Source organism: Bufo bufo, chromosome 1 (assembly GCF_905171765.1).
Source record: "Bufo bufo chromosome 1, aBufBuf1.1, whole genome shotgun sequence".
In the NCBI taxonomy this organism is placed as follows: domain Eukaryota; kingdom Metazoa; phylum Chordata; class Amphibia; order Anura; family Bufonidae; genus Bufo; species Bufo bufo.
In genome coordinates, this window is record NC_053389.1 from 647,512,065 (window position 1) to 647,800,422 (window position 288,358).

Genomic DNA, 288,358 nt, shown 5'->3' on the forward strand with positions numbered 1-288,358 from the left:
TTTTTATTGAACACACCATGTAAACATTCACAGTGCAGGTGGAAAAAGTATGTGAACCCCTAGACTAATGACATCTCCAAGAGCTAATTGGAGTGAGGTGTCAGCCAACTGGAGTCCAATCAATGAGATGAGATTGGAGGTGTTGGTTACAGCTGCCCTGCCCTAAAAAAAACATACACCAGTTCTGGGTTTGCTTTTCACAAAAAGCATTGCCTGATGTGAATGATGCCTCGCACAAAAGAGCTCTCAGAAGACCTACGATTAAGAATTGTTGACTTGCATAAAGCTGGAAAGGGTTATAAAAGTATCTCTAATAGCCTTGCTGTTCATCAGTCCACGATCAGACAAATTGTCTATAAATGGAGAAAGCTCAGCACTGGTGCTACTCTCCCTAGGAGTGGCCGTCCTGTAAAGATGACTGCAAGAGCACAGCGCAGACTGATCAATGAGGTGAAGAAGAATCCTAGAGTGTCAGCTAAAGACTTACAAAAGTCTCTGGCATATGCTAACATCCCTGTTAGCGAATCTACTATACGTAAAACACTAAACAAGAATGGATTTAATGAGAGGATACCACAGAGGAAGCCACTGCTGTCCAAAAAAAACATTGCTGCACATTTACAGTTTGCACAAGAGCACCTGGATGTTCCACAGCAGTACTGGCAAAATATTCTGTGGACTGATGAAACCAAAGTTGAGTTGTTTGGAAGAAACACACAACACTATGTGTGGAGAAAAAGAGGCACAGCACACCAACATCAAAACCTCATCCTAACTGTGAAGTATGGTGGTGGGGGCATCATGGTTTAGGGCTGCTTTGCTGCGTCAGGGCCTGGACGGATTGCTATCATCGAAGTAAAAATGAATTCCCAAGTTTATCAAGACATTTTGCAGGAGAACTTAAGACCATCTGTCCACCAGCTGAAGCGCAACAGAAGATGGGTGTTGCAACAGGACAACGACCCAAAGCATAGAAGTAAATCAACAACAGAATGGCTTAACCAGAAGAAAATACGCCTTTTGGATTGGCCTAGTCAGAGTCCTGACCTCAACCCGATTGAGATGCTGTGGCATGACCTCAAGAAAGCGATTCACACCAGACATCCCAAGAATATTGCTGAACTGAAACAGTTCTGTAAAAAGGAATGGTCAAGAATTACTCCTGACTTTTGTGCACTTCTGATCTGCAACTACAGGAAACGTTTGGTTAAAGTTATTGCTGCCAAAGGAGGTTCAACCAGTTATTAAATCCAAGGGTTCACATACTTTTTCCATCTGCACTGTGAATGTTTGCATGGTGTGTTCAATAAAAACATGGTAACAATTAATTCTTTGTGTGTTATTAGTTTAAGCAGACTGTGATTGTCTATTGTTGTGACTTAGATGAAGATCAGATCACATTTGATGACCAATTTGTGCAGAAATCCATATCATTCCAAAGGGTTCACATACTTTTTCTTGCAACTGTATGTGGAATCAGCTGAGGAGGGTGTAAAAGGAGTGCGCTTCTTCTTGACACTAACATCTACCTGTACGGCTGAGTTAATAGTTGAGTTATTTGGTCAGTTTTGGCCCCGTTAATGCCCAAATAAGTGAAGTATGCAGTGATTCTAAAAGCAACACCTGTCACGTGCTTGTCATACTGACTCACAGTATTGTTTCACTACCACAGCAGACTCCCTATGCGTGTTACTTCAAGGCACCGTGTTCTACACTCCTATGAAGGCTCTCTGCAGCCCGGAAATAGCCGTTTTGTAATGCGATTCGCTGCAAATAAATTTGGATCAAGCAAATTTTTCAGAAAAATTCGGAAAACCGTCCGAATTGGATTTTTTTAAAATTCGCTCATCTCTAATCGTGATGATTAATTGTCCTTCATATGTTATGGATCTTACCCATCATGGTTAATATTTACTTTGTTTGCTTTTACACATTATAAGGAACCTCTAACAATCAACTCAGCCTTCTCTTCAGACTGCTGGTAAAAAGTAGGAATATGTATCACAAGATACATAAATGCTCCATAATTTCATTAAGGATTATGTATAGGGTTGAGCGAACCCGAACTTTACTGAAAACAAAGTCCTGCATAATGGAAACCAGACAGATGCGTTATGCTTGGCTTGGCCATAGTTTTCTATTATGATGGATCAAAATGAAATACCCCTTAAAGAATTCCGTTTCGCATTCCGTCTACGAATTCCGTTATATTACGTTATAACAGAATCCATAATGGAATTCCTACACCACCCGAACTTGAACCACCCGAACCTGTAAAGTTTGGGTTCGCTCATCCCTAATTATGTTGGCTAGAAATACATAGAGAAGTACATTTCAAAAATTAAATCTAGTAGATATTTAGTAGCCATACTTGCATAATTGGTAGTGAAAAATAGTTTGGACCTAACCACAGAAGACAGTGGCCCAGATTCAGGTAGATTTGCCCATTACTTACACCTGAGCCGCTCAGCTGAATTTCTCTGCGCTGGAGCAATTTTGCCAAATTGCCACCTGATTCAGGAATCGTTTGTTCATTTAATTTGCTCCTGTTTAAGACAAAGCTGAAGGCGCAAGGCCGTGCAAGTCAAAGTGGGTGTGCCCCTATGTAAATGAGGAATTTTCGGCTCAGCAGAGGTTTGCTAGCACAATTTCAGGGCAAATCCTGCTCAGCTGCATGCACAGAGCAAATAAATAGGAGCAGACTTGCGCAGGTTCTTTGCTGAATTTCATCCTGCTTTTTCCTCCCCCCCCTCCTCCCCCCACCCCTCCATCCCCACCCCATGCCTCCTCCGCACCACGGAGATTGAGGAGCCAGAGCCGGGGCACCCTTGGCCCAAAGAAAAAAAAAAAAAAAAAATTTTATGTCTACATTTTTTTGCTCAACACAATATGATTTTTTTTATTATTTTTCTATATGCTCAGGGTATGAGATTATTTTTTTTTTATATGCTCAGGATATGAGTTTCTATTTTTTTAATATGCTCAGGATATGAGTTTTTATATTTATTTGTAGTCCCCGAAAATGTGGGTGCTCTGCTTGTTCAGATCGTCTGTCTAGGTGCTGCTGAAGTTGCGCGCTCCTTCAGATGACATTTGGCCATCTTTTGCTAACTTGCCCCTGCTTTTAACAGGAGCAAGTTTGCCCAGGGAAAAAAGCTTGCACGCTTCCAGCGCAAGATGCGCATCACACGCGCATGTTTCTGAATCATCGGCAGTACCTAATTTGCATATTTGCTGAGGGAATTCCATGAAGGCGCAACTTACACCCCGCGCAAAATTGCGCAGGAACAGCTAGGCTGCGTGCGCGGGAAAATGGCAGCATTTCAGGCTTAACTGGTTTACAGAATCAGCCGCAAATTTGCATAGGAACAAATCAGTACTTGCGCGGCGCAAATCACACTTGTTCCCGCGCAAGTGCTTCTTGAATCTGGGCCAGTGTCTATAACAAGGATGGGAATTGTAATTCATTGCCAGGTTCACGCATTAAATTGTTTTACCTGCTTTATTTGCTTGCATTTTTGCATAACTGGAACAGATCTCAAAGGTTGAAGTAGCATACAAAATGTACTTTATCCCTGTTTTTTTTAATCAGACTTTTTGCAGAGCTTATGATTTTACATTTGATATGGCAACAGACAGACAGGCTACATTAGGGCATTGCAGTTTTGGCTTTAGTCTGTTTTTGCAGCAATTTTAAAGCCTGCTTTCTTGGCTTAACAAAATAACAGAATTGTTAAGTTTGTTTCAGTGAGTTTTCTAAACTGTCCTTAAAACAAATTATTCTAGAGCTCAAGGCTATACGGTAGGTTTTTCCACTATATCGTATCCAAATCTCGCAAATAATACAAGAACTGGGAAAAGGAAAAAAGGGTTGTGGAAAGGAAAAAAGGTCACATTGTTCTACCGTGTATACATTACAATAAATAAAACTACATTTTTCATTTAAATTGGCTATGAAGTCATCCAAATTTTTGGATTTGTGGATTTTGGGCATAAATAGACTTGGCTATTCTATACATTAACAAAAATATAAAAAGAATAACATATAAGACTCAACAGCAGCATCTAGACTGCTTGGTGTTGGTTTCCAAAACAACTTGAAAAATAAGCTAATAAAACAAAATGGTAATAAAAATATATATAAAAAAACAATGTTAACATAAGGTTGCGATTTACTTGACTGTTCTGTGGCTTCTGGAATGCATCAAAAAACTTTACTTAATCCCTTGGTGAGTCATCCTTAGAAAGTTTGGCTAAATAATATGTAGAACTTAAGGAAATGAACTTCAGAGTTTGTCGTCACCTGCATAGTACAGTATGTTTTCTTCACTTTTATTAGCTGCACTATTGCATTCTCCTTCTCTTTTATTGGGCTAGTATACCGATGTTTTACAATTACCTGATGACATTTAGACATCTTAAAACTATTCGAGGACTGAACTTCTTTACTTTAAAACTGCAATAAGAATTCAAATATGTATCGTAAATGTATGACTGGATTTTTCTTCTTTAGAAATATCTTGGGGCTTATGTGCAATGTGATACATCTATGTTGGGCTCCATCTATATGGAGATATTCTTACCTAAAAGCTAATGCTTCTAAGAAGGAATACCTTTGTGCATGTCACTATTTTGCATGTCACTATTTTTTGACATTGTCTTTTCATAATAGGTCTTCTGATACAGTATTCCCATGAACATACTCAACTATATCACCACAGAGCAGTGCAGACAATGTAAAAGGATTCCAGCACTCCAAGGAATTACAATGGAATTTGTGATTTATTTTCAAGCAGTTACACTTGTCATCAAACTGAAATAACATAATTTATACAAGGATAAATAGATAGGACAATACAGCTGACATGGTTCATATGATGCATAGATGCGGTTACAATATTGCCTCAAGGTAATTCAAGGTTTTGCATGTATATTACTGGACCAAAATACATATGATCATAAAAGTGTTTAAAAAAAGGACAGCTATCAAGAAGACTATGAATGAAGTACATAGAATACTTGTAGGCAGTTATTATGTATGATGTATATAACACATAAGCAGCAGACTTAGTCCATACTACTTACCATATTTTTCGCTTTATAAGACATACCTGATGATAAGACGCACCTAGTTTTCAGAGGAGGAAAATGGGGAAAAAAATAATTTAAACTAAAAGGTGGGCTAAAACATTTTAATAAAATAACACGTAATGTGTAGACATTACCAAACAGCCAACAGCAGAATTAGGAAACATTATTACTGTAATTAACGGTAACAGATGAGGAAAGATTTAGAACAATACACCTCTAGTCATCTGGAAACCACAAAAATTTCTCACTACTGTCCGAACTCAAGCTCAGTGGCTCACTATCAGGTGTATCACTGTCACTGGTGTCTTCATACAGGACACCATCCTCAGAACCGTCCAGGGCATTACTGATGCCACATTTTTTGGAGGATTATAGAACAGTTTCATCCTTCACTGACTGCCATGAAGACTTCACCCACTCGCAGACTTGGGTGATAGTAGGCCTTTTCAATCGTCCACTGGGTGTAAGATCGCGATTCCCAGCAGTCATCCTCTTATTCCACTCCTCTTGTATAAAAACCTTAAATGGCTTGTTGATTGACACATCCAAAGGCTGCAGATGGCTGGTAAGCCCCCCAGGAATGATCGCTAGATGAGTGTTCACGTCCTTGAGCCTCTTTTTTGTGGGTTCACTAATATGTGCCCTAAACTGGTCAACACAAGTAGGGCCGGTTTCTTCAGAAGCCCTCGAGGGCGTTTGGACCACACTTTGTTGACCCATATTCTCATGCCATTCTTGTCCATCCACCGTTTTGTCGTGTACATGCACAATTACACCTCTTGGAATCGCCTCTTTTGGCATGTTCTTCCTCTTGAAAATGAGGATGGGTGGCAGTTCGGTCCCGTCTGCGCAGCAGGACAACGCAACCGTGTAATGGGTTTTCTCATGTCTTCAGGTCTTCACCATTACGTTTTTTGCGCCTCTGACATCAACGGGTCTGTTCAATGGAACATCAAAGGTTAATGGCACTTCATCCATATTCCCAATCTGGCCTATTTCATAGCCATTTTTCTTTCTTGCATCCCCTACATATTTGTGAAAAGAATCTTGGACTCACATTCTTTTTGAATTTTTTGCGCAAATCTAGTTTTGGTGCGCATAGCAAGGCCACATCTCCTCATTAATCTGTAGCACCATGATGGGGATCCAGCAAACTCATCAATGCCTTTCTCTGCAGCTAGACACTTGGCTTCATATATGATAATTTTTGTAGATACTGAGAAGCCATTGTTTCTGTGACGTTTGATCCACTCTTTAATTTCCATATCAATCTGTGGTCATTTTGCAGTACGCCCATGAAAAGTATTTGCTGTTATCTACTTTTTGCAGCTGATCCTCCTGTTTTCTACACTCCTGTATCATTTTTTCTGTTGGAGGCGGCCCAAAATGTCTCTTAGCAGCCCTGTTTCCATGTTCTTTGGCATATTTTATCACCTGCAGTTTAAAAGGGATCTTATATGAAAGCCTTTTCTGCTTTGACATCTTTCTAAATTTGTATGCAGCAGGATACTACAGTACGGTAGTTTTTTACAACAAAATACGGTACAGTAATAAAAGAATCGTCAGCATTGTGTCCTTCATAGTCATGGGGACACTAGCTGAGAATATCAGTGGATGAAACTGTTATGGGGGATCTGTGGATGACACCCTGTTATTGGGGATCTGTGGATGACACTATTATGGGGAATCTGTGGATGATACTGTTATGGAGGAATCTGTGGATGATACTGTTATGGGGGAATCTGTGGATGACACTATTATGGGGGAATTTGTGGATGACACTGTTATGAGGGATCTGTGAATGCTACTGTTATGGGGGATTCTGTGGATGATACTGTTATGCGATTATAACCCCCATCATCCTAAAGAATACACTGATGTACTGTAGGTACTGTACATTGGTATATTCTTAAGGATGAGGGGAGTTATAGTCACATTAAATATGAACACTGTCCAGGGACTGTACCAGTATTAGCTTACGGTAACCGATATGACTACCGTATAACCCCCCTCATCCATAGGAATCCACCCATATACTGCAGTATATGGGTGGATTCCTATGGATGAGGGGGTTTATAGTCATATTTAATATAGAGACATGCCAATTACAGAACAGTCCCTGGACAGTGTTTATAGGTTTATATTACGGTAAATATGACTATAACCCCCCTCATCCATAGGAATGCACCCATGTACTGCAGTATATAGGTGGATTCCTATGGATGAGAGAGGTTATAGTCATATTTATAATAAACACTGTCCAGGGACTGTTCTGTAATTGACATGTGTCTTTATTAAATATGACTATAACCCCCCTCATCCATAGGAATCCACCCATATACAATCAACGGTAAAAAAGATTATGGAAGTAAGCTATATGTGCTAGAACACGGAGGTAACTATCTGTGGATGAAGGAACTAGATCAGAGAAATAAGTCCCACTATCTAGGTCCAAGCTGTGGTCCTCAGTTTTCTGCTTCTGGTTCAGCCTTATCTTATTTCTGGGCATGCATATCAAATACCTCCATTCTAAATTCTCTAAAGCCCAAGCAGAAAACCTCCATCAAGGAGTGGTGTTGTAGGGGGTAAAGAAACTTCAAGGACCTGTACATTATTGTTGGGCATGGAGAAGTATAGTTGTTCAGCAACTGTAATTGTGTAAATTCTCCTTCTCAAACTCAACCTTGACATAGTGTCACTCCTTGGAAGTTTCCTTCAGTGCTTGGGCTACCAAACATATACACTGGCCTACTGCACTGAAAGTAGCCGTAATGGGAGGAGCATTATTTGCATCCACAGTATAAGCGGCAAAACCATGCAATCTAGCATGTATTAAGCCAGCAGAGACATTATGTGAGCCATTCTTGCACATGCCAGAAACTGCCTGTGCTGGTGTCCCTGCATATAACCACTAGCGGCAAAACATGTTATACTCGCTATCAGCTGTTATAAAGAGGTCTTGCTCTATACGTTTCAACTTTTTGTCTCATAAGGAGCTGCCAATTTGCAGCATTATTATATTACAGCGAGGTTATGGCCACAACTGATGGGGAGCCCAAGTTATATGAAGACACTGGGTTACCACAGCACCAATAGAATTTGATAGCAAGAAGGAGTCATAAAAGTATATACAAATAGCAAAAGAAAACAGCTACTCCCACTGTAAAGATGGACACTGAGGTTAAAGCACAATGAATGACACATGAATGTTAAATGTCAGATTTACCCCCATAGTGTCAAATTATGCGACAGCAAGCCGGAGTCATAAAAGTATATACAAATAGCAAGAGCAAAAGGATGCTCCCACCATGAAAATAAACGCTGGTGAGTTTCACTTTGCCAAGGTTGCGTTTGTGAGGGAGAATTATTGTGAAGAACGTACACAATCACAGTTGTTGAACAAGTATACTTTTTGTTTTCTTTGCCCCCCTAAAACACCACTCCCTGCTGGAGGTTTTCTGCCTAAGTTATAATTCGTTCTGAATTTTAGGAAAAATTTGATTGTAAACCAAGCTGAATTTCCTTGCGCTCAGTGGTAATCAATAATTTTTCCTGAAATGGTGACTGGAAGTGTCTTAGAAAGAAAGGAAAAAAATAAGAAATACTCACATCATTCACTTGCTCATGCAGAGGCTGTCTGCTCCTCTCTTGATTGAAAAGACGTGGTTAAGGACCTGTACTGAGCATAATGACGTCACCACGTGATCACGCTGGGAGCAGGTCCTTCTGCAGGTCTTTTTCGATCAAGAGTGGAGCAGACTGCCTCTGCGCGAGCAAATGGATGAGATGATTTTTTTTAAACCCAAAAGGCCATATTGCACTAGCGTATTACTGTTTTTAACTGCCGTTAGACGGGTGCAATTCTGTCTAAGTGGCCGTTAAAAACGGTCCCATTGATAGGCTGAATGGGGTTTTAACATAGTGATTCGTGACAAATTAATTCGTAATGGATCAAATTTTTTGTCAAACTTTGGCGAAGCTGCCAAATCAAATATCTAAATATCAGAAATAAAGAGATTTATAATTTATATTTTAGTGGCTTTTCCAGGTCCTCCACACTGTGCATTCCTAATCTGTTTGCAACTGTTATTTTCAAATATAATGTGCCTGGTTCACCAGCAGGTGGCAGCAAACACGGCAGAGCTGTAGTTAGATAGAATGGAACCTTCCATTCCATTCTAAACCCCCTCTGTGGAGAAGTGAGCGAGTAAGGGTGGGGACCAGTTAACTACATTCTAGCTTAACCCCTGCAAGAAGAAAAGTGTGCAGGGAGCACGTCTCTGCTGGATGTGCCCAAGACAGCCAGAGCACCCTCAGCTGTGCTGGCCAAAGAGATCAAAGCTTAAAGCCTCAGAAGCCAGGAGCATAGTTCCCTGGCATAACCTTTGCATTATAATTCCTTGGGGTGCTGGAATCTTTTCATATTGTATCTACAGGGCCGGAACCCTATTCCTAGCACCAACAATCCACAAAGTGCCACAAGATATTACTTAAAATGAGTCAATGACAGATTTATTCACGGTAGAGATAGATTAATGAAGGCATTGAAAGCATAGAAAGACATTCAACTTGGAAAAAAAAACTATTCAACACCACCATGTGTATCCTTGTGCATTTCCTCTTTGTCAAGGTGATGTGAGAGGCTGAAAAATTACATTTGTCTTTATTGTCTTGTACATCTACTACATAACAGACACAACAAACCGTCCTTGACATTGCCTTCTTCGGCGTCAGTGTCTATGCAGCATATTTCTATAGATGCATTTAAATCCCTGGTGAATTCTGCTATTTCCAGCTATGGGGAACAACAAAACAGGATAAAGAACAGGTGGATACCTGTCCATATACTATAAGCAGCTTCCTGCTTTTAGATTGCATGTAAGGGGCAGTACTAATGAATTTCAGGACTCACACTTACTGGTGGTCTGTAAGAGAGACAAAAGCAGTGTGCACTATAATAATGCATTGGTAGAGAAGGGCACTATACTATACAATACAGGGGCACCCCTCCCCTGATATCATGTTTAAGGATAAAATAAGTATTATGCTTAATGCATAACTGAATTCTTGTTCATCTCTAATTTAATTTTATACATTTTATAATGCAATATCTAATTCTAAACAGTTTAAATGGGTTTTCCAAGTGTTTTATACCGATGACCCATCCTCAGGAAAGGCGATTGATGGTGGTACAACTCATGGCAATGCCGATCAGCTGTTTAAAGAGGCTGCAGAGTTCTGGTTCACTTGAATGAAATTGAGCTGATTTTAGGCTATGTGACCAATGAACGTGACATCCCATGGCCTCTTCAAACAACTGATTGGCTGGGGTGTCAGGAGTTGGACCTCCACTGATGCAGATACTGATGACCTATCCTGAGGATAGGTCATCAGCATAGAACAATCAGAAAACCCATTTAAACTGGCTACAAAAAGACTGTGTGGTATCTCTTCTGATAATACCTCCTTTTCCAAAGTCTCCATGTATGTTTCATATGTCATTTCTTCTTAAACTACATTTTGTCTAGAAAAAAACAACAAATCATCCGTATACAGTATAATATGTACTTGAATGGTCCTGTTGAGGCAAGGCCAGACCTGGATTTGTAATCAGTTATAGCATTTTGAAGCACACAGGCTCACATACTGTCCATGCAAAATATATCTGCGTGCTGATCATACATACCACATGGCGTGCCATCATTATGCCAGTAGGATAGGGCATTATACTGTAGTTATATATTGTATGAAATTATATGCCCTCCACTGTAAAATATGAGGATACTAGAAGTCACTTTGCAGTTCTATCACCCTATACAAGCATAAGGCTGCAGGTGAAAAGCATTTTTATATATTAGGAGGAATCAAATGATAGTAGAACTATGTACTATTGTGCAACTATGAATGTATGTTTTTTTGATAGAGAAATTTGACTCTAGGGCTAGCCTAGAACCACAAGACTATAGTATATACACAACATCTCTTCTGCTCACAGTATATACACAGCATCTCCTCTGCTCACAGTATATACACAGCAGATCCTCCGCTCACAGTATATACACAGCATCTCCTCCGCTCACAGTATATACACAGTATCTCCTCCGCTCACAGTATATACACAGCATCTACTCTGCTCACAGTATATACACTGCATCTCCTCCGCTCACAGTATATACACAGCATCTCCTCCGCTCACAGTATATACACAGTATCTCCTCCGCTCACAGTATATACACAGCATCTACTCTGCTCACAGTATATACACTGCATCTCCTCCGCTCACAGTATATACACAGCATCTCCTCCGCTCACAGTATATACACAGTATCTCCTCCACTCACAGTATATACACAGCATCTCCTCCACTCACAGTATATACACAGCATCTTCTCCGCTCACAGTATATACACAGCATCTCCTCCGCTCAAGTGAATGGGTCCGCATCCGTGATGAGTGGTGCACACGGCCGGCGACCATGGATTGCCGACCCGCCATTTGTGTGTCGCAATACGACCACGGCCGCACAATGGCTGTGTGCATGAGGCCTATGAATGTATGTTTTTTTTAAAGAGAAATTTGACTCTAGGGCTAGCCTAGAACCACAAGATTTTTTTATTACTGTCAACTGGTTCCTGGTAAAAAAAAAGAAAATTGGGATTATAACATTGACAGCCTATCCCACAAAACTAACCTCTTCTCTTTCAGACTTTATTGTATACGGAGGAGATGTTTTCAGTGATTGATAGCATTTTCTGTGTAAGTGTGCATATGTACATAGCTGTCAGTCACTAATAGCTATATACAGGCGAGGTGTTAACAGTCATTGATAGCATTCTTTGTGTAATTGTGTATAAATAGCTGTCAGCCACTGATAGTTGTACACAGGGGAAGTGTTATCAATGATTGATAGCATTCTCTGTGTAAGTGTGTATACAGAGAAAGCTGTCAGTCACTGATAGCTGTATATGGTGAGGTGTTATCAGTGATTGATAGCATTCTCTGTGTACATGTGTATACATAGCTGCTAGCCACTGATAGTTGTACACAGGGGAGGTGTTATCAGTGATTGATAACATTCTTTGTGTAAGTGTGTATACATAGATGGCTGTCAGTCACTGATAGCTGTACACAGGGGAGATGTCATCAGTGATTGATATAATTCCCTGTGTAAGTGTGTATACATAGATATCTGTCAGTCACTGATAACTGTACACAGGGGAGGTATCAGTGATTGATAGTATTCCCTGTATAAGTGTGTATACAGACTACCACTAGCACATGCCAGAATGAAGCACAAATTAGACCACTACAGCCACATTACCCCATAAACATCAACCAGATTATTACCATGAATGCCAGCCACAGCGCCCCAATAAGTGCAAACTACACACATTTCCCCTGTAATACACAAAGTACATATGAAGCTCTTTCACTCACAGTATATACACAGCTCCTCTGCTCACAGTATATACACAGCTCCTCTGCTCACAGTATATACACAGCATCTCCTCTGCTCACAGTATATACACAGCAGCTCCTCCGCCCACAGTATATACACAGCATCTCCTCCGCTCACAGTATGTACACAGCATCTACTCTGCTCACAGTATATACACTGCATCTCCTCTGCAAACAGTATATAGACAGCATCTCCTCCTCTCACAGTATATACACAGCATCTCCTCCGCTCACAGTATATACACAGCATCTCCTCCGCTCACAGTATATGCAGCATCTTTTATGGAGACATCGGTGCTTGGCTGCTGGCCGGTCCCCCTGCATTTCATCCGGGGGTACAATGGAGCTGCTCCTATAAGTTTAATGTGCCCCTGGCTGATGTATTTTGAGCCACACTGCAGCGACACACTGGTGGCTCAGTATAACCATGAAAAGAAGCTGCCAGTGCAGTGAAAAATACAGCCATCACCAGAGATTCGGGGCAATGTGCTTGTAGTCTGGGACCCAGGCCCCGAATCAATATACCTAGCAACGCCCCTGCTGATAGTTGTACATGGGGAGGTGTTATCAGTGATTGATAGCATTCCCTGTGTAAGTGTGTATACAGAGATAGCTGTCAGTCACTGATAGCTGTAGAAAGAGGAGGTGTTATCAGTGATTGATAGCCTTCTCTGTTTAGTTTGTGTATACAGAGATAGCTGTCAGTCACTGATAGCTATACACGGGGGAAGTATTATCAGTGATGAATAACATTCTCTGTGTAAGTGTGTGTACATAGATAGCTGTCAGTCACTAATAGTTGTACATGGGGGGGTTAACAGTGATTGATAGTATTCACTGTGTAAGTGTGTATACATCAATAGCTGGCAGTCACTGATAGCTGTACACAGGGGAGGTGTTACCAGTGATTGATAGCATTCTCTGTGTAAGTGTGTATATATAGATAGCTGTCGGTCACCAATAAGTACATGCAAAACTAAACTCTTAAAACAGAAATTTTAATGTATAATTTACTGAACTGTTCAGCTTCTCCTACTATATAATATTCTATCTGCAGACTGCACTGTATTTTGTGGAACAAAGTTTTTTTTAAAGGTTATACATGATAATTAAATACATATTTGACACTAGGTCTGCGGCAACTTGATTTTGTGCAAGACACTGCTCTGCTACTTTAGACATTTTTCAAAGTGAAAGTTCATCAATAGTGATGATCGAGCACCTCGAGTCTCCTCCCCACACTTTTTTTTGTCTGCTATGCAGCCAATAAACGTGCAGGTAAGTACTGCCCTCACTGTAATGCCAGTAGCCACGTTGGCTACTGGCATAACAGTGATTGGCTGGCCGGAACGCGTCATCGGGTGCTATATAGCACCCGATGACGTATGTTCGGCTCATTCGTAGTTAGGGGGAGCTGAGCATAGGAAGGGACAAAGAGTGTAGAGAGTGTAATTGAATATTTTTTTTAGTACAAAAATGTTTCAGAGACACAAAAGTCCTTGTAAGGACTATTGTGTGTGACAGCAGCAATTTATGTTTGTAGAGCAACTTGTACTAAATTGCTCAGTCTTAGGGAGAGCTGTGCACAGGAAGGGACAGACAGTGTAGGGAGTGTAATAGGAAGATTTTTCTACAGAGACCCAAAAGTCCTTTTAAGGGCTAAATTCCGTGTAATAGGCCGCTGCAGACAGTTAAATTATTCACGCCACATCTCCTGTGTGAAGTGTGCGCATCCCTAAAATATTAGTGACATCCAGTGTACTATTTCCGTAGAAGGTGTCCGCTGCGGACAGTTAAATTATTCGCGCCACATCTCCAGTGTAAATTGTGTGCATCCATAAAATATCTGTGACATCCAGTGTACTTTTTCAATAGACGGTGTCCGCTGCAGACAGTGGCCCAGATTCAGGTAGATTTGCCCATTACTTACACCTGAGCCGCTCAGCTGAATTTCTCTGCGCTGGAGCAATTTTGCCAAATTGCCACCTGATTCAGGAATCGTTTGTTCATTTAATTTGCTCCTGTTTAAGGCAAAGCTGAGGGCGCAAGGCCGTGCAAGTCAAAGTGGGTGTGACCCTATGTAAATGAGGAATTTTCGGCTCAGCAGAGGTTTGCTAGCATAATTTCAGGGCAAATCCTGCTCAGCTGCTTGCACTGAGCAAATAAATAGGAGCAGACTTGCGCAGGTTCTTTGCTGAATTTCATCCTGCTTTTTCCTACCCCCCCTGAGCAAGGAAATTCAGCCCTTTTGCAAGACATGGCACCTCCCAAAGGGACCCAAAAAAGGAAGGCCAACTTTGTGGCGGCAGAGATGGACATCCTGATTGCTGCACTCCAGCAGCATAAGGAAGTCCTATATGGTGCCCAGCGGGCAAACACCACCATTGCCCAAAGGAGGGCTATATATGAAGCCATTGCCCTGGACATCAATGCCCTGGGTAATGAAGTGCGTACCTGGGATGACATCCAGAAGAAATTAAATGATATGAGGCGCAGGGTCCGTGAAAAACTGGCTCTTATCAGGAAGCATACCGGTGGCACGGGAGGTGGTCCGCGATGTATGATCCGGCTCAATCAGGAGGAGCAGCTTATTGCACAAACGTTCGTGCAGGAGCAGGTGGAGGGACTTGAAGGGTACGACTCCACTGTTGGGAACTTGGGGACTGGTAAGTTATTTTTCTTTCATATCTGCTGTGCATCATGGGAGGGGGTACAAGTGAACATATGAGAAGTGTGTTGCACCAGCAAAATATGTCGTTTTGGTGTCATCCACAGGTGGTGATGAGGAAAAAGAAGCTGGGCCGTCTTCGGCTGCGGCTCGACCCAGCCCATCCAGACCAGAGCCAGGGGTCCAGTCAGGCCCCATGGACATTCTGGCTATGCTGGTCCAGGAGGAGATCATACCGGGGCCAAGTATGGAGGAGCAAGTGGTATTGGAGGAGGATTCCTTTTTCCTCATCCAGGAGGACTCTGGCTCCCTCCAGGAGGATACCACCATCCCTGTGCAACCCACCACCCCCCCGCCCAGCACGTCATCCCCCTCCAGGGCAAGCCCCTCCAGGGCAAGCCCCTCCCTTGTGGACCCCTCCCCTTCTCCCTCTGTCCGTGGCCGAGCCTCTCCTCCCAGGAAGGCTCTGTCCAAAACGAGGCATATATCCTCCAGCCTCCGTGCTGGAGGAGCAGGCCCTGCAGACCCGCCATATAGGGCCCATGGTGGGAGAGGTGCGTCGTCTGGCGGACAGCATGGCATCCACCTCCACCTCTATGCAGCATGCCCTCACCCTGCATGGGGACCGGGACAAACATGTGGCACAGAGCCTGGGGGAAATTAGTGGCAACTCTAAGGCCATAGTCACCTGCTTGGTGGCTCTGGAGACCACACCAGCTTTGTTAAGCAGGATGACAGCTGCGGTGGAGGCCAATACCGCTGCTGTGCAGGCCAACACCGCTGCAGTGCAGGAGGAGGCGAGAGTTACCCGCCGGCATCAGCGGGATACCACCACCCGCCAAATGCGGATGTTGGCCCAGACCAACACCATCCTTACCCGCCTGGCCAACGCCATGGAGGGCATGCAGCCACCACCTGCAAGGAGTGTGGAAGTAGGGGTTGATGCTCCTCCCCCCCTCCTCCCCCCACCCCTCCATCCCCACCCCATGCCTCCTCCGCACCACGGAGATTGAGGAGCCAGAGTCGGGGCACCCTTGGCCCAAAGAAAAAAACAAAAAAATAATTTTATGTCTACATTTTTTTGCTCAACACAATATGATTTTTTTATTATTTTTCTATATGCTCAGGGTATGAGATTATTTTTTTTTTATATGCTCAGGATATGAGTTTTTATATTTATTTGTAGTCCCTACACACGGTGAGGAGTGTATACTACAGTGTGACTGGTGTGTGAATGGGGGGGGGTGGCACTCCTGCTGGAAAAGGGGTGTCACCCTCTGCCATGTGAAAGGTGTATGAATGGACAGCAACATAATTGGAGCCTTGACGCGGCGTTGCTGCTCCCTAATACCATGGGGTATTGTTGGGTCTAATCCAATTGGGGGTGCATGTGTCGGGTGTGTGCTAGGGACTACAGTGGTGTACATACATGCATTATACTTGTGACAAGATCAGGGTGTGTTTAATGTGCAAAGAGACGTTCCACAAGACCATTCCGGATTGCTCTTCCCTCATAGATCCGGTAGTGTTTCTTGGGGGGGGGGGGGGGTTGCGTGGTTCGGGGGTAAGGTCATTGCGTAGCTCAATGTGCATGCCCCTTCTTTGAGCTAAATTGTGGAGAATACTACATGCCCCTACGATTTGGCATACAAAGTTGGGTGAATACAATAGGGTCCCCCCTGATTTATCCAGACATCTGAATCGAGATTTAAGGATGCCAAATGTGCGCTCCACCACCGCACGGGTACGTGCATGGGCTTCGTTATATCTTTCCTCTCCTGGTGTTTGAGGGTTACGAAATGGGGTCATCATGTGAGGTCCCAGGGCATAGGCAGAGTCACCTGGAAGGGAAAAGACAGGAGGATGTTAGTCGTGCATGTGCCCCTTGTGATGTGTGCATCATGGGGGGGGGGCAGTCATACCTGACACCCATGTCACTCACCAATCAGCCAGCTGTCTCCATACATGTTCTGGTCAAACTCGGTTGGGATGGGGCTGTGTCGGTAAATAAAACTGTCATGGCTTGACCCTGGGTGTTTGGCACGGACATGCCATATGAGGCCATGTGCATCCACAATCATCTGCACATTTATCGAATGCCAATGTTTCCTGTTGCAGTAGATATGCTCAAGGTGCCGGGGGGGGGGGGGGGGGGGGCGTAGTGCCACATGGGTACAATCTATTGCACCCACAGTGCGTGGAAATCTGGCTAATAAATAAAAATCACTGATTGCCTTCTGCCGCACGTCAGCCGTGGTTGGTTTGATAAATTGTGTGCCCATTCGTCTGAGTATTGCAGGGATCACTTGGTGCACACACCTGCTCATGCTGGATTGGGACATCCCCGCCACCACTCCACCTGTGCGCTGAAATGAGCCAGTTTCCAAAAAATGAAGGGTTGCCACTACCTTCACCAGTGGCTGCACTGCCTGTCCCCGATGGGTCGGGCTGCTGATGTCATCCTGCAGGATTGTTACCAACTCAAGGATGACTTCAGGGCTAAAGCGAAACATGCGATACACCTCAGTATCAGTCATCTGAAAAAGGTTGTAGCGCCCTCTGTAAATCCTCTCCCGTGCCCTCCTACGAGTCGGCTCAGTCAATAGAATATCAAGAACCATAGCTGCCCCTGGCATGTTGGTGCACAGATGTGAGGTCCCGAAAATGTGGGTGCTCTTCTTGTTCAGATCGTCTGTCTAGGTGCTGCTGAAGTTGCGCGCTCCTTCAGATGACATTTGGCCATCTTTTGCTAACTTGCCCCTGCTTTTAACAGGAGCAAGTTTGCCCAGGGAAAAAAGCTTGCACGCTTCCAGCGCAAGATGCGCATCACACGCGCATGTTTCTGAATCATCAGCAGTACCTAATTTGCATATTCGCTGAGGGAATTCCATGAAGGCGCAACTTACACCCCGCGCAAAATTGCACGAAAATTGCGCAGGAACAGCTAGGCTGCGTGCGCGTGAAAATGGCCGCATTTCAGGCTTAACTGGTTTACAGAATCAGCCGCAAATTTGCATAGGAGCAAATCAGTACTTGCGCGGCGCAAATCACACTTGTTCCCGCGCAAGTGCTTCTTGAATCTGGGCCAGTGAGATTAGCTGCACCAAATCTGAAGTGTACATTGTGCGAATCCAAAAAATATCCGTGACATCCAGTGTACTTTTTCAATAGACGGTGATCGCTGCGGACAGTGAGATTAGCTGCGCCACATCTTCAGTGTAAAGTGTGCGCATCCCAAAAATATCTGTGACATCCAGTGTACTTTTTCAATAGAAGGTGATCGCTGCGGACAGTGAGATTAGCTGCGCCACATCTTCAGTGTAAAGTGTGCGCATCCAAAAAATATCTGTGACATCCAGTGTACTTTTTCAATAGAAGGTAATCGCTGCGGACAGTGAGATTAGCTGCGCCACATCTCCAGTGTAAAGTGTGCGCATCCCAAAAATATCTGTCACATCCAGTGTACTTTTTCAATAGACGGTGTCCGCTGCGGACAGTGAGATTACCTGCGCCACATCTTCAGTGTAAAGTGTGCGCATCCTAAAAATATCTGTGACATCCAGTGTACTTTTTCAATAGAAGGTGATTGCTGCGGACAGTGAGATTAGCTGCGCCACATGTCCAGTGTAAAGTGTGCGCATCCCAAAAATATCTGTCACATCCAGTGTACTTTTTCAATAGACGGTGTACGCTGCGGACAGTGAGATTAGCTGCGCCACATCTCCTGTGTAAAGTGTGCTCATCCCTAAAATATCAGTGACATCCAGTGTACTTTTTCGGTAGACGTTGTCCACTTCTGACAGTGACCTTACCAGGGCCACATCTGCAGTGTAACGTGTGCCCTACAAAAAAAATTCTGTGACAAACATTATAATTTTTCCCGTAGACGTTGTCCGCTTCTGACAGTGACCTTACCAGGGCCACATCTGCAGTGCAACGTGTGCCCTTCAAAAAAAAATTCTGTGACACACATTGTAATTTTTCCGTAGACGTTGTCCGCTTCTGACAGTGACCTTACCCAGGGCCACATCTGCAGTGTAACATGTGCGCTTCAAAAAAAATTCTGTGACACACATTGTAATTTTTCCATAGACTGTGTCCGCTTCTGACAGTGACCATACCAGGGCCACATCTGCAGTGTAACGTGCGCGCTTCAAAAATGTATCTGAGATGCATAGTAATGTTTCTGTAGATGGTGTCCGCTTCTGACAGTGACCATACCAGGGCCACATCTGCACTGTAACGTGTGCACTTCAAAAATTTATCTGTAACATACATTGTAATTTTTCCGTAGACGGTGTACGCTTCTAATAGTGACCTTACAAGGGCCACATCTGCAGTGTAACGTGTGCGCTTCAAAAATCTATCTGTGACATACAGTGTACTTTGTCAGATTTAAAACCATACTCCCCCCCGGAACCCAAAGACTTTGGTTTCCCGGAAGCAGCTCGGCGGGTCATGGGAATAATGCCGCCGGATCGACGGTGGTCATCGTTTATGGTTGGAACTTCGACGGTATCTGATCGTCTTCAAAACTCCAACTTTCGTTTTTGATTAATGAAAACATTCTTGGCAAATGCTTTCGCTTTGTTTCGTCTTGCGCTGGTCCAAGAACTTCACCTCTAGCAGTGCAGTACAGATGCCCCCAGCCGTGCCTCTTAACCCCTTAAGGTCTCAGCCCTATTTCACCTGTCAATGTGCTGACACTCTGGTATAACCACTGTACACCAATGATTATTCAAGAGGAGGCGGGCGGAGGATCGCGATCCCGCCTGCCGCACCGCCCGCCTCCCGCAAAGCCCGCACCGCCCGCAACCCCCCTTCCTGCACCACCCGCCGCCATAAAATCACTCAGGGGTGCAGGGGGGGTGAAAATCTATATTTTGGGCATGTTAAAGTTTCTGATCCCTGCGGTCAGGGACTGCGGGGATCAGAAACTGCAGAAAGCGCAGCAAACTGCAGGTCTGAATTGACCTGCGGTTTGCGGCGATCGCAGATACGGGGGGGTCACATGACCCCCCTTGGTGTTGTGACTGGATGCTGGCTGAATGATTTCAGCCGGCATCCTGTTCGGATTAACCCCCGCGGCACCGCAATCGCGATTTAAACTTAGGACGTACCGGTACGTCCTGAGTCCTTAAGGATTCGGGAAATAGGGCATACCGGTACGCCCTAAGTCCTTAAGGGGTTAATCATGGCCCTAGTTCCGAAAACCAACAAAATAGAACCGGAGTCCTATTTCATTATTCCTAGCTGAAGTATTCAGGCGACCCGGCCTGCTTTGAACACTGTAAATTTTTTCAATGGTCAGATAAGCAGCAGGCACTCTCCCATAATTTTTTAAATGGTCAGCTCAGCAGCAGGCCCTCAACCATAATATTTTAGAGGGTCAGCTCAGCAGCATGCCCTTGCATATAATTTTTTACAGGGTCAGATCACCTGCAGGCCCTTGCATATATTGTTTTAGAGGGTCAGCTCACCAGCAGGCCCTCACCTACAATCTTTTACAGGGTCAGCTCACCTGCAGGCCCTCACCTAATTATACCTAATAGGTAATTTGCGCTCTTGCTGCCTTGCTTGGATGTGGTAGCCGTAGCCGTTTCTCAGGCTCCCTCTCCGGAATCTAACACTGATTCCCCCTTATCCGTGGTCACTGTGGTTGGCTCTGAAAATAACATCGAAAGTTGATAGAGCAGACCTCCGAATGGATCGTCGCCGTCACGGGGGCGTGCGATCGGCCCCAGGTTATCTAAAGTCACAAAGCGGCAGCAGGCCCTCGGCCATAATGTTTTAGATGGTCAGATCAGCAGGCGCTTGCTCCAAATGTTTTTGAGGGTCACCAGCAGGCCATCAATCATAATTTTTCAAGGCTGTGTATGATGCCCTCCTTTATGTGTAACAAAGGGTGTATTGGAGTGCCGATTCCTTGTCATTTTTGGCATCCCTTTTCCTTAGTGCATAGGCTTTATGAGTGTAGGAGTCCCACTACCTGAACAATTGTACCACAATGTGAATGAGGCCCTCCTTTATGTGATATACAGGTTGTATTGGAGTGCCTCTTCCTTGTAATTTTTGGCAGCATTTGCACTTTATATACAAGTAAATATACAGAAAAGAATGTTTCCTAACAATGTTTCCTCTAAAATTGATTTTATCTTCGGTTTTGTGCGTATTATTGTCATTCTGAAAACGTGGCGTACTACTCGGACAACATCGTTCCCAGCAGCGACCTGAGAGTCCATAATGCATCCAGACATCCTCCCCATGCTGTTCCCGAAACATTTTGGTGGTGTTTCCATGAATTTCTGACCTTTTCCTATGAACCAGGCACCCTCACGTCTTCAGAGCAGGGGGTGCCTGGTTTAATGCTTGGGTTCTCCCGTTGACTTCCATTATACTCGGGTGCTCGGTAGAGCACCCGAGCATCCCAATGTGTTCGGCCTGAGCACTATGGTGCTCGATCAACACTATTCATTAACCATGGTTCAGTACACCATTTGTATTGAACAGTGGCTCAGTCAAGTTTTTGACATGCATAAATTGTTGGCTTATTGAATAACTAATTGCCCCATTTTGCCAGTCCTTGCTTCTTGTAATGGAACCTGATGACATATTCACAAAAAGCTTTACTGTATGTATGGATTTCATGAGAATGATTCTTTTGTACGAACTTAATTTAAAAATATCTTTCATTCTGGTGTCTTTTAGTGCCAGACTTTTAATCCATTTGTTCATGTTTATTCCATTTTAGTAATTACATAAATTTGCCATTTTGTTCAGATTGTTATTAAACAAGAAGCAGACAGAGGCGATTTACCTTCCGGAACATTTTTTGCTTTATTCTCAGCTAATAAAAGGTAATGCAGATTTGTAAGATTATTAAAAAATAAGTTAGGTTTGTGAACCGTATCCCTTATGTTAGCCCATAATTAGTCTCCTGATAAAACCAAATGATGTCTGCTCCGCTTCTTCAGGGACAATTAGGAGACTAGCCTGACCTTCACACAACAAAACATCTTGGCCTCCTTATTTCAGTTCATTTTCTAATATGCTCCTCTAGAAATAAATGTCCCTCTTGATAAAAGAAAAAGACTATAAGGATTTTAAGTTGTGTGTGACTCTCTTTGTGTGCTGGAAATGGACACAGGAGGTAGCAGTCTGCCATACAGGAGTGATCAGTAACACATTACTGCTAATGGTACCCCTCTACCATGGTACGTTGTAAAGAAACCGAAATGTAGATGTAGAGCAATAGTAGTACATCAATGGTGGCCACAGCACTCATCAATTATATAAGCCTTTTGTCAGGTGTACACCAACATACAGGATGCAGTGTTCACATGAAAATCTTTATTTATACAGCCGAATAAGTTTGTGCAAAGTAATACAGGAACGTTTCGGGCTTAGGAAGTATGAAGCCCTTTGTCAAGCATGTTAGTGCACTTCAATAGCAGCCATCATGCTATTGAAGGGCACTAACATGCTTGACAAAGGGCTTCATACTTCCTAAGCCAGAAACGTTGCTGTATTACAGTGAACCAACTTATTTGGATGTATAAATAAAGATTTTCATATGAACACTGCATAAGAATTTACTGTTGCCCAAACTTACATATGTATGTTACTCTTCTAAACTTGCTTTCTCACTGCAGCTGGTTTCAGCTTTGCTTTGGCATGAATCTGGCTTTTTTTGCTACTTCACTATGGACTTTCTGGCTGCAGCTCAACTTCAACTGGCCCTATCTTTTGGTGTCACCCAAGTGGCCATCATCTCCCATGATGATTGCAATTAGTTCTTGTTAACACATTCCTGCCTTGTATAGAAAATAATCTCTCAAATATAGCCACCGAGATACACACGATATATAATGCCTCCCACAATTTCCTTCTCCACTGTCTAGACAGAAATATAGCTATATATTTGCATACATTTAGAAGTAGGGATGAATGAATAGTGTCTGGACTGATTCATCTGCTCGTCAATGAGAAGACAAAGCTAGCACTGAGAGGATGATGAAGTGAGCAGGGAAGCTACTTAGCATGTTTGTCCACCATTGAATGCAGGAGAAGGTGGGCCAGAAGGATAAACAGAAGGGTGTGCTACCAGAGAGAAAAATCTAATGTACATAAAAAAAAACAACTAAGCAATATTGTGATTTCATGTGTATTGTAAGAATACTTAATTTGAAATACCCTATTCATTGCATAGTAATATTTTTCATTGCGATCACCCCTTTAAGCTATTATTTTAACCTGGCTCCTATTTCTGTGTGCTGTGACTTCTAATTGACTTTGACCTTAACCTCAGACTTGTTCCTGGATATTCCTCCTACCTTGCTTTTTGGATTGTTTGCGTGGCGGCTATTGTTCTACACCTAACTCTGACAGTATTCAGCTCCATTCCTGAATACCCTCCTGTCCTCTGTCCTGTTACATCCTGACTGCTCCCCTGGTGATGCGGGTGATGCTCCTTGGCTCCATTACTGACTAGACTACTGCTTTGTCAGCTATCAGTGCTACTTCAAATAATTTATGATCATTCAAGGAATCTAACAGGTAAAGTCCATACCTCCTTGTAGTGTTAACCACCTCAGCTCCCCTAGCTTAAACACCCTTAATGACCAGACCACTTTTTACAATTCTGACCTACACTACTTTCACGGTTTATTGCTCGGTCATGCAACTTACCACCCAAATTAATTTTACCTCCTTTTCTTCTCACTAATAGAGCTTTCATTTGGTTGTATTTCATTGCTGCTGACATTTTTACTTTTTTTGTTATTAATAGAAATTTACCGACATTTTTCACTTTCAGTTGTAAATTTTTTTTTTTTAAAATACATTTCTATAGAAATTTGTCTCTAAATTTATTGTTCTACATGTCTTTGATAAAAAAAAAATGTTTTGGTAAAAAAAAATGGTTTGGGTAAAAGTTATAGCGTTTACAAACTATGGTACAAAAATGTGAATTTCCGCTTTTTGAAGCAGCTCTGACTTTCTGAGCACCTGTCATGTTTCCTGAGGTTCTACAATGCCCAGACAGTAGAAAAACCCCACAAATGACTCCATTTCGGAAAGTAGACACCCTAAGGTATTCGCTGATGGGCATAGTGAGTTCATGGAAGTTTTTATTTTTTGTCACAAGTTAGCGGAAAATGATGATTTTATTTTTATTTTTTTCTTACAAAGTCTCATATTCCACTAACTTGTGACAAAAAATAAAAACTTCCATGAACCCACTATGCCCATCACGAAATACCTTGGGGTGTCTTCTTTCCAAAATGGGGTCACTTGTGGGGTAGTTATACTGCCCTGGCATTTTAGGGGCCCTAATGCGTGAGAAGTAGTTTGAAATCAAAATGTGTAAAAAATGCCCTGTGAAATCCTAAAGGGGCTCTTTGGAATGTGGGCCCCTTTGCCCACCTAGGCTGCAAAAAAGTGTCACACATGTGGTATCTCCGTACTCAGGAGAAGTCGGGCAATGTGTTTTGGGGTGTCTTTTTACACATGCCCATGCTGGGTGAGATAAATATCTCTGTCAAATTCCAACTTTGTATAAAAAAATGGGAAAAGTTGTCTTTTAGAGAGATATTTCTCTCACCCAGCATGGGTATATGTAAAAAGACACCCCAAAACACATTGCCCAACTTCTCCCGAGTACGGCGATACCACATGTGTGACACTTTTTTGCAGCCTAGGTGGGCAAAGGGGCCCACATTCCAAAGAGCACCTTTCGGATTTCACAGGGCATTTTTTACACATTTTGATTTCAAACGACTTCTCACGCATTAGGGCCCCTAAAATGCCAGGGCAGTATAACTACCCCACAAGTGACCCCATTTTGGAAAGAAGACACCCCAAGGTATTTCGTGATGGGCATAGTGAGTTTATGGAAGTTTTTATTTTTTGTCACAAGTTACTGGAATATGAGACTTTGTAAGAAAAAATAAATAAATAAATAAATCATCATTTTCCGCTAACTTGTGACAAAAAATAAAAAATTCTAGGAACTTGCCATGCTCCTCACGGAATACCTTGGGGTGTCTTCTTTCCAAAATGGGGTCACTTGTGGGGTAGTTATACTTGTGGGGTCACTTGTTTTTTCTCACAAAGTCTCCCTTTCCGCTAACTTGTGACAAAAAGTTCAATCTTTCATGGACTCAATATGCCCCTCAGCAAATTCCTTGGGGTGTCTTCTTTCCAAAATGGGGTCACTTGTGGGGTATTTATACTGCCCTGGCATTTTAGGGGCCTAAAAGCGTGAGAAGAAGTCTGGAATATAAATGTCTAAAAATTTTTACGCATTTGGATTCCATGAAGGGTATTGTGAGTTCATGTGAGATTTTATTTTTTGTCACAAGTTAGTGGAATATGAGACTTTGTAAGAAAAAACAAAAAAACAAAAAAAATCTATTTCCGCTAACTTGTGACAAAAAAAAATATAAATCTTCTATGAACTCGCCATGCCCCTCAAAAGGGATCTTTTTATAGCGCCGCAGCAATTTTACAGTGTTTTTGCAGTGATCAGAAAAAAAAAAATTCTGTCACTGCGGTGGGGCAGACTGAACGCAAGTGTGCGCACAAGATCAGGCCTGATCGGGCGAACACTGCGTTTTTTGTAGAGCCTATAGAACATGTCCTATTCTTGTCCGCAATTGCCTGACATGCAGTAGTTTTAGTCCGGCGGCCTTTCCGCCGTGCTGCGCCGGAGCTCCGCCCCATCCCCATTATAGTCAATGCCGCAGGACGGATCCGACATGGTGAACAGCCTGTCGGATCCATCCTGCCGCAAGTGTGAAAGTACCCTTAGATAGCCCGGTATATGTGGTATAAGGGATGGCAATAATGAGTCAACCCATTCCGAAAGTCGTTCCGAATACGACCCAATTCCTGCCACAATAGGTCTTAATGGTGGAGGAAAACCCTCCTTATGCACTTTAGGAAGGGCATGGAATATGGGCCTATTCGGGTGCTCAATGTATATGAATTATTTTTCCTTTTCTGATAGAACACCCAGGTGCACCCCTTCCTGAAGGATGTTGTGTATCCTGGACTGATACTGGGGGAGGGGGGTAGTTGCCAGAGGTAAATATACATTGGTGTCCTTTAACATATTCTGAATTTGCACTTTATAGACCTCACTGTCTATACCAACACCACCGCTCCCCCCTTATCAGCCCTACGGACAACAACATCCTTCATGTCAGATAGATTACTGAGAGCTAAATGTTTCTCTTTCGATAAATTCTTATGTCGATTATCATATCTGACATGGTCCTTAAGGGAACAGAGATCTCTCTCCACTAGTTCTTGGAATCTATCGAGAGCCAGGGATCTAGATTGAATGGGATAAAAATCCCTATTTGAGGTTTTAAAACCAGTAGATGAATTCTGTAGGGGTATATCATCTGGCTTTTGATACATTCCCTGTAATGAGGAGATTTGAACAAGCTCAGAAAAATCTAAAACATTCTGATTAGAAAACATATCTCCACTTAACAGACTTTCCCCTGGTGAACAATTCCCAGAGGCCAGCGATTGTTTCGCATTATGATCACTGTCCATGTTGGCAAAATGTTTTCTTAGGGTCAGTTTTCTTGCTAGACGATTCACATCTATAACGGTATGATAAAGATCAAAATGGCAGGACGGGGAAAAAGAAAGACCTTTGCATAACACTTTTTCCTGCATAGATGTAATAATTTTAGATGAAAGGTTACTTACCTGTATATCATCCGTCGTTACTTTCGACGGGCAGGATATCGTCGATCTTTTGTAATGCTTTCTCCCCGCCCTGCGTTTTTTGCCTGTATCTTATGGCCAGTGTCATCTTTCTCTTTATTCACTGAGACTTGATTCTTCTGATCTTCACCCCCACAGGGTCCAGAGGCTCCTGAGTTATCCATATAATCAGAAATCACATTCTGTGGATCCATCTCTGTTGAGCTGAAGGACACCCTCGAATCTCGTCTATTCCTTGATCAATTCATTCTTTTCAGGATAGATCGAGGAGTACCCGATCTATTGTTGGACCATGTATAAACTGTGTTGGTATTATAATCCAATAGATCTCGATTGAATTTACCTTGTTTAAAGTCCATCAGGCTCTTTTCTAATACATTAAGGTTATCTTTCAATTTCAAATCGATATCCATGAATTTAGGATCAAATTCATAACATGAAATACTTTCTTGAAGTGCTTTAATTTCATCATGGTTTTCTTTAAGTGCAATCTCCTCATATTCCACAATGAGTCTCATCAATTGAAAGGAACATTCCGTGAGGATATCATGCCACTGTGTAATAAAAACATCGGAATAGGTAGTGGTGGGTTTCTTTTTTATGCGTAAACCTCGTGGTATCATCTTTTTTTCCAAATACCTTTTTAGAGAGGTTAAATCCCACCACGTACGCAGTTCCTTTGTGAAAAGTCTCTCTAATGATGTCATTTTCATAGTCAGATCCATTTCGCCCTGTGCAGGCTCATCTGGTGTGTTAAAAATATTATCCATTTTTCTCAGCCGATCCTCATATTCTTCCACGGACCGCAAAGCTGCCGAAATTTTTATATAACACACTGGATTGAGGAAGTAAGATATATTGAATAACAGCCACGGTGGAGGGAGTGCACGCTGTCCAGAATACTTGAACATAGACAATGAAAAAATCACTGCAGCTCTCACCTCTCACCTCCTTGTGGAGCACGGATAATCAGACCTGGACTCAGTCTAGAGCAAAATGTGAAAAAAACACGGATTCCAGCTCTTCACAATATAAAAGGCTTCTTTATTCCACTTCCTTAAAATCAGACTTTAAAAAGTAGGACAGTACGTAGTTGTGACGCGTTTCGGGCTGTTACATCTTAGCCCTTCATCATGTAGCCAAGAATATCCCCAAAGGGGAAATGTTAAGGGCGCAACGCAATTGCTCCTCTTTGAGTCTATTTGTGAAAGAAGCTACTGATATCTCTGCAAGGTTGCAGATTAGGGGATATTCGAAAGAGAATATTCGCAAGGTGATGGAACACGCAACATCGGTGGATAGAGATTCACTTATATTCACTCGAATAAAGAATGCAAATAATAAGAAGAAAACAACTAAAAATAATAAAAATGCTCGAGATCACACTCGGGATTCGAGCGAACCTGTAACTTTTGTAACAAATTATAGTGCCGAATATCCCCTGATCTGCAATATCCTGCGTAAACATTTTCCAGTGATAGGCTTTAATAAAGGCTGGGGAGAAATCGCAGAGGCAGGTATTAGGTGCATTGCGAAAAAAGCACCAACCATTGGGCAAAAAGTTAGCCCTAGCCTATTTGTGGAAAACGCAGTGTGTGAACCAGTGTGGTTAACCACCAAAGGAAATTACAAATGTGGAAGTAAAAAATGTATATGTTGCCTACATATGTCAGTTAGCAAAGAGGTTATCTCTACATCTAATGGTAGCACACATAAATTGCAACAGTACATTAATTGCAACACAGAAAATGTTGTTTATGTCATCACATGTCGAACATGCGCGCTACAATATGTTGGATGCACAACAAATCAGCTCAAAGTGAGATTTCGCAAACATCTGAGTGACATCCCGCATATTTTAACGCGCAATGTTTCAGCAGCTACATCACACTTTGCGGTAGTACACAAAGGCGATACCTCTGCGTTTTATGTTCAAGGTGTTGAAAGAGTCACAATTCCAGTCAGAGGGGGAGATCGTAGGCAAAAATTATATAGTCGAGAAACATTTTGGATGTTCAATCTTGGAACATGTATACCCAAGGGTTTAAATAGGAAACATGACTTAACTTTACAATATAAATGATTCATCTTTTTTTGGTTAGGAATCCCATCCCACCTGATTGGAATCATTTCTCTCATGACGATCATTCCATGGCCACCTGGTAGTTGTCCCAGGTGATGGAAATTATCCAATCGAATGGGAGAGGTTTCTTTTGACTGTGTATAAAAATGGAGATTTTAAGTTTGTTTATTTGTCTTGATGAAGGGCTAAGATGTAACAGCCCGAAACGCGTCACAACTACGTACTTTCCTACTTTTTGATGTCTGATTTTAAGGAAGTGGAATAAAGAAGCCTTTTATATTGTGAAGAGCTGGAATCCGTGTTTTTTTCACATGGCACTTACTAATGTATTTTGATTGTCCATGCTGAGACCTTTGCTGGCTTGATTCATTTTTCTATTTCATTATACGCTTCTTGTTTTCATAGTTACAACCACCCTACAATCCAGCAGCGGTGGTTGTGATTAGACACTATAGGAAAAAACTCCAGCCTCTCTGATGGCTGGGACTGCGGGTGTGTGCATACGCAGGTGCTTTTTCCTATAGTGTACAAGCACAGCCACCGCTGATGTATTGCAGGGTGGTCGTAACCCTGGTAATAAGCAGTGTATAATGTGATGGAAAAATGAATCCAGCCAGCAAAGGAGGCAATATGGACAATCACAATACATTAGTAAGTTTCTTGTATTACATTTTTCTACATGATAAAGGCCATTTGCTGAAGTGAGACAACCCCTTTAAAGCTAAAGAATCGGGAATCTACAAAGCATTTATCTTTCTTTCTTTCTCTCTCTCTCTCTCTCTCTCTCTCTCTCTCTCTCTCGACTTTCTAGGCAATTTAGAGCACTTTTGCTTTGGGTAGAATTTATATGAACCTGAATGAAATCTGATGGACAATTAGGTCAAATCAAATTTTAAGATGGACCAAGATCCTTTCCTTACTTGTACTGTAAAATGTCATATTAAAAACCACACTATAAATACAATTATAGAGTATAAAATTTTGGCCTAGGCTAATTGTCTTACTTTTCCCATGGAGACCATAACTAACGATATTGCAGTATGATTGAGGGCTGCGATATACCTTCTTCCACAAATACTGCTCTTCTCTATGGACCTAGGCAGAGGGTCATTTAGAAAATGACAGGCATAGGAAGAGGCAGACCGTTCCGCAGGGATGATAGGGGTTGGGCAGGTTCAACAGGCTGGAGCCTAAGTGGGAATTTGGAGAAGGCGCTTGTGATAACTTCAAAGGGCGCACCAGAGTTGGTTGAGTGGCTCACTCAGCCTTCCGCTTCTGCATCCTCATCATCCTCTGTATCTGCCCCCTCCTCACTCTCTGCTGTGTGCACCCCCAAAGACACCATCACCACCACCATAGCCCCTCCACTCGAGTCAGAGGAATTATTTTTCCATCCATTCCCAGACCTTACTGATAGGGATGAGCGAACCCGAACTGTATAGTTCGGGTTCGTACCGAATTTTGGGGTGTCCGTGACACGGACCCGAACCCGAACATTTTCGTAAAAGTCCGGGTTCGGGTTCGGTGTTCGGCGCTTTCTTGGCGCTTTTTGAAAGGCTGCAAAGCAGCCAATCAACAAGCGTCATACTACTTGGCCCAAGAGGCCATCACAGCCATGCCTACTATTGGCATGGCTGTGATTGGCCAGTGCACCATGTGACCCAGCCTCTATTTAAGCTGGAGTCACGTAGCGCCGCACGTCACTCTGCTATGATCAGTAAAGGGAGAGGTTGCAGCTGCGACGTTAGGGCGAGATTAGGCAGATTAACTCCTCCAAAAGACTTCATTCTGTGATCGATCTGCAGCTGTGGATCATTGAAGTGCTATTATTGACTTGCTCACTTTTTTGAGGCTGCCCAGAGCGTTTTTAGATCACTTTTTTTCTGGGGTGATCGGCGGCCATTTTGTGACTTGTGGTGCGCCAGCACGAGCTATCACCAAGTGCATTTAACCATCGATAGTGTGGTTATTTTGTGCTATATCCTATATCAGCTGCAGGCTGAGCCTGTGTCACTGAAGTGCATTTAACCATCAACAGTCTGGTTATTTTTTGGCCATATACTACATCAGCTGCAGGCTGAGCCTGTTTCACCCAAGTGCATTTAACCATCAACAGTCTGATTATTTTTTGGCCATATACTACATCAGCTGCAGGCTGAGCCTGTGTCACCCAAGTGCATTTAACCATCAACAGTGTGGTTATTTTTTGGCCATATATTACATCAGGGGCAAGTTGAGCCTGTCACCCAGCGCCTAAAAAATAGACCTGACATTTCTATTCAACCAAATCTGCACAGTTTTAGCTGGTCAAGTTATTTGTAGTGACCGTCAAAGCAGACTTTTTGTTCTGGGTTGAAAAAGCATTCCCAAATTTGCCATTCTGAAAATAACTAGTTTGTGGTATTTCAGGCCTACTTGAAATCTATCCCAAAAAGAAAATCTTACATTGAAGTTATTGATAGTGTCATTCAGAAAAACCTAAGACACACGCTAGCGTGCTGATAGAAGTGTCATTCTGTGATTAAACCTATAACTGTCACACAGCGCAAAAAAAAAACAGGTCTCACATCTCAATTCAACCAAATCAGCACAGTTTTAGCTGGTCAAGTTATTTGTAGTGACCGTCAAAGCAGACTTTTTGTTCTGGGTTGAAAAAGCATTCCCAAATTTGCCATTCTGAAAATAACTAGTTTGTGGTATTTCAGGCCTACTTGAAATCTATCCCAAAAAGAAAATCTTACATTGAAGTTATTGATAGTATCATTCAGAAAAACCTAAGACACACGCTAGCGTGCTGATAGAAGTGTCATTCTGTGATTAAACCTATAACTGTCACACAGCGCAAAAAAAAACAGGTCTCACATCTTTATTCAACCAAATCTGCACAGTTTTAGCTGGTCAAGTTATTTGTAGTGACCGTCAAAGCAGACTTTTTGTTCTGGGTTGAAAAAGCATTCCCAAATTTGCCATTCTGAAAATAACTAGTTTGTGGTATTTCAGGCCTACTTGAAATCTATCCCAAAAAGAAAATCTTACATTGAAGTTATTGATAGTATCATTCAGAAAAACCTAAGACACACGCTAGCGTGCTGATAGAAGTGTCATTCTGTGATTAAACCTATAACTGTCACACAGCGCAAAAAAAAACAGGTCTCACATCTTTATTCAACCAAATCTGCACAGTTTTAGCTGGTCAAGTTATTTGTAGTGACCGTCAAAGCAGACTTTTTGTTCTGGGTTGAAAAAGCATTCCCAAATTTGCCATTCTGAAAATAACTAGTTTGTGGTATTTCAGGCCTACTTGAAATCTATCCCAAAAAGAAAATCTTACATTGAAGTTATTGATAGTATCATTCAGAAAAACCTAAGACACACGCTAGCGTGCTGATAGAAGTGTCATTCTGTGATTAAACCTATAACTGTCACACAGCGCAAAAAAAAACAGGTCTCACATCTCTATTCAACCAAATCTGCACAGTTTTAGCTGGTCAAGTTATTTGTAGTGACCGTCAAAGCAGACTTTTTGTTCTGGGTTGAAAAAGCATTCCCAAATTTGCCATTCTGAAAATAACTAGTTTGTGGTATTTCAGGCCTACTTGAAATCTATCCCAAAAAGAAAATCTTACATTGAAGTTATTGATAGTATCATTCAGAAAAACCTAAGACACACGCTAGCGTGCTGATAGAAGTGTCATTCTGTGATTAAACCTATAACTGTCACACAGCGCAAAAAAAAACAGGTCTCACATCTCTATTCAACCAAATCTGCACAGTTTTAGCTGGTCAAGTTATTTGTAGTGACCGTCAAAGCAGACATTTTGTTCTGGGTTGAAAAAGCATTCCAAAATTTGCCATTCTGAAAATAACTAGTTTGTGGTATTTCAGGCCTACTTGAAATCTATCCCAAAAAGAAAATCTTACATTGAAGTTATTGATAGTATCATTCAGAAAAACCTAAGACACACGCTAGCGTGCTGATAGAAGTGTCATTCTGTGATTAAACCTATAACTGTCACACAGCGCAAAAAAAAACAGGTCTCACATCTCTATTCAACCAAATCTGCACAGTTTTAGCTGGTCAAGTTATTTGTAGTGACCGTCAAAGCAGACTTTTTGTTCTGGGTTGAAAAAGCATTCCCAAATTTGCCATTCTCAAAATAACTAGTTTGTGGTATTTGAGGCCTACTTGAAATCTATCCCAAAAAGGATATCTTACATTGAAGGTACTGATAGTGTCATTCAGAAAAACCTAAGACACACGCTAGCGTGCTGATAGAAGTGTCATTCTGTGATTAAACCTATAACTGTCACACAGCGCAAAAAAAAACAGGTCTCACATCTTTATTCAACCAAATCTGCACAGTTTTAGCTGGTCAAGTTATTTGTAGTGACCGTCAAAGCAGACTTTTTGTTCTGGGTTGAAAAAGCATTCCCAAATTTGCCATTCTGAAAATAACTAGTTTGTGGTATTTGAGGCCTACTTGAAATCTATCCCAAAAAGAAAATCTTACATTGAAGTTATTGATAGTATCATTCAGAAAAACCTAAGACACACGCTAGCGTGCTGATAGAAGTGTCATTCTGTGATTAAACCTATAACTGTCACACAGCGCAAAAAAAAACAGGTCTCACATCTTTATTCAACCAAATCTGCACAGTTTTAGCTGGTCAAGTTATTTGTAGTGACCGTAAAAGCAGACTTTTTGTTCTGGGTTGAAAAAGCATTCCCAAATTTGCCATTCTGAAAATAACTAGTTTCTGGTATTTGAGGCCTACTTGAAATCTATCCCAAAAAGGATATCTTACATTGAAGGTACTGATAGTGTCATTCAGAAAAACCTAAGACACACGCTACCGTGCAGATAGAAGTCTGATTCTGTGATTAAACCTTAACCTGTCACACAGTGCAAAAAAAAAACAGGTCTCACATTTCTATTCAATGGTCTGCCGGGTGTTCACTCCAAGGTCATGGAAGTCACGCCTGCGGCCACACCGTTCTCCGAGGGATATGTCCTGAAATCCAGCTGAAAGCTGCAGAACATCAGTCGGAGGTCTCTAAACTACTGGCGGGCCTCTCTGGCGCCCTCTTCCCACAAGCAAAGGCTCGGCTGGTGGCTGCTGGGGTCTTTCAATGCGTCTAGGTTCTTGAGCCTCTTGCTCCTGTCCAGGCTGTCCTTGGCTGGGCTGCCCCCTGGCACGTGCTCTTCCGCGGGCTCTGGCTCGTCCACTCATCTTCTATTCCTGAGAGGATATAAACTGCTAATAAGGTCAATCTGCCGCCTAGCAGCTCCGCCGTGGCACAATCACCTCAGAACTCGCACACTGGTGACTTTAGGTATCTTCACTGGTCACTTTGAGCAGAATGATGACATCCGAGTCACGGCACCAAATGTAACCCTCTTTTCCTTGCACCATCTGCGACACCTCCAGCTTTCACACTCACTCGGTCACCAGCTCCTCCAGGCATAAACTCTAAGTGGACTCTAAGGGACGACACTCAGGTCTTCTGTGGTTTAAAGCTTTATTGAGGTGTAGTGCACTTGGCTGGAGCCTGTAATACAACAGGGAAACACTGCCACTATGTGGTATACAGCCAGGTCACCAGCCCACCTATATCATAACAGGCAGTCATTATATTAAATTCCCACATACATGTTACAGGATATAACAAAGCATACAGAAAAATGAACAAGAGAAAATAATTTACAAAGATATTGCAGCAGGGTGACCTGGAATACAGCATGTCTTGCAGCCATTTTAGAAAGAACACATGTCTCTTTAACTGTACATCATCTACTCAGCCTAGCATGTGCTGCAGGGTTTAAAGGCTGCTAAAAAACATACAGTCACCTCTTTACATTCTACAGAACTATTATGGGTATATATTATAACTTTTTACAATAGATAAATGAACTTTAGCTTTAGAGAACTTAGACAGAGATCCTACCTCCTTCACAGTAAATATCTGCACTGAGGAGACCAAACCAAGTAGCAGAATACACAGGGGGCTTTCTGGAAGAGTCCACTGTAAAGACTCTGTCTGTTAAAACTTTCCTCAGTTATCTAATAGCACATTTGAAGAGGTTTATTTAGCATGTCCTGACTCTCTGCTAACAGCTTATGAATATATGGAACTATATTTAACAAGTGATCATTGCTGCAGCTCCTGTATATTGGTATGACCCTATTGCAAACCTGCAGACTGGATATTTGGTGAAACTTCATGTGGTTCATATCGACTGTACTACACCACTGACTTGGTGCCTGGGCCTAAATATGTGACAGTGGCCTGTTCCAGTGGTGGGTGACGTGATGCCTGATTCTCTGCTATGACATGAGGACAGATTCTGCGCTGACATAAGGCCAGATTCTCTGTTACGGGACCTCTCTCCTCTGCCTGGGTGCCTGGGCCTAAATGTGTGACAGTGGCCTGTTCCAGTGGTGGGTGACGTGAAGCCTGATTCTCTGCTATGACATGAAGACAGATTCTGCGCTGACATAAGGCCATATTCTCTGTTACGGGACCTCTCTCCTCTGCCTGGGTGCCTGGGCCTAAATGTGTGACAGTGGCCTGTTCCAGTGGTGGGTGACGTGAAGCCTGATTCTCTGCTATGACATGAAGACAGATTCTGTGCTGACATAAGGCCAGATTCTCTGTTACGGGACCTCTCTCCTCTGCCTGGGTGCCTGGGCCTAAATGTGTGACAGTGGCCTGTTCCAGTGGTGGGTGACGTGAAGCCTGATTCTCTGCTATGACATGAAGACAGATTCTGTGCTGACATAAGGCCAGATTCTCTGTTACGGGACCTCTCTCCTCTGCCTGGGTGCCGGGGCCTAAATGTGTGACAGTGGCCTGTTCCAGTGGTGGGTGACGTGAAGCCTGATTCTCTGCTATGACATGAATACAGATTCTGCGCTGACATAAGGCCAGATTCTCTGTTACGGGACCTCTCTCCTCTGCCTGGGTGCCTGGGCCTAAATGTGTGACAGTGGCCTGTTCCAGTGGTGGGTGACGTGAAGCCTGATTCTCTGCTATGACATGAAGACAGATTCTGTGCTGACATAAGGCCAGATTCTCTGTTACGGGACCTCTCTCCTCTACCTGGGTGCCGGGGCCTAAATGTGTGACAGTGGCCTGTTCCAGTGGTGGGTGACGTGATGCCTGATTCTCTGCTATGACATGAAGACAGATTCTGCGCTGACATATGGCCAGATTCTCTGTTACGGGACCTCTCTCCTCTGCCTGGGTGCCGGGGCCTAAATGTGTGACAGTGGCCTGTTCCAGTGGTGGGTGACGTGAAGCCTGATTCTCTGCTATGACATGAATACAGATTCTGCGCTGACATAAGGCCAGATTCTCTGTTACGGGACCTCTCTCCTCTGCCTGGGTGCCTGGGCCTAAATGTGTGACAGTGGCCTGTTCCAGTGGTGGGTGACGTGAAGCCTGATTCTCTGCTATGACATGAAGACAGATTCTGTGCTGACATAAGGCCAGATTCTCTGTTACGGGACCTCTCTCCTCTGCCTGGGTGCCGGGGCCTAAATGTGTGACAGTGGCCTGTTCCAGTGGTGGGTGACGTGAAGCCTGATTCTCTGCTATGACATGAATACAGATTCTGCGCTGACATAAGGCCAGATTCTCTGTTACGGGACCTCTCTCCTCTGCCTGGGTGCCGGGGCCTAAATGTGTGACAGTGGCCTGTTCCAGTGGTGGGTGACGTGAAGCCTGATTCTCTGCTATGACATGAATACAGATTCTGCGCTGACATAAGGCCAGATTCTCTGTTACGGGACCTCTCTCCTCTGCCTGGGTGCCTGGGCCTAAATGTGTGACAGTGGCCTGTTCCAGTGGTGGGTGACGTGATGCCTGATTCTCTGCTATGACATGAAGACAGATTCTGCGCTGATATAAGGCCAGATTCACTGTTACGGGACCGCTCTCCTCTGTCTGGTTGCCGGGGCCTAAATGTGTGACAGTGGCCTGTTCCAGTGGTGGCTGACGTGAAGCCTGATTCTCTGCTATGACATGAAGACAGATTCTGCGCTGACATAAGGGCAGATTCTCTGTTACGGGACCGCTCTCCTCTGTCTGGGTGCCGGGGCCTAAATGTGTGACAGTGGCCTGTTCCAGTGGTGGGTGACGTGAAGCCTGATTCTCTGCTATGACATGAAGACTGATTCTGCGCTGACATTAAGCCAGATTCTCTGCTATGGCATGAAGAGACTGATTCTCTACTGACATGAAGCCAGATTCTTTGCTATGGCATGAAGAGACTGATTCTCTGCTGACGTGAAGCCAGATTCTCTGCTATGGGACCTCTGTCCAATTGATATTGGTTCATTTTTATTTTTTTAATTTTAATTTTAATTCATTTCCCTATCCACATTTGTTTGCAGGGGATTTACCTACATGTTGCTGCCTTTTGCAGCCCTCTAGCTCTTTCCTGGGCTGTTTTACAGCCTTTTTAGTGCCCAAAAGTTCGGGTCCCCATTGACTTCAATGGGGTTCGGGTTCGGGACGAAGTTCGGGTCGGGTTCGGATCCCGAACCCGAACATTTCCGGGAAGTTCGGCCGAACTTCTTGAACCCGAACATCCAGGTGTTCGCTCAACTCTACTTACTGATGCACAGCCATTATTGGTATCGGATGAGGAAGAGGAGATAGCAACGGCCGCCACCCAGTGGTCTGACGACAGTACCCTGATCAGCCCAAGGAGGGTGGTCCCCGCTGTTGCTGCCTACTCCGAGCTCTCTAATGTCAGTGGACATCACATGGGTGCCCAAAAGAGAGGAAGAGGAGGGGAATTCAGGGGGAAAGACGGAGCAGCAGATAGGGAGGAGAAGCAGGCAGAACTCACAGTGCACAGGAGGCAAAAAGCATACTGCAAATGTATCTGGAGCGAGTTATCCACCATGCACGGTCACATCTTGCGCTCACAGGACGCCGGCACATGACTCCGCAGTGTGGGATTTTTTAACGTGTCAGCTGCTGATAATAGTGTTGCCATCTGCAGCCTGTGCTGTCAGCGCATATGTTGCTGTAAGCCCAACACTCACCTAGGGACGACCGCCTTAAGAAGGCACCTGGCCTCCCATCACCGAGCCCAGTGGGAGCAATGCCATCAGAACCCACAAAGCCACACTCCCAGCTCTCCACGTCCTGCCTCTTTTCATTCTCCTTCTCCTCTCTCCTCCCATTTGTCCTCCACTCCACCTTCCACCGTGCCGTCGTTGCATTCACCGTGCCGTCGTTGCATTCATTCACGGAAGGCAGGCTTCCGTGGCCCAAACATGGGCAGGGAAGGTACATAACTTTTACTGCCCACTGGGTGAACCTTCTGACGGCCGTCAAGCATGTAAACCGTGTCACTCGTATGGATTTGGTGTTACTGCCACGGATTGCATGCAGGCCTGCCTCTTCTTTTCCTCCTCCTACTCCATCCTCCGCTGCACCCCCCAAGCTCCCCAGAACCTATTCGACGTGCCAGATGAGACGTTGCCATGCTGTGCTGCGGCTGTTGTGCATAGAAGCCAATAACCACACCGGTCCTACACTCCTTTCAGCTCTGTTGTCAGAGGCCGATCAGTGGCTAACCCCGTTCAATTTGACAGTTGGTAAAGTGGTGTGCGACAACGGTGCCAATCTGCTGAGCGCGCTGAAACAGGGCAAAATGACACACGTGCCGTGCATGGCACACGTCCTGAACTTAGTCGTGCAGCGATTCGTTGCCTAATACCTCGGTGTCCAGGATGTCTTGCGGCAGGCCAGGAAAATCTCTGGCCATTTTAGAAGATCTTACACGGCCATGGCTCGCCTTGCTGACGTTCAGAGGCGACACTACTTACCCATCAGGCGTCTGATTTGTGACTGCCCGACGGGCTGGAACTCCACCTTGTATAGGCTTGATAGGCTGCTCCAGCAGAAACGTGCCATTAAGGACTACCTGTACAAACTCTGTGGCTGGACAGGTTCTGGGGAGCGTGTTTTTTTTCCCACTGTGCCAGTGGCTGCTCATGCGTGATACATGCAGACTTCTGCGGCCATTTGATGAGATCAGCAAACTGGTCAGTCGCAGCCAGGGCGCCATCAGTGACATTGTACCTTACGCCTTCTTTCTGGAACATGCATTGTGTCGTGTCATTGATCAAGTTATCGAGGAGCAGGAGCTGGAAGATGAGGAAGTCGCAATGCTAAATGAATTCCCAGGCTAATTTTTGGGGCCTGTACTGGCCTACAGTTACATATTTTTCCTATGACCGCCTAATGTACCTCTAACCACAGAATCCAAAGTTCTTTGCTGTCAGGTGAATTCCTATTGACTAATTTTTGGGGCCTGTATTGGCCGACAGTTATATATTTATCCTGTGATCCCCTAATGTGCCTCCAGCCACAGAATCCAAAGTTCTTTGCTGTCAGGTGAATGCCTATTGCCAAATCTTTGGGGCCTGTACTGGCCGACAGTTACATATTTATCCTGTGACTGCCTAATGTACCTCCAGCCACAGAATCCAAAGTTCTTTGCTGTCAGGTGAATGCCTATTGGCAAAATTTTGGGGCCTGTACTGGCCGACAGTTACATTTTTATCCTGTGACCGCCTAATCTCCGACCACAGAATCCAAAGTTCTTTGCTCTCAGGTGAATGCCTATTGCCTAATTTTTGGGGCCTGTACTGGCCGACAGTTACATTTTTATCCTGTGAAAGCCTAATGTACCTCCAGCCACAGAATCCAAAGTTCTTTGCTGTCAGGTGAATGCCTATTGCCTAATTTTTGTGGCCTGTACTGGCCGACAGTTACATTTTTTATCTCTAGCCACTTAATCACACCCCTGTCTCACTCCTCTGCCTCTCATTATGGTGGCATATGAACCGCATTCACCATAAGGAACTTTTAATTTCACAGGGTTATGTGACTGTGCCCCCCACCCCGTACTGTGCCCAGGGCCGGTGCAAGGATTTTTGCACACACAAGTGAAGCTACATTTTGGCGCCCCCCCCCCACACAACTCGGTGGGGGTGATGTAAAATGGAGGGGGTTGAAATGTGACATGGAGGGGGGAGAAATGTGACATAGGGGGTGATGTGACATGGAGGGGGAGAAATGTGACATAGGGAGGTGATGTGACATGTCACATCACCCCCTTTGTGTCACATTTCTCCCCCCCATGGCACATTTAACCCCCCATGTCACATCACCCCCTTTGTGTCACATTTCTCCCCACCCATGTCACATTTCAACCCCCTCCATGGCACATTTATCCCCCCCATGTCACATCACCAGCCCCAACATAGCACATTTCCCCCCTCTATTAATGTTGTGTAAAAAATTATGCTCCTCATCTGAGCCTGTTCCCATCTGCAGCAGCTCCCCTTCTCCTCTGTGTCCTGGTATCTTCTCTCTGTGCTCCCGACAAGACTTTGAGGACCTTTCCCACTCAGCCAATCAGTGGCTGCAGCTGTGTCATGTGTCAGAACAGTGATTGGCTCAGCGGGAAATCACTGCCCTGACACGTGACACAGCTGCGGCCACTGATTGGCAGAGTGGGAAAGGTCCTCAAACAACTTGTCAGGATTCGGGAGCTTAGAGAGAAGATATGAGGACCACCACACAGAGGAGAACAGTCGCAGGAGGCCGGCGGCATGCAAGTGATTAATGAAAAAAAAAAAAAGGTTCATTTTTTCGCCCCCCCCCCCCCCCCTTCTCAGCGCCCTAAGGCGGCCGCTTGGTCTGCCTTATTATAGCACCGGGCCTGACTGTGCCCTTCACCCCGTACTGTGCCCCCTTATACCCTGCATTGTTCCCTCTTACCACACCCTGTGCAGTGCCCCTAGTCATTCCCTGTACTGTGTCCTCTTATACCCTTGTTATCCGGTCAATGTATGGCGGTGGTATCCAATAACTGGATGGCCATAACTGTATCCCTTTCCCTGCCCACGACATCCTTTTTTAGATCTGGCATGAGCAGGAAAAATATGCAGATTACGGTGCTAAGGACCTTTGCGCCACAATCTGTGTCAGAAATACGCCTAACATAGACGTATTTCTATATAATAAATGACCACCTAATTGTATTATTATTCGGGGGTAGGGCTAATATCTTTATATTATATAGATTGTAGTGTATTATACTGTGCCCTGTATTTCCCAGTAGAAAATTATCCTTGGGAACCACAGTCCTCATCCCTGACCACCAGAACCAAGTAGCGCTCTGTCAGTACATGACAGCCTCCCTTAACTGCCATGCTGCTCCACTGTGTACTGGTGCTTATTCTGACTCTAGGGCTGGGTTCACATCCTATTTTTGCCATCCATTTAATGCATACCAAAAATGTATGCGTTAAGAGATGCCTCAGACTGATGCCGTACAGTGGCGACAGTTCACCATACAGTTCCATGGTAGAAAAAAAATTTACGTTAACGTATGCATTTTTTTAATGGACTCTGCAGGATACAAAAACGTGGAGTGCTGCACATTTGTATACATCAAACCGATAGGAAATAAAAAATTTCTAGGCTCCAGCAGGGCACATTTTTGAGAAGAATAAAAATGGCCCCTGATTAAAATACATATTTTTTGTGGGAATTTTTGCCAATGATCCTCCTCTGGTATGTCACTGTCCATGTTGTGGGACTATTTGTGCACTCCTAGTTTGTATTTGGTGGCTGCAAATACAACCTGAAGGTTTTTCAGGTTTGCCTGCTATTAAAGTCAATAGGAGCGATGCGAACGCGTGGTTTGCGAACATTTGATCATCCAGGCCGATGTTCGTCCATCACTACACAACACATATCAATGATTAGATTACATTTTATTCCCAGAAACCCAGTTACATCTATGCACCGAAATAACAATTGGCCCAATGATTCATTCAGATCATCCCCCAGTATTTGCCTTTTTTGAGTCTCCAGACTCTCCCCCTAGTATGACCATCTGGAGATTAAATGAGACTCTCCTGGATAAACCAAATGTCAAAGGGAAAATAGACAAAAAGTTAAAGGATTTTTTTTCCATAAATTCAGCAGGAGATATATCCTCACATATGGTTTGGGAGGCACATAAATCGGTTAAGAGGAGAATTTATCTCTATTGTTTCTCACTTAAATAAAGAAAGACGCAAGAACATAAAAGATCTATATGACAAAATTTCTAAACTAGAAAGCACACATAAACACTCACAAAAACGCAGATCTCTAGATAAGCTATCAGAGGCAAGAGATGAACTTAAAAAATTATTAAATGTGCAGTCAGCTAAACTATATTTATCCCTGAAGCAGAAGTTCTTTGCCCATGGCAATAGATCCATGAAGTTCATGCTTGCACTCCTAAAACAACATAAACAGAAATCAAGAATCCCCGCTATTAAATTAGAAGGAAACATATTAAAAAGAGATGACATCAGCATTGCTAACGCCTTTCACAGTTTCTATTCAGAACTCTATAACATTAATAATGAAGATTCAGAGACTTCTAGAAACACAAAAGCTGAACTCACAAAAGATTTCCTGCAAAAGTTACTTTTACCATCTATCTCTGAGGATCAAGCATTACATTTATGCTCTCCAATATCTTCTAGGGAAATAACTGAGACCCTGAAACATATTGCAAAAGGGAAATCCCCAGGCCCTGATGGCCTTCCGGTCTTATACAACACGACCTTTATTGATACTCTCTCACCTTTTATGCGCCAAACTTTTAATACAGTGTTGTCTGGCACCCCTTTTCCGCCCCGAACACTGAATGCACACATTAATTTAATTCACAAGCCGCAAAAAGATCCAACTCTATGTTCAAGCTATAGGCCCATTTCCCTACTGAACCTAGATCTCAAAATATCCGCAATAATATTATCAGCAAGGATCAAACCTCTACTTAAAGACCTGATTCATCCTGATCAAACAGGGTTTATACCTGGTTGGGAAGGTAAAGACAATACATATAAAATCATGAATGCTATTGCCTTGGTGAAGAAAAAGAAAAACTCTTTAGTTCTATTAGGGACCGACGCAGAAAAAGCCTTTGATAGAGTGCCTGGCCCTTTATTAAATGCACACTGACTAAGTTCGGTATCCCTGACTATCCCTGCAATATTTGCAATGTATGAATCCCCAAGTGCCTTCATTAAAGTAAATGACATTCTATCCTAAGCAGTCAATATCAATAATGGTACCAGACAGGGCTGCCCCCTTTCTCCGATCTTATTTATTTTATCAGTTGAACCTTTACTACAACATATTAGACAAACCAAGGAGATTAAAGGCCTAGTTTGCGGAGATCTAGAAGGCCTCATGCACACGGCCGTTGTTTTGGTCCGCATCCGAGCCGCCGTTTTGGCGGCTCGGATGCGGACCCATTCACTTCAATGGGGCCGCAAAAGATGCGGACAGCACTCCGTGTGCTGTCCGCATCTGTTGCTCCGTTTCGTGGCCCTGCAAAAAAAATATAACATGTCCTATTCTTGTCCGCTCTTTGCAGACAAGAATAGACATTTATATTAAAGGCTGTCTGTGCCGTTCCGCAAATTGCGGAACGCGCACGGACGCCATCCGTGTTTTGCGGATCCGCAATTTGCAGACCGCAAAACACACCACGGTCGTGTGCATGAGGCCGAATTCAAACAAGCAGCTTATGCTTACGACTTACTCCTGCTAGTCTCTAACCCCACACAGGCCTTTTCAGAAATTATTGAGAGCTTCAACTCATTTGGTATAATCTCAAATTTCAAAATTAACATTGCTAAATCCCAAGCTATGGGAGTAAACATATCGACTATAGATCTTAGAAAACTACGTACAGATTCACACTTTGAATGGACTGAGAAATCTTAAAATTTCCTAGGAATTAATATACCGCCAGACCTTAATAAATCATATGACCTAAACTACCTCCCCCTGCTAAAATCTATCCCGGAGCTCTTAAGTTTCTGGTCACCAACCTTTATTTCCTGGATAGGGCGAAAAAACATGTTCAATACTCTAATATTCCCTAAAATCACATACCTTCTACAAGTGCTTCCTATAGCTCTCCCGAGCCATTTCTTTACTAACTTCCGCAACGCATGTTCAAAATACATTTGGGGTAAAGTGAAGCCAAGAATTGCTTCAAGATTCTACAACTCCCATTCAACAAGGGAGGGATTGACCTTCCATCCCTATCTAGATACTATAGAGCAAACCAGCTTAGTCGAGTGGTCGACTGGATTAGAAAACCGCCTCATAAACACTGGATCTGGATGGAAGAAAAATTTGCCAATTATCCACTTAAAGGTCTGATTTTCTCTGACCCACAAAACACCCCCCACAATCCTAAAGAGAATAATATGCTTTTTTTTTATTTATTTATTTTTTTATTTCTATTTTTATTGTAAATTTCAATGTATAACAGAGGGTAACAGGGTACCAAGGTATAGGCTCGCAGGCCATGTCAAATATAAGATATGATACAGAGGTTGTACACTTTCATTGTAAAAATTACAAAAAGCATGGGTTAGCTCACAGTACAGTCATCAGCGATTTGAAAAAGACGTGTGATAAATATTGTGTTTGCCAAACTGTAATCTGAGAAGAGGACGACATGACCTGATACAAAAGGTCTTAAGTCAACCATGTGGAATATGAGAGTCTCCTAGTCAAGACGCTAATTACATTGGGAGAGTGTGGTGAATGATAACATATGTATGTCTTAAACTGTTTAGTCAACTATGGGATATGCTAAGTTATGAGGGATCTATATTTAGACCACAGGGACCATCTCTTTAGGAACATCAAGTGTGTACGGGATTCCCATGAAGATAGTTCCTCAAACCTATAGATCTGGTCAATTTTTTGGGTCCATTGTTCTTGGGAAGGGACTTCAGATTGCAGCCAAAATTTAGGGAGTAGAAGGCGGGCCGCCAGCAACATCTGTGAGAATACAAAGGGTGGCTTAACATTCTCCTTTTCTTGGGAGAGGGACAGTAAAGCTAACTGGGGAGAAGGTTGGATCGAGGTGCCACAGACTCTGTTGGCAACTGAATTAACCTCACACCACCACTTATGGATAAGGGGGCAAACCCACCATATGTGAAGAAAGGTTCCTCTCTCCCCAAGGCACCTCCAGCAAACGTCAGAAGCAGACACAGAGAATCTTGCTGTCTTGTCAGGCGTATTGTACCATCTGGTGAGGATTTTATATCCATTTTCCTGAATTCTGATGCAGCGGGAGGCACCGTGAGGGGATTCAAGAAGTTTAGGTAGACCTTCAAATGGAATTGTAATGTTCAAGTCTGTTTCCCAGTGTTTCACAAAGGATGGTTTAGCTATCATTGGGGGCAGCCGCAGTTTAATGTATAACTGTGAAATGAGTTTTCTGGGTGTTGGGTGTATTGAAATCAGAGCTTCCAACCAAACCAAAGGGCGAGAAAGATCCCCTATTTTAACATGTTGTTTTAGATAAGCTCTGAGGTAAGCAATGGAGAGAAAATCTCTCGGGTGGGGGTTGAGCAGGGCATTTGTTTCATTTAAGTCCATCCACACTCCCGTAGGGAGAGCCAAGGAGGTTATAGGAGTTGAGGCGGAGATAAGTCCTATTGAAGTTGATTTTCTGAGGGTAGAGGGGGCTGTATAAATAACATCAGACACAGATAAGGTGGGGGAAGGAAATGGGATGGAGCAGTGTGAGGAGGATAACCACTTCCAAACTTCCAGCGTGGCTTTAACTATTGGGTAGTGAGACACAAGGCCAGGAAGAACCAATCTATGACCCAAAAGAAGTGATCTAACTGGTCCGTTCAAAATATCTAATTCTATCTGAACCACTGCGGAGGAAGGGGGAGAACGTAACCAAGCTATTGCGCGTGATAGAAGAATGGCTTTCCCGTATATCTCGGGGTTTGGCAAGCCAATTCCCCCAGCATGCCTCGGCTTGGTGAGGAGAGCAGTTGAAAGTCTCGCTTTCTTTCCACACCAGATGAAAGATCTGAACTTTTGCATAATCGTGTCATAATAGTGTTTTGGGACAGGTATGGGGAGAACTTGCTGTAGGTATGTGAGACGGGGAAGTATTAAAGAAGAAAGAAGGTTTTTGCGACCAAACCAGGACAGTGTTGGGTTAGATTGGGCAAAGTTATCAATAGCTTCCAAAAGCGAATTTTTTAAGGGGGTGTAGTTAAGAGAGAAAAGTTCAGATATTTCAGGACTAATCTTGACCCCCAAATATGTGATATTAGGGGAGGACCAATTAAATGGAGACTCCCTCATCAGTTGACTTTTGGTTGTCCGGGAGATGCCTAAGCAAAGGACTAGTGATTTGCTGGCATTAATTTTGAAATCTGACATGACACTGTACGCCTTAAGGTGAGTCTGAATTCGGGGTAAGGATACCTTCGGGTTGATTGTCATCATAAGAACATCATCTGCGAAGGCGGCTATTTTTTGTTCCCTGCCTCCCAAACATAGACCTACTACCTCCTGGTCCAATCTTATGGTAGCCAAGAGTGGCTCAAGGGCCAAAATAAATAAGAGGGGTGATAGGGGGCAGCCCTGGCGGGTCCCGTTTCTAATGGGAAAAGGGGAGGATAGGTTACCATTAACTAATACTGAAGCTGTTGCATGTTCATACATCGAGAAAGTAGATTGAACAAAGGAATCAGGCAAACCAAAGCCCAGCAGTGCTTGCTTTAAGTATAACCAATTAACCCTATCGAATGCTTTCTCAGCATCCGTGCTAAGTAGAAGCATAGGAGAGGAGATTCGTTTGGCATGACAAAGAGTATTTATCACTCTGGTGGTGTTATCCTTGCCTTTCCTATTGCGGATAAAGCCAACCTGGTCCCCATGGACAAGTTGAGGGAGAAGAATAGCTAATCTATTGGCTAACATCTTGGCCAGGAGCTTGAGGTCTATGTTTAGGAGGGAAATGGGCCTGTAATTGGAACATATCTTAGCCTCTTTCCCTTCCTTAGGAATGAGAGTAATGTGGGCCGCAGTCATATCTCTTGAAAGAGGAATTCCCTGAAAAGTCTGGTTGCATACTTCTAAGAGATGGGGGAGAAGGAGTTCATGGAATTTTTTATAGTAAGCTAATGGCAGACCGTCAGGGCCTGGACTCTTTCCTGCCGGCATTTGGTGCATTGCTTTTTTAAGTTCAATTATGGAAAAAGGGGATTCCAGACTAGATTTCTGTTCTGGGGAAATGTTAGGAAGTTTAGCAGCTTTCAGGAAAGAAGATGTAGCGGAGGCACGAGTATTTGGGTCTGTGGCTGAGGGAAGGTTATATAAATCGTTATAGAAGGAACGAAAATGGGCAGCAATCTGTTTAATAGAGAAGATAGGAGAACCATCATGCGAGGATAGCTGATGGACGTAATTTGCTGATCTCCTCCCTTTAACTCTGTTCATAACAAATTTAGTGGCTTTATCGCCATGTGCGAAAAATTTGTGCTGGGAACTCATGTAATATTTGGCTGCTCTAGAAGATAGGAGGGATCTTAGTTTGGCCCTATACTTCGATAGTTCTTGGAATTCAGGGTCAGAGGGTTTATTTTTGTGTTGCGACTCTAGTCTCTGGATGTTTTTTAGAGTTTCATCGATTTCTCTTTCCCTTATTCTTTTTTGATGAGTGCCAATATTGATGAATTGTCCCCTAATTACTGGTTTGTGGGCATCCCAAAGAGTGTTCACTGCTAATTCGGGGTTTTTATTTAGCGAAAAATACTCGGTGATGTGTTTGGAAATTAAATCTACTGACTCCTGGTAACCTAGGAGGGATTCATTTAGGCGCCAGTTGAAGCACGAGGGAGTTTCGTTAGGGGCTAAGACAGAAAGAAATATGGGGGAATGGTCTGAAACATGTATAGAGCCAATAGACGCCTCTCTACACAAATGTATGTGTTCTTTAGAGATAAAGAGGTAGTCTATTCTGTGATAGGTACCATGTATTGGGGAGTAGAACGTGAAGTCTGAATCATTAGGGTGATGTGATCGCCAGACATCTATCAGGTGTAGGTCCCATAAAGCATTCCTGATGGTTTTTAAAGCTTTATTTGAGTGGGAAGATTTGTGAGAAGAGGTATCCAGTTGTGGGAAAAGTTCTACATTTAAGTCGCCCCCTGCAATTACTATACCCTCCTTAAATGATTCTATGACAGGGAATATGTCGGCGAACCACCGAGCTTGATTAGAATTAGGGGCATATAAATTGATAAGGGTGTAAATTTGAGGCCCTATAGTGCCTTTAAGTAGAATAAATCTACCGTCTGGGTCAAGGATTTGGCTAACAAATTTAAAGGGGATTTTCCTTTGCAAACCAATGCTGACCCCGCTAGAGGCCGAAGAACTACCCCCACAGTGATACCAATTAGAATAGTGCGAAAACCGCATGTCAGGGTAGTGGTTGAAGCGGAAGTGTGTCTCTTGCAGGAAAATCACTCCAGCCCCGGCTTTTCTCAAAATGGTAAAGATTTGGCTCCGTTTTGAAGGGGAATGAAAACCTTTAACATTGTAAGAGGCCACTATCAGATCAGCCATTAGATATGGTGTGCGTGGTAGTACCTTGTTGCTGGCGTGACTTTCCCGGAGAGAATATAGCAGATTTGTGATGATCCGCTGCTTTATGCATCTTGGAAGTTGAAGTAGGTTGGAGAATATTCCTTTTCAGTGGAAGAGACAGATACCTTGGATTAGGGATAAGGGGAGGGAACAGAATACAACAAATTAAACAGACAACAGAGGAGAAAGCAGACATTCTTAAATATGTCCTGATCGAGAGGGGGGTAATTGGTCTGTAGACCGGTTGGGAGATCGTATAACGCCCATAAGAGGGCAGTAGTAGGGCAAGAAAGGGAGGAAAGGCCCTTAAGGCCAATAGTGCGAGTTGTATGAAATCACAATGGCTCTAAGATATTAAAATAAGTGAATGGGAGATTATGACTTCTAAATAACAGCATCACATAAAACAAGCAAGAATAGATCACATATTACAATCTACTGTTCTTGAGAAAGGCTCCTCGGTGTGAGATGTATGCCTCTTTTCTTGGAACGGGAGGACTTCGGCGTACGTAGCACTTCAAAGGGAGCCACCTTGGGAACATTAGGTAAGGCATTTAAATCTTGAAAAAGTTCCCAGTTTTCAATCGGCAGTGCAGGTATATTCAGTAGCTCATAAACGGCTGTGAGATCTGTGAAAGATGAGATGTTAACCCTCTTGCCCGCATATGTGAAGGCTAGACCAAACGGATAGGACCAACGGTACAGCACTTTATTAGAGCGGAGCCAGTCCGTCAGGGGCTTGAGGGACCTGCGTTTCTTCAAAGTTGAAGGAGCTAAGTCCTGATATATATCAATCCTAGATTCTTCATATTCTATGTCGGAGCGGTTACGTGCTGCCTCTAGGATAGCAGTTTTCACTTGAAAGTTGAGAAATTTGCATATAATGTCCCTGGACGGTTCGGTCGGTTTAGGCTTAGGTCTCAGGGCTCTGTGCGCCCGTTCTATGACCACTTCATGTGGGAAGTCAGGGCCCAGCAGTGATCCGCATATTTCAATTATAGTAGCCGATATATCACCAGGGGGGACCGATTCTGGCACTCCTCTAAATCTCAGATTATTTCGGCGCCCCCTGTTTTCCTGATCTTCTAAAGAAGCATGAAGATCATTCAAATACATTGCGCAGCGGCGAAAAGAATCTGACACTGCAGACTGGTGAGTTAAGATGGCTGTTTGGTGCGATTCAAGGGTTTCCACACGCTCCCCAATATGCCTCACCTCGTGCCTGCAGTCTGACAATTCTGCCAGGATCGGTTCCATTACTCTATTGAGAGCTCGGTCGAGGTATTTCCTTGTGATCGGCAGCTCAGTAGTGGAGTGGATGTCTTCTGATCCGCTTTCTTCCTCCGATTGAGCAGATGCGCGCTTCGGAGCTTTAGGTTGCGGTGTCGGCACCATCTTAGGCTCTCTGGCAGCTATCGTGGTGGCCGCTTTCTTGAGAAATTTCTCCATATCTCCCCCAGGAATTTGGTTTTTGGAGGTAGCAGGGGGATCACCTTGCCTGGCATTCCCGATTTTCACCATTCTTGCCACAATAAGCTAATTTTAGCTGGCGTTAGGGACGATTCTCCTTACAGAGCAGAGAGCTATGCGACCATCTTCATCCGGCGCAAGCTCCGCCCCCAAGAGAATAATAAGCTTAAAGCCACCTTGTCCGTTTGGAAACTCCCAGAAATGAGAGAACTATGCTCTGAATACCCCTTGCACTTGATGTCTGTGTGTGACAGTCTATTATCAGCAGGGGGTGGCTATTTTTCCATTCCAACTCAACTACGAAACTCTATTGTCCACCCCCAGGAACTATTAGACCAAGATGGGGCATTCTTGGACATAGAGGCCATTAGAACGAAGTTTCAATTACCATAGCTGAATAACATACAATATGCTATCATACATGCTGCTCTTAAAACTGTTACAAGATAACCAACAAGCAGAACTAACAGGGTTTGAAAAACTAATATCACAATCAAAACCCCCAAGCAGATTAATCTCCACCATAAGGCCTCCTGCATACGACCGTTGTGTGCACCCGTGGCCGTTGTGCCGTTTTCAGTTTTTTTTCGCGGACCCATTGACTTTCAATGGGTCCGTGCAAAAATCGGAAAATGCACCATTTTGCAGCCACATCCGTGATCCGTGTTTCCTGTCCGTCCAAAAAATAGGACCTGTCCTATTTTTTTGACGGACAACGGTTAACGGACACATTCAAGTCAATGGGTCCGTGAAAGAACACGGATGCACACAAGATTGGCATCCGCGTCCGTGATCCGTGGCCGTAGGTTACTTTCATACAGACGGATCCGAAGATCCGTCTGCATAAAAGCTTTTTCAGAGCTGAGTTTTCACTTTGTGAAAACTCAGAACCGACAGTATATTCTAACACAGAGGCTTTCCCATAGTGATGGGGACGCTTCTAGTTAGAATATACTACGAACTGTGTACATGACTGCCCCCTGCTGCCTGGCAGCACCCGATCTCTTACAGGGGGCTGTGATCCGCACAATTAACCCCTCAGGTGCTGCACCTAAGGGGTTAATTGTGCATATCATAGCCCCCTATAAGAGATCAGGGGCTGCCAGGCAGGAGGGGGAAGACCCCCCTCCCTCCCCAGTTTTAATTTCATTGGTGGCCAGTGCGGCCCCCCCAGCCCCCCCCTCCCTCTATTGTATTCATTTCATTGGTGGCCAGTGTGCGGCCCCCCCCCGGCCCCCCCTCCCTCCCTCTATTGTTTTAATATCATTGGTGGCCAGTGTGCGTCCCCCCCGGCCCCCCCTCTATTGTTTTAATATCATTGGTGGCCAGTGTGCGGCCTCCCCTCTCCCCCCCCGATCATTGGTGGCAGCGGAGAGTTCCGATCAGAGTCCCAGTTTAATCGCTGGGGCTCCGATCGGTAACCATGGCAACCAGGACACTACTGTAGTCCTGGTTGCCATGGTTACTTAGCAATATTAGAAGCATCATACTTACCTGCTGCGCTGTCTGTGACCGGCCGGGAGCTCCTCCTACTGGTAAGTGACAGATCATTAAGCAATGCGCTGCACAGACCTGTCACTTACCAGTAGGAGGAGCTCCCGGACGGTCACAGACAGCGCAGCAGGTAAGTATGATGCTTCTAATATTGCTAAGTAACCATGGCAACCAGGACTACAGTAGTGTCCTGGTTGCCATGGTTACCGATCGGAGCCCCAGCGATTAAAATGGGACACTACGATCGGAACTCTCCACTGCCACCAATGATGGGGGGGGGATGATGGCCACCAATGATATTAAAACAATAGAGGGGGGCCGGGGGGGCCGCACACTGGCCACCAATGATATTAAAACAATAGAGGGAGGGAGGGGAAGGCCGCACACTGGCCACCAATGATATTAAAACAATAGAGGGAGGGAGGGGGGGCGCACACTGGCCACCAATGATATTAAAACTGGGGAGGGAGGGGGGTCTGCCCCCTGCTGCCTGGCAGCCCCTGATCTCTTACAGGGGGCTATGATAAGCACAATTAACCCCTTCAGGTGTGGCACCTGAGGGGTTAATTGTGCTGATCACAGCCCCCTGTAAGAGATCAGGTGCTGCCAGGCAGCAGTGGGCAGTCATGTACACAGTTCGTAGGATATTCTAACTTGAAGCGTCCCCATCACCATGGGAACGCCTCTGTGTTAGAATATACTGTCGGATATGAGTTTCACGATCTAACTCAAATCCGATGGTATATTCTAACATAGAGGCGTTCCCATGCTAATGGGGACGCTTCAAGTTAAAATATACCATCGGATTGGAGAAAACTCCGATCCTATGGTATATTAACTCCTGACTTTACATTGAAAGTCAATGCAATTGCACTATATTGTGTCAACGTCAAACGGATCCGTCCCCATTGACTTGCATTGTAAGTCAGGACGGATCCGTTTGGCTCCGCACGGCCAGGCGGACACCAAAACTACTTTTTTCATGTCCGTGGATCCTCCAAAAATCAAGGAAGACCCACGGACGAAAAAACGATCACGGATCACGGACCAACGGAACCCCGTTTTGCGGACCGTGAAAAAATACTGTCGTGGGCAGGAGGCCTAAAAGTGTGAACTTAATTAAAAGCGAAACCCCAACTTCATTATATTCATTAGAGAGTGGGAGAGAGACATCAATGCTAAATTCTCGGATACTGACATCACAACTATCCTAACATCCCCAAACTAACTTTGAGATGTGTAAACGTACAAGAGAATACATATAAAGTCATTTCCAGATGATATCTGACACCAGTGAAGTTGAAACAGATGTATGGCTCCACATCTGATAGGTGCTGGAGATGCCAAACAGACAAAGGCTCCTTTTTGCCTTTATGGTGGTCTTGCTCTTCTTTAAAACCCTTCTGGAGTAAGATTTTCGAGAATCTAAATAGTATTCTCAAGTTAGGTAGCACTAAACTTCGGGCCTGCCCCGAGATTGCACTATTAAATCTGTTACCGGACTATCTCTCTAAACCAGAGAAAAGTCTGCTGAGAATACTGTTAGCAGCAGCAAGACTGCTGATTACACACAATTGGAAATCTGAACTACCTCCTACCTATACACAATGGTCGGATAAAGTATAATCTCTCTCCAGATTAGAAGAATTATCACATTGGGAACTAAGAACTCAACAAAAATATCTTAAGATTTGGTCACAATGGGCAGATTGGAAATCTAAAAGTTGAAACCACTATAAAATGGATTGGCTGTTACCTACCTCAAACTATTTAATCCACTGATAGTAGACAAAAGATTACTCACAGGCCTGAAGAGAAATCATTAAGAGACACAACACTTGGTCCTGAGATTTATATAAGAAATACCTGACCCTCCATCCATCCCCCCCCTCCCATTCACCCTTTATACCCACCTTTATCAGTTTTTCGAAGAAACAAGCTGTTATTCTTGTTGTTTTCCCCTTTTCTGTTCGTGTGGGTTGTTATAGCAATTAGACCTCGCCATTGACACAAGGAATCAGCAAAGAACTCTTGGACTTAACTCCTTAAGGACTCAGCCCTATTTCACCTTAAGGACTTGGGCATTTTTTGCAAATCTGACCGGTGTCACTTTAAGTGCTGATAACTTTAAAACGCTTTGACTTACCCAGGCCGTTCTGAGATTGTTTTTTCGTCACATATTTTACTTCATGACACTGCTAAAATTTTTGCATAAAAAAAATACAAAATTTACCAAAAATTTGGGAAAATTAGCAAATTTCAAAGTTTCAGTTTCTCTACTTCTGTAATACATAGTAATACCCCCCAAAATTGTGATGACTTTACATTCCCCATATGTCTACTTCATGTTTGTATCATTTTGGGAATGATATTTAATTTTTTGGGGATGTTACATAGCTTTGAAATTTAGAAGCAAATTTTGAAATTTTTCTGAAATTTTCCAAATCCCGCTTTTTATGGACCAGTTCAGGTTTGAAGTCACTTTGTGAGGCTTACATAATAGAAACCATCCAAAAATGACCCCATTCTAGAAACTACACCCCTCAAGGTATTCAAAACTTTTTACAAACTTTGTTAACCCTTTAGGTCTTCCACAAGACTTCATGGCAAATGGACATAATTTAAGAATTTAGATTTTTTGGAAAATTTTCCAATATAATCAATTTTTTTCCAGGAAAAAAACAAGGGTTACCTGCCAAACAAAACTCAATATGGGTTCCCTGATTCTGTAGTTTGCAAAAACACCCCATATGTGGTCGTAAACTACTGTTTGGCCAAACGGGAGGACATAGAAGGAGGGGAACGCCATATGGTTTTTGCAAGGCAGATTTTGCAGGACTAGTTTTGTTTATACCATGTCTCATTTGAAGCCCCCCGTTGCACCCCTAGAATAGAAATTTCAAAAAAGTGACTCTATCTAAGAAAGTACACCCCTCAAGATATTCAAAACTGGGTTTACAAACTTTGTTAACCCTTTAGGTGTTCCACAAGAGTTAATGGCAGATGGAGAAACAATTTTGAAATTTCAATTTTTTTTTAAATTTTCCATTTTAACCCATTTTTTTCCAGTAATAAAGTAAGGATTAACTGCCAAACAAAACTCAATATGGGTTGCCCTGATTCTGTAGTTTGCAAAAACACCCCATATGTGGTCCTAAACTACTGTTTGGCCAAATGGGAGGACATAGAAAGAGGGAAACACCATATGGGTTTTGGAAGGCAGATTTTGCAGGACTGGATTTGTTTATACCATGTCCCATTTCAAGCCCCCCCTTCCACCCCTAGAATAGAAATTCCAAAAAAGTGACTCCATCTAAGAAAGTATACCCCTCAAGATATTCAAAACTGGGTTTACAAACTTTGTTAACCCTTTAGGTGTTCCACAAGAGTTAATGGCAGATGGAGAAACAATTTAGAAATTTCTATTTTTTGGAAAATTTTCCATTTTAACCCTTACTTTATTACTGGAAAAAATGGGTTAACAGCCAAACAAAACTCAAAATGGGTTGCCCTGTAGTTTGCAGAAACACCCCATATGTGGTCTTAAACTACTATTTGGCTAAACGGCAGGACATAGAAGAAGGGGAACGCCATATGGTTTTTGGAAGGCCGATTTTGCTGGACTGGTTTATTTACACCATGTACCCTTTCAAGCCCCCTGATGCACCCCTAGAGTAGAAACTCCATAAAAGTGACCCCATATAGGAAACTACGGGATACAGTGGTTGTTGTTTTGGGACTATTTTAGGGTAAATATGATTTTTGGTTGCTCTATATTACACTTTTTTGAGGCAAGGTAACAAAAAATGTTAATTCTAAAATTGTTTCTACATTCGCTATTTAGTTTTGTGGAACACCTAAAGGGTTAACAAAGTTTGTAAAGTAACTTTTGAATACTTTGAGGGGTGTAGTTTCTTAGATGGGGTCACTTTTTTGGAGTTTCTAGTCTAGGCTACATCAGGGGGGCTTCTAATGGGACATGGTGTAAAAAAAAACAGTCCATCAAAATCTGCCTTCCAGAAACCATATTGAGTTCCCTTCGTCTTATGCCCTGCCGTGTGGCTATATAGCCATTTATGACCACATATGGGGTGTTTCTGCAAACTACAGAATCAGGGCAATAAATATTTAGTTTTGTTTGGGTGTTAACCCTTGCTTTATTACCGGAAAAAAGGATTCAAATGGAAATTTTGCCCAAAAATGGGTGTTTTGGCACAGTTTTTATTTTATATTTTTAACGCTGTTCATCCGAGGGGTTTGGTCAAATGTTATTTTTATAGGGCAGATTCTTACGGATGCGGCGGTACCTAATATGTCTATATTTTAAAATTTATTTCGATTTTACACTATATTATCATTTTAGGAACCCCAAAAATTATTTTAGTATCTCCATTGCCTGGTGTGGGGAAACCAACCTCGCCACTGGGTTTTGGAGAGGCCTGGCTGCTGGCCTCTTGCCCCAGGATTATGGGCCATATACTAACTTTTAAACCCCTGAACCGATTCAAGTGAATTTTGGATAGGTTTGTCCCCAAGTTATACTGTTTAAATTGATGTAAGTTATATGTATAGAAACATAGAAACATAGAATTTGTCGGCAGATAAGAACCATTTGGCCCATCTAGTCTGCCCAATATACTGAATACTATGGATAGCCCCCGGCCCTATCTTATATGAAGGATAGCCTTATGCCTATCCCATGCATGCTTAAACCCCTTCACTGTATTTGCAGCTACCACTTCTGCAGGAAGGCTATTCCATGCATCCACTACTCTCTCAGTAAAGTAATACTTCCTTATATTACTTTTAAACCTTTGCCCCTCTAATTTAAAACTGTGTCCTCTTGTGGTAGTTTTTCTTCTTTTAAATATGCTCTCTTCCTTTACCGAGTTGATTCCCTTTATGTATTTAAAAGTTTCTATCATATCCCCTCTGTCTCTTCTTTCTTCCAAGCTATACATATTAAGGTCCTTTAACCTTTCCTGGTAAGTTTTATCCTGCAATCCATGTACTAGTTTAGTAGCTCTTCTCTGAACTCTCTCTAGAGTATCTATATCCTTCTGTAGATATGGCCTCCAGTACTGTGCACAATACTCCAAGTGAGGTCTCACCAGTGTTCTGTACAGCGGCATAAGCACTTCACTCTTTCTACTGCTTATACCTCTCCCTATACATCCAAGCATTCTGCTGGCATTTCGTGCTGCTCTATTACATTGTCTTCCCACCTTTAAGTCTTCTGAAATAATTACTCCTAAATCCCTTTCCTCAGATACTGAGGTCAGGACAGTGTCAAATATTCTATATTCTGCCCTTGGGTTTTTACGCCCCAGGTGCATTATCTTGCATTTATCCACATTAAATTTCAGTTTCCAGAGTTCTGACCATTCTTCTAGTTTTCCTAAATCCTTTTCCATTTGGCGTTTTCCTCCAGGAACATCAACCCTGTTACATATCTTTGTGTCATCAGCAAAAAGACAAACCTTACCAGCGAGGCCTTTTGCAATATCACTTATGAAGATATTAAACAAAATCGGTCCCAGTACAGATCCCTGTGGAACCCCACTGGTAACATGACCTTGTTTTGAATGTTCTCCATTGACTACAACCCTCTGTTGTCTGTCACTCAGCCACTGCCTAATCCACTCAACAATATGGGAGTCCATGCTCAATGACTGCAGTTTATTGATAAGTCTTCTATGTGGGACAGTGTCAAAAGCCTTACTAAAATCTAGATATGCGATGTCTACTGCACCTCCACCGTCTATTATTTTATTCACCCAGTCAAAAAAATCTATAAGATTTGTTTGACATGATCTCCCTGAAGTAAACCCATGTTGTTTTTCATCTTGCAATCCATGGGATTTTAGATGTTCCACAATCCTATCCTTTAATAGGGTTTCCATTAATTTGCCTACTATTGATGTCAGACTCACTGGTCTATGTATGGCCAATGTAAACTCACAAAGTTGTAACAATTTATAATAAGTGTAACTTGTCAGCTTGGGAGGAAAATGCTGGGTGTGTTTCTATTGTGTCATTGTCCCATTGTGTGTTTAAAGGGTGATGTCTGTCCTGTTGTCTGCGCATGTGTATTGGTGACTTCTCTTTGTCTTGAGAGATAATTGGATTACGCCTCGGTTGTCTCCGGGACAGAGAGGAGGAAACCATGATGCATTGTGGGGACGTATTGTCTCTGTGTATCCTACAGTGCTGCATATCTGTCCTATGTCACAGTCTTCATTCTGGTCCTCTGGGGGTGTGAACGATTGGTTGCCGTAGTTACATTGTATGTGTTGTAAATTACTGATTGGTTGTATTTCAAACCCCTGTGGGCAGTACTATGTTTGTGGTTTATGAATAAAAGAGGCTGTACGTGAAGTACAGTCAGACCACTGCTTGACCCTCAACACGGAGCCTTGTATCGTTATTGGGGGGATTCGCTGTATGCTGTTAGAAGACCGATTGCCAGAAGTGTAAGCTGATTCCTGTTCGTCTGCTAGAAGCTATTCGTGAGGTTCCAGTTTGGAGTGCTACTTTGTATCCAGTTCGGGAGTTTGGTGTATCCTGCAGTAGCTGTGCCTGTCTCTCAGAAAGGGGCTTATCACCTAAACGGATTTTAACCCCTTGTCTACTGAAACGGTCCGTTACACCTGGGAGCTACAGTTGTTGTTTTTTTTGTTGGGCGACTATCTAATGTAGGGGCTCATTTTTTGCGGGATGAGATGGCGGTTTTATTGGCATGAATTGGGGGTGCATATCACATTTTGATCGCTCGCTATTACACTTTTTGTGATGTTAGGTGACAAAAAATGGCATTTTTTTTTTTAACGCTGTTTATCCGGGGGGGTTGAGTTAAATGTTATTTTTATAGAGACGATTTTAACGGAGGCGACGATGCCCAATATGTATGGCTCTCAGACTTTGGAGACACTAAGCAGGCATCCTCAAACTGAGGCCCTCCAGATGTTGTAAAACTACAATTCCCACCATGCCCTGCTGATGGCTGTAAGTTGTCTGGGCATGCTGGGAGTTATAGTTTTACAACATCTGGAGGGCCACAGTTTGAGGATGCCTGCACTAAAACTAATATTTTTGGGGGAAAAAAAAATTGTTTCCGTGTCACCAAAGTCTGAGAGCCATAGTTTTTTATGTTCTCTAGGGGACTGTTGGGGATTATAAAAATGTTGTACTCCATGGAAGTGTGATACTCCCTGAAGCAATCAATAACGCAGAGGCCCGGATGATCAGGGCAAGTGTCACATTGAGTGGTGGTGTCCTTCCGTATCCCCCTCTTGTGACACACTCTGCATCTTTTTTGGGTTCGTCCCTTCTTTCCAGTATGGGGGACCACAGCTGGAAAATGTTAGCCAGGGACGATCCGGGCGCCTCCAATTCCCGAGGTACTCCGGCCTGCTCTTTCCCGGTCTGAAAAAAATCTGGTCTTTGAGGACTGCCTCATAGAATTGGAGGAATGTCCCTGTGCTGCCAGCGCTTTGGGATAGTACAAAAGAGTTGTACAAGGCAACCTGTACCAAGTAGACCGCATCTTTTTGTACCATGCCCGGGTTTTGCGCATGGCATTATATGGCTTGAGGACTTGATCAGAGAGATCAACTCCTCCCATATACCGATTGTAGTCGACGATACAATCGGGCTTGAGGACCGTTGCCGCGGTACCTCGCACAGAGACGGGGGTGGTGCTGTTACCGTGGATTGTGGACAGTACAAGGACATCGCTCTTGTCCTTATACCTGACCAGCAACAGGTTTCCACTAGTAAGGGCACAGGTCTCACCCCTGGGGATAGGTACCTGGAGGGTGTGGGCAGGGAGGCCGCGTTGATTTTTCCGCACGGTCCCACAAGCGAACGTGGATCTGTCGGCAGGGGACCTGAACAAGGGAATGCTAGTATAAAAGTTATCCACGTAAAGGTGGTAACCCTTATATAGCAGTGGGTACATAAGGTCCCACATGAGTTTCCCGCTAACACCCAGAGTGGGGGTACATTCTGGGGGTTGAATACGGGAATCTCGCCCTCGTACACACGAAATTTGTAAGTGTACCCTGAGGTACTCTCACAAATTTTGTATACCTTCACGCCATACCTCGCCCGCTTAGTGGGAATGTATTGGCGGAAACTGAGTCTCCCCTTGAACGCAACGAGAGACTCATCAACCGCGACCTCCCTTCCAGGTACGTAGGCCTGAGCAAATTTGGCCCCGAAGTGATCGATGACCGGCCGTATCTTATACAGACGGTCATGGGCAGGATCACCTCGGGGGGGACATGCTGCATTATCGGAATAATGCAGACATTTCCGGATGGCCTCAAACCAGGGACGTGTCATGACCATACTGGTCCCCACTCCAGTATTGCCTGACACTGGGTTTTTGCACTAGACCCATGTGCAGCACGAGGCCCCAAAATGTCCTCATTTCGGCTGCACTGACCAGCGTCCAGCCACCGGGTCTAGCCAAAAATGAGCCCGGGTGCTGAGCAACGAACTGTTGGGCGTACAGGTTCGTCTGCTCCACCATCAGATTCACAAATGGGCTACTGGAAAAAAAAAAAAAAAGTCCATTTCAGTAAACCCCACTGTGGGAATCTGGATTCCTGGATTGCCAGCAAAATCCGGAATCTCGGGCTCAAAGTCCACTGGGGGACACCAGCTAAGTTCATCTGCAGGGGGCTCCGGTAGGCTTATTTGGTGGGCTGGGAAACCAGCACGAACCCCAGGGCAGTTCGTACTAGGGTGGGCCACAGGATCCCTAGCATGTGGGGCCCCTGGCTCTGCCTGGCGGCGTCTCCGCCGCCTTGGGGGCTCATCGTCATCAGATGATGATGAGGAGGATGCGGATGACAAGAGGAACGTGGGGTCATCCTCATCCTCACTGGGGCTCTCGGAGTCTGAGGCAATCTGGGCGTATGCCTCCTCCACCGAGAACATCCGGCGGGCCATGGGCAGTGTTCCCTCTAAGCTGCGCGGGTGGGCGGCCGCGCAGCAATTATTGTGGCCCCGCTCACAATTTTATAATGCCCGCTCACTCAGCCTACAGCGTGCCGCTAAGTTCGCTAACGCTGCTGGCAAAATGCCAGCACTTGTCGTCAGACTCATCTGCGTGACGGCGCCGACGTCCTCCTCGTAGTCTTGTGCGGCTCAGCACAGCGGGGCGCCGCCTACCAGCTACCACGTGCTACTTCTGCCTACTCCTTCTTTTTGCAGGAAGAGGAGGACTGAGCAGCAGCAGGCAGTAAGGTGCGATAGTGGCGGCGGCACCGCCATCTTAGAGCCAGGCCAGAGGCACACGCTAGAGTGAGAGTGAGTTTCTCTTATGGGCTACCTACAATAAGTAAAATCCTAGAAACCGTCATTGATTGCTGAACTGGTCTGTCCTGGTATTTCTAGAGTGTGAACTCGTGACAAGAAGTGGAGAACAGCGGTGGACAATAGTGGCACTAGTAGACTACTAGTTCCACTATTGTCCCCTGCTGTTCTCCACTTCTTGTTACGAGTTAACACTCTAGAAATACCAGGAGAGACCAGTTCAGCAATCAATGACGGTAGAATGTCAGTAGTAGGGGAGAACACTAAACAATCTTAGTTATTTTTAATCCTATAGGCAGCATGTACTGTATGGGAGGTTTTATCACAGCAGACTCGCCAATGCAAAACAAGGGAATGCTGGTTGGCGCCAACATCTTAGAGAGGTTAAAGTGAGTCTCTCTGGAACAGCATTGCATTCCCTTCAGGTTTTGCATTGGCAATGTTGCTTGTCTCAGCCAAGGAAAATGGGGGGAAAAGTAACATATATAACTATATAAAACAGGAAGTAAAAGGTCCCCCCTGCGCTCCTATTGTTTGGATGTGTAAATCTACCTTAATAGGAAGATCCCGCTGCTTGCTGTCTATCAAGGAGCTATTGTTCTCCTTAGGTAGGTATATATAAAATGGTATATCACCCATGGGTGATGCGAGACAAAAAGCGCTTTTTGTCTCACATCACCCACGGGTGATATACCATTTTTTATATACAACAGGAGATGCCTGGGTTATACCAGCATGTTCCATATCACTGTATACAAGAAGATGTATTACTTATACCAGCTGTACATATATAATTATATACAGAAGATACCCAGGTTATACCAGCATGCTCCATATCACTATATACAAGAAGATGTATAAGTTAGATGTCCTAGCCAGTGTCAGGTTAGCACTTAGCAAGGTCTTTCTTCACTCCGCAGGAGACATTTTGTGTGCGGTTCTGTTCTGACCCTTATGTTAAAACATAACTTTCATTTGATTGCTTTAATACCTAAAGGAAAAAAATAATTTTAAAAACCTGCTGTTTCTCTAGATGACCTTATGTTTATGGTAGTGGTAATAGAGTCTCAAGGGTCTATAAAAGCAGCTACACTATTTTTACAGACCTTTGAGACTCTATTAACACTACTATTAACATAAGGTCATCTAGAGAAAAAGCAGGTTTTTAAAATTCTTTTTTTCCCCGTTTAGGTGTTAGAGCAATCTAATTAAAGGTATGTTTTAACACCTAAAGAGAAAGAAAAAAAATAAAAACCTACTGTTTCTTTAGATGACCTGATGTTGATAGTAGTGTTAATAGAGTCTCAATGGTTTGTAAAAAATAGTGTAGCTGCCTTTATAGACCCTTGAGACTCTATTACCACTACTATCAACATAAGGTCATCTAGAGAAACAGCAGCTTTTTAAAAAAAATAAAAAATTATTTAGGTGTTTAGGTATTAAAGCAATCAAATGAAAGTTATGTTTTAACATAAGGGTCAGAAACTGGGTTTTGTTTTAGGCTCTTGGTTATTAGTTTTTCTATGTAAGTTCTCTGGATCAAAGATTTTTTCCCCCGTATGGTTTATATATGGAGAGCAATGTCCAGTGATCACAGAGAGGACTATACTGTATATTGTACGGGAAGGTGCAGGGGTTATACTGTATTGTATGGGATGGCGCAGTGATTTTTATGCTCTTTGAAGTGACAATTATCTTAGGTTTTCCTATCACCCTCCTTTGATGGCGCTGTGCACAGCTCTGAGCCGACCCCGCTCAGCAGCTGCCAAGGCTTAGAGGGAACACTGGCCATGGGTATGTGTGTGTATGTGTGTGTAAACCTTTATTGTATGTGCGTGGGTGTGGGTGCACGGGTGTTCGCGTACTAAAAAGTCCCAAAAAAAAATGTTCAAACTTGATGATTAGCGGTGGTGGGGGGGCTGGGGGGGGCAAGTGGCAGGGGGGTCTAGGGTCTCAAAGCAATAAAAAAATAAGTTTTAGATAAAGTTTTTTTTTTTTTTTTCCTAACTAACTTTTCCCTTCTATCCCTGCCTAACGGTGCCTCTCCCTCACTGACCCTAACCTACCTGGAGGGCGATGGGTGCAGGAGGGTGATGGATGACGATTAGGGGGGACTCAGGAGATGGTGCTGGACGGTGCTGCAGGGTGCTCGTGCAGAACAGGAAGAGGAGGGGAGAGAGGAGCACAGGAAGTTTGAATCTCGCCCTCTCTCCCCTGCACCAATCAGCACCCTGGACAGCGGCCATCAGCACCATGGCCAGCAGCGCCTCTCCAAATCTTCGTACTGCGATTGGTGGTGTGTAATCACGCCACCGATCGCAGTCTTTTTCCGGTTCATCGGGTCACCGGAGACCCGAATGGACCGGAAACGCAGCAAACCGCAGGTCTGAATTGACCTGCGGTTTTCTGCGATCGCCGATACGGGGGGTCACATGACCCCCCCTGGCGTTGTGACAGGATGCCGGCTGAATGATTTCAGCCGGCATCCTGTACCGATTAACCCCCACGGCGCCGCAATCACATATTAAAGCCATGACATACCGGTACATCATGGGTCCTTAAGGACTCGGGAAACATGCCGTACCGGTACGTCATGCGTCCCTAAGGGGGTTAAGTAAACTAGTCTACGGATCGCTTCTAAAAGCGACTCTTGCTCCTTGCTCATTGTGATATGCTGCAGTGATATCCTTGCAACAAGTTTGACATCATGTATTGTTCTATAAAAAGATTTCAAAAACAAAAAAGAAGAAAATCTCTCCTGCGTACTCACCAGAAAATTCAGCATCAGACGTTTGTAAAAGAACATCTAAGCAAGCCTGATGCATTTTGGAAACAAGTCCTGTGGACCAATGAGGTTAAAATAAAACTCTTTGCCCACAATAAGCAAAGGTATGTTTGGAGAATTTTTTTTAGGAAAACAACACCTCTCCTACCATTAAACATTTTGGCGAACCAATCATGCTTTGTGGTTGTGTGGAAGTTAATGGCACAGGGAACATTTCACAGGTTGAGGGAATAGGTAATTCAATAAACTTCCAGCAAATTCTGGAAGAAAACATAACACTAACTGTAAAAAAGCTGAAGCTGACAAGAGGTTGGCTTCTACAAATGAATGAACACACCTGAAAATTCACAACAGACTTCCTCAAAAAGGCACAATCTGAAGGTTTTACCGTGGTCCTCACAGTCCCCTGATCTAAACATCATTGAAAATTTGTGGAAAGACCTCATAAGAGCAGTGCATGCAAGACGGCCCTGAAATCTCATAGAACTGGAAGACGTTATCAAGGAAGAATGAATGAAACTTCCTCAAACAAGAATTGAAAGGCTCATGGCTGGCTACAAAAAGAATTTACAAGCTGTGATACTTGCTAAAGGGGATGCTACTAGATATTAACCATGCAGGGTGCCCAAGCATTTGCTTTAGGTCATTTTTAGTTATTTTGAAAGTGTAAAAGATGAAAATCAAAAATAGTGTTTGCTTAAAATATAAAGAGAATTTGTCATCTTTAACTTTATGCCTTTTGGATATCATTTAATCTTCAACTTGCTTAACTGTTCACAGTAACAGTAATTTTTACCAGGGTTGCGCAAACTTTTACATGCCATTGTAAATACAGTATCTCGCAAAAGTTAGTTCACCCCTCACATTTTGGTAAATATTTTATTATATCTTTTCATGGGACAACACTGAAGATATGATACTTTGATACATTGTAAAGTAGTCAGTGTACAGCTTGTATAACAGTGTGAATTTGGTGTGCCCTCAAAATAACTCAACACACAGCAATTAACGTCTAAACCATTGGCAACAAAAGTAGTACACCCTTAATTAAAAATGGCCAAATTGTGCCCAAAGTGTCTATTTTGTGTGGCCACCATTATTTTCCAGCACTGTCTTAACTCTCTTGGGCATGGAGTTCATTAGAGCTTAACAGGTTGCCACTGGAATCCTCTTCCACTTCTACATGATGACATCAAAGAGCTGGTGGATGTTAGAGACCTTGCGCTCCTCCACCTTGCATTTGAGGATGCCCCACAGATGCTCAATAGAGTTTAGGTCTGGAGGCATACTTGACCAGTCCAGTACCTTTACCCTCAGTTTCTTGAGCAAGGCAGTGGTCATCTTGTAGGTGTGTTGGAATACTGCCTTCGGCCCAGTTTCCGAAGGCAGGGGATCATGCTCTGCTTCAGTATGTCACAATACATGATGGCATTCATGCTTCCGTCAATGAACTGTAGCTGGCAGCACCCATGCAGCCCCAAACCATGACACTCCCACCACCATGCTTCACTATAGGCAAGACACACTTGTCTTTGTACTCCTCACCTGGTTGCCACCACACACGCTTGACACCATCTGAACCAAATACTTGGACTCATTAGACCACAGGACATGGTTCCAGTAATCCATGTCCTTAGTCTGCTTGTCATTAGCAAACTGTTTGTGGGCTTTCTTGTGCATCATCTTTAGAAAAGGCTTCCTTCTGGGACAACAGCTATGCAAACCAATTTGATGCAGAGTGCGGCTTATGGTCTGAGCACTGACACGCTGAACCACCTCCCCTTTAATCTCTGCAGCAATGGTCGCAGCACTAACATATCTATTTTGAAAAGATAATCTCTGCATAGGATGCTGAGCACATGCACTCATCTTCTTTGGTCGACCATGGCGAGGCCTGTTCTGAGTGGAACTTGTCTTGTTAAACCGCTGTATGGTCTTGGCCACCGTGCTGCAGCTCAGTTTCAGGGTGTTGGCAGCCCTCTTATAGCCTAAGCCATCTTTATGTAGAGCAACAATTCTTGTTTTTCAAATCCTCAGAGAGTTCGTTGCTATGAGGTGCCATGTTGAACTTTCAGTGACCAGTATGAGAGAGTGTGAGAGCGATAACACCAAATTTAACACACCTGCTCCCCATTCACAACTGACACCGGGGAGGGTAAATTGATAATTCAGCACAATTTGGCCATTTTCACTTAGTGGTTGATGTACTCACTTTTGTTGCTAGCAGTTTAGACATTAATGGCTGTGTGTTGAGTTATTTTGAGGGCACACCAAATTTAGACTGTTATACAAGTCTACACTGTACACTGACTACTTTACAATGTATCAAAGTATCACATCTTCAGTGTTGTCCCATGAAAAGATATAATAAAATATTTACAAAAATGTGAGGGGTGTACTCACTTTTGTGATATACTGTAGCATAAAGGGTGGAGACAGGCATATTTGCTACTGTGGCTGAATATGCATTATGCAGAAATTTGTCTAATATTTAGGAGCTATACTTTAATAGTGAATATAGTGTAGGGTGCACGCAACTTTATTTTATAGGTGTGTTTTATTTTTGAATTTCTTCAGGTACAAAGGTTGAGGCACAATTTCTATTTCTCAAACTAAAGAAAAATGTTGCAGTGTATTACTTATTTATGCAACACTACAGCTACATGACATTCTTATCATACATTGCCTCATTCAGGAAAGGTAAACCAGTCTTGTCCTTGTAAATTATCCTTTAAGCCATTATGAGAAACTGAAGCATACATCTACTATACATAGAGATTTCTATACTCACTACAAATTCAAAACATAGCAAGATCTGGAAATCGCCTTCGGGCACTGTTATTATTAGAGAAGCAAAAAGAACATTTCACATAATATTTATAAGTTGCAAAGTAAAATCACTTTTAACCACATCCATTATTCATTACCTTATATAGCTTTCCAGCACGATGTACAAAAGTGTGACAGCTGGGTTTTTTGTTTGCTCAAATATGTCTACATTCTAGGATATCATTGGAATTTAGTATATTTCACAGTGTGCCGAGTCTATTAGAAATGGACAGTTTTGATTTCTTACTTGAGATCTCCTTCCAGTAGTACTTTTTTGGAATAAGTAAAAAAAAAAAAAAAGTAACTCAATTCCATTTCTCAATATGAATTTACTTCCTAATAGTCACAACGTGCATATGATGCATTAAATGTTTGGTAAAATTGAACTCGTGGCTTGTATAATCTTGTTCATAAATATTATTTTAATGTACTTTGTATATAGATATTTGCTTGTTGGCAGAAAATAGAAATATTCTTTCATTATACTCTGAAAACAAGTATAAATATAGGTTGTGGTCTTGCATTTTTGGCATTTACTGACCAGTTTCTATATAAATGGGAAGTGATCACAGAAGGACTGTGACAACAACATCAGATCCCGATCCTCTGGTCATGCCCAGTGGCTGATTGCCACACAGACTGACATATCCAGTGCGGGCGTGCGTTGCGCATGCGCGGGACGTGAGGAAATCTCGTGTGCCTAGGATGTACGCCAGCGCCAGCGCAGTATCCGACAAGGGACCCTGAAGTTTGGTCACACACGTGAGAATTCATGACGTGGGTTAGTCCTCTTTTTTAATTGATTTATGATTTAGCACAGATGCACTTTATGTATGAATTAGTGGTAATTATGAATGTAACACTGAATCATAGATATAGGATAACTATTTATTGTAATCATGAACACTATGTAATAATACTGCGTTTTGTGCACATGTACTATACTGTAATGATGTTTTTAATTATGTTTTCCACTGTATATTTGTATTTTTTCTATGATGATCAATTATGTCACATTGATGAAATTTGCCTATTTAAATATGTTGAGAACACTATATTCACTAGCTTGACAAAGGCTCCATTGAGAGAGCTGAAATGCCGCATTGCTTTTGGGTGTAACAAACATCACCTTATTTTCATCACAAGACTGGAGTGCTGCCCTTATTTCATCATTTCTAGTTTACTGTTCCTGGTCCGGGAACTATTGCGAAATTTACACCTGGCATACCTATAGAGTGCTGCTGTTTGTTTTCTCTTTTCTTTTCTTATATATATATATATATATATGTGATACCATGCAAGTGATACCTTAACCCCTTTCCGACCTATGACGTACTACTACGTCATGGGAACCACTGCGTTCCCGCAATTTGACGTAATAGTACGTCATACTGATCGCGCGGGCACCGCAGTGGTGTGCGCGCGATCACTGCAGGGGCCCGGCAGTCAGTGGTAGCCGGGCCACTGCTGTATCCGCCGGCATCGCTGTAAAAGCCGATGACGGTGGATTAACCCCTTCTATGCCACAGTCCGCGCTGATCGCGACATAGAAGAGGTTTGTGCCGGGTGAGCGAACGCATCGAGTCCCCACACTGCTGTGGCGGGTACCTGATGCCACACAAGGCAGCCTAATGCCATGCAGAGGCTGCCCAATGCCTTGCACGGCATCGGGACCTGCCTTCTACGGGAGCCGAGGAGATCCAGCCTCAGGCTGGGTCTCCTAGGCAACCTGTTCGTGTACTACTCACTGCAGTACACGAACAGGCAATGCATTACAAAACAGATGTATTGTAATGCATTGCAGAGGGGATCAGACCCCCAAAAGTGAACATCAGGAATAAAGTAAAGAAAAAAAAAAGTAAAAATAAAAATAATAATTTTAATAAAATTAATAAAGTAATAAAATTAATAAAGTAAAAAAAGAAAAAAAAACGCCCCTTTCCCCTTATTTTATAATAAAAAACTGAAAAAAACAAAACCTAGACATATTAGGTATCGCCGCGTCTGTAATGACCGGCTCTATAAATATATCACATGATCCACCCTGTCCGATAAACACCATAAAAATAAAAAAAATGGTGTAAAAAAAAGCAATTTTGGTCACCTTACATCACAAAAAGTGCAACACCAAGCGATCAAAAAGGCGTATGTCCCACAAAATGGTATCAATAAAACCATCACCTTATCCCACAAAAAATGAGACCCTACCTAAGACAATCGCCCAAAAAAAAAAAAAAACTATAGCTCTCAGAACATGGAGACACTAAAACATAATTTTTTTTTGTTTCCAAACTGCTATTATTGTGCTAAAGTGAAATACATAAAAAAAAATATACATATTAGGTATCTCCACGTCCGTAACAACCAGCTCTATGAAAATATCACATGACCTAACCAGTCAGATGAACAACGTAAAAATAAAAATAAAAACTGTGCAAAAAAAAGCCATTTTTGTTAAATTACATCACAAAAATTGCAACAGCAACTGATCAAAATGGCGTATGCCCCCTAAAATAGTACTAATCAGACTGTCACCTCATCCCGCAAAAAAATTTGACCCTACATAAGAGAATCGGTCAAAAAAAAAAAAAAACTATGGCTCTCAGACTATGGAGACACTAAATTATTATTATTTTGGTTTCAAAAATGCTATTATTGTATAAAACTTATAATAAATAAGAAAAAGTAGACATATTAGGTATTGCCACGTGCGTAACGATCTGCTTTATAAAAAAGTCACATGACCTAATCCCTCAGGTAAACGCTGTAAAAATGAAAAATAAAAACGGTACCAAAACATCCATTTTTTGGTTACTTTGCCTCACAAAAAACATATGTACCCCAAAATAGTACCAATAAAACTGGCACCTTATCCCGTAGTTTCCAAAATGTGGTCACTTTTTTGAGTTTCTACTGTAGGGGTGCATCAGGGGGGCTTCAAATGGGACATGGCATCTAAAAACCATATGGAGTTCCTTTCCTTCTGCGCAATTCCGTGTGCCCGTACAGCAGTTTACGATCGCATGTGGGGTGTTTCTGTAAACCCACAGAATCAGGTTAATAAATATTGAGTTTTATTTGGCTGTTAACCTTTGCTTTGCTACTGGAAAAAATGGATTAAAATTAAAAATCTGCCAAAAAAGTGAAATTCGGAAATTTCATCTCAATTTTCCATTAATTCTTGTGGAACACCAAAAGGGTTAACAAAGTTTGTAAAATCCGTTTTGTATACCTTGAGGGGTGTAGTTTCTAAAATGGGGTCATTTTTGGGTGGTTTCTATTATGTAAGCCTCACAAAGTGACTTCAGACCTGAACTGGTCCTTAAAAAGTGGGTTTTGGAAATTTTCCGAAAAATATACAGATTTGCTTCCAAACTTCTAAGCCTGCTAACGTCCCCAAAAAATAAAATGTCATTTTCAAAATGATCCAAACATGAAGAAGACATATGGGGAATGTAAAGTAATTACTATTTTTGGAGGTATTACTATCTATTATTAAAGTAGACAAATTGAAATTTGGAAATTTGCTAATTTTTCTAAATTTTTGATAAATTTGAAATTTTTTTATAAATAAAAATTATTTTTTTTAACTCAATTTTACCACTGTCATGAAGTACAATATTTGACGAGAAAACAAAATGCCCTGTATAAGTAAAAGCGTTTTAAAGTTATCACCACATAAAGTGAAACATGTCAGATTTGCAAAAAAATGGCTTGGGCAGGAAGGTGAAAACAGGCCCGGCGTTGAAGGGGTTAAAGGATGGTATAAAAGTTATAAGCTACATGGACTCGACAGAAGAAATTTGAAAAAAACAAGACTGGCCACAGATAGAAAAAAGAAAACATTTTCCCTCTCTGCCCTAACTCTTAATGTGTGCTTGGCTGATAAGATTATTATAGTAGGGACAGGAAATAAACACTTTTGACATCATCTGACACATTTTCTTGACAAACAAAGGCTCGGTCAGGTTGCAATCTGACTTTCTGATCAGTCTTTCCCTCTGAAAAAAAGTGAACCATGTGACAAAAATGTCAAACCTGCCATTTGTTCATTTATACATTTGTGCTTTGTGGAGATGAGTGCTGAAACTGAAAAGCTAGAATACCACAGCTGGCTATTTTGAAGGATAGTTTTTAATAGGCCCAGCCACAATATCCTTTAACAAATCTTATATATATAAAAGGATATAGAAAAAAATGGTATGTTTCCTGCTCACCTATTAATTGAGCATTGGACAAACTTGTCAATGGAACGACCACAAGGTACTGAGCACCTCCTGTTTTCTCTTCCTCTTTCCAAAATACTAGTGGGGATTGTATTGATCTGGAATATATAAGCAAAAAAGTTGGAGGATATTTCCAGCATATTTATTTTCACCTATAACTATTAATGGGCTTGTATCTGATGGTGAATTCACTGAAAGAGTTCAATAGGGGCCTGGATGTATTTCTGGAGTGTAATAATATTACAGGCTATAGCTACTAGAGAGGGGTCGTTGATCCAGGGAGTTATTCTGATTGCCTGATTGGAGTCGGGAAGGAATCTTTTGCCCCTAAAGTGAGGAAATTTGGCTTCTGCCTCACAGTTTTTTTTTGCCTTTCTCTGGCTAAACTTGCAGGATAACAGGCCGAACTGGATGGACAGATGTCTTTTTTCAGCCTTATAAGCTATGTTATAAACTATATTACCTGAAAAAACACTGTTACTCTGAGTGCACATGTATCAGTTATGCCCAGCCAGTTGTCTTAGGACGGGAGCTGGACACAGCTGATATATGTGTACTGCATTTCAGTGCACAGGTCTAATGTCTATAGGTTGATAGCGCTGTATAGAAAAAATGTAGCATGAAGTTTTTCGGTCCAGTGCTATTTGACATCTGGCATCATAAGTAGTGATGAGTGAACCCAGACTGCCACATTCGGGACCGTACCGAATCCGAATCCAGATGTTGGCGCCAAAGTCTATGTCCGGGTTCATTGTTTGTACTTTAAATAAAGCTTGTTGAAAGGCTGCAGCACAGCCAATCAAGCTGTGGGCACTTGGAAGCCGTCACAGGCATGCCTAGTATTGGCATGGCTGTGATTGGCTGGCACACCATGTGACCATGCTGGATCATATTGTGCGCTGCCATTCTTCTCTAACTAGTGTAGGGACAGGACACTGCTGCAGGCAGGGAGAGTGCTAGGTCTTTATTATTTTCAAAAGTGTGCTGATGACCTGTAGGCATTATTGATCAGTGCAATACAGCTGCTTTGCACCAGTGAGACAGAAATACCATACTTAATCATGCTGTTCAGTCTGAGGGTGACCTGTTGGCATTTTTTATGGTGCAATTCTACTCCTTTACACCAGTGACAGGGAAATATAATAGCTTATCAGTCTGTTAATTGTGTGGATGAGACATAACTATTTTGTTTTGGTGAAAAAACCTTTACTTGCCACTGTCACAGGGAAATATAATAGTAAATCAGCCGGTTAATTGGGTCGGTGACACCTACCTATTTTTTTGGGTGAAAAAACACTTTACTTGCCACCATCACAGGGATATATAATAGTTATTCAGCCAGTTAATTGGATCGCTGAGGCCTGCCTATTTTTGGTGTTTAAAAAAACTGTACTTGCCACCGTCACAGGGATATATAATTGTTACTCAGCCGATTAATTGGGTCGGTGAGACCTACCTATTTTTTTATTTTTTGCGAAAAAAACTGTACTTGCCACAGTCAAAGGGATATATAATAGTAATCAGCCGGTTAAATGGTTTGGTGAGACCTACCTATTTTTGGTGTTTAAAAAAACTGTACTTGCCACTGTCACAGGGATCCATAATAGTTAATCAGCCGGTTAAAAGGGTAAGTGAGACCTACCTATTTTTGGTATTTAAAAAAACTGTACTTGCCACCTTTACAGGGAAATATAATAATTAAGCACTCTGTTAATTGGTGCAGTGAAACTTAAATTTTTTTGTGCACTAAATACCTGTTTTGAATCCGCTGTCAGACAATTTTGTGGGTGACTGTAACAAAATGAGGAGAGCATCAACTAGAGGACATGGCCTTGGTCGTGGTGTAGCTGGTATTGGTGGTGGTGGAGCTCCTGCTGCAGGAAGAGGACATTGTCGATCTGTGCCAGGTACGTGCCCAAATGAAACACCTCCCTCAGGTGCACGCAGGCGACAGGACGTTCTGCGTAATTTTGTAGGCTCGAATACCACTCTAAGAATGGTGAGGCCAGAACAAGTAAAGGCGGTAGTAGATTGGATGGCTGAGAGTGCCTCCAGTTCCTTCACATTGTCTTCCACTCGGTCCCCTACTGAAAGCGCAGAGTTGGCACTGGCCATATATAATAGTTATTTAGCTAGTTAATTGGGTGGGTTAGACCTACCTATTTTTTTGTGATAAAACACTGTACTTGCCACCATCACAGGGATAACTAATAGTTAATCAGCCGGGTAATTGGGTCGTTCAGACCTACCTATTTTATTTATTTTTTTGTAGGTCTTACCAACCCATTTAACCGGCTGATTAACTATTTTTATATCCATGTGACACTGTACTTGTCACCGTCACAGGGATAAAAAAATAGTCAATCAGCCGGTTAAATGGGTTGGTGAGACCAACAAAAATAAATAAAAAATAGGTAGGTCTAAAAAAAACGTCCAGGCCATCTCTAACAAATAATTTAATATTTTTTATTCCTCAGGACTGCACCGCCGATCACCACAGGCGGCGTGGCCCTGGATGTAATTGCGGCGGGCGGCGGGCAGTAGGAGATGAGCACTTCCATTGTGGAAGCGCTCATCTCCATATTTATCTGTATCGCCGTCCTCAGGACAGTGATACAGATGCATGTGCTGCGGCAGGGCAGGGGAGGGAGAGGCGTCTCCCTTCCCTGTTCTTCTGATAGGCCGCAGGCACTAATGCCTGCAGCCTATCAGACGCCGGCTCAGGCAGCATGATGACATCATTATCATTGCGCCGCCTGAGCCGGGCAGCACACAGCGGGGGACACAGGCCGGAAGAGGCCTGCATCGCATCGCTGCTGATGGAGGTAAGTATTAGTGGGGTTTTTTTTGCAGGGGGAGCTGGCACTATTGGGGGAGCTGGCACTATGGGGGGTACTGGCATTTCTTATAGCCCCATTTTTCTGGGGTGTGCATTTATTTCTTGCCCATTTTGGGGGGGGGCACTTTGGGGGCATTTCTTACTGGCACATTATGGAGGGGCACCATGGGGGAGAGGAGCACTATGGGGGCATCTGGGGGCTCTAAAGGGGCTTTTTTTTTTATTATTGGCACATTATGGGGGCACTATAGGGGAGAGCGGCACTATTGGGCATCTGTTGGCACTATAGGGGCATTATTTGGGGGCTCTAAAGGGGCCTTTTTTATTGGCACATTATGGGGGGCACTATAGGGGAAACCGGCACTATGGGGCATTATTTAAGGGCACTATGGGGGAGTGGAGCACTATTGGGTCATCTGGTGGCACTAAGAAGGGGCATTTTTTTACTGGCACATTATGGGGGAGAGGAGAACTATAGGAGCATCTGCTGGGGGCACTAAGAAGGGGCATTTTTTCACTGGCATATTATGGGGGACACTATGGGGAAGGGGGAGAGGAGCACTATGAGGGCATTTACTGGGGCACTATATAGGGGTATTTTATACTGGCATACATTATAGGGACATTAGCTCAACTGCGGGCATTAAGCGGGGGTATTTCATGTACTGTCATATTATAGGGAGAATTATTACTACTAGGGGGTATTATGCGGAGCTTTACTACTACTGGAGGCTATGAGGAACATGATTACTAGTATGGGCACTATAGTGACATTATTACTACTAAGTGTTATTTCTATTGGTGGGATTTTGAGGAGCACTGTTACTTTGGGCGGCACCCTGACAAAGTATCAGCTTAGCACAATTATTTTTGGGGGACATTATCTTTATACTATTTTTGTCTTGGCGCAGTTATTTTTTAGAGCACTGTGTGCCATAAATTGTCGAAGGGGGCACTATCTGTGTGGTAGTAGTATTCCCAGGGGTACTGTTTCTGCATAGCGGGCACAGTATTGGGGCACTATCTGTGTGGTAGTAGTATTTCCAGGTGGATTGTTTCTGCAGTATAGTATTGGGGGTGGCAGGAAAGGGTGTTCAGAAGATGTGAAGATGATGGAAATGTGGGAAACTAATGTCTGTTTGTCAATCTCTGCAGAGACGAGAGATGGCTGAAAAATCATTATGGCGGTCTGCACTGAATGGAGAAGATAAAGAAAGAGAACGTCTACAACACTGGATGTAAGAGGTATGGGGCGCTATGTAGGAGAGGAGATGCTCCGGCTCCTCCCCCTGCCATTTGCAGAAGGAGGATTCAGAGCTGGGTAAGGACGGCCAAAAGGGGCAGCAGGCCACGGGTGGGTGGCAAATGGTGGGGGGAACCACAAGCCCTGAGCACGATCTGGGGAGGGAGGAGAGCGGAGGAGCTTCCTGGCTGTAGCCTGCGGTTGTTTATTGTATAATGTGAAGCAGGGAGTGCAGCCAGGACAGATCCTCCCCTCTCCGTATGATGTGTAGAGACACGCCTCAACAATAGAATTTCAGCTGTACAGTGTTTGTTGGCAATGGCCTATTATATGGGGGTTTTTAATAATGGGCGGGGCTAAAAACGGGCCACTTGACTGGATTTGCCCCCCAGGACTAAGGCTGCCAGCTCTCCCCTGGACCTACCTATTTTTGGTGTTTAAAAAAACTGTACTTGCCATCTTCACAGGGAAATATAATAGTTAAAGGGGTTGGCCACTCTCCATGTATTTTCTACAACTGTGTGGGAGGCAGGGAAAAAGTAAATTTCCTAATATATGTCTTTAAGTAGATCTGCCTATTTTTTCAACAATCTGAAGCCACGCCCCCTGAGCCCCGCTCTGCTGTGCAGCCAGTCCGTCCAAGGATTCCCCGATCCTCCACCACCTTCCCTCACCATCCCTCTCTAATTTTCAGGATAGCCGAGCGGTTTTAGCAGAGTGTCAGAACACAGCTGACACTCTGCTTGAAACTGCGGACATCTGTGCTGGCACAAATGTCAGCCGTTTAACCCCTTCCATGCCGCGGTCCATAGGGACCGCTGTATGGAAGGGGTTAACAGGGAGGGAGCTCTCTCCCTCTCCCATCGGGCGCTGCTGTGCCTTTGCAGCCACCCGATACTTGACAGGATCACAGAGGGAGGGGTCCCCCTCCCTCACCCATCAGCCGCTGCTCTGTTGTGGCAGCGAATGATGGTTACCATGGCAACCAGACACCTTCACAGGCTTTCGGCTTGCCATGGTATAGCTAAGCTGAATCAGACTTCTGCTAAAGGCAGCAGCAGCCTGATCGGCTTGTGTGTAAAGTCATACACTACAGTACACTATATAGCGTACTGTATTGTATTATATAGGCATCGGACCCACTGGATCTTCAAGAACCAAGTGCGTCTGAGTCAAAAAATGAAAAGAAAAAGTGAAGAAAAGTAAAACTAAAAATAAATTATTCCTTCTTATAGCCGCACATTTATCACCAATTATATATATTTTTTAATAAAATACACTACACGTTTGATATCACTGCGTCTGGAATGACCTGATCTATGAAAGGGTCATGTTACTTTCCCCGCACGCCATAAAAAAAAAAGAAAAACTATGATGAAATAAAAAATTTGCCCACCTCACTTCCCAAAAAAAGGTAATAAAAGTGATCAAAAAAGTCGTATGTACGCCAAAATGGTACCGATCATACTGACACCTCATCCTGCAAAAAATGAGCCCCTACATGAGACAATTAAAAAAAATTATGGCTCTCAGACTATGGAGAGAGTAAAACATGTTTTGTTTTTCTAAAATGCAATTATTGTGTTACAATAAAAAATAAAAAATAAGTTTACATATTAGGTATCGCCACGTCCGTAAGAACCTGCTCTATAAAAATACCACATGACCTAACTCCTCAGGTGAACACTGTTAAATTTTTTTAAGAAAAACGATGTAAAATAAGCCATTTTTTGGCACCTTACATCACAAAAAGTGTAATACCAAGCGATCAAAAAGTCATATGCACCCTAAAATAGTACCAATCAAACCATCATTTCATACCAAAAAACAAGAGCCCTTACATAACACAGTATCCCCCCCAAAAAAAACAACTATGGCTTTCAGAATAAGGAGAAAAAAATATATATTTTTCAATGCTTTGTTTTGTAAAACTGAAACAAACAACCCAAAAAATTGTCATATTTGGTATTGTCGCGTCCATAACAACCTGCTCTATAAAAATACCACATGAACTAACCTGTCAGATGAACGTTGTAAATAACAAAAAATTAAAAATGTGCCAAAACAGCTGTTTTTTTGTTTCTGGACGTTTCTCTGTGCCTTCTGTTGCCTCCTCCTCCTACTCCGCTTCCTCCTCTGGGTTCCTCCTCTACTGCCTCCTCATCACGTTAGCGCAACACCTGCACCTCCTACTTCAGCACAGCGAGGGGAAAATAACAGTAGGCTGTTATAAAACTTGTATGTTTGGGGAAAAGACCCCACACCGCGCAGCAGCTGTGGGCGGGCATGGAAGAACAGACCAATGAGTGCCGCTGAGCCTCAAGCCCGGCCTGGTAGTGTGCGACAACGAGCAAAATCTCGTATCAGCTCTGGGCCGAGTCGGTTTGACGCACATCCCTTGCCTGGCGCATGTGCTGAACTTGGTGGTGCAAAGGTTCCCCAACCTACAGAAAGTAAAGTTTGTGCTTTCTCTTTGCTATTTCCCAATGTTTTGGGGCCTCCACAAACCAAAAAAAGGTTGGCAATCTCCTCCGCCTCTTCTGCCTGCACCGTCACGTGCGCCTGCACCCCAGGCCTGCCTCTTGCGCTTGCACCGCCACATTCACCTACTCCTCCACTGGGACCTCCGCCTCCAGGCTCAAGATTATTATTTCTTATATTGGCAGAGTAGAGAGGTATACCGGCCGCAGCCAGCCATTGTTATACTGCAGTGCCATCTCTCAATGTTTGGTGGTTGCCAACTCCCCCCTCCCCCCCAAAAAAATAAATAAATAAGAATTGTAATAAGACGATCCATTTTGCATCCATCAAACTAATGTGGGAGAGGAAATTCTTCTGTGGAGTGTGTCTGTGAAAGTCATGATTTAAAAAATAATAATTAGGAACACCCCACTTCATCCGTCCCCTGGGAGAAGCAATTCTTAAAATTTAGAATACCCCTTTGGTGTCCGTCTTACTGTAGTAGGAGAAAAACTTTTTTAATATATAGTCCCCAGATAGGGGACGTATGAAATTTGGAATTTTTTACCCAGTTTTAACCCAGGACATACAAGCACCAAACTGTCATGCCATGGCCCTTAGTAACCTGACACAGAATTGACACGTAGAAAAAAATGAAACAGAAACATTGTTGGCTTCCTCTCCCACCTCCTGCGCCTCTTCAACCTACACCTCCAAGATGAATATGTCTTATATTGGCAGAGTAGAGAAATATACCGGCCACACCCCTAAAAATGGGGTGTGACACGCAGAATTAATAGACACATTTAAAAAACAGAAATAAAAAAACAGAAAGATTTTTGGCTTCTTCGTCCACCTCCTCCACCTCTTCCACCTACACTGTCCACAGCCTCCTCAACTTCCTACTCCACTTGGACCTCCGCCTCTTGGTTCAAGTTTTTATTTTTTTATTTTTACGTGTTTTATGTAATTTTAAGTCAGTTCCCTATCCACATTTGTTTGCAGGGCAATTTTACTGCTTTTACGCCCACTTTGGAGCCCTTTGCAGCCCTCTAGCCCTTTCTATGATTTTTTTTACAGCCATTTTAGTGGCCCAAAGTTCGGGTCCCCATGTTCGAGTCAAGTTTGGAACCCGAATCGAACTTTGAAACTAAATGCTTGTTTAGCACGGCAGCAGGAGGGACAGAGGGAGCCCGGCGCCCGTGTCCACGGGTAGGGGCAGCAACGCAGGCACGGACAGCTGGGATAACATTAATGATGTGTCAAGCCAGACAGGAGGTAATTATAACACAGATTCATCAGTTGTGGGATACTATACAATCCCTTTATCAGATCATTGGTCAGTTGTGATGGCATGTCTGCTGGGATGCTTACCTGAATAGTAATCTCATCCAAGAATATTAGTATGGACACTATTTAGAAGAATCTCCCCAGGATATCTAACCAGGCCTAGCGACTTGTTCTTCCTAACACTGTAAAGCACATCTGGTTTCAACCTTGAACGTTTGCTCTTTCAATGTTTCTAAATGTCTCTATAAGTCCAGTGGAGAAATGAAAAGCACAATGTTTTGCTGCTTCCATTTTCTTTTTCAAAAAGACTGCAATGTTTTATTCTCACCTTTTACGGTTGATTTGCACTTGATAGTATGAGTCTGTATTAAGAGTAGTTTTTAATAGACTTTGATCTTTTTACTGTGCAAGTGTAATTTATTCCTTGTCACCACACAGATTAATTTGGAGAATGTGATAGCTAACATGTAACACTTGGCAATACAGACAATCTTTACTGTCACCGATGAGAGAGGCAAATTGTTAAATTTATCCTGCCAATGTCACAATAAGCTGACAGTATATTACTGGAGATACGATAAGCTGCAGACCCAATGAGGACTGATAGTTTAAATAGACATATATTAGCTTTATTATCGTATATGCATATAATATTCACATAATTTTAAGGTTGTTTGGAAGGCTGGCATCAGTACCTAGTACAACTGGTTAGATGACAAACCTACTGTGCACGTGGGTTTAACTGCACCCCTGGGTAAATCCATGACAGTGTGCATGGAACAGAATCCAGTGTGCATCCCTGCCCCCAGTCACACAGAAATGCCATGTGGCAGATCTATGTTTTAAATAGTTTCTCCTCAAGCAGAATTTGCAGCATGCTAAGACTCTCTTTTTGCATCTGAGTGTAAGTGGAAGGGTTCAGGAAGGTGTTGTAGATGCAATGTGAAACCCATTAACCTGGAACTAGCCCTTTTTGGGTGTTTTAGCACGCAAGAAAGTTCTGCATTAGCAAAAACCATGTCGATATCAATATCATAAAAAACTGCTATGCATTAATCTATAATTGCTTCTTAGCACAATTAATATAGCTTCTCAGCATAATAGTATAGTATAGTATATAAGGCCAAAAAAAGACATTTGTCCATCCAGTTCGGCCTGATGTTGATCCAGAGGAAGGCAACAAAATAATAGTATACCAAGCCCTAATCTACATAGCGCACATGAGGCATTACTATACGTTTTAATCAAAATGCATAGACCTATCCACCACATCAAGGATTCCTCTATGAGTGGGTCCCTAGTCTAAATTGGTGAAACTCCACATGGCGACCACCACCGCTGCAACACCATGACAGCAGGCAACGCGATTTAGAAGTCCAACAGCACCCCTGCTGTCAGACTCAGCCCCCATGGCACTGTGCAGCACCAACCTACAGGCACAGCACGACAGCAACAACAGCCGCCATGCAGCACTGCACCATGTGAACAGATTTTAAAAGCTCACCTTTCTACGTGGTCTTAGGAACTACAAACTGGGACCTAGTAGGAGTTTATTAACCCTTCTGCAGTCTCCTGCTAATTGAATGCAACTGGGGCGAGTGGGAGGAGTGCTAATACTATAAGAAAGAGACAGACAGAAAATATATTTAGTACAGACCAAAAGTTTGGACACACCTTCTCATTCAAAGAGTTTTCTTTATTTTCATGACTATGCAAATTGTAGATTCACACTGAAGGCATCAAAACTATGAATTAACACATGTGGAATTATATTCATAATAAACAAGTGTGAAACAACTGAAAATATGTCATATTCTAGGTTCTTCAAAGTAGCCACCTTTTGCTTTGATTACTGCTTTGCACACTCTTGGCATTCTCTTGATGAGCTTCAAGAGGGAGTCCCCTGAAATGGTTTTCACTTCACAGGTGTGCCCTGTCAGGTTTAATAAGTGGGATTTCTTGCCTTATAAATGGGGTTGGGACCATCAGTTGCGTTGAGGAGAAGTCAGGTCAGATACACAGCTGATAGTCCTACTGAATAGACTGTTAGAATTTGTATTATGGCAAGAAAAAAGCAGCTAAGTAAAGAAAAACTAGTGGCCATCATTACTTAAAGAAATGAAGGTCAGTCAGTCAGCCGAAAAATTGGGAAAACTTTGAAAGTAAGGGCTATTTGACCATGAAGGAGAGTGATGAGGTGCTGCGCCAGATGACCTGGCCTCCACAGTCACCAGACCTGAACCCAATCGAGATGGTTTGGGTGAGCTGGACTGCAGAGTGAAGGCAAAAGGGCCAACAAGTGCTAAGCATCTCTGGGAACTCCTTCAAGACTGTTGGAAGACCATTTCAGGGGACTACCTCTTGAAGGTCATCAAGAGAATGCCAAGAGTGTGCAAAGCAGTAAACAAAGCAAAAGGTGGCTACTTGGAAGAACCTAGAATATGACATATTTTCAGTTGATTCACACTTGTTTGTTATGTATATAATTCCACATGTGTTAATTCATAATTTTGATGCCTTCATAGTCCTGAAAATAAAGAAAACTCTTCGAATGAGAAGGTGTGTCCAAACTTTTGGTCTGTGCTGTATATATATATATATATATATATATATTCATATAGCTTCTCAGCATAAATAGTAGTATACCAAGCCCTAATCTACATATGTTGTGCACACCACGTCAAGATTGCCTCTACGAATGGGTACCTAATCTAAATTGATGCAGCGCCACATGGCGACCACCACTGCTGCAACACTATGCCAGCAGGCAGCATGACCCAGCGGTCCAACAGCACCCCTGCTTTCAGACTAAGCCCCCATGACACTGGGCAGCACCAACCCAGAGGCACAGCACCACAGAAACAACATGGTACCAGCACTCTTCCCATTCAGTCCAGGTGATTTTAATTATCAGGAGACTGCATAAGGGTTAATAAAGTTCTTAGTTGGAGTTCCTGAGAGCACATGGAAAGGTGAGCTTTTGACAGGCAACCTTGGCATGGTAGGTGGGCCTATGCATTTTGATCAAAATGTATACCAATGCCTTGTATAGTACTTATAGGATATTAGGCTTAGAAGCGATGTTAATTGTGCTGAGAAGCAGTTATAGATCAATGCATAACATGTAGATGTGAGACCCATGTTTTTATTTTTTTGGGATATTAAAAAAAAACTTTATCTACAGTACAGACCAAAAGTTTGGACACACCTTCTAATTCAAAGAGTTTTCTTTATTTTCATGACTATGAAAATTGTAGATTCACACTGAAGGCATCAAAACTATGAATTAACACATGTGGAATTATATTCATAATAAACAAGTGTGAAACAACTGAAAATATGTCATATTCTAGGGTCTTCAAAGTAGCCACCTTTTGCTTTGATTACTGCTTTGCACACTCTTGGCATTCTCTTGATGAGCTTCAAGAGGGAGTCCCCTGAAATGGTTTTCACTTCACAGGTGTGCCCTGTCAGGTTTAATAAGTGGGATTTCTTGCCTTATAAATGGGGTTGGGACCATCAGTTGCGTTGAGGAGAAGTCAGGTGGATACACAGCTGATAGTCCTACTGAATAGACTGTTAGAATTTGTATTATGGCAAGAAAAAAGCAGCTAAGTAAAGAAAAACTAGTGGCCATCATTACTTTAAGAAATGAAGGTCAGTCAGTCAGCCGAAAAATTGGGAAAACTTTGAAAGTAAGGGCTATTTGACCATGAAGGAGAGTGATGAGGTGCTGCGCCAGATGACCTGGCCTCCACAGTCACCAGACCTGAACCCAATCGAGATGGTTTGGGTGAGCTGGACTGCAGAGTGAAGGCAAAAGGGCCAACAAGTGCTAAGCATCTCTGGGAACTCCTTCAAGACTGTTGGAAGACCATTTCAGGGGACTACCTCTTGAAGGTCATCAAGAGAATGCCAAGAGTGTGCAAAGCAGTAATCAAAGCAAAAGGTGGCTACTTTGAAGAACCTAGAATATGACCTATTTTCAGTTGTTTCACACTTGTTTGTTATGTATATAATTCCACATGTGTTAATTCATAGTTTTGATGCCTTCATAGTCATGAAAATAAAGAAAACTCTTTGAATGAGAAGGTGTGTCCAAACTTTTGGTCTGTACTGTATATGGTCACTGACTATTGCAATTGGCTAAGGGTCCCTTCAAATATACTGGGCGATCCAGCTTAGATTACCTATGATGTGGTGCAAAGAATACTGGAGGGAAACTGAAACTTGAACAGATCCCATGGGATTGTTTATATCATCCGGTCCATCATTTTGCAGTTCATCAAAACAGCGATGGACAGAAAAACACTGCATGCTGCATTTTTCTTTTCTGCACTATCAGTCTATAGATGTCGGGCTTGTGCACTAAGTTCTTATACACATCTATCAGTTGTGTCTGGCTCAGCAAAAAAGAAACAAAAAACAAATGCATCTGAAGTATTGACTAATGGAAGAAATTGATAGAATATTCATGTACACATATCACCAATAGAATAGTGAAATTGAAATAGTCATTTTTAGTTTAGTGGGAGTGTACCTGGAATGAACTGAAACATTAGTGCAGATTTAAATGATAATTTAAACCTGTGTTGTACCTTTAGCGTGTTGCTAGGAAAAGTGATGGAAAACAATAGCAAGTCCCATCTGCCATTGTCTTGAGAATACACCACATTCAAATGGAAAAAACAGGCAGCATTTCTGTTCACCAACCAGTGGTCAATTTAGCAGCCCTCTGCATCAATGCAAAAATGACAACATGAAGAAGACATTTGTTACACTAATATCTGTCCACATTAATATTAACAGTAAAATTTTTCTAATCTAAGGTACTGTAAATCTTATGTAGATAGTGCAGCAGTCAGGTAACCATATAGTAGAGACTGTGCTAATAGCAACCATTCATATGAATTACCGTATCCCCAAGAGAACCTAAGATGCCCATCTTGAAAAATAGAGCTGTCACCCTGAGAATGGTGGTCTTATACATTAGGCTGCCCATGTTCCACCGTCATTTCACCCTAGCTTCCCTATACATTTCTTTTGAACACTCATTCTCAGTAATCTGCCCATGTAAAGTTGCAGCAGATCACCTGATGAAAGAGCGAAACACTTGGTTATCAGGTGAAACAATCTTTCTTATGGACACCTCAATAATCATTTCTGGGCAGCAAATTGCGATGTCTAAACAGCACTCTGCTGGCAGAAACAATGAATCTGTATGAGGACGAGCGATGGCAGTAGCGATCACTCATCCCTATCCCATTGAAGGCGATCTGTGCATGTAAATGCAGCCTTTCACCTCCACTGACGGAATGCTTCCTTCCCGATAATCGCCTGCTCCTTCAGGCATTATAAATCCAGCATTTGGGTGTTGAAGGATTTTTCAGGGCAGACAGAGAATTGGGTCAAGATGTCATCCAGAACTTGCTAGGGTAGGGCCACACGGCGCAGTCGTGATGCAGTCATGATGCGGTTAGGAAACGCATAAGGTTGGTTACCACATACATAATCATGCGTTTGGGGTGCATTTTTTGTCTGCCACTATTGTTTAAACTGTGAATTTTCCTGGTTCTTTAGCTTCCTGATTAACTTCAAATAATAACACCTGTGGTAAAGCAAATACCGCTAGCAGCTACTCAAGTCTATTTCATGCAGTCTGCAGTCGCAGGAAGAAGGACATGTTTTATGTGCAATCAATTAGATGCAGTCATCAAAGTTTTGCCAGGTCTATCTCAGAAACCTATTTTGCCATTGACTTCTATTCCTAACTGCCTCATGACCGCATCACGACTGCTCCGTCTTGGTGTACCCTTAGGGTGCTAGAACTATCTATAATAGGATAATAGAGTGTAGCTATGGTAGTATAATAATATTAAATATAAGTAGGCATTATGTGTTTAACAGTACAGACATGTACAACAGAGTCATTGTCTGCTCTATGGGTTCAGTGAGATACAAGCTAAGATTTCTTGTAGTTAAAATAGAACATTTTAAATCATTTTGTTGCTTAGTCTCTTGTGTAGATCACTTTACAGTTACATATGCAGACAAGGTCCATGGTGGATGACCTTTGGTTTTTATCTTGGCTAAATGTCCAGAAAAGAATAGATATTTTAATGCAGGTGGAAACTGAAGTGGTATTCATTTTATTAAGATAATGTCCATGAATTAGTAGTATCAGTATTTATTTCCTAGGAAAGTAACCATGCTAATGCCCAAAAAGTACCATATGCTAATTATATTTGCATTTCTCAAGGGCAAGGGGTACTTGCAAATTTTTTGATATTTAATGTCATTTTATGCTCTGTATACCCAGTATGGTTTTGGATGGAAGTGATGGAGTTAGCGAACTGTGGAGGGCCCCTACAGAAAGCTTTGGTGTGGATCCTGGATTAACTCCTTGCTGAATCAAAAGAGTTCCTAGTAGAGGAAGAATGAGGAAGCAACTCCATGTAATCCATTCCTCACAAGACTGGACAAAAGCTACAGAGACTCACTGTTCTCTGGATGATCTAGAGAAAGGAAGAAAGAGACAAAAAGGTTCAGAAATCTGCATGGCTGAGCATTGGAGTTAGTAAGGTATCCTGCTACCCAAGCTATTTAGACTTTACTGTAGTGAGGGGAATACCATTAAGAAACCCTTCACACTTGGAAATGGCTTGGCCAGTCATATCTCTAACACCTGTAACCCTCAGATGCAAATTATAGGCACAATTGCAAAAGTGATATTGCCAGCCATAGATTCTGTAGGAAGAGACTTGAGAAAGATAGAGAAGAAAGATTACAATAATTTCCATCTTTGCTCAAATCCATACAAAACTGTCTGGGAAGATTCACACTGTATAATTGCTATTGTTGGATGTACTACAATCCTATTTTGTATGTCAGTAAAGTGAGATGTTTATTCTGACACAAGCCTGGTTACTGACTCCTGCACCATACACTGGCCATTGCACTTCCTGTCACTTGTCTTGCACCCATACAAACACTTAAACTCACAGGTATCCAAACTACTAAAGGTATCCAAACTAATGTAAGGTATCCAAATTAATGTGATAGGCATTTTGTGAGCTCTAATAGGTGCATACTATTAGTAATGTGTTAAAAAAGATGTAAATACCATTAATATTGTAAATAACCATAACATACTCCTTCGACTGTAGCTGTATACCTAAAATTGAATTACTAGACAATTGCAATAGTCTCGTTCACTAAATTATTCATCTACATATTGCTAATTTCTCCATATTTATGACATGTAAATTAATCCAATTAACGGGGATTAAACAAAAGAGATCATTTTTTTGAGTCAATCTATATAAGAAAATAGAGCAAAGATTCCATAGCAGACAACCCATATGATCCTGAAATAGGTTAGACAGCACATTAAGCCCCTGCAGAAAAACTGGTAAAAATGCGACAGCTGTGCACTGTCTGTAGCACATGAATAGACCGCAGTCCACTGCATGACATCTGCTGAAATCTCATTTACTTGTTGTATTTCGCATTTCATATACAGCGTGAGTCTTTTGCATCTCATATATTATGAATTGCACAGTATATTGAACTGTTAGCCTCCCACGTGGCCTTAAAGCCTTGGAACTTGATTTTACCTCAGGAAGCCTATTGTAAAATACCTACAGCTGTGACCGACATTTCTGGTTGGGATGATGGATTAAGATAAACTCCTTTGGAATCACTCACTTGAGAAAAGCTAAAACATAAGCATAAAATTGTTAGTTTTGGTCATTAAATGGCATTAAATGGACTTTCAGGGATGACATACTGTGCATACTACTACAATAGCAGAATAAAATAATTTTTAAAACCATGCTTGGTCCTTGAGTACTCACCCAGGGCCATTGGCTCCAGTCTACTAGTGTAATATTCATCTGCTTAGACTTCACCATGGATGTACTATACCCATGTATCTGTACTTTTGTTCATGGGTAAGGAATATAATAGTTGATCCCTACAGACATATCTCCATAAACACACCTAGCTGTCAACTGTAGCATACATCAGCACTTTGGGATCAAGTTGTATCAGAACAATAGTAAAACATAAGACATCTTGGCTCATTTACTTTAACCATATTAATGATGTCACACAGAGCCTCTTTAATTGTAATTTCCAGCATATTTAATAATTCATTTTTATCACTGAATATCAGTTTATACTAGTTGCATTATAAGTTTCAGTTTAATTTATTTATATTATGGCTTAGCTACTTCTGAGGTTACCCCTGGATATTGCAAAGGGTGCTCTTATATACCTGAAACAATGTTTCAATGTCATTTTCGGCTGGGGCTACGCATTTACATATGATATGCAACATGAGGATCACAGTGTGGCATTGCAACATCACATCTAATGATTGTCAATGAGGTCACAATGCAAGGCCTTTGGATTTGTGGTTGCAGTCGTGTGCTACTTTGCCATCTGTTTTATGGTGGATTCTAAGGTACAGGAATAAATAGGCTTAAACAGTGGCTAAGTGAATAGTGGTTTGCTAAGATTTAATAATCTATGATAAAAGACATATACAGCACATATAGCATAATGTACAGGTGAAACCCAAAAAAATTGAATATCGTGCAAAGTTCATTTATTTCAGTAATGCAACTTAAAAGGTGAAACTAACATATGAGATAGACTCATTACATGCAAAGCGAGATATTTCAAGCCTTTATTTGTTATAATTTGGATGATTATGGCTTACAGCTTATGAAAACCCCAAAGTCACAATTTTGAGGTCCACTTTGCTCAGGGGGTATGGATTAATTAGTTGACTAGAGTGTGACACTTTGAGCCTAGAATATTGAACCTTTTCATAATATTCTAATTTTAAATTGCATTAATGCAATGCCTTTTAATTTGCATTACTGAAATAAATGAACTTTTGCATGGTATTCTAATTTTTTTTGTTTCACCTGTAAGGAAATGATCACTTAACCTGATATCAATCCTTGAGAAAGCGCTCACTGCTGGCCAGAGTCCAAGATGGTAGATACAAGAGATACATAGTAGTATTCTCAGACAGATGTCTGGTTTGGAGCTTCCCCTGTGTTACATGTAATGCTCCTTTATACCCCCAGTACCCCCTCCTTAGAATCTTCGAGTGTGCAGTACCTATAAACAGTGAACTTAGCCCTTAGGAATACCGCTTTGTGCTTATCTGTACTAGGTACTACAGAATAATAGGGTTTTCCATTTGTTCACTATATTAAAATGTAATAATTAAAGGTAAAGAACCACTAAAATAAACTTTACAGCACATCATCATAGCCCACATTGCATTTTTGTAGGCAAATCACTTTGAGATTTGCATGTGCACGTTCCTATAAACCAAATGTAATAAGCCTTTGCATTTCTAAGCAAGTGAAGGGTGTTACACTAATAATTAATGAAAACAGATATTCTACTTCAAAATGACAGTGACTAGTTAGAAATTATAGCTAGAGATGAGTGAATTTCTCAAAATTCAAGTTGGGTTCAATTTGGCTGAATCAATCAACTTTTTCTGTTTAGGTCCAAATAGCTTTTGCTCACATCAAAAGTGCTCCAATTAGTCAAAGTCTCCTAGGACTCAGCGTTTTTCTTTCTCTAGTCTTGTTTTCTTTCTTTCTTTTTATTAATAAATTAATTTCTCTCTCCCTCACCAAACTTCACCCAAATTGAATCACCCCAAATTTGGATTAATGTGCATTTGCACAAATTTTATAAAATTTGTGTCGAATCCAATTAGTTTAGAACGGATTCACTCATCTCTAATTATAACCAAGATTACTTGTAGTAGTAAGGCTGAAAAAAGCCACACATTCATCCAGTTCAGCCTTTCAACCTACAAAGAAGATCCAGAATAAGGCACAAAAAAGCCCATTAGGTTGAAGTCAGTTGTTCTCATTTCATGAAAACAAATCCTTCCTGGGATTATTTTGTTCAAATGACTTGAAATTGCCATCACTTATACTAGTTAATTTTGCATATGCACTTACTGTACTTTCTGAGTTTTTCTAGTAGTGACATTTTCAGTACAATATTTCTTCAAGATGTTTTCGGCAATATAGCCTGTACACATGATCCAGCTCCAGGACTAAAGTATATAACACCCAGTCAAACACAAATTTTAACAGCATGACCTTTGCATCATACGTAGCTGTTGGGCTGTTTCTTGGCATATGTCTAGTCAGTTCTATTTACTATTATATGATGGTTCATATGTACTTAAAAGATTTCAAATATCTTATCTGTAAACCAATGCTTCATCTGTACATATGGTTTTGTATGTAATTTTAGCATGATGAGATAAACCAACAAATGGGCATCACGTGTGCTATCTGACCAAGACTATTGATAACACTTTGTAGCACTGGGTTGGGTTTGAACTCAAATATGGCAGGTTTTGCAAACAGTTTATATGCTTTTCACATGTTTGCATAGGTGTTCTTCAGTTTCCTACCAAGAACATAATGATAGGGCCACTTTCAGTTCCCAGGGCACCTAATGTATGTATTAGATAGGAAAATTGGAGATGATCCTCCCTGTAAACATGGGCTTATGTGAGTGGGAAATGGACAAGTGGTGCAGAATGTGATTGCCATGTTGGTAACAAGAAAGGATTAAAGGGATTTTCCGAGACTTTTTAAATGATGAACCTATTCAAACATTGCATATTTGGTTAATATTTTGCCATAGTATTCTGTAGCCCAAACCAGGATTGGGTAGAATATAGCTGAAAGAATTATCTTCTTGTTTTTTTGCACCCACTTCTGATTTTGTCTTCAAAATACTGGAGCAAAATATTACTTATCAAATCAGCTTAGTGTGTGAAAAAGGCCTAAATCTGAATAGGGCTTGCAGATGTCCATGTACATGCTGCAGAGATAACGGCATTCAGGTGAAAGGAACTGATTTTACCTGTGTTGTGTGTCACTTGCATTGTGTCATTACTTGCCGTGTGTGAGCATTCATATTTCTGGTGGAGGAGCTTAGCTTACTTTTTCGAGTTCTGAATTATTCTATGGTTATTATGTGAAAGATTTAGCAGAATTGATGTAACTCTCCCCATGGAAACGAATAAATAATGAGAGATTTTTTCCATTTGTATCAGTACTTTACACAATAAAGATAAAATACTTTACTGACTCATCCCATGGTTAACATACAGTATGATTCAACGTACGCAGAGTAATTACATTTCATCATACCAACCTAAAAGTAACACATATTTCAACTTGGATAATCTGCAAATTATCAATTGACAAACAATTTTCTGATCGTTTTTTATTGACTAATGAAGTGATGGATCTCGGGCTGTGGTCAGAAATGTAATCAACATCCGAATGTTCATTTTCCTAATGACAGCATAAATCATTCAGTCGTTATTTTCAATTACTCCATTTTTCTCTTCTATAGCTTTAGGTACCCTATTAATATTTGAACCAGATATTATGAAAAATCGCTACATTAGATTGGATGGTGACACATTACTTATTGGCTTTAATTACTTGTCAGAGAATACTATTGACAGCTTGCTGCTTCTAATTAACAATAACAATGAAATTCTCACTTTTCTAATTAAATCTCTATTAGGGTCACTTTATTTCAAGCCTTTGCCTTAATTATGATGCAGAACTGACCTACAGACATTAATTACAGCACACAAAATTCAAATATTTAGCCAAATGGTGCATAAGGGTGATTTAAAAAGTCAGAAAATGTAGTTATGTAGATATTAAAGGAGTTTTCTAAGACTTTTTAACTGTTATTGACCTATCCTCTGGTCAACCCTGCAAACCTTGATCAGCAGTTTGAGAAGGCATCGGAGCTCCTGTAAGCACTGCGGCCTTTTTGCAGCTTTCCCTAGGCCAGTGACATCACATTCATTGGTCACATGGTCTGGGCGCAGCTCAACCCCATTCAAGTAAATGGGGCTGAGTGCGATACCAAGCACTGCCACTATACAAGGCAGGCCACAGTACTTATAGGAGCACCGATACCTGCTCAAAAGTTGCACTGAAATACACAGTCTGGACTGCGCATGAATAGCAGTCCTGATAATGTACTTCAGCACAATGCTGACAGTGGGAGAATAGGAGACAGCAGGAAAAAAAAATAGCAATCTGGACTCATTATCTGCCATATTACTCCTGTATGTATTACTGGAGATAATAGTCCAATAACATGGTGACATATTCCCTTTAAAGGGGTTGGCCTTATTCTGGTTGCCTTTGACCAATGTACAGTTGCAAGAAAAAGTATGTGAACCCTTTGGAAGGATATGGATTTCTGCACAAATTGGTCATAAAATGTGATCTGATCTTCATCTAAGTCACAACAATAGACAATCACAGTCTGCTTAAACTAATAACACACAAAGAATTAAATGTTACCATGTTTTTATTGAACACATCATGTAAACGTTCACAGTGCAGGTGGAAAAAGTATGTGAACCCTTGGATTTAATAACTGGTTGAACCTCCTTTGGCAGCAATAACTTCAACCAAACGTTTCCTGTAGTTGCAGATCAGACGTGCACAATGGTCAGGAGAAATTCTTGACTATTCCTCTTTACAGAACGGTTTCAGTTCAGCAATATTCTTGGGATGTCTGGTGAGGATCGCATTCTTGAGGTCATGCCACAGCATCTCAATCTGGTTGAGGTCAGGACTCTGACTGGGCCACTCCAGAAGGCGTATTTTCTTCTGTTAAAGCCATTCTGTTGTTGATTTACTTCTATGCTTTGGGTCGTTGTCCTGTTGCAACACCCATCTTCTGTTGAGCTTCAGCTGGTGGCCTTAATTTCTCCTGTAAAATGTTGTGATAAACTTGAGAATTCATTTTTCCTTCGATGATAGCAATCCGTCCAGCCCCTGATGCAGCAAAGCAGCCCCAAACCATGATGCCCCCACCACCATACTTCACAGTTGGGATGAGGTTTTGATGTTGGTGTGCTGTGCCTCTTTTTCTCCAAACATAGTGTTGTGTGTTTTTTCCAAACAACTCAACTTTGGTTTCATCTGTCCACAGAATATTTTGCCAGTACTGCTGTGGAACATCCAGGTGCTCTTGTGCAAACTGTAAACATGCAGCAATGTTTTTTTTGGACAGCAGTGGCTTCCTCTGTGGTATCCTCCCAAGAAATCAATTCTTGTTTAGTGTTTTACGTATTGTAGATTCGCTAACAGGGATGTTAGCATATGCCAGAGACTTTTGTAAGTCTTTAGCTGACACTCTAGGATTCTTCTTCACCTCATTGAGCAGTCTACGCTGTGCTCTTGCAGTCATCTTTACAGGACGGCCACTCCTAGGGAGAGTAGCAGCAGTGCTGAAGTTTCTCCATTTATAGACAATTTGTCTTACCGTGGACTGATGAACAGCAAGGCTTTTGGAGATACTTTTATAACCCTTTCCAGCTTTATGCAAGTCTACAATTCTTAATCGTAGGTCTTCTGAGAGCTCTTTTGTGCGAAGCATCATTCACATCAGGCAATGCGTCTTGTGAAAAGAAAACCCAGAACTGGTGTGTGTTTTTTATAGGGCAGGGCAGCTGTAACCAACATCTCCAATCTCATCTCATTGATTGGACTCCAGTTGGCTGACACCTCACTCCAATTAGCTTTTGGAGATGTCATTAGTCTAGGGGTTCACATACTTTTTCCACCTGCACTGTGAATGTTTACATGATGTGTTCAATAAAAACATGTTAACATTTAATTCTTTGTGTGTTATTAGTTTAAGCAGACTGTGATTGTCTATTGTTGTGACTTAGATGAAGATCAGATCACATTTTATGACCAATTTGTGCAGAAATCCATATCATTCCAAAGGGTTCACATATGTAGTTTTTCTTGCAACTGTATATATAAGATGACTATATAGCATTTACTAATATTTGCTGAAATTCTGTGCCATTTTCTATATTTCATTAGGTTTACCCCCTGGTTTGCCAAGTTTTTTGTGCTTTCCACAGAGAGGTATTGTCCATAAATTGTTGTTGATAGAGAGTGATGTGACTAGGAAATTCACCTCTATGTAATGTCTCCTCTATTCAGATACACTGCTAGCTCCGCATGCACTGTTGGGAGTTTAGTGCAGGTGCAGTATATTTGAATAGAGGTGGCTGAATTATATGTCTGGTCCATCAGCAGTTATCTTATAGACAGGACGTCCATGTGGACAGCACAGAAGATTTACCTAACAAGGGGACACGGCTTATGAAATTCAGCAAACTGCACAGAATATGAGCAAAGGCTATATTTGCAAGTGCCATCTTATGTACCTACACATTTGTCACAAGTCACCAGAAAGTGGCCAACCCCTTTAAGTAAAACAAAATGGTAAGTCCAGCCAGATTGAGGTCAAGCAAGGGAAAATTGGTGACTCCAATTCAGAATATCAAGCTAATAAGCATAGCATTGGATCTGTGAATGAGAAACACTCAGGAATTCGGCCTCTGGTCCAAGACAGTGTTCTTCACATTTAGCAATCCCCTTCCCTTGGAGCTACAGTAGATTTTTATCACTGCAGCTCAGTTGCCCCTGGTCTTCACAGCTCATGTAAAGCTGCTCTTTTAAAGGAGTAATTAAGGCAGGAAAGATATGGGGCATTGAAGTGAACACACAGGGCTAAATAAGGTCAAACATGTCAGGGTAAAGCGTTCATGAAAAAGGAGAAAGAAGATTATCGAATTCTGTAACTATTCCTCTCGAGCTCCTGATTTCCAAAGAAAAAATGAACCAAGCAACGCTTACAAATCTTTACCAGGAAAAATGAAAATTTATTATGAAAGTTGTTTAAAATGGAAACTACCACAAGCCAAAATTATGGAAAATAGTACACAGGAACATTGCACATTATAGCTACTCACAGCCGTAGCTGCTTCTTTCCTCTATAGATTTTTAATCAAATGAATTATAAAATTATATGGCCTATAATATTATGAAGCCACAGCAATGATCACATCATTCAGAAACTATTGCATACTGTTTTATGTCCCTGTGAATGTAGAGGTAAATGAGTGAGCACAAATATTAGCACATACATTAGAAAGCTAGAAAGCAGAACATATACAGTAGTTGCTGCTATAGTCATTCATCATTATCTCTTAGCTGATCTCTCCTCAAGAAACAAATATCAGATCAGAGCAACAGAGGACCAAAATAATAAGCCTACCTTGGGAGATCATGGAGCTAATTGTACATGCAATGAAAGAAAAGGGGAAATCACTGAATCGTGCGGAAGTTGTAACTTTTGTATTTACCCATTAATCTTAGCTGCCACCAACAATTCTATCCAGAGGGCCCTTGTGATATTTCAGAAATAAATTAGAGGTAAACTTGCCCAGCACTATACTTTTTAAAGAGGACCTTTCATCAGTTTTGACATAGACTAATTATGGTGTTACCTTGTAAGGCGGCCCCCACTGAAGCCATGTTTTTTTTTTTTTTTTAAAGCCCCCCCGTTCGTCCGCTCTGCCCCCCTTCCCCCGATGATTTGGCACGCTGTATTATAATGAGCAGTAATCTCGCAACGGGGAGTAGATGCAGTCTTCTGCTGTGGGTATTTCCTTCTCCCTGGCTGTGAGCGCGATCCAATCAAAACGGACCGCTCAAAGTCAGGGAGAAGGAATTCTACAGTTTTCAAACAGCACCTGGACCTGAATACTTTTGTAATTGCATGTAATTAAAAAATTTGCATAACCATTGAGTTATTCAGCGCCACCTTCTGTTTGTTCTTTTTCTTATTTCTTTGACCTGCTCACTGAGATGGCCGCACATGTTCAGCTTCATCTTTTAACTGCCTTCTGAGCTGTGATAGGGGGAACATTGGCATGGCCCTTAGCTGCAGCAGAGAAGGCACTCGCCTTGAGCTGCCAGCTTGATATAAATCTAGCAGAGCAATGATTGAGGAGAACTCTCGACCCCCGTGAGGTACAGGGCTGGTTCTAACTTTATTAGAAGGAGATTGTCATGTGGAATACTATGTCTGATTTTCATTTTTTACATTAGTCATGGGATAACCCCTTTAAGGGATTATCCATAGTTTTACTATGCACTGCTGTTTGCTTAAATTAAACCTAGTCTAAAAAAATAAAATAATTTTATTCCGAATGGACATGCTATAGAAATAATTGCCATAAAATGTCCATTGTTCAAATATAACCCGGGGCCTCTTTCAAAATATTTTTTGCAAGGTATACTTTTTTTGTTAAAGCTATGCATGACATAATCCATATAGTATTTGCAAAAACAAAGAAAAAAGAATGCGGCACTCAACAGGATTACTCTTTGTAGCTTTATTCACATAAAAAGCGTCATGCGGGTAAAGCACAGCTAGAGGGCAACAGCCGTTTCACGCTTGTTGCGCTTTTTCAATTTTTAGTTTTCGTGTCTTACTCAGAAGGAGAAAGGCTGGACCATACCCCTGTATGGAGTGTAGCTCAAGCAGTCATAGAGTGAGGAGTTGCATGTTGCCTGTGTAGTGTGAGGCCTACTCCAAAAAGCATCCATCCTTGCATTGTGAGGAACAGTTACCATCCTCTGAGAAGGAAGCAAGTACAGAATCTCAAGATTGTGTGGGATCAAAGTGAAGGATTGGTTCAAAGGGCTGACAGAAAGTGCGATCACTCTTCTATAGCAACAAGCCTTACTGATAGTTTAAAGGGTACATTGCCTCTAGCGCCCACCATACTTTTACAACCAATTAGCTACCCGTTGTAGAGCAACAAGCCACTGTGGGAATTGTAGTATGTATTGTGAATATTCACCTCTTTGGTTGACATGGAAAGTTGTTTGGAATTACTAGGGGGACTCAGAGTCAGGCATCTTGCAGTTTGCCCTTCCATATTCAGCCTTGGAAGTAGTGTGTATGTACTCTGGTGAGGCTAAATTGAATACTACCACTGTCTTTGTTTGTGAACTGCCTAAACTACTTCAATAAAGAACACTGTCTTTGTTTGTGAACTGCCTAAACTACTTCAATAAAGAACACTGGATGTGTTTCCTCGTTATGGCTTCCTCATTGCACTGTCTACACCATGAGGGAGCCCTGCCTTGCACCTCCAAGCCTCACAACATCAAGGGCACCCTGCTTAACACCAGGCAGGGACCCAAATACCAGGGTGTACCCTGTGGGAAGAAAGTGTGTACCCATAATTTACTGCTGCGTGGCTTCCAGGAGCTCCAGAGTGAGGGCAGCCACTGTAAACCACTACTACTTCTATCTGTGCCACAACTATCACTCCAGTCCTCTCAGCTCTCCCCCTGCAGTTCACTGAATTGGCATATGTTTGATCTAGAAGAAGTCTTCCCTAAAAATCGATTGAGATAGAGATTATGCTTCCCGTACTGCATCCAAATGCCATCTCCTCCCTAGATAAGTGACATACACGTACCCGTGAATCAAGAGTCCAGGCTACCCTCTTCCATTGTTCCATGATCCAGTTCTGATGCTCACATGCCTGTTGTAGGTGCTTACAGTGATCGACAGTGTTTAGCATAGGCACTTTGACCATTTTACAGCTGCACAGCCTGATACACAGCAAGCTATGATGCACTTTGTTCTGTACCTTTTTTTTAACAGTCAGCATTAAATTTTTTAATTTTTTTCCCCACAGTAGCTCTTTTTTGGGATTGGACCAGGTGGACTAGACTTTACTCCCCTCGAGTATCAATGAGTCTTGGGTGTCTATGAACCTGTCGTTGGCATACCAGTTGTTCTATCCTGGACCACTTTTAATCAAAACTATCTACTGCAAAGACCTACCCATTTGGAGACATTCTAGCCGAGTTGTTTTGCAATTACAAAGTTGCCCTTGTCAAAGTTACCTGTGCCTATATTATTTCTGCTATAAACAGATCAAATTTATGAACAGTTTCCCATAGAAACCCATTTCATTCCAGATCATCCATTCTGTTAATGTACCTAAAATGAAGACTAAAATGGTCTGGCTGCCATACATTATGCCACCCCACAACATAATGCTGAGAGTAGGACCAGTGTGATGTTCCCTTGTTAAGGCCTCTTTATGGCTTTGCCTATTTGGTCTTTAGACCAGTCTTTCGCTATCATTGCAGACAAAATACGGAACTCTTCACTAAAGAGAAGAGACCTGCATTCCAGCCTCCATTGGCATATTACTGTGCACCATGTTATCTTTTGAGAGTGGTGGCATGAGGTCAATGGAAGACCTGTAGCTGGACATCTGGTTCGTAGCCCAATGTTGTACAAATACTGTACCTTCTGATGTTTGTGTAGAAACTGTTTGCTGCCCTAGTTTTTGGAATGTGATTTCACATAGTAAAGAACGTACCCCTACATGCCATTCTTCTAATCATATAATCCATCTGTGCAGAGGTTTGCCCCTGTCCACCTCTTGATTTTAATGCAGTTCTTTCTTGTTCTCCCAACCGTTGGGATATGCAGCACTGAACAGTTCTGAAAACTCATTCTAGGTGACTAGAGATCTACGAGAGTGATAAACCAAGGGTTTTCAGTTCAAGGATTCTGTCCCTCTCAGTTTGAGAGAAGTGGTCATAACTTGTAGGAGGCATCAAACAGGAAGCATCACATCATCATCCCACATGACTTGATCCCATTTTTGAGGTTTCATGTGGCCAAAAAGCTTTGCTTTAAGGGCTATGGACATCTTTGAGGGTATTTGTTTATTATTGCATTGTACTCATTTTGAGCTAAAAATATATATTTTTTTACAATTGGTCTTTATTAGAAATGTGCAGTCCGTTTCTCTGTACAATATTGAGTTTCTCTAGTAGCAGTCTGCCTGTTTACACTGGGCCCTGTCTGGGAACTCAGATGACTACTCATGTAAAGTCCTATCTCTGACAGCTTATCAACACTCATTAGACCTCAATTCTTATCAAACTGATAAGAATATGTCTTAAATAAGTATTTATGAGCTGTAAGGTGTTAGGAGATAAGGGCTATACATGGTCATCAGATGATGGCTCAAAGTGAAAGTAACATGCTCACAGCTAGGCTAAAATATATCCCTTTATGACAAAAACTGCTGGAGATTTTTAATAAAGACCAATTGAAAAAAATAAATTATCATCTGCAGATTTTAGTGATACCAGATACTTTCTCAATTTGCGCAACCTTACAGCTTGTCCTTCTTGGTGTGGCAGTTTCAATGTTGAGGAGTGTATGTGACTTACAAAGACTTTCCAACAAGCCTTGGGATATTTGTTTCCCATGAAGCATGGAGTACTTCTAGTAAGTCTCCATATAGGACTGGTTTCTTCTTAAGGAATTTCAACACTCTGCCTAGACATATACCATGAATCTCATAAGACCTCATTGACTTTAGTAGTCTCTGCCAAACTTATGTTGTTTTTGACAGCAAGAATAGTGCAGCAGATCGTTGTTTTTTTTTGCTATCTAAACTTGTTAGAGAAAGTGGAAAAAAAAAACACCATCCCATATGTGAAGCTTAAAAACTTGGGACTTGAAATCAACTTGTGCTTTTATTTCTTTAGACTATGCTTCAATAGAAGTTTTCCAGTAACATAATTGTAGATTTCAACTTCAAATTCTGATTTTAGAACCTGACAAAGAGAAGAGATGTGCTAAAATCAAACAGACTGCAATATTGCAGTTCGTATGACGATCAGGAGATCGCATATAAAATCCCCTAAGAGGAGTAAAAAGTACAGTAAAAAAATTAAGTTTTAAAAGGTAAACATAAACATGTTAAAAAGTCATATCACTCCCTTTTCCCAATTTTACATATAAAAATACATAAACAATGAAAAATATGAACAATATCAGAATCACATCTTCCAAAAATGTCAGAAGTATTAAAATATAGCAATATTTATCGTTCTGATGAAGACTGTAACAGAAAAAAAAACTAGTTTACTGTTTTTGAATAAAAAGTGTTCAAAAAGTTATACATATCCCAAAATAGTACCATTACAAACTATAGCTCACCCCTCAAGACATGAGCCCCCAAACAGCTCTGTAGATGGAAAAGTAAAAAAAGTTATGACTGTCAGAATATGGTGATGCAAAGAAAAAACAAAGCAACAGTGCTAACCACAAAGATGATATACAGCCCCCATCTGATCTATTATGTTCTCTTTACATTACAATTATGGCTTGTGTTTATAGCGAAGCCTTAAAATCTATGTCAAGCTTGTTTTCAAACATATACCATATACATAAAGGCATCTCCTACCTATTGGAAGTGACTTCCTATGAAGCATGATCTGACTTTCCAACAAGCCTTGGGATATTTGTTTCCCATAAAGCATGGACATGGAGTACTTCTAGTAAGTCTCCATATAGGAATGGTTTCTTTAAGGAGTTTCAACACTCTGCCTAGACATATACCATGAATCTCATAAGAACTCATTGAATTTAGCAGTCTCTGCAAGAGTTCTATTGTTTTTGACAGCAAGAATAGTGCAGCAGATCGTTTCTTTTTGCTATTTAAAATTATTAGAGAAAGTGGGGGGAAAAAACACCATCCCATATCTGAGGCTTAAAACCTTGGTACTTGAAATCAACTTGTGCTTTTATTTCTTTAAACTATGCTTCAATAGAAGTTTTCCAATAACATATTTGTAGATTTCAACTTCAAATTCTGATTTTAGAACCTGACAAAGAAAGGAGATGTGCTACACTAGTACTGCCCATCTACTCCTGTAGAAGTGGTTGACTGCAGACTGATTTTTGCAGGACGTACTTTCTTCTGAGCCAACTATTGATTGACTTATATAACATGCTCATTCTCTCTTTAAAATCTGGTTCTTTAAGGATATACCGTATACACCTTCACAGAAAATATTTGTTATTGTTCCAGTAAGTCTAAAATGAAAAATTAAGCAACTCAGTGATAGGTTTTAATTAGAGGTGGGACGAATCAAATTTTTTTCAAATCCGAATCTGAAAAAGGTTCTCGAATATATCGAATCTTTTGAATCTCGAATCCTACGAATCCTGTACATAATTGTGTGAACGGTGTAAGAAACAAAGTCAGACCGCGTCAGTTTGTCTGAACCTCCACCTCCCAGTCACGGTCGCACCCTATATGACCGCGATCGTTACGCCCCTGCTCCTATCACTACAGAACATACAGGGTAATACAGCGCCACATACCTCTTACATCCAGTGACGTCTCCTTTGATATAGATGTTCTCTTTCCTCATCTTCTCCTTTCAGACCTTCAGACCAGACCACCATTTTTCAGCCATTTTTCGTCTCTGCAGTTTGACAAAAAAAAAATCTTAGTTTACTACTTTTCCATCATCCTCCCATCTTCTGGACAAATCATCCTAACACCCCCAATACTGTTCCGCTGTGCTCCCCAATACTATACTGCAGAAACAGATAATACCCCTGATAATACTAGTACCACACAGAGCCCCCCATATAAAATATCCCTTCTTTGTGGCCTCAGTAGATGCCCCCATAGTGCCCCCCAATAATGTGTCAATAAGAAGTGGCCCCACAGTGCCACCCAATAATGTGCCAGCAAGTGTCCCCATAGATGTCCCCCTAATCATGTGCCAGTATCAAATGCCTCTCTCCTCCCCCCATGTGCCAGTATCAAGTGCGGAGTGCCTCTCTCCTCCCCCCCATGTGCCGGTATCATAGTGCCATCTCCCCCCCAATGTGCCAGTATCATAGTGGCATCTCCCCCCCAATGTGCCAGTATCATAGTGCCACCCCCCCAATGTGCCAGTATTATAGTGCCATCTCCCCCCATAATGTGCCAGTATCATAGTGCCATCTCCCCCCCAATGTGCCAGTATTATAGTGCCATCTCCCCCCCATAATTTGCCAGTATCATAGTGCCATCTCCCCCCCAATGTGCCAGTATCATAGTGCCATCTCCCCCCATAATGTGCCAGTATTATAGTGCCATCTCCCCCCACTCCCCCCATAATGTGCCAGTATCATAGTGCCATCTCCCCCCCAATGTGCCAGTATCATAGTGCCATCTCCCACAATGTGCCAGTATCATAGTGCCATTTCCCCCCATAATGTGCCAGTATTATAGTGCCACCTCCCCCCATAATGTGCCAGTATCATAGTGCCATCTCCCCCCATAATGTGCCAGTATCATAGTGCCATCTCCCCCCAATGTGCCAGTATCATAGTTCCATCTCCCCCATAATGTGCCAGTATTATAGTGCCACCTCCACCCATAATGTGCCAGTATCATAGTGCCATCTCCCCCATAATGTGCCAGTATTATAGTGCCACCTCCCCCATAATGTGCCAGTATCAGTGCCATCTCCCCCCATAATGTGCCAGTATCATAGTGCCATCTCCCCTCATAATGTGCCAGTATCATAGTGCCTCCCCCCCAATGTGCCAGTAGTATCAGTGCCATCTCCCCCCATAATGTGCCAGTGTCATAGTGCCTCCCCCCCAATGTGCCAGTAGTATCATAGTGCCATCTCCCCCCATAATGTGCCAGTATCATAGTGCCTCCCCCCCAATGTGCCAGTAGTATCATAGTGCCTCTCACCTCTCCCCATCGCCAATGTGCCAGTAACAAATAAAAACAAAAACACTTTTACTTACCTCCGCTGCAATGCAGGCCTCTTCTGGCCTGTGTCCCGCGCTGTACGGCTCAGGCGGCGCGATGACGTCATCCCCCCGCCTGCACCGGCCTCTGATAGGCTGCGGGCCTTGTGCTGGCAGCCTATCAGAGGAACAGGGAAAGGAAACGCCTCTCCCTCCCCTGTCGCAGCAGCGAAGTGTTCATCTTCTAGAGTGCCCTGCCGCCGCCACCACCAGTATGGGCACCACCGGTAAATTACGTCGGGATTCGAGTCCACGAATCCCACGAATCCAGCAAGATTCGAAGGATTCGTGGATTCGACGAATCCGCCGTCCCATCTCTAGTTTTAATTAAAAATTTCCTATAATTTTACTTCTACAGCTCCTAGGCAAACTATGTGTTTCCATGGTAACAGATAATAAATAAACTCTGGGCTGACTAGATGGGACAAATGGTTCTTATCTGCCGACACATTCTATGCAGGGCCGGATTAACGTAGTGGCTGATGGAGCTGCAGCTCCAGGCCCCTACCATAAAATAGGCCCATCCGCCAGCCAAAAGGCCGTCGGGAGCGGCCCGCGCTAAAAGTCCTCTGTTGTACACAGCGCAGCGTCACATAGACAATGCAGAGACGCTCACATCACGCTGGCAGCAGGAGCCTGAGGGAGGGACTCGGGAGTAGCATAATATGATCCTATTGTGGAAGCTGCTTCTGCCAGCCCCTCCCCGCCCACCAAACAATCAGAGCTGAGGCAAGGCAAGCACTAGCAGCTCTGAGCCGTCTGAGTAGTGCAGGGAGTCTAAGAATAGAAATGAATCGAATGAGTCACAGGTAGAGTTGAGCGAACACCTGGATGTTCGGGTTCGAGAAGTTCGGCCGAACTTCACGTAAATGTTCGGGTTCGGGATCCGAACCCGAACCGAACTTCGTCCCGAACCCGAACCCCATTGAAGTCAATGGGGACCCGAACTTTTGGGCACTAAAAAGGCTGTAAAACAGCCCAGGAAAGAGCTAGAGGGCTGCAAAAGGCAGCAACATGTAGGTAAATCCCCTGCAAACAAATGTGGATAGGGAAATGAATTAAAATTAAAATAAAAAAAAAAAAAATGAACCAATATCAATTGGACAGAGGTCCCATAGCAGAGAATCTGGCTTCACGTCAGCAGAGAATCAGTCTCTTCATGCCATAGCAAAGAATCTGGCTTCATGTCAGCAGAGAATCAGTCTCTTCATGCCATAGCAGAGAATCTGGCTTCATGTCAGCGCAGAATCAGTCTTCATGTCATAGCAGAGAATCAGGCTTCACGTCACCCACCACTGGAACAGGCCACTGTCACACATTTAGGCCCCAGCACCCAGACAGAGGAGAGCGGTCCCGTAACAGAGAATCTGGCCTTATGTCAGCGCAGAATCTGTCTTCATGTCATAGCAGAGAATCAGGCTTCACGTCAGCCACCACTGGAACAGGCCACTGTCACACATTTAGGCCCAGGCACCCAGGCAGAGGAGAGAGGTCCCGTAACAGAGAATCTGGCCTTATGTCAGCGCAGAATCTGTATTCATGTCATAGCAGAGAATCAGGCTTCACGTCACCCACCACTGGAACAGGCCACTGTCACACATTTAGGCCCCGGCACCCAGACAGAGGAGAGGTTCATTCAACTTTGGGTTGCCCCGCAATATAATGGTAAAATGAAATTAAAAATAGTATTGAATGAGGAAGTGCCCTGGAGTAGAATAATATATTGTTAAGGGGAGGTAGTTAATATCTAATCTGCACAAGGGATGGACAGGTCCTGTGGGATCCATGCCTGGTTCATTTTTATGAACGTCAGCTTGTCCACATTGGCTGTAGACAGGCGGCTGCGTTTGTCTGTAATGACGCCCCCTGCCGTGCTGAATACACGTTCAGACAAAACGCTGGCCGCCGGGCAGGCCAGCACCTCCAAGGCATAAAAGGCTAGCTCTGGCCACGTGGACAATTTGGAGACCCAGAAGTTGAATGGGGCCGAACCATCAGTCAGTACGTGGAGGGGTGTGCACAGGTACCTTTCCACCATGTTAGTGAAATGTTGCCTCCTGCTAACACGTTCCGTATCAGGTGGTGGTGCACTTAGCTGTGGCGTGTTGACAAAACTTTTCCACATCTCTGCCATGCTAACCCTGCCCTCAGAGGAGCTGGGCGTGACACAGCTGCGTTGGCGACCTCTTGCTCCTCCTCTGCCTTCGTCTTGGGCTTCCACTGGTTCCCCTGTGACATTTGGGAATGCTCTCAGTAGAGCGTCTACCAACGTGCGCTTGTACTCGCGCATCTTCCTATCACGCTCCAGTGTAGGAAGTAAGGTGGGCACATTGTCTTTGTACCGGGGATCCAGCAGGGTGGCAACCCAGTAGTCCGCACACGTTAAAATGTGGGCAACTCTGCTGTCGTTGCGCAGGCACTGCAGCATGTAGTCGCTCATGTGTGCCAGGCTGCCCAGAGGTAAGGACAAGCTGTCCTCTGTGGGAGGCGTATCGTCATCATCCTGTGTTTCCCCCCAGCCACGCACCAGTGATGGGCCCGAGCTGCTTTGGGTGCCACCCTGCTGTGAACATGCTTCATCCTCATCCTCCTCCACCTCCTCCTCATCCTCGTCCTCCTCGTCCTCCAGTAGTGGGCCCTGTCTGGCCACATTTGTACCTGGCCTCTGGTGTTGCAAAAAACCTCCCTCTGAGTCACTTTGAAGAGACTGGCCTGAAAGTGCTAAAAATGACCCCTCTTCCTCCTCTTCCTCCTGGGCCACCTCCTCTTCCATCATCGCCCTAAGTGTTTTCTCAAGGAGACATAGAAGTGGTATTGTAACGCTGATAACGGCGTCATCGCCACTGGCCATGTTGGTGGAGTACTCGAAACAGCGCAACAGGGCACACAGGTCTCGCATGGAGGCCCAGTCATTGGTGGTGAAGTGGGTCTGATCCGCAGTGCGACTGACCCGTGCGTGCTGCAGCTGAAACTCCACTATGGCCTGCTGCTGCTCGCACAGTCTGTCCAGCATATGCAAGGTGGAGTTCCACCTGGTGGGCACGTCGCATATGAGGCGGTGAGCGGGAAGGCCGAAGTTATGCTGTAGCGCAGACAGGCGAGCAGCGGCAGGGTGTGAACGCCGGAAGCGCGAACAGACGGCCCGCACTTTATGCAGCAGCTCTGACATGTCGGGGTAGTTGCGAATGAACTTCTGCACCACCAAATTCAGCACATGCGCCAGGCAAGGGATGTGCGTCAAACCGGCTAGTCCCAGAGCTGCAACGAGATTTCGCCCATTATCGCACACCACCAGGCCAGGCTTGAGGCTCACCGGCAGCAACCACTCGTCGGTCTGTTGTTCTATACCCCGCCACAACTCCTGTGCGGTGTGGGGCCTGTCCCCCAAACATATGAGTTTCAGAATGGCCTGCTGACGTTTACCCCGGGCTGTGCTGAAGTTGGTGGTGAAGGTGTGTGGCTGACTGGATGAGCAGGTGGAAGAAGAGGAGGAGGAAGCTGAGTAGGAGGAGGAGGAGACAGGAGGCAAAGAATGTTGCCCTGCGATCCTTGGCGGCGGAAGGACGTGCGCCAAATAGCTCTCCGCCTGGGGCCCAGCCGCCACTACATTTACCCAGTGTGCAGTTAGGGAGATATAGCGTCCCTGGCCGTGCTTACTGGTCCACGTATCTGTGGTTAGGTAGACCTTGCCACAGATGGCGTTGCGCAGTGCACACTTGATTTTATCGGACACTTGTTTGTGCAGGGAAGGCACGGCTCTCTTGGAGAAGTAGTGGCGGCTGGGAACAACATACTGTGGGACAGCAAGTGACATGAGCTGTTTGAAGCTGTGTGTGTCCACCAGCCTAAATGACAGCATTTCATAGGCCAGTAGTTTAGAAATGCTGGCATTCAGGGCCAGGGATCGAGGGTGGCTAGGTGAGAATTTACGCTTTCTCTCAAATGTTTGTGAGATGGAGAGCTGAACGCTGCCGTGTGACATGGTTGAGATGCTTGGTGACGCAGGTGGTGGTGTTGGTGGTACATCCCATGTTTGCTGGGCGGCAGGTGCCAACGTTCCTCCAGAGGCGGAGGGAGAGGCCGAGGCGGAGGCAGCAGCAGCAGAAGAGGCCGAGGCGGCAGCAGCAGAAGATGTAGCAGGGGGAGCCTGAGTGACTTCCTTGTTTTTAAGGTGTTTACTCCACTGCAGTTCATGCTTTGCATGCAGGTGCCTGGTCATGCAGGTTGTGCTAAGGTTCAGAACGTTAATGCCTCGCTTCAGGCTCTGATGGCACAGCGTGCAAAACACTCGGGTCTTGTCATCAGCACATTGTTTGAAGAAGTGCCATGCCAGGGAACTCCTTGAAGCTGCCTTTGGGGTGCTCGGTCCCAGATGGCGGCGGTCAGTAGCAGGCAGAGTCTCTTGGCGGCGGGTGTTCTGATTTTGCCCACTGCTCCCTCTTTTGCTACGCTGTTGGCTCGATCTCACCACTGCCTCTTCCTCCGAACTGTGAAAGTCAGTGGCACGACCTTCATTCCATGTGGGGTCTAGGACCTCATCGTCCCATGCATCGTCTTCCACCCAGTCTTGATCCCTGACCTCCTGTTCAGTCTGCACACTGCAGAAAGACGCAGAAGTTGGCACCTGTGTTTCGTCATCATCAGAGACGTGCTGAGGTGGTATTCCCATGTCCTCATCATCAGGAAAAATAAGTGGTTGTGCGTTAGTGCATTCTATCTCTTCCACCCCTTGGGAAGGGCTAGGTGGATGCCCTTGGGAAACCCTGGCAGCAGAGTCTTCAAACAGCATAAGAGACTGCTGCATAACTTGAGGCTCAGACAGTTTCCCTGATATGCATGGGGGTGATGTGACAGACCGATGGGCTTGGTTTTCATGCGCCATCTGTGCGCTTTCTGCAGAAGACTGGGTGGGAGATAATGTGAACGTGCTGGATGCACTGTCGGCCACCCAATTGACTAATGCCTGTACCTGCTCAGGCCTTACCATCCTTAGAACGGCATTGGGCCCCACCAAATATCGCTGTAAATTCTGCTGGCTACTGGGACCTGAGGTAGTTGGTTCACTAGGACGTGTGGCTGTGGCAGAACGGCCAAGTCCTCTTCCAGCACCAGAGGGTCCACTAACACCACCACGACCATGTCCACGTCCGCGTCCGCGTCCCTTATTAGATGTTTTCCTCATTGTTCCCGTTCACCACAATTTTGAGAATGGCAAATTTGGGAATGCTTTTTCAACCCAGAACAAAAAGTCTGCTTTTACGGTCACTACAAATAACTTGACCAGCTAAAACTGTGCAGATTTGGTTGAATAGAGATGTGAGACCTGTTTTTTTTTGCGCTGTGTGACAGTTATAGGTTTAATCACAGAATGACACTTCTATCAGCACGCTAGCGTGTGTCTTAGGTTTTTCTGAATGACACTATCAATACCTTCAATGTAAGATTTTCTTTTTGGGATAGATTTCAAGTAGGCCTCAAATACCACAAACTAGTTATTTTCAGAATGGCAAATTTGGGAATGCTTTTTCAACCCAGAACAAAAAGTCTGCTTTGACGGTCACTACAAATAACTTGACCAGCTAAAACTGTGCAGATTTGGTTGAATAGAGATGTGAGACCTGTTTTTTTTTGCGCTGTGTGACAGTTATAGGTTTAATCACAGAATGACACTTCTATCAGCACGCTAGCGTGTGTCTTAGGTTTTTCTGAATGACACTATCAATACCTTCAATGTAAGATTTTCTTTTTGGGATAGATTTCAAGTAGGCCTCAAATACCACAAACTAGTTATTTTCAGAATGGCAAATTTGGGAATGCTTTTTCAACCCAGAACAAAAAGTCTGCTTTTACGGTCACTACAAATAACTTGACCAGCTAAAACTGTGCAGATTTGGTTGAATAGAGATGTGAGACCTGTTTTTTTTTTGCGCTGTGTGACAGTTATAGGTTTAATCACAGAATGACACTTCTATCAGCACGCTAGCGTGTGTCTTAGGTTTTTCTGAATGACACTATCAATACCTTCAATGTAAGATTTTCTTTTTGGGATAGATTTCAAGTAGGCCTCAAATACCACAAACTAGTTATTTTCAGAATGGCAAATTTGGGAATGCTTTTTCAACCCAGAACAAAAAGTCTGCTTTTACGGTCACTACAAATAACTTGACCAGCTAAAACTGTGCAGATTTGGTTGAATAGAGATGTGAGACCTGTATTTTTTTGCGCTGTGTGACAGTTATAGGTTTAATCACAGAATGACACTTCTATCAGCACGCTAGCGTGTGTCTTAGGTTTTTCTGAATGACACTATCAATACCTTCAATGTAAGATTTTCTTTTTGGGATAGATTTCAAGTAGGCCTCAAATACCACAAACTAGTTATTTTCAGAATGGCAAATTTGGGAATGCTTTTTCAACCCAGAACAAAAAGTCTGCTTTTACGGTCACTACAAATAACTTGACCAGCTAAAACTGTGCAGATTTGGTTGAATAGAGATGTGAGACCTGTTTTTTTTTGCGCTGTGTGACAGTTATAGGTTTAATCACAGAATGACACTTCTATCAGCACGCTAGCGTGTGTCTTAGGTTTTTCTGAATGACACTATCAATACCTTCAATGTAAGATTTTCTTTTTGGGATAGATTTCAAGTAGGCCTCAAATACCACAAACTAGTTATTTTGAGAATGCCAAATTTGGGAATGCTTTTTCAACCCAGAACAAAAAGTCTGCTTTTACGGTCACTACAAATAAATTGACCAGCTAAAACTGTGCAGATTTGGTTGAATAGAGATGTGAGACCTGTTTTTTTTTGCGCTGTGTGACAGTTATAGGTTTAATCACAGAATGACACTTCTATCAGCACGCTAGCGTGTGTCTTAGGTTTTTCTGAATGACACTATCAATACCTTCAATGTAAGATTTTCTTTTTGGGATAGATTTCAAGTAGGCCTCAAATACCACAAACTAGTTATTTTCAGAATGGCAAATTTGGGAATGCTTTTTCAACCCAGAACAAAAAGTCTGCTTTTACGGTCACTACAAATAACTTGACCAGCTAAAACTGTGCAGATTTGGTTGAATAGAGATGTGAGACCTGTTTTTTTTTGCGCTGTGTGACAGTTATAGGTTTAATCACAGAATGACACTTCTATCAGCACGCTAGCGTGTGTCTTAGGTTTTTCTGAATGACACTATCAATACCTTCAATGTAAGATTTTCTTTTTGGGATAGATTTCAAGTAGGCCTCAAATACCACAAACTAGTTATTTTCAGAATGGCAAATTTGGGAATGCTTTTTCAACCCAGAACAAAAAGTCTGCTTTTACGGTCACTACAAATAACTTGACCAGCTAAAACTGTGCAGATTTGGTTGAATAGAGATGTGAGACCTGTTTTTTTTTGCGCTGTGACAGTTATAGGTTTAATCACAGAATGACACTTCTATCAGCACGCTAGCGTGTGTCTTAGGTTTTTCTGAATGACACTATCAATACCTTCAATGTAAGATTTTCTTTTTGGGATAGATTTCAAGTAGGCCTCAAATACCACAAACTAGTTATTTTCAGAATGGCAAATTTGGGAATGCTTTTTCAACCCAGAACAAAAAGTCTGCTTTTACGGTCACTACAAATAACTTGACCAGCTAAAACTGTGCAGATTTGGTTGAATAGAGATGTGAGACCTGTTTTTTTTTGCGCTGTGTGACAGTTATAGGTTTAATCACAGAATGACACTTCTATCAGCACGCTAGCGTGTGTCTTAGGTTTTTCTGAATGACACTATCAATACCTTCAATGTAAGATTTTCTTTTTGGGATAGATTTCAAGTAGGCCTCAAATACCACAAACTAGTTATTTTCAGAATGGCAAATTTGGGAATGCTTTTTCAACCCAGAACAAAAAGTCTGCTTTTACGGTCACTACAAATAACTTGACCAGCTAAAACTGTGCAGATTTGGTTGAATAGAGATGTGAGACCTGTATTTTTTTGCGCTGTGTGACAGTTATAGGTTTAATCACAGAATGACACTTCTATCAGCACGCTAGCGTGTGTCTTAGGTTTTTCTGAATGACACTATCAATACCTTCAATGTAAGATTTTCTTTTTGGGATAGATTTCAAGTAGGCCTCAAATACCACAAACTAGTTATTTTCAGAATGGCAAATTTGGGAATGCTTTTTCAACCCAGAACAAAAAGTCTGCTTTTACGGTCACTACAAATAACTTGACCAGCTAAAACTGTGCAGATTTGGTTGAATAGAGATGTGAGACCTGTTTTTTTTTGCGCTGTGTGACAGTTATAGGTTTAATCACAGAATGACACTTCTATCAGCACGCTAGCGTGTGTCTTAGGTTTTTCTGAATGACACTATCAATACCTTCAATGTAAGATTTTCTTTTTGGGATAGATTTCAAGTAGGCCTCAAATACCACAAACTAGTTATTTTCAGAATGGCAAATTTGGGAATGCTTTTTCAACCCAGAACAAAAAGTCTGCTTTGACGGTCACTACAAATAACTTGACCAGCTAAAACTGTGCAGATTTGGTTGAATAGAGATGTGAGACCTGTTTTTTTTTGCGCTGTGTGACAGTTATAGGTTTAATCACAGAATGACACTTCTATCAGCACGCTAGCGTGTGTCTTAGGTTTTTCTGAATGACACTATCAATACCTTCAATGTAAGATTTTCTTTTTGGGATAGATTTCAAGTAGGCCTCAAATACCACAAACTAGTTATTTTCAGAATGGCAAATTTGGGAATGCTTTTTCAACCCAGAACAAAAAGTCTGCTTTGACGGTCACTACAAATAACTTGACCAGCTAAAACTGTGCAGATTTGGTTGAATAGAGATGTGAGACCTGTTTTTTTTTTGCGCTGTGTGACAGTTATAGGTTTAATCACAGAATGACACTTCTATCAGCACGCTAGCGTGTGTCTTAGGTTTTTCTGAATGACACTATCAATACCTTCAATGTAAGATTTTCTTTTTGGGATAGATTTCAAGTAGGCCTCAAATACCACAAACTAGTTATTTTCAGAATGGCAAATTTGGGAATGCTTTTTCAACCCAGAACAAAAAGTCTGCTTTTACGGTCACTACAAATAACTTGACCAGCTAAAACTGTGCAGATTTGGTTGAATAGAGATGTGAGACCTGTTTTTTTTTGCGCTGTGTGACAGTTATAGGTTTAATCACAGAATGACACTTCTATCAGCACGCTAGCGTGTGTCTTAGGTTTTTCTGAATGACACTATCAATACCTTCAATGTAAGATTTTCTTTTTGGGATAGATTTCAAGTAGGCCTCAAATACCACAAACTAGTTATTTTCAGAATGGCAAATTTGGGAATGCTTTTTCAACCCAGAACAAAAAGTCTGCTTTTACGGTCACTACAAATAACTTGACCAGCTAAAACTGTGCAGATTTGGTTGAATAGAGATGTGAGACCTGTTTTTTTTTGCGCTGTGTGACAGTTATAGGTTTAATCACAGAATGACACTTCTATCAGCACGCTAGCGTGTGTCTTAGGTTTTTCTGAATGACACTATCAATACCTTCAATGTAAGATTTTCTTTTTGGGATAGATTTCAAGTAGGCCTCAAATACCACAAACTAGTTATTTTCAGAATGGCAAATTTGGGAATGCTTTTTCAACCCAGAACAAAAAGTCTGCTTTTACGGTCACTACAAATAACTTGACCAGCTAAAACTGTGCAGATTTGGTTGAATAGAGATGTGAGACCTGTTTTTTTTTGCGCTGTGTGACAGTTATAGGTTTAATCACAGAATGACACTTCTATCAGCACGCTAGCGTGTGTCTTAGGTTTTTCTGAATGACACTATCAATACCTTCAATGTAAGATTTTCTTTTTGGGATAGATTTCAAGTAGGCCTCAAATACCACAAACTAGTTATTTTCAGAATGGCAAATTTGGGAATGCTTTTTCAACCCAGAACAAAAAGTCTGCTTTTACGGTCACTACAAATAACTTGACCAGCTAAAACTGTGCAGATTTGGTTGAATAGAGATGTGAGACCTGTTTTTTTTTGCGCTGTGTGACAGTTATAGGTTTAATCACAGAATGACACTTCTATCAGCACGCTAGCGTGTGTCTTAGGTTTTTCTGAATGACACTATCAATACCTTCAATGTAAGATTTTCTTTTTGGGATAGATTTCAAGTAGGCCTCAAATACCACAAACTAGTTATTTTCAGAATGGCAAATTTGGGAATGCTTTTTCAACCCAGAACAAAAAGTCTGCTTTTACGGTCACTACAAATAACTTGACCAGCTAAAACTGTGCAGATTTGGTTGAATAGAGATGTGAGACCTGTTTTTTTTGCGCTGTGTGACAGTTATAGGTTTAATCACAGAATGACACTTCTATCAGCACGCTAGCGTGTGTCTTAGGTTTTTCTGAATGACACTATCAATACCTTCAATGTAAGATTTTCTTTTTGGGATAGATTTCAAGTAGGCCTCAAATACCACAAACTAGTTATTTTCAGAATGGCAAATTTGGGAATGCTTTTTCAACCCAGAACAAAAAGTCTGCTTTTACGGTCACTACAAATAACTTGACCAGCTAAAACTGTGCAGATTTGGTTGAATAGAGATGTGAGACCTGTATTTTTTTGCGCTGTGTGACAGTTATAGGTTTAATCACAGAATGACACTTCTATCAGCACGCTAGCGTGTGTCTTAGGTTTTTCTGAATGACACTATCAATACCTTCAATGTAAGATTTTCTTTTTGGGATAGATTTCAAGTAGGCCTCAAATACCACAAACTAGTTATTTTCAGAATGGCAAATTTGGGAATGCTTTTTCAACCCAGAACAAAAAGTCTGCTTTTACGGTCACTACAAATAACTTGACCAGCTAAAACTGTGCAGATTTGGTTGAATAGAGATGTGAGACCTGTTTTTTTTTGCGCTGTGTGACAGTTATAGGTTTAATCACAGAATGACACTTCTATCAGCACGCTAGCGTGTGTCTTAGGTTTTTCTGAATGACACTATCAATACCTTCAATGTAAGATTTTCTTTTTGGGATAGATTTCAAGTAGGCCTCAAATACCACAAACTAGTTATTTTCAGAATGGCAAATTTGGGAATGCTTTTTCAACCCAGAACAAAAAGTCTGCTTTGACGGTCACTACAAATAACTTGACCAGCTAAAACTGTGCAGATTTGGTTGAATAGAGATGTGAGACCTGTTTTTTTTTGCGCTGTGTGACAGTTATAGGTTTAATCACAGAATGACACTTCTATCAGCACGCTAGCGTGTGTCTTAGGTTTTTCTGAATGACACTATCAATACCTTCAATGTAAGATTTTCTTTTTGGGATAGATTTCAAGTAGGCCTCAAATACCACAAACTAGTTATTTTCAGAATGGCAAATTTGGGAATGCTTTTTCAACCCAGAACAAAAAGTCTGCTTTTACGGTCACTACAAATAACTTGACCAGCTAAAACTGTGCAGATTTGGTTGAATAGAGATGTGAGACCTGTTTTTTTTTGCGCTGTGTGACAGTTATAGGTTTAATCACAGAATGACACTTCTATCAGCACGCTAGCGTGTGTCTTAGGTTTTTCTGAATGACACTATCAATACCTTCAATGTAAGATTTTCTTTTTGGGATAGATTTCAAGTAGGCCTCAAATACCACAAACTAGTTATTTTCAGAATGGCAAATTTGGGAATGCTTTTTCAACCCAGAACAAAAAGTCTGCTTTGACGGTCACTACAAATAACTTGACCAGCTAAAACTGTGCAGATTTGGTTGAATAGAGATGTGAGACCTGTTTTTTTTTGCGCTGTGTGACAGTTATAGGTTTAATCACAGAATGACACTTCTATCAGCACGCTAGCGTGTGTCTTAGGTTTTTCTGAATGACACTATCAATACCTTCAATGTAAGATTTTCTTTTTGGGATAGATTTCAAGTAGGCCTCAAATACCACAAACTAGTTATTTTGAGAATGGCAAATTTGGGAATGCTTTTTCAACCCAGAACAAAAAGTCTGCTTTTACGGTCACTACAAATAACTTGACCAGCTAAAACTGTGCAGATTTGGTTGAATAGAGATGTGAGACCTGTTTTTTTTTGCGCTGTGTGACAGTTATAGGTTTAATCACAGAATGACACTTCTATCAGCACGCTAGCGTGTGTCTTAGGTTTTTCTGAATGACACTATCAATACCTTCAATGTAAGATTTTCTTTTTGGGATAGATTTCAAGTAGGCCTCAAATACCACAAACTAGTTATTTTCAGAATGGCAAATTTGGGAATGCTTTTTCAACCCAGAACAAAAAGTCTGCTTTTACGGTCACTACAAATAACTTGACCAACTAAAACTGTGCAGATTTGGTTGAATAGAGATGTGAGACCTGTTTTTTTTTGCGCTGTGTGACAGTTATAGGTTTAATCACAGAATGACACTTCTATCAGCACGCTAGCGTGTGTCTTAGGTTTTTCTGAATGACACTATCAATACCTTCAATGTAAGATTTTCTTTTTGGGATAGATTTCAAGTAGGCCTCAAATACCACAAACTAGTTATTTTGAGAATGGCAAATTTGGGAATGCTTTTTCAACCCAGAACAAAAAGTCTGCTTTTACGGTCACTACAAATAACTTGACCAGCTAAAACTGTGCAGATTTGGTTGAATAGAGATGTGAGACCTGTTTTTTTTTGCGCTGTGTGACAGTTATAGGTTTAATCACAGAATGACACTTCTATCAGCACGCTAGCGTGTGTCTTAGGTTTTTCTGAATGACACTATCAATACCTTCAATGTAAGATTTTCTTTTTGGGATAGATTTCAAGTAGGCCTCAAATACCACAAACTAGTTATTTTCAGAATGGCAAATTTGGGAATGCTTTTTCAACCCAGAACAAAAAGTCTGCTTTTACGGTCACTACAAATAACTTGACCAGCTAAAACTGTGCAGATTTGGTTGAATAGAGATGTGCGACCTGTTTTTTTTTGCGCTGTGTGACAGTTATAGGTTTAATCACAGAATGACACTTCTATCAGCACGCTAGCGTGTGTCTTAGGTTTTTCTGAATGACACTATCAATACCTTCAATGTAAGATTTTCTTTTTGGGATAGATTTCAAGTAGGCCTCAAATACCACAAACTAGTTATTTTCAGAATGGCAAATTTGGGAATGCTTTTTCAACCCAGAACAAAAAGTCTGCTTTTACGGTCACTACAAATAACTTGACCAGCTAAAACTGTGCAGATTTGGTTGAATAGAGATGTGAGACCTGTTTTTTTTTGCGCTGTGTGACAGTTATAGGTTTAATCACAGAATGACACTTCTATCAGCACGCTAGCGTGTGTCTTAGGTTTTTCTGAATGACACTATCAATACCTTCAATGTAAGATTTTCTTTTTGGGATAGATTTCAAGTATGCCTCAAATACCACAAACTAGTTATTTTCAGAATGGCAAATTTGGGAATGCTTTTTCAACCCAGAACAAAAAGTCTGCTTTGACGGTCACTACAAATAACTTGACCAGCTAAAACTGTGCAGATTTGGTTGAATAGAGATGTGAGACCTGTTTTTTTTTGCGCTGTGTGACAGTTATAGGTTTAATCACAGAATGACACTTCTATCAGCACGCTAGTGTGTGTCTTAGGTTTTTCTGAATGACACTATCAATACCTTCAATGTAAGATTTTCTTTTTGGGATAGATTTCAAGTAGGCCTCAAATACCACAAACTAGTTATTTTCAGAATGGCAAATTGGGAATGCTTTTTCAACCCAGAACAAAAAGTCTGCTTTTACGGTCACTACAAATAACTTGACCAGCTAAAACTGTGCAGATTTGGTTGAATAGAGATGTGAGACCTGTTTTTTTTTGCGCTGTGTGACAGTTATAGGTTTAATCACAGAATGACACTTCTATCAGCACGCTAGCGTGTGTCTTAGGTTTTTCTGAATGACACTATCAATACCTTCAATGTAAGATTTTCTTTTTGGGATAGATTTCAAGTAGGCCTCAAATACCACAAACTAGTTATTTTCAGAATGGCAAATTTGGGAATGCTTTTTCAACCCAGAACAAAAAGTCTGCTTTTACGGTCACTACAAATAACTTGACCAGCTAAAACTGTGCAGATTTGGTTGAATAGAGATGTGAGACCTGTTTTTTTTTGCGCTGTGTGACAGTTATAGGTTTAATCACAGAATGACACTTCTATCAGCACGCTAGCGTGTGTCTTAGGTTTTTCTGAATGACACTATCAATACCTTCAATGTAAGATTTTCTTTTTGGGATAGATTTCAAGTAGGCCTCAAATACCACAAACTAGTTATTTTGAGAATGGCAAATTTGGGAATGCTTTTTCAACCCAGAACAAAAAGTCTGCTTTTACGGTCACTACAAATAACTTGACCAGCTAAAACTGTGCAGATTTGGTTGAATAGAGATGTGAGACCTGTTTTTTTTTGCGCTGTGTGACAGTTATAGGTTTAATCACAGAATGACACTTCTATCAGCACGCTAGCGTGTGTCTTAGGTTTTTCTGAATGACACTATCAATACCTTCAATGTAAGATTTTCTTTTTGGGATAGATTTCAAGTAGGCCTCAAATACCACAAACTAGTTATTTTCAGAATGGCAAATTTGGGAATGCTTTTTCAACCCAGAACAAAAAGTCTGCTTTTACGGTCACTACAAATAACTTGACCAGCTAAAACTGTGCAGATTTGGTTGAATAGAGATGTGAGACCTGTTTTTTTTTTGCGCTGTGTGACAGTTATAGGTTTAATCACAGAATGACACTTCTATCAGCACGCTAGCGTGTGTCTTAGGTTTTTCTGAATGACACTATCAATACCTTCAATGTAAGATTTTCTTTTTGGGATAGATTTCAAGTAGGCCTCAAATATCACAAACTAGTTATTTTCAGAATGGCAAATTTGGGAATGCTTTTTCAACCCAGAACAAAAAGTCTGCTTTTACGGTCACTACAAATAACTTGACCAGCTAAAACTGTGCAGATTTGGTTGAATAGAGATGTGAGACCTGTTTTTTTTTGCGCTGTGTGACAGTTATAGGTTTAATCACAGAATGACACTTCTATCAGCACGCTAGCGTGTGTCTTAGGTTTTTCTGAATGACACTATCAATACCTTCAATGTAAGATTTTCTTTTTGGGATAGATTTCAAGTAGGCCTCAAATACCACAAACTAGTTATTTTCAGAATGGCAAATTTGGGAATGCTTTTTCAACCCAGAACAAAAAGTCTGCTTTGACGGTCACTACAAATAACTTGACCAGCTAAAACTGTGCAGATTTGGTTGAATAGAGATGTGAGACCTGTTTTTTTTTGCGCTGTGTGACAGTTATAGGTTTAATCACAGAATGACACTTCTATCAGCACGCTAGCGTGTGTCTTAGGTTTTTCTGAATGACACTATCAATACCTTCAATGTAAGATTTTCTTTTTGGGATAGATTTCAAGTAGGCCTCAAATACCACAAACTAGTTATTTTCAGAATGGCAAATTTGGGAATGCTTTTTCAACCCAGAACAAAAAGTCTGCTTTTACGGTCACTACAAATAACTTGACCAGCTAAAACTGTGCAGATTTGGTTGAATAGAGATGTGAGACCTGTTTTTTTTTGCGCTGTGTGACAGTTATAGGTTTAATCACAGAATGACACTTCTATCAGCACGCTAGCGTGTGTCTTAGGTTTTTCTGAATGACACTATCAATACCTTCAATGTAAGATTTTCTTTTTGGGATAGATTTCAAGTAGGCCTCAAATACCACAAACTAGTTATTTTCAGAATGGCAAATTTGGGAATGCTTTTTCAACCCAGAACAAAAAGTCTGCTTTTACGGTCACTACAAACAACTTGACCAGCTAAAACTGTGCAGATTTGGTTGAATAGAGATGTGAGACCTGTTTTTTTTTGCGCTGTGTGACAGTTATAGGTTTAATCACAGAATGACACTTCTATCAGCACGCTAGCGTGTGTCTTAGGTTTTTCTGAATGACACTATCAATACCTTCAATGTAAGATTTTCTTTTTGGGATAGATTTCAAGTAGGCCTCAAATACCACAAACTAGTTATTTTCAGAATGGCAAATTTGGGAATGCTTTTTCAACCCAGAACAAAAAGTCTGCTTTGACGGTCACTACAAATAACTTGACCAGCTAAAACTGTGCAGATTTGGTTGAATAGAGATGTGAGACCTGTTTTTTTTTTGCGCTGTGTGACAGTTATAGGTTTAATCACAGAATGACACTTCTATCAGCACGCTAGCGTGTGTCTTAGGTTTTTCTGAATGACACTATCAATACCTTCAATGTAAGATTTTCTTTTTGGGATAGATTTCAAGTAGGCCTCAAATACCACAAACTAGTTATTTTGAGAATGGCAAATTTGGGAATGCTTTTTCAACCCAGAACAAAAAGTCTGCTTTTACGGTCACTACAAATAACTTGACCAGCTAAAACTGTGCAGATTTGGTTGAATAGAGATGTGAGACCTGTTTTTTTTTGCGCTGTGTGACAGTTATAGGTTTAATCACAGAATGACACTTCTATCAGCACGCTAGCGTGTGTCTTAGGTTTTTCTGAATGACACTATCAATACCTTCAATGTAAGATTTTCTTTTTGGGATAGATTTCAAGTAGGCCTCAAATACCACAAACTAGTTATTTTCAGAATGGCAAATTTGGGAATGCTTTTTCAACCCAGAACAAAAAGTCTGCTTTGACGGTCACTACAAATAACTTGACCAGCTAAAACTGTGCAGATTTGGTTGAATAGAGATGTGAGACCTGTTTTTTTTTGCGCTGTGTGACAGTTATAGGTTTAATCACAGAATGACACTTCTATCAGCACGCTAGCGTGTGTCTTAGGTTTTTCTGAATGACACTATCAATACCTTCAATGTAAGATTTTCTTTTTGGGATAGATTTCAAGTAGGCCTCAAATACCACAAACTAGTTATTTTGAGAATGGCAAATTTGGGAATGCTTTTTCAACCCAGAACAAAAAGTCTGCTTTTACGGTCACTACAAATAACTTGACCAGCTAAAACTGTGCAGATTTGGTTGAATAGAGATGTGAGACCTGTTTTTTTTTGCGCTGTGTGACAGTTATAGGTTTAATCACAGAATGACACTTCTATCAGCACGCTAGCGTGTGTCTTAGGTTTTTCTGAATGACACTATCAATACCTTCAATGTAAGATTTTCTTTTTGGGATAGATTTCAAGTAGGCCTCAAATACCACAAACTAGTTATTTTCAGAATGGCAAATTTGGGAATGCTTTTTCAACCCAGAACAAAAAGTCTGCTTTTACGGTCACTACAAATAACTTGACCAGCTAAAACTGTGCAGATTTGGTTGAATAGAGATGTGAGACCTGTTTTTTTTTGCGCTGTGTGACAGTTATAGGTTTAATCACAGAATGACACTTCTATCAGCACGCTAGCGTGTGTCTTAGGTTTTTCTGAATGACACTATCAATACCTTCAATGTAAGATTTTCTTTTTGGGATAGATTTCAAGTAGGCCTCAAATACCACAAACTAGTTATTTTCAGAATGGCAAATTTGGGAATGCTTTTTCAACCCAGAACAAAAAGTCTGCTTTTACGGTCACTACAAATAACTTGACCAGCTAAAACTGTGCAGATTTGGTTGAATAGAGATGTGAGACCTGTTTTTTTTTTGCGCTGTGTGACAGTTATAGGTTTAATCACAGAATGACACTTCTATCAGCACGCTAGCGTGTGTCTTAGGTTTTTCTGAATGACACTATCAATACCTTCAATGTAAGATTTTCTTTTTGGGATAGATTTCAAGTAGGCCTCAAATACCACAAACTAGTTATTTTCAGAATGGCAAATTTGGGAATGCTTTTTCAACCCAGAACAAAAAGTCTGCTTTTACGGTCACTACAAATAACTTGACCAGCTAAAACTGTGCAGATTTGGTTGAATAGAGATGTGAGACCTGTTTTTTTTTGCGCTGTGTGACAGTTATAGGTTTAATCACAGAATGACACTTCTATCAGCACGCTAGCGTGTGTCTTAGGTTTTTCTGAATGACACTATCAATACCTTCAATGTAAGATTTTCTTTTTGGGATAGATTTCAAGTAGGCCTCAAATACCACAAACTAGTTATTTTCAGAATGGCAAATTTGGGAATGCTTTTTCAACCCAGAACAAAAAGTCTGCTTTTACGGTCACTACAAATAACTTGACCAGCTAAAACTGTGCAGATTTGGTTGAATAGAGATGTGAGACCTGTTTTTTTTTGCGCTGTGTGACAGTTATAGGTTTAATCACAGAATGACACTTCTATCAGCACGCTAGCGTGTGTCTTAGGTTTTTCTGAATGACACTATCAATACCTTCAATGTAAGATTTTCTTTTTGGGATAGATTTCAAGTAGGCCTCAAATACCACAAACTAGTTATTTTCAGAATGGCAAATTTGGGAATGCTTTTTCAACCCAGAACAAAAAGTCTACTTTTACGGTCACTACAAATAACTTGACCAGCTAAAACTGTGCAGATTTGGTTGAATAGAGATGTGAGACCTGTTTTTTTTTGCGCTGTGTGACAGTTATAGGTTTAATCACAGAATGACACTTCTATCAGCACGCTAGCGTGTGTCTTAGGTTTTTCTGAATGACACTATCAATACCTTCAATGTAAGATTTTCTTTTTGGGATAGATTTCAAGTAGGCCTCAAATACCACAAACTAGTTATTTTCAGAATGGCAAATTTGGGAATGCTTTTTCAACCCAGAACAAAAAGTCTGCTTTTACGGTCACTACAAATAACTTGACCAGCTAAAACTGTGCAGATTTGGTTGAATAGAGATGTGAGACCTGTTTTTTTTTGCGCTGTGTGACAGTTATAGGTTTAATCACAGAATGACACTTCTATCAGCACGCTAGCGTGTGTCTTAGGTTTTTCTGAATGACACTATCAATACCTTCAATGTAAGATTTTCTTTTTGGGATAGATTTCAAGTAGGCCTCAAATACCACAAACTAGTTATTTTCAGAATGGCAAATTTGGGAATGCTTTTTCAACCCAGAACAAAAAGTCTGCTTTTACGGTCACTACAAATAACTTGACCAGCTAAAACTGTGCAGATTTGGTTGAATAGAGATGTGAGACCTGTTTTTTTTTGCGCTGTGTGACAGTTATAGGTTTAATCACAGAATGACACTTCTATCAGCACGCTAGCATGTGTCTTAGGTTTTTCTGAATGACACTATCAATACCTTCAATGTAAGATTTTCTTTTTGGGATAGATTTCAAGTAGGCCTCAAATACCACAAACTAGTTATTTTCAGAATGGCAAATTTGGGAATGCTTTTTCAACCCAGAACAAAAAGTCTGCTTTTACGGTCACTACAAATAACTTGACCAGCTAAAACTGTGCAGATTTGGTTGAATAGAGATGTGAGACCTGTTTTTTTTTGCGCTGTGTGACAGTTATAGGTTTAATCACAGAATGACACTTCTATCAGCACGCTAGCGTGTGTCTTAGGTTTTTCTGAATGACACTATCAATACCTTCAATGTAAGATTTTCTTTTTGGGATAGATTTCAAGTAGGCCTCAAATACCACAAACTAGTTATTTTCAGAATGGCAAATTTGGGAATGCTTTTTCAACCCAGAACAAAAAGTCTGCTTTTACGGTCACTACAAAAACCTTGACCAGCTAAAACTGTGCAGATTTGGTTGAATAGAGATGTGAGACCTGTTTTTTTTTGCGCTGTGTGACAGTTATAGGTTTAATCACAGAATGACACTTCTATCAGCACGCTAGCGTGTGTCTTAGGTTTTTCTGAATGACACTATCAATACCTTCAATGTAAGATTTTCTTTTTGGGATAGATTTCAAGTAGGCCTCAAATACCACAAACTAGTTATTTTGAGAATGGCAAATTTGGGAATGCTTTTTCAACCCAGAACAAAAAGTCTGCTTTTACGGTCACTACAAATAACTTGACCAGCTAAAACTGTGCAGATTTGGTTGAATAGAGATGTGAGACCTGTTTTTTTTTGCGCTGTGTGACAGTTATAGGTTTAATCACAGAATGACACTTCTATCAGCACGCTAGCGTGTGTCTTAGGTTTTTCTGAATGACACTATCAATACCTTCAATGTAAGATTTTCTTTTTGGGATAGATTTCAAGTAGGCCTCAAATACCACAAACTAGTTATTTTGAGAATGTCAAATTTGGGAATGCTTTTTTCAACCCAGAACAAAAAGTCTGCTTTTACGGTCACTACAAATAACTTGACCAGCTAAAACTGTGCAGATTTGGTTGAATAGAGATGTGAGACCTGTTTTTTTTTGCGCTGTGTGACAGTTATAGGTTTAATCACAGAATGACACTTCTATCAGCACGCTAGCGTGTGTCTTAGGTTTTTCTGAATGACACTATCAATACCTTCAATGTAAGATTTTCTTTTTGGGATAGATTTCAAGTAGGCCTCAAATACCACAAACTAGTTATTTTCAGAATGGCAAATTTGGGAATGCTTTTTCAACCAAGAACAAAAAGTCTGCTTTTACGGTCACTACAAATAACTTGACCAGCTAAAACTGTGCAGATTTGGTTGAATAGAGATGTGAGACCTGTTTTTTTTTGCGCTGTGTGACAGTTATAGGTTTAATCACAGAATGACACTTCTATCAGCACGCTAGCGTGTGTCTTAGGTTTTTCTGAATGACACTATCAATACCTTCAATGTAAGATTTTCTTTTTGGGATAGATTTCAAGTAGGCCTCAAATACCACAAACTAGTTATTTTCAGAATGGCAAATTTGGGAATGCTTTTTCAACCCAGAACAAAAAGTCTGCTTTTACGGTCACTACAAATAACTTGACCAGCTAAAACTGTGCAGATTTGGTTGAATAGAGATGTGAGACCTGTTTTTTTTTGCGCTGTGTGACAGTTATAGGTTTAATCACAGAATGACACTTCTATCAGCACGCTAGCGTGTGTCTTAGGTTTTTCTGAATGACACTATCAATACCTTCAATGTAAGATTTTCTTTTTGGGATAGATTTCAAGTAGGCCTCAAATACCACAAACTAGTTATTTTCAGAATGGCAAATTTGGGAATGCTTTTTCAACCCAGAACAAAAAGTCTGCTTTTACGGTCACTACAAATAACTTGACCAGCTAAAACTGTGCAGATTTGGTTGAATAGAGATGTGAGACCTGTATTTTTTTGCGCTGTGTGACAGTTATAGGTTTAATCACAGAATGACACTTCTATCAGCACGCTAGCGTGTGTCTTAGGTTTTTCTGAATGACACTATCAATACCTTCAATGTAAGATTTTCTTTTTGGGATAGATTTCAAGTAGGCCTCAAATACCACAAACTAGTTATTTTCAGAATGGCAAATTTGGGAATGCTTTTTCAACCCAGAACAAAAAGTCTGCTTTTACGGTCACTACAAAAACCTTGACCAGCTAAAACTGTGCAGATTTGGTTGAATAGAGATGTGAGACCTGTTTTTTTTTGCGCTGTGTGACAGTTATAGGTTTAATCACAGAATGACACTTCTATCAGCACGCTAGCGTGTGTCTTAGGTTTTTCTGAATGACACTATCAATACCTTCAATGTAAGATTTTCTTTTTGGGATAGATTTCAAGTAGGCCTCAAATACCACAAACTAGTTATTTTGAGAATGGCAAATTTGGGAATGCTTTTTCAACCCAGAACAAAAAGTCTGCTTTTACGGTCACTACAAATAACTTGACCAGCTAAAACTGTGCAGATTTGGTTGAATAGAGATGTGAGACCTGTTTTTTTTTGCGCTGTGTGACAGTTATAGGTTTAATCACAGAATGACACTTCTATCAGCACGCTAGCGTGTGTCTTAGGTTTTTCTGAATGACACTATCAATACCTTCAATGTAAGATTTTCTTTTTGGGATAGATTTCAAGTAGGCCTCAAATACCACAAACTAGTTATTTTGAGAATGGCAAATTTGGGAATGCTTTTTCAACCCAGAACAAAAAGTCTGCTTTTACGGTCACTACAAATCACTTGACCAGCTAAAACTGTGCAGATTTGGTTGAATAGAGATGTGAGACCTGTTTTTTTTTGCGCTGTGTGACAGTTATAGGTTTAATCACAGAATGACACTTCTATCAGCACGCTAGCGTGTGTCTTAGGTTTTTCTGAATGACACTATCAATACCTTCAATGTAAGATTTTCTTTTTGGGATAGATTTCAAGTAGGCCTCAAATACCACAAACTAGTTATTTTCAGAATGGCAAATTTGGGAATGCTTTTTCAACCCAGAACAAAAAGTCTGCTTTTACGGTCACTACAAATAACTTGACCAGCTAAAACTGTGCAGATTTGGTTGAATAGAGATGTGAGACCTGTTTTTTTTTGCGCTGTGTGACAGTTATAGGTTTAATCACAGAATGACACTTCTATCAGCACGCTAGCGTGTGTCTTAGGTTTTTCTGAATGACACTATCAATACCTTCAATGTAAGATTTTCTTTTTAGGATAGATTTCAAGTAGGCCTCAAATACCACAAACTAGTTATTTTCAGAATGGCAAATTTTGGGAATGCTTTTTCAACCCAGAACAAAAAGTCTGCTTTTACGGTCACTACAAATAACTTGACCAGCTAAAACTGTGCAGATTTGGTTGAATAGAGATGTGAGACCTGTTTTTTTTTGCGCTGTGTGACAGTTATAGGTTTAATCACAGAATGACACTTCTATCAGCACGCTAGCGTGTGTCTTAGGTTTTTCTGAATGACACTATCAATACCTTCAATGTAAGATTTTCTTTTTGGGATAGATTTCAAGTAGGCCTCAAATACCACAAACTAGTTATTTTCAGAATGGCAAATTTGGGAATGCTTTTTCAACCCAGAACAAAAAGTCTGCTTTTACGGTCACCACAAATAACTTGACCAGCTAAAACTGTGCAGATTTGGTTGAATAGAGATGTGAGACCTGTATTTTTTTGCGCTGTGTGACAGTTATAGGTTTAATCACAGAATGACACTTCTATCAGCACGCTAGCGTGTGTCTTAGGTTTTTCTGAATGACACTATCAATACCTTCAATGTAAGATTTTCTTTTTGGGATAGATTTCAAGTAGGCCTCAAATACCACAAACTAGTTATTTTCAGAATGGCAAATTTGGGAATGCTTTTTCAACCCAGAACAAAAAGTCTGCTTTTACGGTCACTACAAAAACCTTGACCAGCTAAAACTGTGCAGATTTGGTTGAATAGAGATGTGAGACCTGTTTTTTTTTGCGCTGTGTGACAGTTATAGGTTTAATCACAGAATGACACTTCTATCAGCACGCTAGCGTGTGTCTTAGGTTTTTCTGAATGACACTATCAATACCTTCAATGTAAGATTTTCTTTTTGGGATAGATTTCAAGTAGGCCTCAAATACCACAAACTAGTTATTTTGAGAATGGCAAATTTGGGAATGCTTTTTCAACCCAGAACAAAAAGTCTGCTTTTACGGTCACTACAAATAACTTGACCAGCTAAAACTGTGCAGATTTGGTTGAATAGAGATGTGAGACCTGTTTTTTTTTGCGCTGTGTGACAGTTATAGGTTTAATCACAGAATGACACTTCTATCAGCACGCTAGCGTGTGTCTTAGGTTTTTCTGAATGACACTATCAATACCTTCAATGTAAGATTTTCTTTTTGGGATAGATTTCAAGTAGGCCTCAAATACCACAAACTAGTTATTTTGAGAATGGCAAATTTGGGAATGCTTTTTCAACCCAGAACAAAAAGTCTGCTTTTACGGTCACTACAAATCACTTGACCAGCTAAAACTGTGCAGATTTGGTTGAATAGAGATGTGAGACCTGTTTTTTTTTGCGCTGTGTGACAGTTATAGGTTTAATCACAGAATGACACTTCTATCAGCACGCTAGCGTGTGTCTTAGGTTTTTCTGAATGACACTATCAATACCTTCAATGTAAGATTTTCTTTTTGGGATAGATTTCAAGTAGGCCTCAAATACCACAAACTAGTTATTTTCAGAATGGCAAATTTGGGAATGCTTTTTCAACCCAGAACAAAAAGTCTGCTTTTACGGTCACTACAAATAACTTGACCAGCTAAAACTGTGCAGATTTGGTTGAATAGAGATGTGAGACCTGTTTTTTTTTGCGCTGTGTGACAGTTATAGGTTTAATCACAGAATGACACTTCTATCAGCACGCTAGCGTGTGTCTTAGGTTTTTCTGAATGACACTATCAATACCTTCAATGTAAGATTTTCTTTTTGGGATAGATTTCAAGTAGGCCTCAAATACCACAAACTAGTTATTTTCAGAATGGCAAATTTTGGGAATGCTTTTTCAACCCAGAACAAAAAGTCTGCTTTTACGGTCACTACAAATAACTTGACCAGCTAAAACTGTGCAGATTTGGTTGAATAGAGATGTGAGACCTGTTTTTTTTTGCGCTGTGTGACAGTTATAGGTTTAATCACAGAATGACACTTCTATCAGCACGCTAGCGTGTGTCTTAGGTTTTTCTGAATGACACTATCAATACCTTCAATGTAAGATTTTCTTTTTGGGATAGATTTCAAGTAGGCCTCAAATACCACAAACTAGTTATTTTCAGAATGGCAAATTTGGGAATGCTTTTTCAACCCAGAACAAAAAGTCTGCTTTTACGGTCACCACAAATAACTTGACCAGCTAAAACTGTGCAGATTTGGTTGAATAGAGATGTGAGACCTGTTTTTTTTTGCGCTGTGTGACAGTTATAGGTTTAATCACAGAATGACACTTCTATCAGCACGCTAGCGTGTGTCTTAGGTTTTTCTGAATGACACTATCAATACCTTCAATGTAAGATTTTCTTTTTGGGATAGATTTCAAGTAGGCCTCAAATACCACAAACTAGTTATTTTCAGAATGGCAAATTTGGGAATGCTTTTTCAACCCAGAACAAAAAGTCTGCTTTTACGGTCACTACAAATAACTTGACCAGCTAAAACTGTGCAGATTTGGTTGAATAGAGATGTGAGACCTGTTTTTTTTTGCGCTGTGTGACAGTTATAGGTTTAATCACAGAATGACACTTCTATCAGCACGCTAGCGTGTGTCTTAGGTTTTTCTGAATGACACTATCAATACCTTCAATGTAAGATTTTCTTTTTGGGATAGATTTCAAGTAGGCCTCAAATACCACAAACTAGTTATTTTCAGAATGGCAAATTTGGGAATGCTTTTTCAACCCAGAACAAAAAGTCTGCTTTTACGGTCACTACAAATAACTTGACCAGCTAAAACTGTGCAGATTTGGTTGAATAGAGATGTGAGACCTGTTTTTTTTTGCGCTGTGTGACAGTTATAGGTTTAATCACAGAATGACACTTCTATCAGCACGCTAGCGTGTGTCTTAGGTTTTTCTGAATGACACTATCAATCTCTTCAATGTAAGATTTTCTTTTTGGGATATATTTCAAGTAGGCCTCAAATACCACAAACTAGTTATTTTCAGAATGGCAAATTTGGGAATGCTTTTTCAACCCAGAACAAAAAGTCTGCTTTGACGGTCACTACAAATAACTTGACCAGCTAAAACTGTGCAGATTTGGTTGAATAGAGATGTGAGACCTGTTTTTTTTTGCGCTGTGTGACAGTTATAGGTTTAATCACAGAATGACACTTCTATCAGCACGCTAGCGTGTGTCTTAGGTTTTTCTGAATGACACTATCAATACCTTCAATGTAAGATTTTCTTTTTGGGATAGATTTCAAGTAGGCCTCAAATACCACAAACTAGTTATTTTGAGAATGGCAAATTTGGGAATGCTTTTTCAACCCAGAACAAAAAGTCTGCTTTTACGATCACTACAAATCACTTGACCAGCTAAAACTGTGCAGATTTGGTTGAATAGAGATGTGAGACCTGTTTTTTTTTGCGCTGTGTGACAGTTATAGGTTTAATCACAGAATGACACTTCTATCAGCACGCTAGCGTGTGTCTTAGGTTTTTCTGAATGACACTATCAATACCTTCAATGTAAGATTTTCTTTTTGGGATAGATTTCAAGTAGGCCTCAAATACCACAAACTAGTTATTTTCAGAATGGCAAATTTGGGAATGCTTTTTCAACCCAGAACAAAAAGTCTGCTTTTACGGTCACTACAAATAACTTGACCAGCTAAAACTGTGCAGATTTGGTTGAATAGAGATGTGAGACCTGTTTTTTTTTGCGCTGTGTGACAGTTATAGGTTTAATCACAGAATGACACTTCTATCAGCACGCTAGCGTGTGTCTTAGGTTTTTCTGAATGACACTATCAATACCTTCAATGTAAGATTTTCTTTTTGGGATAGATTTCAAGTAGGCCTCAAATACCACAAACTAGTTATTTTCAGAATGGCAAATTTGGGAATGCTTTTTCAACCCAGAACAAAAAGTCTGCTTTTACGGTCACTACAAATAACTTGACCAGCTAAAACTGTGCAGATTTGGTTGAATAGAGATGTGAGACCTGTTTTTTTTTGCGCTGTGTGACAGTTATAGGTTTAATCACAGAATGACACTTCTATCAGCACGCTAGCGTGTGTCTTAGGTTTTTCTGAATGACACTATCAATACCTTCAATGTAAGATTTTCTTTTTGGGATAGATTTCAAGTAGGCCTCAAATACCACAAACTAGTTATTTTCAGAATGGCAAATTTTGGGAATGCTTTTTCAACCCAGAACAAAAAGTCTGCTTTTACGGTCACTACAAATAACTTGACCAGCTAAAACTGTGCAGATTTGGTTGAATAGAGATGTGAGACCTGTTTTTTTTTGCGCTGTGTGACAGTTATAGGTTTAATCACAGAATGACACATTTCTATCAGCACGCTAGCGTGTGTCTTAGGTTTTTCTGAATGACACTATCAATACCTTCAATGTAAGATTTTCTTTTTGGGATAGATTTCAAGTAGGCCTCAAATACCACAAACTAGTTATTTTCAGAATGGCAAATTTGGGAATGCTTTTTCAACCCAGAACAAAAAGTCTGCTTTTACGGTCACTACAAATAACTTGACCAGCTAAAACTGTGCAGATTTGGTTGAATAGAGATGTGAGACCTGTTTTTTTTTGCGCTGTGTGACAGTTATAGGTTTAATCACAGAATGACACTTCTATCAGCACGCTAGCGTGTGTCTTAGGTTTTTCTGAATGACACTATCAATACCTTCAATGTAAGATTTTCTTTTTGGGATAGATTTCAAGTAGGCCTCAAATACCACAAACTAGTTATTTTCAGAATGGCAAATTTGGGAATGCTTTTTCAACCCAGAACAAAAAGTCTGCTTTTACGGTCACTACAAATAACTTGACCAGCTAAAACTGTGCAGATTTGGTTGAATAGAGATGTGAGACCTGTTTTTTTTTGCGCTGTGTGACAGTTATAGGTTTAATCACAGAATGACACTTCTATCAGCACGCTAGCGTGTGTCTTAGGTTTTTCTGAATGACACTATCAATACCTTCAATGTAAGATTTTCTTTTTGGGATAGATTTCAAGTAGGCCTCAAATACCACAAACTAGTTATTTTCAGAATGGCAAATTTGGGAATGCTTTTTCAACCCAGAACAAAAAGTCTGCTTTTACGGTCACTACAAATAACTTCACCAGCTAAAACTGTGCAGATTTGGTTGAATAGAAATGTCAGGTCTATTTTTTAGGCGCTGGGTGACAGGCTCAACTTGCCTCTGATGTAATATATGGCCAAAAAATAACCACACTGTTGATGGTTAAATGCACTTGGGTGACACAGGCTCAGCCTGCACCAGATGTAGTATATGGCCAAAAAATAATCAGACTGTTGATGGTTAAATGCACTTGGGTGACACAGGCTCAGCCTGCACCAGATGTGGTATATGGCCAAAAAATAATCAGACTGTTGATGGTTAAATGCACTTGGGTGACACAGGCTCAGCCTGCAGCTGATGTAGTATATGGCCAAAAAATAATCAGACTGTTGATGGTTAAATGCACTTGGGTGACACATGCTCAGCCTGCAGCTGATGTAGTATATGGCCAAAACATAACCAGACTGTTGATGGTTAAATGCACTTCGGTGACACAGGCTCAGCCTGCAGCTGATGTAGGATATAGCACAAAATAACCACACTATCGATGGTTAAATACACTTGGGTGACACAGGCTCAGCCTGCAGCTGATGTAGTATATGGCCAAAAAATAATCAGACTGTTGATGGTTAAATGCACTTGGGTGACACATGCTCAGCCTGCAGCTGATGTAGTATATGGCCAAAACATAACCAGACTGTTGATGGTTAAATGCACTTCGGTGACACAGGCTCAGCCTGCAGCTGATGTAGGATATAGCACAAAATAACCACACTATCGATGGTTAAATACACTTGGTGATAGCTCGTGCTGGCGCACCACAAGTCACAAAATGGCCGCCGATCACCCCAGAAAAAAAGTGATCTATAAACGCTCTGGGCAGCCTAAAAAAAGTGAGCAAGTCAATAATAGCACTTCAATGATCCACAGCTGCAGATCGATCACAGAATGAAGTCTTTTGGAGGAGTTAATCTGCCTAATCTCGCCCTAACGTCGCAGCTGCAACCTCTCCCTATACTGATCATAGCTGAGTGACGTGCGGCACTACGTGACTCCAGCTTAAATAGAGGCTGGGTCACATGATGCACTGACCAATTACAGCCATGCCAATAGTAGGCATGGCTGTGATGGCCTCTTGGGCCAAGTTGTATGACGCTTGTTGATTGGCTGCTTTGCAGCCTTTCAAAAAGCGCCAAGAAAGCGCCGAACACCGAACCCGAACCCGGACTTTTAAGAAAATGTTCGGGTTCGGGTCCGTGTCACGGACACCCCAAAATTCGGTACGAACCCGAACTATACAGTTCGGGTTCGCTCATCCCTAGTCACAGGTTAAAAGAATCTAATGACCCGACTTAGTTAGAGACTCATTTGATTCTTTGAGTTAAAAGAGCCGTGAGTCAGACTCTAGAACAGGTTACACTGAGGCTGTCAGACTCTAGAACAGGTTACACTGAGGCTGTCAGACTCTAGAACAGGTTACACTGAGGCTGTCAGAGGCTAGAACAGGTTACACTGAGGCTGTCAGACTCTAGAACAGGTTACACTGAGGCTGTCAGACTCTAGAACAGGTTACACTGAGACTGTCAGACTCTAGAACAGGTTACACTGAGGCTGTCAGACTCTAGAACAGGTTACACTGAGGCTGTCAGAGGCTAGAACAGGTTACACTGAGGCTCTCTGCTTTTGTTGCAGCAGTGATAAGATTAAGGGACAGGAGCAGAGAGATGAGAGAAGTGACAGATGACACAGAGTTTAGATTACAGATTGAATTAACCCTTTAGGATCTAATTGGCTTCTCAGGAGATATATATGTTAAAGGCATCTCATTCAGTAGCTATATAACTAAGGGTGGGTTCACATCTCCTTTATGGATTCCGTTAAGTGGGGACTATTTTATTATCAGCCAGTGACTGTGTTACTGTAATACTGTTATCAATTCAGCACATAGTTTTCCCTGTGCATTCACATTTCACTTCACTTGGTTCGTTGTACTACTGTCAGTGTCAGACTGTTGTCACTGTGGGTAACAATGCAGACCACAGTGACAGCTCCTGACTCCTGTCCGGTGTCAGCCTCAGCTTCCCTTCACTATCACTATAATCAATCATTCTTCCTGATCCTGACTCACTCATTAGAGAGCTGAAGAGCCGACTGAGTCAGCAGCAGCAAGTGAATCGGATGGATAGCATCTGCGCATGCGCGCCGGCACCTAGAGTCATCGGTTCACTTGCGAGTCAGCTCAGCAGTCAGTGACTCAGCAAGTGAACCGAAGATCCGATTCATGAATCGGTTCATTTGAATGAGCTGATTCAAATGAACCGATTCATCTGAAAGATCCGAACTTCCCATCACTATTGTACACAGCGCAGCGTGCAGGAGGGATATCCGCGGGCGCACTGAGGTCATATCCGGCGGGCCGCGTCATTACAGGAACAGCACCAGCTGCTCTGACGTCCTGCCGCCGGATATACGTCACAGGATATCCGGCGGCAGGACGTCAGAGCAGCTGGTGCTGTTCCTGTAATGCCGGCCCGCCGGATATGACCTCAGTGCGCCCGCGGTTATCCCTCCTGCACGCTGCGCTGTGTACAACCTGCTCAGCAGTTCCGACCAGCACACGGCCCACAGCGCTCAGCCACACCAGCTTGCGAGACAGCAGGAGCTTCTGGAGCAGGGCAGGTATCAGATAAACTCATCCAGTTGGAAGGGAGGGCAATCATAGTGCTGTTATGATTTATGGACACAGCTCTCAGCATGCTTAGCCAGCCTTCTATCTGGCTTTGCATCTTGAGAGTCACAGTCCACAGGCTGTTTCTGAGCCTGTGGACTGTGACTCTCAAGAAGCACAGCCAGATAGAAGGCTGGCTAAGAATGCTGAGAGCTGTGTCCATAAATCATAACAGCACTATGAAAGTTACTGACTGGCTAAGCATGCTGAGAGCTCAGTCTAAATAACATAACACATAAAGAAATTGCTGTTTCTAGCTGCTAGTTCACAGCAGCTAGAAACAGTAATTTCTTTAAAGGGATTCTGTCACCAGTTTTCAACCCTGTCAGCTAAAAATATGCTGATGTTCAGGGCGTCTTCACGATTCCTAATGTGGGCTTATAAATGTCATCTGTGGGCTTATTTAGCTAAAAAACAGCTATTACTAACCTGTCAGTCAAACAAATAAGGTGCCCAAGGGGATGTTAATGGATGCAAGATGCCCGCCGCACCCACCGCCGTTCGTGTCCAGCGCCGCCTTTCCTGGACTTCTGCGCCGCCTCCTAATCCTCTGTGCCGCCTCTCGCTCTCCCTCCCTCCCCCTCCTTCTGCTGTAAGATCTCGCGCTTGCGCACAGGCCTCTGCCTGATGCGGCCTTGCGGACTTCTCCATTTGGCTTCTTACAGCGAAGTGCGCATGCGCCGGCACTTCGCTCAACCCCTGTATGCGCGAGATCTTACAGCAGGAGGAGGGGGGAGGGAGGGAGAGCGAGAGGCGGCACAGAGGATTAGGAGGCGGCGCAGAAGTCTGGAAAGGCGGCGCTGGGCACGAACGGCGGCGGGTGCGGCGGGCATCTTGCATCCATTAACATCCCCTTGGGCACCTTATTTGTTTGACTGACAGGTTAGTAAAAGCTGTTTTTTAGCTAAATAAGCCCACAGATGACATTTATAAACCCACATTAGGAATCGTGAAGACGCCCTGAACATCAGCATATTTTTAGCTGACAGGGGTGAAGCCTGGTGACAGAATCCCTTTAATGTGTTATGTTATTTAGACACAGCTCTCAGCATGCTTAGCCAGCCTTCTATCTGACTGGCTAAGCATGCTGAGTGCTGTGTCCATAAATCATAACACAGCTCTATGAAAATTACTGTTCTAGCTGCTGTTGTCCACAGTCCACAGCAGCTAGAAAACAGTAATCTTCATAGTCATGTTAAATGATCACTATAGTGTCAGGAAAACAAAGCGGTTTTCCTGACACTATAGTGCCCTGGGGGTGCCCCCACCCTCAGGGTCCCCCTCCCGTGGTCCCCCTCCATGTTGCCAAGATAGACGCCAAATGAAGGGGTAGTTGCAGGAACAAAATACTTTAATGGTATCGATAAAATATATATGTAATTAAGACACTGAGTGCAGTTCCATAAAAAGGCCCAACAAAATCCTCAGCACCAGGCCCATGATGCTCTTAATCCGGCCCTGATTCTATGTGTAGTCTGATCCTGCAGTCATATTCCCTGATATCTGTTCTCTGCTTCTGGCTAATCTACAAAGTGTATGTAGCACAAAGTAGGGAAGAAATAGAAGAAAGTATGAGACTACAGGAGTATGCTAGACAGGATTTTTGTCTGTTTCCATGGAGACACTGTAGAAACAAAATAGTAGGAAAATGTTAATTAAGACTTATTGTTAAGTTGCTTCATTTTTCATTGCAGATTTATTATGACTGTGTAAAAAATGTTTGTGAACGTGTACAAAAGTAGCCTTTAAATAACTGTAGTGTGTGCCCCACTTATGCTAGTCATGCAATTTATACAATCATACAATTGTTATACAATTCTGAGCTGTAGTTGGTGTAGAACATTTTAATGTCATCTTACTGAAAAGTCTGTTTCATATTAATCATGTGTGGCTTCTTCGTTGGGTTTATTCACATGCAGCAATTTTGTTTCAGAAATTTCTGCAACAGAAAATCAGCTCCATTCACTTGAATGTGGTTGTTTTAGGGACAAGCACATGGATTTCTACAAGCCCCATTGAGATGAATGGGACAGTCACAGAAATTTCTGCAACACATATGCCATATGTGAACATAGTAGATCCTTTATCTTCCAAAAGAGCTTCTGTAGCGGTTTAGGTGTTAATTCTAGGGAATTAAAGGAATTTTCTGAGATCAAAGAAAATCCAGCCAAGAATGGGGCGCACCATAAGAAAAGGTCCAACAATTGTGTGTTACATTCCCTGCCATTGACACACAATGACTATAGTGCTTCCTGTCTACATACGTCGACACGTTGAAGAGAAGAGCTGCCTGTCTGCTTGTGTTACCTTGGCTTCGCGCAGCGTGAGTTCAGTGGCTGGCTGCAGTGGTCATATGTGTAGATGAGCACACCATCATTGCAGCCAAGTAAACAAAGACCAACTGGAGGCACTGGAGGGGTGGCACAAGAGTGGCTGAGGATTTATCAGGGGAGTGTTAGTTTTGCAATCATTTTCTGCCCTTCCGTCAACCACATCACAAAAACCCCTTTGGCCGGATTTCAATATTCAGGTTTTTGAATGCAGTGTCTGAAGGCAAAACCAGGTGAGGATCATAAAGGGAGAGTAATAAAGGACAGGTGCTGCTTCACCTTCTTTTGATTATTTGGCTTTAAAAACTGCATCTAAAAACCTCAATGTGGATGCCCAGCCTTTAAAGGGAACCTGTCACCATGAAAATGCAATGCAAGCTACATGCTCCAAATTATATAAGAATATAGTTTTTAGAATATTCGTCATTTTTTTCCATCTAAAGACATGATCCTCCCTGCTTAAGTTGCTTGTGGGCCAATGACTCATTGGCCCACAAGCAAGAAGCAGGGAGGAATCATGTGTTCAGATGGAAAAAATGCCAAATATTCTAAAAACGAATATATAGTACTATATTCTAAATATTCATGAATTCTCGAAGTGCCGATATTCGAGATTAAAATTCGCTATTCGAATATTCGCGCTCAACACTAATAGGACGGTCTCCTTGACTTTAAAGCCCAGAATTAGCAGGAATTCAAATTAATAAAATACAAGGTATACTGAATCTTTTCCCACAAAACTGTATATCAATCTGCTCAGCTCTTCCTGTTATATAATTTGGAGCATGTAGCTTGCATTGCATTTTCATGGTGACAGGTTCCCTTTAAAGGCTGGGCATCCACATTGAGGTTTTTAGATGCAGTTTTTAAAGTCAAATAATCAAAAGAAGGTGAAGCAGCTATAGTGCTATATATTCATTTTTGACCCACGCCTGTACTGAGAGCCCAATTTTCGCATATTACGCAATCATTACCTTGCTGATTTTCGCATAAAAAAAAAAAGAATGTAGAATATAATGAATATAAGAATTCGCGAATATATGATGAATATTCTACAAAATATTCGCGAAATATCACAAATTCGAATATGACCCCTTCCACTCATCACTACGTCCTATCAGTAATTGACAGCCTTCCCTCTATGTGTACAGTGATATCTATCTATCTATCTATCTATCTATCTATCTATCTATCTATCTATCTATCTATCTATCATCCATGTAATTTTATTTATTGTGTAAAGAAATAGTGGGGCACATCTACACCCGGAATTGACACAGAATGCTAGCCAGTGATACTGCTATTGTGATTTATTACATAAGAACATAAAATATCAAGGATTAACAGTACATCTATAAAATATCAATAAAATACAGCTGTGTACATAAGGTAATATATTATACAAAAAATTGATGTAACCAATCTAAAGTATTGAATAGGTGCACTTGATAATGCCGTAGTTGGATAATGTTACCAACGGTCTTGTAAATTAATACTGGATTGTAGCCAATATATTGTTTTATTAAATATCCAACTTTGGTGCCCTTGTAGTGTGCGTGGTTCCCCTTTATGTCGACGATTTTTGCAACGACTTGTGGATGTAAAAAGTTCCAGTATAAATGATGCCTTACAAATGAGGATAATTTTCTCTCAGTTTGTTAAATGTGTACTCGTAGCTATAACGTAACAATCTTCTACTACACCATTAATTCAAGCTGTGTTACTCACTGTTTGGAGCGATGATGTCCGAGGTTTTCGTGCCTAGCGTGGCGTCCCACGTGTTGTGGCACGGAAGGTCTTACCTCCGGTTTATTCAACAGTGAGTAATGAACTTTTAAGGCTTTGAACAGTCCACTAGACGCCGGGGCCTGTAGGTATTAGACCCTCTTTGATAATCGGCGTTTCCTTATAAGTAAACCTGATCTGGCCGCCATTGTAGAAAGAGGTTGCTGTGTGGAACAGAAACAGACTGTTAGGGACACCAAACGCTATCTAATTGGGCTACAAAAGTCCTTTTAAGGACTGGTATAGGTGTGCTATCGATATGTGTGATAGACAGAGGGGTGCGATATACTTATAATATACTTTTATAATGAGTCAAAAACACATAGATCTATATAGTGATCACCTGGAAGTCAGGGGCCTAGGGGCTAGGGGCTTACTTGGGACATTTTTATATAGGGTAAGGTTCCGGACGGGGTCGCTCTTATCAGGGCGGGTGGTCTGTGGTTAGGCTATCAGGGCCAGAAAAGCACCCCCCTGTAGGGCAATATCAGGGACAGTTCTTTGCCCACCCTGTCCTTCAATACCACATCATCATCTAGCCCAGGGATAGATGTTTTTTGCTTTCCCTCCGGGATTAATGGATGTGCACTGGAACCCCCCGGATTGTGGTAGGACATATGGTTTCTGATTTAGTGCCGCCGAGCAGTTATTATTGCCTACCACATCTATGCTTTTTGCTTAACTTTAATAATTTTATTTTATTTCATTTTGAGGGATATCTTTTCCATTCACACGTCCGCAAAATGGGTCTGTATCCATTCTGCAATTTTGCGGAACGGGTGCAGACCCATTCATTTTCAATGGGGCCGGAATGTGCTGTCCGCATCCGCATTTGTGGATCCGCACTTCCGCATTAGTGCTTCTGTTTCCGCAAAAAAATAGAACATGTCCTATCCTTGTCCGCAATTGCAGACAAGATTAGGCATTTTCTATTATAGTGCTGGTGATGTGCGGTCCGCAAATTGCGGAATGCACATTGCCGGTGTCCGTGTTTTGCGGATCTGCAAATCACTTACGGACGTGTGAATGGATCCTTATAGTAACATTATTAAAGGTTACGTTTTATCTTTATGTACAGTCAGGTCCATAAATATTGGGACATCAACGCAATTCTAAGATTTTTGGCTTTATACACCACCACAATGGATTTGAAATGAAACAAATTTACCTCACATTAAGGCTCCATTCACACGTCCGCAACGTGTTTTGCGGATACACGGAGCCGCGGATCCGCAAAACACGGAAAGCGCCAATGTGCGTTCCGCATTTTGCGAACCGCACATTGCCGGCACTAATAGAATATGCCTGTTCTTGTCCGCAATTGCAGATAAGAATAGGACATGTTCTATTTTTTTGCAGAACGGAAGTGCGGACCCGGAAGTGCGGATCCGCAATTCCGTGTCCGGGCAGCACATCATGCTGCCCCATAGGAATGAATGGGTCCGCAATTCCGTTCCGCAAAATGCAGAACGAAATTGCGGACATGTGAATGGAGCCTAAAAGGACACTATAGTCCCAGAACCACTACAGTTTAATGTAGTGGTACTGGTGTCTATAGCCTGTTCCTGCAGAGAAAAGTCCCTGTGCAGTACTGGTGGTAAAGGAGCACTATAGTGCCAGGAAAACAAACTCATTTTCCTGGCACTATATAGTTGTTAGGAGTGGGGCACCCTCGTGTCCCCCTCCCACTGGGCTGAAGGGGTTAAAACACATAAAGCCACTCACCTTTCTCCAGCGCCGGCACTGGGAACTCTTCTCCCCTATCCGGAAGCACCTCTAGTGGCTGTCAGGGAGACAGCTACAAGAAGCTGGATTAACCCTAAGGGAAACATAGCAGTTCTTTTAATTTAAATGCTGAGAAAGGGGTGGAACATGATATGGGCAGATCATCTGACAAGGAAGGGGGGGCGGCAATTTTTATCTTCCCTAGGGCGGCAAAAATCCTTGCACCGGCCCTGTCTCCACCCCAGCACCAAAAAGCAAGTAGTAGATAGTAATTATATTTTTTCATTTTGTAAAATCCATACTGATCCAGAGATAGAATTTTATCAGCGATCAAACCAGTAGTGATATGTGTATTTAAGTAAAGTAAAGCCTTTATGAAATCATATTTAATAAATGATGTAGAGAAGATGCAATAAATTAAAGTCGTCTCAAGGTGAAAAGTAATTTATTTTTAAATGTTCCCTTTATGATACTCTAATAAAAGCTCAAGTCGGCAAGCATGGTTATTGCCTTTATGTGTTAAACTAGATGACCCATAGATATTATTTAAACCCTGTGTATTGCATTCAGATCAGTCATGATACCCAGCTTTTCACTGGTAAATAATGGCCTTATATGAAATAAAGTTGGAATAAAGTTGACAATATATAGCAATGGTCTTTAATACAACACATATCACCTTCTGTTCATATGGTAACATGTTTATTCTCATATATGTAATCTAGCAACAAAGAAAAGATGCTGGAGTACAATATTCATTGAGGAACTCTAGGTCCAGGTTGCTCAGCTCTTTCTTAAAGGGAATCTGTCACCAGCAACCTCCCTATCTACCTGCATAGACACATAGCTGTCATTTACCGTTGGTCATTTAGGTCTTTGGTGGCAATAAGGGTGTCACCATTGTTCTTGTTGCACCAAAGCTCCATTAATTTCTGTGGCCAGCCCTTCCCTCTCTGCTTTGATTGACAGGGCCAGACAGTGGCAAAGAAGTGAGGGAGGCACTGGCCACTGAAAGTAGTGGAGCTTGGATACAACAGGAACCATGGCGACGCCCTCATTGCACCAAAGGCCTAAGTTGCATATTAGGAAAAAGTATCATAACTCAGGTGCAGAGCCTTGAATCAACAAAAGAAAAACAGCATTTTAATCAGGTGAACCACATATCCATAAGTGCATTTCTTTTCTTAACCCCTTAAAGACTGGGCCTATTTTCATTTTTACATTTTGGATTTTTCCTCCCCAAGTTTCAATAGCCAAATTTTTTATATTTTTCCGTTCACATACTATGTGACAGCTTATTTTTTTGCGGGACAAGATGCATTTTGTTAATGCCACCATTCAATCTACCATGTCTTGTATTGGAAAACTGGAAAAAAATTTATTATGTGGCAAAATTGAAAAAAAAAAAAAAAAAAGAATTCCGCCAAGGTTCTGGGGGTTTTGACATCACAGCATTCACTATGCACTAAAAATGACTTGACGTCCTTATTCTGTAGCTCAATACAAATGCAGTTATACCAAACTTGAACAGTTTTGTTTTCGTGGGGGCTCCGATCGGAAGGCAGAGGGAACTGCATCCCTTTGCCTTTAGTCACAGGTGCCGCAATCAGTGTTGATGGGTTAAATGAGAGGGGCAGCGTGATCGTCACTTCCTGTCAGTGTAAGTGGGTGCCGGCTGTATGATACAGCCAGCACCCGCCGTGTATGGGGCGGGCCCGCTGCACATGTACGGCGTTATAGGTTAAACGTTTAATCACATGTAGACAAAATCCTATAGCAAGGCAGTCAACATGCTTAATAATTTGCTGTTAGCACCTCGTTTTTTACAATATAATCTATTGCTGTTTATCGGAGTTCACATGGCCATGGCTATAGTAGGATGACTTGTTACAGAGTAGCATTGGGGCCCGAGAGCTTCAGAGTTCATATTCTCTGGCCAGTAAGAAAATCAAACTGGAATAGTATTGCAAAGTGATGGAATTATCCCTTCCTGAGATGTTTCAAGCCATTGCTACCTGTTTATTTCATTATAGCAGACTCTAGTTTTCAATGTGCCAGGTTTGAACTGTGTCACGTGTTGGAGTTTGGTTTTCTGCTATATTGAACTGTGTCTGACTTGTGTTTCCCAGCTCAGAAGATAAGCAACTGCTATAACTGGTCATTTCCTAATTGTTCTGGTGGCTGCAAACAAGTGTTAGGTTGTCCTATGGCCAGTCTGAGATGGCAAAGGTGAAGTATTTCCCTGGTCATTTTGACTGGTTAGTAGTAACATGGTAGTTGTGCCCAGTAGAACATAAGAAAGTATAGGCGTAAGGACACCACGTTGCTCATGTAGTAACTAGATCTTTAAAGGACTTCCCTTTCTGCCAATGGGAGATAGGCATATTCCATCAAGGAATGAGTGCCCTTGTGTGATGGCCTAGCCAAGAGAAGTGTTTCAGCAGCATGGAGGCTGCAAGTGGGTGGAGAGTGAGAGACCAGTTATGTCAAGAGCATAGACTGCTAAGCTTGAGAGGAGAACTACCATTGTCACCTGTGAGCTATGAATGCTGCAAGTAACGTTCAAGTGCTGTACCAATCCTTAGAGAACCCCTTTAGCAGTTGTACCATTGTATGAGCATTTCTCAGTGAAAGCTGTTGTTTCATTTCTGGGCTGTGTTAGTAATTTATTGTAATTCATCCTCCCCAGCCTATTGCTAGGCTTACACTCTGAATGGCGGCTAAAAACTACAGTAATTGCTCTACCCCTTCTCTAAACCGTACTTTTATGTTAATAAATCAACCAAATGGTTTCCCATTTTGTTGTATCAATAACACGATTTTAAAGTCTGTTTTCGATGTAGACTATATTTTTAGAATTACGTTATATAAAAATAAAGTTAGCATTTTCTGTGGAGAAAGTCCTTTAGTATATGTACATGCTTTACCCTTCTTATTCTCTTTATTGTACATCTGGAATTTAGACTCTTCTCTAGTGTGGATGTAGCCATCTTGAGAGCAGGTAAATCTTTTGAAATGGCAAGGGTCTTGGCCGTTCTTACTTCCACTGATATTCTTTATTACACTGCAATTGATAAATGTCAGTTGCTCTTGTAATTTAAGTTATAGCACAGTTTACACTGGTAACTACTGTGTAGAGTAATGCTCTATTGATATCATAAGAGCAACAATTTAGAAATGTATTTTTTGAAACACAGTGTGGTCTAGAATTCTAGAAAAAAGCCGAATTTGAAAATGCGGTAAAATTAATATGTATTCTACAGTATGTGGACACATCAAGTCATGGCACATTGCTTACAAGACAAATATATCTTTTAATATGTGTGCTCGTCATGTCTGGCCTTATCTTAAATTGTTGCCAATAAGTCACAGGGGGAAGACAGGCCGCAGGGCTATTTATTGGGTAATGATGGAAAAAACTCCAGTATTTGCTTCTTTGGTTTTTACCCAAGATCCATGCTAGCCGCATCACTGTAAGACTTACTTTCTGAAATACAATTTACTTCTAAGAGATAAGAAATAAGAATTCTCTAAAGTCATTTTAAGTGACAGATTGTCATAAAGACAATCATTTCTGTAGGGGACTAGTCGAGTGAAGAATTAGTCATTAAATAGATAATTCATAATTAAAGATGAGCGAATTTTTAAAAAATTCGATTCGCCAGTTTGCCAAATATTTTTTTTAAAATTTGGTTTGATCCAAATATATTTGTTAAAAAACTGTTATTTCTTGGCTGCAGAGAGCCTTTATAGTGGCGTAGAACACTGTGCCTTGCAGTAACACGCATAGGGAGTCTGCTTTGATAGTGAAATAATAATGTGAGTCCGTATGACATGCAGATGACAGGCGTCGCTCTTAGAATCACTGCACACTTCACTATTTGGGAAGTCACGGGGACAAAACTGACCAAATAACTCAAGTATGAACTCAGCCTTACAGGTCGATGTTAGTGTCAAGAAAAAGCGCACTCCTTTTACACCGTTGGCAGCTGATTCCACATAGATGTCAACAGAACCTGTTCTATTAAACAAGTAGAGCCCCTGACAGAGTGGAGAGGGTGTCAGCAGTAAGTTTGTGTTGACGTCACTGATTATTTTGCCCTTCCTCTGATCCATCAGAACAATAATCCACAAAAAATGGATCCTGTCTGTTAACCACCCGCCTTCACTTGGTCAGCATTTGGTCAGTAATCCATCAGTATTGCTACTGCCAAAAATAAACAGGAGTGGAACCAAAACAGAGATGACACGTGAATGCTATATTTGCATGTCTTATGTGTTTTGTACCCACTCCTGATTTTGGTTACCAAATCACAAGCCAATTCTGATGGGAGCATACAGGCCTTACAGCTGCTACACAGACAGGATCTCTTGTGTATGTCATTTTTCCTTCCTTTTTTACAGATCAGAAAAAAGGGTCAAATAAATGATGATGTCAGCCAGGCCAAAAGGCAAAATATTGGCCAAGTCATGAAGTGGGGAGGTGACGGCAGCATCAGGAGGCCACAGAGTGGCACAAGGACAGAGTGTGGAGGTGACGGCAGCATCAGAAGGCCACAGAGTGGCACAATGAAAGTGTGGAGGTGGCAGCAGCATCAGAAGACCACAATGTGGCAAGGTGACATAGTGTGGAGGTGGCAGCAGAATCAGAAGACCACAGAACGGCAAGGTGACATAGTGTGGAGGTGGCAGCAGCATGAGGATGCCACAGAGTGGCAAGGTGACATAGTGTGGAGGTGGCAGCAGAATCAGGAGGCCACAGAGTGGCAAGGTGACATAGTGTGGAGGTGGGTGGCAATACCAGTACCCGCTGAAAATGGTGGGTGAAAGAAAGAGCACTTGGCATCAGATGTGTGGCATCAGGCAGGTGACAGCATCAGAATAGTAGCTGAGGCAGGTAGCTAGAAGAAACTGGTCTCTTTTGTCAAAGTGTTGGTGTGGCACCATGGATGATCTAGTCTGTTGCATCAGGCATTGGTGGGTGGAAATCCTGACTGATCCACGCCTGATTCATCTTGACATAGGTCAGTCTCTCCACATTTTGGGTGGACAGGTGAGTTCTTCTTGGGGTAACTATGGCTCCCGCCTCACTAAACACCCGCTCTGATGCCACACTACTGGCCGGGCAGGTCAGCTTTTTCAGGGCAAACTCTGCTAGTTGCGGCCACAAATCCAGTTTGGCTGCCCAGTAGACCAGCGGATCTTCAATGTGGGTGGCAGGGTACTGTCCAAGTATGACACTACCTGCTGGTTCAGGTCCTGCTCCAGGTCTAGCTGCTGCTGCTTGTGAGTCATTTCTTCACTAGGTAGGTGAAGAAAGCTGCTCATCAGCGACTCTAGACTCAAATTGCTTCTGATGGAGCTGGAACTTCCCCACCCTGCCACAGCAACCATGGCAGAGGAACGTGAGAGCAGAGGGCCCCCGGTCAGACCTGCATGAGGATGGGCGATGGCTCAGATAGGTAGTTTAGTTTGTCCCCCCTCTCAGTGAGTGTAAAAAAGGCCCCCATTTTGGACCGGTAGCGAGGGTCCAACAAGGTGTAGAGCCAGAAGTCATCCCTATGCTGAATGCTGACAATTCGGCTGTCACTACGCAAGCAAATGAGCATGCATCGGGCCATTTGTGCAAATAACTCTCCACTGCATACTGCCATGGGTCCTCTGCCTCCTCTTCCTAATCGCCCTGTAGCTCCCCTGGCTGCTCCTACTCCCCCTCTCCTGTCACCTGTGTAGAAAAACCACCCATTTCACTACACATTACTTGTTCTCCAATGTCCTCCTCCAGTTCAGCCCCCACAGGGTTTATATGAGATCTAGGCACCATGTCTCCATTCCCCTGACCAGCCAGATTTACCATCATCTGTTCCAGGACATGAAGCAGTGGAATAACGTTGTTCATCCCGTAGTCCTGGCGACTGACAAATAACATGGCCTCCTCAAAGGGCCTGAGCAAACGGCAGGTGTCACGCATGAGCAGCCAATGGCTGACATCGAAGTTACACAGGGGAGTACTCCTGTCTACTTGGATCCTCAAGAAATCATTGATGTCTTTTCTCTGTTCGTATAGTCGGTCCAACATATGGAGGGTGGAATTCCAATGGGTGAAAACGTAGCATATCAGCCTATGTTGGGGGAAGCCATTCTGCCGCTGTAGCTCAAAGAGGGCGTGCTTTGTGGTGTACGAGTAGCTGAAATGCATTCAAAGTTTCCTGGCCATTTTTAGGATGTCTTGCAGATGGATGGAAGACTTCAGGAACCGCTTGACAACCAGATTGAACACGTGTGCCATGCAGGGTGCATGGCTCAGCCCTCCTTGACAAAGCACTGACACCAAGTTCTTCTTGCTGTCGGTCACCATGGTTCCGATTTTGAGTTGTCGCAGAGAAAGCCAAGATTCGATTTCTTGCTGAAGGACACGGAGCAGTTCCTCCCCTGTGTGACTCAGTTCGCCCAGGCAAACCAGGTGTAGAACAGCGTGAGAGTGATGAGAGGGGTCACACATGGCTTGCATACACTACATGCCTCCAACATAATTCTTGGATATCTACATGAAAATAATGTATCAGCTGTAAATTGCAAGAGGGGCATAGTTGGAGACATTGACTTCACAAGAGATACAGAGCAGCGGAGTTCAGCCACCTCTATTTGCTTCCCGCTGTTTACTGCTCCTGCATTAAAATTGGGGCAACCAGCTTCATCTTCCTCTGATGTGTATGCCTACACATTGTCAGTCCTTTTGTTATGGCTTTGCACAGTGAGCAAGAATGTTACTCACAATTCTGATGGAACTCCTGATCTTAAGAAAATGGACTAGGACTCCAAAACAGAGGCTCTCCTGTCATGTCTTGTGTGCTGTGGAGATCGAATGCTGATGGAGCAGATAAAAACACATGAATATGTTCAACTTACTGAAGCTGCTTGATTAGATTGTGAATAGATGGTAAAGGCAAAATCTGCTGGTGTGTTGTCGTCATTGTTTACTGCAGGACCCAAAACGACATAATTTGGTCCATAAATCAAAAGGACGTCTCCAATCACCCATCAATTTTCCAGATTAAAAAAAAAAAAAAGAAAAAAAAGAAATGTCACCAATTAAAGGATAATGGAATTCGGTTCATACAGAATAAAGTCTACAATTACCCATCAATTTTCCCAAAAAAAGCCTTCTTCACATAAAAAATTTCACCACTACGTAATTCGGTCCATACCGCAAAAGGAGGTCTACAATCACCCATCAATTTTCCCGAAAAAAACATGATTGAAATAAAAAATGTCACCACTACATAATTCAATCCATACCACAAAAAGGGCTTTACCACATATAACTGCACAGCTGAACAGCAATTTGGCCCTAATTTTTTTCCACTTTTAGGCCTCATGCACACGACTGTTGTTCCGGTCCGCATCCAAGCCGCAGTTTTTGCAGATCGGATGCGGACCCATTCACTTCAATGGGGCCTCAAAAGATGTGGACAGCACTCCGTGTGCTGTCCGCATTCGATGCACCGTTCCGTGGCCCCGCAAAAAAAATATAGCATGTCCTATTCTTGTCCGTTTTGCAGACAAGAATAGGCATTTCTACAATGGGCCGTCCGTTCCACTCCGCAAATTGCAGAAGGCACACGGGCGTCTTCCGTTTTTTGCGGATCCGCGGTTTGCAAGCCGCAAAAAACGGAACGGTCGTGTTCATGAGGCTTTACACTACACAAAAGGCTTTTCAACATATAAGTGCAATGCTGAACGGCGAATATATTTTTCTTTTGCCACTAATACACGGCAGACAGGGCTTTAGAATATATAATTGCACCGCTGAACTGCAAATATATTTAACTTTTGCCACTAATACACTAGAAGAAGTGCTGTAATTTTAGCACTTCTCCACACAACGGCTAATAAGCCTTTTTTTTCCTGCTAATACAAGCTAAAAAATGCTTTAGAACATAAAACTGCACCGCACAAGGGCAAATAAGACATAGAAATATTTCCTTGTAATAAACCCCATTAATGGCTGTATCAAACAGCACTTGCACCCTAATAAGAACGGTTTGCTGGAATTACAGAGCTGTATAATGGCAATTTGGATCCCCACTCAGTGCAGCAAGGTGTAATAGGATTATTCCAATTACCCAGGCTGTAACCTCCCCTACTGAACCCTGTTCAACATAAATGCTGTGGAAGGATTCTTTCCTTTCCCTACACCTTCAATAATCTTGCCCTGCACTTGTAAAGTTTTTTCTAACACTGTCCCTAGCGCCTGCTGACGACTCTCCCTGCATTAAGTACACTGGTAAATGGCAGAATCTAAGATGGCTGATGCTATTTATATTGCTGTGACATCACAGGGCTGGCTGGCTGCTAATTGGCTGCATGCATGGCATTATGGGTGATCCCTCCTTCCCAGAGTTCCTTTCTCCATGTCCTCACACGTACAGCAGCCATTTTAGGAAAATATGCAATTTGTTACCACGAAGCACGAGGAAATTTGGCTTCATTGCAAATTGAATTTTCCTGAAATTCGGATCGAATTCCACTTCGTCAGCTTCGATTCGCTGTTCACACGCTTACATACAAAGACTTCTGGGGAGGCTTCTATTAAAGAACATAAAAATAATGGTAATGTAATAGAAGCTGGTGCAGTGAGAGAAACTGAAGCGCTGTCCACATGGACCAATTAAAAGAATAAAAGGTGAATGTGTCTGACCAGAGAACAAACACAGGTGCCAGGAGAGAGCTGAAAGGTGAAATTTTCACATGCCAAGGAAGGCAGGATATATATCGATTTCAGAAGCTTTCAGTGATTTTTTTTATTAACTCTCTAGGTATCTTGGAAGATTTGTCTTTATGGGTTTTAATAAGAAAAAACAAGCATATCTGAGAAATAATTTTACTGTGCATATGTGTAAAGACCCTGAGGAACCGTACATCTTAAATGGGTTTGCATTATGAAGACAACCCCTATGTAAATTGATCCTGGCAAACACACACCCCTATGGGTCAATTGTTATGGCTGGGAAAGTTGTGGCCAGTGGTGAAAATAAATGACCATTCATGTTTTACATGAATGGGCTGGGTCATGCTGGAGTGAAAACTGTTCTTTGTGAACTGCTCTCTGCACTGGTTATTAACAGAGGGTGAATGAGGGTAAGTAGTTCCCTTTATTATGTTCATATGCCTTTGATATGACATATGGAAAGGGGATATCTTCATGATGTAACAGTTTATAGTAAAATACATCTGGATGATCTTCACAAACTTTAGGTTGAGTGACACCTGGGAAATAGTGACCAATCCTAAACTCTAACCATGAGAAGTACATACCTTATGGGAATAAAAGGGTGAGTAACAAGAAAAAAAAACTATGTGGATAGAAATGTAAATGAAGCAATAAAGTACAAAAAGAAAGCATTTAAATCACTAAAACAGGGTATCAAGAAAGCATTAAAAAACTATAAGAAAAAAATTGAATGTGTAAAAGACAAATTAAAGCAGCCAAACTAGGGGCAGAGAGATTCATTGCTAAATAGAGTAAAACTAACCCTAAATGGCCAATATTAGAAAGGTTCTGGCAGCCCAGGATGGACAGAGGGGGGTAGAAAGTGGTACTAACCCCATGCTTCTGGCATTCAACGCTGAAAAGGTGTTCGATGTTAGTTGGAAATTGCCGAGGGAGGTCATGTTTAGGAGGGGCCCTTCTGAATTTATCTGGAAGCATTAAATGACTACCCCCAGGTGAGAGTCTACCTTCTGGGCTTCCTGTCAGGTATTATATAACTCAGAAAGGGTACGGAACAGGGGTGTCCACTATCTCCCCTCCTTTTTAACATTGCCCTTGAACCTTTGGCCCAGTAATTGATACAGTCAGATATTTATGCAGGGATAGGGGTGGCAGGAAGGAGATTAAGTTCACATGATTTGCAGAGGATCTCCTTATATTTCTAAAGACCCCAGACCCTGGGATCCTAGAACTGGATTTGGCATATCCGTGGGAATTATCAGCACTGCTACACAGTAGACTTAGGGATATCCCGGAGAAGGTGAAACATTCAGTGTTTCTGAGACATACTGTCATGGCATGGAGTGCTGTCTGGAAAATATACAAGTTTCCAATCTATCTTACCCCACAAATGCCTCTAGGCTCAAGTAGGAGAAACTAGGTAGCTAGCTTTAATTGGGGTTAAGGGGGGAGGGAAGTCCCGGGGAGGGGGTGTTTTAGGAAAGGGGGATAAAGTAGAAAATGGATCGGGAGGTAGTTGAGAGAATTTGGCTTATGTCATTGTGAACAATGATTGGATTAATTGGATTATTATATATGAAACTGATCTCTGGGACAGTACACCCGTCTGCGTTACAGGCATTGCACTGACATATCTTACTGTATAATGTATCAAACTGTATTGTATTCTCCTCCTGATCTCAATATAAAATGTTCTTCAATTATATAAATTGTAAAAAGTATAAACCTGAAGGTTTTGGACCTTTACAGAATATTGGGGGGAGTTGCAGAGAGTGATGAGGAGAAAGCAAATATTTTTTCTCTACTGTATTTACTGAGGAAAATAAACTGTCAGGTGAAATGCAGAATGTAAAAGTAAATTTTCCATTAAAAGTGGCCTGTCTGACCCAGGAATAAGTGTAGCAGTGTCTTAAAAAGATTAAAATAGACAAATCGCTGGGACAAGATAGCATACACCATCGTATCTTAAGATAATTAAATAATGTCATAGCTAGACCCTTATTTGTGATATTTAAGGACTGTATACTGACAGGGAATGTTCCACAGGATTGGCCCATAGCAAATGTGGTGCTAATATTCAAATAGGGTCCAAAAACAGAGCCTGGAAATTATAGGCCTGCAAGTTTAACATCTGTCATGGGCAAGGTGTTTGAAGATTTTCTAAGAGATGCTATCTTGGAGTACCTCAATAAAATTAAGTGAACAACGCTGTATCACCATGGCTTTATGAGGGATCGGTCATGTCAAACAAATTTAATCAGTTTCTATGACGAGGTAAGTTCTAGACTTGACCATGGCGAATCAATGGATGTCATATATCTTGACTTCTCCAAAGCATTTCATACTGTGCTACATAAAAGGTTAGTATATACAATGAGAATGCTTGGACTGGGAGAAAATGTCTGTATGGGGGTAAGTAACTGGCTCAGTGATAGAAAACAGAGGGTGGTTATTAATGGTACAAATTTATGCAGGATACCAATGATTTTTCTGTACAGATATTACCAGGGGTGTAACTACCAAAAAACCCTTCTGCTCTGTGTGGGGGGCCTGGTTTCAGGGATTTAGGTCAAAAGCTTAGGGCAAGGACCTGTGTACAGTTCTGGGCTCCTGTGAACAAGGCCGATATAGCAGAGCTGGAGAGGGTTCAGAGGAGGGCAACTAAAGTAATGACTGTACCCAGTACCCAGAAATATTATCAAAATTAGGGTTATTAACATTAGAAAAAAGACGACTAAGGGGCAATCTAATAACTAAGTATAAATATATCAGGGGTCAGTACAGAGATCTCTCCCATCATCTATTTATCCCCAGGACTATGACGAGGGGACATCCTCTGCGTCTGGAGGAAAGAAGGTTTCTACACAAACATAGAAGAGGATTCTTTACGGTAAGAGCAGTGTGACTATGGAACTCTTTGCCTAAGGAGGTAGCGATGGTGAGTTCACTAAAAGAGTTCAAGAGGGGCCTGGATGTATTGCTGGAGTGTAAAAGTATTATAGATTATAGTTGCTAGATTTATGGAGAAGGGTCGTTGATCAAGGGAGCTATCCTGACTGCCTGATTGGAGTTGGGAAGGATTCCCCCCCCCCCCTAAAATGAGGAAAATTGGTTTCTACCTCATAGTTTTTTTTTTGCCTTCCACTAGATCAACTTGCAGGAAAACAGGCTGAACTGGATGGACGGATGTCTTTTTTCAGCCCTACAAACTACAGTATATTACTGTTTAAGAATGGACAAAAATTTCAGCCTCTAGAAGATGTACAAAGCTCGTAGAGACATACAACAAAAGACTTGCAGCTGAAATTGTATTCAAGGGTAATTTCAAGGCAGCAGAAATAGTTTTGTACTCTTTTACAGATCTGTGCCTCCACAAGATCATGTCTATAGGCATTTTTTTTCCACCTCATGGCTTGGTTTTTGCTATGATATGCATTGTCAGCTGTTAGACTTTATATACACAGGGCTGTGTCTTTCTAATCATGTCCAATCAACTGAATTTATCACAGGTAGACTCCAATCAAGGCGTGGAAACAATCAAGAGAAATGAGAGTCCCACAGAAAAAAAATTCAAGCATCATAGCAAAGGGTGTTAATATTTATATCCATGCAAAATTTTAGTTTTTCCATTCTAATAAATAAATTTCAAACTAGGGCTGCAGCTATTGATTATTTTAGTAATCAAGTAATCTATCAATTAATCCAACGATTAATCAAGAACTCTAATATAAATAAACTAATAAAAAAGAACATTTTCCTTTATAAAATGTCATCATAGCTTGCTGCTTTTCCAAGGCTGCTATTTCAAGTGCTGCTGTTAGAAGTGCATTGGAGATATTCAGGAGACTAACAGTGTAACTCAGAGTTTTTCCACTGTAGCAGATCTTCAGTGGTGTTTCTGGTGAATACACAGACACTGTGTTTCAAAAGAGGTAAGGAATTTGCTAGACACAGTATCTCTATTGTCTGATTGCAAATGAGCATAGGCAAGTAAGGTGTTAATTTGCTGTTGGGGGAGGAGCCTTTGTGGGAGTGTGTGTATATATATCCACACAGTATTAGCTTGCTAATCATAGCTTGCTGCTTTTCCAAGGCTGCTATTTCAAGTGCTGCTGTTAGAAGTGCATTGGAGATATTCAGGAGACTAACAGTGTAACTCAGAGTTTTTCCACTGTAGCAGATCTTCAGTGGTGTTTCTGGTGAATACACAGACACTGTGTTTCAAAAGAGGTAAGGAATTTGCTAGACACAGTATCTCTATTGTCTGATTGCAAATGAGCATAGGCAAGTAAGGTGTTAATTTGCTGTTGGGGGAGGAGCCTTTGTGGGAGTGTGTGTATATATATCCACACAGTATTAGCTTGCTAATCATAGCTTGCTGCTTTTCCAAGGCTGCTATTTCAAGTGCTGCTGTTAGAAGTGCATTGGAGATATTCAGGAGATACTCAGGAGGTAATCTGGAGGTGGATACAATCTAAACAAGTAAGATTTGTTTTTTTTAAATCTTTCCCCTCTTTACAATGGCAGATCTGGTTCTGTGCAGGAATTGTTGTGCTTTTATTTCAGGTTCCACTCTTCAAAGGTTTGGATACTGTCTGATCTGTAGACAGCTCTCCATAATGCAGCAGGAAATTACCTTTTTGAAATATGAGATTTTTAAATTAACCACTAAACAAACTCAGGCTGAGAACATTGCAATGCCACTGCCACAGAGGCCCCCTAGAAATGGAAGATGGGTTACTGTAGGTTCAGGTAGACTGAGAGTTGTGAATAGAAGGCATGTCCCACAGTCTGTGGCTCTCCATAATTCATTTGCAGCACTTTCAGAGTGCAAGAGCAACATGGAGGATGGCTCAAGCACAGTGGGTGAGAAACAATCATCTCCCATGCCTAAAGTATGTAAGACTGCAGCCAAAGACAAAAAGGAGAAGGTGAGGATTGATAGTAAGCAGTTGTTGGTGGGCGATTCCATCATAAGAGTTGTGAAGTTTAAGGAGAATGGTGTTGTGAGATGTCTCCCTGGTGCTACCGCTAGCAGGGATAGACGACGGATCCTAAATATTGTTAGGCAAGCAAAGCAGGAAAGGGAAGTGGATGTTATTTTCCATCTTGGGACAAACGATCTGGCTTGCAATGAGGTTTCAAAGGTGAAAGAAGCTTTTCATACACTTGGAAAGGATATACGGGAGGTTGCATCAACTGTTTCATTCTCTGCAGTTTTGCCTGTGCATAACCTTCAGCATGACAGGCAGATGCGCATTAAGGAATTCAATGTATGGCTTGGTGAATGGTGTCTGAACCAAGGGTTTGGCTTTGTGTCTCATGATAGCTCTTGTTGGAATGGAAAAGAACTGTACAAGAAAGATGGTTTGCATCTTTCTCTCAAGGGAACGAATGTCCTCGGTGAACAGTTCCAAGTATTTGCTAAGAAGAAGCATTTAAACTAGGAAAGGGGGGGGCAAAAGAGTGATAATCCAGCAGTCCGACTGCCCCCCGGAACAATGCCAGAAGAGGCCAGTAGCACAAAGGTTAAGAAATGACAAGCTCAGAGTCTTGTCTACAAATGCTCGCAGTCTAGGGAATAAGATCAATGAGCTTGAAGCTATAATGGCATCTGAGAATATAGATGTAGTGGCTGTTACTGAGACGTGGTTCAAGGGGAGTAATGACTGGGATATATCAATACCAGGGTTCTCTCTATACAGGAAAGACAGAGAAGGCAAGAAGGGGGGAGGGTGGCTCTGTATGTGAAAGATAGCATAAAATCTAATTTGATACAAGTTAGCGAGAACAATTTAGAGTCAGTTTGTGTTACCTTGTAGCTTGGTAATCATAAGGTAACTCGTGTAGGTGTTATATATAGACCACCTACCCAAGTCAAAAATTAGATGATCTACTAGTTGAGGAAATAGCTAAAATGACATTGAAGGGGGAAGTTATCATTATGGGAGACTTCAATCTTCCAGATGTAAACTGGAAAACCAAAATAGCTAGTTCTGACAAGAGTACAGATATTCTAAATTCCCTACTGGGATTATCTCTACAGCAAGTAGTGGAGGAGCCAACCCGGAAGGAGGCCATTTTAGATTTAGTATTCACAAATGGGGATTTGGTATCTGATATTACTGTAGGGGAAAGCTTGGGATCTAGTGATCACCAGTCAGTGTGGTTTACTATAAGTACAGTGACTGAGTCACACCACACAAAAACAATAGTTTTAGATTTTAGAAAAACTGACTTTTCTAAAATTCGATTAGTGGTATACGAGTCCCTATCAGACTGGAACAGTTTAATTGGAGTCCAGGAGAAATGGGACTACGTAAAAGTGGCACTATTGAAGGCAACAGAAGATTGCATTAGGCTTGTCAGTAAAAGCAACAAAAGGAACTAAAACAAGGAATTACCAAATTAAAAACTAAAGAAGGAAGGTATATGGAAGATGATAAAGAACTAGCTGACTGCCTCAATGAATACTTCTGTTCAGTTTTTACAAAGGAAAATGAAGGAGAAGGACCTCAGTTGGGAAAGAAGACTAATGAATCTTTTGACGCATGTGTCTTTACAGAGGAAGAGGTTCTAAGTCAACTGTCTAAAATTAATACAAATAAGTCACAGGGGCCTGATGGGATACACCCAAAGCTATTAAAAGAGCTCAGCGGTGAACTAGCAAAACCATTAACAGATTTATTTAACCAATCACTGGCAACAGGAGTCGTCCCAGAAGATTGGAAATTAGCAAATGTTGTGCCCATTCACAAGAAACGTAGTAGGGAGGAATCGGGCAACTATAGGCCAGTAAGCCTGACATCAATAGTGGGGAAATTAATGGAAACCATACTTAAGGAGAGGATTGTGGACCATCTAAAATCCCATGGATTGAAAGATGAAAAACAGCATGGGTTTACTTCAGGGAGATCATGTCAAACTAATCTTATTGATTTTTTTGATTGGGTGACTAAAATAATAGATAGAGGAGGTGCAGTAGACATCGCTTATCTAGACTTTAGTAAGGCTTTTGATACTGTCCCACATAGAAGGCTTATCAATAAAGTGCAGTCATTGGGCTTGGACTCCCATATTGTTGAATGGATTAGGCAGTGGCTGAGGGACAGGCAACAGAGGGTTGTAGTCAATGGAGTATATTCAGACCAAGGTCTTGTTACCAGTGGGGTACCTCAGGGATCTGTTCTGGGACCCATATTGTTTAATATCTTTATCAGCAAAATTGCAGAAGGCCTCAATGGTAAGGTGTGTCTTTTTGCTGATGACACAAAGATTTGTAACAAGGTTGATGTTCCTGGAGGAATACACCAAATGGAAAAGGACTTAGGAAAACTAGAGGAATGGTCAAAAATCTGCCAACTAAAATTTTATGTTGATAAGTGCAAGATAATGCACCTGGGACGTAAAAACCCAAGAGCAGAATATAAAATCAGTGATACAGTCCTAACCTCAGTATCTGAGGAAAGGGATTTAGGGATCATTATTTCAGAAGACTTAAAGGTAGGCAGACAATGTCACAGAGCAGCAGGAAATGCTAGCAGAATGCTTGGGTGTATAGCAAGAGGAATTACCAGTAGAAAGAGGGAGGTGCTCATGCCGCTCTACAGAGCACTAGTGAGACCTCATTTGGAGTATTGTGCTCAGTACTGGAGACCATATCTCCAGAAGGATATTGATACTTTGGAGAGAGTTCAGAGAAGAGCTACTAAACTGGTACATGGATTGCAGGATAAAACTTACCAGGAAAGATTAAAGGACTTTAACATGTATAGCTTGGAAGAAAGACGAGACAGAGGGGATATGATAGAAACTTTTAAATACATAAAGGGAATCAACAAGGTAAAAGAGGAAAGAATATTTAAAAGAAGAAAAACTGCTACAAGAGGACATAGTTTTAAATTAGAGGGGCAGAGGTTTAAAAGTAATATCAGGAAGTATTACTTTACTGAGAGAGTAGTGGATGCATGGAATAGCCTTCCTGCAGAAGTGGCAGCTGCAAATACAGTGGAGGAGTTTAAGCATGCATGGGATAGGCATAAGGCCATCCTTCATATAAGATAGGGCCAGGGGCTATCCATAGTATTTAGTATATTGGGCAGACTAGATGGGCCAAATGGTTCTTATCTGCCGACACATTCTATGTTTCTATGTTTCTATCATCAGACCCCCGTGCCATCATCAGACCCCCGGGCCATCAGCTCCCCCAGTGCCATCAGTCTCCCAGTGCCATCAGCTCCCCAATGCCTTTAGTTCCCCTCAGTGCCATCAGCTCCCCCCAGTTCCATCAGCTCCCCCCATGCCATCAGTCCTCTGTGCCATCAGCCCCCCAGTGCCATCATCTCCCCCCAGTGCCATCACCCCTCCATGCCATCAATACTCTGTGACATCCACTCTATGTGCCATCAGTCTCCCAGTACCATCAGTCCCCCAGTGCCATCAATACTCTGTGCCATCAGCTCTATGTGCTATCAGTCCTCTCTGCTATCTGTCCCCAATGCCATCAGTCCTCTGTGCCATCATCCCCTCCAATGCCAGTGTCCCCTCAGCTCCCCTAGTGCCACCATCTCCACTCCTAGTCTCCAGCAGCCCTTTAATACTTACCTCTCCTGTAGGGGCACCACTCCACAACTCCTCTGTCTTCTTCTCCGCACGCTGTACTGTCATCCTGACGTCATGCAGCGTCAGGTCATAGGGCACGCTTATGTGCACTATGTACTGACGATGTGTCAGGAGGACAGTGCAGCGTGTGGACCGGTGGGTGACCAAGGAGCGGTGAGTGGTAGCAAGTGCTTCACTCTCTCTCCATAGTCACATGACACAAACGAATCCTCAATGCAAAAAATTTGCATCAAGGATTTTTAGTGTTGCATTACTTCATTCAATCGAGTACTCGTTTCAGCCCTGTTGCAAACATTTCTAAAATTCTATTTTCGCTTTCTCATTAAGCGATATTGAGTACAGATGTGTTCAGTGAGAAAGTCTGAACACCGGGAGTCCCACTGGAAAACAACGCTTTGCAAACCTCGCAGTCTATTAAATTACTAATATATACTATTATATTTATACTGTATGTAAATCATTCATTTTCATAATATTTTTTTTAGCTGTCTCCTGATACTTGTTTTCTTACTTTTATTCAGATTTCATTTCCACTTTTACTATTATTACTCATTTGTTGCTTGCTGAAAGATTGCTGCTCTAAAATCCTAGAGATTTCATTATATCTTTCAATTTCTAGACTTTAATTATGCTTTCACTTACCAGGCATTACTTTCTTCATTTGAACCTACGGTAATACCTGGCATCACTACAATGTTACTATGATGTTTAGTGATATGCTACATTAACACCAATGGGAGACGTTAATTTGAAGAAACAGTGTGGCAAATACAAGCCTGCAAAATAGATTACATATCTGCATAACTTCTGATTGAGATGTTTGTGCAATATCTGATAAATCAAATTCACTATAAACATCAGCTAGCTACCAACGCTTCCTCAAGTTAAAAAATTCTACACATAGCAAGCAATTAAATTTCAGCTTGACGTGCAGTTAAAGGGGTTCTCCGGGATTTACACAACGTACACACAGGATAGGCCATCAATATGAGATTGGCGGGGTTCCTACTCCCGACACCCCTTCTAATCAGCTTTTTGAGGAGGCCACAACGCTCCTGTGAGTGCCACAGCCTCCTCACAGCTTACCAAGCACAGTGCCGTACAATGTACAGTGGCTGTGCTCAGTACTGTAGCTCAGCCCCATTTTGTTGAATGGGGCTCAGCTGTGCCTAGGCAACGTGACCAATGAACGTGACATCACCTGGCCTAGGAAGAGGTCTAAGCGCTCACAGAGCACCAAAGCCTCTTTGTGAAGCTGATTAGCAGGGGTCGCGGCATCCAGACCCCTGTTTATCTCATATTGATGACTTATCCTTAACCTTAACTTCTTTAAACTGGTAATCAAAACTGGACTGAGTATAATATGAAATTTGATATAGGCTATTTCTGGATTTTATTAAGTGGATATATGCCAATATTAGCCACAATCTGCCACTTCTCCCCGCTCACGCCAGGTCTAAAAAAGTGGGTGTAAAGTGGGCAGTGAAGGGGATGGACCACAGGCCCATCTCATTTACCATTTTCTACAGCTGTTTCAGGCTCAGAAGCTGTCTTACATTTATAACTGGTGGAGGATCCGCCAAAGTTATGAAATCTTGATCTTTCTTGAAGACCAAGATGTGTATTTTGAAATTGATTTGTGATGGAAACTAAAGAATAGTTACAATGACATAAGCAATACCAATCATTTGCACCAAGGAAATTGGATATGGATCTTCCTGGAGCCCCTGCTTTGGTTGAGGGTTTACAATATATACACATAGCTTTCTTTAAAATGTAATCAGAGGAAGCTCATTTGTTCTATATGAATTTATGTGCCATTCTTCCCATCAAAAAGTTACAAGCGGTCTTTCCTATGAAAACTATTTCAAGGAAATTATTAATTGCTAAATCGTATCACCAATGATGAGATCCACATCTATCACTAGCAGTTTAAAACTGAAGACATGATATAAGGATTAGAAAGTGGGGTATCTGTTTGTAAAGGTAGGAGGAAACCCTATACTGTAAAAGAGTTTTGCAGGGGAGGCTTCAGGTGTTACACAATTGCTTAGGCAGCCTCCATCTTGTTGAATGTGGCTCCTGCTTCAAACTTTTGGCGGGACATAGAGTTCATCATAACTGGATGTACTCTTGAAAAGGATTCTTTTGATTTTACGTTTTTACTGCTAATGATTAATCAGGACTGACAAATGAAGAATTTCTATTTTAAGATAGCAAAACCATGTAATCATTGCCATTATCCTTACCTTGCTTTTTACTGGTAGACCAAACTGTAGTTCCATAAACAACCAATAAATATTTCCCTTTTTACTCACTATATCAGTGACCCAATATCACTATCAATGGAACCAATACTCAGAAATATGGATCAAAAACTAATCACAAATCATAACTCCACCAACAATTGCATTTAAATAATCATCAATTTTATTAGGTACTACTGGAGTTACAAAAATCTGGCCTCACATAAATTAAGAACACTTAAAATCCTTCTCAGACTTTGGGTGTATGGTAGTTACAATTCATAAATATAAAAGTGCAAGTGCAATAATACATATGGGATAATGGGAGCAGTGCATACAAAAAGTGCTGTCCTGTCCACAAAGTATGGAGGTCACAGAGTCAGACTTCCGACCCTGGATCACATGGACATTACAATGCACATTGCCATACATCAATATCATATAGTTGGCATAAAACCTAGCATACTGACCCAAGTATCTACCACACCACCGTCAGACTGTGCCCCGACGCGCGTTTCGCCGCCAGCTTTTTCAAGGGGTTATAATATCAATCAAACAGCCGGGTATATATGGCCTGAAGAGTGGGCGGGGTATCTTACATTGAGCCAATAGATGATAGCTAAACTAAAAGTGGGCTGGATGACACACGTCCTCACCTGTATCGATTTAAATAGTTGGCATCACTATGTATATGGCGCGCGACTCGCCGCGCACCGCCAGTGCCTGCATACGCGGTCGCGGCGATGGTGAAAAATGGCTGCGTTCCTTGGAGCACAGAGCGTCCCACGTCAGAGCCCCGACCACGTTAGCACGCCCACGGCTGCGCAGAAGGACGCGCCCTCTGCGAGCCCCATCTTGGATGAGGGAATAGGTGTCACCCAACCCAAACATATAATGTGCATACTCGTCATCTATGTATATCATATCAAGGAACCCAAGGTAGATTTTATAGTCATTGCATAAAAGTATGCCTAGGATACAGCATGTTTTTCCATCAAATCATTACACAGATGTATGCAAAGGGTTCGGCATGTTTCTCCACAGCATATCATCAAATACAGACTGTGCATATGATAACAGTGAATATATACATTATATATAAAAGAATATACTTTCTTTACATAAAGGACTTTAGTGATCATAAAAATCTACAAATAATAAGTGATAGCAATACCACACAAGTATTGTGTAACTACAATAAGTATACATAGTATATATAAGAGAAAAAAATAATTCATAAAAAACTTTGTGACCATAAGACTCAACAAATTATCATATGTATATATATGTGTATGTAGTGAAATCTATTATATCAAAGAATTATTTTGTTCTTCTTGAAATGACAATACATTGTTAAACAGTGAATTCACACCTCCACCAGTTGGTGTGCCATTATGCTGAACACATGGTAAAAGTCCAGCACAATTCAAATGTGTAAAAATAAAGCAAAAATGCAAGTGAGAAAAATAAAAAAAATTATATACAAAATATATATAAAACAAATAAGTGATAGCAAATATCAAAGAAGGCAAATGTGTGTTATACCCAGAGAAATGTGTGATTACATAAATTAATTAATATTATTAGGTCTATCACGAGTCCCACACAGGGCTGATATTGATGATAGTCTCATGAGGAGAATGAACTTCCAATATTCATGTTCCATAACCCAATTGAGCATGTATCCTACATATTAAGATAAAAATAAAGCACATTAGTAACTATCAAAAGACCATAACCATACTACTCCGGCTGGGAAATACTAAAATACAATAAGTCTTTATTGGTTAAACTGTTTAAAACACCACAATTCAAGGATGATGCTGCAACCTACAGAAACGAGGCAAATGGAATCTTGTCATTTAAGCCATGTGGCACTTGCGTATTCAATTTTACAATCCACTTGCTTTCTATCTGCTCCAACCGTCTGAACAGATTTCCATCTCGCGCACCCAGGGAGATCTTGTCTATCCCCCTGAATTTTAAATCCTGCCAGCAGTTGTTATGTTTCTGGCGGAAATGTCTGGCAATGGGTTTTAGCTTTAAAAGTTTGTCCCTATCTTCATCCCTTATCTTGGCTGCCGCCCGGATGTCTTTCTGATGTTCCTGTATGCGAATCCGTAGTTCACGGGTCATCATACCGATATATATCAAGCCACATGGACATGTGGCATGATATATGACGCCTGTGGTACTACAATTAATGAAGTGTACAATATTGTAACTCACTCTATTAGAGGAATCCTCAAACGTGTTGGTTTTGACTATGGCCCTACATGTTGTACAGTGTCCACACGGTATGGACCCCCATTTGGGGCCCTTAGACTCAAATATAAAGCCAGTTCTTGGTACAAACTGCAGTTCCATCTAGTTTAGTCAGTTGTAGACTATATATCATGAAAATGCAACTTCTATTGAACAATAAACAATTATGTAATCTGGATTGTTTGAAACAGTAATCACAAAAACAGATTTAGCATATTATGGAATTTATCACTGATAACCTCTTAAATCCAATATTCATATATCCATACAGAAAGAGTCACCAATTGCCTACACTAACCACCCCTGCTCATGTAACACCAGAAAACAACATGATGACTCAATATCAACCACTTAGGTTACAGAACATTCAAATATAATGAGACAAGAGGTTCCTGACATCAAAGATCAGCATAGTAGCAAGCAGAGGGGGCAGATTCTCATTCTCATCCTGGAAGCCACATCAGTGAGTAACTTGTTGGAAGCCAGAATTGAATAAGTCAACACAGTCAGAATTGATAAATGCTGGGAGTGGTGAAGAGACGCTACAATTAAACACTAGCTGTAGCCAACAGAAAATGTAAATGTTCAACCATTATATTTAGATGTAAATCATCATGCTTATGTACAATACAGTCCAATTAAAAAATAAACAAATAATTGGCTCGGGCAACATTTGGAATTTTTGATTGTTTCATCTTTCAAATGTATTCACATATGTATGACTAGATTTTATCTGTATTTCAATTGGCTTTATTTTTAAAGGCCCTATCATATTTGATTATTTGGGGTTAGAATTGTTCCCCACTGTTACAAAAGAATGCAGCCATTTTTATGTTGACCACTAGATGTCAGTGCAAGAAGCAGAGGTTCCTTACAAAGACATGTTGCTTTTCAGCTTTATGTATTCTGCTTTTGTGCAGAAAATGTAGTAATCGGAGTAGGAAGTGTGCAATAAATCTTATCACTGACAATTAGGCACCCGATACTTGGCTGAACAATTACTTAGGTCTACATGCCTTCTGTTCTCTGCTGCCAAAATCATGTGGAGTATAAAAATATGGTCTGCTCCACTATTTATGAGCTTCTATAATGATCATCTTGTTATTTTTGTTGCACATTTTATGTGGTACATATGAAGGATTTTGGATTAGACGTTATAAGAAATGGTGCATGCACCCAAGTCATATTTACTTAGGGACTGGCCATCATTTTTCTTATGAATAATGAAAAAAAAAAGATCTAGTGTACGTGACAACGTCTTCCAACAAAGCTAGAACCAGCCCTATACCTCACATGGATCCAGAGGGCTCCTCATTCGTTGCTCCTATTGCTCTGCTAGATTTATTTCAAGTTGTCAGCTTAGTGTCTCCTTTCTTTAGGGGATGTGTCCTTTTTGCTGCAGCTGGTGGCAGTTAAACAATGGAACTGAGCATATGCTTGCATCTCAGTGAGCAGGGCAGATAAATTAGAAAAAGAGCAAGCAGCAGGTGGTGCTATACAGATACATTTTATTGAATAAATCCTTATTCTTTAATTACATGCAATTACAAAAGATATTCATATCAAGGTGCTGGTTTAAAAACTGTAGAATATTTTTTGTAGGACAGTCCCTTTAAAGACTGCAGATCACCTTATGCAGTCCATGCAAAGATATTTAGTCCAGCTAATGCTACAGTAGGACAGAGATTGCCTACAGTGTAGAGGTAGAATGTCTAAAATAGACACAGTATTGAAGGCTTTTGATAAAGAGTGGAATGTTGCAAGCTAACATTGTAAGATTGCATAATTTATTTTGTGACATTTCAGTTATCATGTAATTGATATGTATGCCAAGTGTATTTCTTCCTGACAGGTACATGTGGAAGTGTTTACTAAAAGCTGTCATAGTTGTTGCAACTTGTAACAGGATTTTTGACGGCTTCATATGCTTCTGCCTCTTATTGTAATATTCTACCTCCTATACCTCAATGACTCATTTTTGGCAGATATGCACCATAATTATGCTATAAAGGTGAACAAATCATATGATAATTCTGATGGTCTGTTGTGGAAAAGGGCTCTTCCATATTACCAGGGACAATAATTACTCCTCAATGTTAACATAATATTTTATACATATGTGACTTAGCACGTGTAGAATTAATCTTTTCTGGACATTGCAATCATTTCCTTGTTTTAATTGAAGAATACACACAATGGCCCAGATCTGCTAATCCTAACAACGGTGTAAGCTTAGACCGGCTGTCTAGATCTGCACCAGATTTATCCCAGGAGCTCAGGCTGGATGATAAATCTGGTGCAGGAATAGACGCTTTTCTCTGACTCTCTGCCAACTTTTGGTTGGAATCCTTTGAAACAGATTGTAAGTCAGAATTGTGGCACAATTATGGCACAAAAAGCTAGTATTAGGCTATGCCCCTTTCTCTTGAAGCTCCTCCCTTTTAACTATGCCCTATCCTCAAATTGAGCATGTTGAAAAAATAAGCACCAAATTACACCAAATTGTGACACTTTTTACACAATTTATTTGGCACATATACTAAATCTAGGACATATTTTTTTTTTATCCCAGATTGAGTACCTGAAATACATGTATTTTAGGAACAAATGTTTTTAGGGGTATGCTCAGGCTCGGACTGGCCCACAGGGGTACAGGGGAATCCCCCGGTGGGCCCCTAGCTCCCCACCCTCTGCACACTTGACACATAACATTAGACTTGCTGCACTACATACACATATTCAGTGTACAGCTCCTCCACCAGCCGATGTTCACATAAAAATCTTGTTAGATTATTTATTATATTTGAATGTATCCGTACTGTGGGCTTCCAAAATAAATTTTACTAGTGGGCCCTAGGCAGCCCAGTCCGACACTGGGTATGCTATGTTAGGATCATTGCCTGGCAGAAATACAGAACATCTGTAGCTGGTGCTTGATCTACATTGCTAAGTCTGCTAAGTATTAATTTAAAACTTTTTACGTTTTAGACGCATCCAGCACCGCTTCTAAATGTAAGACAGCTTTCGTGCTGGCTTACATTTAGACCATTTTCTATGCCTAAACCAGGCATAGAAAATGATGAGTGAGACAGGCCTACCTGCCTGTCCCCTTTCCCGCCCATGCCACATCCACTTTTTAAGACCTGGAGTGAGCGGGGGAAAATCTCAGATTGCGGTGATGCACCACAGTCTGCACCTGAAATACACCTAATTTAGGAGTATTTAAGGTTAATAAATGACCCCCTAAATCTATAGACAACTGATTAATAACTAAAAAATGAAATCTCAATATTATTTACTAGCCTACAAAATCAATGTTACATCAATAGAGTTCCTCAATATATTGAGGTTGAGAAAGCTTTTGCTGTCACAGTCAAATTGTTGCATATAGACTGTATAACACAACACACAAATCTCCTGGGAAATGAGGCAGGCAGATAAAAAAAAAAATTTTATTACTTTCCTAAAGCTAAATATTTAACATTTTAAATAATTAAAAGGGTACTTTCACACTAGCGTTTTTCTTTTCCGGCATTGAGTTCTGTCCTAGGGGCTCAATACCAGAAAAGAACTGATCAGTTTTATCCTAATGCATTCTCAATGGAGAGTAATCCGTTCAGGATGCATCAGGATTTCTACAGTTCAGTCATTTTGACTGATCAGGCAAAAGATAAAACTGCAGCATGCTGCGGTATTATCTCCGTCCAAAATGCCTGATCAGTTGCCAGAATGCCAGCTCCGGCATTAATTTACATTGACATGTATTAGTGCCGGATCCGGCATTAAGAAACACCTGAAGGACGGATCCGCATGCGCAGACTGGGAAAACTGTGAAAAAAAATACAAGACGGATCCGTCTATCCGCATGACAAGCGGAGAGACGGATCTGTTCTTGCAATGCATTTGTGAGACGGATCCGCATCCGGATCCGTCTCACAAATGCTTTCAGTCACATCCAGATTGGCGATCCGGCAGGCAGTTCTGAAAAACGGAACTGCTTGCCGGATCACACTGCAACAAGTGTGAAAGTACCCTAAGAATATATAAAAAATGTCTTCAGTATCACACTTTACAATGAATGAAAAATAAAAAGTTGGAGCCAGAAACTAGAAACCATGGAAACTACAAATAAAACATCTGTGCTAAGCATAAATAGAATGGTCTGACTGTACATAAAACTCAAAAATGTCCTAAAAGAAATTATAATGAATCAGACCATAATACATTTCCAGCTGAAGCAATGAACTCCTTCCTTAGACTTGGGTTTTCCATGGTATTAAATGGCTTTTTGTTATTACAATAACAAATGTAATTTTTATAGAGGTAAACAGTTACTTTGAGCAATGAGCAAAGACTATGTGTCCTCTGTGGAGTCCACAGAAAAAATAAAGAAAAGCATCCGGCCCTTACAAGGCCTAAAAATTAGGTAGATACCTCAGATGAACAACCCATGACAGATTGTTTACTATTTATTTAACAAAAACTAGGCCACAATGCAGAGGCTGTGAAAAAAGTGTGCACTTACTGCTTTCATATGAATTCAGAGGGTAGGAAGCAGCCAGGTGCTGCTAAACAAATGCCTTGATTAATTGAACATCATGAAGTGTGACCACCTCCATAAAAGGAGACGTTTTGGCAGGTTGCTGGTCTGGAGCATTCAGGACTAGTGTTGAGCGAACAGTTCGAGCATAGTTCGGGTCCGTACCGAATTTTGGGGTGTTCGTGACACGGACCCGAACCCGAACTTTTTCGTAAAAGTTCGGGTTCGGGTTCGTCGTTCGGCATGTATTTTGGCGCATTTTGAAAGGCTGCAAAGCAGCCAATCAACATGCATCATACTACTTGCCCTAAGATGCCATCGCAGCCATGCCTACTATTGGCAAGGCTGTGATTGGCCAAGTGCAGCATGTGACTCAGCCTCTTTATAAGCTTGTGCGCACGTCGGGACGTGCTCACTCCCGATGTGAATAGAACAGGGATAGACGCAGCTGATGCTAGGGCGAGAATAGGCAGGGATAATTGAATAACTGGAAGCAAATTTCTCTCCTCCACCTGTGATTCATCTGAACAACTGCAGCTGAGCTGCTTTTTTGATAGGGATTGGCTATTTTTAGAGTGGCCAGAGTGATTTTTCCATCCACATGTACCTGGGCTGACCGCCGGCCGCCATTTTGCGACTTGTAGTGCTGCAGCAGAAGCTGCCACAGTGTGCATTCCAAAGCTCCAAACAAGTCAGACATCTACACCTGGGATTCAGACCAATAGCGATTTAGCAGCACAGTCCAAGGCTATTTTTTTTAAAGGTTGTGCAGACCATTTTGTGGCACATGTTACTGGGCTGATAGGCGGCGGCCATCTTGGGACTAGTGCTGCAGCACAATCTCTCCCAACGTCCATTAATCACTTGTAATAGTGGTCTGTGCCATAGAAATCCTACATCAGGGACTTGGGTGTGCTTGTGTCACCCCTACTAATACCAGTCCACCTGTAATCCATACAGTGAAAAGCCATAAAGTATTCCAGTGAGGGAATTTTTTTTTTATTTAAAAAAGGCCAAGTTAGTTTATCTGGCGTTCAATATACTAGATACAGTTAGGCCTGCGTTTCATACATCTGGAATTAGCAAACTAATGTGCTGGGGTTGGGAAAACATATATGTACCCATACTAGAATCTGTCAAAGAAAGCGGTACTCACATATAACAGTCATTCCATCTGTAATCCATACAGTCAAAAGACTGAAAGTATTCCAGTGAGGGGATTTTTTTTATTTAAAAAAGGCCAAGTTAGTTTATCTGGCGTTCAATATACTAGATACAGTTAGGCCTGCGTTTCATACATCTGGAATTAGCAAACTAATGTGCTGGGGTTGGGAAAACATATATGTACCCATACTAGAATCTGTCAAAGAAAGCGGTACTCACATATAACAGTCATTCCATCTGTAATCCATACAGTCAAAAGACTGAAAGTATTCCAGTGAGGGGATTTTTTTTATTTAAAAAAGGCCAAGTTAGTTTATCTGGCGTTCAATATACTAGATACAGTTAGGCCTGCGTTTCATACATCTGGAATTAGCAAACTAATGTGCTGGGGTTGGGAAAACATATATGTACCCATACTAGAATCTGTCAAAGAAAGCGGTACTCACATATAACAGTCATTCCATCTGTAATCCATACAGTCAAAAGACTGAAAGTATTCCAGTGAGGGGATTTTTTTTATTTAAAAAAGGCCAAGTTAGTTTATCTGGCGTTCAATATACTAGATACAGTTAGGCCTGCGTTTCATACATCTGGAATTAGCAAACTAATGTGCTGGGGTTGGGAAAACATATATGTACCCATACTAGAATCTGTCAAAGAAAGCGGTACTCACATATAACAGTCATTCCATCTGTAATCCATACAGTCAAAAGACTGAAAGTATTCCAGTGAGGGGATTTTTTTTATTTAAAAAAGGCCAAGTTAGTTTATCTGGCGTTCAATATACTAGATACAGTTAGGCCTGCGTTTCATACATCTGGAATTAGCAAACTAATGTGCTGGGGTTGGGAAAACATATATGTACCCATACTAGAATTGGTCAAAGAAAGCGGTACTCACATATAACAGTCATTCCATCTGTAATCCATACAGTCAAAAGACTGAAAGTATTCCAGTGAGGGGATTTTTTTTATTTAAAAAAGGCCAAGTTAGTTTATCTGGCGTTCAATATACTAGATACAGTTAGGCCTGCGTTTCATACATCTGGAATTAGCAAACTAATGTGCTGGGGTTGGGAAAACATATATGTACCCATACTAGAATCTGTCAAAGAAAGCGGTACTCACATATAACAGTCATTCCATCTGTAATCCATACAGTCAAAAGACTGAAAGTATTCCAGTGAGGGGATTTTTTTTATTTAAAAAAGGCCAAGTTAGTTTATCTGGCGTTCAATATACTAGATACAGTTAGGCCTGTGTTTCATACATCTGGAATTAGCAAACTAATGTGCTGGGGTTGGGAAAACATATATGTACCCATACTAGAATCTGTCAAAGAAAGCGGTACTCACATATAACAGTCATTCCATCTGTAATCCATACAGTCAAAAGACTGAAAGTATTCCAGTGAGGGGATTTTTTTTATTTAAAAAAGGCCAAGTTAGTTTATCTGGCGTTCAATATACTAGATACAGTTAGGCCTGCGTTTCATACATCTGGAATTAGCAAACTAATGTGCTGGGGTTGGGAAAACATATATGTACCCATACTAGAATCTGTCAAAGAAAGCGGTACTCACATATAACAGTCATTCCATCTGTAATCCATACAGTCAAAAGACTGAAAGTATTCCAGTGAGGGGATTTTTTTTATTTAAAAAAGGCCAAGTTAGTTTATCTGGCGTTCAATATACTAGATACAGTTAGGCCTGTGTTTCATACATCTGGAATTAGCAAACTAATGTGCTGGGGTTGGGAAAACATATATGTACCCATACTAGAATCTGTCAAAGAAAGCGGTACTCACATATAACAGTCATTCCATCTGTAATCCATACAGTCAAAAGACTGAAAGTATTCCAGTGAGGGAATTTTTTTTTTATTTAAAAAAGGACAAGTTAGTTTATCTGGCGTTCAATATACTAGATACAGTTAGGCCTGCGTTTCATACATCTGGAATTAGCAAACTAATGTGCTGGGGTTGGGAAAACATATATGTACCCATACTAGAATCTGTCAAAGAAAGCGGTACTCACATATAACAGTCATTCCATCTGTAATCCATACAGTCAAAAGACTGAAAGTATTCCAGTGAGGGAATTTTTTTTTTATTTAAAAAAGGCCAAGTTAGTTTATCTGGCGTTCAATATACTAGATACAGTTAGGCCTGCGTTTCATACATCTGGAATTAGCAAACGAATGTGCTGGGGTTGGGAAAACATATATGTACCCATACTAGAATCTGTCAAAGAAAGCGGTACTCACATATAACAGTCATTCCATCTGTAATCCATACAGTCAAAAGACTGAAAGTATTCCAGTGAGGGAATTTTTTTTTTATTTAAAAAAGGCCAAGTTAGTTTATCTGGCGTTCAATATACTAGATACAGTTAGGCCTGCGTTTCATACATCTGGAATTAGCAAACTAATGTGCTGGGGTTGGGAAAACATATATGTACCCATACTAGAATCTGTCAAAGAAAGCGGTACTCACATATAACAGTCATTCCATCTGTAATCCATACAGTCAAAAGACTGAAAGTATTCCAGTGAGGGGATTTTGCTTATAAAAAATAATATATTTCATTGTGGTGCGAGTTGAATCGCAACAATGAAGAAAAATACTATTAAGGGACGAGGACGCGGTCGTGGTGGTGTCCGTGGAGCCTCTGTTGCTGGTAGAGGACGTGGCCGTTCGGCCCCAGGCGCACACAGTAGGGAACGAACTCCCTCAACTAGCCGGCAGAATGTACCGCAATATCTCGTGGGGCCCAATGCCGCTCTTAGGATGGTAAGGCCTGAGCAGGTACAGGCATTAATCGATTGGGTGGCCGACAGTGCTTCCAGCACGTTCACCACATGGTCTTCCACCCAGTCTTCTGCGGAAAGCGCACAGGTGGCACCTGAAAACCAAGCCCATCAGTCTGTCACATCACCCCCAAGCATATCAGGGAAATGGTCTGAGCCACAAGTTATGCAGCAGTCTCTTCTTCTGTTTGAAGACTCTGCTTCCAGGGTTTCCCAGGGGCGTCCACCTAGCCCTTCCCCAGTGGAGGAAGACATACCATGCACTGACGCACAACCACTTATGTCTCCAGATGAAGAGGACATGGGAATACCACCACAGCAGAGTCACCGACTCTCTGATGATGACGAAACACAGGTGCCCACTGCCGCGTCTTTTTGCAGTGTGCAGACTGAACAGGAGGAGGTCAGGGAGGGAGACTGGGTGGAAGACGATGCAGAGGACGATGAGGTCTTAGACCCCACATGGACTGAAGGTCGTGGCGATGACTTTCACAGTTCAGAGGAAGAGGTAGTGGTGAGACCGAGACAACAGCGAAGCCAAAGAGGGAGCAGGGGGCCAAAGCAGACGAGCCGCCGCCCCCAGAGTTCGCCTGCTACTGGACATCGCCAACAGGGACCTAGCCCCACAAAGGCAGCTTCAAAGAGTTCCCTGGCATGGCACTTCTTTAAACAATGTCCTACCGACAAGACCCGAGTGACTTGCACGCTCTGCCATCAGAGCCTGAGGCGAGGCATTAACGTTCTGAACCTCAGCACAACCTGCATGACCAGGCATCTACATGCAAAGCATGAACTGCAGTGGGGTACACACCTTAAAAACCAGGCACTCGCTGAGGCTCCCCCTGCTCCCTCTACCGCTGCTGCCTCGGCTTCCGCCTCGAGAGGAATGTTGCCACCTGCCGAGCAGCAAACAGAGGATGTGCCACCGACACCACCACCACCGCCACCGTCAACTAGCGTCTCCACTATATCACACAGCAGCGTTCAGCTCTCAATATCTCAAACCTTAGAGAGGAAGCGCAAATTCCCCCCGAGTCACCCTCGAGCCCTTGGCCTGAACGCCAGCATTTCTAAACTGCTGGCCTTTGAAATGCTGTCATTCCGGCTGGTGGACACAGACAGCTTCAAACAGCTGATGGCCATGGCTGTCCCGCAGTATGTGGTTCCCAGCCGCCACTACTTCTCCAAGACAGCCGTGCCTTCCCTGCACATGCAAGTGTCCGATAAAATCAAGTGTGCACTGCGCAACGCCATTTGTGGCAAGGTCCACCTAACCACAGATACGTGGACCAGTAAGCACGGCCAGGGACGCTATATCTCACTAACTGCACACTGGATGAATGTAGTGGCGGCTGGGCCCCCGGCGGACAGTTCCTTGGCGCACGTCCTTCCGCCCCCTAGGATCGCAGGGCATCATTCTCTGCCTCCTGTAGCCTCCTCCTCCTACTCGGCTTCCTCCTCCACTGCTTCCACCAGCTCATCCGGTCAGCCACACACCTTCACCACCAACTTCAGCACAGCCCGGGGTAAACGTCAGCAGGCCATTCTGAAACTCATATGTTTGGGGGACAGGCCCCACAGCGCAAAGGAGTTGTGGCGGGGTATTGAACAACAGACCGACGAGTGGTTTCTGCCGGTGGGCCTCAAGCCAGGCCTGGTGGTATGCGATAATGGGCGAAATCTCGTGGCAGCTCTGGGACTAGCCGGTTTGACGCACATCCCTTGCCTGGCGCATGTGCTGAACTTGGTGGTGCAGAGGTTCATTCACCACTACCCCAACATGTCAGAGCTGCTGCATAAAGTGCGGGCCGTCTGTGCGCGCTTCCGCCGTTCACATCCTGCCGCTGCTCGCCTGTCTGCGCTACAGCGGAACTTCGGCCTTCCCGCTCACCACCTCATATGCGACGTGCCCACCCGGTGGAACTCCACCTTGCACATGCTGGAGAGACTGTGCGAGCAGCAGCAGGCCATAGTGGAGTTTCAGCTGCAGCACGCTCGCGTCAGTCGTACTGCCGAACAGCACCACTTCACCACCAATGATTGGGCCTCCATGCGAGACCTGTGTGCCCTGCTGCGCTGTTTCGAGTACTCCACCAACATGGCCAGTGGCGATGACACTGTTATCAGCGTTACAATACCACTTCTATGTCTCCTTGAGAAAACACTTAGGGCAATGATGTTAGAGGAGGTGGCCCAGGTGGAGGAGGAGGAGGAGGATGAGGGCTCGTTTCTAACACTTTCGGGCCAGTCTGTTCGAAGTGGCTCAGAGGGAGGTTTGTTTAAGCAGCAGAGGACAGGTTCACAAGTCGCCAGCCAAGGCACTGTACTGGAGGACGAGGAGGATGAGGAGGTGGAGGGGGACGAGGATGACGCAAGTTCACAGCGGGGTGGCAGCCCAGGCCCATCACTGGTGCGTGGCTGGGGGGATACGGTGGACGATGACGATACGCCTCCCACAGAGGACAGCTTGTCCTTACCCATGGGTAGCCTGGCCCACATGAGCGAATATATGCTCCAATGCCTGCGCAACGACAGCAGAGTTGCCCACGTTTTAATGTGTGCAGACTACTGGGTGGCCACCCTGCTGGATCCCCGGTATAAAGACAATGTGCCCACTTTAATTCCTGAACTGGAGCGCGACCGTAAGATGCGCGAGTACAAGCGCACGCTGATAGAGGCGCTCTTGAGAGCATTCCCACATGTCACAGGGGAACAGGTGGAAGGTGAAGGCAGAGGAGTGGCAAGAGGTCGCCAACGCAGCTGTGTCACGGCCAGCTCATCTGAGGGCAGGGTTAGCATGGCAGAAATGTGGAAAAGTTTTGTCTCCACGCCACAGCTATCTGCACCGACACCTGATACGGAACGTGTTAGCAGGAGGCAGCATTTCACTAACATGGTTGAACAGTATGTCTGCACACCCCTCCACATCCTGACGGATGGTTCGGCCCCATTCAACTACTGGGTTTCGAAATTGTCCACGTGGCCAGAGTTAGCATGTTATGCCTTGGAGGTGCTTTCCTGCCCGGCGGCCAGCGTTTTATCTGAACGCGTATTCAGCACGGCAGGGGGCGTCATTACTGACAAGCGCAGCCGCCTGTCCACAGCCAACGTGGACAAGCTGACCTTCATAAAGATGAACCAGGCATGGATCCCACAGGACCTGTCCCTCCCTTGTGCAGAGTAGTCCTTATTAACTGCCTAAAACATGTCTTGTTGTGCTACGGGCCACTTCTTTATTTGATACAAATTTTATGAAACCCACAGTTGAATGAAACTCTTCTCTGTCTGGGCGCCGGGGCCTAACCAGATGAAAGTGGCCGGTTAAACTAACGGGTGACATGAAGCCATAACCTCTGCCATGCTACCTCTGTCTTCTGTCTGGGTGCTGAGGCCTAAGTCAAATAAAGCGGTCTTCTGCTGTGCTGGGGGATATGAAGCTAATCTCTGACCTCTCTCCTCTGTCTGGGTCCAAAGGCCTAAATCACTGAAAGAGGCCTTCTCCTGTGGTGTGTGATATGATGCCAGAATATGTGCTGTGGGGCCTCTCTCCTCTTCCTGGGTGCAGGGGTCAAATAAACTAAATTGTGGCCTACTCCTGTGGTGGTTGATATGATGCCTGATTCTCTGATGTGGAACCTCTCTCCTCTGTTTGGGTGAAGGGGTCAAAGTAACTAAATGGTGGCTTCTCCTGTGGTGGCTGATATGATGCCAGAATATGTGCTGTGGTGCCTCTCTCCTCTTCCTGGGTGCGGGGGTCAAAGTAACTCAATGGTGGCTTCTCCTGTGGTGGCTGATATGATGCCAGAATATGTGCTGTGGTGCCTCTCTCCTCTTCCTGGGTGCGGGGGTCAAAGTAACTCAATGGTGGCTTCTCCTGTGGTGGCTGATATGATGCCAGAATATGTGCTGTGGTGCCTCTCTCCTCTTCCTGGGTGCAGGGGTCAAAGTAACTAAATGGTGGCTTCTCCTGTGGTGGTTGATATGATGCCTGATTCTCTGCTGTGAAACCTCTCTCCTCCATCTGGGTGTAGGGGTCAAAGTCTTTCAAAGTCGCCTTCTCCTGTGCTGATTGATATGAAGCTGATGGTTGTGCCATCTGACATGGTTGCCGGGGTCCCATTAAATTGGGGCCTACTCCTGTGGTGGGTGATCTAAATGCCTGATTCTCTGCTTTGAAACCTCTCTCCTCCGTCCGGGTGTAGGGGTCAAAGTCTGTCAAAGTCGCCTTCTCCTGTGCTGATTGATATAAAGCTTATGCTTGTGCCATCTGACATGGTTGCCGGGGTCTGATTCAATGGTGGCCTACTCCTGTGGTGGGTGATCTAAATGCCTGATTCTCTGCTGTGTAACCTCTCTCCTCCGTCTGGGTGTAGGGGTCAAAGTAACTAAATGGTGGCCTACTCCTGTGGTGGGTGATATGATGCCTGGTTCTCTGCTGTGGGACCTCTCTCCTTTGTCTGGGTGCTGTGGTCAAAATAATAGTAAGTGACCTTCTCCATTGGTGGGTGACTTGAAGCCTGATTCTGTGCTATGGGACCTCACTCCAATTAATATTGTTTAATTTTTATTTATTTTATGTTAACTCATCATTTCCCTATCTACATTTGTTTGCAGGGGATTTAACTACATTTTGCTGCCTTTTGCAGCCCTCTAGCCCTTTCCGGGTGTGTTTTACAGCCTTTTTAGTGCCCAAAAGTTCGGGTCCCCATTGACTTCTATGGGGTTCGGGTTCGGGATGAAGTTCGGGTCGAGTTCGGATCCCGAACCCGAACATTTTTAGAAAGTTCGGCCGAACTCGTCGAACCCGAACATCCAGGTGTTCGCTCAACTCTATTCAGGACTGTAGGAACACAATGCCAAGGAGGAAAGACATCGGTGATCGCTTTAGAGAAGCAATTGTTGCTGCTCATCAATCTGGGAATCGTTATAAGACCATTTCAAAACAGTTTAAAGTCCATCCTTGTATAGTGAGAACGGCGATTCACAAGTGAGAACATTCAAGACAGCTTACAAATTTCATAGGAGTGTCGGCATCCCCAAAAATTCAACCCAGGGTCAGACTATGCAATGCTCAGAGAAATTGTAAACGACCTATGCTTACTAGACCACCCACTGGACTCCTATGCATAGAAAGAGCAGGGATTTCAATCAGTCAATTACAAATATACTGAATCTTTTCCTACAAAACTATATATCAGTCTGCTTGACTCCTCCTGCTCTATAACATGCAGCTGGCATATTGGAGGGCATATTCAATGTGATAGGTTCTCTTAAAGTCTTGCTTGAAATGTCTTATCTGCTTTTACAGAATAATGTAGAACAGTATGATCTTTGATCTGAGCTTTTTGTGCAGGTTTTCCATTATTTCTCCCTGGATGTCCTCCTCTTATTCCTATTGTACTGTGAATTCTTAACATGTAAATATCCCACATTGACATCTGTATAAACACAATTCCCTGTACTCATATGCCTTCAACAGATGCTCTTCCTACAGGACCACCTTTCTACAGGCTGTAGGTAACTTCATCCTTGACTCCAGCTTAGGCCTCTTTCACACGACCGTATGGCTTTTTCAGTGTTTTGCGGTCCGTTTTAAACGGATCCGTTGTTCCGTTTTTTGTTTCCGTTTCCGTTCCGTTTTTCCGTTCCGTTTTTCCGTATGGCATATATAGTATACAGTAATTTCATAGAAAAAATTGGGCTGGGCATAACATTTTCAATAGATGGTTCCGCAAAAAATGGAACGGATACGGAAGACATACGGATGCATTTCCGTATGCATTCCGTTTTTTTGCGGACCCATAGACTTTAATGGAGCAACGGAACGTGATTTGCGGCCAAATGTAGGACATGTTCTATCTTTAAACGGAACGGAAAAACGGAAATACGGAAACGGAATGCATACGGAACACATTCCGTTTTTTTTGCGGAACCATTGAAATGAATGGTTTCGTATACGGACCGTATACGGACCGCAAAAAACGGCCCGCAAAACGGGAAAAAAAAACGGCCGTGTGAAAGAGGCCTTAAACTGAGAAAAGGAATGAGTTTCAACACCTTTCTTCTTGCTTTTTCCTATTTACTGTAACATCAGTATGAGAACACCGCCTATTGAAGAACTAGTAAAAGAAAACAATTGATTTGATTAAGGTCAGGAAAAAAGTTGACATTGTGTTCACCCACCCCTCAATAACTTCCCTTTTAATTTGTTCATATATTAATCCATTATTGCAATCAATGATCCATGAGCTTATTCTAACATGCAGAATTTATATTCTCCTAAACTTTCTTATTACCACTCTACTTGTTAAATAAAAGAAGTCAAAATAAGAAATACTTTAGTTGGTAGTGAGGTATAAAAATCTACTTTTGCAAACCTCTACCCTTCTGAGAATTCGCCCTGCATTGGGATTTGAATGGTAGATGAGTGTCTGTGCTGAAACGTGAAGTCATAAGCAACTGTGAACTTAATGCTTTCCAAATATACTGCATAATATATGTCTAGTATACACTTTAAGTGCCATACCTTTGGCATTTTATAACCTGCTGCGCAAGGTAATGAATCCATACGGATAAGACATCTTTGAGAGTACAGCTAGAAAGATATGACTTATACGGTAAGAGTAAATAATAGAGGAAATATATCAAGTCACATAAAGATATATTTGGTAGAGTTATTCCTTGATCATTGTTTCTGTCTGCAAGATGTCAACTGTGTAAAAATGTAAAGTGGCATTGCATAGAAGCTATATAGATCCCTCATCTTATTTTTACTTTAGTGTCGAGATTCACCTTAATTGATGGTACTACTGAGTGAAATGTCGATAAAAAAAATCTCATGTGAAATGGGCAACACAAATTAGGCAAAGTTGTATCACAGTAAAGATAGCATTGCTTGGTTCTTAACCCCTTCAGGAACAGCCTGTTTTGGGCATTTAGAGCAAAGCAATTTTATCATTTTTCGCTTTCAAGAGGTACAGTATATATTTTTTTTAACTTTATAATTTTTCTAATATTTTTTTCTCTTTGAGGGCTTGTTTTTGCAAGACGAGCTGTAGCATTCATTAGTATTACATAATGATTTTTTTTTTTAGGAGGCAATATGAATATACTGTATAATCGCCCAGCAATTCTGGAATTTTTATTTTTTATTTTTCACAGTGTTCACTAAGTGGTACAATTTACATGTTACATTTATTCTGTAGACTCATATGATTATGGTGACACCAGATTTGTGTAATTTTTATGTTTTACTACTTTTGTGCTAAATAAATCACTTTGTTATAAAATTCTTTTTTTGTGCCATCATATTCTGTAGATACCTTATTTTTTATGTTTTGAGCTCTGTGACAACTTCTTTTTTGTAGAAGGACCTGTAGCTTTCATCGGTATCATTTTGGGGGACCTTTTTATCATTTTTTATCCTTTTTTTTTTACATCGGAGGGATAAACAAAACAGCCAGGATTACTTTTAATGTATTTTTTGAAAACTAACCATATAACATGCTAACTTTATTTTGCTGGTCAATATGATTATGGATATATCAAGTTTACTGTATATAGATTTTCAATATTTCACCAATTGTGTATAAAAAATCCTTTTTGTAAAGAATTTATTTTTGTGTGTTGCCATATTCTAAGGACCTGACTTCTTTACTTTTCAACCGACAGAGCAGTGTGCAGCCTTGATTTTTTTTCTCCTATAGGTTTTATTAGTTCTAGTTTGGGGTAAATACTGTACATCTTTTAGATGCCTTTTTATATGTTTTTGGGAGACGACAAAAAAAAACTGCAATTTTGGAATTGTTTTATTTGCTTTTTTTATAGCATTCAATATGTAGATTAAATAACATGCCAACTTTATAGGATGGGCTCTTACAGACACAACATTGCCGATTTTGTATATATATATTTTTTTAAATACTCTTTTATTGTTAAAAATGCAAATTATTCTATAATTCACAGACCTAAAGGCCTATGGCTGCCAGAATAACCATCAATAACCAACAAAGTGACAGTGGGAGCCCCTCCTTCTGTCAAATTGCTTACACTATTGACCACCCAATCTAAGGGGTTGAATAGCTGAGAATGGAGCCATCTCGATCCCAGCCATTGCAGTGGGAACCTGGCTGTATTTACCATCTACTGATGGAGGTAGCATGCCTGTGTCATCTTGGTGACATAACTGTAGGATGAGGTGGCATAAGTTAGCCCTCACCTCGATATACTTTTACATTGTAGTCAGGAAATTTGTTAACAAACCTAATAATTTAAATAAACTATCTTGAACTATGTTAGCTATGACTAAGAGCACATTCACTTCTCAGTACAAGTAAGTATTTTTGTTACTGTCTATACAAGTGTTCTCATCACAGATTTTACAAGCATTTTATACCTTCTGAAACTGCTGGACAGATCTACTATTTCCAATGATGTATATCCTGCTGAGCCACAGCAGCGTCCGTGCACTAAACCATAAAGCAGCAACAGCAGGGGTGAGCAGGTCTTCACTGTACTTGTATAATCTTTAACCTCATCATCAACTTCTGTCCCCTGAGTGATCATTACCCCTTCCCACATGCTAATGTACTTGTATCGATAGTGTTCATGAGGTGCACAGAACTGGAGAAACCCTATCATAGCTGTTGACGAGAAAGCTTACAGTTTTATAATGTCAGCCTGGGGTTACTATTCCCTCTAAGCTGTGCACTCTAGAAATTATGGGGCAACTTTATAAAGCCCTGCACTCCAGAATTTTGTCTTCAAAAAATCTCAAAATAGAGCTTTTGTGACTTTTTGAGTTCATTTCAGAAAACTGTTTGTGAATTTTTGCATTTTTACACTGCTTACTCAGTTTTGAAAACTAGTTGGAGAAAGTGGGTATGGTCACAAAAAAGTCCCAAAGCCAATCCAGTAGGGGGATGGTGCAGAAAACTGGAGTCCATTTCTAGAAAAAAGTATATGTGCTCTGTGTAAATGATTTTTGATGTGCTATTTACGAATGATGATTTTATGTGCCACATAAAAGATACAATCACCTGTCCAGCAAGAGTTAGGTTTTTTGGGGGGCAATTATTAAGACCCAACATTCGTACAAAGACTTGATAATTGTCCTGATCCTGAACAGTGCAAAATGATCTTCATAGGTAATAGTGCCTGGGGCCTTTAAAAGGCCTAAAGAGCTGTCCAGTATCAGTCCTTTTTAGTATATATTTTAAGTATGAACCACACAACAATGGGCCAAGCGTACAATGAATTGCTTCACCAATAGAGATGTCGCGAACATAAAATTTTTCGTTCGCGAACGGCGAACGCGAATTTTTGCAAATGTTCGTGAACGGGCGAACCGCCATTGACTTCAATAGGCAGGCGAATTTTAAAACCCACAGGGACTCTTTCTAGCCACAGTAGTGATGGAAAAGTTGTTTCAAGGGGACTAACACCTGGACTGTGGCATGCCGGAGGGGGATCCATGGCAAAACTCCCATGGAAAATTACATAGTTGACGCAGAGTTGGGTTTTAATCCATAAAGGGCATAAATCACCTAACAATCCAATTTTTTTTTGAACAACGTGGTTTAAAACATCCAGTGTGTGTATACGATCAGGTATGATGTTGTATCAATCAGGTAGTGTAAGGGTTACGCCCGCTTCACAGACATTGACAGACCAAACTCCCCTTTTCATGCACCGCAAACAGTCCATTTGCCCAACCGCAAACTCCCCATTTGCACAAGGTTGGATACCAAGGTAGCCATGTCCCGTTGATGTCATTGAAGATTTCTTCCTCCACCCAGCCACGTACAAGACCAAGGGTCCCCGAAAGGTGAATTGAATTGATTTTTCAAACGGGGAGATGGTTAAAAAAATGCTGGCTCCCTCCTCTTTGTTTGAATCCATGGTCACTGCGTCTGCGCCGTGCAATTTACTCTCACACCCGATATGAGTGTTATTTTCTGTAGTTCTCTTCTCATCAGTTTAATCCCTGTTACGTCCTCAATCTGGGGTCCATTTATTAAATGGATTTTAAGAATGGGGAGATGGTTAAAAAAATGCTGGCTCCTTCCCCTTTGTTTGAATCCATGCCACGGTCACAGCGTTTGCGCCGTGCAATTTACTCTCACACCCGATATGAGTGGTATTTTCTGTAGTACTATTCTCATCAGTTTAATCCCTGTTACGTCCCATATCAGGGATTGCCTTTTGTGAAAAGAAATTTAGGCCGGGTACCTTCGACTGCCTTCACAGTGACAGACCAAACTCTGATACACCAAAATGAATTGATTTTAGGAACCGGGAGATGGAAAAAGCAGCTTGGTCGGTCCTCTTACTCCCAAGTAGAGATGGCCCGAACTATCCGACGGCGAACAGTTCCCGGCGAACATAGCTTGTTCGCGTTCGCCTCTGCCGGGCGAACACATGCGATGTTCGGTCCGCCCCCTATACATCATCATTGAGCAAACTTTGACCCTGTACCTCACAGTCAGCAGACACATTCCAGCCAATCAGCAGCATACCCTCCCTCCCAGACCCTCCCACCTCCTGCACAGCATCCATTTTAGATTCATTCTGAAGCTGCAGTCTTAGTGAGAGGAGGGAGACTGTAACTGCTGCTGATTTAATTGGGAAATCGATAGCTAGGCTAGTGAATTCAGTGTCCACTCCAGTCCTGAAAGACTCATCTGATCTCTGCTGTAAGGACAGCGTCCTGACAGAACCCCAAAAAGCCCTTTTTAGGGCTGCAACATTAGTCTGCTTTTTTTTTTTCCTTTATATACATATTGCAGTTGCCTGGCCTGCCTGTGTGTGAGGAGCTGCAGGCCCACAGACTGTAGTGTGCCCACTGCCAGTGCTCACCCCTGTCATTCCGTGTGGCACAGGACTTTGCTTAAAAAAAGGCACTTAATTTTTACACTTTAATCTAAGGTTAGTTGCCTGCCAGTGTGTGTCAGGCTGACTTCCACTGACTGTAGTGTGCCCACTGCCAGTGCCCACCACTCATACCGGCTGGCACAGGACTTTGCATAAAAAAGGCATTTAATTTTTACACTTTAGTGTAATTTCAGCTGCTTGCCTGCTGCTAGTGTGTGTCAGGCCGACTTCAACTGACTGTAGTGTGCCCACTGCCAGTGCCCACCCCTGTCATCCCGTGTGGCACAGGACTTTGCTTAAAAAAAAGGCACTTCATTTTTACACTTTAATCTAAGGTTAGTTGCCTGCCAGTGTGTGTCAGGCCGACTTCAACTGACTGTAGTGTGCCCACTGCCAGTGCCCACCCCTGTCATCCCGAGTGGCACAGGACTTTGCTTAAAAAATAGGCACTTAATTTTTACACTTTAATCTAAGGTTAGTTGCCTGCCAGTGTGTGTCAGGCCGACTTCAACTGACTGTAGTGTGCCCACTGCCAGTGCCCACCCCTGTCATCCCGAGTGGCACAGGACTTTGCTTAAAAAATAGGCACTTAATTTTTACACTTTAATCTAAGGTTAGTTGCCTGCCAGTGTGTGTCAGGCTGACTTCCACTGACTGTAGTGTGCCCACTGCCAGTGCCCACCACTCATACCGGCTGGCACAGGACTTTGCTTAAAAAAGGCATTTAATTTTTACACTTTAATGTAATTTCAGCTGCTTGCCTGCTGCTAGTGTGTGTCAGGCCGACTTCAACTGACTGTAGTGTGCCCACTGCCAGTGCCCACCCCTGTCATACCGAGTGGCACAGGACTTTGCTTAAAAAATAGGCACTTAATTTTTACACTTTAATCTAAGGTTAGTTGCCTGCCAGTGTGTGTCAGGCTGACTTCCACTGACTGTAGTGTGCCCACTGCCAGTGCCCACCACTCATACCGGCTGGCACAGGACTTTGCTTAAAAAAGGCATTTAATTTTTACACTTTAATGTAATTTCAGCTGCTTGCCTGCTGCTAGTGTGTGTCAGGCCGACTTCAACTGACTGTAGTGTGCCCACTGCCAGTGCCCACCCCTGTCATACCGAGTGGCACAGGACTTTGCTTAAAAAATAGGCACTTAATTTTTACACTTTAATCTAAGGTTAGTTGCCTGCCAGTGTGTGTCAGGCTGACTTCCACTGACTGTAGTGTGCCCACTGCCAGTGCCCACCACTCATACCGGCTGGCACAGGACTTTGCTTAAAAAAGGCATTTAATTTTTACACTTTAATGTAATTTCAGCTGCTTGCCTGCTGCTAGTGTGTGTCAGGCCGACTTCAACTGACTGTAGTGTGCCCACTGCCAGTGCCCACCCCTGTCATACCGAGTGGCACAGGACTTTGCTTAAAAAATAGGCACTTAATTTTTACACTTTAATCTAAGGTTAGTTGCCTGCCAGTGTGTGTCAGGCTGACTTCCACTGACTGTAGTGTGCCCACTGCCAGTGCCCACCACTCATACCGGCTGGCACAGGACTTTGCATAAAAAAGGCATTTAATTTTTACACTTTAGTGTAATTTCAGCTGCTTGCCTGCTGCTAGTGTGTGTCAGGCCGACTTCAACTGACTGTAGTGTGCCCACTGCCAGTGCCCACCCCTGTCATACCGAGTGGCACAGGACTTTGCTTAAAAAATAGGCACTTAATTTTTACACTTTAATCTAAGGTTAGTTGCCTGCCAGTGTGTGTCAGGCTGACTTCCACTGACTGTAGTGTGCCCACTGCCAGTGCCCACCACTCATACCGGCTGGCACAGGACTTTGCTTAAAAAAGGCATTTAATTTTTACACTTTAATGTAATTTCAGCTGCTTGCCTGCTGCTAGTGTGTGTCAGGCCGACTTCAACTGACTGTAGTGTGCCCACTGCCAGTGCCAACCACTGATACCGGGTGGCACAGTAGCTTGCCGATAAATAAGGCATTTAATTTTTAGACAGTAGTCTAAATTCAGTTGCTTGCCTGCTGCCAGTGTGTGTCAGGCCCGCTTCCACTGACTGTAGTGTGCCCACTGCCAGTGCCAACCACTGATACCGGGTGGCACAGTAGCTTGCCGATAAATAAGGCATTTAATTTTTAGACAGTAGTCTAAATTCAGTTGCTTGCCTGCTGCCAGTGTGTGTCAGGCCCGCTTCCACTGACTGTAGTGTGCCCACTGCCAGTGCCAACCACTGATACCGGGTGGCACAGTAGCTTGCCGATAAATAAGGCATTTAATTTTTAGACAGTAGTCTAAATTCAGTTGCTTGCCTGCTGCCAGTGTGTGTCAGGCCCTCTTCCACTGACTGTAGTGTGCCCACTGCCAGTGCCAACCACTGATACCGGGTGGCACAGTAGCTTGCCGATAAATAAGGCATTTAATTTTTACACTTTAGTGTAATTTCAGTTGCTTGCCTGCTGCCAGTGTGTGTCAGGCCCGCTTCCACTGACTGTAGTGTGCCCACTGCCAGTGCCAACCACTGATACCGGGTGGCACAGTAGCTTGCCGATAAATAAGGCATTTAATTTTTAGACAGTAGTCTAAATTCAGTTGCTTGCCTGCTGCCAGTCAGTGTGTCAGGCCCTCTTCCACTGACTGTAGTGTGCCCACTGCCAGTGCCAACCACTCATACCGGGTGGCACAGTAGCTTGCCGATAAATAAGGCATTTAATTTTTACACTTTAGTGTAATTTCAGTTGCTTGCCTGCTGCCAGTGTGTGTCAGGCCCGCTTCTACTGACTGTAGTGTGCCCACTGCCAGTGCCAACCACTGATACCGGGTGGCACAGTAGCTTGCCGATAAATAAGGCATTTAATTTTTACACTTTAGTGTAATTTCAGTTGCTTGCCTGCTGCCAGTGTGTGTCAGGCCCGCTTCCACTGACTGTAGTGTGCCCACTGCCAGTGCCAACCACTGATACCGGGTGGCACAGTAGCTTGCCGATAAATAAGGCATTTAATTTTTAGATGTTTTAAAGCACGTTATTCCAAACAATTTAGGAATGTTAGTTGATTTATGCCCTTTATGGATTAAAACCCGACTCTGCGTCCACTACGTAATTTTCCATGGGAGTTTTGCCATAGATCCCCCTCCGGCATGCCACAGTCCAGGTGTTAGACCCCTTGAAACAACTTTCTCATCACTATTGTGGCCAGAAAGAGTCCCTGTGGGTTTTAAAATTCGCCTGTCTATTGAAGTCTATGGCGGTTCGCCCGGTTCGCCAGTTCGCGAACATTTGCGGAAGTTCGCGTTCGCTGTTCGCGAACTGAAAATTTTATGTTCGCGACATCACTACTCCCAAGTTGGGGCACTGCGCGTGCACGGAGCAATGTGCTGTGACACCCTATATGAGTGGTGTCTTAACTAGTACTATTCCTATCAGTTTAATTCCTGTTACGTCCCCTATCCGGGGACGTGTGTAGAATTGATTAACCATTGTCGAATTAACGAACCATTACGACATCCTGCAATAATTTAGTTCTGAGCTTTGTACTTGCTTTGTATTGGAATTGATGGGGATTTTTTAAATTGTCTGCATTATTTCTAATAAACTATTAAGAGACTTTATTATGATTTTTTTATTTTATGTATTAAAAACCCATATAAAAAAAAAAACATTAATGTTTTTTCTATGAAAAATGATCCAGCCGATCGCTTTTGGTCTGATCATGATGAAGCAACGGCCTTATCATCTGGGGTGTGGCAACATTGCCAACACACTCATAAAGGTGATGATCGCTTCATTGTGATACGCAAGCCCCTTCACCACAACAAGGTAACGATCACGAAGGGGAATTGACACTTGTATGTGCCTTTTTTTTTTTGTTTTGTTTTTACAGCCACAGTGCAGCACCAGAGGCCAGAAAAATTAGGCATGTACACATGCCTGAAAAATAATGTTATTGTTGCAACCGCTGTTGTAGCAGTGGCCGGAAAAATGTATGTTTTCAAGGCAGAAAGGTGACTAAAACATTGTGGCTTGAACCCTAGTTGGTGGCGGAGAATTCACGAAAGTCATCCGGTATGCAGACATTAAATACAGCAGCGTGGGGACCATTTTGAGGCCAAGGCATGTCATCAGGCCTTTTGTTAGTCAAACGTATCTGTAACGGAACGCCTAGCACCCCGACTGGGTACCTCCGTTGATAGATGCTCCTAGTGCTTCCAGAGGACTCCAAGCCCTCCACTTGACACCGTCACCGCTGCAGACCCCACGAACCGCCGAAGCTTGGTTGAGGTCTCGCCGTCTCCTACCCACCCTGGACCTACGACAAGGCTCCAGGCTCCAGTGGGTGAACCTCTCCTAAATCCAGAGAGCAGGAACCAGGAACAAGCTCTTACAAGAGCTTATACTTAGGGGAGTATTATGATATAGCAATCCCCAAGAGTGTAGTTATCCCATCCCCAAAACATGAGCCAAGACTTCATAAAGGGGCAAAGCAGGAACTCTCTTTATTTGAACACACAAGCATTAATTTATACACATCTTCCAACAAGGTTACCACCCACAGAGTTTTGTAAAAACAGCCAATCACATGCATTTACAGTATTCAAACCTTCCCAGCAATTGTACACAAAATCCCCTTCCCTCTGTCTGTAACGCAATCAACAAAATACAATGAGCATTGTCTGAGATGCAATTAACTAACACACTGGCATTGTCTGAGACGCAATCAACAAAATACAATTACCAAACGTAATGGACTAACTTAATCACTCACAGACAGAAAACACACATTTTTCCCCAAAACCCAGAAAACACCCCAAAACCCCACATATCCCCATAATGTATACATCCATGGATAGCTCTGATCTGGGTGAACAACATATCCAAAAATCACCCAGATTCGAGCAGGGGTTCCCGAATTCCATGGAAGTCACATTTGGCCGGCCACAAGCATGGCTTTCCTGCCCAAAACAGTTCCACAGATTTAAGCTGTGCGGCTGGTCTGTCTTCTCCTTCAAAGATAGTATGGGCCATAATCCTGGGGCAAGAGGCTAGTAGCCAGGCCCCTCCAAAACCCAGTGGCGAGGTTGGTTTCGCCACAGTATCCCCCACTGTCAGTCCCTTCGGGATCCATGCCTCATTCATCTTAATGAACGTGAGGTAATCAACACTTTTTTGACCGAGGTGACGTCTTTTGTCAGTGACAATGCCTCCTGCTGCACTGAAGGTCCTTTCTGACAGGACACTTGAAGCGGGGCAGGCCAGAAGTTCTATCGCAAACTGGGATAGCTCAGGCCACAGGTCAAGCTTGCACACCCAGTAATCAATGGGTTCATCACTCCTCAGAGTGTCGATATCTACAGTCAAGGCGAGGTAGTCTGCTACCTGTCGGTCGAATCGTTCTCTAAGGCTGGATCCCGATGGGCTGAAAAAGCTCTGCATGTCCTCCATCAACAACACATCTGTAAAGCGTCCTGTCCTTGCCGACGTGGTCGTGGTAAGAGGAGGATTACTTTCACCTCTTCCCCAGTTAGATTCCCGTTGTGCTGTGACATCCCCCTTATAAGCCGTGTAAAGCGTATTTTTTAGTTTGGTTTTGAACTGCTGCATCCTTTCTGACCTTCAGTAATTTGGTAACATTTCCGCCACTTTCTGCTTATACCGGGGGTCTAGTAGCGTGGCCACCGTGTACAGGTCGTTCTCCTTCATCCTTTTTATACGAGGGTCCCTCAACAGACATGACAGCATGAAAGACCCCATTTGCACAAGGTTGGATGCCGAGCTACTCATTTCCTGTTCCTCGTCCTCACTGATGTCACGGTCTGTTTTCCCCCCAGCCACGTACAACACCACGGGTCCCAGATAGGTGACAACAACGAGCACCCTGGGATGCCTGCTGTGGTTGGTCTTCCTCCTCCTCAAAGCCACATTCCTCCTCTGACTCCTCTTCCTCATACTCCTCTTGCAGCATTGCCAGGTCCGGCAAGCGATGATGACAAGGCTGTTTCTGGTGTTGATGGTGACCACAACTCTTCCTCTTCCTCTTCACGCTCATCTACAGCCTGATCCAGCACTCTTCGCAGGGCACGCTCCAGGAAGAAAACAAATGTGATGAGGTCGCTGATGGTGCCTTCGGTGTGACTGACTAGGTTTGTCACCTCCTCAAAAGGACGCATGAGCCTACAGGCATTGCGCATGAGCGTCCAGTAACGTGGCAAAAAAATTCCCAGCTCCGCAGAGGCTGTCCTAGCACCCCGGTCATACAAATACTCGTTGACGGCTTTTTCTTGTTGGAGCAGGCGGTCGAACATTAGGAGTGTTGAATACCAATGTGTCGGGCTGTCGCAAATCAAGCGCCTAACGGGCATGTTGTTTCGGCGCTGAATGTCTGAAAAGTGCGCCATGGCCGTGTAGGAACGCCTGAAATGGCCACACACCTTCCTGGTCTGCTTGAGGACGTCCTGTAAGCCTGGGTACTTAGACACAAAGCGTTGTACGATGAGATTCAACACATGTGCCATGCACGGCACATGTGACAACTTGCCCAAATTCAATGCCGCCAACAAATTGCTTCCATTGTCACACACCACTTTGCCGATCTCCAGTTGGTGCGGAGTCAGCCACTGATCCACCTGTGCGTTCAGGGCGGACAGGAGTGCTGGTCCGGTGTGGCTCTCTGCTTTCAGGCAAGTCAACCCCAAGACAGCGTGACACTGTCGTATCCGGGATGTGGAATAGCCCCTGGGGAGCTGGGGGGATTCAGTTGATGTGCAGCCAGACGCGGCAGCAGAAGAGGACTCAGCCGAGGAGGCTATGAAAGAGGATGGAGTAGGAGGAGTAGAGTAGGTGGCAGTAGGCCTGCCTGCAAGTCGTGGCGGTGTCACCAACTCCGCTGCAGACCCACGCATTCCATGCTTGGCAGCCGTCAGCAGGTTGACCCAATGCGCAGTGTACGTGATATACCTGCCCTGACCGTGCTTTGCAGACCAGGTATCAGTGGTCATATGGACCCTTGCCCCAACACTGTATGCCAGAGATGCCATGACTTCCTTTTCAATCATTGAGTAGAGGTTTGGGATTGCCTTTTTTGAAAAAAGAATTCGTCCGGGTACCTTCCACTGTGGTGTCCCAATAGCGACAAATTTTTTGAAGACCTCAGACTCCACCAGCTGGTATGGTAAAAGCTGGCGGGCTAAGAGTTCCGTCAAGCCAGCTGTCAGATGCCGGGCAAGGGGGTGACTCTGTGACATCCGGCACAGGTTGCAAATGGCATTGCTGTTATCAGAGGCAGACACACAAAAAAAATGCCACACTGCTGAGCTTTGCAATGACGGCATTCTGGTGGTGGCAACAGCATGCGTTGATTGGCGTGCTGTCTGGCTGACCCCGGGTGCCAATACATGCTGCCATACCCTCTTTTTTGCAATATCTGAATGATAACCTCTATGGCTTGCGGTTCGTTGGAGCACATGATGGCTGCACAATTAATTTTCTGGATTTAACATTGACTGGTACTCCAGGCCAGACAATATGTACCCGAACTTACCGTAAACCCATAGCGGGAAATACGGTACTTCGAGCTGACAGCCATCATCCGCTCCATACGATAAAAGCCATTCCAGTAGGTGAGATGATTAGAGCCAGGCACAATTGTAGCAGGGACTCTGATTTCCATGAAGAAACACAGATAATTGCAAACAGATTACATGACAGAGGATATCCACTGTGGATGACTGAAAGAGCAACCAATATAGCCAAAAACAAAGTGAGGCAAGATCTCTTGTTTGGAAGCCCCATGAATTATAAAAAATTCAACAGAAATGACAATAATAAAGAAAAAAATGCTGTAAATAGACAGGTGAGGGGAAATAAAATTAAATCAGACTATGAGGATAAACCCACTAATATCCCAACACTCGTTTTAACTTATAGCAATAAATTTTCCATAATAGAAAAAGTGGTATCTAAATGTATCCCAATCCTGTATGAAGACCCACAATTATATAAAATATTAGGAGGAGGACACAGGGTGGTGTCCAAGAGACCTGCGTCTTTGGCTACCGTTTTGTCTCCGTCACTTTTCAGTTCAAACCCAGTGAGAAAATCACGGACATGCTGGTTGCGGTATACAGGCTTCACACGATGTGGCAGCTCACCATGTAGAGCTTGCAATTATGTCACTCCAAAAAAACAATTCCAAGATTCAGATGGAATTAATAAATATTATATTAAAACCTACATTAATTGCAATACATCAGGAATTATATATATTATCGAATGTGAGGAATGCCGGTTAATATATGTTGGCTGTTCAACCAGAAAATTTAAAGTAAGGTTGCTTGAACATATCAACTATATATTAAATCCTGCATATGTCAACATCTCAAGTGCGGCAAAGCACTTTATCATGGCACACAATAGAAGTTTATCTTCATTCACAGCTTATGCCATTGAAAGAGTGTTTTTGCCCACAAGAGGTGGAGACTTCAAAAGGCTTGTATACCAGAGAGAAGCTTTCTGGATTCTTCAACTGAATTCCAGATCCCCTGCAGGATTAAATCAGAAAAAAGAACTCATGTATATTTATTAATAGCATTTAATCATACCATGTTGCAACTTTGAAGAAATAATATAGTCTAATTGAACTGTGATGTATTGTAGCCAGCAGATATAGAGGAGTATTCAGACAGAGCGGTATTTTATGCTGGGATCCCTCAGTGTATCTATACTGAGTCATGTATTCATTTATTCATTATTATTATTATTATTTTTTTAAATCCCTGACCTGTCTTTGTCTGCATTTTTTCTCCCTACTTGCTGGATCTTACACTATGAAATGTCTGTTTATAACGGCTTATTCCGGATTTTAACTTTAAATGTGTCTTTGTGCACTTAAATTTCTGTGAACACTTCTAATTAGAACACCTGGGATGACCAGCACCGCCCTGCTAGTCTAATAGGGGAGGGATTTGTTAAGTTCACGTCTATATATACACAGTGTTGGAAATTTATTGTGGAGGTCATGATTAAGAACCATCTGGTTCGAAACATGTAGACCGCATTGGGGCTTATACCTTGAAGGTTCCGTTACCGCTTACATTTTGGATTGTGGAATAAACACCGTCAAGCAAAGATACGAGGTGCTGGATTTTCTTTTACTTCAAGTTTGCCAATACATGCTGTCTGACTGTGCCACTAGCTCCTTGCGACGATCTCCCCCTCCATCCAACTCGTCTCCTCCTTCTCTCTGTCTCCCTTTCTGAACTTTCCCCCTCTTCTTCTTCTCTTCGAGCAGGCACCCACGTGGCATCCACGGACACATCGTCATCATCAACCGCTTCACTTGTATCTGACACCTCAGCAAAGGAAGCAGCAGCGGGTACAACATCATCATCATCATCATCACACTGTACGTCCATGTGTGTAATGCTGCCTGACTGAGACATATCCCTATTATCTACATCCTCTGGCAATAATGGTTGCGCATCACTAATTTCATCCAACTGATGTGTAAATAACTCCTCTGAGGGATCCATTGAAGCGGCTGTGGTGGCTGTGGTGGTAGTGGTGGTGGTGGCGGCGGCCGGGAGAGTGGTAACTTGAGAGCAGGTGACCAAAGCTGAGCTGGAGGAGGATGGTGCTTCAAGGTTCTTAGTGGAAGCTGTTGAAGATTGGGTGTCCTGTGTAAGCCAGTCAACTATTTTCTCTGAATTTTTTGGGTTCAGGGTACGTGGCCTCTGAACACTGGGCATTATTCCAGGGCCAGTGGAAATCACAGCACCATGACCACGACCACGACGGCCCCTGCTGGGTGGCCTGCCTCTGCCTGTAATTTTTTTTTTGGTAAGTGGTACTATGCGTTCAAGGTACTGTGCCACCCTATATAAGTGGTGGGCAGTGGGCACAGTACAGTCTGTGTGGGCCAGACACACACTGGCTTGCTACCGGGATTATATCACAGAAAAATATTAAATTGAATTTTTTTTATCTACAAGGTATTTGTGAGTGAGTGACACCCTGTAACGGTATGAGTGGTGGGCTAGCCAGTGGCCACAGTACAGTCTGTGTGGGCCAGACACACACTGGCTTGCAACTGGGATTATATCACAGAAAAATATTAAATTATTATTTTTTTATCTGCAAGGTATTTGTGAGCAAGTGACACCGTGTAATGGTATGAGTGGTGGGCTAGCCAGTGGCCACAGTACAGTCTGTGGGCCAGACACACGCTGGCTTGCAACTGGGATTATATCACAGAAAAATATTAAATAGAATTTTTTTTATCTGCAAGGTATTTGTGAGTGAGTGACACCGTGTAACGGTATGAGTGGTGGGCTAGCCAGTGGCCACAGTACAGTCTGTGTGGGCCAGACACACACTGGCTTGCAACTGGGATTATATCACTGAAAAATATTATTATTTTTTTTTTTTATCTGCAAGGTATTTGTGAGTGAGTGACACCCTGTAACGGTATGAGTGGTGGGCTAGCCAGTGGCCACAGTACAGTCTGTGGGTGTCACGGATGGTGTTACAGAAAACTAGAAGACACAAATGAAGATCCGACTGACTTGATCCAAAACTAAGGAACAAAAGTGTAAGCCCTGTAACAACCCTAGCTCTCTCGCTTACTGCTCAGCCTATGCAAAAATCTCAATGGTACAAAATTGCATACCCTCGTTCCTCGACTGTATGACACCTGAACACCCTATAATAGTGAGGGGACACGACCACCGGCTCCCTACACTTAATACGGAGGGAGTCAGGGTCACCTAGGATCAAGCCCACAGGAAAACAGGAATAAAGAAACAGACTTATCTTGTGGATGCAGCAGTAACAGCTTCTAGCATCAGTACACTCCAGGAAGTTGTATAAACCGCAAAGTGATGCAGTCTGGGAGGGGATTTAAAGGGATACAATCAGTGCAACTAATTGACAGCTGAGAGAGGGAAACGAGATGACAAAACTAAAGCAAAACAAAAGAATCTCAAGCAGGAGGTTCTAAAGAACGTCTGTCAGAGCTTCTCAGATGTCTGGCGGTGACAGTGGGCCAGACACACACTGGCTTGAAACTGGGATTATATCACAGAAAAATATTAATTTGAATTTTTTTTATCTGCAAGGTATTTGTGAGTGAGTGACACCCTGTAACGGTATGAGTGGTGGGCTAGCCAGTGGCCACAGTACAGTCTGTGTGGGCCAGACACACACTGGCTTGCAACTGGGATTATATCTCAGAAAAATATTAAATTGATTTTTTTTTATCTGCAAGGTATTTGTGAGTGAGTGACACCCTGTAACGGTATGAGTGGTGGGCTAGCCAGTGGCCACAGTACAGTCTGTGGGCCAGACACACACTGGCTTGCAACTGGGATTATATCACAGAAAAATATTAAATTTAACTTTTTTTATCTAAAAGGTATTTGTGAGTGAGTGACACCCTGTAACGGTATGAGTGGTGGGCTAGCCAGTGGCCACAGTACAGTCTGTGGGCCAGACACACACTGGTTTGCAACTGGGATTATATCACAGAAAAATATTAAATTGAATTTTTTTTTTATCTGCAAGTTATTTGTGAGTGAGTGACACCCTGTAATGGTATGAGTGGTGGGCTAGCCAGTGGCCACAGAACAGTCTGTGGGCCAGACACACACTGGCTTGCAACTGGGATTATATCACAGAAAAATATTAAATGTAACTTTTTTTATCTAAAAGGTATTTGTGAGTGAGTGACACCCTGTAACGGTATGAGTGGTGGGCTAGCCAGTGGCCACAGTACAGTCTGTGGGCCAGACACACTGGCTTGTAACTGGGATTATATCACAGAAAAATATTAAATAGAATTTTTTTTATCTGCAAGTTATTTGTGAGTGAGTGACACCCTGTAACGGTATGAGTGGTGGGCTAGCCAGTGGCCACAGTACAGTCTGTGTGGGCCAGACACACACTGGCTTGCAACTGGGATTATATCACAGAAAAATATTTTAAATTTTTTTTTTTTATCTGCAAGGTATTTGTGAGTGAGTGACACCCTGTAACGGTATGAGTGGTGGGCTAGCCAGTGGCCACAGTACAGTCTGTGGGCCAGACACACACTGGCTTGCAACTGGGATTATATCACAGAAAAATATTAAATTGAATTTTTTTTATCTGCAAGGTATTTGTGAGTGAGTGACACCCTGTAACGATATGAGTGGTGGGCTAGCCAGTGGCCACAGTACAGTCTGTGTGGGCCAGACACACACTGGCTTGCAACTGGGATTATATCACAGAAAAATATTACATTTAACTTTTTTTATCTAAAAGGTATTTGTGAGTGAGTGACACCCTGTAACGGTATGAGTGGTGGGCTAGCCAGTGGCCACAGTACAGTCTGTGGGCCAGACACACACTGGCTTGCAACTGGGATTATATCACAGAAAATTATTAAATTGAATTTTTTTTTATCTAAAAGGTATGTGTGAGTGACACCCTGTATGAATGGTGTGCACACTGTACTGTCTGTAGGCCAGACAGTCACTCACTGGCTTGCAACTGCTATTATATCACAGAGAAATAATAAATTAAATTTTTTTTATCGGCAAGGTATTTTCTGTCACACCCTGTATGAATGGTGTGCACACAGTACTGTCTGTGACTGAGCCTGCAGCCTCTCACACAACACGGGCAGGCAACTGCAATATATATAAATATTTTAAAAAAAAGAAAAGCAGACTGATGTACCAGCCCTGAAAAGGGCTTTTTGGGGTGCTGTCAGGACACTGTCCTTACAACAGATGAGTCTGTGCACACAGAACACTGCCCTAGCTAACGCTTTCCCTATTAGATCAGCAGCAGCAGCACTCTCCCTCCTCTCACTAAGAATGCAGCTTCCGAATGAATCTAAAATGGATGCTGTCCAGGAGGTGGGAGGGTCTGGGAGGGAGGGTCTGCTGCTGATTGGCTGGAATGTGTCTGCTGACTGTGATGTACAGGGTCAAAGTTTACTCAATGATGATGTATAGGGGGCGGACCGAACATCGCATATGTTCGCCTGCCGCGGCGAACGCGAACAAGCTATGTTCGCCTGCCGCGGCGAACGCGAACAAGCTATGTTCGCCGGGAACTATTCACCGGCGAACTATTCGGGACATCTCTATTCACCAATACCTCCCAAAATTCTAAATACAAAAAACTGATCCCCAGGAAAGGTACAAAGGGATATAAAACGTAACATTTATTAAATATGCTTAAGATGCAAAACCGTGCTAGCCACTGATAAGTACCCTCAAAATCAAACAATAGAAGAGTCCTGTTTGGGCCAAAACACACAAACACTGAATGATACCAGTATATAACACCATAAAATAAGGAACGCTCTCATCCATCAATGGCTGTAGATGTTGGTAAATTCTCCCAGTTAATTGGGCTTCTAAGCAGTGGGTTCTCCAGATTGATGTAGAATGAAGGATCAAGTGGACTGAAGGGGAAGTACCATTCAGAGGAGGTGCCAATCATGCAACTTCAGTGTAGATAGGAGTCAGGAATATATGTCCCTAGTGTCACCCTACATATCTATACGAAGTTCTTGCCCCGCAAGGGGCAACCTTGTCTGGATACCTTTCCCTGATACCGGGCAGTGTCCCTAGTACACCCTGCTAAAGATGAACTCCCGATGTGTCATGTTTTGTTCCACATGAACTCATCAGGGGAGATGTACAGTTAGGGTGGCAAGCAAGAAAAGCTTGCATTAAAAGGGGTAAATGTAAACAAAAAGTTGGCAGTGGCTGGAGCTGTCAAATAAAAGGAAAGAGACGCTCCAAGGGAAAAGCCAGGCCAGTGGGACCAAGGCCAACCAAAAACCACAACGGGACCTAAAGACCAGTACACCAGTGGGTGAAACCGGCTTAAAATAACTGTTGGTCCATGTGAGGCCCAAAATATAAGGTCAAAATAACAGGGATATCAACCAGGAGTGCCTACCTGCAAGCGCTTTTTAAAAGCAACAGTCAGCGCACCAGTAGTCCAGGACTGCCCATTTCCGTCACGTGGTGCAGTGTGATGCAAAACACGTGATCGGTGGAATGCAGGACGTCGCTGTGCTCCAACAGCTGAAACGATAAACGCAGTGCAGGAAGATGCCGCGCTCCACGTGACAGAAGTCATGTGATGGAGCTTAACAAGCCGTGGAACGCAGCGCCGAAGCCCGTGCGCTCCAGTGCATGTGGTCCACAGAAGGGGCATATGCATAAACAATCTGGAGGTGGGCTGAGTGCCTAGCAACCAGGACGCCACGGAGGGGAAACCCTGAACGTCGTAGGTTGTAATGGAGACTCACAATAGCGTGAGCCTCTGGTAACAAAAACACAATAATAGCGAAACAGAGCTTACTAATGCAAGGCCAAAGAGCAACAGGCCCTGTCTAAGCAGCAGGGTTGGTCATTATGTCAGAGACACAACTAGGAAAATAATTAAAGTCGCAGACATGGTTATCAAATGAAGCAGCTAAAATTTAGCTGCTCATTCAAGCCCAATGTGCCCATGGTTTTAAGATAATAAATCCAGCGAGTTTCACGCTGGAGAATAACCCGGTCCCAGTCCCCCCCACACCGTGGGGGAGGGACTCTGTCTATGCCCATAAAAGACACCTGAGCTTTGCCATTATGATGATTGTAAATGTGATTGGCCACTGATGTGTCTTTGGCCTTAGAGATATCATTCAAGTGTTCGCCAATTCTTCTGCGGAACTCGCGGATGGTTTTTTCCGACATATTCCTTGCCACACTCGCAAGTTAGGCAATAAACCACTCCTCGAGTTGATGTAGTGATAAATAGTATATTCTATATCAGTGATATTACTTTGGAACGTCTTCCCAGTTTGCAAGTGGACGCAAGCAATGCAGCCACTGCACCTATAGCAACCCTTGACATTCATTTGTAACCACAAGGAGCCAGTGTGGGGCGGCGGTATGTATTCACTGGAAACCAGTCTGTCACGAAGACTGCATCAACGAAGGTACGTAAGATGTGGGTATTCGCCCACAACCTCCCTCAGATCGGGGCCCATCAAAAGAATACCCCAATTACTGCGAATGACATCACAAATCTCAGTCGCCGCCCTGTCATATGTAGTAATTAGGCGGATGAGCTTCGGGGTCTGTGCTCGATATGGTCTCAGGGTGAGGAGATTTGTTCTATTTTCTTGTATTGCTGACCTGAAATCTCCCCTCAGAACCCTATCTGGGTACCCTCGATGACGAAACTTGTCATCTGCCTGCCTGCCTGATGAATTCACGTTTGGTGGAGCAATTCCTCCTTAGATGGAGGTATTGCCCCTTAGGAATACTCCTCTTAAGGGGAAGAGGATGACTACTCTCCCACTTAAGTAAAGTGTTAGTGGATGTGGGTTTCCTATATACAGACGTGCAAAGCTCACCTCCTTCAGTTTTGGAGATAAGAACATCAAGAAAAGGCAGACGTTCACTGTCTGATTCACATGTAAACTGGAAGCCAATGGTGTTAACGTTAAGCGCCTCCACCAGGGACCGGAATGAGGCATTATTACCATTCCAGATGATAAAGATGTCGTCAATGTATCGCGCCCACAGTCCCACCGGATCCATGATGATGGATCGCTCCTCCGTAAAAACCAGGGTCTCCTCCCACCAGCCCATGAACAGGTTAGCATACGACGGGGGAACAGGGACTCCCCATTGCTGTGCCCTTGAGCTGGTGGTAGACCATGTCATTAAAGGAAAACACGTTTCTGATCAGCGTGAATTCCAATAAACAGAGGACAAAGAGACTGTGGGCACGGTACTGACAACCTCAGGTACTCAAAAAATGCTCCACTGCTTTAATGCCCAGGGAGTGAGGAATGCTGGAGTACAGCGCCTCAACGTCGATGCTTGCAAGTAAACTACCCTCCTTTATGTGAATCCCCTGTAACTGTTTAAGGAGATCCGTGGTGTAACAGGTGTAGGAGGAAAGTGCAATCACAAAGGGGGCCAGAATCTGGTCGACATAGATCCCTAGGTTTTGACAGAGGTTATGCACCCCCGACACTATGGGTCGCACTTCAAGTGGGTGCGTTCCCTTATGTAGCTTAGGGAGACAGTAGAACATAGACATACGAAGACAAGCAGGTAACAAATCTATACTCATCGTCAGTTATAATTTGTGTAGCTTGGCCTCATCTGGAATTTCTTTGAGTTCCAATCTGAAATCATTAGAGGGGTCCCGAGCTAACATTTCATATGTGGAGGAATCGTGTAATAGGGACTCACACATGACCCTCTTTGATGATGATTCATAACCACTGTATCCCCCCCCCTTGTCTGAGGGTTTAATGACTATAGAAAGGTCACTTTCAAGATCAGAAATAACAGTGGCATGGGCCTGGTCAAGATTGGAAAAATAAGAGGGCTGTAGGTCCTCAATCTGATGTGAAACAGTGTCAAGAAAGACATCCACACAGGACAGTTCAGCAGAATTTTATTGCTTTTAAGTTTTAAATTAGTAAAAGGACCAAAACCTTTCTGCTGCTCAGATTCCCTTTCGAGGTCATAGAGCAGACGCACGTCTGAAAAGATGTCCAAGGGAATACCAAGTTCGTTACACTGCTTCTTCTCCTGCAGTTAAAAATATTTGTGCAAGCGAAGCTTGCGAACAAAAAGATTAAAGTCCTTAATGATATCAAATCTGTTGAAATTAGGAGTCGGTACAAAGGAGAGGCCAAGTTCAAGAACTTGAGTCTTAACAGCACTCAGGGGGCGGGAGTAAAGATTTGGTGTCCAACCGGTTTGGAGGAAGTTGAGTCCGGTTGTGTAGTTGATAAACCTGCGGGGAATTGGGTTGGCTTGGATATGGGCCAGTTCCCCCTAAAAAACAATGGTCCCGCCACCGTGAACCTCCACTCTGTCGCCCCTGAGGATTCCCCCCTTGAGGAGACTGCCTAGCCCCCTTTGGTACACTGTCGGAATCAGAAAAGTCTGTTTAAGTAGGATTGGTCGGTGTTGCCACCTACAATATCCCTTCTATTGGCAATGGAGGAATAAATCCTGTTTTCTTTGAAGTCTCTCACAAATTGGCGGTGCTTGCATTCCTTGAGATGATATTCATATTTCTCAAGGAAATTTTGCAGTTGTTTCTCTTTATTTGCAAACTCCGCCTCTTGCGAGAACGTTTGGGCAACCTCCAGTTAGTTTTTTATTTAAAGTTTTCAAGTTGTTTTTCTCCTCTGCCAAGAGAAGGCGCATAAGCCGGAGAGAACTATTGGTAGCCTCCTGTTCCCACTTACTCAGGAAGCCTGGATTTCTGAATCTCTCTGCAGGCAAGAGCGAGATCCAAAGTCCACTTGGAACAATGTTATGTTTTAAATAGTTCTCCAAGCTCTGTACCTCCCACCAAGAAAGGATTTGATACTTGTAAATGTCAGTTAGTTCTTTAAATGCTGCATGAAAGGAGTGAATGTATTTTTTTGGGGAAAATTCTTTGTCAGAAAACACGTCTTTGGCTTCCACCAGCCAGTTATCTGCATTAAAGTCTGTTGCAAGAAAGCCTGCCATACTCTGGAGCAAAATTTCGAACCACAAAACAATGGGCCAAGCGTACAAAAAACTGATCCCAGGAAAGGGACAAAGCTAGATAAAACATAACATTTATTAAATATGCTTAAAATGCAAAACCGCACTAGCCACGGATAAGTACCCTCAAAATTAAACAATAGAAGATCCCTGTTATGGAACGCTCTCACCCATCAATGGCTGTAGATGTTGGTAAATTCTCCCAGTTAAGTGGGCTTCTAAGCAGTGGGTTCTCTAGATTGATATAGAATGAAGGATCAAGTGGACTGAAGTACCATTCAGAGGAGGTGCCAATCATTCGACTTCAGCGTAGATAGGAGTCAGGAATATATGTCCCTAGTACACCCTTTCTGAGTGGCGGGGACTAGTTTCAACCTACATATCTATACAAAGTTCTTGCCCCGCAAGGGGCAACCCCGTCTGGATACCTTTCCCTGATACCGGGCAGTGTCCCTAGTACACCCTGCTAAAGATGAACTCCCGATGTGTCACGTTTCGTTCCACATGAACTCATCAGGGGAGATGTACAGTTAGGGTGGCAAGCAAGAAAAGCTTGCATTAAAAGGGGTAAATGTAAACAAAAAGTTGGCAGTGGTTGGAGCTATCAAATAAAAAGATAGAGAAGCTCCAAGGGAAAAGCCATGCCAGTGGGACCAAGGCCACCCAAAAACCACAACGGGACCTAAAGACCAGTACACCAGTGGGTGAAACCGGCTTAAAATAACTGTAAATGTTTAATTGCTTTTATTTCCTGAATGGAGAGAATTCTCTAAATAAAATAAAATAACTTCATAGGAAGTCTTTTTTTGAAAAAGAAAATCCTGAAATAAGTAATACAGCCCAACATCCATAACGCATACATATCATTCTTCCTTTCAATGTACAATATAAGAAGACTGAAAGATATAGTATAGGCATTTTATTCAAAAAGATAAAGTAATAGGTCCAAAGTATTTGATAAGGAGCATTTAAACTAGGCAAGGGGGGAAAAAGAGTGATAATTCAGCAGTCCAACTGCCCCCCGGAACAATGAAGGAAAAACCAAAATCAAGGAAAAAAGAAACCTGTATACGGCGCCAAAACCCTCAGAGGTAGTCAGCTGTTTATTTTGGAATGGTCAAACAGGGGGTAGTTGAATGCTAAAACAAGCGGTCGTCTCATTCACTATTGAAAAATCCCAGATGCTTGTGCAACCCAGCAGGGTTATTTTTAGGATTAATAGTGATGGTATATTAAAAATGGTATATTAAAAATGGTACATTAAAAATGCCCCCGTGGGAACAAAATACATTTTTCAATCAAGGTATTCTCTTTTAAAAAGAATTTTCTAAAATGCAATTTTCGAATGGAAATTTTCAAGTAAAAAAACTCACTTCACCCAGGAGGGGCAGGGTGGTATAAAGCACATAACACCCACTCTGCTTCCTCCTGCGCCTGGGTCGCCTAAAAGATCATCTGGAAATAAACGGCAGTCACAGCTGGAACGTCTGGTAAATTTCCTTTTTATTAGCACAGGGTAGGGTAAAGGTAAAGGTAGGCTCAACGCGTTTCGGGGTCACCAAGGATCCCCTTCATCACGAGCATAGCCCGGAACAATGCCAGAAGATGCTAGTAGCACATAGGTTAAGAAATGACAAGCTCAGAGTCTTGTCTCCAAATGCTCGCAGTTTAGGGAATAAGATCAATGAACTTGAGTCTATAATGGCATCTGAGAATATAGATTTAGTGGCTGTTACTGAGACATGGTTCAATGAGAGTAATGACTGGGATATAACAATACCAGGGTTCTCTCTATATAGGAAAGACAGGGAAGGCAAGAAAGGGGGAGGGGTGGCCCTGTATGTGAAAGATAACATAAAATCTAATTTAATACAAGTCAGCGAGACCAATTTAGAGTCAGTTTGGGTTATGTTGCAGCATGATAATCATAAGGTAACTCGTGTAGGTGTGATATATAGACCACCTGGCCAAGTCAAAGAATTAGATGATCTACTAGTTGAGGAAAAAGCTAAAATTACATTGAAAGGGGAAGTTATCATTATAGGAGACTTTATTCTTCCTGATGTAAACTGGAAAACCAAAATAGCTAGTAGCCAGGAGTACAGATATTCAAAATTCCCTATTGGGATTATCTCTACAGCAAGTAGTTGAGGAGTCAACCCGGAAGAAGGCCATTTTACATTTAGTATTCACAAATGGGAATTTGGTATCTGATATAACTGTAGGGGAAAGCTTGGGATCTAGTGATCACCCGTCAGTGTGGTTTACTATAAGTATAGTGACTGATTCACACCACACAAAAACAAAAGTTTTAGATTTTAGAAAAACAAACTTTTCTAAAATTAGATTAGATTATACGAGTCCCTATCAGATTGGAACAGTTTCAATGGAGTCCAGGAGAAATGGGACTACTTAAAAGTGGCATTATTGAAGGCAACAGATAATTGCATTAGGCTAGTCAGTAAAAGCAAAAAATGGAAGAGACCACTGTGGTACTCAACAGAAGTGGCAAAATTTTTTCAAAACAATAAGATAGCATTTAGTAATTATATAAAAAAACAAAAAACGAGGATGACAGGGAAAATGATAAGATTAGGCAGAGAGAGGCCAAGCAAGTTATAAGAGCTTCTAAAGCACAGGCAGAAGAGAAATTAGCTCAGTCAGTGAAAAAAGGTGATAAGACATTCTTCAGATACATAAATGAAAAAAAGAAACTAAAACAAGGAATTACCAAATTAAAAACAAAAGAAGGAATGTATATGGAAGAAGATAAAGAACTAGCTGACTGCCTCAATGACTACTTCTGTTCAGTTTTTACAAAGGAAAATGAAGGAAAAGGACCTCAGTTAGGGAGGAAGACTAATGAATCTTTTGATGCATGTGTCTTTACAGAGGAAGAGGTTCTAAGTCAGCTGTCTAAAATTAATACGACTAAGTCACAGGGGCCTGATGGGATACACCCAAAGCTATTAAAAGAGCTTAGCGGTGAACTAGCAAAACCATTAACAGATTTATTTAACGAATCACTGGTAACAGGAGTCATTCCAAAAGATTGGAAATTAGCAAATGTTGTGCCCATTCTCAAGAAAGGTAGTAGGGAGGAATCGGGCAACTATAGGCCAATAAGCCTGACATCAATAGTGGGGAAAATAATGGAAACCATACTTAAGGAGAGGATTGTGGAGCATCTAAAATCCCATAGATTGAAAGATGAAAAACAGCATGGGTTTACTTCAGGGAGATCATGTCAAACTAATCTTACAGATTTTTTTGATTGGGTCACTAAAATAATAGATGGCGGAGGTGCAGTAGACATCGCTTATCTAGACTTTAGTAAGGCTTTTGATACTGTCCCACATAGAAGGCTTATCAATAAATTGCAGTCTTTGAGCTTGGACTCCCATATTGTTGAATGGATTAGGCAGTGGCTGAGGGACAGACAACAGAGGGTTGTAGTCAATGGAGTATATTCAGACCATGGTCTTGTTACCAGTGGGGTACCTCAGGGATCTGTTCTGGGACCCATATTGTTTAATATCTTTATCAGCGAAATTGCAGAAGGCCTCGATGGTAAGGTGTGTCTTTTTTGTTGATGACACAAAAATTCATAACAGTGTTGATGTTCCTGGAGGGATATACCAAATGGAAAAGGATTTAGAAAAACTACAGGATTGGTCAAAAATCTGGCAACTAAAATTTAATGTTGATAAGTGCAAGATAATGCACCTGGGGCGTAAAAACCCAAGAGAAGAATATAAAATCAGTGATACAGTCCTAACCTCAGTATCTGAGGAAAGGGATTTAGGGATCATTATTTCAGAAGACTTAAAGGTAGGCAGACAATGTCATAGAGCAGCAGGAAATGCTAGCAGAATGCTTGGGTGTATAGGGAGAGGCATTAACAGTAGAAAGAGGGAGGTGCTCATTCCGCTCTACAGAGCACTAGTGAGACCTCATTTGGAGTATTGTGTGCAGTACTGGAGACCATATTTCCAGAAGGATATTGATACTTTGGAGAGAGTTCAGACAAGAGCTACTAAACTGGTACATGGATTGCAGGATAAAACTTACCAGGAAAGATTAAAGGACCTTAACATGTATAGCTTGGAAGAAAGACGAGACAGAGGGGATATGATAGAAACTTTTAAATACATAAAGGGAATGAACAAGGTAAAAGAGGAGAAAATATTTAAAAGAAGAAAAACTACTACAATAGGACATAGTTTTAAATTAGAGGGGCAAAGGTTTACAAGTAATATCAGGAAGTATTACTTTACTGAGAGAGTAGTGGATGCATGGAATAGCCTTCCTGCAGAAGTGGTAGCTGCAAATACAGTGAAGGAGTTTAAGCATGCATGGGATAGGCATAAGGCCATCCTTCATATAAGATAGGGCCAGGGGCTATTCATAGTATTCAGTATATTGGGCAGACTAGATGGGCCAAATGGTTCTTATCTGCCGACACACTCTATGTTTCTATGTTTCTATGTCCATCAATGCCGACCAATCCAACTATAGTATACACTAGAGCCGCTAATCTAGGATAAAAAATGTCTCCAACTGTCAAGCTAAATAAAAAACCATCTGATCATTTTATGAACAACTGGCTGAACTTGAATTTTTTTTTAGGTGTAATAGCTGTTTTAACTGTAAAACTACAAATTTTCCCAAAAAAAATATAAAAATATCTTCCACTTCTAATTCACATATGAGATACGGAATTTCCTCACATGCAACAGTAAAAATGTCATTTACATACTACAATGCCCGTGTAATAAACAATATATTGGTCATACCAAGAGAACCCTGAAGGGTCTCTGAACACTGTGCAAAGATAAGGAATGGATTTGACAACCATACTGTTTCAAGACATTTTAAACTACACCACAACCAAAACCCGAAGGACCTTTTTTTCGCTGCCAATGAAAGGGCGAAACCCCATTGGAGTGGGGGTAACTTCATCAAGCAAATGTCGCACTTGGAATCCAGATTTATTTTTGATTTTAATTCAATGTTTCCTATGGGTTTAAATGCCGAACTTGAACTATTTGGCTTTCTCTAGGATGGGCGCCCTATACTCGACAACGGTCCGGAGGTGGTTTGTTTATACCCACTCTGGTCCCTCCGTGGCGGAGGGCCTCCACCCACACCTCTATTAAGCTGTAGTTCAAATATTACTGTACAATATCCTGCCTGAGCAAACAAGTGATATTTTTGCATATTTTTCCATTTTTTTTTTTAAGCTTCTTTTAAGTATTTTAATGAAACAATATATGACTTACACTTACTTTTTTTCCCATCATTAATAAGGGAAAAACGCACCTTTGTGTAAGAAAACGCATCAATACCGCATGACAACTGTAGTGACAATAGAACTTAAAATAGACCCCCTATGCAGTTCTAAATTATGAGAACACTATGGGGGTCACATTAGGGGACTTGTTGTTCTCAAATTTTATTGAAGACGGTATCCAAATATTGGCATAATCAAGGTTTAATATTTTGTTTGAGGCAACAAGTGATATCTATTGGCATTTCAGACAGAGTAAGAAAACGCATAAGTACCGCACAATAAATTAAGTAATAATAGAGCATAGAAATATAGATTTTTATGGAGTAGAACGTTCCACATGTTATTGGCTAAGATAGATATTCTACCGCATTTATATTTGTATGGTCTGTTTTTGCCTTTTTTCCTGTTATTGAATCCAACTTGAATCCATCCCGGACCCTACTATTCGTGGAGGCGCTATATAAAGGAGGGCTAAATCATTTTGCGGGTTACCACTGAGGAAGGGGCCAGGAATAGACCCCGAAACGCGTCTGGTTTAAAGGATACCCGCTTACTATATGATGGACTTATACCGTCATATGTAATTCTCCTTCTATGGATATTCTCTAACTCTACATGCAGAGCCCGTAACATTGGATACAATTTCCGCACTCCACCTGATAGACACGTGGTACGCTGTGATCTCAACCTCTTAGCTTAAAGAGAATCGGGGATATCACACAAGCGGCTGAAATGGCCGAAAAACACCCAGATAGAAACAGCGTTGAATTGAAGTGGCAAAATAGCGGAGATAAGTGGTTACAGTCACAGCGCTGAAGCGGGTGAAGACTTCAGGACAGGTACTCATGAACATAACGGTGCAACCACGTGGGACGCCACTGTGAGCGCAGCACAAATACCGCAAATAAATTTTTTGGGCAGCATTTGGTAACACATAATCTCTGTGTTCTATACACACAATACTATATATACACCGCTATTCAACATCTGTTTTTTAACATTGAGAGTGAACATGTTCAGACCTGCATATGTGAGGAGTGACTGAGAGATATGATCTAGTTGATTTATGAACTTTGCATCATTTGGATCATATAGTTTATGGACTACTTTCAACAACATCTGTTTATGCAATTGCATGAAGATTATTTCCAACAGCAATTTCCGTTCTGGTTTTCTACAAATGTCATGATGAACTAACCAGTGTTAGTCATTTTTACTGTATTTGTTTTTATTCACATATATATTGTCTAGTTTTTTTAAATATATTTTTCATATATTGTGCTATTAACTATTAAATCACCAAGTAGCAATTTAGATTCTGGAGTGTTGGTTTCTATTTTCCAAGTGTTGAGTGCTCAGCCCTTGCCATTACTTTTCCACACCTGCCTAAAACTTCTGCATAGTACTGTACACACATACTAGCAGAATGACCAGGCTTCGCACGGGTATATTTAGTCTATTTCATTTCATGTTTTTGTGTGTGGTTAAAAGATGTCCACAGTGTACCCATAACAGTGCCCCTCCCCCTTAACAGTGACCTCTACAGTGCCCCACCCCCTTAATATTGACCTTCATAGTTGCCCACCCCCGTAACAGTGACCTCTACAGTGCACCACTCCCTGAACAGTTACCTCCAAAGGACCTCCCCATCTTAATATTTGACCTTCAGAGTGGCCCACCCCCCTTAACAGTGACATCCATGTACCTTATTATTACAATATGAGTGATCTCCATCCTCAAATTCATTGTGCCCTGCCCCCTGAAAATATGACCTTCACAGAACTCCACCCCCTTAACAATGACCTCCACAGCACCCGGCCCCCTCAAAATGTGACCTGCATAAGTCTATGTCTTGCTGTGATTTCATGGGAATTTCTGTAAATTGAATTCCAAAAATATTTTGTACAAATGTTGTTTTAGACAGTGTTACTTTACTGTGTATAATAGCCCTATATAAGAACATAAAGCTCATCAGCATTTTTATGTTTTCATCCCCCTTCAATTTCACATGTAATACTATAAAGCAAAGGTTTATTAATTTATGTATCCTATAGTTTATGAGAAAGTATCTCAGTTATTCATGTTATGTCTTCCTGATGTTTATCATTAATGACGAATACCATCATATACATGAAGGAATAATGCATATACATAGATGAATAATGCTTCCAAAAACAGCTCCTCTTACATCCATGAACTGTGCCTGGTCTTGCAACTCTGAACTACAGTACAAGATAGTGGCCATGGACAACAGTGATGCTATTTCAGGACAAAATAGAGACCATTTCTGTTTCTAATCTGATACAAGACAAATAGAAAGAGCGAATCCAAGGAGATTACCTTTCCTTTTAAAATGTAGTTTAGCTAGAGAAATGTAGGCCGTGAGTTATCAAGAACGACCTGTGCTACGCTGGTCTTGATAGGTGCAGACCTCATCATAAATTAAATGTCTGTCAGTTTCTGGCATAAATGATGTTGAATGATGTTGAATCCTACCACACCACACCCCAATTTTAGAAACCAAGTGAAAATTGCAGTAGAGACTTAAAAACGTTGTAGTAGACTTTAAAAAGAAACAAAACTGGTGGTGGAGGAGATAATAAATTCCCCCCATAGCGTTTGACCAGTTCTGGAAAATTCTGTAAGTTAGAATTTCATATAGCTTGAAGTCAGGGCTCCTCCGGCAGTCCATGTGTCAAACTGAAATCTATGGTAGCTCAGAGCTGCCATAGAGTTCAGTCACTATTCAAGCCAGTTCCTGGTGTAAATTATGATGAATGTGTCGGGGCTGATGGCCCCGCCCACACCAAACCTGTGCCGCTACGTCCCTTTTTCATCATTAATAACTTGTTTACACTTACCATCAACTGCGTAATACAATGTATTCATCTTCTTATATAAAGTGGAATAAAAGTGGCTTAAACAGGTTTTCCAACACTTTAATACCGATGACCTATCCTCATGATAGGCCATCAGTATCTGATCAGTGGGTGTCCGACAGATCAGCTGTTTGAGAAAGCACTGGCACTTACAGTAGCGCCATGGCCTTCTCTCAGCTTTTTCCTAGGCCAGTAATGACATATTCATCAGTCACATGGCCTAGATACAGCACAGCTCAAGTAAATGGGGCTGAGTTGCGACATCAAGCACAGGGGCTATACAATGTGCGGCGCTGCGCTTGGTGAGCACGAAGAAGGCCATGGCTGATTGGCGGGGGTCCTGGGTGTCAGTATTAATGTCTCAGAAAACCCTTTTAAGGAGTGCAAGATAATATAAGGACCAGATGAACTTGTGTTGGAACAATATTGCTTTGCCAGTGTGTACATACTCTTAGAATACATTTTTAGTGAGCTCTATCTCATATAATGCATTTTGACAAAATATTTTCTCCAAACTCCTGAAGCAAGAATTGAATTCATTGCACCTTATGATTACAATATGAGCAATCTCCATCCTCAAATTCATCCATCTCATGAAAATAACCTACAGGAAATCTGACCTTTTCAAATAACCAGCTTCACAGTCAGCAGCACTTAGTTGTTAGTGGATAGCCTGCAGCTGGCAAAAAATAAATACTGTGCTTCATGCTCACACGACTGTTCTTCCTACAGGGAATGTATCCCGCATATGTATAAAAAATAAACACTGTTCACCCAACATTTCTGAAAGGCTGGGCACAATTTAAAGACAAAGATATAAAAAAAAATGTAAAAAAAAAAGCTCCAAAATTATGAAGCCAGAAAACATACAGAAGTAGCAATCCTCATGTTGAATAACACATTAATGGGCATCTGTCAGTAGATTTGTACCTATGACACTGGCTGACCTGTTGTATGTGCGCTTGGCAGCTGAAGGCATCTGTGTTCGTCCCATGGTCATATGTGCACATTTCTGAGATTATTTTTTTTTGTTTTATATATATGCAAATGAGCTTTTAGGAACAACAGGGGCACTGCCATTACACCTAGAGGCTGTGCTCTTTCTGCAACTGCTGCGTCTTCTTCACTTTCCCCATCATTGAGGTCTAGGCAATGAAAACATCATCACACCTGGCCCTATCAAAGTGCAGAGGGTGCGGCAGTGGCAGAGATAGCGGACTGCACATACAGCAGGTCATCCAGTTTTATAGGTACAAGTCTTTTGACAGGTGTCCTTTACGTAAACAATAGCAAGAGACTTTTAATTGACTTTTCAAATGCTTTCAATGTCTCTTGTGCTGTGATATCACACTCATCAAGTTTAGAACTCCTACACCTGTATGGTAATCAATTTCATATCCACATTAGCTAGATCATGGGTGCACATCTGCTGCAGATGCTATTCTGCTGGGCACTCAGCTGAGATAAAAAGATAGGGTTGAAAAAAGTTATTTGACTGTGACTTTATTCTCATTTGTCTACACTGATCATTGTAATCTGATCACATTCATATTCCATGTCCTTCACTTCCTTGGGCGAAGGTATGAAAAATGCTATTCGGCTGCTTTACCGAATTTCACAAAAAAATTTAATTTGTGACAAATGACTTCATCACGAAGCGCATTCCTTTGTATGTAATGGGCGCAATGATAGGAAACGATGATTGAGCCACCCCCCTCATCATTGAACCCCTCAGATGCCATGTCTATCTACGATCGTGGCATCTGATGCTACAATTGAGGCCTTTCATTGTTAAATTAGGTTAAAAAAAATACACACTCACCTTATTCATTTGCTTGTGGGCAGGCCGTTGCCGCCATCTTGATTGAAAACACCACGAAAAATCTCATGTCATCATGCTGGCCTGACGTCACTGCTCCCGGCCAGGGTGCTTTCATGGTGACATCACACGTCACCCCAAATGATGTTTTGCACGGTATCTTCAATAAATTTGGTTTCCCCGCCATTTTAGGAAAAAGAGACTTATTAACACAAAGCTCAAGGAAATTCAGCTTCGCAACAATCAGATTTTTCCTGAAATTCGGATCAAAGTCAATTTGTTTGGATTCGATTCGCTCGCTAAAAACTAACAATAATAATTATTATTATGATGCACAAATATTTTCTTTTCAACGTACTAATGGAAGGCATACCAGCTGGTGGCATGAACAAAGGACGCAGTTGTTGATATTAGTACTGATGGTACAGCTGGACAGTAATGTAGTTGGTGACACTAATAGGGAGAATTATCTGGCAGTAGTAATGGGACTGTGACTAGCAATAGTAAATGGATTGCAGCTAGCACTAAAGGGGGCTTGTAGCTGCCAATATAGGGGACTATATTCGCACTAATGATGAGGCAATGTTACTTTTATGGGAACATTGTGGCTGTCACTGCTATGGGGCATATTTATTCTAGGCAACTTGAAGCATCGCTCTTGGCACTGTGTTATAATTGGAAAACAGTATATAACACTCTTGTGTGTTTAATAAATGTTTCCTCAGGACCTGTACTAGAGTCGCACAAGGAAACGTTGTAAACCCCACAGTTGTACCGGTATGTTTAAAAATGCTCAAGTAAACCATGTCACAGGATGGCTTCTGTTAGTGGCGGGATGCCACTAGCCCAACATATTGCTTGACTCCCTTCCTTAAGTAATTATAAAAGAAATACTGCAGAATGGATTGCCCTTGTGTTCGAATTGCGCTCATGTGACGGTGTCATGTGATCGTCAGACTGCATCCACCCTGCTATGGGCTGGAGCATGCTCAGTTGACACTTAGTGCTAAGTCGCCATCTTGGTTGTGGGCGCCTATGTTCTCTATGGGATAGGATATTCTCGCGGGATGAGAAGTACTCTACGCCTGCGCAGTACGAAGTCTCGGACGCCGACCAGGTCCTGCCGTCTCAAGCTGCATGTGAGAACTTTTGATTAAATGAGCTATTTGTTTTTAATTTACACAATTATGTACACCTGGGATGCGATATTGATTTATGAAGGGTTCTATATGATATGTACTGTAAACATATGAATTTATGTATATAACATTGGCACATAGCACTTTATGATCTATTGTTTGTTTTCACTGAGTATAAAATCATGTACACTTTTTGTATACTGCTTTTAACACAGTTTTAACGGATATTGATGTATAATTATGTAATCACTTTGCTAATCATGTATGCTATATAAGCATATGACTTTGCACTATGTATTATGGCTTGACAAAGGCTCCATGGAGTGAGCTGAAACGTTGCTGTTACCACATGGGTTAATAAATCACCCACTGTTTTACACGGATATTTGAGTGCTGCCTTGGCCTTTTTTTGTACATATCTAACAAGACCAGGTCCTTGGTCTGTTTCAAGGTATTGCACCAGTCTTTATTTGTGTGCTGCTCTTCAAATTTTTTCTTACATATTGCCTGGACCAGAGGAGCTTTGCACCATCAATATCGATACGACGTCAGATGCTATTAAGGCCTCATGCACACGACCGTTGTGTGCATCCGTGTCCGTTGTTCCGTTTTCCGTGATTTTCTGCGGACCCATTGACTTTCAATGGGTCTGTTGAAAACTCGGAAAATGCACCGTAGTTCATCCGCGTCCGTGATCCGTGTTTCCTGTCCGTCCCAAAAAATGACCTGTCCTATTTTTTTGATGGACAACGGTTCACGGACCCATTCAAGTCAATGGGTCCGTGAAAAAACACGGATGCACACAAGATTGTCATCCGTGATCCGTGTCCGTAGGCTACTTTCACACAGACAGATCTGTCTGCATAAAAGCTTTTTTAGATCTGAGTTTTCACTTCGTGAAAACTCAGATCCGACAGTATATTCTAACACAGAGGCGTTCCCATAGTGATGGGGACACTTCAAGTTAGAATATACTAAGAACTGTGTACATGACTGCCCCCTGCTGCCTGGCAGCACCCGATCTCTTACAGGGGGCTGTGATCCGCACAATTAACCCCTCAGGTGCTGCACCTGAGGGGTTAATTGAGCGTATCATAGCCCCCTGTAAGAGATCAGGTGCTGCCAGGCAGGAGGGGGCAGACCCCCCTCCCCAGTTTAATTCATTGGTGGCCAGTGCGGCCCCCCTCCCTCCCTCCCCAGTATAATATTCATTGGTGGCCAGTGCGGCCCCCCCTCCCTCCCCTGTATTACATTCATTAGTGGCCAGTGCGGACCCTCCTCCCTCCCCTGTATTACATTCACTGGTGGCCAGTGCGGACCCCCTTCCCTCCCTCCCCTATATTAAATTCATTGGTGGCCAGTGCAGCCTCCCCTCTCCCCCCCTTCTAATTAAAATCCCCCCCATCATTGGTGGCAGCGGAGAGTTCCGATCGGAGTCCCAGTTTAATCGCTGGGACTCCGATCGGTAACCATGGCAACCAGGACGCTACTGCAGTCCCGGCTGCCATGGTTACTTAGCAATTTTAGAAGCATTATACTTACCTGCGCTGTCTGTGACCGGCCGGGCGCCCCTCCTACTGGTAAGTGACAGGTCTGAGCTATAAGCAATGCGCCGCACAGACCTTTCACTTACCAGTAGGAGGAGCACCCGGCCGGTCACAGACAGCGCAGGTAAGTATAATGCTTATAAAATTGCTAAGTAACCATGGCAGCCAGGACTGCAGTAGCGTCCTGGTTGCCATGGTTACCGATCGGAGTCCCAGCGATTAAACTGGGACTCCGATCGGAACTCTCCGCTGCCACCAATGATGGGGGGGATTTTAATTAGGAGGGGGGTAGAGGGGAGGCCGCACTGGCCACCAATGAATGTAATACAGGGCAGGGAGGGAGGGGGGTCCGCACTGGCCACCAATGGATGTAATACAAGGGAGGGAGGGAGGGGGGCCGCACTTGCCACCAATGAATATAATACTGGGGAGGAAGGGAGGGTGGCCGCACTGGCCACCAATGAATTTAAAACTGGGGAGGGAGGGGGGTCTGCCCCCTCCTGCCTGGCAGCAACTGATCTTTTACAGGGGGCTATGATACGCACAATTAACCCCTACTGGAGCAAGTACCTTTGTCCAGAAGGGGTGAAGATAGAACCATACATTTAAAAAGAAGAGAGCTTTACTGGATCTTTGAGTTACAAACTCTCAAGCCCAGAGGCCTCAATGTGGAATTTAGGGTTATATGAATATCTCTCACCCTTTTCCCTTTCCCCCTTCTCCCCTCCCTTTCCCTTCCCTTTCCCTTCCTTTGTTCTGATGGATTCTGTCTCCTGATCTCTCTCTCTCACGTATAGGCTTTATACTTGTGCAACTATTTGATTTATTCTATTAATTTATTTTTTATAATTTTTTGTTTTTATACAGATGGATATACAAATATTTACAACAATGAATTACTTCCTTGAAAGCTATAAGACAGCAGGACCAGATAGGCGGCTATGGACAAGTGTAATTTTTCAGTTTTTTATAATGCTGTATGCATGCAACTACATTGAGACATACGACGCCACAATCATGACTAGACCATGCACAATTTTTTAATAGTTTGGGGTCTTTGGCACAGTGTACACCCTTTTGGAGGCCATGTACCTGTGTTCACTGCACCCATAGGGCATTATACAGTTTGCGTATGATTGGGTGTTGCGATTGAGTGTTTCAGCATAGGGACTGGGATGCGAAGTCATTTTACGGTGACGGCGGCATCCCATAATCCCAATATGACATGCTGTCCCCGAACAGGTGACCCCTGGGGGGGGACTCCGTGTCCCCTGAATGAGTATGTGACCGCTCACGACAAGTGGACTATTATATATGGTGAGTTTATCACCTGAATTATTGATATACAAGGTTATGGGAGCAAGCTCTAGCGGGTGACAATGGCGGAATGCTACTAGCCCAACTTATACTATTGTTTGACTCCCTTCCTTAAGTAATTATAAAAGAAATACTGCAGAATGGATTGCCCTTGTGTGAGAATGGCGGTCATGTGATGGTGTCATGTGATCGGCAGACTGCATCCACCCTGCTATGGGCTGGAGCATGCTCAGTTGACACTTAGTGCTAGGTCGCCATCTTGGTTGTGGGCGCCTATGTTCTCTATGGGATAGGATATTCTCGCGGGATGAGAAGTACTCTACGCCTGCGAAGTACGAAGTCTCGGACGCCGACCAGGTCCTGCCGTCTCAAGCTGCATGTGAGAACGTTTGATTAAATGAGCTAATTGTTTTTAATTTACACAATTATGTACACCTGGGATGCGATATTAATTAATGAAGGGTTCTATATGATATGTACTGTAAACATATGAATTTATGTATATAACATTGGCACATAGCACTTTATGATCTATTGTTTGTTTTCACTGAGTATAAAATCATGTACACTTTTTGTATACTGTTTTTAACACTGTTTTTACGGATATTGATGTATAATTATGTAATCACTTTGCTAATCATGTATGCTATATAAGCATATGACTTTGCACTATGTATTATGGCTTGACAAAGGCTCCATGGAGTGAGCTGAAACGTTGCTGTTACCACATGGGTTAATAAATCACCCACTATTTTACACGGATATTTGAGTGCTGCCTTGGCCTTTTTTTGTACATATATATATATATATATATATATATATATATATATATATATAAGACAAATAATGAGGCAGAACTCCAACATAGATAAAGGGTGTCAGACCCGTTTATTCCCCTGTAGAAACGTTTTAGCCCAACTCAATGGGGCCTTTGTCAAGCAAACAAATGATGTCAAGTATATCCTTAAATACCCACAATGATTAATGCAGACATGATTACATAATTAGTTGTTAGTGGTCCAATTAAAGTGTAAATCCATACAAAACATGATTCCAAATTCATAAGAATATTTCCCAAGTGTAACATCATGATTAAGTTATTACACATTTCATTCCAAATAATCTCTGATATGTACAGTAATTCAATTCATAGAAGAAAGTGACAAGTGCATTAATTGTAAACTTACACCTCCTGTGCAAAGTGATTGAAGTGCAATATAAGAAAAACAGCAACAGCTGTAATAATTAAAGTCAAAACCAAACACCTACTGCATCGTTGGTGGTTCCAGTGTGAGTCATAGCGTCCCAAAACTGCTACTGCGCAGTACGCCGGGACGCGTATCATGTGACCAGGGAGCGTCATCATGTAGATCACGTGAGCGCTACAAAGGTAACACATATGCCTCTGGGGGAGGGAGCAGAGAGACCCGCTCAGGATCAACTGACCAGCCCAGTCACATGATCGGGGCACACACATGTAAACACAAGAATGTGAACAAAGTATTGATCATGAGCAACATACAGATGTAGAGTAGATGAATTATACAATGAAATTAAACTCATTTGATGTAAAACATAACGGTTCTATTATATACGCATATGTATGGAAAGAGGGCGAAATCAACCATAGTGCATGGCCAGGCTACTCCCACTACTGAGATTAGTAGGAGATCCTGGGATTGGGTGCGAAAATTCACCACTATTGATGGCTGAATTATCAGCACCAGTTATGGTCCCATTAGGAAGGGCACAAGTTCATGTCAATCAGCACAAGACCAAGTTCTCATCCCAGACACCCCAAGTAAAACCACACTAATTCAGCGGCTGCAAGACTTAGCACAAAATGGACCCAAATATCATAAAAAAAAAAAAAAAAAAATTAGAAGAAATATAGCAAGAAAGATGTAACACATCCAAATTATATAGATGCCATTCTAATACTCATTCCAGGTAGGCCAGACCAGTAGATATATAGTTATTATAGATTAGATCACAAAACGGAACCATCAAACTGTAGTGATGATGAAATGATGAATAGTGTTAATCGAGCACCATATGCAGTGTCACACTTACGTGACCGTGGGCACTGCAAACGTGCTTTTATCATGTATTAATGTCATGTAATATGCCTGCATTTTGTATTTTTATCTCCTGTCATATTCTTCCATGTCACAATGTGATTCTACATGCAAATATCGTTTACACAGGCCTAGTCAGGGTGCACTACACTTGTTTATCCACAAGATGGAGCAGTGTCAGTGTGTATAAATAGCTTAGCTCAGACCTAAGTAGGCAGTTGGTTCTTTTAGGTCAATCCAAACCAGTTCCGATGAGCTCAGGTCAATCCAAGTGAGAGTTCAGTTCAAAGCAGTTCTCTCATGAGCTTACTCAGAAAGCAACAGCAATGTAGCTGAATACCTGGATGGAGGCTTATTCCTAGCCTCTCTGCTCTGTCCCTGTTGGCTTCACAGTCGAGGGTTAAAGCCTGCAATTATTCTACCTAGAGGTGAGCAATCCACTACTATAGATCGCTCTTCCAGGGTGACCAATGTCTAAACTGTATGCAGCCGAGTATATAAGGAATTATCAAGTTTTTATGCAAGACAAAGGACTAGCAAGATAGTCATTACCTGAGGACTTATTAGGCACCTTTGTAGTAGGTGTAGGAGACAGCATGAAGCATCCACACCTCCAGTTCAAATCCTGAGGACAGTCAGGCCAACTGTCAGAACAACATTGGAATAGAAGTTTCAGGATTCAGAAAAGCACCTTTAATCAAGATTAGGATCAGGCAGGAGTTTTGACCAGTATAAGACTTTCATATTATTACAAGCCTAGTCTGAGCAGTAGCTTTCTTATGTATTACAAGAGCCTGCATTTCACTGAGGACTTGCATTTCCCTTTCCCCATATGTATGGGAGATTGTGCTTAATGCCGGATTGTATCAAGAGACTGTTTAATGCTTTGGATGTACTGTTAGTAGAAGTCATCTTCAGTAAAGTTTCACCTTGAATTTCATCCTGCTTGCCTTAGTCTCAAGTTCCTCAATTAACACTATAGTAAATGGTTCTACCTCCATACAAAAGGTACTGGCGTCACGACTACAAGGGACCTTGCCACAGGCACATTAATACAGATCATCAAGGGCACCTCGAACCACCATCTGGCCAGTGTCCCTTTCATCAGAGTGTGCCCCAGAGAATCCTTGTGCCGTTCTCCTTTTGACTTATGCGAGCCTGCCCAGGGACGACATAACCGTGAGTAACCAGAACTGTATTTACCTCGGCCCACCTATTGCTCACACCGTGACCTCATGCATAATTCCCCTGCTAGGTCTGGCATACCGCACATAGTGCTCGGGTGCTTGGGGTCCTGGGCCGAACACATCGGGATGCTCGGGTGCTCGGTATAATGGAAGTCAATGGTAGTACCCGAGCATTAAACCAGGCACCCCCTGCTCTGAAGAGGAGAGGGTGCCTGGTTCATAGGAAAAGGTCAGAAATTGATGGAAACACCATCGGAATGATTCGGGAACAGCATGGGGAGGATGTCTGGATGCATCTTGCACTCCCAGGTCGCTGCTGGGAACGATGTTGTGCGAGTAGTATGCCAATTTTACAGACTGACAATAATACACACAAAACTGAAGGAAAAAAAAATCTATTTTAGAGGAAAAATTGTTAGGAAACATTCTTTCCTGTATATTTACTTGTATATAAAGTGCAAGTGCTGCCAAAAATTACAAGGAAGAGGCACTCCGATACAACCTTTATATCACATAAAGGAGAGTCTCATTCACATTGTGGTACAATTGTTCATGTAGTGGGACTCCTACATTCATAAAGCCTATGCAAAAAGTAAAAAGGGCTGGCAAAATTACAAGGAACTGGCACTCCAATACACCCTTTGTTACACATAAAGGAGGGCATCATACACAGCCTTGAAAAATTATGATTTATGGCCTTCTGGTGACCCTCAAAAATATTTGGAGCTAGGGCCTGCTGATCTGACCATCTAAAACATTATGGGTGAGGGCCTGCTGCCGCTTTGGTGACTCTAGATAACCTGGGGCTGATTGCACGTCCCCGTGACGGCGACGATCCATTCGGGTGTCTGGCCTATCAATTTTTGATGTTATTGTCAGCACAAACCATGGTGACTATGGGTAATGGGGAATCAGCGTTCGATTCCGGAGAGGGAGCCTGAGAAACAGCTACGGCTACCACATCCAAGCAAGGCATCATGCGCGTAAATTACCTATTAGGTATAATTAGGTGAGGGCCTGCAGGAGAGCTGATCCTGTAAAAGATTTTAGGTGCGGGCCTGCTGGTGAGCTGACCCTCTAAAAAAGTATATGCGAGGGCCTGCTGGTGAGCTGACCCTGTAAAACATTGTAGATGAGGGCCTGCTGGTGAGCTGACCCTCTAAAAAATTATATAAAGGGGCCTTCAGGTGAGCTGACCCTGTAAAAGATTGTAGGTGAAGGCCTGCTGGTAAGCTAACCCTGTAAAAAATTATATGCAAGGGCCTGCTGGTGAGCGGACCCTGTAAAACATTATATGCGAGGACCTTCTGGGGAGCTGCCCCGATAAAAAATTATATGCAAGGGCCTTCAGGTGATCTGACCCTGTAAAAGATTGTAGGTGAAGGCCTGCTGGTGAGCTGACCCTGTAAAAAATTATATGCAAGGGCCTGCTGGTGAGCTGAGCTTGTAAAACATTATATGCGAGGGCCTGCTGGTGAACTGATCCTGTAAAAAATTATATGCGAGGGCCTGCTGGTGAGTTGACCCTGTAAAACATTGTAGGTGAGGGCCTGCTAGTGAGCTGACCCTGTAAAACATTATATGCGAGGGCCTGCTGGTGAGCTGACACTCAAAAATTTTTTATGCGAGGGCCTTCAGGTGAGCTGACCCTGTAAAAGATTATAGGTGAATGCCTGCTGGTGAGCTGACCCTGTAAAAAATGATATGCGAGGAATCTGCTGGTGAGCTGACCCTGTAAAACATTATATGCGAGGGCCTGCTGGTGAGCTGACCCTCTAAAAAATTATATACGAGGGCCTGCAGCTGAGCTGACCCTGTAAAACATTGTATGCGAAGGGCATATATTCGAGGACATTATATGCGACGAATAAGCATGTTGATATGATGGAAGAGGAGGAGAAGGATGAGAAGAAGAAGATTCAACCATATACCCTTGTTTGTAGTGGATTTAGTACATTATAAATAACACATTTAAAGTGCCTTTATGTTCATCAGCTTTCCTCTGGTGGAGTCGAGAAGTCATGGTCAATCCAGGCCTTGTTCATTTTTATAAGAGTCAACCTGTCAGCATTTTCAGTTGACAGGCGGATACACTTATCTGTTATAATGCCATCAGCAGCACTAAATATCTACTCAGACAAAATGCTGGCGGCAGGGCAGGCCAGCACCTCCAAGGCATAGAGCGCCAGTTCGTGCCACGTGTCCAGCTTGGACACCCAGTAGTTGTAAGGCACTGAGGGATCATTGCGGACGCTGACACGGTCTGCTATGTACTCCTTCACCATCTTCCAAAATTTTTCCCTCCTTGTGACACTAGGCCGCGCATCAGAGTGAGGATGCTGGTGGGGTGTCATGAAACTGTCCCAGGCTTTGTAGAGTGTTGCCCTGCCTCTGTTGGAACTGTCGTGTGTTCCCCTTGTCTCCCCTCCTCGGTTGGCCACGGAACTACGGACTCTGCTGCTAGCGTTGTCAGATGGAAATCTTTGGAGCAATTTTCCAACAAGGATCTTCTGGTATTGCACTGTTTTGCTCGTCCCCTCCACCAGAGGAATGAGAGATGAGAAGTTCTCTTTGTAGTGAGGGTCGAGAAGGGTGAACAACCAGTAATTCGTGTTGTCTAAAATGTGTATAACGCACGGGTCGTGGGAAAGGCAGCCTAATATGAAGTCAGCCATGTGTGCCAGAGTACAAAAAGGCAAGACTTCGCTGTCATCATCAGGAGGATCACTCTCAATCTCCTCATCCTCTTCCTCCTCTTCTGCCCAAGCACACTGAACAGATGGAATTTAACGTCCATAGGTACTACCCTCTGTAGCGGCGGCAACCGTCTCTTGTTCCTCCTCCTCTTCATCGTCCACCAGAGGGTGGTCTGGCTATCACCCTGTGTAATGTCTTCCCACATTTCCACCTCTTCCACATGCAAAGCGTCGTCTTGAATTGTGAGCAGCGAGCGTTTGAGTAGACACAGAAGTGGAATGGTTATGCTGATAATAACGTTATCGCCGCTCACCATCTGTGTTGATTCCTCAAAGTTTATTAAAACCTCACAGAGCTCAGACATCCATGCCCACTCCTCGCTTGTGAAAAGCGGAAGCTGACTGGAAAGGCGATGCCCATGTTGCAGCTGGTATCCCACTAATGCCCTCTGCTGCTCACAGAGCCTGGCCAACATGTGGAACATTGAGTTTCAGCGCGTGCTCACGTCGCACAACAGCCGGTGAGCTGGCAATTTCAAGCGCTGCTGCAGCGTTGACAGACTGGCTGAAGCTGTCGATGACTTGCGGAAATGTGCACACAGGCTGTCCAAATTCACCAGTAGCTCAGGCAAATTGGGGTAGGTTTTGAGAAACCGATGAACCACAAGGTTGAACACGTGGGCTAGGCATGGGATGTGTCTGAGCTTGCCGAGCTCCAAAGCCGCCACCAAGTTACGGCCATTATCAGACACAACCATGCCTGGTTCTAGGTTGAGTGGCGAGAGCCACAGCTCAGTCTGGTCTCTTATCTCCTGCCACAACTCTGCAGCGGTGTGCTGTTTGTCCCCTAAGCATATTAGCTTCAGCACGGCCTGTTGCCGCTTCCCCACTGCAGTGCTACACTGCTTCCAGCTACCAACTGATGACTGGTGCTGCACGCGGATAATTCGGAGGTGGAAGTGAAGGCGGAGGAGGAGAAGTAGGGGTTGGAGCCACTAACATAGGTGCTGGTGGAAACCCTGATCGACGTAGGGCCCGCAATCCTTGGCGTCGGTAGCATCTGTTCCATCCCAGGGTACGACTCGCTCCAGGCCTCCACAACATTCACCCAGTGTGCCATCAGGGAAATGTAGCGTCCCTAGCCGAATGCACTTGTCCATGGGTCCGAGGTTAAGTGAACCTTCCCAGTAACTGCGTTGGTCAGGGCACGTGTGATGTTACGGGACACATGTTGGTGTGAGGCGGGCACGGCACATTGTGAAAAATAGTGCTGGCTGGGGACTGCGTAGCGAGGGACGGCCGCCAACATCAGGCTGTGGAAGGCCTCAGTGTCCAAAAGCCTAAATGGCAACATTTCCAGAGCCAGTAATTTGGAAAGTTGCGCATTTAGTGCTATGGCCTGTGGGTGGGTGGCTGGGTATTTTCGTTTTCGCTCAAATGCCTGGGGTAAGCACATTTGTACTCTGGGACATGGAAGTGGATGTGGTCGCTGATGGTGCTTGCGAAGGTCCAGGTGAAGGGCGGGATGTATCCGGGCCTGCGCCTTCAACAGGGAATTGGCCAGGACGTAACACAGGGGAAGAGGAGGCAGTGGTGTTACCCGCAGACACAGATTGTGGACCCAGGTGTTTTTCCCACTTATTACGGTGCTTGAATGCCATGTGGCGGATCATGCTGGTGGTGGTTAGGTTGCTAGTGTTCACGCCCCTGCTCATTTTCGTATGGCACAGGTTGCAAACTACTATTCTTTTGTCGTCCTCACTTTTCTCAAAAAAGCGCCATAATGCAGAACATCTACCCTTTGGCAAGAGAGATTTCCACAATGGGTTGCTCCATGGAACAGTTGCGGGCCTGTGTGGTGTGGCCCGCCTTCTCCCTTTTGCCACCCCACTGCCTCTTCCAGCCTGTTGCTGCAGATCCCTCTGTACTGCTGTCCTCGCTCAGCTTCCCATCTTCTCAGGTTGAGTCGGTGACCTCATCGTCCACCACCTCCTCTTTCACTTCCTCACTCTGATCATCCTCCTGATTTGTTGACCTAACCACAACCTCAGTGATTGACAACTGTGTCTCATCCTCTTCATCAACCTCTTGAAACAGTAATTCCGGTGTACTCATTTGCAACTGTGTCTCATCATCGTCCACCTCATTAAACACTAATTGCCATTTCCCACCATCATGTTCTTGTGACTGTGGATGTTCAAGAGATTGGGAACAAGATCTCATGTCCCTCCTCAAGCGTGCTTGGCGAGAGGGCCAAATCAAGGAATGGCGACGAAAAGAGGTCCCCGGAATATCCAAGCGTGGGATCACTTGTTTGGCCAGACTGTAAATGGTGGGAGGAAGGAGGATCAGGGTGAGGATTGTGTTGACCAGACTCCTGGCTACTGAGACTGGACTTGGTGGAAGACAGGGTGGTGCTTAACTGACTGGAAGCATTATCTGCTGCAATCCGATCGACCACCTGGTCGCACTGGTCTGACTTCAACAGTGGTGTCCTGCACCGCCCTGCAAACTGGGACATGAAGCTAGGTATCGTGGATGATTGTTTTTCTTGTGCTCTGGCAGCAGGCACTGTTTCTACGTGCCATGGGCCACGGCCTCTGTGTGCACCATCAGCATCACGGCCACTTCCCCGTCCATTACTGCTCGCCTTCTTCATTTTAAATGTGATATATGCTTGAAAGTATGTCACACGTACAGTAGCGTAGGATTTGGAAGTGTATGTGCAAAAAATTTTACAAAGGTACTTGTGATGAGGAAACGTTATACAGGATAGGTACCACAGGAAATGTCACAGTTCGCAGTGTCTACGGAAAAAGTGCACTGGATGTCATTGATATTTTAGGGATGCGCACAATTTACACAGGAGATGTGGCGCAAATGATTTAGTTGTCCGCAGCGGCCTATTACACGGTATTTTGCGCAGGATGCGCTAAAAATATACTTTATATTGCCGCTGTCACACACAATAGTCCTTAAAAGGACTGTTGGGTCTCTGAAAAGTTTTTTGTATAAAAATATTCCTATTACACTCCCTAAACTGTCTGTCCCTTCCTATGCACAGCTCTCCCTAACACTAAGCAATTTAGCGCAGGTTGTGCTACAAACATATATTGTTGCTGTCACACTTACAAGGACTTTTGGGTCTCTGAAACGTTTTGGTAGAAAAATTCCATTCCCTACACTCTCTATCCCTTCCTATGCTCAGCTCTCCCTGACTTAGGCCTCATGCACACAACCGTGCCGTTTTTTGAGGTCCAAGAACTGCGGATTCGCAAAAACCGGAAGCCGCCGTGTTGCCTTCCGCAATTTGCGGAATGGAACGGACGCCGGCAATATAAATGCCTATTCTTGTCCACAAAGCGTGGACAAGAATAGGACGTTATTTTTTTTTAACGGGGCCGCGGAACGGAGCCACGGATGCGGACAGCACACGGATTGCTGTCCGCATCTTTTGCGGCCCCTTTGAAGTGAATGGGTGCTATATAGAAAGGCATTCGATAGTGCCCTGTCATACAGGTGTTACATCCTAACATAGGAAGTTGCGACTCCCTCATCCCAGCTGCGCACAGTGTCTGATGAAGGCCTGCGAGCCGAAAACGTTTACACACTGCCGTTTAACTATATGTACCGAGCAAACTGAGTAATAAAAGTCAAACTCAAAGAAACAGAATTCTGCTGTGATTTATATTTACTAGTGATCTACATGATGACGCTCCCTGCTCACATGAGACGCGTCCCGGAGAGTGCTGGATTGAGACAGCACAGGACGCCCGGACATGTGCAGTAGCAGTTTAGGGACGCTATGACTCACAATGAAACCACCAACGATGCAGTAGGTGTTTGGTTTTGATTTGAATTATTACAGCTGTTGCTGTTTTTCTTATATTGCACTTCAATCACTTTACACAGGAGGTGTAAGTTTACAATTAATGCACTTGTCACTTTCTTCTATGAATTGAATTACTGTACATATCAGAGATTATTTGGAATGAAATGTGTAATAACTTAATCATGATGTTACACTTGGGAAATATTCTTATGACTTTGGAATCATGTTTTGTATGGATTTACACTTTAAATGGAGCACTAACAACTAATTATGTAATCATGTCTGCATTAATCATTGTGGGTATTTAAGGATATACTTGACATCATTTTTTTGCTTGACAAAGGCCCCATTGAGTTGGGCTAAAACATTGCTACAGGGGAATAAACGGGTCTGACACCCTTTCTCTACGTTGGAGTGCTCCCTCATTATTTGTCTCTTGGAGATTATCTATGGACTTTGTTGCCTACAGTCCATGAGGGATTGCACCCGATTTTTAGAATTGCTGTGCTGCTGCTGCTTTTTGTATAGTCTATGTCTGTGTATTAGGAGGAGGAGAGGTCCATGTCCTGATGTCTGTATATTAGGAGGAGGAGAGGTCCGTGTCCTGGGTAGCTAAAAGACCCTCCATCACATAAACCCGTACATCGAGGAACTGCAATTCACTAGTTATAATAGCAATTTGCATATGAAGAGTGATCAGATGAATTGAATAGTCCTTCTTTGCCATGAAAATTAACTTAATCGCAAAAAAACCTTTCCACTGCATTTCATTGCTGTCATTAAAGGACCTGCTGAGATCATTTCAGTAATCGTCTTGTTAACTCAGGTGAGAATGTTGACGAGCACAAGGCTGGAGATCATTATGTCAGGCTGATTGGGTTAAAATGGCAGACTTGACATGTTAAAAGGAGGGTGATGCTTGAAATCATTGTTCTTCCATTGTTAACCATGGTGACCTGCAAAGAAACGCGTGCAGCCATCATTGCGTTGCATAAAAATGGCTTCACAGGCAAGGATATTGTGGCTACTAACATTGCACCTCAATCAACAATTTATAGGATCATCAAGAACCAGTGGCGACTCTAGGAACAATATATAGGGGGGGCACAAAGATACCACAGTCAAAAATGGGGGGGCAACAAAAAAATTAAGTATATATAAATAAGATTACAAAATACCAGAGAATTGCGGTATGCAGGGATACATTTATACTAAAACTATTTACTTACAAAAGAAGCCATTCAGTTGTCTGCTGTGCCGTCCTCTGCTTGCTTCTGCGGATTCTTTCCCCTTCTTTCTGTCTCTCATCAGTGCGCAGGCGCACTGTTATGGTGGATCTGTGGAAGACACACTGTTATGGGGGCATCTGTGGATGACACTGTTATTATGCCTCTTATTAGCCCCCATTATGCCTCTCATCACTCCCATATCAGCCCCCATGCCTCTCATTAGCCCCCATATCAGCCCTTATGCCTCATTAGCCCCCAAATGCTGCCTCTCATCATTAGCCCCCATATGCTGCCTCTCATCATTAGCCCCATATGCCTCTCATCATTAGCCCCCATATGCCTCTCATCATTAGCCCCATATGCCTCTCATCATTAGCCCCATATGCCTCTCATCATTAGCCCCCATATGCCTCTCATCATTAGCCCCCTTATGCCTCTCATCATTAGCCCCCCAAATGCCTCTCATCATTAGCCCCCCAAATGCCTCTCATCATTAGCCCCCAAATGCCTCTCATCATTAGCCCCCCAAATGCCTCTCATCATTAGCCCCCCAAATGCCTCTCATCATTGGACCCCATTATGCCTCTCATGATTAGCCCCCATATGCCTCTTATCATTAGCCCCCCAAATGCCGCTCATCATTAGCCCCCATATGCCTCTCATCATTAGCCCCATATGCCTCTCATCATTAGCCCCATATGCCTCTCATCATTAGCCCCCATATGCCTCTCATCATTAGCCCCCATATGCCTCTCATCATTAGCCCCCATATGCCTCTCATCATTAGCCCCCATATGCCTCTCATCATTAGTAGAGATGGCCCGAACTATCCGACGGCGAACAGTTCCCGGCGAACATAGCTTGTTCGCGTTCGCCTCTGCCGGGCGAACACATGCGATGTTCGGTCCGCCCCCTATACATCATCATTGAGCAAACTTTGACCCTGTACCTCACAGTCAGCAGACACATTCCAGCCAATCAGCAGCATACCCTCCCTCCCAGACCCTCCCACCTCCTGCACAGCATCCATTTTAGATTCATTCTGAAGCTGCAGTCTTAGTGAGAGGAGGGAGACTGTAACTGCTGCTGATTTAATTGGGAAATCGATAGCTAGGCTAGTGAATTCAGTGTCCACTCCAGTCCTGAAAGACTCATCTGATCTCTGCTGTAAGGACAGCGTCCTGACAGCACCCCAAAAAGCCCTTTTTAGGGCTGCAACATTAGTCTGCTTTTTTTTTTTCCTTTATATACATATTGCAGTTGCCTGGCCTGCCTGTGTGTGAGGAGCTGCAGGCCCACAGACTGTAGTGTGCCCACTGCCAGTGCTCACCCCTGTCATTCCGTGTGGCACAGGACTTTGCTTAAAAAAAGGCACTTAATTTTTACACTTTAATCTAAGGTTAGTTGCCTGCCAGTGTGTGTCAGGCTGACTTCCACTGACTGTAGTGTGCCCACTGCCAGTGCCCACCACTCATACCGGCTGGCACAGGACTTTGCATAAAAAAGGCATTTAATTTTTACACTTTAGTGTAATTTCAGCTGCTTGCCTGCTGCTAGTGTGTGTCAGGCCGACTTCAACTGACTGTAGTGTGCCCACTGCCAGTGCCCACCCCTGTCATCCCGTGTGGCACAGGACTTTGCTTAAAAAAAAGGCACTTCATTTTTACACTTTAATCTAAGGTTAGTTGCCTGCCAGTGTGTGTCAGGCCGACTTCAACTGACTGTAGTGTGCCCACTGCCAGTGCCCACCCCTGTCATCCCGAGTGGCACAGGACTTTGCTTAAAAAATAGGCACTTAATTTTTACACTTTAATCTAAGGTTAGTTGCCTGCCAGTGTGTGTCAGGCTGACTTCCACTGACTGTAGTGTGCCCACTGCCAGTGCCCACCACTCATACCGGCTGGCACAGGACTTTGCTTAAAAAAGGCATTTAATTTTTACACTTTAATGTAATTTCAGCTGCTTGCCTGCTGCTAGTGTGTGTCAGGCCGACTTCAACTGACTGTAGTGTGCCCACTGCCAGTGCCCACCCCTGTCATACCGAGTGGCACAGGACTTTGCTTAAAAAATAGGCACTTAATTTTTACACTTTAATCTAAGGTTAGTTGCCTGCCAGTGTGTGTCAGGCTGACTTCCACTGACTGTAGTGTGCCCACTGCCAGTGCCCACCACTCATACCGGCTGGCACAGGACTTTGCATAAAAAAGGCATTTAATTTTTACACTTTAGTGTAATTTCAGCTGCTTGCCTGCTGCTAGTGTGTGTCAGGCCGACTTCAACTGACTGTAGTGTGCCCACTGCCAGTGCCCACCCCTGTCATCCCGTGTGGCACAGGACTTTGCTTAAAAAAAAGGCACTTCATTTTTACACTTTAATCTAAGGTTAGTTGCCTGCCAGTGTGTGTCAGGCCGACTTCAACTGACTGTAGTGTGCCCACTGCCAGTGCCCACCCCTGTCATCCCGAGTGGCACAGGACTTTGCTTAAAAAATAGGCACTTAATTTTTACACTTTAATCTAAGGTTAGTTGCCTGCCAGTGTGTGTCAGGCTGACTTCCACTGACTGTAGTGTGCCCACTGCCAGTGCCCACCACTCATACCGGCTGGCACAGGACTTTGCTTAAAAAAGGCATTTAATTTTTACACTTTAATGTAATTTCAGCTGCTTGCCTGCTGCTAGTGTGTGTCAGGCCGACTTCAACTGACTGTAGTGTGCCCACTGCCAGTGCCCACCCCTGTCATACCGAGTGGCACAGGACTTTGCTTAAAAAATAGGCACTTAATTTTTACACTTTAATCTAAGGTTAGTTGCCTGCCAGTGTGTGTCAGGCTGACTTCCACTGACTGTAGTGTGCCCACTGCCAGTGCCCACCACTCATACCGGCTGGCACAGGACTTTGCTTAAAAAAGGCATTTAATTTTTACACTTTAATGTAATTTCAGCTGCTTGCCTGCTGCTAGTGTGTGTCAGGCCGACTTCAACTGACTGTAGTGTGCCCACTGCCAGTGCCCACCCCTGTCATACCGAGTGGCACAGGACTTTGCTTAAAAAATAGGCACTTAATTTTTACACTTTAATCTAAGGTTAGTTGCCTGCCAGTGTGTGTCAGGCTGACTTCCACTGACTGTAGTGTGCCCACTGCCAGTGCCCACCACTCATACCGGCTGGCACAGGACTTTGCTTAAAAAAGGCATTTAATTTTTACACTTTAATGTAATTTCAGCTGCTTGCCTGCTGCTAGTGTGTGTCAGGCCGACTTCAACTGACTGTAGTGTGCCCACTGCCAGTGCCCACCCCTGTCATACCGAGTGGCACAGGACTTTGCTTAAAAAATAGGCACTTAATTTTTACACTTTAATCTAAGGTTAGTTGCCTGCCAGTGTGTGTCAGGCTGACTTCCACTGACTGTAGTGTGCCCACTGCCAGTGCCCACCACTCATACCGGCTGGCACAGGACTTTGCATAAAAAAGGCATTTAATTTTTACACTTTAGTGTAATTTCAGCTGCTTGCCTGCTGCTAGTGTGTGTCAGGCCGACTTCAACTGACTGTAGTGTGCCCACTGCCAGTGCCAACCACTGATACCGGGTGGCACAGTAGCTTGCCGATAAATAAGGCATTTAATTTTTAGACAGTAGTCTAAATTCAGTTGCTTGCCTGCTGCCAGTGTGTGTCAGGCCCGCTTCCACTGACTGTAGTGTGCCCACTGCCAGTGCCAACCACTGATACCGGGTGGCACAGTAGCTTGCCGATAAATAAGGCATTTAATTTTTAGACAGTAGTCTAAATTCAGTTGCTTGCCTGCTGCCAGTGTGTGTCAGGCCCTCTTCCACTGACTGTAGTGTGCCCACTGCCAGTGCCAACCACTGATACCGGGTGGCACAGTAGCTTGCCGATAAATAAGGCATTTAATTTTTACACTTTAGTGTAATTTTAGTTGCTTGCCTGCTGCCAGTGTGTGTCAGGCCCGCTTCCACTGACTGTAGTGTGCCCACTGCCAGTGCCAACCACTGATACCGGGTGGCACAGTAGCTTGCCGATAAATAAGGCATTTAATTTTTACACTTTAGTGTAATTTCAGTTGCTTGCCTGCTGCCAGTGTGTGTCAGGCCCGCTTCTACTGACTGTAGTGTGCCCACTGCCAGTGCCAACCACTGATACCGGGTGGCACAGTAGCTTGCCGATAAATAAGGCATTTAATTTTTAGACAGTAGTCTAAATTCAGTTGCTTGCCTGCTGCCAGTGTGTGTCAGGCCCTCTTCCACTGACTGTAGTGTGCCCACTGCCAGTGCCAACCACTCATACCGGGTGGCACAGTAGCTTGCCGATAAATAAGGCATTTAATTTTTACACTTTAGTGTAATTTCAGTTGCTTGCCTGCTGCCAGTGTGTGTCAGGCCCGCTTCTACTGACTGTAGTGTGCCCACTGCCAGTGCCAACCACTGATACCATCTCCCCGTTCGAAAAATCTATTCAATAAATGGCACCCAGATTGGGGACGTTAGAGGGATTAAACTGATGAGAATAGTACTACAGAAAATACCACTCATATCGGGTGTGACAGTAAATTGCACGGCGCAGACGCAGTCACCGTGGATAAAAACAAAGGGGAGGGAGCCAGCGTTTTTTTAACCATCTCCCCGTTCGAAAAATCAATTCAATTGACCTTTCGGGGACCCTTGGTGTTGTACGTGGCTGGGTGGAGGAAGAAACCTTCAATGACATCACCGGGACGTGGCTAGCTTGGTATCCAACCTTGTGCAAATGGGGAGTTTGCGGTTGTGCAAATGAACTGTTTGCGGTGCATTAAAAGGGGAGTTTGGTCTGTCAATGTCTGTGATGCGGGCGTAACCCTTACACTACCTGATCGATACAACATCATACCTGATCGTATACACACACTGGATGTTTTAAAGCACGTTATTCCAAACAATTTAGGAATGTTAGTTGATTTATGCCCTTTATGGATTAAAACCCGACTCTGCGTCCACTACGTAATTTTCCATGGGAGTTTTGCCATAGATCCCCCTCCGGCATGCCACAGTCCAGGTGTTAGACCCCTTGAAACAACTTTCTCATCACTATTGTGGCCAGAAAGAGTCCCTGTGGGTTTTAAAATTCGCCTGTCTATTGAAGTCTATGGCGGTTCGCCCGGTTCGCCAGTTCGCGAACATTTGCGGAAGTTCGCGTTCGCTGTTCGCGAACTGAAAATTTTATGTTCGCGACATCACTAATCATTAGCCCCCATATGCCTCTCATCATTAGCCCCATATGCCTCTCATCATTAGCCCCATATGCCTCTCATCATTAGCCCCCATATGCCTCTCATCATTAGCCCCCCATATGCCTCTCATCATTAGCCCCCATATGCCTCTCATCATTAGCCCCCATATGCCTCTCATCATTAGCCCCCATATGCCTCTCATCATTAGCCCCATATGCCTCTCATCATTAGCCCCCAAATGCCTCTCATCATTAGCCCCATATGCCTCTCATCATTAGCCCCATATGCCTCTCATCATTAGCCCCCATATGCTGCCTCTCATCATTAGCCCCATATGCCTCTCATCATTAGCCCCATATGCCTCTCATCATTAGCCCCATATGCCTCTCATCATTAGCCCCATATGCCTCTCATCATTAGCCCCCTTATGCCTCTCATCATTAGCCCCCCAAATGCCTCTCATCATTAGCCCCCCTTATGCCTCTCTTCATTAGCCCCCTTATGCCTCTCATTATTAGCCCCCCAAATGCCTCTCATCATTAGCCCCGCAAATGCCTCTCATCATTAGCCCCCCAAATGCCTCTCATCATTAGCCCCCCAAATGCCTCTCATCATTGGACCCCATTATGCCTCTCATGATTAGCCCCCATATGCCTCTCATCATTAGCCCCCCAAATGCCTCTCATCATTAGCCCCCATATGCCTCTCATCATTAGCCCCATATGCCTCTCATCATTAGCCCCATATGCCTCTCATCATTAGCCCCCATATGCCTCTCATCATTAGCCCCATATGCCTCTCATCATTAGCCCCATATGCCTCTCATCATTAGCCCCCATATGCCTCTCATCATTAGCCCCATATGCCTCTCATCATTAGCCCCCATATGCCTCTCATCATTAGCCCTCATATGCCTCTCATCATTAGCCCCCATATGCCTCTCATCATTAGCCCCCATATGCCTCTCATCATTAGCCCCATATGCCTCTCATCATTAGCCCCCCAAATGCCTCTCATCATTAGCCCCATATGCCTCTCATCATTAGCCCCATATGCCTCTCATCATTAGCCCCAATATGCTGCCTCTCATCATTAGCCCCATATGCCTCTCATCATTAGCCCCATATGCCTCTCATCATTAGCCCCATATGCCTCTCATCATTAGCACCATATGCCTCTCATCATTAGCCCGCTTATGCCTCTCATCATTAGCCCCCCAAATGCCTCTCATCATTAGCCCCCCTTATGCCTCTCATCATTAGCCCCCTTATGCCTCTCATCATTAGCCCCCCAAATGCCTCTCATCATTAGCCCCCTTATGCCTCTCATCATTAGCCCCATATGCCTCTCATCATTAGCCCCATATGCCTCTCATCATTAGCCCCATATGCCTCTCATCATTAGCCCCCATATGCTGCCTCTCATCATTAGCCCCATATGCCTCTCATCATTAGCCCCCCAAATGCCTCTCATCATTAGCCCCCCAAATGCCTCTCATCATTAGCCCCCCAAATGCCTCTCATCATTAGCCCCCCAAATGCCTCTCATCATTAGCCCCCTTATGCCTCTCATCATTAGCCCCCATTATGCCTCTCATGATTAGCCCCCCATATGCCTCTCATCATTAGCCCCTCAAATGCCTCTCATCATTAGCCCCATATGACTCTCATCATTAGCCCCCCAAATGCCTCTCATTATTAGCCCCCCAAATGCCTCTCATCATTAGCCCCCTTATGCCTCTCATCATTAGCCCCCTTATGCCTCTCATCATTAGCCCCCTTATGCCTCTCATCATTAGCCCCCCAAATGCCTCTCATCATTAGCCCCCATATGCCTCTCATCATTAGCCCCCTTATGCCCCCAGCAGCCACATATTTTATAAAATAAAAAAACACTTACCTCTCCTGCTCCTGGACGCCGCCTGCCTCTCCTCAGTCGACTGTGCTCTGAACTGGTGCGCACAGCGTGAGGTCACAGAGCGCCCTCACGCTGTGCGCAGCCCTGCACAGCCGACAGCCAAGGACCAGGAAGTGGTAAGTACAGAGCGTTCACCACTTCCTGGTCTCTCGGTTCTAATGAGCGCTTTCATAATGGAAGCGCTCATTAGTATTCACCTGGGGGAATCAGCGGGGGGGCAACCAGGGGGCAAAGGACAACAGGGGGGGCGTTTGCCCCCCCTGCCCCCCCCTAGCGACGCCACTATCAAGAACTTCAAGGAAAGAGGTTCAATTCTTGTTAAGAAGGCTTCAGGGCGTCCAAGAAAGTCCAGCAAACGCCAGGATCGTCTCCTAAAGAGGATTTAGCTGCGGGATCGGAGTGCCACCAGTGCAGAGCTTGCTCAGGAATGGCAGCAGGCAGGTGTGAGCGCATCTGCACGCACAGTGAGGCGAAGACTTTTGGAAGATGGCCTGGTGTCAAGAAGGGCCAGCAAAGAAGCCACTTCTCTCCAAAAAAAAAAATCAGGGACAGATTGATCTTCTGCAGAAAGTATGGTGAATGGACTGCTGAGGACTGGGGCAAAGTCATATTCTCTGATGAAGCTACTTTCCGATTGTTTGGGGCATCTGGAAAAAGGCTTGTCCGGAGAAGAAAAGGTGAGCGCTACTATCAGTCCTGTGTCATGCCAACAGTAAAGCATCCTGAGACCATTCATGTGTGGGGTTGCTTCTCATCCAAGGGAGTGGGCTCACTCACAATTTTGCCCAAAAACACAGCCATGAATAAAGAATGGTACCAAAACACCCTCCAACAGCAACTTCTTCCAACAATCCAACAACAGTTTGGTGAAGAACAATGCATTTTCCAGCACGATGGAGCACCGTGCCATAAGGCAAAAGTGATAACTAAGTGGCTCGGGGACCAAAACGTTGACATTTTGGGTCCATGGCCTGGAAACTCCCCAGATCTTAATCCCATTGAGAACTTGTGGTCAATCCTCAAGAGGCGGGTGGACAAACAAAAACCCACAAATTCTGACAAACTCCAAGAAGTGATTATGAAAGAATGGGTTGCTATCAGTCAGGAATTGGCCCAGAAGTTGATTGAGAGCATGCCCAGTCGAATTGCAGAGGTCCTGAAAAAGAAGGGCCAACACTGCAAATACTGACTCTTTGCATAAATGTCATGTCAATAAAAGGCTTTGAAACGTATGAAGTGCGTGTAATTATATTTCACTACATCACAGAAACAACTGAAACAAAGATCTAAAAGCAGTTTAGCAGTAAACTTTGTGAAAACTAATATTTGTGTCATTCTCAAAACTTTTGGCCACGACTGTACAAACCATATTCTGTTTATACCCAGGACTGTGACCGTGACAAAGTAACATACTTTACTCTGAGAAGACTGTGATGGAGAACTTGCTAAAAGAGATCAAGATGGACTTTGATGCATTTTTTGAATGTAGTGTTATTATAGGTTATAATGACTAGAATTCTGGACATGGATCATCGATACAAGGAGTATGGAGTTAGAGAGAATTATTTTCCTGAAACCAAAACTTGGCTTCTACCTACTTGGGTCTTTTGTGAATCGTGAGCTGCAGGTGCATAATTTTTATTATTATTCATTCCTGCAATCACTGAAGTTCCTGAAATATGTGTTCTATTCTTTTGGACGGAGATCCATCTTTAATAATTAAACTGTTTCATCACTACTGCATCTAAGCATTATTGCTTACATGCAATGTTTTTGTATCACACCTATCTAGTTTCTGTATACTTTTTTTTAAAGACGTTTAAGCAGTACTAAATGGGAATGTGAACTGAGAATATTGATTTTGTAGCAGTTTTAAGATATAGAACATCACTGCTAATTGGACCCCAAAATCAATGCTATCCTCAGCAGGATTGCAGAGATCAGCAAGAGTGGTTAACAATGCCCTGATGTAAGATATTCTGTAAGGACTGGGATATCTAACTGTAAAAAGCATACATTATGATGTTAGACCATGTTTGCATCTGAAAATTCTGTACAACTTCTTCTGGAATTTAGCTTAAAGGGGTTCTCCGGAATAAAATAAAATTACTGAAAATACTTAAATATTACTTCATTATACACTCACCTAAAGAATTATTAGGAACACCATACTAATACGGTGTTGGACCCCCTTTTGCCTTCAGAACTGCCTTAATTCTACGTGGCATTGATTCAACAAGGTGCTGATAGCATTCTTTAGAAATGTTGGCCCATATTGATAGGATAGCATCTTGCAGTTGATGGAGATTTGAGGGATGCACATCCAGGGCACGAAGCTCCCGTTCCACCACATCCCAAAGATGCTCTATTGGGTTGAGATCTGGTGACTGTGGGGGCCATTTTAGTACAGTGAACTCATTGTCATGTTCAAGAAACCAATTTGAAATGATTCGAGCTTTGTGACATGGTGCATTATCCTGCTGGAAGTAGCCATCAGAGGATGGATACATGTTCTCATTCTGTTTACGCCAAATTCGGACTCTAGCATTTGAATGTCTCAACAGAAATCGAGACTCATCAGACCAGGCAACATTTTTCCAGTCTTCAACAGTCCAATTTCAGTGAGCTTGTGCAAATTGTAGCCTCTTTTTCCTATTTGTAGTGGAGATGAGTGGTACCCGGTGGGGTCTTCTGCTGTTGTAGCCCATCCGCCTCAAGGTTGTGCGTGTTGTGGCTTCACAAATGCTTTGCTGCATACCTCGGTTGTAACGAGTGGTTATTTCAGTCAACGTTGCTCTTCTATCAGCTTGAATCAGTCGGCCCATTCTCCTCTGACCTCTAGCATCCACAAGGCATTTTTGCCCACAGGACTGCCGCATACTGGATGTTTTTCCCTTTACACACCATTCTTTGTAAACCCTAGAAATGGTTGTGCGTGAAAATCCCAGTAACTGAGCAGATTGTGAAATACTCAGACCGGCCCGTCTGGCACCAACAACCATGCCACGCTCAAAATTGCTTAAATCACCTTTCTTTCCCATTCTGACATTCAGTTTGGAGTTCAGGAGATTGGCTTGACCAGGACCACCCCCCTAAATGCATTGAAGCAACTGCCATGTGATTGGTTGACTAGATAATTGCATTAATGAGAAATAGAACAGGTGTTCCTAATAATTCTTTAGGTGAGTGTATATTCCCAAGTACATTTCATTAGTTTTAACATGTCTCATTTTGCCTAGGAAGCAATCTTTAAGAGAAATAAAATGGCCGCCGTCCTATTAGTACACACAAAACCTGTCCTGATCACACAGCAAGACAATTTACTGCAGAACACTGAGGTAAAAAGCTGCCTCATCCTCCTCTCTGCTTTACTTGTCAGGGATTATTATGCTGCATACAGGTGATAAGATATTCAGCTGAATCTCTGTAGGAATGGAGCTCATGAGGAGGCATGACGTACAGAAAGGAGGTGGGGATGTGGCTAATGAGCAGCAGCACTTTTATGTTTAACGGATGCGGTGTGGGTGAGAAACTCCACACCGAGCACAGGAGAAAAGGGGACAGGAACTAGGTTTGGAAATTAGGGAAAAGGAGAAGGTCACCTCCTAGAACAACCCTAATCCAAGTCCTGACTACCTATCAGTATGAACTGACCTCGATAGTAAGAAAGTTAATTCACAGGAACCTAGAGCCCTAACACTCCCTGTAGGGCCCTGGTATAGTGACAGAACTTGAGACAACCTATCTTTCCACCAGAAGGATGAACAGGAGTCTTCCTCAGGCCTAGATAAAAAAGACAGGGAAATACAACAATAGAAATACAAATAGGGAAGACGACACTTAACTTGATGTGGAGCAAAGGCAGCGACAGGAGCTCAACCGAGATCCAACAACCAGCTAGCCCAGAGTCCATAAACTGAAGCTATAAACCGCACCCCCAGACGGGGTAAGCAGTAATAAATAGGGGAAGTTAAATGACCAAACCAACAACACCTGCAAGAGGTGTGGTCATGACCAAAACAAGACAGACACAAATGATCCACAAGGAACCAGTCAGATTAACCCACGTGTTGCCAGTCTCTCTGACCTCCTGGCTCCTGTCACGGGAGTGTTCGTGACAGTATGTAGTCTCCATTACCACAGCCCCATATTTCCACAGTCTGTCCTGTCCGTCCTTTCTGTACTTCATGTTTCCTCATTAACTCCATTCCTACAGAGATTTAGCTGAAGATCTTATCAGCTATATTCAGGAGCATAATCCCTGACAAGTAGAGCAGAGAGGAGGATGAGGCAGCTCTTTACCTTAGTGTTGTGAAGTAACTTGTCCTGATGTGTGATTAGGACAGTTTTTTTGTGTACTAATAGGATATTGTAAACTAATAGGTATATATTTATTAGAGTTGAGCGAATCAAGTCGCTTCGTTCAAACAATTTTTTTAATGCTGTCCGGAGACCTGTCTCTGTACAAAATAAAATGCATTGCCTCAGTGGAGACAAAATTTGTTTTAGCCGAAGTCGCGCGAGACTTCGGTGAATGAATTTGGTAATTTCTTCTATGTCTTTAAAAACATTTTAAAATAGCAATACAAAGTCAGGTTTGGTACTGAGGTTACTAATTTAAAATGTTTTTAAAGATGCAGAAATTAATACTGAATTCATTCAAAGAAGTCTCACATGACTTCAGTGGAAACTAATTTTGCCTACACAGAGGCAATACATTTTAATGCTGTCCGGAGACCTGTATCCGAAGTGTTTGAACGAATCAACTTCATATCTATGATGCGAAGCCCAAGTCGCTCAAGCCTAATATTTATAATAAAGTTAATAAAGTTATTTAAGTATTTTCAACAATTTTAATTTTTATTCAATCCTGGAGAATCCCTTTACAAAAAATAATGTTATGCAGACTAAATAAAGACAGGACCTATCAACTATCTCTAAGGGGTCTCTAAGGGGTGTTTTCATTACCAGTCCAACTTTAACAAATTAGACCAAAGTGGTGTTAGCTGTTCCAATTCCCTCCTTCAAATTAATTGTCTTTGACTTTTGATCATGGATGATGACGAAGCTGAAGATAACATTGGCAAGCTATGTGGAAAAATTGTAAGTTTCTATATTTGCAATTATAAAATGGCAAACAGAAGTAGAAAGAAAAATGCAGAAACGAAGAAAACATTATGTATAATGTTAAGTTAAAAGGGGTGGCAAGTACCTATTCCTAGCTGCATGTGTGCTAGGAACAATGCATGCAGCTAGTAATAAGCATTATCTGATTAGTTTGTAAAACAATTAGTTCATCTCTAGGGATGAGCGAACCCGAACTGTATAGTTCGGGTTCGTACCGAATTTTGGGGTGTCCGTGACACGGACCCGAACCCGAACATTTTCGTAAAAGTCCGGGTTCGGGTTCGGTGTCCGGCTCTTTCTTGGCGCTTTTTGAAAGGCTGCAAAGCAGCCAATCAACAAGCGTCATACTACTTGCCCCAAGAGGCCATCACAGCCATGCCTACTATTGGCATGGCTGTGATTGGCCAGTGCAGCATGTGACCCAGCCTCTATTTAAGCTGGAGTCACGTAGCGCCGCACGTCACTCTGCTATGATCAGTATAGGGAGAGGTTGCAGCTGCGACGATAGGGCGAGATTAGGCAGATTAACTCCTCCAAAAGACTTCATTCTGTGATCGATCTGCAGCTGTGGATCATTGAAGTGCTATTATTGACTTGCTCACTTTTTTGAGGCTGCCCAGAGCGTTTTTAGATCACTTTTTTTCTGGGGTGATCGGCGGCCATTTTGTGACTTGTGGTGCGCCAGCACAAGCTATCACCAAGTGTATTTAACCATCGATAGTGTGGTTATTTTGTGCTATATCCTACATCAGCTGCAGGCTGAGCCTGTGTCACCGAAGTGCATTTAACCATCAACAGTCTGGTTATTTTTTGGCCATATACTACATCAGCTGCAGGCTGAGCCTGTGTCACCGAAGTGCATTTAACCATCGACAGTCTGATTATTTTTTGGCCATATAAAAAATCTGGTGCAGGCTGAGCCTGTGTCACCCAAGTGCATTTAACCATCAACAGTGTGGTTATTTTTTGGCCATATATTACATCAGGGGCAAGTTGAGCCTGTCACCCAGCGCCTAAAAAATAGACCTGACATTTCTATTCAACCAAATCTGTACTGTTTTAGCTGGTCAAGTTATTTGTAGTGACCGTCAAAGCACACTTTTTTTTCTGGGTTGAAAAACCATTCCCAAATTTGCCATTCTCAAAATAACTAGTTTCTGGTATTTGAGGCCTACTTGAAATCTATCCCAAAAAGAATATCTTACATTGAAGCTAGTGATAGTGTCATTCAGAAAAACCTAAGACACACGCTAGCGTGCTGATAGAAATCTGATTCTGTGATTAAACCTATACCTGTCACACAGCGCAAAAAAAAACAAGCCTCACATCTCTATTTAACCAAATCTCTACTGTTTTAGCTGGTCAAGTTATTTGTAGTGACCGTAAAAGCACACTTTTTTTTCTGGGTTGAAAAACCATTCCCAAATTTGCCATTCTCAAAATAACTAGTTTCTGGTATATGAGGCCTACTTGAAATCTTTCCCAAAAAGAATATCTTACATTGAAGCTAGTGATAGTGTCATTCAGAAAAACCTAAGACACACGCTAGTGTGCTGATAGAAATCTGATTCTGTGATTAAACCTATACCTGTCACACAGCGCAAAAAAAAAACAGGCCTCACATCTCTATTTAACCAAATCTCTACTGTTTTAGCTGGTCAAGTTATTTGTAGTGACCGTAAAAGCACACTTTTTTTTCTGGGTTGAAAAACCATTCCCAAATTTGCCATTCTCAAAATTGTGGTGAACGGGAACAATGAGGAAAACATCTAATAAGGGACGCGGACGTGGACATGGTCGTGGTGGTGTTAGTGGACCCTCTGGTGCTGGGAGAGGACGTGGCCGTTCTGCCACAGCCACACTTCCTAGTGAACCAACTACCTCAGGTCCCAGTAGCCAGCAGAATTTACAGCGATATTTGGTGGGGCCCAATGCCGTTCTAAGGATGGTAAGGCCTGAGCAGGTGCAGGCATTAGTCAATTGGGTGGCCGACAGTGGATCCAGCACGTTCACATTATCTCCCACCCAGTCTTCTGCAGAAAGCGCACAGATGGCGCATGAAAACCAAGCCCATCGGTCTGTCACATCACCCCCATGCATATCAGGGAAACTGTCTGAGCCTCAAGTTATGCAGAAGTCTCTTATGCTGTTTGAAGACTCTGCTGCCAGGGTTTCCCAAGGGCATCCACCTAGCCCTTCCCCAGCGGTGGAAGAGATAGAATGCACTAACGCACAACCACTTATTTTTCCTGATGATGAGGACATGGGAATACCACCTCAGCACGTCTCTGATGATGACGAAACACAGGTGCCAACTGCTGCGTCTTTCTGCAGTGTGCAGACTGAACAGGAGGTCAGGGATCAAGACTGGGTGGAAGACGATGCAGGGGACGATGAGGTCCTAGACCCCACATGGAATGAAGGTCGTGCCACTGACTTTCACAGTTCGGAGAAAGAGGCAGTGGTGAGACCGAGCCAACAGCGTAGCAAAAGAGGGAGCAGTGGGCAAAATCAGAACACCCGCCGCCAAGAGACTCCGCCTGCTACTGACCGCCGCCATCTGGGACCGAGCACCCCAAAGGCAGCTTCAAGGAGTTCCCTGGCATGGCACTTCTTCAAACAATGTGCTGACGACAAGACCCGAGTGGTTTGCACGCTGTGCCATCAGAGCCTGAAGCGAGGCATTAACTTTCTGAACCTTAGCACAACCTGCATGACCAGGCACCTGCATGCAAAGCATGAACTGCAGTGGAGTAAACACCTTAAAAACAAAGAAGTCACTCAGGCTCCCCCTGCTACCTCTTCTGCTGCTGCTGCCTCGGCCTCTTCTGCTGCTGCCGCCGCCTCGGCCTCTTCCTCCGCCTCTGGAGGAACGTTGGCACCTGCCGCCCAGCAAACATGGGATGTACCACCAACACCACCACCTGCGTCACCAAGCATCTCAACCATGTCACACGGCAGCGTTCAGCTCTCCATCTCACAAACATTTGAGAGAAAGCGTAAATTCCCACCTAGCCACCCTCGATCCCTGGCCCTGAATGCCAGCATTTCTAAACTACTGGCCTATGAAATGCTGTCATTTAGGCTGGTGGACACACACAGCTTCAAACAGCTCATGTCACTTGCTGTCCCACAGTATGTTGTTCCCAGCCGCCACTACTTCTCCAAGAGAGCGTGCCTTCCCTGCACAAACAAGTGTCCGATAAAATCAAGTGTGCACTGCGCAACGCCATCTGTGGCAAGGTCCACCTAACCACAGATACGTGGACCAGTAACCACGGCCAGGGACGCTATATCTCCCTAACTGCACACTGGGTAAATGTAGTGGCGGCTGGGCCCCAGGCGGAGAGCTGTTTGGCCTGATTCTCTGCTATTACATGAATACAGATTCTGCTCTGACATAAGGCCAGATTCTCTGTTACGGGACCTCTCTCCTCTGCCTGGGTGCCTGGGCCTAAATGTGTGACAGTGGCCTGTTCCAGTGGTGGGTGACGTGAAGCCTGATTATCTGCTATGACATGAAGACAGATTCTGCGCTGACATAAGGCCAGATTCTCTGTTACGGGACCTCTCTCCTCTGCCTGGGTGCCTGGGCCTAAATGTGTGACAGTGGCCTGTTCCAGTGGTGGGTGACGTGAAGCCTGATTCTCTGCTAAATGTGTGACAGTGGCCTGTTCCAGTGGTGGGTGACGTGAAGCCTGATTCTCTGTTATGACTTGAAGACAGATTCTGCGCTGACATAAGGCCAGATTCTCTGTTACGGGACCTCTCTCCTCTGCCTGGGTGCCTGGGCCTAAATGTGTGACAGTGGCCTGTTCCAGTGGTGGGTGACGTGAAGCCTGATTATCTGCTATGACATGAAGACAGATTCTGCGCTGACATAAGGCCAGATTCTCTGTTACGGGACCTCTCTCCTCTGCCTGGGTGCCTGGGCCTAAATGTGTGACAGTGGCCTGTTCCAGTGGTGGGTGACGTGAAGCCTGATTCTCTGCTAAATGTGTGACAGTGGCCTGTTCCAGTGGTGGGTGACGTGAAGCCTGATTCTCTGTTATGACTTGAAGACAGATTCTGCGCTGACATAAGGCCAGATTCTCTGTTACGGGACCTCTCTCCTCTGCCTGGGTGCCTGGGCCTAAATGTGTGACAGTGGCCTGTTCCAGTGGTGGGTGACGTGAAGCCTGATTATCTGCTATGACATGAAGACAGATTCTGCGCTGACATAAGGCCAGATTCTCTGTTACGGGACCTCTCTCCTCTGCCTGGGTGCCTGGGCCTAAATGTGTGACAGTGGCCTGTTCCAGTGGTGGGTGACGTGAAGCCTGATTCTCTGCTAAATGTGTGACAGTGGCCTGTTCCAGTGGTGGGTGACGTGAAGCCTGATTCTCTGTTATGACTTGAAGACAGATTCTGCGCTGACATAAGGCCAGATTCTCTGTTACGGGACCGCTCTCCTCTGTCTGGGTGCCGGGGCCTAAATGTGTGACAGTGGCCTGTTCCAGTGGTGGGTGACGTGAAGCCTGATTCTCTGCTATGACATGAATACAGATTCTGCGCTGACATAAGGCCAGATTCTCTGTTACGGGACCTCTCTCCTCTGCCTGGGTGCCTGAGCCTAAATGTGTGACAGTGGCCTGTTCCAGTGGTGGGTGACGTGAAGCCTGATTCTCTGCTATGACATGAAGACAGATTCTGCGCTGACATAAGGCCAGATTCTCTGTTACGGGACCGCTCTCCTCTGTCTGGGTGCCGGGGCCTAAATGTGTGACAGTGGCCTGTTCCAGTGGTGGGTGACGTGAAGCCTGATTCTCTGCTATGACATGAAGACAGATTCTGCGCTGACATAAGGCCAGATTCTCTGTTACGGGACCTCTCTCCTCTGCCTGGGTGCCGGGGCCTAAATGTGTGACAGTGGCCTGTTCCAGTGGTGGGTGACGTGAAGCCTGATTCTCTGCTATGACATGAATTCAGATTCTGCGCTGACATAAGGCCAGATTCTCTGCTATGGCATGAAGAGACTGATTCTCTGCTGACGTGAAGCCAGATTCTCTGCTATGGGACCTCTGTCCAATTGATATTGGTTCATTTTTATTTTTTTAATTTTAATTTTAATTAATTTCCCTATCCACATTTGTTTGCAGGGGATTTACCTACATGTTGCTGCCTTTTGCAGCCCTCTAGCTCTTTCCTGGGCTGTTTTACAGCCTTTTTAGTGCCCAAAAGTTCGGTTCCACATTGACTTCAATGGGGTTCGGGTTCAGGACGAAGTTCGGATCGGGTTCGGATCCCGAACCCGAACATTTCCGGGAAGTTCGGCCGAACTTCTCGAACCCGAACATCCAGGTGTTCGCTCAACTCTATTCATCTCTAATCCACTATATTTATGATGTGCTTAAAGGGGAAGATTCCCATGTGCTGGTGACAACACCTGCATGCGGCTAACATTCAGCATTATTAAACTACCAGCACCAATTTCCAATAGTTTGATATGAATAATTCGGGTTTACATGCAGGTCTACTGACCTGCATTCCAGCACTGTGATCAGAACATGCTGGAATACCACGCAATAAAAAAAAAGATTCGTTTGCTTCTGGGCAAAAACCATTTGTCCTATACTAAATCGAGTGTGTGGATTACAAATCCGAAGTCAGAATTGTAACACGTCAAAATTTTTTGCTATGCATAAGTATGCCTAAATGAATTAAGCACTTGGAAAGCATTGAATAATTTTGAACAGAACGAGTTTTATTCCAACAATTACCTGATCTACATTAAAGTATGCATAGTAAACAGTGTATGAAAATGTGATGGAATAGCTAAATTTCAAAAAGTCTCGTTTTTCAGTTTAAATGCCTTACTTTTGCAAGGCCCAGTACTGTTAAAAGTGCTTCAGGCTTCTGCTTTTGCGTTTGTGAATGGTCATATTTTCCCGTTGCAAAAACCAGCAGTAGTCCCCCATCATGTTTGGATTCCAGCGGCCTTGATACCTGTTCTCCATTGTAAAAATATCTTTATGGAACTGCTCTCTATGTTTGTCACTTAAATGTTCCAAATTGGGTGGGATAGAGTCAAGATGGAAATGTAAGAAATGCACTTTCAATGACATTTGGCAGCCAAGTTGTTCAAATGCTGTAAGCATGTTGTCTACTAATTCAGCATAGTATGCAGCTCGTCTGTTCTTAAGGAAGTTCTGCACTACTAGCACAAATGCATCCCAAGCTGCAAGTTCCAGAGGGTTGAGTTTTGTTCTGAATGTGTCATCATGCATTAATTTGTTGATTTTGGAGCCAATAAATATTCAGGCCTTTATTTTAGCATCAGTTTTCAGTGTGCTTAACTTCTCCTTGAAATACTGGAAACCATTTCCATCACGATCAAGTGCAATTGAAGTGGATCGACCAGTGATTTGTGTTGTACATTGTACTGACCAACTGTGTCCTCGACTCTGAGAGGCAATTGTCTCATTTTGTAATGATTGTTGTCATCACGACTGTTCCATAGGCACAAGAAACACATATGCATTGTGTATAGTGTTGAGCGAAAAGTTCGAGCATAGTTCGGGTCCGTACCGAATTTTGGGGTGTTCGTGACACGGACCCGACCCCGAACTTTTTCGTAAAAGTTCGGGTTCGGGTTCGTCGTTCGGCATGTATTTTGGCGCATTTTGAAAGGCTGCAAAGCAGCCAATCAACATGCATCATACTACTTGCCCTAAGATGCCATCGCAGCCATGCCTACTATTGGCAAGGCTGTGATTGGCCAAGTGCAGCATGTGACTCAGCCTCTTTATAAGCTTGTGCGCACGTCGGGACGTGCTCACTCCCGATGTGAATAGAACAGGGATAGACGCAGCTGATGCTAGGGCGAGAATAGGCAGGGATAATTGAATAACTGGAAGCAAATTTCTCTCCTCCACCTGTGATTCATCTGAACAACTGCAGCTGAGCTGCTTTTTTGATAGGGATTGGCTATTTTTAGAGTGGCCAGAGTGATTTTTCCATCCACATGTACCTGGGCTGACCGCCGGCCGCCATTTTGCGACTTGTAGTGCTGCAGCAGAAGCTGCCACAGTGTGCATTCCAAAGCTCCAAACAAGTCAGACATCTACACCTGGGATTCAGACCAATAGCGATTTAGCAGCACAGTCCAAGGCTATTTTTTTTAAAGGTTGTGCAGACCATTTTGTGGCACATGTTACTGGGCTGATAGGCGGCGGCCATCTTGGGACTAGTGCTGCAGCACAATCTCTCCCAACGTCCATTAATCACTTGTAATAGTGGTCTGTGCCATAGAAATCCTACATCAGGGACTTGGGTGTGCTTGTGTCACCCCTACTAATACCAGTCCACCTGTAATCCATACAGTGAAAAGCCATAAAGTATTCCAGTGAGGGAATTTTTTTTTTATTTAAAAAAGGCCAAGTTAGTTTATCTGGCGTTCAATATACTAGATACAGTTAGGCCTGCGTTTCATACATCTGGAATTAGCAAACTAATGTGCTGGGGTTGGGAAAACATATATGTACCCATACTAGAATCTGTCAAAGAAAGCGGTACTCACATATAACAGTCATTCCATCTGTAATCCATACAGTCAAAAGACTGAAAGTATTCCAGTGAGGGAATTTTTTTTATTTAAAAAAGGCCAAGTTAGTTTATCTGGCGTTCAATATACTAGATACAGTTAGGCCTGCGTTTCATACATCTGGAATTAGCAAACTAATGTGCTGGGGTTGGGAAAACATATATGTACCCATACTAGAATCTGTCAAAGAAAGCGGTACTCACATATAACAGTCATTCCATCTGTAATCCATACAGTCAAAAGACTGAAAGTATTCCAGTGAGGGGATTTTTTTTATTTAAAAAAGGCCAAGTTAGTTTATCTGGCGTTCAATATACTAGATACAGTTAGGCCTGCGTTTCATACATCTGGAATTAGCAAACTAATGTGCTGGGGTTGGGAAAACATATATGTACCCATACTAGAATCTGTCAAAGAAAGCGGTACTCACATATAACAGTCATTCCATCTGTAATCCATACAGTCAAAAGACTGAAAGTATTCCAGTGAGGGAATTTTTTTTATTTAAAAAAGGCCAAGTTAGTTTATCTGGCGTTCAATATACTAGATACAGTTAGGCCTGCGTTTCATACATCTGGAATTAGCAAACTAATGTGCTGGGGTTGGGAAAACATATATGTACCCATACTAGAATCTGTCAAAGAAAGCGGTACTCACATATAACAGTCATTCCATCTGTAATCCATACAGTCAAAAGACTGAAAGTATTCCAGTGAGGGAATTTTTTTTTTATTTAAAAAAGGCCAAGTTAGTTTATCTGGCGTTCAATATACTAGATACAGTTAGGCCTGCGTTTCATACATCTGGAATTAGCAAACTAATGTGCTGGGGTTGGGAAAACATATATGTACCCATACTAGAATCTGTCAAAGAAAGCGGTACTCACATATAACAGTCATTCCATCTGTAATCCATACAGTCAAAAGACTGAAAGTATTCCAGTGAGGGGATTTTGCTTATAAAAAATAATATATTTCATTGTGGTGCGAGTTGAATCGCAACAATGAAGAAAAATACTATTAAGGGACGAGGACGCGGTCGTGGTGGTGTCCGTGGAGCCTCTGTTGCTGGTAGAGGACGTGGCCGTTCGGCCCCAGGCGCACACAGTAGGGAACGAACTCCCTCAACTAGCCGGCAGAATGTACCGCAATATCTCGTGGGGCCCAATGCCGCTCTTAGGATGGTAAGGCCTGAGCAGGTACAGGCATTAATCGATTGGGTGGCCGACAGTGCTTCCAGCACGTTCACCACATGGTCTTCCACCCAGTCTTCTGCGGAAAGCGCACAGTTGGCACCTGAAAACCAAGCCCATCAGTCTGTCACATCACCCCCAAGCATATCAGGGAAACGGTCTGAGCCACAAGTTATGCAGCAGTCTCTTCTTCTGTTTGAAGACTCTGCTTCCAGGGTTTCCCAGGGGCGTCCACCTAGCCCTTCCCCAGTGGAGGAAGACATACCATGCACTGACGCACAACCACTTATGTCTCCAGATGAAGAGGACATGGGAATACCACCACAGCAGAGTCACCGACTCTCTGATGATGACGAAACACAGGTGCCCACTGCCGCGTCTTTTTGCAGTGTGCAGACTGAACAGGAGGAGGTCAGGGAGGGAGACTGGGTGGAAGACGATGCAGAGGACGATGAGGTCTTAGACCCCACATGGACTGAAGGTCGTGGCGATGACTTTCACAGTTCAGAGGAAGAGGTAGTGGTGAGACCGAGACAACAGCGAAGCCAAAGAGGGAGCAGGGGGCCAAAGCAGACGAGCCGCCGCCCCCAGAGTTCGCCTGCTACTGGACATCGCCAACAGGGACCCAGCCCCACAAAGGCAGCTTCAAAGAGTTCCCTGGCATGGCACTTCTTTAAACAATGTCCTACCGACAAGACCCGAGTGACTTGCACGCTCTGCCATCAGAGCCTGAGGCGAGGCATTAACGTTCTGAACCTCAGCACAACCTGCATGACCAGGCATCTACATGCAAAGCATGAACTGCAGTGGGGTACACACCTTAAAAACCAGGCACTCGCTGAGGCTCCCCCTGCTCCCTCTACCGCTGCTGCCTCGGCTTCCGCCTCGAGAGGAATGTTGCCACCTGCCGAGCAGCAAACAGAGGATGTGCCACCGACACCACCACCACCGCCACCGTCAACTAGCGTCTCCACTATATCACACAGCAGCGTTCAGCTCTCAATATCTCAAACCTTAGAGAGGAAGCGCAAATTCCCCCCGAGTCACCCTCGAGCCCTTGGCCTGAACGCCAGCATTTCTAAACTGCTGGCCTTTGAAATGCTGTCATTCCGGCTGGTGGACACAGACAGCTTCAAACAGCTGATGGCCATGGCTGTCCCGCAGTATGTGGTTCCCAGCCGCCACTACTTCTCCAAGACAGCCGTGCCTTCCCTGCACATGCAAGTGTCCGATAAAATCAAGTGTGCACTGCGCAACGCCATTTGTGGCAAGGTCCACCTAACCACAGATACGTGGACCAGTAAGCACGGCCAGGGACGCTATATCTCACTAACTGCACACTGGATGAATGTAGTGGCGGCTGGGCCCCCGGCGGACAGTTCCTTGGCGCACGTCCTTCCACCCCCTAGGATCGCAGGGCATCATTCTCTGCCTCCTGTAGCCTCCTGCTCCTACTCGGCTTCCTCCTCCACTGCTTCCACCAGCTCATCCGGTCAGCCACACACCTTCACCACCAACTTCAGCACAGCCCGGGGTAAACGTCAGCAGGCCATTCTGAAACTCATATGTTTGGGGGACAGGCCCCACAGCGCAAAGGAGTTGTGGCGGGGTATTGAACAACAGACCGACGAGTGGTTTCTGCCGGTGGGCCTCAAGCCAGGCCTGGTGGTATGCGATAATGGGCGAAATCTCGTGGCAGCTCTGGGACTAGCCGGTTTGACGCACATCCCTTGCCTGGCGCATGTGCTGAACTTGGTGGTGCAGAGGTTCATTCACCACTACCCCAACATGTCAGAGCTGCTGCATAAAGTGCGGGCCGTCTGTGCGCGCTTCCGCCGTTCACATCCTGCCGCTGCTCGCCTGTCTGCGCTACAGCGGAACTTCGGCCTTCCCGCTCACCGCCTCATATGCGACGTGCCCACCCGGTGGAAATCCACCTTGCACATGCTGGAGAGACTGTGCGAGCAGTAGCAGGCCATAGTGGAGTTTCAGCTGCAGCACGCTCGCGTCAGTCGTACTGCCGAACAGCACCACTTCACCACCAATGATTGGGCCTCCATGCGAGACCTGTGTGCCCTGCTGCGCTGTTTCGAGTACTCCACCAACATGGCCAGTGGCGATGACACTGTTATCAGCGTTACAATACCACTTCTATGTCTCCTTGAGAAAACACTTAGGGCAATGATGTTAGAGGAGGTGGCCCAGGTGGAGGAGGAGGAGGAGGATGAGGGCTCGTTTCTAACACTTTCGGGCCAGTCTGTTCGAAGTGGCTCAGAGGGAGGTTTGTTTAAGCAGCAGAGGACAGGTTCACAAGTCGCCAGCCAAGGCACTGTACTGGAGGACGAGGAGGATGAGGAGGAGGAGGTGGAGGGGGACGAGGATGACGCAAGTTCACAGCGGGGTGGCAGCCCAGGCCCATCACTGGTGCGTGGCTGGGGGGATACGGTGGACGATGACGATACGCCTCCCACAGAGGACAGCTTGTCCTTACCCATGGGTAGCCTGGCCCACATGAGCGAATATATGCTCCAATGCCTGCGCAACGACAGCAGAGTTGCCCACGTTTTAACGTGTGCAGACTACTGGGTGGCCACCCTGCTGGATCCCCGGTATAAAGACAATGTGCCCACTTTAATTCCTGAACTGGAGCGCGACCGTAAGATGCGCGAGTACAAGCGCACGCTGATAGAGGCGCTCTTGAGAGCATTCCCACATGTCACAGGGGAACAGGTGGAAGGTGAAGGCAGAGGAGTGGCAAGAGGTCGCCAACGCAGCTGTGTCACGGCCAGCTCATCTGAGGGCAGGGTTAGCATGGCAGAAATGTGGAAAAGTTTTGTCTCCACGCCACAGCTATCTGCACCGACACCTGATACGGAACGTGTTAGCAGGAGGCAGCATTTCACTAACATGGTTGAACAGTATGTCTGCACACCCCTCCACATCCTGACGGATGGTTCGGCCCCATTCAACTACTGGGTTTCGAAATTGTCCACGTGGCCAGAGTTAGCATGTTATGCCTTGGAGGTGCTTTCCTGCCCGGCGGCCAGCGTTTTATCTGAACGCGTATTCAGCACGGCAGGGGGCGTCATTACTGACAAGCGCAGCCGCCTGTCCACAGCCAACGTGGACAAGCTGACCTTCATAAAGATGAACCAGGCATGGATCCCACAGGACCTGTCCCTCCCTTGTGCAGAGTAGTCCTTATTAACTGCCTAAAACATGTCTTGTTGTGCTACGGGCCACTTCTTTATTTGATACAAATTTTATGAAACCCACAGTTGAATGAAACTCTTCTCTGTCTGGGCGCCGGGGCCTAACCAGATGAAAGTGGCCGGTTAAACTAACGGGTGACATGAAGCCATAACCTCTGCCATGCTACCTCTGTCTTCTGTCTGGGTGCTGAGGCCTAAGTCAAATAAAGCGGTCTTCTGCTGTGCTGGGGGATATGAAGCTAATCTCTGACCTCTCTCCTCTGTCTGGGTCCAAAGGCCTAAATCACTGAAAGAGGCCTTCTCCTGTGGTGTGTGATATGATGCCAGAATATGTGCTGTGGGGCCTCTCTCCTCTTCCTGGGTGCAGGGGTCAAATAAACTAAATTGTGGCCTACTCCTGTGGTGGTTGATATGATGCCTGATTCTCTGATGTGGAACCTCTCTCCTCTGTTTGGGTGAAGGGGTCAAAGTAACTAAATGGTGGCTTCTCCTGTGGTGGCTGATATGATGCCAGAATATGTGCTGTGGTGCCTCTCTCCTCTTCCTGGGTGCGGGGGTCAAAGTAACTCAATGGTGGCTTCTCCTGTGGTGGCTGATATGATGCCAGAATATGTGCTGTGGTGCCTCTCTCCTCTTCCTGGGTGCGGGGGTCAAAGTAACTCAATGGTGGCTTCTCCTGTGGTGGCTGATATGATGCCAGAATATGTGCTGTGGTGCCTCTCTCCTCTTCCTGGGTGCAGGGGTCAAAGTAACTAAATGGTGGCTTCTCCTGTGGTGGTTGATATGATGCCTGATTCTCTGCTGTGAAACCTCTCTCCTCCATCTGGGTGTAGGGGTCAAAGTCTTTCAAAGTCGCCTTCTCCTGTGCTGATTGATATAAAGCTGATGGTTGTGCCATCTGACATGGTTGCCAGGGTCTGATTCAATGGGGGCCTACTCCTGTGGTGGGTGATCTAAATGCCTGATTCTCTGCTGTGAAACCTCTCTCCTCCGTCTGGGTGTAGGGGTCAAAGTCTTTCAAAGTCGCCTTCTCCTGTGCTGATTGATATGAAGCTGATGGTTGTGCCATCTGACATGGTTGCCGGGGTCCCATTAAATTGGGGCCTACTCCTGTGGTGGGTGATCCAAATGCCTTATTCTCTGCTTTGAAACCTCTCTCCTCCGTCCGGGTGTAGGGGTCAAAGTCTGTCAAAGTCGCCTTCTCCTGTGCTGATTGATATAAAGCTTATGCTTGTGCCATCTGACATGGTTGCCGGGGTCTGATTCAATGGTGGCCTACTCCTGTGGTGGGTGATCTAAATGCCTGATTCTCTGCTGTGTAACCTCTCTCCTCCGTCTGGGTGTAGGGGTCAAAGTAACTAAATGGTGGCCTACTCCTGTGGTGGGTGATATGATGCCTGGTTCTCTGCTGTGGGACCTCTCTCCTTTGTCTGGGTGCTGTGGTCAAAATAATAGTAAGTGACCTTCTCCATTGGTGGGTGACTTGAAGCCTGATTCTGTGCTATGGGACCTCACTCCAATTAATATTGTTTAATTTTTATTTATTTTATGTTAACTCATCATTTCCCTATCTACATTTGTTTGCAGGGGATTTAACTACATTTTGCTGCCTTTTGCAGCCCTCTAGCCCTTTCCGGGTGTGTTTTACAGCCTTTTTAGTGCCCAAAAGTTCGGGTCCCCATTGACTTCTATGGGGTTCGGGTTCGGGATGAAGTTCGGGTCGAGTTCGGATCCCGAACCCGAACATTTTTCGAAAGTTCGGCCGAACTCGTCGAACCCGAACATCCAGGTGTTCGCTCAACTCTAATTGTGTATCCTAACTGTAGGCCAAGCAGCAGTGCTACCACTTTCAGGTCAGCACAAATTTTCCAGTTATGTTCTGAGTATTTGATCTTTCATTCCAACGGCATGAGCCAATGGAACAGATGGTTTTTCATTACCATTGTGTAACAAGATAGCTTTCAAACTTGTTTTCCTAGAGTCTATGAATAGCCTCCATTCATCGGGAACATGTGTACCATCTAACTCCATCATAAGACTATTTACATCAGTACAGAAACAGACATCGCTTCGCTTTCCATTGCATAGTATGCAGCTAACTTGGTGTGTTGATGACGAAAGTGTGAAGTTGTGGGGCCTTGTAGCAAATTCCATTCCTGAAGTCTAGAAGCAAGCAGTTCGGACTTTTCTTTAGATAATGACAGATCTCTTACCAGATCATCTAAATCTCATTGGCTCAGCAAGTGCGGCTGACCATCCAGTTGTTTTGGATCAAGAAATACATTGTGACAATCAACATTTTCTTCTTCATCAGGATCAGAACTGTCTGTTTCAATTGCAGTTTCTGCTGTGGGAGGGGCAGGCACTGTATTCTATACATCGTGTCGTACTGGTTTAAGAGAAGACTCACAGTCAGGATACACAATTTGTGACTTGTTTCTCTTTGAATATCCGGCGATTTTAGTCATGCAAAAGTAACAGTCTGAATTGGATTTTTCTGCTCACGCCAAACCATAGGCACTGCAAAAGCCATTTCTTTCCTTTTACCATTCAACCACTGCGTTAGCCCAGAGTAACACACATTGCAACAAACATTAGGTGCCCAGCTTTTATCTTGAGCTCCAATTTTACAGTCAAAGTAATACTTTTAAGCAAGACGCACTCACTTTGTCAGATATTTGCGCTGATTATAAGTAGTGTATTTGCCACATATGTAGCAGAAATTGTCTGGATCGTTAACACATTTGCGTTTATCCATCTTAAGTTTCAAAACTGATAGCACTATAACAGATCACTCTATCAAAATCTGTCCAGTTTGCCTTATATACAGGGAGTGCAGAATTATTAGGCAAATGAGTATTTTGACCACATCATCCTCTTTATGCATGTTGTCTTACTCCAAGCTGTATAGTCTCGAAAGCCTACTACCAATTAAGCATATTAGGTGATGTGCATCTCTGTAATGAGAAGGGGTGTGGTCTAATGACATCAACACCCTATATTAGGTGTGCATAATTATTAGGCAACTTCCTTTCCTTTGGCAAAATGGGTCAAAAGAAGGACTTGACAGGCTCAGAAAAGTCAAAAATAGTGAGATATCTTGCAGAGGGATGCAGCACTCTTAAAATTGCAAAGCTTCTGAAGCGTGATCATCGAACAATCAAGCGTTTCATTCAAAATAGTCAACAGGGTCGCAAGAAGCGTGTGGAAAAACCAAGGCGCAAAATAACTGCCCATGAATTGAGAAAAGTCAAGCGTGCAGCTGCCAAGATGCCACTTGCCACCAGTTTGGCCATATTTCAGAGCTGCAACATCACTGGAGTGCCCAAAAGCACAAGGTGTGCAATACTCAAAGACATGGCCAAGGTAAGAAAGGCTGAAAGACGACCACCACTGAACAAGACACACAAGCTGAAACGTCAAGACTGGGCCAAGAAATATCTCAAGACTGATTTTTCTAAGGTTTTATGGACTGATGAAATGAGAGTGAGTCTTGATGGGCCAGATGGATGGGCCCGTGGCTGGATTGGTAAAGGGCACAGAGCTCCAGTCCGACTCAGACGCCAGCAAGGTGGAGGTGGAGTACTGGTTTGGGCTGGTATCATCAAAGATGAGCTTGTGGGGCCTTTTCGGGTTGAGGATGGAGTCAAGCTCAACTCCCAGTCCTACTGCCAGTTTCTGGAAGACACCTTCTTCAAGCAGTGGTACAGGAAGAAGTCTGCATCCTTCAAGAAAAACATGATTTTCATGCAGGACAATGCTCCATCACACGCGTCCAAGTACTCCACAGCGTGGCTGGCAAGAAAGAGTATAAAAGAAGAAAATCTAATGACATGGCCTCCTTGTTCACCTGATCTGAACCCCATTGAGAACCTGTGGTCCATCATCAAATGTGAGATTTACAAGGAGGGAAAACAGTACACCTCTCTGAACAGTGTCTGGGAGGCTGTGGTTGCTGCTGCACGCAATGTTGATGGTGAACAGATCAAAACACTGACAGAATCCATGGATGGCAGGCTTTTGAGTGTCCTTGCAAAGAAAGGTGGCTATATTGGTCACTGATTTGTTTTTGTTTTTGAATGTCAGAAATGTATATTTGTGAATGTTGAGATGTTATATTGGTTTCACTGGTAAAAATAAATAATTGAAATGGGTATATATTTGTTTTTTGTTAAGTTGCCTAATAATTATGCACAGTAATAGTCACCTGCACACACAGATATCCCCCTAAAATAGCTAAAACTAAAAACAAACTAAAAACTACTTCAAAAAATATTCAGCTTTGATATTAATGAGTTTTTTGGGTTCATTGAGAACATGGTTGTTGTTCAATAATAAAATTAATCCTCAAAAATACAACTTGCCTAATAATTCTGCCCTCCCTGTACTTACTGCTGACATCAGCCTCAGTGCATCCGGACAGTAGAAATGGCCTTGCAGTTCGCCCCGGCAGTCGTTTCGCGGCGAACTATGATAGTTCGCGATTCGCCGAACATGCGAACATATGGCAATATTCGCACATGCTATAGCGCCGAACTTTGACCCATGACACATCCATCAGGTAGGACAGGACAGCATATTAAGACGTTTCAGCACATGGACACACCCACAACCCTATAACAGAACCCGATCTGGCAGCCATTTTACATTATGTGTTTTGCCAGTGTAAGGAGAGGTTGCATTTTGAAGCAGGGACAGTTAGGGACACCAAACGTTAGCTAATAGGGCCACAAAAGTCCTTTTAAAGACTGGTATAGGTATGCTTTCGATAGGTGTGATATAGAGGGGTGTGATATACTTATAATATACTTTCTAACATAGAAATTATAGTATAGTGTATTTGTAATGTGCAGCAGTTTTGTACGGTTCTGCTGCGATACCCCAGCTAGATAGAGGGACAAATGCTATTGGAGTAACTAATTGCAACGAGTGTGATATACCTGTTGCCCCCAAAAATGGCTTGAGGGCTGCGATATACCTTCTTCCACAAAATCTTGATTGAGGTGTGCTATATACCTGTCTCCGCCAAATACTGATTAAGGGGTGCTGTATACCAGTTATCGCCAAATACTGATTGAGGGGTACTATATAACTGTTTCCGCTAAATACTGATTGAGGGGTGTTATATACCTTCTTCCACAAAATACTGATTGAGGGGTGCTATTGCTATATACCTACTTCCACCAAATACTGTTTGGGGGCTGCGATACTCCTGCTTCCACAAAAAACTGATTGAGGGGTGCCATATACCTGTTTCCACCAAATACTGATTGAGGGGTGCTATGTACCTGTTTCCGCCAAATACTGATTGAGGGGTGCCATATACCTTCTTCCACAAAATACTGATTGAGGGTGCTATTGCTATATACCTTCCTCCACCAAATACTGATTGAGGGCTGTGATACACCTGCTTCCTCAAAATACTGATTGAGGGGTGCCATATACCTGTTTCCGCCAAATACTGATTGAGGGGTACTATATACCTGTTTCTGCCAAATACTGATTGAGGGGTACCATATACCTTCTTCTTCAACAAAATACTGATTGAGGGGTGCTATTTCTATATACCTTCTTCTACCAAATACTGATTGAGGGCTGCGATACACCTGCTTCCACAAAATACTGATTGAGGGGTGCCATATACCTGTTTCCGCCAAATACTGATTGAGGGTGATATATACCTGTCTCCGCCAAATACTGATTATGGGGTGCCATATATCTTCTTTCACTAAATACTGATTGAAGGGTGCTATTGATATATACCTTCTTCCAGCAAATACTGATTTAGGGAAGAAATACACCTGCTTCCACAAAATACTGATTGAGGGGTGCCATATGCCTGTTTCCACCAAATACTGATTGAGGGGTGCTATATACCTGTTTCTGCCAAATACTGTTTGAGGGGTGCCATATACCTTCTTCCACAAAATACTGATTGATGGGTACTATTGCTATATACATTCTTCCACCAAATACTGTTTGAGGGCTGCAATACACCTGCTTCCTCAAAATACTGATTGAGGGGTGCCATATACCTGTTTCCACCAAATACTGCTTGAGGGGTGCCATATACCTTCTTCCACAAAATACTGATTGAAGGGTGCTATCGCTATATACCTTCTTCCACCAAATACTGATTGAGGGCTGCGATACACCTGCTTCCACAAAATACTGATTGAGGGGTGCCATATACCTGTTTCCTCCAAATACTGATTGAGGGTGCTATATACCTGTTTCCGCCAAATACTGATTGAGGGGTGCCATATATCTTCTTTCACTAAATACTGATTGAAGGGTGCTATTGATATATTCCTTCTTCCAACAAATACTGATTTAGGGAAGAAATACACCTGCTTCCACAAAATACTGATTGAGGGGTGCCATATGCCTGTTTCTGCCAAATACTGATTGAGGGGTGCTATATACCTGTTTCTGCCAAATACTGTTTGAGGGGTGCCATATACCTTCTTCCACAAAATACTGATTGATGGGTACTATTGCTATATACATTCTTCCACCAAATACTGTTTGAGGGCTGCAATACACCTGCTTCCTCAAAATACTGATTGAGGGGTGCCATATACCTGTTTCCACCAAATACTGATTGAGGGGTGCTATATACCTGTTTCCGCAAAATAATGATTGAGGGGTGCCATATACCTTCTTCCACAAAATACTAATTGAAGGGTGCTATCGCTATATACCTTCTTCCACCAAATACTGATTGAGGGCTGTGATACACCTGCTTCCACAAAATACTGATTGAGGGGTGCCATATACCTGTTTCTGCCAAATATTGATTGAGGGGAGCTATATACCTGTTTCCGCCAAATACTGATTGAGGGGTGCCATATACCTTCTTCCACTAAATACTGATTGAGGGGTGCTATTCCAGTGGAAAAGGAGAAGTCAGCCGAGAAGGAGACAGAGGATGGAATAGGAGGAGGAGAAGAAGAGGCAGGCCTGCATGCAGTCCGTGGCGGTAACAACAAATCCACACGAGTGCCACAGGTTACATGCTTGACGGTCGTCAGAAGGTTAACCCGGATGGCAGTAAAAGTTATGTACCTTCCCTGCCCGTGTGTCACCGCCAGTTCTGTGAGAAGGTCTGGCAGACATTCCTCTCTACCTCTTGCATGACGTTCTTTGCTTTGGTTTCACTTTGTCATCTTCTTTCCTTCTCCCAGGTGTCACCTATTTAGACTAATTGTCTCCCTTTATATTCCCTCCCATACTGCCTCACTTTGCGGTTTATACTACTTCCTGGATGAGGTGTTCACTGCTGGAGGCTGCTGCTGTTGTTTCCTCAGTTAAGTCTTTTTCCTTTATTTGTGTTTCCTTGCTGGCTTGATTCTAGGTGACCCTGACTCCGTCCGTATTAAGTGCAGGGAGCCGATGGTCGTGTCCCCTCACTATTATAGGGTTTTCAGGTGTCACACAGTATTAGGTACGTGGGCATGCAATCGTCTACCATAGAGACCCTTGCATGGGCATAGCAGTCAGGGAGAGCTCTAGGGGTTTTATAGGGCTCACCCATATGCTCCTTAGTTTGGGATCAAGCCAGTCGGATGTTTATTTATAAGTTCCAGCTTTCTGCAACATCATCCGTGACACCGTGTTTGCTAGACCAAGTGTCTGTGGTCAAATGTATCTTGGCACTGACACTGTGTGCCAGAGATACATTAACTTGCCGCTAAACGAGGCCATATAGTTCAAGGATGCTCTTAAGAGAGAAGTATTTCCTTCCGGGGACCTTCCATTGCGGTGTGCCAATGGCAAAGGCCTCCGAGTCCACCAATTTATATGGCAGTAGTTGGCGGGCTAGCAGTTCCGACAAGCCAGCGGTCAGCCGTTGGGCAAGAGGATTATCCAGCGTCATCATTTTTTTACGCTCGAACATTTGGGCCACGGAAACCTGCCTAATTTTGGTGAAGGAAGGTGATCTGGTTTCCGAGGGTTACCGTAAACCAACGGCAACCAACTCGTTACTACATTATTCGAGCTATTATCCTGATAGTGTGAAAAGAGCAGTCCCATATTGACAATTTGTTAGACTGAGAAGGATTAACAAGACAGATAAGAGCTTTAGAAAATAGTCTCTAGATTTGAGAAAACATTTATAAGCTAGAGGCTATCCTATGGATTTTCTGTATGAAGCAATTCAAAAAGCCATATCCACCCACAGGGAACAAAATCTCTAGGTGTCCCAAATACAAGGAAAAAAGTTGACAATCAGAGACGGTTTGTCTTCTCCTTTAAATTTAGTCCCATGGCAGACCAAATTATGAAGGTGATTAGGGAGAATTGGGACATAATAGAAAAAGATGACAGTTTGAAAGAAACAAAGGGTTCTATCCCATTGGTGGCTTTTAGGAAATGTCACACTTTAAAAGATAAATTGGTCAGAAGTCGCTTTACAAAAGTAGAATCAGATACATGGCTGAGAGATTGGATCCCCATGGGAAATAGACGTTGTGGGAATTATTCTTTTTGCAAACATAACCCACAATGGGATTTATTGACATTTGGAGGTGTCCGCCATAGAGTGAATACACTAATAACCTGTAAGAGCAGATATGTAGTTTACCTCATCTCATGTATATGTGGTAGGTTCTATATAGGTAAAACCATTAGACACCTGAATGAGACATCCAGGGAACCCTTGAATTCTATCAGTACAGGGAGAGGTTGTCCACACTTGTTAGAACATGTGAGATCTGAGCATAACAGTGACAGTGAAGTGTTAAGGTTTGCAGGAATTGAGCTAGTATGTAACCCACTACAAGGGGGAGCCAGATATCGAGAGCTCCTAAGAAGAGAAGCCAGATGGATTATGCAATCCGCAGCTATGGGCCTTCTAGGCTTAAATTATAGAAATGATCTAGGAGTTTTTTTGTAGTTGATATATCCTTCTGATTGCTTTCATGTTTTGTTTTTATGTTTTGTATATTAATATCTGCTTTTATGTATTGAGCTGGCCCCTCCGTGATGTAACCGGCTTGGACCGCACAGAGGCGCCGGCACATAAAGATGACGTATGCACGTCTAAACGTCAGTGGCCTGAGGAAGCGCTATGTTGATTCGCCCCATGTGCACGCTGATGCTTGTTTTTACAGGAAATCTTTGGAATAAAGAAACCCACTTTTTAGTGTTTTTTTTTTACTTGGACTAGTAAAAAATGCTTGTTTGTCCTGCATGTCATATTTACAATACACTTTCAGCTAATATCGAGAGCTGTTTTTTACTGCAAAAAAGTACCAAAAACTGCAGGTGCACAAGCACTACAAAAATCGCATAAATTCACAAGACTGCAATGTAAAACCTGTGTGTGAACCCAGCCTAAATTTAAATCTCCTGAATTCAGATTGTGATAGTCAAAGGGATTCTTTGGGAAAAAAGGCTTAATCCTCAGCATAGGTCATCAATATCTTATCATTTGGGGTCAGACTCCTTGCACTCCCACTGATCAGCTGTTTGTAGAGGCCGTAAGTTCAACGGTCACATGAACTGTGTACACCTCAATTCCATGGATAAGACTGAGGTGAAATACCAAGCACAGCCACTACACAGTGTATAGCAATGTGCTTGGTATGTGAGAAGGGCGCAGCAATCAGAGTAACCATACCACTGAACAGAGTGCCTTCGCCAGTGCTTGAGAATGCGTTTAATGGAACATCTAAAGACCACCCAAGCAAAGGATGCAGATCAAGCTCTCTGAGATTCTGGTCTAGAAAACTGAAGAGCAGAGCCATGGATGTGAAGTGAGTTTCTGCTGCAGTAGACGTAACCGGCATTCTTATATATACATAACAACACTTCACAAGTACATAATGACTATTGCTTAAAGGGATTCTGTCACCAGTTTTTTACCCCCCCATTTAAAAATATGGTTATGTTCATGGAGCACTAACGATTCCTAATGTGGTCTTATAACCGAAATCTGTAGGCTCATTTTGTCTAAAAAACTTTATAACTAACCTGTCATTCATCTCACAAAGGTGCCCAAGGGGATGCTCATGTCTTCCAGATGCCGCCGTTTGTGCCCAGCTCCTCCTTTGCTGTCATCAGCGCCGCCTCAGAATCCTTTGCTACGCCTCCGGCTCTCCCTCACTCCCCCCTCCTTCTTCTCTAACATCCCGTGCGTGCGCACAGGCCTCTGACAGGCTGGCGCCAGTGTTCAGGTCATCGGGAGGTTGAGCGAAGTGCCGGCGCATGCGCACTTCGCTCCATGAAGCCGAACAGAGAAGTCTGCACGTGCGCATCAGGCACAGGCCTGTGCGCATGCGCGGGATGTTAGAGAAGAAGGAGGGGGGAGTGAGGGAGAGCCGGAGGCGTAGCAAACGATTCTGAGGCGGCGCTGATGACAGCAAAGGAGGAGCTGGGCACGAACGGCGGCGGGTGCGGGCGGCATCTGGAAGACATGAGCATCCCCTTGGGCACCTTTGTGAGATGAATGACAGGTTAGTTATAACGTTTTTTAGACAAAATGAGCCTACAGATTTTGGTTATAAGACCACATTAGGAATCGCTAGTGCTCCATGAACATAACCATATTTTTAAATGGGGGGGTAAAAAACTGGTGACAGAATCCCTTTAAAACAACCCCTTTAATGCAAATATTTTTTTCTTGAAATTTTTTTGTATAATAAATAAGAAGATGTGTGCTTACCGCAGTGAGTCAATTTAGTGAAGGAGCCCAATTTCAATGCAACTTGTGGCTGTAAGAGCTGTTGTTAAGGTTAATTGATGCATTTCTTTAAAATATTTTTTTATTTTATGTGCGGAAAGCTAATTAATCTGCAAATGCTGGCACACATTGCATTTAGGTAAACCCCAGCTGCTCTGATTTAATTAAACAAATACAATTCGCTTGACATTTGTGCCTAGGTAGATGTTTGAGCTGTGATAAAAAGTCTTACAGGTGGTATTCTGGAGAGCGAAGGGAGGTACTCTGTATGGAAGAACTGAACATGATTTCTTGATAATGAGCAAAGATGCTCCTTGTCCTTTGTAGATGATTCTTAAGCCTCAGGCAAAAATTCACCATTTAAATAAAAATGACCTTCTTTAAAGATAAAGCTATGAATTAAGAAATTTGTTAAGAGGTTACACTAGAATGTGATAGATGTATTTATTATTGTTTTTTTCTTGAACTAAAACACAGAATGGCTATGCTGAAGATATAGACGAGGGCTCACGCACACAAATGTATTGCAGCTCCATTTTGTAAGGAACCATCATAGGGCTGCCGTAGAGGTCCACGAGGCCTCTACTATACCCCTGTATGTCTCTGAATTCATTCAGAGGCATGTGGAGGTATTTTCTGTTGGATTTTGTAGAAAAAAAATAGGCTGTCGTATGTATGAGCTTTTCTCCTTATATGAATTGGTTAGAATAGACGGTAGAATATCTCAATACATGTGGAACCTGATGGAAAATATGGTGCACAAGTGATGTACTAAAATAATGCTACAGTGCCAAATATTAATGCATTAAAGTACACAAATAACACAACAATACCCTGCACAAATAACAACACTAATCAATACATACATACACACAGACACAAGCACATTCACAGTCTACATGGACACATACAGTACATACAAACTCTGAACACTACATGCAAACACTATTAAGTCTGGACTCATAATCTGCATTACTGGTCATATTCCTGGTGGGCTGATCAAATAGTGGGCTGTCTGGAACAACTCTGTCCTGCACCAGCCTCTCATCCCAGGAAGAAAGTGGAGGAGGACATAGGTTGCAAGAGGGTATAGGATGAGGACATAGACAGAAGCTAGAAAAGGTCATTAGAACCATAGGGACCATTCTTTGTAAGGAAGAGATGGGGTCACCATGAAAAGTAGTATGTGAGAAAGAGGGGGAGCAGTATTTGACAGAAGTGGGAGGAGCAGAGTGTTGAACAGTATATGAGAAAGAAGTAGACCATGAGGAATAGGGGTAACGGTATTTAATAAAAGTGTGGGCAGCAGAGTATTAAAAAAAGAGGGACCATGTAAAGCAGTATATGACAAAGATGCGGACCATAAGGAATAGTATGTGAGAGGGGGCATGGCGAGAGGTGAATGTGAGTTTGAGGGCTTTATGGGGAGTGGTCTGCATGAGAAAGAGGGGTGAATCGGGGAGAAGTCTGTGTGAGAAGAAGACCTTTGTAGCCCCCATGCTTAAAAGGAATTTCATGTACGTTGTACAGGACAAGGGCTTTGGGTCCAGAGCATCATTGTAAAAGGTCCTTAGGTGATATATAATGTATGTTGCTGAGGAAGAAGAGGAAGGAGATGTGGGGGTGTGTGTGTAATATTACATAGTTTGCTACAGGCAGATAATGCATAAATAAAGCAAGCAGGTTTCATGATAAGATAATGAGTTAATGGGAATCTGTCACCAGAATATTCACTGTTAAACCAGGCACAATGCCTTTAGGGCTAGCTCAGCTGAACATAATGGTGCCTTCACTTATGATAGTTTCACACTAGCGTTACAGGTCTCCAGCAGGCTGAAGTTCTCTGGATCCGGCATAACTGGATGTTATAGAATATAGAAATGGAAAATCACCCAGTGCTCCAAGGGTTAACACAGCTCTGCTCCCATCACTTACTTCCAGGCCCTCCGGATCAGAGTTGTGATGTTCTGTCTGTGATCATAAGCAATGCTGAAGCCATTCAAGGTCCTTAGTGGTGACCTGTCTCCAAGTGAATGGTTCTAGCCATGCTCGTGACCATGGATAGAACTTCACACTTCCAGTATGAGGAAGAAGCATGGAGCAGAGCCTCTAACTTAATTGGTTTTGGGGCCAGATAACCCCTTTAAATAATAAATGATTCTACTTTTATGCCTGGAATGCATTCTGTATGCCCAACAACTCCAAATTGATCCTGATAATACAGGTAAAGCTTTATCTAGTCGAACCAAGAAGATACTGAAGGGCTTATTTAAAATTGACAGTTGCATACAGCATTATGGTTTCTCCTGAACTACACACAGATAAAATGAAGCTGTACTTGTAGGAAAGAGAATGCTGGTCTAAAATTACATTTAGGTGACATTACTACAGAAAATGTCTTGCCAATGTCAGATACTGAAAAATGCTGTACTTTTAACTACGTTTCTAACCATCACAGATAACAGGAAATTGAAATTCTCTGTCTTTTTAGATAAGTGCATAATGTTGATTTATTGGTGTTTATACTGAGATCAAAGCTAATAGATAAAAATGCAGAAACAATTCTGATTTTTTTTCTTGATTTAGTATTATTTACATAACAAGAAATCTTTTTTGTTATATTTTATAGTACAAAGTACAAAAAATACCTCCAATTCCTATATACCGTAGTGTATATACTATGTATATATTATTAATCCTTGTTATCTCTAACTTATTGTTTCATTGTCTTTTCCATTTCATTTTATGTTACACCTCTGGAAATGGCTTAGCTCCTGAGATGCGAAACTGCCATAGGCAGGTGCAATCTGCAATCCTGTCCCAGATATAGTTCACTTTTGGACTAATAAATGGGATTTGCAAGATCATTGAGTGCCGTTGTGCGTCTTTTGTATTTTTGTCATTTATGATTTTTCTTTTTACACTGAGCACCACTGTTTTTCCCCACCAGTTGAGCCGGTGCCTCCAGCGCTCCATTATTTTTGGCACTCCCATAGAAGTGAAAGGAGGGTGGTCACACTTGCAAGGTGCACCTTTCTTCATTTTGTAGGCCTCGTTCTAGATATAGATGCAGGTCCCAGAGATGAACCCTGCACCTATCAGACATTGGTGGCATATCAAAGTGATGTGCCACCAAAGTGCGAGATGAGCCAACCCCTTTAATGAGACTGAGAAGAGATTTTTTGTACTGAGATATTTTCCGCATAGCATGGAACATTGTCTCCTTGATTTATTAAATTGTCAAACAGGATATTTAAAATACTCAAATATTTAAATTTAAAATAAGAGATGATATTTCAAGTCTAGACTTAAACAGTCATAAAACACATTATATGATAGGAGCAGCTAGAGCTGAACTACAATTAAAAAGCAACCCGGGCACACAAACCCTACCAGCCTCATACCATATCACTACCCATCTCACATGGTGGAAATAGTGTTGTGCTGATAACTGATAAGAGGTCGGCTTCAATAAATGTTTATAAGCGTCAGAGGTTCAGAGCATACACATACAGCAATCAGAGCAGCTGCCTGACGGTTTCTCTGTAAAACATAAAGCTAGATATTCTGAAGATACGCTCAAACGGAAGATTGTAGAACAGAAACTGTTGAAAAAAGATTTTAGCTCAAAATAAGTAAACTACAATGCTAAAAAATTGCCTTAAAAGGTGTTCCTTTAACTTGGCTATACTTATGCTATTGTGTAATTATCAATACCACCCGATGGCAAATTAATATGGTGAGCCTCATTATCTTTGTCCACAATAGGAGTATTTATTTGAGAAACATGGTGGAGAAGACATTTTTGCTCTCCCTATCGTCAACTTCTGTTTTGACAGAAAAGTCTTTATCACATTAGTTGAGCATCTAATTCTACTGTAATAAAGGGCATCAGCAGATTTGTACCTAGAAAAACTGGCTGACCTGTTACATGTGCGCTTGGCAGCTGAATTCATCTGTGTTGGTCCCATGTTCAAATGTCTCCCCCAAAAAATATAAGCCACCAACCAATGGCCATTGGTGGAGTGGTGTGGGGCCAAACACAATCAGATACACCAAACCAAAATACAAAAATCTCCACAAAAATATAACCCAATATCTTTATTAATTTAATTATACATCAGAGTAATAAATATTAAAAATCAGTCACAACAACGGCAAATACATATACAAATAAAGAGGTAACAGTGGTCTAGTAGTAAAACAGCATATAACAGAAGGGCTAGCTAGGTCAAATGCGGCATTCAAATCTATCATCCGACTAAGTGGATACAACTCATTAAGATAAAGTGCTTAGTGCAAACGCCGTTAGCAAAGTATAGATCCCTAGACAATAGATAATCAAGGTATCAAGAATAACAGATCAAAAATGATTGCAAGTATAAGTAAGACCAAATATAGCCCTGTGTAACACTCAGATACCGACCAGTGTGCCTCCACTCCGACATATGTTTCACTTTTAAACTTCCTCAGGGGCAGGGCCGGCTCCAGGTTCATGTGGGCCCTTGGGCGATAAATCTCAGTGGGCCCACTTGTGGAATTTGTCAAATGTCACCACGGCATCTAAGAGTGTTAAAAAACTGAAGCGCGGGATTCCTGCTCAGATGCGCCTTCCCTCAGCGGAGATCGGGGAAAGCACACTTTTCTAAAAATGAGCCGCAGCCTGTTCCAGGCTCATTATTAGCATATCCCAGTTCAGGCCACTAGGTGGCAGCACTAAACTGTGATATAGTGATTTCTATAGAGAATAATGGAGCAATTTCCATTATTCTGTATAAGTTGCAATCAGATGAAAAGTAATTTAACCCCTTAGGGACTTAGGACGTACCGGTATGCCACGTTTGCCGAGTCCTTAAGGACTCAGGACGTACCGGTACGTCCTAAGTTTAAAAATAGATTGCGGCGCGGCGGGGGTTAATAGGAACAGGATGCCCGCTGAAATCATTCAGCGGGCATCCTGTCACAAAGTCTGGGGGATCATGTGACCCCCCCGTATCGGCGATCGCCGCAAACCGCAGGTCAATTCAGACCTGCGGTTTGCGGCTTTTACCTGCGGTTGCGGCGGCGGTGGGCGGTGCCATCGGGTCCCCATGCGGCTGTGGGGGGGGACCCGATGGCCTGGGAGGCAGCGCAATGTCTAAGGAAGGCATCGCGCTGCCTTCCGGTGATGAACCTGTGAGATCCAGCCCCCTGGATCTCACAGGCCGGAAGCTGTAAGAGTAATACTTACTGTATTACTCATACAGCCAATGCATTCCAATACAGAAGTATTGGAATGCATTGTAAAGGATTAGACCCCCAAAAGTTCAAGTCCCAAAGTGGGACAAAAAATTAAGTGAAAAAAAAGTTGAAAAAATAAAGTTTCAAGTAAAAATAAACAAAAACGTCATTTTCCCCAAATAAAGTTTAAAAAAATTAGTAAGAAATAGGGAAAAAAAAAAGTATACATATTAGGTATCGCCGCATCCGTATCGACTGGCTCTATAAAAATATCACATGAAAGACAGAAACATGCAATGCGACAATAAACTGCAATATAGAGTACATAATTGCATAATAATAACAAGTGCTACACTATAAGTGCGAGATACTTGGCAAATCGTTTTGTACAAAATTATTTGAGCCCGTCTGCCGAGCGTCAAGGCGATCTCTGTTAGACGGGTTCCTACGCTAAATTCTACCTGTTAGGTGCCATGACGGCTACCATACACTTCAGGGAGTGTAGGTTCCACGTTCCTGCATTAAATACTACCTGTTAGGTGCCATGACGGCTACCATACACTTCAGGGAGTGCAGGTTACACAGCAGGCCCACTCCCCGACACCACCGGCGCCAAACGGCTACCAAGGATTGCAGTGAGAGTCCACAAACTATCTCACTCCTGGTGCCATGGCTTCAGTGAGTGAGGGGGAGCAGGCCTGACTATGTACTAACACTAATTAAAATCAGCCTATAGGGCAGACAGGATGGTCAGGAGTGCATGACTGAGGAGGCAGCCACACCTCCAGTACAAACTGCAAAGAAAAGCCAAAAAAGGGGGTCAGTCAGCACATACCAAACCGCAGTAGCACATTGCTATGGCAGGGAACAACATTAAAAGACAGAAACATGCAATGCGACAATAAACTGCAATATAGAGTACAAAATTGCATAATAATAACAAGTGCTACACTATAAGTAAAAATATCACATGACCTAACCCCTCAGATGAATACCGTAAAAAATAAAAAATTAAAACTGTGCTAAATAAACCATTTTTTGTCACCTTACATCACAAAAAGTGTAATAGCAAGCGATCAAAAATTAATATGCACCCCAAAATAGTGCCAATCAAACTGTCATCTCATCCCGCAAAAAATGAGACCCTACCTAAGATAATCGCCCAAAAACTGAAAAAACTATGGCTCTCAGAATATGGAGACACTATAACATGATTTTTTTTTGTTTCAAAAATGATATTATTGTGTAAAACTTACATAAATACAAAAAACGTATACATATTAAGTATCGCCGCGTCCGTATCGACCGGCTCTTTAAAAATATCACATGACCTAACCCCTCAGATGAACACCGTAAAAAATAAAAAATAAAAACTGTGCTAAATAAACAATTTTTTTGTCACCTTAGATAACAAAAAGTGTAATAGCAAGCGATCAAAAAGTCACACGCACCCCAAAATAAAAAGTCACACGCACCCCCAAAATAAAACCGTCATCTCATCACGCAAAAATCATACCCTACCCAAGGTAATCGCCCAAAAACTGAAAAAATTATGTCTCTCAGACTATGGAAACACTAAAACATGATTTTTTTTGTTTCAAAAATGAAATCTTTGTGTAAAACTTACATAAATAAAAAAAAATCATACATATTAGGTATCGCCACGTCCGTATCAACCGACTCTATAAAAATATCATATGATCTAACCCCTCAGATGAACACTGTAAAAAAATTTAAAATAAAAACTGTGCTAAATAAACCATTTTTTGTCACCTTACATCACAAAAAGTGTAATAGCAAGCGATCAAAAAATAGTGCCAATAAAATCATCTCATCCCGCAAAAATCATACCCTACCCAAGGTAATCGCCCAAAAACTGAAAAAATTATGGCTCTCAGACTATGGAAACACTAAAACATGATTTTTTTTGCTTCAAAAAAGAAATCATTGTGTAAAACTTACATAAATAAAAAAAGTATACATATTTTCCATTAATTCTTGTGGAGCACCTAAAGGTTTAACAAAGTTTGTAAAATCAGTTTTGAATTCCTTGAGGGTGGTAGTTTATAGAATGGGGTCATTTTTGGGTGGTTTCTATTATGTAAGCCTCGTAAAGTGACTTCAGACCTGAACTGGTCCCTAAAAATTGGGTTTTTATAGATTTGCTTCTAAACTTCTAAGCCTTGTAACATCCCCAAAAAATAAAATATCATTCCCAAAATGATCCAAATATGAAGTAGACATATGGGGAATGTAAAAAAAAAACTTCTGATTTGCCGTTTTTTCACTTTATCGTCACTTTATCTCGTCACTTTATCTCCCAAGAAAATTGAATTAAAAGTGATCAAGTCGGGCATGACCTGGCCAGCACTGGAGATGGCTGACTGTTAAGTGAGCTCCGGAGCCCGGTTCTCATCTCCCTCGCCTCGCGACTACCACAGCATCAGAACTCATTTCTATGACCCCCAGGGTGAAGATCAGAACAGACAGGAAGCCTTGGATAGGCGTCGGCATCCCCCAGGCCCAGGGCAGGGAGGCGGCCATACCTCTACACCTGCAGGAGAAAGAGAGGAAGTGCTGCTAATTGTGCAGCAACAAAGGCGCACAAGAAATGTTAAAGGGTAAGAAGTTACTTCCCAACAATCTACTATTTTGGAGAGAGAATCTGACATTTTTTCGCAGTTCCATACCTGTGTCAGAAAACACCTTGAAAAAAATGTTACTCACACTGCACTCCTCCTTGCACAAGAACTTCACCAGTATCCTATCCCCCCTTCACACTGTGCTCTCAGAGTTTGGTGACAGAGTCTCCCAAATAGAATCTAAGATGGCGTCTTTTGCGGAGGCACATAACACCGTGGTAGACTCTCACAACTCCATGGATGACAAAATGAATGCCCTGCAAGCCAAACTGGTGGAATATGAAGACCGGAGCCACAGGAACAACATTAAATTCCGCAATATTCCAGAATCTGTTCCCGTTCCAGAACTTAAAGGGTACCTTCAACATTTCACCAAGCTTCTGCTTCCCGATTGTGCTGATTATGAGCTCAGCCTCGACAGGGCGCACAGAGTCCCTAAACCACCTACCCTGCCGGACTCGGTTCCCAGAGATGTCTTGGCCAGATACACATTCTACCATGTAAAAGAGAAGTTCATGGAAAAAACACGGAGGCAACAACCACTTCCTGACCCATATGCGTCCTTGAAGTTATTCACGGATCTCTCAGCGGCCACTCTACAAGCACGTAGACGCCTGGCACCTTTGACTTCCATCTTGAGACAGCACGGTATTCCGTACCATTGGGGCTTGCCGACCAAGGTTCTCATCAATAGAAATGGAACTTTCCACGCTGCTGCGACACTAACAGAGGGAAGGGCGCTCCTTTCCAGATGGCGCATTCCCATGGAGGAAGACCCTTCCCAGCTTACCAAACACCCCCCTGAGAAGATGGACAATCAATGGCATATAGTGTCTCTGTCCTAAGACACAGTCCTAAAATGGACCCGCCATATTCTCTTATTCTCTCTCCTCCTTTGTCGACCTATGTTCAGGGTGAGGGAGATGGGTGAATCCTTCTATAGTTAGCTTACCATGCTAACTGCTTTCACCCCCAGTTCACTATGTACCACACAGATTGATAACTCCTTTACGGTCTGGGTACAGGTATTGTTTTGTTTTTGTTTATTGTATACCTATCAGAAATGTTTTCCTTGTAAGGCACTATCAGGAATTATGCGTCTATTCAGATGGTTTCTAGGTACTATACCCTTTGGGCGCACTGGGCAACCCCCTCAAACTGACACATATATCTATCGTCCTTTTATTATTTACCATGGTACTTGAGCTCCTCTCTTTGAATGTCAGAGGGTTGAACAGCCCTTTCAAACGATCAGTGTTATGGAAAGAATTGAATTCTCAAAAATGCGATATTGCATGCCTACAGGAGACACATATTTCATCTGTTAACCCGCCCAAGCTTCATCACAGACATTTTCCCACCATTCTTAACACATCCTTTCCCCGAAAGAAAAGAGAGGAGTGCTAATAGCTTTTAGGGCCTCCATAGCGGTCCAGATTTCCCAGACCTGGATAGATCCGTATAGTCGATATATAATAGTGCACTGCCTAATTAATAATGTGAAGTATACTATCGCAAATATTTATGCACCCAATTCACATATAGTGTTAATCACGAATATTCGAATTTCAAATTTTTATCGTGAATATAGGTACTTCGAAAATTCGCGAATATTTCGAATATAGTGATATATATTCGTAATTTCGAATATTACATTTTTTTTTTAATCAGTACACATGATCCCTCCCTGCTTCTAGCTTGTGGGCCAATGAGAAGGCTGCAGTATATTTGACTTTAGGAGTAGTGTTGTTTGTGAATTTTTATTGCGATTTTTTTCAACTTACTACTATTAGACAAAGAAGATTATAGCACTATATTAGCTAAATTGCTCTATATTCATATTTTTTTTTCGAATATTCGCCTATATTGCTATAACTTCGTTTTTCGAATATTCGTAATATTCTAAAACAAGAATATATAGCAATATAGCGAATATTCAAAAAACCCGAATATAGAGCAATTTAGCTAATATAGTGCTATAATCTTCTTTGTCTAATAGTTGTAATTTTTTTCTCATCTGAAGTTCAGATTGGAAAAAAATTACAACTATAAAAAAATAAGATTATAGCACTATATTAGCTAAATTGCTCTAAATTCGTTTTTTTAGAATATTCGCTATATTGCTATATATTCTTGTTTTAGAATATTACGAATATTCGAGAAAACGAAGTTATAGCAATATAGCGAATATTAAAAAAACATAATAGTTGTAAATTGAAAAAATCGCAATAAAAATTCGCATTACTAAAATCCGCATGACGAAAATTCGCATATTACACGATCATTACCTTGCAGATTTTTCGAGTAACAAAAAATCGTAGAATATAACGAATATTCGAATTTGCGAATATTCGACGAATATTCTACAAAATATTCGCGAAATATCGCAAATTCGAATATGACCCCTGCCGCTCATCACTATTCACATACAGAACGCTTCCTCAAGCGCATACTGCGTTAGATACAGAATGTTAAAAAAGGAAATGTAGTGATATGTGGTGACTTCAATGCTATCTGCAACCCTTCATTAGATTCCACTGCGCCGTCCCAGTCCCGCAGAGTCTCGGTGATGAAGCTGACATGGGCACACAAATTATATGACATATGGCGGATTTTACATGTAAATGAAAAGGATTATACATATTACTCTGCTGTACATAGAACCTATTCCCGCATAGACATGTTTTGGATAGGAAGATCTCTAATTGATAAAACCACCAAAGCGGAGATAGGTTATATCCATTGGTCTGATCATGCCCCCATTCTGTTAACCCTAGAGGAAACTCCCTCTAGGATCTCGGACTACGTCTGGAGACTAAACACTTACCTCTTGTCACTACCATCAATTGACAAAGAAGTGGAGAAGTCCCTTAAAGAGTTCTTTACTATTAATGACACCCCGGAAATACAGCCCCATACCCTATGGAGTTGTCATAAGGCATACATGAGGGGAGTGCTTATAAAACAGAGCAGCATTTGGCGCAAACACAGAGACAGAGATATGCAGAACACTCTGCAAACTATTCAGAGATTAGAGGCACTAAATAAACAATCTCTCTCAGAGGCTTACATAATGGAGCTCTCCAGAGCCAGATTGCACTTAAAAAACCTCCTCATGGGTGCATATGAGAAATCCTTAAAACGCCTTAAATTCCAGTACTACGCCCAAGACAACAAATCTGGGACACTCCTAGCTAAGAGACTGAAATCTCTACAACTCAAATCGAAAATTCAGGGCATACATCATCCTCTGACGGGACATTTAGTCTCTGCCCCCAGAGATATAGCTAATGCTTCAGGGACTACTACTCTCGTTTATATAATCTGGCAGATTATGTTAATACCGCCCAACCAACCCAGGACGAGATCGATTCCTTTTTGGGCCAAGTCGATCTCCCTAAACTAACCCCAGAAAAACTAAAGGCTCTTAATAGACCAATCTCCGCAGAGGAAGTGCAGACAGTGATTCGTTCGCTCCCACTAAACAAGGCTCCTGGCCCTGATGGCTTCTCCTCACTATACTATAAGAAATATAGCGCCCACTTAATTAAACATCTCTTACCAGTATTCTCTGCGGCAATGACTTCTGGTCGTTTACCACCAGAAATGTTAGAGGCGCTTATAGTAACCATACCGAAACCGGGGAAGTCTCCCTTACAAACAACAAATTACTGACCAATTTCACTGCTAAATTGTGATATCAAAATATATGCCAAGATCCTGGTGAACAGACTTCTCTCTATTGTCCCTTCCTTAGTCTCTATTGATCAAACTGGTTTTGTATCAGAGAGACAAGCACCGGATAAGACGAGAAGACTTTTAACACTTATGCAAACAGCAGAAATCTTGGCCAAGCCGACTACGTTCTTGACACTGGACGCCGAGAAGGTGTTTGACCGTGTAAATTGGCCTTATGCCTTCTCGGTGTTATGGAAGTTTGGTTTCTCTGGACCAATCTACTCAGCCATCGCTGCATTATACTCCAACCCTTGTGCCAGAGTGTTCACAAATAGCGCCCTGTCCACGAATTTCAAGCTGACTAATGGCACCAGACAAGGGTGCCCACTGACCCCTTTATTTTTCATTCTCTCCATCTTACCACTAGCAGAATTAATTAGGTGTAACCCCAATATCAAAGGCCTACGAATAGGACCAACAGAACATAAGCTGGCGCTCTTTGCCGACGACATTATAGTAGTCTGCACGGACCCTGAAGTCTCCCTCCGCGGAGTATTTGACCTACGGACATCCTTCGGTCAGGTTTCATACTATAAATTGAACGTTGATAAATCTCAATGCTTGCCCATTAGCATCCCGACTGACCAATTATTACTACTAAAACACCTATTTCCCCTGGATTGGCAACAGGAAAATATTTCCTACCTGGGAATAAAACTAACTCACCCAACATCAAAAACATTCCACTCCAATTTTCCCCCTCTCTTAGAAGAAATACAGCAGGACATAAAAAATATGAAGAATCACATGATCTCCTGGTTTGGGAGAGTTGCAGCGTACAAAATGCTGCTTCTGCACAAACTTCTCTATCTCTTTAGAACCCTGCCTATCCTGATCCCAGACAGTATTTTTAACAAAGTTAAAAAACAAATGATGGACTTCATCTGGAACTTTAAACACCCGAGAGTAGCATACGCAACCCTGACCACACACAAAAGAATAGGGGGATTGGGAGTGCCTAACCTAAAACACTTCCGCACCGCATGCCTGCTAGACCAACTAGTTCACTGGTGGAATGATTCCAAAGATAAACATTGGGTAACCATGGAGAGAACATCTCTCAACCTCCCCTTCCTCCACTCACCAATGATGAGCGTGGTATGGAATCTTAATACTAGGCCTTCCCCTCTTCATGCAGTTAAATTATCCTACACAGCGTGGAAATCGTATCTTGGCAGTACTGGTAATGCAGGGACTATCCCATCCCAGGTGATATCCATGAACTGTCTAGCTGACCACATTCCGGGACTCAACCTTCAGAGTTGTATCACCCAGGGTATCAGATCAGTGCAAGATCTGATGGACAAGGAGGCACGTCCCTACAATTCCCGCAGACAGTCAAAAGATTCCTACATGACAGGTTCCCGAAAAGGGGAGGCATCTCTCTCTTTTATGATCTTCTTAATCGGGGAAAAGAGTGGACAAAACTGTTTACCCTGAAAGCATGGGAAAAATACCTTGATCAAGTGTTTACTAAAGAACAATGGCATGCAGCCTTCAGAATAGCCACTTTCTCTTTCCGATGTGTGACATACCAAGAGGCTATTTTCAAAACTAGCTTAAGATGGTACTTTACCCCGAATAGACTAAACCTGATGTTTCCCACTGTCACTCCTGACTGCTGGAGATTATGTGGGCATAGGGGGTCCCTCCTCCATACCCTATGGTCCTGCCCCAAGGTTTCCCACCTTTGGAGTAGTGTGCAGCACTTACTGGCCACCCTCAGGCCTAAAATTTCTCCTTTATTGCCTGAACTGGCACTTCTGTTCATCGGTATAGACACTATAGACAGCAAATGTAGAACTGTGTTGGCTCATATACTTATGGCAACCAAATTAACGGTAACCAGGCATTGGAAGGACCCTAAAACTCCTCCCCTACAGGAGGTGATCTCCCTGGTAAATTCCACTTGTATGCACGAAAAAATGTTTCATACTGGGACTCTATCCCTAAAAAAATTCCAAGGTACATGGTCAGTGTGGATGTCCAGTCAGTGGTATGTGTGTTGACTTTTTTCCAAAGACAGACCCTTAGTAATCAATGATCGTTTGCCCTCCCCTGAAGAAACTGTCAGTTTCAAGCCGGGATTCCGGTTAGGAAGACACCTGATAGCCTTGTGTTCAGTTTGTTTATTCTTTTCTTTGTTCATTTTCATTTTCTTTGACGTTTCACTCTTTCAATTAAACCCCTGGCTGGGTTGGAATGCTCACATATGGTGTAATAATCACATATGGTGTAATATGGAGTAATCTGGCTACTTAATGACTGCTGTTGAGGCGCTATTACGCCCTGTATGTGTAATTGTAGCACAATTTTTTTGAAAAAATTTCAATAAAAAAACTTTCGTGAAAAAAAAAAGTGATCAAGTCATACACACCCCAAAATGGTATTGTCAAAAAAGACAGATTTCCCTCAAATGAGCCCTGACACATCTCTGTAGACATAACTATAAAAAAATTTATGGGGGTCACTGGGGAGCAGGGGTTCTGTTAGGGTTGCCACCTTTCCCAATAGTAATTACACATTTATTTTGTGCCATACATTTTTTTTACAATTACTAAAAAAGATTAAATTATACATGAGAAACTACTATGAGGTTTTTCTAGCACAGTTTAGCATTGAGCTGCATAGCTTAGTGGTTAAGGTTCTTGTCTCTAATGTAGAAGTTTGTTAGTTCAAATCCAGGCAGAAACATAGCCATATTATCACTTCCGGCCTGTGAAAGATCTGAGGAGATCAGATAGACTTGCTGCATGTGAGTCTATCTGACAGGTTCTAGGTGTTTCCTTTCATTTTTTTGTTGCTGGTGGGATTCCACCTCTCCACAGGTTCATCTTGTTTGCTGGTTAGAGGCTCTATTTCAGTCTGCCTCTGACTTCTCACCATGCGGTTAATATTTCCTTCTGGAGTTCCTGCTGGTTGTTTGTGGATCCCTTGTTCCTCACTCTTCCCTGTTGTTTGTGTCAGTCTTGGTCTCAGGGAGATGCTGGCCGCTTCACTGTGGAAGGTTTCGGCAGTCTCGTTCCTCATTCCCTAATCTAGTTTGCTACAGTATTAGCAGGGTCTAGGTACGAGTGTATGTGTTCGTCCACCATCAGGGCATGCACATGCTGTCAGGAGTCAGGGATAGACTCAGAGATTGCTAGGAGGTAACCATCTCTCCTTCACTAGCTTCTAGGCCTAGACTGTTATCCTATGCTGTCTGTTTATCTGGTGTACCTGTTATCCACATTACCCCGTGACACATATATGGAGTCAGAGCAGGGAACTAGAGTCCTGACTGTTCAGTAACACTAGGGGATTTGCAGTACGGCGATCTTCAGTTGCACTGGGGGATTCCCTGTACAGCGATCTTCCGCATAGACCTGAGTGGGCCCCCTAGCCAGGTGCTAACGTTGGCCCTGCTCAGGGGATAACATGATATTGGTTCCTGTGTTCATTTATACCCTGTTGATTACTGATTCATTAAAAGCAAGTAGGAGAAACGGACTATGATTGACTTAAAGAGATGTATTAGCATGCGTTCCACAGTGGAACCCATGACAGTACTTCCTCCCAGACATCCAAAACAATGTATGCCAGTCAATGCTGATAGAAAGAAGCACATCAGAACACATGGGTATGCTCAAAGGACTTATTATTCCCATATAAGCTAAAATAAAATAAATGAGTGACCTATTAAAATAAATAAATGCATTGCAGAGCCGCACTCGGCTGTGGAACGCATACCCGGACTTCCGGTATGCGCTTCACAGCCGAGTCCCCGAAATATCATGAGACTTCGCGGACATCAGCAATGCCTAGCGTCTACAACAATAGCAAATTCATGAGTCCGTGCTACACAGGATCCGACGCTGATGTATACAGAGTGAATATTCACGTGGACCATGTAATCATATTTATAAATGAATTAAATGCATAATATAAGTAAAAATCTCATGGACGAATAATCAAATATATAAGTGAATTATTGCATAATGCGAAAATAATAAAAGTGCAAAACGTGACGGGGGGAGTGTTTGTGACAGTGAACATGGAAAAGTGAGAAGTGCAACATGCAATGCAAAAAAAATATACAAGGAAACAATTGCTCATATCGGATCATGATTAAATAAATATTATAATATTCCTAACCTATATAATGAATACATGATTGTAATATATACATTAAATAATAATATATAATTAATAAAGGTGAAAAGAGATTCCTAATCTATACCAAAAATACATGATTGTAGTATATACTATATACATGAATGATATACATAATTAATGAAGAAAAATGCCTCAGATTAATTAGCATATATAATTGTGATAATAAACAGTGATGAGTGAGCATGTGAACATAAATATATGAACAATAATAAAATAAAAAAATAATAATAATAATATATATATATATATATATATATATATATATATATAAGGGATTGCAGTGTTCCTTGTAAATGTGGGGAGTCGGAAGGGAAGCCAAACCAATACGATCCAGGATTATAGGATTAAGGTGAGTTGTAAAATAAAAAAAACACCAAATTGTCCATCCACCCTAAATAAATACATAAGAACAGATACTGTATTTTTCGCCCTATAAGACGCACCGGCCCATAAGACGCACCTACTGTAGTTTTTAGAGGAGGATAATAAGATTTTTTTTTTTCCATTACACCTCAGGTCAGACCATCATTTAGACCGCCAATGTTAATCAGACCTCAGCTCACAGCCCTAATCAGACCCCCAATGTTAATCAGACCTCAGATCAGACCCCCAATGCCTCAGATCATGTCAGCCATCAGCCCTCCATGTCAGCCATTAGCCCCCCATGTTAGCCATCATGCCCCCCATGTCAGCCATCATGCCCCCATGTCAGCCATCATGCCCCCATGTCAGCCATCATGCCCCCATGTCAGTCATCATGCCCCCATGTCAGCCATCATGCCCCCATGTCACCCATCATGCCCCCCATGTCAGCCATCATGCCCCCATGTCAGCCATCATGCCCCCATGTCAGCCATCAGCCCCCCATTGTCAGCTATCATGCCCCCATTGTCAGCCATCATGCCCCCATGTCAGCCATCATGCCCCCCCATGTCAGCCATTATGACCCCCCATGTCAGCCATCATGCCCCCCCATGTCAGTTATCAGCGCAAATAAAATAAAATAAATAACTTAGCTCTCCTGCTCCTGGACGACGACTCTTCTCACCACCAGCGCTCTCTCTCTTCTTCCTGGTTTTCGGCTGTCAGCTGTGAAGGCTGCACACAGTGAGGTCACATGGTGCGCAGCCCTGCACAGCAGACAGCCGAGCGGAGGACCAGGAAGCCGTGAGTACAGATCCTTCACCGCTTAACGGTAGTAATGAAGCGCTTCCAAAATGGAAGCGCTTCATTAGCATTCGCCCCATAAGACGCAGGGACATTTTCTCCCACTTTGGGGGGAAAAACTTGCGTCTTATGGGGCGAAAAATACGGTAATTAAAAAATAAATAAATATAAATAATAATAAAACCAATAACACTATGTAGCACAAGGAATGTATATATGCATATATGTGTAGGAGCATAGGGTACATCTACCTGCATATACATACAGGTATATAGAAGTCAAGAAAATGTATCAATTATCAATTATAAACATTACCAAGGAGGGAAAAAACTGTGTGAAAAAAAAAAAAATATATATATATATATATTTTAGGAAGGCGCAAGGGTCCGTCGTTGATGGAAAGTATGTGTCACCGAGGTTCTGGGCCTCAGTGAAGTAAGAGCCGGTATTTTCAGGTGTCAGCAGCAGCTAATGCTGATTGACACTTTGCTGTTTTAGTATGGCTGTATAGCTGATCCGGGACGGCTCTTACTGGCGTAGCCAAAGTGATGGGTGGGTGACTACTCCCCACGTTCCAGGCCGGGTCTTGACTGGCCTATAAAAACCCAGCCAGCAGTGTCAGCTGTGAGTGGATTACTCCTCTCTGACAGTGGAGCTCTGTCAGTCTCTGTGTTGGGACCTGGGAGTTTGGGCCTGGATTAAGGCCTACTACCTTGTTTGTGTGAAAGCAGGTGGATTCTGCTTTGTCCAAGGACTTCTTCTTTGCTGCATGGTGTGAACGAACACCAGAATCACAAGGTGACTGTTTTCCTTGAAACAGACTTTTTGTTTTGTCATTTACTTAATGTGTGAATAAACACTAAACTGTTTAATTCAAAGCCTTTGTTGTTGCCTCTATACTGCGTCCGCTAACCTGCCTACCAGAGCGAATCCCCACAATTGGTGGAGGAAGCAGGAATTGCAATGAGGCTGGCGTGAAGGCCAAAATATTTTTGTTTTTCCGGGCACGGTTGTATGTCTTACATCAAACCAGCGAGATTACATGTAAAGGCCCTCGTGGAGGCTAACCTGCAATAGCGGGAGGCCAATAAGCAACAGCTTTACAAGTAGCAGGAGCATCCCAGAGCGTCCACGATGCCCGAAAAATGGTCCGTGCGGCGATCCCCAAGATGACCCCCGCAGACGACGTCAAGACCTATCTGGCAATCTTCGAGAAGGTGGCCATGAGAGAGAAGCTACCCTGGGAGCAATGGGCTGAGGTTGTTGCTCCGTTCCTGGCATCTGGACCCCAGCAGGTGTATTTTGACTTACCGGATGATCAAGCGGCTGATTACCCAACAGTAAAGGGTGAGATCCTGGCGAGATTGAGGGTGAATGTATTAGTCTGGGCCTAGTGGGTGCATCAGTGGGAGTTTAATCCTGCTGAGCCCGCGAGGCCCCAGCATTATACCCTATTACACCTGTTACAAAAATGGCTGCAACCTGACGTGCTGTGTCCCACTGCTATGTTGGACCGTCTGTTGGCTGATGTGTTCTGGAGAGCTTTGCTGTACCCCCTCCAGCACTGGATTGATCAGGTGTCTCCTGGTAATGCCCTTGAGATGGTGGACCTGGTGGGACGCTATGAGGCTACCAGGAATTTGAAAGGGGGTTCGTTTGGGAGGGGGGAAGCCAAACCCCAGCTATTTCCATCCCAGACCCAGAGACTTGTGCCAACCAAGACCGCCTGGGGTGTACCCACCATACACCCGGCTGTCATAATATGCTGGCGGTGTCAAGTGCCTGGCCATGTAAGGGCCGACTGTCCCCATTGGGGCGAATACATGGAGACTAACTATGGATACCGCAACTCGTTGCATGCCAGGAAGCTGTGTGCATAAGGTGTCCCAGAGACTATAGACAATAACCACCTGTTTCAGGTAGAAGTGGCAGACACTCTGGCAGTGGCTTTGTTGGACTCAGGGAGTCTGATGTCCCTGGTAAGAGCTACCCTGGTGCGGCCCGACGAGTATACTGGCTGAAAAATTGGGGTTGTGTGCATACATGGAGATTTAAAGGACTATCCCACCGCCCTGGCGTTTCTATCCACGGGAGGCGGCAAATGGACTCACGAGGTGTCCATTGCCACCTTGTTACCTTATGAACTAATAATAGGGAGAGACTTTCCGGGCTTCCTGTGGCCGGCTGTGAGAGTTGTTGATGACTCTGAGTCAGGGGTAACTCCAGCAGAGTGGCCTGGCTCAAGCGGGAGGCCAGAACCCTGGGAATCCGAAACCGAAGGGCCAGCGGTAGGGGTGACCACCACTTTGATGGAAGAGGGGGAGACAACCCCGCTGAGTGTGTTGGTAGGAGACGTTAAGGACTTGCCGCCGGGTCTTGAATTGCCACACCTCAATGTTTCCGGTGAAAATTTCAGAGCCGCACAACACCAGGACCCAACCATATCCCAGGCCTGGGAGAATTTGGTAATAATTGATGGTGAACCCCAAAAACCTGGGGCCGAGTCGATGTTTCCCCATTTTGCTGTTCAGCAGGAAATGCTGCTTCGGGTAAACCAACTACGGGGTGAGCTGATTGAGGCTTTGCTATTTTAGTATGGCTGTATAGCTGATTCGGGACGACTCTTACTGGGAGTAGCCAAAGGGATGGGTGGGTGACTAGAGTTGAGCGAACACCTGGATGTTCGGGTTCGAGAAGTTCGGCCGAACTTCCCGGAAATGTTCGGGTTCGGGATCCGAACCCGAACCGAACTTCGTCCCGAACCAGAACCCCATTGAAGTCAATGGGGACCCGAACTTTTGGGCACTAAAAAGGCTGTAAAACAGCCCAGGAAAGAGCTAGAGGGCTGCAAAAGGCAGCAATATGTAGGTAAATCCCCTGCAAACAAATGTGGATAGGGAAATGAATTAAAATAAAAATAAAAAAAATAAAAATGACCCAATATCAATTGGACAGAGGTCCCATAGCAGAGAATCTGGCTTCACATCAGCAGAGAATCAGTCTCTTCATGCCATAGCAAAGAATCTGGCTTCATGTCAGCAGAGAATCAGTCTCTTCATGCCATAGCAGAGAATCTGGCTTCATGTCACACACCACTGGAAGAGGCCACTGTCACATATTTAGGCCCCGGCACCCAGACAGAGGAGAGAGGTCCCGTAACAGAGAATCTGGCCTTATGTCAGCGCAGAATCTGTCTTCATGTCATAGCAGAGAATCAGTTTTCACGTCACCCACCACTGGAACAGGCCACTGTCACACATTTAGGCCCAGGCACCCAGGCAGAGGAGAGAGGTCCCGTAACAGAGAATCTGGCCTTAGGTCAGCACAGAATCTGTCTTCATGTCATAGCAGAGAATCAGGCTTCACGTCACCCACCACTGGAACAGGCCACTGTCACATATTTAGGCCTAGGCACCCAGGCAGAGGAGAGAGGTCCCGTAACAGAGAATCTGGCCTTATGTCAGCGCAGAATCTGTCCTCATGTCATAGCAGAGAATCAGGCTTCCCGTCACCCACCACTGGAACAGGCCACTGTTACACATTTAGGCCCAGGCACCAAGGCAGAGGAGAGAGGTCCCGTAACAGAGAATCTGGCCTTATGTCAGCGGAGAATATGTCTTCATGTCATAGCAGAGAATCAGGCTTCACGTCACCCACCACTGGAACAGGCCACTGTCACACATTTAGGCCCAGGCACCCATGCAGAGGAGAGAGGTCCCGTAACAGAGAATCTGGCCTTATGTCAGCGCAGAATCTGTCTTCATGTAATAGCAGAGAATCAGAATTCACGTCACCCACCACTGGAACAGGCCACTGTCACATATTTAGGCCCAGGCACCCAGGCAGAGGAGAGAGGTCCCGTAACAGAGAATCTGGCCTTATGTCAGCGCAGAATCTGTCTTCATGTCATAGCAGAGAATCAGGCTTCACGTCACCCACCACTGGAACAGGCCACTGTCACATATTTAGGCCCAGGCACCCAGGCAGAGGAGAGAGGTCCCGTAACAGAGAATCTGGCCTTATGTCAGCGCAGAATCTGTCTTCATGTCATAGCAGAGAATCAGGCTTCACGTCACCCACCACTGGAACAGGCCACTGTCACATATTTAGGCCCAGGCACCCAGGCAGAGAAGAGAGGTCCCGTAACAGAGAATCTGGCCTTATGTCAGCGCAGAATCTGTCTTCATGTCATAGCAGAGAATAAGGCTTCACGTCACCCACCACTGGAACAGGCCACTGTCACATATTTAGGCCTAGGCACCCAGGCAGAGGAGAGAGGTCCCGTAACAGAGAATCTGGCCTTATGTCAGCGCAGAATCTGTCTTCATGTCATAGCAGAGAATCAGGCTTCACGTCACCCACCACTGGAACAGGCCACTGTCACATATTTAGGCCCAGGCACCCAGGCAGAGGAGAGAGGTCCCGTAACAGAGAATCTGGCCTTATGTCAGCGCAGAATCTGTCTTCATGTCATAGCAGAGAATCAGGCTTCACGTCACCCACCACTGGAACAGGCCACTGTCACATATTTAGGCCCAGGCACCCAGGCAGAGGAGAGAGGTCCCGTAACAGAGAATCTGGCCTTATGTCAGCGCAGAATCTGTCTTCATGTCATAGCAGAGAATCAGGCTTCACGTCACCCACCACTGGAACAGGCCACTGTCACATATTTAGGACTAGGCACCCAGGCAGAGGAGAGAGGTCCCGTAACAGAGAATCTGGCCTTATGTCAGCGCAGAATCTGTCTTCATGTCATAGCAGAGAATCAGGCTTCACGTCACCCACCACTGGAACAGGCCACTGTCACATATTTAGGCCCAGGCACCCAGGCAGAGGAGAGAGGTCCCGTAACAGAGAATCTGGCCTTATGTCAGCGCAGAATCTGTCTTCATGTCATAGCAGAGAATCAGGCTTCACGTCACCCACCACTGGAACAGGCCACTGTCACATATTTAGGCCTAGGCACCCAGGCAGAGGAGAGAGGTCCCGTAACAGAGAATCTGGCCTTATGTCAGCGCAGAATCTGTCTTCATGTCATAGCAGAGAATCAGGCTTCACGTCACCCACCACTGGAACAGGCCACTGTCACACATTTAGGCCCAGGCACCCAGGCAGAGGAGAGAGGTCCCGTAACAGAGAATCTGGCCTTATGTCAGCGCAGAATCTGTCTTCATGTCATAGCAGAGAATCAGGCTTCACGTCACCCACCACTGGAACAGGCCACTGTCACATATTTAGGCCCAGGCACCCAGGCAGAGGAGAGAGATCCCGTAACAGAGAATCTGGCCTTATGTCAGCGCAGAATCTGTCTTCATGTCATAGCAGAGAATCAGGCTTCACGTCACCCACCACTGGAACAGGCCACTGTCACATATTTAGGCCTAGGCATCCAGGCAGAGGAGAGAGGTCCCGTAACAGAGAATCTGGCCTTATGTCAGCGCAGAATCTGTCTTCATGTCATAGCAGAGAATCAGGCTTCACGTCACCCACCACTGGAACAGGCCACTGTCACATATTTAGGCCCAGGCATCCAGGCAGAGGAGATAGGTCCCGTAACAGAGAATCTGGCCTTATGTCAGCGCAGAATCTGTCTTCATGTCATAGCAGAGAATCAGGCTTCACGTCACCCACCACTGGAACAGGCCACTGTCACATATTTAGGCCCAGGCACCCAGGCAGAGGAGAGAGGTCCCGTAACAGAGAATCTGGCCTTATGTCAGCGCAGAATCTGTCTTCATGTCATAGCAGAGAATCAGGCTTCACGTCACCCACCACTGGAACAGGCCACTGTCACATATTTAGGCCCAGGCACCCAGGCAGAGGAGAGAGGTCCCGTAACAGAGAATCTGGCCTTATGTCAGCGCAGAATCTGTCTTCATGTCATAGCAGAGAATCAGGCTTCACGTCACCCACCACTGGAACAGGCCACTGTCACATATTTAGGCCCAGGCACCCAGGCAGAGGAGAGAGGTCCCGTAACAGAGAATCTGGCCTTATGTCAGCGCAGAATCTGTCTTCATGTCATAGCAGAGAATCAGGCTTCACGTCACCCACCACTGGAACAGGCCACTGTCACATATTTAGGCCCAGGCACCCAGACAGAGGAGAGAGGTCCCGTAACAGAGAATCTGGCCTTATGTCAGCGCAGAATCTGTCTTCATGTCATAGCAGAGAATCAGGCTTCACATCACCCACCACTAGAACAGGCCACTGTCACATATTTAGGCCCAGGCACCGAGGCAGAGGAGAGAGGTCCCGTAACAGAGAATCTGGCCTTATGTCAGCGCAGAATCTGTCTTCATGTCATAGCAGAGAATCAGGCTTCACGTCACCCACCACTGGAACAGGCCACTGTCACACATTTAGGCCCAGGCACCCAGGCAGAGGAGAGAGGTCCCGAAACAGAAAATCTGGCCTTATTTCAGAGCAGAATCTGTCTTCATGTCATAGCAGAGAATCAGGCTTCACGTCACCCACCACTGGAACAGGCCACTGTCACATATTTAGGCCCAGGCACCCAGGCAGAGGAGAGAGGTCCCGTAACAGAGAATCTGGCCTTATGTCAGCGCAGAATCTGTCTTCATGTCATAGCAGAGAATCAGGCTTCACGTCACCCACCACTGGAACAGGCCACTGTCACATATTTAGGCCCAGGCACCCAGGCAGAGGAGAGAGGTCCCGTAACAGAGAATCTGGCCTTATGTCAGCGCAGAATCTGTCTTCATGTCATAGCAGAGAATCAGGCTTCACGTCACCCACCACTGGAACAGGCCACTGTCACATATTTAGGCCCAGGCACCCAGGCAGAGGAGAGAGGTCCCGTAACAGAGAATCTGGCCTTATGTCAGCGCAGAATCTGTCTTCATGTCATAGCAGAGAATCAGGCTTCACGTCACCCACCACTGGAACAGGCCACTGTCACACATTTAGGCCCAGGCACCCAGGCAGAGGAGAGAGGTCCCGAAACAGAGAATCTGGCCTTATTTCAGAGCAGAATCTGTCTTCATGTCATAGCAGAGAATCAGGCTTCACGTCACCCACCACTGGAACAGGCCACTGTCACATATTTAGGCCCAGGCACCCAGGCAGAGGAGAGAGGTCCCGTAACAGAGAATCTGGCCTTATGTCAGCGCAGAATCTGTCTTCATGTCATAGCAGAGAATCAGGCTTCACGTCACCCACCACTGGAACAGGCCACTGTCACATATTTAGGCCCAGGCACCCAGGCAGAGGAGAGAGGTCCCGTAACAGAGAATCTGGCCTTATGTCAGCGCAGAATCTGTCTTCATGTCATAGCAGAGAATCAGGCTTCACGTCACCCACCACTGGAACAGGCCACTGTCACATATTTAGGCCCAGGCACCCAGGCAGAGGAGAGAGGTCCCGTAACAGAGAATCTGGCCTTATGTCAGCGCAGAATCTGTCTTCATGTCATAGCAGAGAATCAGGCTTCACGTCACCCACCACTGGAACAGGCCACTGTCACATATTTAGGCCCAGGCACCCAGACAGAGGAGAGAGGTCCCGTAACAGAGAATCTGGCCTTATGTCAGCGCAGAATCTGTCTTCATGTCATAGCAGAGAATCAGGCTTCACATCACCCACCACTAGAACAGGCCACTGTCACATATTTAGGCCCAGGCACCCAGGCAGAGGAGAGAGGTCCCGTAACAGAGAATCTGGCCTTATGTCAGCGCAGAATCTGTCTTCATGTCATAGCAGAGAATCAGGCTTCACGTCACCCACCACTGGAACAGGCCACTGTCACACATTTAGGCCCAGGCACCCAGGCAGAGGAGAGAGGTCCCGAAACAGAGAATCTGGCCTTATTTCAGAGCAGAATCTGTCTTCATGTCATAGCAGAGAATCAGGCTTCACGTCACCCACCACTGGAACAGGCCACTGTCACATATTTAGGCCCAGGCACCCAGGCAGAGGAGAGAGGTTCCTTAACAGAGAATCTGGCCTTATGTCAGCGCAGAATCTGTCTTCATGTCATAGCAGAGAATCAGGCTTCACGTCACCCACCACTGGAACAGGCCACTGTCACATATTTAGGCCCAGGCACCCAGGCAGAGGAGAGAGGTCGCGTAACAGAGAATCTGGCTTCATGTCAGCACAGAATAAGTCTTCATGTCATAGCAGAGAATCAGGCTTCACGTCACCCACCACTGGAACAGGCCACTGTCACAAATTTAGGCCCCGGCACCCAGACAGAGGAGAGGTTCATTCAACTTTGGGTTACCCCGCAATATAATGGTAAAATGAAATTAAAAATAGTATTGAATGAGGAAGTGCCTTGGAGTAGAATAATATATTGTTAAGGGGAGGTAGTTAATATCTAATCTGCACAAGGGATGGACAGGTCCTGTGGGATCCATGCCTGGTTCATTTTTATGAACGTCAGCTTGTCCACATTGGCTGTAGACAGGCGGCTGCGTTTGTCTGTAATGACGCCCCCTGCCGTGCTGAATACACGTTCAGACAAAACGCTGGCCGCCGGGCAGGCCAGCACCTCCAAGGCATAAAATGCTAGCTCTGGCCACGTGGACAATTTGGAGACCCAGAAGTTGAATGGGGCCGAACCATCAGTCAGTACGTGGAGGAGTGTGCACAGGTATTGTTCCACCATGTTAGTGAAATGTTGCCTCCTGCTAACACGTTCCGTATCAGGTGGTGGTGCAGTTAGCTGTGGCGTGGTGACAAAACTTTTCCACATCTCTGCCATGCTAACCCTGCCCTCAGAGGAGCTGGCCGTAACACAGCTGCGTTGGCGACCTCTTGCTCCTCCTCTGCCTTCGCCTTGGGCTTCCACTGGTTCCCCTGTGACATTTGGGAATGCTCTCAGTAGCGCGTCTACCAACGTGCGCTTGTACTCGCGCATCTCCAGTGTAGGAAGTAAGGTGGGCACATTGTCTTTGTACCGGGGATCCAGCAGGGTGGCAACCCAGTAGTCCGCACACGTTAAAATGTGGGCAACTCTGCTGTCGTTGCGCAGGCACTGCAGCATGTAGTCGCTCATGTGTGCCAGGCTGCCCAGAGGTAAGGACAAGCTGTCCTCTGTGGGAGGCGTATCGTCATCGTCCTGTGTTTCCCCCCATCCACGCACCAGTGATGGGCCCGAGCTGCTTTGGGTGCCACCCCGCTGTGAACATGCTTCATCCTCATCCTCCTCCACCTCCTCCTCATCCTCGTCCTCCTCGTCCTCCAGTAGTGGGCCCTGTCTGGCCACATTTGTACCTGGCCTCTGGTGTTGCAAAAAACCTCCCTCTGAGTCACTTCGAAGAGACTGGCCTGAAAATGCTAAAAATGACCCCTCTTCCTCCTCTTCCTCCTGGGCCACCTCCTCTTCCATCATCGCCCTAAGTGTTTTCTCAAGGAGACATAGAAGTGGTATTGTAATGCTAATAACGGCGTCATCGCCACTGGCCATGTTGGTGGAGTACTCGAAACAGCGCAACAGGGCACACAGGTCTCGCATGGAGGCCCAGTCATTGGTGGTGAAGTGTGTCTGATCCGCAGTGCGACTGACCCGTGCGTGCTGCAGCTGAAACTCTACTATGGCCTGCTGCTGCTCGCACAGTCTGTCCAGCATATGCAAGGTGGAGTTCCACCTGGTGGGTACGTCGCATATGAGGCGGTGAGCGGGAAGGCCGAAGTTACGCTGTAGCGCAGACAGGCGAGCAGCGGCAGGGTGTGAACGCCGGAAGCGCGAACAGACGGCCCGCACTTTATGCAGCAGCTCTGACATGTCGGGGTAGTTGCGAATGAACTTCTGCACCACCAAATTCAGCACATGCGCCAGGCAAGGGATGTGCGTCAAACTGGCTAGTCCCAGAGCTGCAACGAGATTTCGCCCATTATCGCACACCACCAGGCCGGGCTTGAGGCTCACCGGCAGCAACCACTCGTCGGTCTGTTGTTCTATACCCCGCCACAACTCCTGTGCGGTGTGGGGCCTGTCCCCCAAACATATGAGTTTCAGAATGGCCTGCTGACGTTTACCCCGTGCTGTGCTGAAGTTGGTGGTGAAGGTGTGTGGCTGACTGGATGAGCAGGTGGAAGAAGAAGAGGAGGAAGCTGAGTAGGAGGAGGAGGAGACAGGAGGCAAAGAATGTTGCCCTGCGATCCTTGGCGGTGGAAGGACGTGCGCCAAACAGCTCTCCACCTGGGGCCCAGCCGCCACTACATTTACCCAGTGTGCAGTTAGGGAGATATAGCGTCCCTGGCCGTGCTTACTGGTCCACGTATCTGTGGTTAGGTGGACCTTGCCACAGATGGCGTTGCGCAGTGCACACTTGATTTTATCGGACACTTGTTTGTGCAGGGAAGGCACGGCTCTCTTGGAGAAGTAGTGGCGGCTGGTAACAACATACTGTGGGACAGTAAGTGACATGAGCTGTTTGATGCTGTGTGTGTCCACCAGCCTAAATGACAGCATTTCATAGGCCAGTAGTTTAGAAATGCTGGCATTCAGGGCCAGGGATCGAGGGTGGCTAGGTGGGAATTTACGCTTTCTCTCAAATGTTTGTGAGATGGAGAGCTGAATGCTGCCGTGTGACATGGTTGAGATGCTTGGTGACGCAGGTGGTGGTGTTGGTGGTACATCCCATGTTTGCTTGGCGGCAGGTGCCAACGTTCCTCCAGAGGCGGAGGAAGAGGCCGAGGCGGCGGCAGCAGCAGCAGAAGAGGCCGAGGCGGCGGCAGCAGCAGAAGAGGCCGAGGCGGCAGCAGCAGAAGAGGTAGCAGGGGGAGCCTGAGTGACTTCCTTGTTTTTAAGGTGTTTACTCCACTGCAGTTCATGCTTTGCATGCAGGTGCCTGGTCATGCAGGTTGTGCTAAGGTTCAGAACGTTAATGCCTCGCTTCAGGCTCTGATGGCACAGCGTGCAAACCACTCGGGTCTTGTCGTCAGCACATTGTTTGAAGAAGTGCCATGCCAGGGAACTCCTTGAAGCTGCCTTTGGGGTGCTCGGTCCCAGATGGTGGCGGTCAGTAGCAGGCGGAGTCTCTTGGCGGCGGGTGTTCTGATTTTGCCCACTGCTCCCTCTTTTGCTACGCTGTTGGCTCGGTCTCACCACTGCCTCTTCCTCCGAACTGTGAAAGTCAGTGGCACGACCTTCATTCCATGTGGGGTCTAGGACCTCATCGTCCCCTGCATCGTCTTCCACCCAGTCTTGATCCCTGACCTCCTGTTCAGTCTGCACACTGCAGAAAGACGCAGCAGTTGGCACCTGTGTTTCGTCATCATCAGAGACGTGCTGAGGTGGTATTCCCATGTCCTCATCATCAGGAAAAATAATTGGTTGTGCGTTAGTGCATTCTATCTCTTCCACCCCTGGGGAAGGGCTAGGTGGATGCACTTGGGAAACCCTGGCAGCAGAGTCTTCAAACAGCATAAGAGATTGCTGCATAACTTGAGGCTCAGACAGTTTCCCTGATATGCATGGGGGTGATGTGACAGACCGATGGGCTTGGTTTGCATGCGCCATCTGTGCGCTTTCTGCAGAAGACTGGGTGGGAGATAATGTGAACGTGCTGGATCCACTGTCGGCCACCCAATTGACTAATGCATGTACCTGCTCAGGCCTTACCATCCTTAGAACGGCATTGGGCCCCACCAAATATCGCTGTAAATTCTGCTGGCTACTGGGACCTGAGGTAGTTGGTTCACTAGGATGTGTGGCTGTGGCAGAACAGCCACGTCCTCTCCCAGCACCAGAGGGTCCACTAACACCACCACGACCATGTCCACGTCCGCGTCCCTTATTAGATGTTTTCCTCATTGTTCCCGTTCACCACAATTTTGAAAATGGCAAATTTGGGAATAGTTTTTCAACCCAGAACAAAAAATGTGCTTTTACGGTCACTACAAATAACTTGACAAGCTAAAACAGTACAGATTTGGTTGAATAGAAATGTGAGGCCTGTTTTTTTTTGCGCTATGTGACAGGTATAGGTTTAATCACAGAATTAGACTTCTATCTGCACGGTAGCGTGTGTCTTAGGTTTTTCTGAATGACACTATCAGCACCTTCAATGTAAGATATCCTTTATGGGATAGATTTCAAGTAGGCCTCATATACCAGAAACTAGTTATTTTGAGAATGGCAAATTTGGGAATAGTTTTTCAACCCAGAACAAAAAATGTTCTTTTACGGTCACTACAAATAACTTGACCAGCTAAAACAGTACAGATTTGGTTGAATAGAAATGTCAGGCCTGTTTTTTTTTTTGCGCTATGTGACAGGTATAGGTTTAATCACAGAATTAGACTTCTATCTGCACGGTAGCGTGTGTCTTAGGTTTTTCTGAATGACACTATCAGCACCTTCAATGTAAGATATCCTTTTTGGGATAGATTTCAAGTAGGCCTCATATACCAGAAACTAGTTATTTTGAGAATGGCAAATTTGGGAATAGTTTTTCAACCCAGAACAAAAAGTCTGCTTTTACGGTCACTACAAATAACTTGACCAGCTAAAACAGTACAGATTTGGTTGAATAGAAATTTCAGGCCTGTTTTTTTTTTGCGCTATGTGACAGGTATAGGTTTAATCACAGAATCAGACTTCTATCTGCACGGTAGCGTGTGTCTTAGGTTTTTCTGAATGACACTATCAGCACCTTCAATGTAAGATATCCTTTTTGGGATAGATTTCAAGTAGGCCTCATATACCAGAAACTAGTTATTTTGAGAATGGCAAATTTGGGAATAGTTTTTCAACCCAGAACAAAAAGTCTGCTTTTACGGTCACTACAAATAACTTGAACAGCTAAAACAGTACAGATTTGGTTGAATAGAAATGTCAGGTCTATTTTTTAGGCGCTGGGTGACAGGCTCAACTTGCCCCTGATGTAGTATATGGCCAAAAAATAACCACTCTATTGATGGTTAAATGCACTTGGGTGACACAGGCTCAGCCTGCACCAGATGTAGTATATGGCCAAAAAATAACCAGACTGTTGATGGTTAAATGCACTTCGGTGACACAGGCTCAGCCTGCAGCTGATGTAGTATATGGCCAAAAAATAACCAGACTGTTGATGGTTAAATGCACTTCGGTGACACAGGCTCAGCCTGCAGCTGATGTAGGATATAGCACAAAATAACCACACTATTGATGGTTAAATACACTTGGTGATAGCTTGTGCTGGCGCACCACAAGTCACAAAATGGCCGACGATCACCCCAGAAAAAAAGTGATCTAAAAACGCTCTGGGCAGCCTCAAAAAAGTGAGCAAGTTGATATTATCACTTCAATGATCCACAGCTGCAGATCGATCCCATAATGAAGTCTTTTGGAGGAGTTAATCTGCCTATTCTCGCCCTAACGTCGCAGCTGCAACCTCTCCCTATGCTTGAATCAGCAGAGTGACGTGCAGCGCAACGTGACCCAAGCTTATATAGAGGCTGGGTCACATGCTGCACTGGCCAATCACAGCCATGCCAATAGTAGGCAAGGCTGTGATGGCCTCTTGGGGCAAGTAGTATGATGCTTGTTGATTGGCTGCTTTGCAGCCTTTCAAAAAGCGCCAAGAAAGCGCCGAACACCGAACCCGAACCCGGACTTTTACGAAAATGTTCGGGTTCGGTCCCTGTCACGGACACCCTAAAATTCGGTACGAACCCGAACTATACAGTTCGGGTTCGCTCATCCCTATGGGTGACTACTCCCCATGTTCCAGGCCGGGTCTTGACTGGCCTATAAAAACCCAGCCAGCAGTGTCAGCTGTGAGTGGATTACTCCTCTCTGACAGAGGAGCTCTGTCAGTCTCTGTGTTGGGACCTGGGAGTTTGGGCCTGGATTAAGGCCTGCTACCTTGTTGGTGTGAAAGCAGGTGGATTCTGCTTTGTCCAAGGACTTCTTCTTTGCTGAATGGTGTGAACGAACACCAGAATCACAATGTGACTGTTTTCCTTGAAACAGACTTTTTGTTTTGTCATTTACTTAATGTGTGAATAAACACTAAACTGTTTAATTCAAAGACTTTGTTGTAGCCTCTATACTGCTAACCTGCCTAGCAGAGCGAATCACCACAATATACAGTACAGACCAAAAGTTTGGACACACCTTCTCATTCAAAGTTTTCTTAATTTTCATGACTATGAAGGCATCAAAACTATGAATTAACACATATGGAATTATATACATAACAAACAAGTGTGAAACAACAGAAAATATGTCATATTCTAGGTTCTTCAAAGTAGCCACCTTTTGCTTTGATTACTGCTTTGCACACTCTTGGCATTCTCTTGATGACCTTCAAGAGGTAGTCACCTGAAATGATCTTCCAACAGTCTTGAAGGAGTTCCCAGAGATGCTTAGTATGTGTTGGTCCTTTTGCCTTCACTCTGCGGTCCAAACCATCTCGATTGGGTTCAGGTCCGGTGACTGTGGAGGCCAGGTCATCTGGAGCAGAACCCCATCACTCTCCTTCATGGTCAAATAGCCCTTACTTTAGAAGTTTTCCCAATTTTTCGGCTGCTTTTTTCTTGCCATAATACAAATTCTAACAGTCTATTCAGTAGGACTATCAGCTGTGTATCCACCTGACTTCTCCTCAACGCAACTGATGGTCCCAACCCCATTTATAAGGCAAGAAATCCCACTTATTAAACCTGACAGGGCACACCTGTGAAGTGAAAACCATTTCAGGGGACTACCTCTTGAAGCTCATCAAGAGAATGCCAAGAGTGTGCAAAGCAGTAATCAAAGCAAAAGGTGGCTAATTTGAAGAACCTAGAATATGACATTTTCAGTTGTTTCACACTTGTTTGTTATGTATATAATTCCACATGTGTTAATTCATAGTTTTGATGCCTTCAGTATGAATCTACAATTTTCATAGTCATGAAAATAAAGAAAACTCTTTGAATGAGGTGTGTCCAAACTTTTGGTCTGTACTGTATATAAATACAAACATAAATATATATATATACACTCACCTAAAGAATTATTAGGAACACCTGTTCTATTTCTCATTAATGCAATTATCTAGTCAACCAATCACATGGCAGTTGCTTCAATGCATTTAGGGGGGTGGTCCTGGTCAAGACAATCTCCTGAACTCCAAACTGAATGTCAGAATGGGAAAGAAAGGTGATTTAAGCAATTTTGAGCGTGGCATGGTTGTTGGTGCCAGACGGGCCGGTCTGAGTATTTCACAATCTGCTCAGTTACTGGGATTTTCACGCACAACCATTTCTAGGGTTTACAAAGAATGGTGTGAAAATGGAAAAACATCCAGTATGCGGCAGTCCTGTGGGCAAAAATGCCTTGTGGATGCTAGAGGTCAGAGGAGAATGGGCCGACTGATTCAAGCTGATAGAAGAGCAACGGTG